Genomic DNA, 288,358 nt, shown 5'->3' with positions numbered 1-288,358 from the left:
ATAATAATGTAATATTAATGTAAATAAACTGATTTACATTCAATCGTTTCCGTTTTTACTCTAATTTCAAAGCAGTTATATTCGGCGAAATACGCCAGAAGTCACAATCCGAAGTGATAACGCCACCCATATGAAGTGTGGATGCCACTAAACCGAGACGTGCTCGAAGTGAAAAAGTTGATATCTGAAGTGTTCATATCTACCACACTTCCATAACAACACTTCAAATTTTCAATGAAATAAAGAAGACAGAAATGATATTGAAGTGAGGACGAATCCATCACAAATATTCAAATTAGGCTTCCATAAATGATTTACCGGAGTTGAAATTATTACATCGTAAGACGGACCCCTGTGGTATTTCGGTAGTATAGTCGCCATTACTACATTGGAATGTAGACGCCATTATATACTTTGGAAATAGGCACAAGTTCGAATCTGTTAAACTATCCCTCAATCCATCGTTATCTTATTCATATCAAGATATGTAGCATTGTACCTTTAAATCTGAAACAATACAACTAATAACGATAAGAATATAAAGTCGTGTATATACGTCATAGTTGAATATTGATATTCTTTATATCACGTGTTTATTGATTGACAGGTTAGATTGCAATGTAGTTCATGGTTTACAGACTAGAATGTAAATATATCTGTTCGGTTAACCGACATTAGTACACAGATTATTTAGATATACAAATCATCTAATAATATATTACTTAGATTATAGAGGGGTGTCGCGTAATGCACACTGGTATACAGATCACATCTATTACTTAGATCATAAAAGGGTGGGGTGCAATGCACACAGATCATATCTATTACTTAAGAGTATAGAGGGGTGCCGCACATTGGTACCAGATCGTATCTATTACTTAGATTATAGAAGGGTGGGATGTAATGCACATTGATACTCAGATCACATCTATTACTTAGATCATAGAAGGGTGAGATGTAATGCACATTGGTACACAGGTGATATATATATTACTTAAACCATAGAGGGGTGCCGTGTAATGCACATTGGTACTCAGATAATATATTACTTAGATTATAAAGGGGTGCTATGTAATGCACGTTGGTACTCACATCATATGTTACCCGGATAGCGAGGTTTCTGCCCAGGGCCCTGTTTCTCGAAATCATAACTAAAGTTAAATTCCAAATTTTAATAGATACTTCAATTTTGATTGGCTAAGCACTAAAATCAATCTTAATATTATCCAATCAAATTACTAAAATTTGGATTTTATCTTAGTTAAAAATTCGTGAAACAGGCCCCTGTCCTCTAATTCCAAAAGCAAAGAGTGTGGCACATTAATTGCAGAAGGGAACATCTTGCATCCCTGCAATTTAAGCATATTTGTGCGGTCGAGGTTGGCTGGGTGGGTGTGGGGTATCTGGGTAGTTGAACTTCTGCCTATTCTCGGAATTCCATTTGCAAAGAGATTTTGTTACCGCGCAATTTCTATTTGTACACGATAGGCTACTTCTGCTTTTCAGCCGAAGTTTTATTTTTGTACTGACAAAGTATTTGGACAATAAATCAACAAAATGTTCTCGGGGTTGCTACTGACAGTGTACTTTAACTTGTACCGCAGTTGAACCAGTGACCCACAGACACAGACGGATCATGAGCTGAATCGCTTAAAAGATTTCTGGCTTCCAGTCAAAATGGTCACTCAAAACCTCTCTTGTCTGCAAGACGAAGCGTACTTGAAAATAGCTCATTGCCTATATTACCATGAGAATAGAATGTGCATACATCCTAAATTAACTGGGAGATTGTGGACCAAGTTCCATCGTCTTGGATTACGTCAAGAATACCTAATAGTGTTGACTAACACTTGAGTTTAATTTTGTGCGGAGGAATTCCGGGGGTTGTGGATAGGCTAGTTTTTTAATACATGTAATCTGATAGCTGGATCCATCACGTGCAAATTAGAAGTTCAATATTCCATCAATAGAAACGAAACGAACAAATAAAACACCAGAGAGCTTTTACTTAGAAGCGATTCTGATCACGTACGACAAAAATTCCTTCGCTCGTTATATTGACCTAGTCATTGTTACATTTCCTAGCAAAAATAAAAACTTGAAATCGCGTAGAAATGATTAGGAGGCGGCTATCATAGAACTATTTTTACATCTCAAAGACAGTTTAATATCGCATAATTGTGAATAGCAATTCTTCAGAAAACACGATCGACATCTAAAAATCGCTACACAAATCTCCTTGTCTTTGATCCGTGAAGACAGAAAAAAACAGCTTAAACAAACGGAGATAATCCGATTGACGAGTGAAAAAAAAGTGAAAGAAGCGTTTCCGGTTGTACGTGTTTCAATCAGTTTAATTGGGTGGTTATAGAATAGCATGACATCCGTTAGTGTTAAATCTAGGCTTTGTTCGGGACACGATACATTTCAACATTTAGAAATATAATGATCGACATTTATTTAATTCTAACGAGAATACATAGCGTGGCTATTTATACATCGAGAAATCCATGGATTCCGGTTCCATTTATTATTTATTTATTTTAGCAGACCAATTTAAACTTGTGATACCCTTTTTGCACTCAGTGAAGATTTTTTCCATTATGTCAATACATTCAAGTTTTGTTTTCTAAAAATAATTAACTAGAACGGCGTTTAACATCCTACCGGTGCGATACAAAGGGGTACAATTTTATGGATACACAATTACTGAGTATAATACTAAGCGACGTTTCGACGAGGATCAAACCAATGCCCCTTATACCTAATATAAAGCAACCCCAAGTCACCAGCTACCATCTTACGAAACGCTGATTCTATGTTTAATGGCGGTGCAACCTCAACTCACAAGGTATACCACCTTACGAAACGCTAATTGTATGGTTAATGGGGGTCCAACCCCAACTCATCAGCTACCACCTTCCGAAACGTTGATTGTATGTTTAATGGCGGTCCAAACCCAACTCACCAGCTACCACCTTACAAAACTTTGATTATATGCTTAATGGCGGTCTAGTGTGCAATGATGCTGATCGATGTCACAGATGCATGGCACATATTTCTTTAACAGGCCCTTACATATGAATGAAATGGGGTGTAACGTCCTACTTTTCTGATCCATCCAGGTTAATGAAGACGACCTACTCTTACTTTAAAGTCCTACTGATCTGCTCGGTCTGGGCTAATGAAGACGGGCACTTTGCCCGGCCTATTCTTATATCGAATTCCAACTATAAGGGATCTTTTACGTACACGCCAACGTGTACACAGGACCTCGATTTTCTGTCCCATCCGAAAGATTAGACGTTTTTGCTTTCCAGGTCCTCGGCAAACGGTTTATTATTTCGGGACCAACATATGGTATATTTTCATTCACATTATTTTCCTGTTTATTTACTAGTTTCGGAATCGTTTATGCTTAAAACTGTCGACTGTTGAAATCAAAATCAGACGCGTAGAAAGATAAAATCTAACATAAGCATATGATTATAACGACAGTGTACTTTCTCTACCAAATCAAATATAAAGAGGTTAGTGTCACAAGGCTGTTTAACTAGACAATAACACGGACATTGTAAGCAATAAACGAACTATAAAATCCCATGAATGTTTCCGGTTGTCTTGTGATTTTAACGGTAGAGGGCCATGGATCTATGGAAGTTAAATAGGACAGCACAACAAGACAAACAAACGGATAACTAGACAAAAAGACGGACATTGTCAGCAATAAAATCCAATGAATGGATCCGGTTGTCTTGTGGTTTTAGCGGTAGTTATATAAGAGAACCATGCGAAGAAGAGAGCCGTGGATCTATGAACGGTTATCGACAATCAATCAACAACAACCTAGTTATTGTCATTGAAGGAAAGCAAGCCAATGAAAAATGGCTACCGAGGAGACCTGCAGTGTCATCGTCGCAAAACCAGACCTAAAGATTATAAAAACAAATATTAAGTCCAGTCGTTTCAGTCACATCTACACACAATAAACAGGGGATGCTATATTTACAAAAGATACCAAATTTTAAGGCATTATTAAATCTCGTCGGATATTCGACCTGTATCAATAATAGAAAACGCACCACTAACTGTTCCATCGGTTAATGCTAAATGATAAGGCCAGCTCAATTTTTCGTCATAGGTCACGAGATGTAAACAGTGCTAACGCTAATCCTAACCCTGGACCTAGTCCCAATGCTTACCCCAAACCTAGCCTACAATCTCACCAACAATCACGTGCCCTAACCTTATTTACATCTCCTCAGCGACCTTGACAAAAATTGAGCTAGCCTTAACAAAAAGATTTAGGCATGTTCCCCCCACCCCCACCCTTCACACAGTAGCACCAATCTATAACGCAACAATTTAAATTTAGTGTTTATAGACAATCTGAAAGTGAAATAAATCTGTGCATTAGTGTCACATAGTTATGTGCGAAGACATTGTCGAGGAGTATCTGTTATTGTTACCCACTGGGAGCAATAAAACAAGTGCGAACCTAAAACATGGAGGACGAACCACGCGTGCCGTCATAACAGCCATTTTGGAATTGGGACATCATATCAAAATTGGTTAATAATAATAATTGTACAATTGTCCCAGGGACAAATATTTATGTGGCTTTCTCGAAAAGCATTTCCCTCAAGAAGACACTTTTATCTTGCCACATAACCCAACGTTTATGAATTTTTAAACAATATGTTTCTTTTTATTCAGGAAATATCACAGAATGGAGGACAGGCTTCATTTACATCAAATTATTCATGTCTTATAAAAGAGATCGTTCAATTGATATTCACAAACCGGGGTTACACGAGAATGCTCTATATGCTGGTCGATAACTTGACCATTTACAGAACCTCGATAACCTGATCAGATAAACGTCGAGAATAAACCCTACTTCTACTCTTCAGTCAATTTCAGTTGGTTGACCTGACAAACATGACGCTGACCACTGATACCGACAATTACTTTATATGTTGTTGATCTGGTCAAGGAAGGTTAAAGACCGGGGGAGTCTTGATTTTAACATCAAATAATTAAAGCGTTTTGTATTCATTTGGATAGACAGGCGGAAGTGGGAGTTATTCTTCGAATCCCAACTTTTGAGGGTCAAGTTAAGTGCAAATGGATGGGCCTTGATTTTGCGGCCCCATCTGAGAGAGGGAAAGAGGGAGGGATGGGGGGGGACCCACTCGACATAAACTAGGTTATTTCGGGACTAATATATGGTTGAATTTTATTTCAATACTTTGCTTATAGGCGTTTGCAATGGAAGGAAACGGGGGACCCGGTGAAACACATCACAAGATTGGGCAGGCGACCCTACATATTGTTACTCATTGTCAAGTTCAAGATTTCCCTTGTCGGTGGTGCTGGATGGGGGGGGTAGCGCCGCTGTCCGGGAAAATTTCCCCCATAGATTTGTAGGACGTTGAACTCCATTTCTGATTATTTCATTTCATTTCATTCTCTTTGATCATCTTCCACAGAATACACTTACTGCACGCATGCTAATCTCATTCTATCTGTGTTTGTTTTTAACATTTGCAACTCTCTGCTTCTACTAACACTTGCTTCGTGCTTTCTTAATTCGAGCCAAACATTACATTTTTTGCTCATCATTTCATTTGCGCTTTTGCTTAATTCCATTTTATTTTTCCTTAACCAGCATGATGTGAAATTACACAGCTTTTTGTTTAAAAAAACAAACTCAAAACTCAGCTTCTGGAATCTAAAATTGGAATGGAACCAAAGACTGGGCATTTTAATAGAAGGCTGTTTAGACAAAATCATTTAATAATCTTAGTGATATGAAATAGCGGTCTGTCTAGGTATGATCTGTAATTTGCTATATATGGTTGATCGATCTCCAATATGTGCGTAACGTGCTTTAACTAAACAGATAGGATAACGTTATGGAGCATTGTTGTTACACATAACCGATCTTACATGCGGCATCGTGGATTAGAAAAATACAAACTGATATTGAATAATGTCTGCATTAGATTTACAGAGATCAGGAACAAACAGGGCGGAGGTGTCTGGTTGACCGAGGAGATTGACTGGTTAACCGAGTAGGGTATGGAATAATATAATTGTTAAAAATGGAATGTTTTGTTGACTGAGTTGAATATAGCTGTAAAACTATTTTAGTGATAACAGATATCAGTTTAGTAAATACAGCATTTATTTACAACGGGAACAAATTATCTCACATCTACATAATTACAACAGCAACACAGGTACTTAAACTATATAAAAACTAGTCTACGACAGGAACACATCCAACATTATTAAATCCACCATTCTGCCCCTCTGTCAAGGCAGCGGCTGAACACGGGTGTGTCCATACATTCGTCCAAGCCTCTGTTCTCCTCCCCGCTCCTCTCCCCCTAAGTGTCAGTCAACGCCTGATTATATCGCCCCAATTGCACTGCGTATTTCCTTTGAAGTCATTATCAGGTCATGGTATGATAACTGACCAGTGCATATTCCTTTGAATTAATACAGAGCGTGTGCACAGATCATATGTAGTTTGTAAATGACATATGGGATTAAGTACATGTTTAATTAGAACGTGACTAAACAGAAGTATAGAGTTGAAAAGTCTATTATCAAAACCAGCTTAGGTCAATAAGTTCACAGAATCTAAATAATAGTTCGTATTTTATAAAATAGAAAATTAAGCACTTTGTCACGTAGCACGTGTGGGAGGGCAGCACCACGCATGTACAAAATGCACACGACAAATACGTGGACAAGACTCAAAATATACACAGACATTGCAAACGATAAATGACAAACTTATGTATCTCAGCGTCCACCGTGCCATACAGTCCCAGGCATGTAGTGATAAGACTTCACTCAAACTAACACTATGGGGCCACAATCCATGTAAATGAGGAAAGTTTCGTGAACCTTTTATCATTAGATGCGCTAGAAATAGTAGGGGTGTTTGGGATCGGTAGCGAAATAGCGATAATCAGTTACGGATGTATGTGATGTTACCAAAGGTAATAAAGGACTAAATCTATTTGTTAAGGCCAGCTCAATTTTTGTCAAGGTTGCTGAGAGGTAAATAAGTTTAGGGCACGTGATTGTAGGTTAGGTTTAAGAATTTGGGGGAGAGGTTAAGTCTCCACATAGGATGATAAAAAATTAGTTCGTGATATTTCCTAGTTTTATTAAAAATACATACAATACATTAGATTTATATACAAAGGCAATTTCACTGTTGGTGGCGCTGATGGTCTTCCTTGGATGGTGCTTCTGGTATTCTGATATTTTTGTTTCTGAAGAAAAAAGAAAATAAATTTGAGGCTCTCGGGGGAGAGCCACATTAGTGTGTTTCCTACTACGAATTGGATTTTCTAAAAAAAATCGTGTTTTTTCCACATCACCGGTTTCAGGGTTGTTTACATGTCGTGACCTATGACGAAAAATTGAGTTGGCCTTATCATTTAGCACTAACAGGTAATAAAGAACGGTAATGTGATCGACAAGATATCTAAAACACTGCACCAAGACTTTAATGCAGTCGACGTTTTACTTGCACCTCGTGAATACACAAAACCAGTAAAGGTTACATATTATTTGAAACAATGTTGTGGAGGTCTGAAATCCTTGTTACGTGTAAAACTCAAGACTTGCAGGAAATGTCAAATCTTCTATCAAGAACATAATTATTTTCTATAGGCAGTGCCCTTATCATGATTTCTTCTTTCAATTTCAAATTTGCAGCGCAGTAGTACGATGCTCTACTCAGGTTCCAATTAGCATCAGACCGGCTAGACGCTTTCTCGATCTAATCTCGTAGACGTTTTGATATCAGCGATTTGTTCTAAGAGTTTCCGTCCATCTGAAAACATTCCCGATCAACCCCGTAGACCATACAATATAGATAAATGGATCTTAAGTTACAAGCAGTCAATATTATGCATAAGGTATATTTGAAATCATTTTAACCAGTAATTTGATTGGATAATATTAGATTGATTTTAATGCTTTTAGTCAATCAAAATTGAAGTATCTACTAAAATTTGGATTTTATCTTTAGTTGCCCTGGATACCGCATCATAATAAATGAAATGAAACGGGGTTTAACTTTATACTTTTCTGCTCCGACTGGGCTAATGAAGACGGGCATACGCTAAACAGGGTGCTAAGAGGGAAATTTTACGGCCTATTCTTGTATCGAATTCCAACTGTCAATGGTTCTTTAACGTGCGCGCAACGTGTACACTGGATCTCGGTGTCTTTTTTATCCCAACGGAACAATTAGAAATGTCCTTGTCAGAGTTTCCTCCCTGCATCGTTAGGAAATTTCGTGGAACTTTCTCGATTAACACCGAGATCGACCCCCGGACCTCCTGATCACCGAATCAACGCGGCTCCCCGCATCATAATAAAAAATAATAAAAAAAATCCAATAGTTTGAACCGAGACGAGGTTATATCGGTAATCGCGTTGACTTATTGAATACCGTTATAAAAGGTGGAGGGAATCGAGACGAGATCAGCCGGAATCTAACTAAACTCTGACCATCGAGTTTTCTAAGTACTCATTACAATTGGCAATAGGTTGACACTAGTTGCTTCAGTGTAAGTAGTTGGGAGGCTTGTACGAGCGTGTCCCAACATTATTGCCGACCTGAGAAGAGCTATTCCATCGAAACGACGTGTCTACATGGACTGACTGTGGTGGTTTGTCGAGTGAGAGAGAGAGAGAGTAGAGACAAATCGATGAGACTCGGTATTGCTGGCAATGTTGTTGATCCGCGATTTTCTCTTATCTTCTATGCTAGACCTTATCAACCGTTGCCGGGAATTAGACGTCTTGTTATGGCTTACCGTAAGAGATAGTCATGGATTTTCGCTTGATCAATTTAAACTTTCTGGTTTCTAATGTGATTTTACAATATCGTGCTGACGATTGTGCAATTCTGTTCTAAATTCACGTTGTTTGGGTTTTTTTTGGATTGTTTGAAATTCTTACACTAAAAGGTAAGTTTTGCCTTTTAATCTTTGCTCAAACCCATTTTGTTCAATCCAGTCTCTTTATTGGGTGTTTGTACCGTTAAATAACGACCCCAATAGCATGGCACTCTTTAAACAGCGCAACATTTTCGTCTAGCCACTAACGATGCCCAGGCCTGAAGTTTACCTTTCTGAAAGCTTACATAATTATTGTTACTTGTGACGCGGAATACCAGCCCCGCCCTTATTATTAAATATACGGATGCAAATTAGAAATTTTCTTTTCGCCAAATGACTTGTTTAATATCTTAATTAAAATACTGTAAATCCCTTAATTAATATTCGCAAAGCTATTTAATGCATGACCTGTAAACCGTATAGGCCTACGGTTGTAACGATTGATGGTAAAGGTCGCCAATAACTGAACATCAAGGCACGGACAAACCAAAGGAATATCCATAAACACTATGGTGGTTCTGCTAACCCGTAGGTACCGGTGTGGGTCGAGAAAGTTCATCCTCTTTGTCAGTGATGCAGGACGAAGGGTGCGGGGGGGGGGGGATTAGGCTGGCAAGGGACGTGTAGTCGTTCGGATGGGACATAAAAACCGAGGTCCCGCATACACATCGACGTTAAACCCCCATTGCATATATAACGATATAAGATTGACAATCGATAATATTTGTAGAACCAAACGTCGGAACTCTCAAATGTTATGTTGAAGATTAATTCAAGAAGTGGTATCAAATGTTCTAGAAATAGTAAACACACCCTGCCCAATATACGACTACTAATTGGAACGATTGTTTTAACCAGGATATACATAAATCTGAAGGCTATTGTCAATAATTATTGTTCAGATCAGTCTGCAGACCATATAAACGGGATATTGACTAAAAACCAACGCCACATGTAACCTTCCCTAAAATGGGCCTCTGTTTAATCCGAGTAAATCCAAGCCGAGAGATTTGTCTACGATATCATCCTTGGTGGAAGTGGACGTAAAAGTCCAGGAACGAACGAACGAACCAGGATATTATATGCCAGTGATATTTTGAATTTGTTTTCTGAATTAACAGTCAAATAATCAGTCTGATATGAGAAGTGGTATCACGTGTTCTAGGTATTATACGTCATACTATTGATTAATAAAACGATTTTACAATACTTTTACTATCCTAACATCCACGTTGTTTTAGAATTATATCCATGGCAGTCGGGCAATTTGTCGAATACTTAGTAACTCCATGTCATATTTTTTTTCAAAAACATACGAGGTTTGTGAACTTCTCTAATATGAAGGGGCACTGGGTGTTTTTGCAACATACCACACCCCGTGCAGGTTATCCGTAGCTATGTATTGTTAATGGAGAGATGTTTTGTGACAGTGTTTTTTTTATTCTTCTGGATTTAACAAGATGACGGATGAATGCAAGTAAAAACGATGATTCTGATTTGAATAAACATAATATCATCATTTGGTTATATACTATTAAAAAAAAGTAGGGGATATTTGATTTTGGGGGCATAATACTAAAATATGCAAATGACTACGAAAAAAGTCACTATAGAACCTAACAGAAGAAACATTTCCAGTTACATGTGACGCCCAAACGCACCAATAGCTACCGCATGGAATGCAGGTGATGCTTGGGATCATCATGGGGGTCCAACCCAAGATTTGCACGACTCTGACTTTGAATGTTACAGTCATTGTGGCATTGAATTCCAGGGTGGAAACATCAGTTTAATTGTTTTAGTGACCAGAAAACAAATTTTGATATGCGTCGGCTTACCCAAAATGAAAGGTTACGTGCCCTTGGCATGCTACAGATCGGCACAACACAGGCGGTTGTGGCGCGGACGATGAATGTTTCTCAGTCTGTCATAAGCAGGCTGTGGTCCAGATACCGTGATACACAATCTGTACAGGACAGACCACGCTCAGGTCGACCAAGGGCGACAACTCAAGCCCAGGATCGATTTATCCGTACCTTGGCCTTGAGAAATCGTGTCATCACAGCAAATCAGATCAGCGCTCGTCTTCAAACAGACACTGGTGTGAGAGTGAGTGGCCAGACGATTCGGAATCGACTGCATAGGGGTCACCTTCGCGCCCGACGTCCTCGCGTGATCCCTTGTTTGAGAGATCATCACATTCAGGCAAGATGTCGTTGGTGTAGGGATCGTCAACACTAGGATAATCAACGCTTGAGCAATGTGATGTTTTCAGATGAGTCAAGGTTCACTGTTGATTTTTTGGACAGACGTAGGAGGGTGTGGCGTCGTCGAAACGAGCGCTTCCAAGACGTTAACGTCATCAGACATGATCGATTTGGGGGTGGTTCTGTTATGGTGTGGGGAGGCATCACTGTTGCTGGAAGAACGGCTTTGCATGTTGTTGCAGGGCGTGTTACAGGCCAGTACTACCGGGACAACATCTTGGCAGTCCATGTTGTGCCGTTCGCACGACGTCATGGCCGCCGTTTCATCTTCCAGGATGACAACGCAAGATGTCACAGGGCCAGGATCGTTACAGGTTACCTCCAACAACAGAACATCACCACATTACCATGGCCAGCACTGAGTCCCGACCTCTCCCCCATCGAGCATGTCTGGGGCATGCTTGGACAGAGGTTACGTCAACGTCAACAACGTCCTGCCAATGTCCAAGAACTTGCTGCTGCGTTGCAACAGGAATGGGACAATCTGGACCAAAATGACCTTAGACGTCTCATTAGGAGTATGCCACGTCGGATCAATGCTTGTTTGGCAAACAGAGGAGGATTTACCCGTTACTGACTTGGTTGTGATGCTGTGGTAACTTTGCTGTTTGACCCCGGGTATCATTTTACCCTTATAATGGTCAGTCTGTGCCTTACTTAGTCTAACGATCATTTGGAATAAATCGATGAATGTGAACTTCATTTCATTTTGTCATTTGTTTCTTCGTCAGTTTCATTAGGTGACTTTAATAACACTTAAAAATCAAATATCCCCTACTTTTTTTGAATAGTATATTATAATCAAGAAGGTCATCGGTTAACATTAGCAACGTTAGGTCAAGAAATATTGGGTTTAAAACGAGAGAGAGATGGGGTTTAACGTCCACTCGACACAAACTGGGTCATTTCGGTACTAACACATGGTTCAATTTTATTTCTATAATTCGCATGCGCGTAAGGGTCTTTAGCTGTGGGAGGACCCGGAGAAAACCTACGAGGTTGGACAGGCGACCCTACTCTTTGTCACATAGAATGACAGACCTTATTATACAGCATGCACGTGCTAACCATTCTGTCATCCAACGAGAGCCATCAGGTAAAAATAATCGCACTTAAACTTCGATATATACATGTCGGTGATCCCGAGTGTAGTTTTGACTGCGATATCAACATCGGGGGAAGCCGTTGTTAAACCCGGATATTAGTAGATTGTGCCCGCCCCGCCCCGCTCATACGATTCATTTTTCTCATTTATGTTGGCGTGACATATGTACCCATTGTTTTTGTTTTGTATTCTGAATTTGATGTTATGTGTAAAATGTATTTCAATATGCAGATAACAGCAAACATTACAATACACATTAAGCAAAGTAGAAGATGCGGTGTACAATATACAGATACAATATACGGATTATAATAAGCAATATACTATACACGGTTTAAAATATACATTACACATGTTACAATATACATTACACAACTTACAATATACATTACACAACTTACAATATACATTACAATAGTGCAATATACGTATTACACGGTATCGAGTACGGTATAGTAATCATATGACTCCAATATGACTAACAAGTTAACTACTATGACTAAATAACCTCGGACAGGAGGCGCCATTTAGGAGGCATTTAGGGTACATTTTTCATAAACAGCAACTAAGGAGGGCCAATATCTATATTTAGTATACACATATTACACGGTATCGAGTACAGTATAGTAATCATATGACTACTAAAATAACTACTATGACTAAATAACCTCGGACAGGAGGCGACTTTAAGAGGCACTTAGGGGACATTGTTTCATAAAAGGCACCCACAGTGGGTCAATATCATTTTTTAGCATACGCATACTGTATAGTATAGTAAAATGACTAACTGTGACACTATAAGCTCGGGTATTTAGGAGGTATTCAGGGTACATTTTTCATAAACAGCACCCAAAGAGGGTCAATATCATTTTTTTAGCATACACATACTGTATAGTATAGTAAAATGACTAACTGTGACACTATAAGCTCGGGTATTTAAGAGGTATTCAGGGTACACTTTTCATAAACAGCACCCAAAGAGGGCCAATATCTGTTTTTAGCATACACATATAACACGATATCGAGGAGGGTATAGTAATAATATGACTACTATATGACCAAGTAGTCCAGGTACATTGTAATTAGTTTAGTTAGTAAAGTTGTCATTCTCCAGAGATGAGGTTAACCAATACTCGTCCACAATCTATTCGTTCTCGTTTATCCCAAATAGAAGACAGTTCTTGTTGCTCGGTGAATTGCGATTTATATCTAAGTGTTATGGATTATAGATCGCTTTAAGCCTGGGGATACCAGATTATATACGAGGTTGCGCGTACGATTTAATATAATTGAATGACATTCATATCTGACGGATCTTCAGCAGGCAAAAACTGCTCTAAATTTTTGTTGGACTGTAACGGATTCACTATATACACATATATCAATGAGTGTGCAAAACATGCTAAAATGGCTTTATTTAACGTTCGTTTTCACAAAAAGTCATATCGCCGGCATATTCTGAATATATATTTGCCCACAATTCACATATTTGTATCATTTGCTTGATAAAGACGAGAGTATCCTCGTCAAAACGTCGCTTAGTATTAAACTCAGTAATTGTGTATCCATAAAATTGTACCTTGCGTTTAATAAAAATATTATGTAGTGTTTTTTTAAACAGATATTTCAAATTAAAGATGCATTATGTAAGATTTAGATACATAGCTACCAGTTTCCTAGGTAATAGTTTATCAATAGAAATATTATGTAGTGTTTTTTTAAACAGATATTTCAAATTAAAGATGCATTATGTAAGATTTAGATACATATCTGCCAGTTCTCCATGTAATAGTTTATCAACAGGTAAATATTATGCTGTGGTTATTTGACAGATATAACAGATTAAACATGCGTTATGTAAGATTTGGATAAATGCTGCCAGTTCTCTGTGTAATGGTTTATTAATTGATACCGAAAATGGAACATATTGAATAGTTCATTAAAATAGTTCTGAGCGAAGTTATCCGTGTTTGAAGTTTTGATAAGAACAATGTAGTCCCTATTTTCATTGCTACCATAGATAGGGTGTCCGACATAGAACAGGTGTACAGCCATACATAGGGTACCCCACACCGTCGAGGTTTATAGCAATATATATAGTATCCTACACAAACCATGTGTATAGCCATAGATAGGGTATCCTTCAAAGGCTAGGTGTATATAGGTAGGTATAAGGTATCCCACACAGACCAGGTGTATAGGATATCCTTCACAGACCAGGTGTATAGCCATAGATAGGGTATCCTTCACAGATCAGGTGTATAGCCATAGATAGGGTATCCTTCACAGAACAGGTGTATAACCATAGATAGGGTATCCTACACAGACCAGGTCTATAGCCATAGATAGGTATCCTACACAGACCAGGCGTAGTTATACATGTGGAGCGCAACACAGGTCAGGTCTAGAGCCACAGAATTGTTTTGCCATGTCCCAGGCCGTGCCTATAGCCAAAGATATGTCGTGTCATTTAACTGGATTAGATAATATAACCTGGATTCGGTCCTGGTGGGGTAGGGATGCCGTGGCATAGTGTTGCGTATAAACCAGGAGAGAGAGAGAGAGAGAGAGAGAGAGATGCGATTTAACGTCCACTAGACACAAACATATGGTTCAATTTTATATCAATAATTCACTTGCGCGTATGGAGTCTTTACCAGTGGGAGGAAACCGGAGAACTCGGAGAAAAACCACGAGATTAGACAGACAACCCTACTCCTTGTCACGTACAATTGGAGAATCTACCAGTGGACCACAGATGTGAGTTATATATTATATATATGTAGGTAGTATTGCTAATTACATTATTGTATAGACGAAACAAGAGAACTGTGAAGCTAGAATAAGAAATACGAACCATTTCATTGTGACAGAATGCTGCTAGACCAGACTAGAGAAGGATGACTGTACTTTGTTAACAAAAAGATTAAAATAGAATTCAATAAAACAATAAAGAAGAATACGAAAAACAGAAACACCATAACCATTCCTGTAAAATGTACAATGACGAGCGATGAAAAGAGAAACTAAAGTTAAACATCGGTTGCTTTTTGCACGTAGCCATCGTGGTTTAATGAAGAAGGCGCTGGTTTGCTAACCAGGCTGTCCCTGATCGATTCTTAGAAAGTTCCTCGACATGCTTTTTGCACGAAGCCATCGTGGTTAAGTGAAGAAGGCTCTGGTTTGCTAACCAGGCGGCCCCGGTTCGATCCCTAGAAAGTTCTTTGAGTCAACTGGCAGGGTTTCGATTCCCTGGTTGTACGTGACCAGGAGTAGGGTCGCCTGTCCAACCTCGTGGGTTTTCTCCGGGTTGTCCGGTTTCCTCCTAGTGCTAAAGACCCCTATGCGCAAGCGAATTATTGAAATAAAATTGAACCATATGTTAGTCCCGAAATTACCTAGTGTGTGTCGAATGGACGTTAAACCCCATCTCCCCCCCCCCCTCTTAACACACTGTATGGTATAGGATCGTTTACATCAGACTCTCTGTTACAACACAGTTGGACATTAAGCACCATACCATTTCATTTGGAGATATTACTCTATAACCATAGTCAATTAAAGAGAGAGAGAAATGGGGTTTAACGTCCACTCGACACAAACTAGGTCATTTCGGGACTAATATTATATGGTTCATTTATATTTGAATAATTCACTTGTGCGCAGGGGCCTTTAGCAGTGGGAGGAAACCGGGGGATAAATATTATAAATAGTATTGCTCGAGAAATGTCTGGTTAGAAAAGAGTTCAATTTGTTTCTAACGCAAATCAATTATGCACATCACTTAAAATCATCTAACACAAAAATAAAATAATTTTGACATTTTTTCTGTTGTTAAAATCGCGTGTTTCAACCGATCAATGAAATATATAAAGCTGCGCAATAGGAGAATGATAAAACTTTGATCAAAAGAATGCGCGGATGAAACAGAATGTCGATATATGTTAATAGTCTAGGTATGCATTATTAATTGGTTTTATATCGATGAAAGAAAACGGTTTACATGAGGTCAATATTGTGTGGGCTGTGTACATGCACATAGTCTATATAGACTTATCAACAAAGCCTAGGTTTATTAAAGATAGTTTGCTCGCATGTTCTGTATTGTGTGGGCTGGGTACATGCACTTTCTATAGAGACTCATAGGCACACAGGAATCAGAATGACTGGTTTAAGTCTAGTTTAAAGACAGTTTACTCGCATGTTCGATATTCCGTGGGCTGGATACATGCACATGGTCTATATAGACCCATCAGCACACAAGTAACGACAAAGTCCAGGTTTTTTAAAGATAGTTTCCTTGTATGTTCTGTACTATGTGGCCTGTGTGCATAGACTCATCAGTACACAGGGACCTGTTGCACGAAATTTTTAACTACGATAAAATCCAAATTTTAGTAATTTGATTGGATAATATTAGATTGAATTTAGTGCTTAGCCAATCAAAATTGAAGTATCTGCTAAAATTTTGATTTTATCTTTAGTTAAGATTTCGTGAAACAGGCCCCAGGTTTTTTTTTTAAAGATAGTTTGCTCGCATGTATTGTGTGGGCTGGGTACATGCACTGAGTCTATATAGACTCATAAGTACACAAGAATCGTAAAGACCTGTTTAAAGTCTAGTTCAAAGACATGTTGCTTGCATGTTCTATGTGCTAGTTTTGGGATAAATAGCTTCGTTCATGCCAGGCGGCCAATATCACGATTCGTACTGCGATTGAAATCGTAGTTTTAATCGTGGTTCAATCGTGGTGATCCTATCAGGTTTTATCATATACATGTATTGAGGTCAGTCGTAGCAATCGAGTTGATGTTGCTTGCATGTTCTATGTGCTAGTTTCGGGATAAATAGCTTCGTTCATGCCAGGCGGCCAATATCACGATTCGTACTGCGATTGAAATCGTGGTTTTAATCGTGGAGCAATCGTGGTGATCCTATCAGGTCTTATCATATATTGAGGTCAGTCGTAGCAATCGCGTTGATGGACCAGATCGTGGACTCAATGGGGACAACCCTGACGTAAAGCATCGCACGGCAGTGGGAACCTAGCATTAAGATAATTTGCTCACGTGATCAGTATTGTGTGGGCTGGGTATGTTGTTGTTCTTAGTTTTTAACGTCTACTTCCACCGAATTTGATATTGCAGACAAATCTTATTTTTTTTCATTTTCATTGAAACTGGGGGAGGAAACCGGAGTACCTCGGAGGCGCCCCTATCTCTAAGCCACATGCGCTCACACCAGGGATCGAAACCACAACCGCAAGCCAGAGGTAACCGGCCAGCTAGCGGTCGAAGCGCGGCACACTAGACCACTAGGCCATCCCAACCCTTATAATTATACTCGTTAGCATATACGTATCACCATCGGGATGAGTAGTTTAAATCAAGTCACGTGATAAACAAGAATGGTAATGGGTTAGCTTTCTTCCAATTGAAATGTTTTGAGAGTGATTTGAAGTAAATTTTTGACCGACAAAATTAGTTAAAATATAATTTTATCATCAAATTGCACAATTTGTAGCGGGAAGGCACCTTTATGATAGTTATTGATTATTTGATTATTTGGATATTGTTGTTAATGCTGTCTATTTCTAAAATGTAAGTAATCAATCACTGAATAGTCATTTGTTTTGTCTGCGATATCGCCCTCGGCGGAAGCGTGTGTTCATCTCTAGCAGTAGTAGTAGTAGTAGCTGTAACATGTAGTAGCAACAGTAGTAGTAGTAGTGGTGGTAGTAGTACACTAGTAGTAGTCGTAGTAGTAATACTAGTATGTTATTAAAAGCTGCTCAGCCTAAAATTGGTAAAACCTATTTGTTTGAATTATTGGGAGAAGAAGGGTTTCGCGTGTATTTTTCCTATCATATGGAAAAATAAATTTTGTAGTTATACAAATCCTAAATGTATTGACTTATAATATTGTACATAATATATTATGGTCAAAGACAAAGCTATGTAAGATAGGTAAATTAAATGACGAAAATTACTCGGTTTGTTTAACAATTCAAGAAGATATTGAACATTTATTCATTAGATGTCAACATTTGACAGATTTTAAACGTCTAATTAAGGATATAGTAGCTAATATATTGAACATGAATATATTTATATATAAGTATTAATGAATTAGACACTGTGATTTTATTTGATCTACAGCAGTCATGTAAAACCATACCAATAGAATTATAATAATATAGTATTATTTTATGTACAGTAGGATTAGCTATATATAAAAGAAGAATGTTAGCTTTAAAAGATGAACATATTATAAACATTAAGCCACTATTTAAAAGATTACTAATAGATAATGTATACTATATAAATATCTAGCCTAAGCGTGTAAAAGATTTTATTTTTAAATTCATAAAATCAAATTTTGTTATTAAAATTGATTAAATGAGTTTTAATATCTAGCCTAATCGTGTAAAAGATTCTATTTTCAAATTCATAAAGTCAACTTTTCTTATTAAGATTGGATTAATAAGCATTGATTTTTAATATACATATTTAAAAAAAAATAGAGCTTTTATTTCAATGTACATACGCACTTTTCACCCCTTTCAACCAGTTTGTGGCCTGACAAGGAAAAGCTGTCTAGTCGTTCGGATGGGACGAAAAACCGAGGTCCCGTGTACACATTTGCGTGCACGTAAAAGATCCCTTGACAGTTGGAATTCGATATAAGAGTAGGCCTTAGTGCCGCTGTCCGGGCAAAATTTCCCTCATAGCACACTGTATATGGCGTATGCCCGTCTTCATTAGCCCAGGTTAGGAGCAGAACAGTAGGACGTTAAACCCCATTTCATTTCATTTCAACCAGTTTGTGATGTTATATATGGATGTATACAGATCTATACTTCGTTTCGTTTTTTATACCTTCGATAGCCTACACAACATGAACAGTAGGACGTTAAACCCCATTTAATTTCATTTATCTATTGTATTAATCAATGTAAACAATCTGTCAATCATTGAACTATTATGTTATTGTGATCTTTATTTCTATTTCTATATCCAAGTGTTATCTTTTATTTCTATACTATCTTTCAATTGAAGCCATCAATCATTTGATGAGACAGTTGTTACTTTTTTTAATAAAAGAGAAAACAAACCTATTTATTGTCGCTTATTCTCAGAGGATTTTCAAATTGATGTGATAATTTATATATTTATTACATTTTTTTCTTCTTATTTTATGAAAAAACCTATTCACTTCCTGTTTTTTTCTCAGAGGATTGTTAAATTAAAGATATTCGCTATATAAAATACTGATAATGAATTAGTTTTTTTTCCACATCCAATTGTTTTAAAGCCTTATTTCCTTTTTATTCTCGATTTATTTTAAGATTAGAATAATAAATAAGTTGTACATACATGCAAAATGTTAACATACATTATGCAAGAGCTAATCCTGCCCATTTCAGGTCTTTCATTAGGCCTGAAGTGTTATCTAAATTATTAATTAGACATTAACTAACCTTTCCAGACCATAATCAACTCTCGGTGTCATCGCTAGCCTGTGATATTTACTGGATTGGGATCCGATTTGCTGCACAACATCCATTCATGATTTAATCATGAAATGGATAATCGAGACAATGTTTTTTATCGTACCGACTTTAGTAATGATGATCGAGGTTAGGCCGAAAATTCAATCGCTAACTTATTGGTTCAGAGTGGATCAATTTCACTGAAATTTTCAGCAAATTCCCTTTACATTATCTAGTTTTTAACTATTATAGTGATAACTGCCAACTCGTTATCGAATCTCCCATAATGTATCTTTAAATGGCATTTATAACTTTGACATTAAAGTTGATGTAAACACTTAAAAGAAGAGAGAGGGGGAGAAAGAGGGAATGTTAACGTCCACTTAACGTTTTAGAGGGTTGTTTGTGTTTATTTATTTTAACATTTAATTCGTGTACGTGATTAAGTGTGATTGCCCTAAAGAATATTGATCAAAAGGCAAGGGCGAAGATAAGCATAGTCCATGTAAACCGGTTATTCTCTCATGCACGCCTGTCCAGCCCCGTGGGTTTTTTCAGAGTCCTCCGGTTTCCTCCCACTGCTAAAGACCCCTACGCGCAAGCGAATTATTGAAATAAAATTGACCCATATGTTAGTCCCGAAATTACCTATTTTGTGTCGAGTACTCTCTCTCTCTCTCTCGCTCTATCTCCGTCCAACACCACTGAGAATCGCGAAGAAGTGCCTAGGCCAACACCGGGATTGTGGCCAGATACGCCATACATGTTGGCAACGCCATACTCACTGGGCTACTGCAGCCTCAGTTTGTATGTGCGAAAGTAAAAAAGGTAGCCATTTTGTTAAAGCAACGGAGTAATTTAATTTTTAAAATTTCTTTCAAGCCAATGATACAAACTAGTTTGTGGAATCGCTTCTTTGTCGTCGGGGATCACTAGCCTGGAGGTCGGGTGTTCGATCCCTGCATTGGCCGAGAAAGTTCATCCAGATTTTCCGGCTTGGTTTCCCCTTGTCAGTGATGCAGGACGGAGGGCCTGCCGAGGACAGCTGTCTAGTCGTTCAGATGGGACGAAAAACCGAGGTCCCGTGTACATATTGGCGTGCACGTAAAAGATCCCTTGGCAGTTGGAATTCGATATAAGAGTAGCGCCGCTGCCCGTGCACAATTTCCCGCATAGCACACTGTATGACGTATGCCCGTCTTCATTAGCCCAGTTTAGGGGCAGAACAGTAGGACGTTAAACCCCATTTCATTTCTTTGTCTTCCCATACTGGCCACCCTTGGTAACAACCAAGCTATAACTATATGCACGACATGATGGAGACTAAACACTTAGTACACGTTATGATCTCTCTCTCTCTCTCCAATTACTAAATGCCTCTAAAAGATTAAGAATCTACACGACGCATAAAAAGTATCGCAAACAAGAGGAAGGGAGATACATTCAAATTTGTGATCTAATATCTTCAGAAGGACGCAAGTGCAAAACGGTGTCTGGTAGACGACCTCTTGTTTCTTCTCCCCATAACTCACAGTTTATTATTTATTTATACTGTTATGTATATTGACAAGAGTCACGATATAAGTAATGTGTGTGTTACAGTATATCGTGCACTTGACCCTAGTCTGTGGAGATATTCATACTTGATCGGGAATCGTTTATATGTCTTTTTGGGTAGATGATCTTTTATCATAGATTGAATCGGGGACGGTATAAATGAAATGAAATGAAATGAAATGGAGTTTAACGTCCTACTTTTCTGCTCCTAACCTGGGCTAATGAAGACGGGCATACGCCATACAGTGTGCTATGAGGGAAATTTTGCCCGGACAGCGGCACTACGGCCTACTCTTATATCGAATTCCAACTGCCAAGGGATCTTTTACGTGCACGCCAATGTGTACACGGGACCTCGGTTTTTCGTCTCATCCGAACGACTAGACAGCTTTCCTTGTCAGCCCCTCCGCCCTGCATCACTGACAAGGGGGAACCACGTCGGAAAATGGGGATGAACTTTCTCGGCCAATGCAGGGATCGAACACCCGACCTCCAGGTATAAATGAAAGCCTGGGCAGTCTGATTAAAATACACATCTTTTTTCCTTTTCATTTTTTTTTATACTTTCGATGGCCTCCACTACATGAAGATCTGACCAGTTGTAGTGGGGCGTCAGGGATCACACGAGCAGCTTTTGACACTATGACGTCAGCCATTTGATTAACCAATCAGCGTTGATGTTTCAATTGGATATTTGGAAATACAACTTTTGCTTTGTCTTCGCTGTTAATGTCTTCCCACAGTGCTGTGCACAGCACGCCAAGAACTCGCCACAAAGGACAATTCCATTGGCTAATCCCTCACATCAACCAGAACGCGGATTATATAACAACTCTTCCAGATCCTAGTATACATGTGTGTGTGTGTTAACTTTATCATGTAACGTGCTATAATTATGTTGTAGTACAAATTAGTCATTTCAACAGGAACAGTGTTTGTTGATACAGTGTCCCACAATGCAGTCGGGTTCGGGAGAATAAAAACAATGTTAACATACAAATATGTACGCAACTGAAAATTGATTGTTAAAATATAAAAGAACCCCCCCCCCCTCCTCTCTCTGTTTCTCTCTCATTATCTGACGTTTTACATCAAATGTCACCAAATTAAATGTTCAGCCTAGGGCTATATTCTATTATGTCTGTGGCTGTCACCGAATTGTTACTACCGACGTGAGCTCCACCGCATTTGTAAAATTCATCAATAACGATTAAAGGAAAATGATCTTGCTATGGGGGGAATAAAATAATCACTTAGAATCAATATGATATTTTCTGTTTTATTTTTAAAACGTAAAAAATAAACCAAATTCTATTTAAGACGATCAAGCAAAAAAGGAAACAAGACCAAAATGGAAGCCACCCACATAATTATCTATCACATAACATAATAATCATGCCAATTATTTTTTGCCTTCTCCAGTCGTATTATTTGCGTTATATAAAGTCGATTGAACTGTTGTTGCGGTTTTAATCTTATTCTTCGAGTTATATAGATCTGGTTAGCCCGGTATCGTGGTTTAAGTCTTATTCTTCGCGTTATATAAAGCTGGTTAAACCGGAATCGCGGTTTAAATCTTGTTCTTCGCGTTATATAGAGCTGGTTAAAACAGTGTGGCGGTTTATGTGGCGTTGTTCGCCTTATAATAAAGATGGTTAAACCGGTATCGCGATTTAAGACTTTGCTTCGCGTTATATAGAGGCGGCTTCATTGGTGCCGTGGTTTAAGTCCAATGCATTCAGTTAACCGGTGTCGTTATATACATTCAGTTAACGGATGTCGCGGTTTAAATCTGACGCTTTACGTTATATAAACTCGGTTAAATGGATGTCGCGGTTTTGTCTGCGATATCACTTTTGTGGAATCAGACGTGAAAGCACCAGGTAGTAGTAGTGTCGTGGTTTCAACTGGTATCGCGGGTTAAGTCTCATTCATCGCGTTATATAATGTTGCTTAAACCTGTGTCACAATTTATGTCTTATGCTTCCACTTATATAAAGTCGGTTAAACGGGTGTCGCAAAGTTAGAACCGCTCAAAGAGACGACCATTAACATAAACATCAATGGGGAAACTATTGGTGTAATGTGCCCATGATATATTCCGTAAACGAGTCATTATATTTTTGACGCTGGTTGATACGGAAAGTCCATTGACCAATTACACTATTTTACCGAGATTTGCTCTAATGGTTTGGATGTAGCTATGGCGGGTGTGACGCCAGGCAGAATAAGCTTACTCTTACGGACACCTGTTACCACTGATTTTCGTGTATTTTCTACACAGTGAACAGATCATTTGCTGATTACACTATTTTGCCTATACCATATTTTTTGGACATGGAACTTTGCCTAATGGTTTGGATTGTTAGTACTTGGTTTTATTTTATTGAACGCCTGCCTTCGATTAGTCATAAAAAACCTTACAAAATCATCCCGATCATATCTCGCTCTACAGTAATTTAAGATTCACAGAAATCTATTTTAAAAGATCTGGGATTAGTTTTTTTTACATAAATGGACAAAGGACAAATAAGGTGTATATTTACGATTAGCTTAGAATGGATAAGGAGACAGACGGATCGAATTAAACTCATCAAAGACTGCTAATAGATGAAGGACATTATGGGGAATTCGATCGATGGCTCAAACAAGAAGAGAGATGGAATTTGGTAAATAATATGTTCTTGTTATTTTTATCTAACTGAACTAGCGGTTAATTAATTACGTGCGTGTTTGGGATTTAGTTGCCTGTCGTGGAAATGAAATGAACTGGGGTCGTGGTGAACGGCTAGTTTTAATTTACATCTATATTAAACAGGCATTATGCAAATGTAAATCTGACTATTGCAGGTCGTCTTTCTTTAGGCCCTAAATGTTATATAAACTATTAATTAGGCATTTATTATCATGACAAGACCATAGTCAACGTTCTATGCCATCTGATGGGTCGGATTTCAACAGATTTGAATGCGGTTCAACATGATCAGCCGTAAAAATGGATGAACGATGACAATGACAATCGAGGCTATAATGTTATTAAAATGAGGATTTCTCGGTTCAAATGACTGACATTTTCAGCATATTCCCTTTACATTATTTATTTTTGTAACTATTATAACGAGAACTGCCAGCTGTCTAGCTAATCTTCCATAATGCCGCTTATAGGACGTTTTCTTTATTGGAAATTATTTGATTAAGACGCGTGCAGGACTAATACCCCCTTTTCCGTTTGTAATGAATAATAGATATGATACACTACGGTACCGCCAGGAACCACGGTGGTTCAGTGGGGAAACACTGGCTCTATAACCAGGTGTTCGATGACGGTTCTCTCCGAGACAATTCATTTTCAGTATGCCCCACCCTCACCCTCCCGTGCAAAAGAAAGTAGGAAATGAAATGACATGGGGTTTAAAGTCCTACTGATCTGCTCGGTCTGGGCTAATGAAGACGGGCACTTTGCCCGGCCTATTCTTATATCGAATTCCATCTGTCAAGGGTTCTTTTACGTGCACGCCGATGTGTATGCGAGACCTCGGTTTTTCGTGCCATCCGAACGACTAGACAGCTGTCCTTGTCAGGCCCTCTGTCCTGCACCACTGACAAGAGGAAACCACCCCGAAAAATCCCGATGAACTTTCTCGGCCAACATCGGGATCGAACCCGCGACTTCCAGGCTAGCGAGCCAGCGCCTTACTCACATTGCCACCGTGGCTCCCACAAAAAAGTAGCACGTTAAGCCCTATTTCATTTAATTTCTGTCGTGGATAGTTAAAAACTATGATATCGCAGACAAGACGTAGGAGAGACGAAGCTTCTTCCTGCTTATTTAAAATATGATTTTACAATGTTTCCAATTACGGCCTTGTGCCATGGAGCGGGTTTAGTGGGAAGGTCTTTCCTTTATTTAATAAAAAACATATTGTTTGGTAGTTGATCTATGGAGACAGTATTTATGCGGACATATAAATGCGCCTCGTTTCTGGATTAGTATATGTCATCTTTGGGGATTTAGTGTTTAGGTGTCAGTCCCGTCTTATCGTAACCTCCCCTCACTCCACTATCCTACTCTGTAGGGTCTGTGTCTTTTTAGCGGATAATGTTCTGATGCCGGGTCCCTCTGACCGTGACTCTCCCTTACTCCACTATCCTGCTAATTTGGTATATGCCTTCTATGTAACTGTAACCCCCTCTTAATCCAACCGTGGTCATTAGATCGTGGATTAGTTCGAAGATTCGTAGTTTTAGGTCTGGTTGAAATGTATGTTGTTGTTCTCCTTCATCTTCACTAGTTCCCTTCTCTCCTCGTATACTTCACAGTCTACCAGCACGTGATTGTTAGCACATTCTTCGTCGCACTCATAGACGATGACTTGGTATTTGTGGTCTCCTCTCTCCTGGGGTGATTGATCGCTGAATTTGTGTAGATCTTGTCATCCAGTCGAAATCTGTATGCATCAAATTCAACCAGGTTCAGTTCCATATTGAACTGAACTGTCTTTTAACCATACTGTAGATTTCTGTGATGCTATAGTTTATGGTGCTGTGTCCTTTGTCAGCGAGTCGATCTAACTCCTTTGATGTCCACATTCGATGGGATTCACACGCGTCCTACTTAGCTTACTTTCTCCAGGAATCTCTGATACAGCTTCCTGATTTCCAAAATAACTTTTGGTCTTGAGTCTGAGTTGTCATTCTGGATTGAAATCAGGCTGTTCAGTGAGTCGCTTGCTATGACAAACTTAATAGTCTTTTGATGGGAGATCCATGAGCATCACGGATGGCCACAATCTCAGCAGTGTACACAGAACAGGAACAGTTATTGGTCAGTTTCCGACTTATTCCCTGTTCCCCGTTTGGTAGGTATATTTCAAACGAAGTGGTGTTTCTTTCTTTAAGGAACCGTGTAAACTGACAAACAACACAAAAAAAGAAGTGTACTACAAGGAAACAACTTTAGAAGTTTGACCTCATTATACCGAGAACCGTGTAATTCATCTTTTAACCTCTACTTAGTTTTTCATAAGTCATTATCGCCGAAATAATCGCATTATTTTTATCACGGAGAATAAAAAGTTTTTGTTTTTGACACTCAAGAGAATTCTCAAATTCATCTAATGATAGTGCTCTTAGGTCGTTCTGTTATCTAATTGTATCAGGAAATAAAAAATTTGCCTTCTTCTGCTTTGATCTGAAATGCTTGGAAAATGGGTTTGAGGTTGTGAATTTTCAAAATTCCGCCCCAACCCCCCCTCGGACGTTCGCGCGCCTTCGGCGCGTACTTGTGTGTGGGCCTTGGCCAATGACGTGACAGGTGGGCCTTCGGCCCACCAGTCCGGCACTGGGGAGAAGGCAGTGAAGCAGTTGGGCTGTTCTTTTTGTCGGTTTTCTTCTGTAGATCGAGATTGATCGGGGGTACTGGAAGTGTCCAAGGGTCGATCGTGGGCGTCTCATTAATCACGCGGTCTCCCAGTTTCAGTTACAGGACTGTTTGCCTAATACCCTGGCCGAAGCTTTTCCTTTTTGGATCTCTCTGTATGATGCCGAAGGTTGGAGATCTATGGACTAGTTGCGAAATTTTAGCCCAGTATCGTTTTGCCAGTACCTTTCTTCTTAAAGATGTGGGCAACTCTTCGGCTTTCTGTAGAAAATTTTCTCTCCTAGTTCCAATTCCAACGTCAGTCGCAATACACAGAGAGCTTTGTATTGGATGGTGTCTCGCCTACATGCTTCGAAGGGTTAACAAAACTAATTCATATTTTAACATAAACCAGGAAGGTTCAACTCTTTCGATACTGATGAATAAACGAATTCAATTGAACTCTTTGGTTCCATCCAAGCTCTATTCCCAGTAAGCATTAAACTATAACCTCGTTCCAAACAAATTAACGCAAACTTTTTGTTGTTTGATTTTTATGTTTAAAAATAGTAGTACGAAGATCAACAAATCCGTCTTCATTAGCCCAGTTGGGACCAGTACAGCAGGACGTTAGCCCACAATAATTTTTAATTCAGGTCAACAAAAAGACTTATTTATTTGTATTCCTCAACTCTACCAATTGTTAGAATTTATGCTATTGATTGTTTAATACCCGGGGCTTGGGTGGTCAATGTATTACTGCTTAATACATATAGACGCTAACTAACCCCAGTCTGGTTTGAATGTACTCAAATAGTGGTAGCCCACGAAATAACCTCAGTTTGGTTTTGATATACACAATTTGTGGTACGAAATAACCTCAGATAGGTTTGGATATACATAAATAGTGGTACGAAATAACCCATATTTTCTGTCAAGTCAGAAGCTTATTTACTTTGATTGATTAGTTTTATATCAGCTCTTGCACTAGTTGGAATATGGCAGGTATTTGTTCGGTAAATATATTAACAATTGCAATCAATCAAGTGACAGTGGCATTAGCTCATTGAGTAAGGTGCTGGCTCACCAAACTGCGAGATGTTGTTCACCACTGGGGGCGTCCATGTCAAAGAAATGTAATGAAATGGGGTTTAACGTCCTACTGTTCTGCTCCAAACTGGGCTAATGAAGACGGGCATACGCCATACAATTTTGCCCGGACAGCCTACTTTTATATGGAATTCCAACTGTCAAGGGATCTTTTACGTGCACGCCAATGTGTACACAGGCCCTCGGGTTTTTCGTCCCATCCAAACTACTAGACAGCTGTCTTTGTCAGCCCCCCCCCCCCGTCCTGCATGACTGACAAGAGGGAACTTTCTGGGCCAATACAGCCGACATCTAGCCTTTACAGTTGGAATATGATGAAGGGCACTCGGAAACGCAGCTGTCCGGGCAAAATGTCCAACATAGCTCATACAGACCAGATTTAATCTCGTTCAATACAAATTGACACGAAACATGTCATATCTGGTTTGTATGTTTGAACAGAATGGTACGAAATATCCAACATAGCACGTGCAGACCAGAAGAACGTTAAACCGCATTTCAATTAAAAGTTAAGCTAAATAATCTTGTTCAATACAAACTAACGCGAAACATCTTAAGTCTGGTTTCGATGTTTGAACAGAATCGTACGAAATATCCAAGATTAAAAGTTTATTCATTTTGGTTCATCAGTTTCACATTAGCTCTATCAATAGTGAAAATCAATGTTGTTATCCAGCCATGTGTGCGGTAAATCATCGAATACTCCGAATGGTTTGCTTCAATAAGAGATATCTTTTGAAATCCTATAAATTTTAGACGCAGTATGAAAGTCTGGGTCATTAATCTGGGGATATGTTATTTAGTCCATAGATTACTCTAATCACAGAATACGATGTGACGTGCCTGTCTGGTAAATCTAGTCAACTCCTTTTCAATAGTCTCGATTTATTTGTAGACTTTCAAGATTATCGGAAGGAAAGAAAGCCCGGCCTATTCATCAAATGTCGCGACTCACTGTCTGAAAGATCGAAATAGATAAAGCTATTGTAATAGTACGTCTGTACATGCTTTTATTGAAGATATGAGATAGAATCTATCAACACTGCCGAGTTCGATCCCCGCTCTTCCGTTTGAGTCGATATTGTTATCAGTGCCAAGGCAAATGAAATGTGTAAGAAACCATATTAACTTAGTTATATGAATTCAGATAAACCCCATCTAACATACTGATTATTAGTAATCGAAATAAAGTTGTGAATGAAAATGAAATAAAATGGGAGTTAGTTTTATATTTTTTGGCATCACCCAGGCTAATGAAGTATAACATGTCGTGTGATATGTAGGGAAATGTTTTCCGGATAGTGGTAAATCCGCCTACTGCCAAAGGTTCTTTTTCGGGACCGCGGCTTTTCATCCCATCTGACTGACTAAACGCTAATCCTTGCACTAACGGAGAGTGAGGGGGAGAGAGAGAGAGAGAGAGGGGGGGGTGTCCAGTCCACACAAACTAGGTCTTTTCGGGACTAACATATGGTGTACATATATATATCGGCACACTACCATAGAGAACAAACAAAAGTTTATTATCCATGAACAGTGCGGCAATGTACATCATCACAATCATGACATCATCATTACATCAATTCTCGCAATATTACAGGCATACAGACATCGTCAACGACATCAATATGAGTAATTTTGTTCGCCATTGAGGCTGATCAGTAAAGTATGTCTGATCATTCAGATGAGACTAAGCCAAAGGGTGGTCCAACAGTGGCGGTTGGCATTCGAGGACAAGTAGCCAGAAATGCCACTCACTGCCTGGGCAAATTTATCCAACCTCGTATATTGCACACGTAACTGAAGTATTGTATTGGCGAGACTTAAAGCCACATTCTTATTCAATCTGAAATGAAATGAAATGGGTTCAACGTCCCACTTTTCTGTGCTGACTGTGCTAATGAAGAAGGCCACACACCATTAGGTGTGCTAATAGGGCAATTTTTCTGGGAGAGTTGCGCTACATCCTACCCTCATATCAACTCCCAACTGTGAAAGGTTCTTTTACGTGCACGCCAACGTATACACAGGGTAGTTTCAATTCATTTTAATTCCTTTTCTATCCGAACGACTAAAATGCAATCTGACACGTACACATCAATTATATATATTTACCGGGTCGATTGTCGCTTTAACCAGATATTTTTAAAAATAGAATACAATAATTTTCATCATGATCAGATAAAAAGAAGAGCGTTATCGATTAATGATCTGCCAGTGGAAATCTATTTTAATTCCTTACTCTTGCTTGTTATCTTAACAAGGGTGTCGACAGCAATGAAACGAATTGACTTTTAGAAAGGATTAAATTGTGTATGAAGCAACAAGTTTATTTCTGGTTTGTTTCCTGTCATGATCCGTTTTTTAAAACCAGAATACAATGAACTAATGGAATTGGGTTTGACGTCCTCGGTTGTGCACAAACCGGGTTAATGAAGACGGGTATACGTCGTACGGTGTGTCATGAAGGGCGGAGGGAATTGGGTTTAACGCCCACTCGACACAAACCAGGTCATTTCGGGACTAACATATGATTTAATTTTATTTCAATAATTCGCTTGCGCGTAGGGGTCTTTAACAGTGAGAGGAAACCAGGGGACCCACAGAAAACCCACGAGGTTGGCCAGGCGACCCTACTCCTTGCACGTACAACCGGGGAATCGAAACCACGCCAGTTGACTCAATGACAGACCTTATGATACAGCGCGCACGTGCTAACCATTCAGCCATCCAACCCCCAAAATTGGGAAGAATCAAATACCATCAAACGTCGTCTTCAGACCCTAACTTATAATTTATTTCCTTGAACAAATGCGATCTAACATTCATGCTACATTCATGCTCGTTGCAATCTGATTGTCAGGGGTCGTACGGGCGGCTTTTGACCCTATGTCGTCAGACAAATATTAATCAATGAGCGTTGACGTTTCTAGTAGTCTACCCACAGTTCCGTGCATCGCACCGTGCATTGCACGCCAAGAACTCGCCGTAACATATCCTAGTGTAGTAAAGACAAGTAAAACAAAATGTGGAACTATAAAAAAACGAAACGAAATAGGATCTTGTGTTTCAATAAGTCGTCCTCCCCATCCCCGATGTTATATGGCTACTACTGAATTTGGAAGTGTACGCGACTAAAAAATGTTCACGGGAAGATGGGTTTACAAGGCAGGCTTGCCGTGGTGTGTTTTTGGCCTATGCATTAGATTAATAAATTTGGTGCCAGTTGCTGTCTGGATAATGATGGATGACGTGAAATAAAGCCGTTAGTTTTGTTTTCCCTGATGCCCGTGAAGGTCAAATAATTGGCACCGAAAACAAGGACTCTGCAAGCATTCCTTTGACATTTTCCGTCGATTGTTGTTTAATGAAATTACGTACTATTAAAGTAAATTACTTTTTGGTGGGAAAGTGCACGAGGCTCTACAATCAACGCCTATAAATAAATACAAAATGTACAAACAACAGTAATGTGTATTTGTCGCTTCAGTTAGCCTCTGTCAACCAGAACAACATCGTGCATGTGAACTACCACACGTTTTGACCTAGTCTACTTGCATCGATTTTCTTCTGATAGTAGATTTAGTAGCCAATACGATTTACATGTATACTCTTTAATCTAATTAATCGAGACTACATGTCGTGTTTAGTCACATGACACGATTCTGTCTTCGACAAGTACTGAACTATTTATAGCTCTGGTCGTTAATGAGTTATCGGATTAATTCTACTCGTTGTGACTCACACATTACACGAACCTATGATTATTATATATATCATTTAACGAGCTTCGAGATAACCACGAGTCCGTCGGATAAACAGTTACTTTCCCTTACCGCTACTGAACTTGTTCTTGGGGCCGCCCGTCTTCATTAGCCCAGGTTAGGAGCAGAACAGTAGGGCGTTAAACCCCATTTTATTTCATTCCATTTCTTGGGGCCCCAAGACTCTTGCAATCGAAATACGATGGACATTAAGGGTGCCATAACTGTTCTTTTGACAATTGCGCATCGATTGATGGCATGACTTTACAATTTCAAGATGGCGGTGGTGACGTCATGAACCGTTCCCGCTCCATAGTACAATCTTACATGTTTATACACGCTGCATAAGCGAATGTAGAAGTGTCGGCAAACGAGGTTTTAACCCTAAAACACACTTACCAGTTAGCCCGTTCATGCACCCGTTACTACAGATTTAACCTCTGTGGACCATCGTCTATCAGCACCACATTAACTCTCACCCTAGACATCCTGGTGACGACAGTAAAACTTTTTAAATGCATATTTAAAACAATTTAATTATGATAGCGTAGATGTTTCGATACAACAGGCGACAGATGAACATAAAGCATATTTATATCACATGATCTCCAGATAAGAATATGACATGACTTGTGGAATATGTCTAGCCTCGTTCTTCGAGTCCCTTTTTACAAATGGCATCGAAACGCATTATGGTATTGACTTAATTATTGGATATCAGATCACAACATCAGTGTTGATTTAAATTGACAAATAACTCGTGTTAGAGACTTAGCTTCTTTAAACTAAACTTTGTAAACATCCGATCAGCACGGCAGTCCCGGTTTCAACCCCGAGCGAGGCTGGCCTAGAAAGGGGATATTTCTGCCTAGTTTCCCCTTGTCTGTGATACAGGAAATGAAATGGGGTTTAACGTCCTACTGTTCTGCTCCAAACGGTGTGCTATGACGGAAATTGTGCCCGCACAGCGGCACTACAGCCTACTCTTATATCACATTCCAACTGTCAACGGATCTTTTACGTGCACGCCAATGTGTACATGGGGCCTCGATTTTCGTCAAATCCGAACGACTAGATCGAACGACTAGACAGCTGTCCTTGTCAGGCCCTCCGTCCTGCATCACTGCCAAGGGGGGACCACGCCGGAAAATCTGGATGTACTTTCTCGGTCAATGCAGGGATCGAACACCCGGCCTTCAGACTAGCGTCTTACCCACTTAACCACCGTGATCCCATGTGTGATACAGGAAATGGGTGGGGGTCTAGTCGTTCGAGTAGAACAAAAGCCCGGGGCCCTGCGTACATATCGACAGGCAAAATGTATAATGTATACAGAATGTATAAGTATTCATTATCCCCAGGGCCGTAACTAGCTCAGAACAAAGAGGGGGCGGGAAGTGTTCTCAGGGGTGCTGTAAAATTGACGGACATTGTATATCTATGGTAGTCAAATTTTTCATATGGGGGGGGGGGGGGGCAAAACTTTTTGCAGGGGTGATGAAGCCACCCTGCCCCCCTCACCCCCCCCCCCAGTTATCGGCCTGATTAGCCCAGACAGTGCAATGCAGTAAAATTGGATTTTAAAAATCCATTCCATTTCATTTCATTTCACAATTAATTAAAATATCAGATAAGAGATAAAATGTCAAGGATTATATTTAGACGTAACTCAAAGAAATCTACTTCTTCAAGATCGGAAATATAACGGATGTCTCGGGAATGTGAGTCATTAAGAACAGGCAGTAACACATATTATCAATACTTGTACCTCCGTCAGTGTGGATTTCAAGAGCTTCCTTATCATGGACAAGAGAGTTATTAGGTCTACAGCAGATAATACAATCCATTTAGACCACAATAAAAAGGTTAGGTGGATTAATACAACTCACGAAATGCCAACCTTCACGTATTCATTGTTCAAGAGAGAGATAGAGAGAGAGGAGGTGGGGTGGGGGTGGGGGCTAATGCACCGAATGGGTTAATACAGATGGGTATACACTATACACTATGCCCGGAACTCTTATATCGAATTCCAATTTTCAAGGATTATTTTACGTACATGTGGTATTCAGTGTCCGAGAGAGAGAGAGAGAGAGAGATGAAATGGGCTAATGCACCGAATCGCCAAATCCAGTGTGTCCGGAACTCTTATTTCAAATTTCAACTGTCAAGGATTCTTTTAAGTACATGTCAATATGTAGCTACAATTAAATGTATCGTTAAACTGTGTTTAAAGCTACAATTGATACAGTCTAAGACTTCTTACGCAAGTTCAAATGGTTCAAACGCACAATTGTCAACACATATCATTACAGTTTGTATTGAAATAAGTAATTATATTACAAATAGTGAAGACTGGATAACTAAAATAGTTACCGAACAGTTTTTCTTTGTGGTAATCCGGTCTACATTTCCAAAGCCATGTTTCTTATAATGTGAACGCCGCCATGACACCGGACATTTGAAATAAGTTCGGTAGGCGAGAAATTTCGCGTAGCAGTTAGGTTTCATATCATTATGCGGTAAGGCTTCACCTTTATTTAAATGAGAATTGGTTTATTATATGTTAAGCCATGTACAGTATAGTTTTGGGTCAGTTTATGTGTAAATTAAGGAAGCTATAGGTCAGTAACCTTTTTGTAGTCATTTGACTAAAAAAAAACTTGCGCAAAGGAACTCCGTAGGACGAGCCACTACTGTGGCTGGAGTACGGTGGAAGACATCAGTAGTGGAACCATTTCTAGTCAATATGTACATTGTACCTTGGATTTCTGTCCCATACGAACGACTAGACACTGTTCCTTGTCAGGCCCTCCGCCCTGCACCACTGACACGGGGAAACCATGCTGGCAATTCCCGGAGAACTTTCTCGGTCAGCACCCAGATCCCTTACCGCCTGGTTAGTGAGCCAGCGTCTTACTCACTGAGCCACCGCGACTCCCCTTGTTTGTGTGAGGGTGGGGTTTGGATGGCCGAATGGTAAGCACGTGCGCGCTGTATCATAAGGTCTGTCATTGAGTCAACTGACGTGGTTTCGAATCCCCGGTTGTACGTGACAAGGAGTAGTGTCGCCTGTCCAATCTCGTGGGTTTTCTCCGGGTACCCCGGTTTCCTCCTACTCCTAAAGACCCCTACGCGCATGTGAATTAATCAAATAAAATTGAACCATATGTTAGTTCCGAAATGGCCTAGTTGTTGTCAAATGGACGTTAAACCCCATTTCTCTCTTTCTCGCTCTCTTTTTTGACCCAGATACAGTTAATATTCCTGGTAAATAATTCTATATATGACGACATTGGGTTGAAACCTAATTTAGATGCTGCTAGCACTCTTCTGTGATGAGTGAAAAAAGGACTACATTTTACCATAATTTTTTACGCTCGACTTGTAGCCTGGAGCAGATCGGGTCGCAAATACATGTTATTATGGCTGACAACTGTACTTAGCGATAACTCGCGCGTACACTTGACTGACTTTGCTTCTCCAGGCCTCTGAGATATTCCTAGTTTCTTTCGGTCACTGAATTAATCTGTCAACCTACTAAGACTTTATTACAAGATCGAACACTACAAATTCCTAAATGTTTAATTTAACACCTGATTTTGCCTTCAGAATCTATCCATCTCTCGCAGCGCCGGGTTAAGACCAATAGGGGTCATAATCACTTTTTAAAACATATTTTGGTGTCTCCATATTGGAAATGAAATGAAATGAAATGGGGTTTAACGTCATTCTGTTCTCTTCCGGTTTGGTTAATGAAGATACGCCATGCAGTGTGCTATGAGGGAATTTCTTCCCGGAAAGCGGAATAATATTGAATTCCATCTGCCAAGGGATGTTTTACGGCACGCCAATGTGTACACGGACCTCGGTTTTTCGTTTCACCTGAACGATTAGGCAACTGTCCTTGCCAGACCCTCTGCCCTTCACCACTGACCAGGTGAAACCACGCCGGAAAATCCCGATGGACTTTCTCGGCGAACCCGCGACCCCCAGGCTATCAAGTCAGCGTCTTACTCACTTAGCCACCGTGACTCCGACTTGTTTATAACATCTGCAGACATTGAAAGTGCTTACGTTTTACTCCAATTTTACATTTCTATACTGACATCAATGTGTTGTATTTTTTGTACCATCCAAGGAGCTAGGCAACACTTTCAAGTATCTAATTTTAAACTAATATAGGATCGCATCTATGAGTTCTATTGTTGTTTTTGTTTCGTGTATATATTATCCCTATTCATTCTTATAGTTATGAGAAGGGTCGTCTATGTATGTTCCTCGATCTCTTTTAATGTTTGAATAAAATAACATTGAAAATAAATTATACTTACGTCAATGTATTGTATATATACATTTAATGAAACATTCATTGTATGGAATGGGGTTTAGCATCTCTTGGTAATCTTCATTTCATTAAATGTTTCATTAATTGTATATACACAGCACATTGAATAAATAGCATTCAAAATACATTATAGGTTTCGAAATACGCCACCGAAAGCTTTAAAATCACTTGAAACTTCACAATCTGCCCAGGTTTCCTTTAAAAAATTTCAAATAGTGCTCTTAAATCATCATGAAGAGAATTATTCCATCATTAGTTAGCATCCAATAAATTGTGTAAAACAATTTACACCCCATTGGTTGAAACATTTTTTATTCCTCTTTATTAGCTTTACTGTAATGAAAAACAATTGGATATTTCGTTGATTGTGGACGCCCTGTTGGTTTCAGCAGAATGTTTTAAGCCCTACAAATCAGTGGATTTTCCTAGAATTATTTAAACATTTATTACAATTTACCTATTGGTTTGAGAATCGACAATGACAATATTGGAATGATTAACACACGGTGTTGACAATACGAAATAAGGGGGATTGGGATGGCCTGGTATGGCCTGGTGGTCTAGATTGCCGCGCTTCGACCTCTAGCTGGCCGGTCACCTCTGGCTTGCGGTTGTGGGTTCGATCCCAGATGAGATATGGGCGCCTTCTCAACCTCGTGGGTTTACTCCAGGTATTCCGGTTTTCCCCCACAGGAAATACCCCTGCGCGTGCGCTAAGATAATAAGAATGAAAAATATCACCTTTGGTGGAAGCGGAAGTTAAACACTAAGAACATCAACAATACGAAATCAACTCAAAATGGCGAATGTGCATTAAGCATTTGGGCGTCTTACGTTTCAACCTCGACCAGGCTAATACACACGAGCATGCGCCATGCAGTTTGATATGAAGGGAATGTTGCCCAGAAAGCGGCGATGCCAACTATACTCTAATTTATTTATTTTTTTACTCTCTGTGGGTCTTTAACGTGCCGCCAATGTTATACACGTGGCCTTCGGTTTATTTTCACATCAACGACTAAACGGAGATCACACCCGTGGCCTTCTGCTTAGTGAACAAGCACCACGCTCACTGGGCCACTGTGGATTCCTAAACGCAAAAATGGTCCTTCTTAACATTCCAGCAAGCTGTCCTATACGGATAAAAAAATAAATTTAAATTCAGATTGAAATATAAATCAAGCCGGCATCTAACGAAAATCCATTACCAGATATTAGATGGGTTTGTTTCTTATCACAAAGTGCATCCTTGGCAAATAAGTCCTTTTAACAAAAAAATGGAACAGCGGTTTTTTTTCTTTCGAGTGAAAACAAGAGCTCTAATAGAAAAAGCTCGGATTTTTGTACACAATCAATCAGTTCATGGTGGCATTGACCGGATTTGTATTAAGAGATCGAATGATACTGTAGAATTCAGATCTTTTATCTTTTAAAAGTATAATCTTTCAAACGTAAGGCGATTGACTTTCAGGGGCATATTAACCTTTAACAAATAGGAGCCACGGTGGCTCAGTGAGCAAACCACTGACTCGCTTTTCAATTATAGCCCGTTCAGACGCTTAAGTTGAACTGGTTTTAAAACCCCGGGGATCGTTAAACAAGTTTAAAAACTCCAGCGCGCAACCTGTCTTTTTATTTTAAAATGGTTCATCTTAGCCGTCTGAACGGGTTAGCTGAAAAACCCCGGCTCCAGCTTTCTTTGAGCATGCTCAGTACGCAGTAAGTTACATTCCTGTGAAAATATCGGGGTCCGACAGTGCCAATGGTATCGAAAGCGTGCGATAACCGAATAAAGAATATGAAGCTACCCATGCGAAGCTAACTCTAACCTCTAGTGACAGAAGAGGACAGAATAGTTAAACTAGTTTGGCTTATAGTACGTGTGAACGCGACATAGACAGCTGTCTAGTCCTTCGGATGAGACGAAAAACCGAGGTCCCGTGGAATGCACGTAAAAGATCCCTTGGCAGTTGGAATTCGATATAAGAGTAGGCGATAGTGCCGCTGCCCGGGCAAAATGTCCCTCATAGCACACTGTATGGCGTATGCCCGTCTTCATTAGAACAGTAGGACGTTAAACCCCATTTCATTTCATTTCATTTCACGTGTGAACGCAACACGATGCTGTCTTAAAAAACCCAGCGATTACGAACGGGCTATTAGTTTCTCGATATTTTCCGGCGTGGTTTCCCGGTGTCCGTGGTGCAGAGCAGATGGACAGCTTCTGGTCATTTAGATGAGAAGAAAAACAAAGATCCATTGTACATATTGGTGTGCATGTGAAAGAACGTTGACATTTGGAAATTCGACATAAGAGTAGACCGTAGCACCGTTGTCCTGGCACAATGTCTATCATAGCAGATTTCAAGGCTTATTCCCTGTTAGGGGTAGGGTGGGGCGGATGGCTAAATAGTTAACGCGTGCACGCTGTATCATAAGGTCTGCTATTGAGTCAACTGGTGTGGTTTCGATTCCCCGGTTGTACGTGACAAGGGGTAGGGGCGCCTGTCTTAAACTGATTATTTGTTCTCACGATCTCAAATTGAATGAATGTTGATTTATATGTAAAATAGCTTCAATTCTGGTTAATAACGACTTAGGCTTAGTAACCAATCATCACAATTAATATTACTAATATTTGTCCATATAAATAATTGACAGAGCTGTCTCAAGGACACTGTCAATGTTAGAAGACTGATGTAGATTCTATAGATTTAGACAGCAAGCATTGAGCGATAGATACAATGTAGATTCTTTTTGAACATCCACGCGTTGGGGTCTAGAGAGAGGGATATCATGTAGGTTTGTTGGGAGATACCGTTGACGTTGAAGAGGCACCATCTGGATTCAGAATGTCCGGTTAGGACGTAGGAGAGCCATATGATATAAGCAGTCCGTCAGTAAAGTTGAGAGAGTAGAGAAAGGCTTATTGTAATCTATGCTTGTAACCTATGTATCCAGTGCTTGATGTAAAATGTTAAAACGAACTGTTGCATTGTTGTTCCTGTTAGGAGAGCCATATGATATAGGCAGTTCGTCAGTAAAGTTGTAATCTATGCTTGTAACCTATGTATCCAGTGCTTGATATAAGATGCTAAAATGAACTGTCGCATTGTTGTTCCGTGTAGACAAACGTCTTTAGGGGCTGGGATGAAAATGAATACACATAATAAAATGAGTCCTAGACAACAGAAGAGAATTACAAATAGAACCAGAGACAATGATAGACGATCACAAGGCTAATAAAATAAGTAGAAGTGAAGAGAGGATGCTTCACACTTTGAATGTGGGGAAGATTAGGGAGTTGTGCTTTCCACATCTAACCATCGACGCATATCGCTACACCAAACCCCCTTTTCACCCCACCTCTTTATTTTTAACGAATTGTATTGTAACTGTCTGTTAACCCGTTCAGACGCTTATTTTTAAACCAGTTCATAATCGCTGGGGTTTGTAAGACAGCATCGTGTCGTGTTGCGTTCACACGTACTATAAGCCAAACCAGTTTAACTATTCTGACCTCTTCGTCGGAGGTTAGAGTTAAAACTACGCAAGGGTAGCTTCATATTCTTTATTCGGTTCTCGCACGTTTTCGATAACACTGTCTGACCCCGATATTTTCACAGGAATGTAACTAACTGCGTACTGCGCATGCTCGAAGCAAGCTGGAGCCGGGTTTTTTAAGCCAACCCGTTCAGACGGCTAAGATGAACCAGTTTAAAATAAAAAGCCTTCTCGAAGACAGGTCGCGAGCAGGGGTTTTTAATCTGGTTTATTTGCCCCACATTTGCGTTTAGACGCTTAAGTTAAGCTGGTTTAACGACCCCCGGGGTTTTTAAACCAGTTCAACTTAAGCGTCTGAACGGGCTATTAATATTTATTAAATCTATTTCTGGTCGTTGACTCAGATCAGAGGCTCGTTAGCTGCCTGCTCTGATTCAATTCATGTTTGAGTCTAAATAATTGGTGGTAACATTCGAGACATGTGTATTGTTGAAAGGGGGGTGGAAGGAGACAGACTGGCATTCATAATTATTGTCTTAAACGTATACAAGTCCTGACTAATGTACGTCTATTTCTTTTTATCCCGATTGCTCCAGTCATTGTTCTACGGCTTCCTGTTGTTTCATCCCAGACAGCGTTAATTTAATGAACGTTGTGTTTGTTAACATGACAGGCAGGTGTCCGTCCGCTGTCTCTTCTGATCACAAGACACGGCTTTGTCACTCGTAACTGATTTTATTCCGGCTCTATAAAATTAAATATCTCTATTAAATATATTATTGTGGAGGCAGCCTATTATATAGCTGTGAGGGGGGGGGGGCGAATGGTTAGCACGTTTGCGCTGTATCATAAGTTCTGTCATTGACAACTGGCGTGGTTTCGATTCCCCAGTTGTACGTGTCAAAGAGTAGGGTCGCCTGTCCAACCTCGTGGGTTTAAGACCCGTACGCGCAAGCGAATTATTGAAATAAAATTGAACCATATGTTAGTGCCGAAATGACCTAGTTTGTGTCGAGTGGACGTTAAACCCCATTTCTCTCTCTATAGCAATGACGTATTACGACGTGTCACATTATATTCATATGTATCCGAACAGGGTTTTGACGTCCAATTTACATAATATTTTTGTCATTTTGGATAAGATATTTCCCAGCAAACGTAACCTTGGAAACGACAATCAGCCATCTTCTCGAAACAAAAGTACATGTTGTCACGCGGTAAATAAGAGACTGGCTCGCTAACCAGCCTGTATCGGGTTCCCTCCGGTGTTCGCCGAGAAATCTCCTCGTGTTTTATTCCGGCGTGATTCCTCTTGTCGGTGGTGCAGGACCGATGACCTGGCAAGGACAGCTGTCTAGTCGTTCGAATGGTGCGAAAACCCAAAGTCCTGTGTACACATTAGTGTGTATGTAAAAGAATCCTTCACAGTTGGAATTCGAAATAAGAATAGGCTATAGTGCCGTTGTCCTGGCAAAAGTTGTCCCATAGCATCCTGTATGACGTATGCAGAAAGGGAAGACGTTAAACCTCAAATTCATTTCATGTTTTATTGCATTAAACAATTATCTGTTAATTTGGCGATACTGAATCTCGTACAGAGAATTCGCACTATATGAGATCTAGTGCAACAAACGATATCATAGACTTTCACCAGTTAATAAATGGCCTTGTCAGCCAATCAACACTTAAAACACTTAAGAAAATTAGCTCACGTGAGTATTGCAACCATCTTGGAATTGTGACGTCATATTACATATCAAAAAGTCCGCCAATCGATGTGCAATTGCCCAAAGCATGTCAAGTGTTCTGGCCATGGTACTGGAGTTGGAGAAACCGATAGATTTTTTAAAAAGAGCCTCGCCCCAATACAAGAAGCAGCTTACCAGGTTCAAAAAAGGTTCAAGTAGTCACTTCCCTTTCTTGAAAGCTTTACAACGCATCTATCGTAACAATGATGTCTGTGTTAAAATTATATTTGGAACGTATTTAACCAGTTCTATCACATATGTAATAGTGACTGACACCAATATTGTGCTTTAAACCCCCTCGATGTACTCTTACATGTGACAAGGAGCAGCATCGCCTTTCTTGAATCGTGTAATAGATTTGGCGAGTAGAATGTTACATACATCTAAGGAATTAAGGTGAAGAAATGACTTCCCTTATATCAATTAAAACCATTAATATAACCAGACACCACGCGTTTCTACCAGGAAATAATCAAATCATCTCTTTTAATTTAACAATAATACATTTGTTTGGCTAAATGTAGGAGGAAAGCCATAGGCCAACTACTTGCTGTGAATGACATTTACCACCGACATGTTTCTCCCAGGTGCGGAATCAAAACCAATGAATCCTAAATCAAATAAATCAAACAAATTGGCTAGTACAAATTTATAATTCGAACAAACATATACCCCCAACATGTCTTCCTTCAAAGGAAATATAAAGACAAACTAACTGGGAGTTTAACGGCCTACTGTTTTGCTCCGAACTGGGCTAATGAAGACGGGTATACGCCAGACAGTGTGTTATGTGGGAAATTTTGCCCGGACAGCGGTACAACGACCTAGTCTTATATCGAATTCCAACTGTCACGCCACGGGACCTCCGTTTTTCGTCTCATCCGAATGACTAGACCGCTGTCCTTGTCAAGCCCTAGGTCCTGCATCTCTGAAAAGGGGGAACCACGCCGGAAAATCTGGGTGTTCATCCAGATTTTCCGGCGTGGTTCCCCCTTGTCAGTGATGCAGGTCCTTCGGATGAGACGAAAAACCGAGGTCCTGTGTATGCATTAGAATGCACGTAAAAGAACCCTTGGCAGTTGGAATTCGATATAAGAGTAGGCGATAGTGCCGCTGCCCGGGCAAAATTTCCCTCATAGCACACTGTATGGCGTATGCCCGTCTTCATTAGCCCAGGTTAGGAGCAGAACAGTATGACGTTAAACCCCATTTCATTTCATTTCATTTCACTACATCTGAAAATTTATGAGGAATTTGATCTCTAAATGAAATAACAAAATCGAAATTGCTTATTGTTATGCCCAAACTCTAAACAGGCGTTACTCTTTGTAGGATTAGTAATCTTTGTAGGTCTATTTATAGCTTGCACCGTCACTCAGTGACGTAGTTGCCTAATTGAAGTCACTTGACTTGGTCCTACAATCCTTGTTTGGTCCTTGCTTTGATTCAAAACTTTGTGTTTGGCCCTCGCTTTAATTCAAAACTTTGTGTTTGGCCCTTCAAATAAAGAGTTTGCCCGCCACTGCGCCATGCAATGTGCTATGGGGGAAATCTCGCATGGGTTATTTTAGGTGCGCACCGAAGGGCCTTGGTCTGGAATATTGAAACTGTTTTTGGAAAAACAAGGTCAGGGTCAGGCGAGATCAATAATTGCGTTAGGTTCCCCGCCATACTTCCTGTAGCCGACAAACAATAAAAGCATCCATGCTGTCTTTCGGCTAATTTTCAACCAGCAGACGATTCTAAATGACCGACAATAAAAGTCCAGAAAAAGGTCGTAAAAAGCACATTGAAAATATTTTGTTACCTTAATGTTTGACAATTAGCATTAGCACGGTTCCTGTTCTAGATATGTGGTCATATAAACAGCCATAGACTAATTATTATGAGCCGTCAAACGAATGTAGCCCTACAGTTGGTCTGTTTTATGTGAATTTTTCCCGCCTTTTACGTTGCAATTTCTGTGACAGGATTTACGTGGGCCAGCACAAAATCTGTATTACAAATAAAGTGATATTAAAATAAAATGCGGTAGATATTTGATTGATTTAAATACACACAACACGGCATTAATGGCGGTCCTATAGGGTAGAGTATCTGCGGTATGGCAGGTAGGACACATGCGCAAGGTAACACTTGAAGGGTGTGGCACTGAGGGGTACTAACAGTGAGACTATTGAGTCAGTGAAAGCAATAATTGCAAGAACGGTACAAATGTGGGAGAGAGGGAGAAATGGGGTTTAACGTCCACTCGACACAAACTAGGTCATTTCGGGACTAACATATGGTTTAATTTTATTTCAATAATTCGCTTGTGCGTAGGGATCTTTAGCAGTGGGAGGAAACCGGAGGACACCCACGAAGTTGGACAGGCGACCCTACTCCTTGACACGTACAACCGGGGATTCGAAACCACGCCAGTCGACTCAATGACAGACTTTATCATACAGCGCGCGCACGCTAACCATTCAGCCATTGACACCCCCTCCCCACCAACAATAGATGTCGGGGGTATAGACAGGACTGTAGTTGTAATTTAAGTGCCTGCCATAAGCTCTGTGTTCCGCCAATAATTGTAATCTAAACAAACAAACAACAACAGACAATAGATAAACAACAACATTCCCGTCGACTCATAAAAGAGACCCGCGTCTAGCTCCGGTCCTTATACCCCTGTCAGACCGGGCTTGCGTCTTGACTGCGCTGCTACGGCAACGGAAAATGATCTAAGAGCGCGCCAAGATCGCCATAAGCGTGGTGGAAACGCCAGATATCGTGCTGTGGTCTCCATGGTCGCCAATGATCGCCAACACACGGCTTTTGTTTTGAGCATCTTCAAAACAAACGCCATGGTTCTGCGATCTGACCTGGAAAGCTGTGAGAACGCGACTTTTTTCCAGTTTGTATTTTATGGGACATCTTTTCGCGTTTTGCATTTTCTGGTCGCCGTACGATCGCAGCAGCACAGTAAGGACCCCCCCCCCCCCCCCCGATCTGACGGAGGCATAACAAAACGGAAAAGCCTCGCTAAGAGATTTTTTAGATTAAAAGCAGAAAATTCCCTTTAAATTATTTTTATTATTGTGCACTCTATAGAAATATTCATATTCTCAAACCTATTTCACTCCAAACAATCGTTCTTCACATTTTCTTGAACAAGTTTAGAAATAATGACAAGTTGCACGTCAATAACCACAGCTGTAATTAGACCAGTTTCAATTTTACGTCAATTCTTTACACAAAATAATGATTTATTATAACTCGGATGTGTGATAAAGCAATATTCCTAACACAAAAAACAACACCGTTAAACTGAATATAAATTTTGACAATTTCATAAAATCATGAATTTTAAACAGAATCGTAAATAAGCTCCTTTATTCCTTCGAGGATTTGAAATCACTAGTCATATTGCTATCTTTTGCTATGAATCTGAATCTCTGGGGGTTTTTTCATACTATCGAGTTTTGGCTGGATTGCTGTAAAGACTCTTCGATCAATTCTTATTTTAATGCATCTCATGAGAGCTGTCGTTACTTAAAGTAACAGTTGATGTTTCGGATATAAGAATTGAAATAAAATGAAATGGTGTTTAACGTCTTACTGTTCTGCTCCAACTGGGGTAATGAAGACGATCATACGACAGACAGTGTGCTATGAGTGAAATTTAGCCCGGACAGCGGCGCTATGGTCGGCCTACACTTCTATCGAATTCTAACTGACAAAGGTTATTTTACTTGCACGCCAATGTGTACACGTGACTACGATTTTTCGTGCCGTCCGAACGACTATACTTTCTCCTTTGCCAGACATATGTTAGTCTAAAAATTACTGAAGCGTGACGTTGAAGAGATCCTAAGCTCCATTCTGGTCCTTTCTTATAGGTCTGTCCATCGGACCCGATACAACATCTTGTTGTTGTTCTTAGTGTTTAACGTCCGCTTCCATCGAAGGTGATATCGCAGACAGGTCTTATTTTTATTTTATTTTTATTATCTTAGCGCAGGGGTCTTTCCTGTGGGAGGAAACCGGAGTGCCCGGAGTAAACTCACGAGATTGAGAAGGTGCCCCTATCTCCAAACGACATACGCTCACAGCTGGGATCGAAACCACAGCCGCAAACCAGAGGTGAGCGTCCAGCTAAAGGTCGAAGCGCGGCATTCTAGACCATCCCAACCCCCCGATACTTTTTTTTATATTACTTTGTATATAACCTCTTGTATACCCTCCCCTCCTCCTCTCTCTCTCTCTCTCTCTCTCTCTCTCTCTCGCTCGCTCTTATTGATTTTGGGGTCTATTAAACCTACATCAATCGCCCTAGTGATGGGGGATGTGCTGAACGTTCAGTTCTTCCTGGTCTGGAACGCCGACAATACTAGGTTAACTACGCTCTTGGGAAGTCTTTGCCTTATCAATTGAGTCTTCCGCATTAATGTCTTTATCTACATTCAGAAATTCATAGATAAAAATAAATCGGGCAGATCCCAACAATCAAGATGTAATATTGCTGAGAAAACGATAACAGCTAACGCCTTGGGGCCACTTTACTTATGGAAGCGGGAGCCACGGTGGCTAGGTGGTCAAGACGCTGGCTCGCTAGCCTGGAGGTCGGGTGTTCGATCCGTGCATTGGCCGAGAAAGTTCATCCTGATTTTCCGACGTGGTTTCCCCTTGTCAGTGGTGCAGAAAGGAGGGCCTGACAAGGACAGCTGTCTAGTCCTTCGGATGCGACGAAAAACCGAGGTCCCGTGTATACATTAGAATGCACGTAAAAGATCCCTTGGCAGTTGGAGTTCGATATAAGAGTAGGCGATAGTGCCGCTGCCGGGCAAAATTTCCCCCATAGCACACTGTATGGCGTATGCCCGTCTTCATTAGCCCAGTATAGGAGCAGAACAGTGGGACGTTAAACCCCATTTCATTTTATTTCATTTCATTTCACTTATGGAAGCCCAGATGGCTTCTGATCAGGTAAGATTTAATTAAGAGCCTGTGTTCAATTGCAGTCTTGGCCATGGAAGTACCTCGGGATATAACACCCACCTCAAAAGCGGGGGGGGGGGGGTGGATGGCTGAATGGTTAGCGTGCGCGCGCTGTATCATAAAGTATGTCATTGAGTCGACTGGCGTGGTTTCGAATCCCCGGTTGTACGTGACAAGGAGTAGGGTCGCCTGTCCAACCTCGTGGGTTTTTGCCGGGTCCTCCGGTTTCCTCCCACTGCTAAAGACCCCTACGCGCAAGCGAATTATTGAAATAAAATTAAAACCATATGTTAGTCCCGAAATGACCTAAATATATATAGGACAGGGGTTCTGGCAAGGACAATAACGTTTAGTCGTTAGGATAGAGGGAAAACCCGCGTTGTCCGACCAAAATTCTCTTCATAGCCCCCCCCCTCATTCCTCTGGCTGATGCACATTTTTGTAGCATATTAAACCTCACATAATTTAGCCTCGGTTATTTTGAGTCTAATGTAAGGCTATCATTTATTCCTACATATTATGGCGGAGGGGCTGACAAGGACAGCTGTCTAGTCGTTCGGATGGGACCAAAAACCGAGGTCCCGTGTACTCATTGGCGTGCACGTAAAAGATCCCTTGACAGTTGAAATTCGATATAAGAGTAGGCCGTAGTGCCGCTGTCCCGGCAAAATTTCCCTCATAGCACACTGTATGGCGTATGCCCGTCTTCATTAGCCCAGTTCGGAGCAAAACAGTAGGACGTTTAACCCCATTTCATTTCATTTCATTTCCTACATCTTATGGACAGCGTTATTCGCAACTCAGGTGTTTACAAATAAAACTCAGTTCAAAACCATAGTTGTACGAATTGAGATTACGTCGTATCCACAGTGTTTACAAATAAATAAGGATTATCGAGTAACCACAGTATTTACAAATAAGGATTACAAATAAAGATTACCACGGTGTTTTTGAATACAGATTACAAATGAAGGTTACCATGCAACCACGGTGTTTTTGAATACAGATTACAAATGAAGATACATCGTAACCACGGTGTTTTTGAATACAGATTACAAATGAAGGTTACCATGCAACCACGGTGTTTTTGAATACAGATTACAAATGAAGATACATCGTAACCACGGTGTTTTTGAATACAGATTACAAATGAAGATACATCGTAACCACAGTCTTTAGGAATGAAAATTGCCTGGTCGTAAATGTTGTATTTATGTATAAAGATTACCTCGTGGATATGGTGTTTATAAAAAAGGAAACTCAAGGCTAGCAAATCCCAAGAAAATTCTCTTTGAACTTAATTATATTCTGATATTCGCACATTGTAATCGGGATGGTATTATCGTCTCAGTGCCATGCGATATTTTACATGCGGTATTACAGACAATTGTCACGAGTTAGTGTACCCACCATGTCAAACACAGATCCTATTTCGTTTCTTTTTTTCATAGTTCAAAATTTCGTTTTACTTGCTTTCATTACACTAGTCTTTGGAAGAGATGTTATATAATCGAGGGATTAGCCAATAAAATTGTCTGTTGTGGCGAGTTTTTGGCGTGCAGTGCAGGGAACTGGGGGTAGACATTTGCGGCAAAGAGAAAGCAAAAGTTGCAATTCCAAATACCCACTTGAAACATCAACGCTGATTGTTTAATCAAATGTCTGACGCCATAGGTCAAAAGCCGCTCGTATGACTCCCGATGCGTCCTCACATCTTTGTGTAGTGGAGGCTACTGAAAGTGTAAGAAAAGCGAAACGAAATATAAATCTGTATTTAATCGGATTGCCACCATATTCAGCTGCCTGTCCTGAAATTCCAACATGTATGCTTTGAATCGCCAAAGGGGCCGATTCTCAAAGGGACATTTTCGAAGGGACATATAATTTTAATCAGAGATAAACATATTAGCCCTCGCCGCTCCCGAATACTATCCTACCTGAACGGGAGGAAACGAGACCATTCTACACGATCGCTATTAACCGCTCATCTAAAGGAATACACGCATCTTCTTGCTGTTCTCCACAGAGTTGATCTTACAATTTACCCAAAATTGTCTCATAGTCGCCTGGTCAATTAGGTGCATGTTTTGGACTTAAAGACACCCAGTCAAGTCTTATAAGAATTACTAATTATATATAGCGAGACAAAAACATTCTGCTGTCAATTACAATCAACTGATTTTAAAAGCAAGTATTGAATGACCGAAGTACTACAACAGTTCGTTAACCAAGTGAACTCTAGAACATTTCATTCAACAGTGTACAAACGTTCGTTAACCAAGTGAACTCTGGAACTTGTACCGAAATCACATTTCATTCAACAGTGGACAACAGTTTGTTAACTATGAACTCTAGAACTTGTATACTCATATCACATTCCATTCAACATTGTACAAACGTTCGTTAACCGAGTGAACTCTAGAACTTGTACCGAAATCACATTCCATTCAACAGTGTTCAAACGTTCGTTAACCAAGTGAACTCTAGAACTTGTATACTCATATCACATTCCATTCAACAGTGTACAAACGTTCGTTAACCAAGTGAACTCTAGAACTTGTATACTCATATCACATTCCATTCAACAGTGTACAAACGTTCGTTAACCAAGTGAACTCTAGAACTTGAAATCACATTTCATTCAACAGTGTACAAAAGTTCGTTAACCACGTGAACTCTAAAACGTGTATACTCATATCAGTGTACAAAAGTTCGTTAACCAAGTGAACTCTAGAACGTGTATACTCATATCAGTGTACAAAAGTTCGTTAACCACGTGAACTCTAGAACGTGTATACTCATATCAGTGTACAAAAGTTCGTTAACCAAGTGAACTCTAGAACGTGTATACTCATATCAGTGTACAAAAGTTCTTTAACCACGTGAACTCTAGAACGTGTATACTCATAACAGTGTACAAAAGTTCGTTAACCACGTGAACTCAGAACGTGTATACTCATAACAGTGTACAAAAGTTCGTTAACCACGCGTGAACTCTAGAACCTGAACTATAATCCAGTTTTATTCAACATTGTACAAGAGTTTATCTGGATGCCTCAATTATTGTTTCCTAAATTATTAATCTTAATACTCATACATTTATGGCAAATATTTTCTTTTTTGCAATAAGACTTTAAATGTTGAACGGATAAACTGGCAACTAATGATAATTAGTTTATTTTTTCAATATGTCGCAATTAATAATAAATTTAAAAAATAAATTTTATTAAGTTAGGAATATATTTTGTTTTGGTTTTTAACACACAATAAAAACAAACCAAAAAGATTTAAACAAATTAAGAAATCTACATTTATGAATGGTGTGTACACAAATCGTTATAGGAGATTTAAACACATTAGAATAACTAAATATGGCATATTATCACCCAATAATACATTCTACAGTAGATATCGCTTGTGTGATAAATTTCATAATCCTTAGGAGATATCGCTTTGCATGATTTTGATTGCTCTGTTGAAATGGAACTACTTTTTTTAATTTTCAAAAAATAGTTCATTTGTTATTAAAAGTATCTTCTTTTTTTTATTAAAAATGAACTATTTTTATTTAATATAAAGGATTTTGCTATGGTTGAATTTCTGTCAAAAAAATGATGTATCACTACGCCGTAACGTAATCAGTTTGAGTAAAAGTGAAATATATAGCAAAGAATTATATTTATTTATTTGTGCATGTAAGGAAAAGGATTGGGTGATAAATAAAATCTCCTACACGTCTTTTTTTGATATCAAAAAATATCAACTCTCGTCGATATATTAAAAAAAAATCTCGGCAGAGCCTCGTTTTTTTTTTTACTTTATCGACTTGTGTTGATATTTTTTAATATCAAAAAAGACTCGTAGGAGGTTCTCTATTTATACATAAATCGTGATAGGAGATTTAGAGGAATTTAGATATTGAGATATGGTATATTATACACAAATCTTGAAATGAGATGTACATAAATCTTGATAGGAGATTTAAAGAATTTATAATATCTTTTTATGAGAAATACATAAATCGTGATAGGAGATTTACAGAAATTACGATATTTAGGTAGGGCGTATACACAAATCGTGATAGGAGTTATAAAGAAATTACGATATCTAAGTACGTCGTATACACAAATCGTGTTAGGAGTTATAAAGAAATTACGATATCTAGGCACGGGGTATATACAAATCGTGTTAGGAGATATAAAGAAATTACGATATCTAGGTACGGCTTATACACAACTCGTAATAGGAGTTATAAAGAAATTACGATATCTAGGTACGGCGTATATACAAATCATGTTAGGAGTTGTAAAGAAATTACGATATCTAGGTACGGCGTATACACAAATCATGTTAGGAGATTTAAAGAATTATAATATCTTTTTATGAAATGAAAGAAATGAAATGGGGTTTAACGTCCTACTGTTCTGCTCCTATACTGGGCTAATGAAGACGGGCATACGCCATACAGTGTGCTATGAGGGAAACTTTGCCCGGGCAGCGGCACTATCGCCTACTCTTATATCGAATTCCAACTGCCAAGGGGTCTTTTACGTGCATTCCAATGTTTACACGGGACCTCGGTTTTTCGTCTCATCCGAAGGACTAGGCAGCTGTCCTTGTCAGGCCCTCCGTCCTGCATCACTGACAAGAGGAAACCACGTCGGAAAATCGGGATGAACTTTCTCGGCCAATGCAGGGATCGAACACCCGACCTCCAGGCTAGCGAGCCAGCGCCCTAGCCACCGTGGAACCCTATCTTTTTATGAGAAATACATAAATCGTGATAGGAGATATAAAGAAGTTACGATATCTAGGTACGACATATACACAAATCGTGGTAGGAGATTTAAACATATATAACATATCTATGGTATATGCACAAATTGTGGTAACAAATACTAAGGCAAGCAATATATCTAGATATGGGATGTTTAAATAAGATTTTAAAAAAAAGTGAGGAGATATCTAGACATAATAGGGATTTATAAATGAGATGATAACCAGATATTGGATTTATAAATGATATATAAAGAAAGCGAGGTATCTAAATATGGGATTTATAAATGATATATAAAGAAAGAGATATCTGTTCTACTCCAAACTGGGCTAATGAACACGGTGATATATAAAGAAAGCGAGATATATATAGATATGGTATGTCGTACAAATGAGATTTAAAGAAAGCGATACGAAGACTGACATATCGTAATGAATATAGAATTGAGACGAGGTCACTAACGTGACACGCTATGTAGATATTAAAAGGTTTTCTCTAAGAGCATTTTCATGTCGATTCCGTAACACACCTCATCGCATATCCTCGTCTGTAAGTGTAGAGAGAGAGAGAGAAATGGGGTTTAACGTCCACTCGACACAAACTAGGTAATTTCGGGACTAACACATGGTTTAATTTTTATTTCAATAATTCGCTTGCGCATAGGGGTCTTTAGCTGTGGGAGGAAACCGGAGGACCCGGAGAAAACCCACGAGGTTGGACAGGCGACCCTACTCCTTGTCACGTACAACCGGGGAATCGAAACCCCGCCAGTTGACTCAATGACAGACCGTATGATACAGCCCACGTGTGCTAACCATTCGGCCATCCAACCCCCCCTGTAAGTGTAGAGTTTGTAACATATATCACTACAAACCCAACAAAACAAAAATATGTTAGGGAAAGTTCGTAACATATTCGAGCACAAATCAGTTTGGAAAATATCAGTTCGTAACATTTTCTAGAAAAAATTAGCTTGGAAGATGTCTTTAAAGGGACACTTCGTAACATATTCGGGCATAAATGGGTCTAGGAAATATCTTTGAGGGATAGTTCGTAACATTATAGAGTACAAATCAGTCTGGAAAATGTTATTTAGAGACAGTTCGTAACATATTTGACAACACATCAGTCATGAAAAACAAATTAGTCTTGGAATTATCTTTGGGGGATAGTTCGTAACAATATCAGTCTGGAAAATGTATTTAGAGGAAAATTTTGTAACATATTTGACCACTCATCAGTCATGGAAATTTTTATAGAGGGTCAATTCGTGATATATTTACAAGACAAATCAGTGTTTAGATAGATGCCTTGAAGGATTATATTTTGAGGGTAACTATATAGTTTTCTTCTAGACCAGATTTTACTCAAATTCGTCCATTGGATTTGTCTATTGTCTCCAGTTTTCTAATTCTCTTTTATTTATTGTAAATTTATCGACATAATCCTGCAGACAGGATTGACACTTTATGAGACTGGCTGTGCATAAAACCGTTATGTCTCATCGAGTCTCGATTTACAAGTCGTAAAAAACTCGTTAACAATTTCCATTGAACCGGTTCGTTTCTTGAAAGACATGCTTCCGGCGGATATCCCACACAGTAAAAACTGTGTAAAGTGCAAGTTAGAGATACAAAAATAATAGTTCAAGAATAAAAGGTCCATTGGGCAGATTCGAAAATTGTCTTAAAATATACAATTTAAAAGTACGTAATGAAGCTTAGCAAAATACTTTAGTTAATTTTAGACTAACACAACGTTAATTGTATTTACAATGGCCACGTGTATTATGCCAAAAGTGGTGTGTGTGTGTGTGGGGGGGGGGGGGTAATTTTATACTGAAAGCGGCGTGTAGGAGTGGGAGGTGATCTGGTTTTGGGCGGCAGGTGGTCTTGTTTTGGGCGGGGGGGGGGGCGGTTTTGAGAGGGTGGGAGATGGTCTGGTTTTGGGAGGGTGAGAGGATGGAGGGGCCTGGTTTTGGGAGGGTGATAGGATGGAGGGGTCTGGGTTTGGGCGGGTGGAAGGTGGTCTGGTTTAGGGTGGGTGGAAGGATGGAGGGGTCTGATTTTGCCCAGACAGCGGGGTTTCCGGCTGCACTTCTTAGAATTCCAAATATCAAGGGTTCATTTTACGTACCCCCCATTGTGTAAACTTGTGGAAGATCCCAGAACGACAGTGTAAGCGTGGCTTAAGGCGTTATCAGATTCGACACCGGTGTAGATCGCGAAAATTCTTTCAAATTTCCCAGTCCGGATTCTACTGTGAGTGATGAAGGATCCGTAGCGCAGTCCGTGGCCCGTTAAGTGCTGGGAAATAGTTCTTTAAACATCATTTAATTTCATTTTCTTCCGTAGAATTGTAGGTAAGTCCACCTTCAGCGGCATACCCGCTACTGTCACTAGACTGTGAGCGTGGGTATGGTTAGCCCGTGCGCGCTGTATCATAAGATCTGTCATTGGGTCAACTGGCGTGATTTCGATTCCCCGGTTGTACGTGACAAGGAGTAGGGTCACCTGTCCAGCCTCGTAGGTTTTGGCCGGGTCCCCCGTTTTCCCCCCACTGCTAAAGACCCCCTACGTGCATGTTAGTCCCGAAATGACCTAGTTTGTGTCGAGTGAACGTTAAACTCTCTCTCTCTCTCTCTCTCTCTCTCTCTCTCTCCCTCCTCTCTCTCTCTCTCTCTCTCTCTGTCACTAAACTAATATAGACTGCAGAAATCTCACTATGCACCCCAAAAACTGTAAATTTATCAAAAAAAAGTCTACACGATATTTTGAACAAATAATTTCAAGTATTATTGGTAAAGCTCTTTGACAAAGTAAACGTTATTCAGTATAAAAAAACTGTTTTGTTTATCGCGATGCTTAGTAACGCAGTATTATATACCATTATTAAAGCTCCATTTACGTCATTCTGAGGCCTACTTTCATTTTTTAAATAAAAATCTTTGTTTAAGATTTAGAATTCGCAAGACAATGTTGTATTGTGTTTAAGTTCGCTTTATGGCGAGTTGTCTTTTTTCTAGTTCGTTTGTTCCTGCAGTTTTACCTCCACGTCCCTCAAGGGTAATATCGTAGACAAGTGTTACCTAAGAAACTTGCCAGCGGAAGCCACACAAAATTAGGCTTGATCCAACTTTTTTGGGTAAGACACAATGTCTTTCGAAGGAAGCGCCCAAGGTGAATTTCATTTAAAGGAAATAAAATGAGATGAAATTGGGTTTAACGTCCCACTGTTCTGCTCCTATACTGGGCTAATGAAGACGGGCATACGCCATACAGTGTGCTATGAGGGAAATTTTGCCCGGGCAGCGGCGCTACGGCCTACTCTTACATCGAATTCCAACTGCAAGGGGATCTTTTACGTGCACACCAATTTGTACACATCGGTTTTTCGTCACATCCGAACGACTAGACAGCCCTCCGTCCTGCACCACTGACAAGGGGAAACCACGCCGGAAAATCTGGATGAACTTTCTCGTCTAATGCAGGGATCGAACACCCGACCTCCAGGCTAGCGAGCCAGCGTCTTACCCACTTAGCCACGTGACCCCCCTCATTTAAAGGAGAAGCCCAGCGTGTTAGAAATGATAGAATGGCGAGCATGCGCAGTGAATATTCCTATTCAGAGCTGACGCGTAGCCCAACCATACTTTTGAATTCATTCATGCTTTAAGGGAATTCGACACTTGGTTCTTCCAGTTTCGACACTTTTAGGGCGAGTCTCTACGCCTCTTTGTCCTCCCACCGCTAAAGACCCCTACGCGCAAGCGAATTATGGAAATAAAATTGAACCATAGTCCCGAAATGACCTAGTTTGTGTCGAGTGGACGTTAAACCCCATTTCTCTCCCTCTCTCCCTCTGAGAATGCTTTGTGAAACCGGTACCTGATTTGTCATGATGGCGCCTGCCAAGCAAAGGTTTGCCTTATGCTGAAATAAAACAAAGTCCTACTTTGCTGCTTCTTTGGGCTAAGATTTTAACTAATGTACGATGCAATGACTGATTCCTTCTATTTCTGGGAAATGAAAAACCATTCGCTGCTTTAATTCAGCAAAGTGTTCATTCTTAAGTTATATCAGCTCGCGTATATTGATGCCATCGATCTAACTCTTCCTTCCCTAGGGTTCAAATTATCCACAACATGCATTAAAACAGTATTCGTTATCCAGGATAACTCGGATCAATAATCTAATCCGTTACATTCTACATGAAATCATATCACAGTTACACTGGAATCATACCACAGTTTTAGTTAAATCTTATAATAGTCGACCATGGATCTTTTCCCGGTCTGCTAGGTTTAATTTGATTGAAGACATTATCCCTCTAACAATAATATATTAAAGCGCTAATGGTTTATACAAGACAATTAACTTGTCACATTAATCATTCTATATGTATATTCAAATTAATTGTTGAATATGTATATTAATATGGGAATTCTAACAATTTATTCTACGTGCAATATCTCGCGATTACTTTACTTCCTCGGGGTTAAATCTATTTGTTAAGGCCAGCTACACGTAAAAAAGGTTAGGGCACGTGATTGTTGGCGAGATGGTAATTTGTAGGTTAGAACTAGGCTAAACATTAGGGCTATGTCCAGGGTTGGGTTAGTATTGTGATTAGCGCGAGTACTGTTTACATCGCGTGACCGTTGACCAAACTTAAAGTTGGCCTTGTCAAATAGATCTAACTGGTTGGTCGGGCGGCAGACTGGTTAACGCCTGTGCGCTGGATCACAAGGTCTGTCAATGAGTCATGTGGCGTGGTTTTGATTCACAGCTTGTACGTGACAATGATTAGGATCACCTGGGTCCTCCGGTTCCCTCTCAATGCTTAAGGTCCCTATGCTAATGAATTGGCGTGGTATCATAACCCACATCAAACAGACCTGAGGTTCTATCCCGGTGTTGGCCGAAAAGTTTCAGCATGGTTTCCCCTTGTCACTGGTGCAAGACTGGGGACCTAGTAAGGGCAGCGCCTGGTCGTTCGGAGAGGACAAACAAACGAGGTCATGTGAACAAGTTGGCTTCCACGTAAAATATCCCTTGACAGCTGGAATTCGATATGCGTAGACTGGGACGTCGCTGTCCGGGCGAAATAGCTCAGTTGGTACCGAAAAGGATGTTAAGCCCCATATCATTTTATTTTCTAATCCATTCATTTTGTACCTTTGACAGTATTTTGTTATATATCTCTTTCCCGCCATTTCTGTTTGTGTCACTCACGTGTCTATTTCTTCCAAGAATAAAACAATGAGAATAATTACTGACCTATTACTGACTAGCTGATCTGTCAATTTATCGCTGAGACAATGACACTAAGACTCATTACTAGACACACATATTGAACAGATCGTTGTATTCAAAGCAGATTAACTTGATTACCTCTATGTAGGTCAGTGCTTGATTGAATTTGTTTATATTTAGATGGTTTTAGGTTAATTTTGAATTGCGTCAACTGACGTAGTTTCGATTCACCTTACGTCTGCCATTTAGTCAATTAGCGTGGTTTCATTTCCCCGGTTGTACGTGACAAGGAGTGGGGTCGCATATCCAACCTCGTAGATTTTCTCCGGTTCTTCCGGTTTCCTCCCACAGCTGAAGACCCCTTCTATGTACGTCAGTGCTTGATTGAATTTGTTTACATTTAGATGATTTTAGGTTAATTTTGAATTGCGTCAACTGACATGGTTTCGATTTCCCGGTTGTACGTGACAAGGCGTGGGGTCGCCTATCCAACCTCGTGGGTTTTCTCCGGGTCCTCCGGTTTCCTCCCACAGCTAAAAGCCCCTACGCGGATGCGAAATATTGAAATAAAATTGAACCAGTCCCGAAATGACCTAGTTTGTGTTTAGTGGAATCTGCGCAATAATTATGTAAAAACAATACAATAATAATAATAAATATAATGTATGATTGCTAACATTAATAAAATTAGTGAAATAAACATTGAACTATATGATAGTCCCGAAATGATACTCTCTCTCTCTCTTTCTCTCTCTCTCTCTCTCTGTTCCTTACCAGATCCTAGCTTCGTCCTGAACCTATTCAGAGGAACTGTCTCGGGCGACACCGGGATCGAACCCGGGACTTCCTAGTCATAGACATTAACGCATGTTGCATCAGGAATATCAGCCATTTTGGATAAGTCCTGCTGCTTCCTCCCTCTCCAATGCAAATTGAATGAAATAAAGATAATCGTGTTAATACCCAAATAGACTAGATATTTCTCGACGTTTACCAAAATCCCTGCATTGGCCGAGAAAGTTCATCCAGATTTTCCGGCGTGGTTCCCCCTTGTCAGTGATACAGGACGGAGGGTCTGATAAGGGCAGCTGTCTAGTCGTTCGGATGGGACGAAAATCCGATGTCCCGTGTACACTTTGGCGTGCACGTAAAAGATCCATTGACAGTTGGAATTCGATATAAGAGTAGGCCGTAGTGCCGCTGTCCGGACAAAATTCCCTCATAGCACACTGTATGGCGTATGCCCGTCTTTATTAGCCCAGTTCGGGACAGAACAGTAGGACGTTAAACCCCATTTCATTTCATTTCGTTTACCAAATCTCCTTGAGGCAAGCGAATATCCTCAATAAGAATTAACATGATATATCCCGAAATAACCTATTGGGGCAAAAAAAAATAGTTGTGTTTGTAAAAGATCCCTTGACAGTTAGAATTTGATGAAGAGCGAGCGAAAATGCAAAAAATTCAGTCATAGCACAATACATGGCAAATGTCCGTCTCCATAAAACATATCCAACATCCTGGGTTTTCTGCAGGTCTTCCGGTGTCCTCACACTGCCAAAGACACCTACGCGCAAGCGAACTATTGAACTAATATTGAACCATATGTCAGTCCCGAAATGGCCAGGGCCCGAGCTCACAAAATATTCTTAGACTTAAGTTAAGAATTTACTTTAAATTTTTCGCATTTTACTTTAGTTGTTTTAATATAATAAAACCAAGTACGAACAATCCAAACCATTAGACAAAATTCGAAGTCCTAAAAAAAACGGTATAGGCAAAATAGTGTAATAAGGAAAAATAGTGTAATCAGCATATGGACTGTTCACCGTGTACAAAATACACGACAAACAGTGGTAACAGGTGTCCGGAAGAGTAAGCTTAACTTAACTTGAGTCTGAAAATGCTTTGTGAATTTGGGGGGGGGGGGGGGGTGTCGAGTGGGCGTTAAATTCTATTTATCTTTCTCTCTTTCACTAGCAAATATGGCGTGGCAAACTAGCATGTTAAACCTCATTTCGTTTCATTTCCTTCCAACATGGCCCATTCTTTAATATATTAAAACAGGAACATAATAATTCCATCGAGAACCTTACAAGAGAAATAGAAGAAACATTCTGGGAATAAATTATTGGATACAGTCGCTCTATAAAGTTCACAAGGACCTTGAGGCACAGACTTATTCGTTTCCGCTTCCTTGAATCAATGATGTCTTGTAATTGTAACATACTTGACATAAAACAATTGTCTGGTGACTGTGGGAGTACAAAATACATAATTATTAATATAGGACATGTTACATTAAAGGACAATATTGGTGCCAGTCATTGTCGCATATGTGATAGAGCTGGTTAAACACGTTCCAATTATAATTTTAACACAGAGATCATTGCTACGATTGGTCTTCGAAGGAATTATTAGTGAGCAGAAATTCGGTCGTGTATCTGTTATCACTCGTCACATCAGTCAGTTATATAGAGAGGTGACTCGTGTTTTCCTTTGGCGTTCGTCACTTCCGATTCAGGAAACCTGTATTACTCAGCTATCGTATGTGATAATGACTGGCACCAATATTGTCCTTTAACTAAACAGACGGTTGCGTAGGAAACATAAGGTGCAATATTTCGTTTTGGAAACATATAGACCTCGGTGAAATGAAAAGAAAATGAAAATGTAATAATGAAATGAAATGAATTAATATAAATGAAAAGAAAAAAAAAGAAAAAGTAAAGAAAAGAACTGAACATAAACTGAACATAGGATTTAAAACGTTCTACTTTTCGGCACCGACTGGGCTAATGATAACGGATAAACGCCATACATTATGCCATAAGGGGATGTTTGCCACTGTTATTTTACGTGCACGCAAATGTAAACACGCAACCTTGAGTTTTCCACACTGTTTCTTGCCATGTATGCACCACCTTAAAATGCACACCACTCCGGAAACTCGTGGTGAACGAGCCAGCATTTTAATAGCTAAGCCAACGCGACTCTCACTATTAAAGACGTTAATCCTCTCTTGTTTTGATGGGGGTGCGGGGTGGGATGGCCTAGTGGCCAAGAAAAGACGACTAGTCGGTCCCCATTTCAACACTCCCCTTCTTAACTTCCTTCGTCGTGGCTAATAAGTTTTGGAACTTCACACAGAGTTCAAAGGTGTGTAAGTCTGTATAATAAGATTAAATAATATAACACAACGTAGCCATCTTGAAAATCTTGAAAAATGAGCATTACAGCCGCCATAATAATATTGAAGCATCACAGTTTATTCTTACATTAAGCACAATCTAGACTGATTCCAGTCATTTGTGTTCTACAAGGATAAAAAAAATGAATGGAAACATTTGCTTCAATTTATGTCTAAGCATTCGCCATTGATCGTTGAATGTTACGACAAAGCCCGATTGTACGTCTGCATGTAAATTCCTCTTTACTTGCAGGTCTTAAGTGGTCGAGATCGTCAAGAGGCGGACATAGAAGTAGTCATTCGTTAAGAAGATGGCCTGCTTTTGTCAGAAAGGATTGAAGAGATCTTGATACCCTCTCCTTTTGAGCTTTTACCCGAGAAAATCTCTCTCACTGGTAGGTCATTTCAATCATTTTCTATTTTTACTCGTTCATTATCAGTACGCTTTCATCGTTTTTCTCCCCGATCACTGAGAGCTGTTTCACTTTAGACATAGTTCAAGTGATCGGGGGAACAATGGCGAGGAAATGTACTAAGACTTGTACTCGTAATTTATTGTCTTTGAAACAAATTGGAAAAAGTTTCCGGTCTGGCCCATTTGTGATGATGTCGAGTGTTTCACCACTTGTGGTGATGACGTCATTGCGGTATCCCTTTTGATCTATTTAAAGCTGTCGTTTCATGAACGATCTACTTTTTTGAAGATGTGTTTTATCAAAGGAAACGCGAGATATGCTTTTATGGCTCTGTTACGTCCTCGGTTTGATACCATTGACTGTGTAGAATGGAGAGAGAGAGAGAGAGAGAGAGCGAAGGGGAGGAGGGGCCGGAGGACACGGTGCGGACCTATGACTTTAGGCAAGCAACACTAAATGAGAGACCTTTACGTGGTTTTGAGTGAAGGCATTAGACCATTTTGTCTCCCTCCCCTAACACAGTTAAAATAAGTGGGTTATTATATGCAAATAACTCCACGGTATAACCTGTTGACCGTGTCTCTAATTGCCAGTTTAATATACAGAACTAAACTTTGAGTGGCATTTAGCGATCGGGAAACACATTAACAGAACACAAAGATTATGCTGAATGTCAATATGGGGATGTGGCAATTACAGATACATTATGGGAGATTCGATAACGAGTTGCCAGTTCTCACTATAATAGTTAAAAACTAGATAATGTAAAGGCAATTTGCTGAAAATTTCATTCAAATTGATCCTCTATGAACCAAGAACTAAGCTATTGAAATTTCCGCCTAGTCTCAATCATAATTACTAAAGTCAGTACAGTATCCATTTAATTGTTAAATCGTGAAGGAAGGTTATGCAGTAAATCAGCGCATAATCCACTATAGATCGCAGACTAGCGATGCCATCTAAAGTTGATTATGGTCTGGATAGGTTAATTAATGTCTAATTAATAATTTAGATAACATGTCAGGCCTAAAGGAAGACCTACAATAGACAGATTTAGCTCTTGCATAACGCATGTCATCGCTAGCCTGTGATGTTTACTGGATTAGGATCCGATTTGCTGTTCGACTTCCATTCATGATTTATTCATGAAATGGATAATCGAGACTATGTTTTTTATCGTACCGACTGTAGTAATATGATGATCGAGGCTAGGTCGAAAATTCAATCGCAAAATTTTTGGTTCAGAGTGGATCAATTTGACTGAAATTTTCAGCAAACCCCCTTCCCCTTATCTAGTTTTTAACAATTAGAGTGAGAACTGCCAGCTCTTTATCTAATCTCCCATAATGTATCTTTAATGTAAAGTATCATAACTTGTATTATGTGGTTATTGTGCAATGTATTATTATTGCGAAATATTCCTTTTTATGGAGTTATTTTATATTAGTACATCCGCAGGCATCAGTGTATTCCTTTACGCCGTCTTTATTTAAAAAAAAAATTCATATCGTGTGGAAAGTAACAAAAAGCAACACTGATTTTAATAGAATTTTTGCATTCTTCTTATTTCGTTTCGTTTCCCAATCAATCAACCTAAAACATAAAACATTACTAGCAATAAATTGAATTTCCATGCTTTTTGTTAATTCACAACTACCAGATTGCGACAATTCTGGAAAATATCGGATTATTTCTGTAAGAAAATCAATTGTTTATTGAATTATATCCTACTTGACTATTCTTTCCACGATGATCGTAATGGCGGATTTGTTTTATTTGTAAAATGAGTTCGGAAGGTTCGTATTCTTTGAACCCTATAAGGAATAAGACTACTACTTGCTTCCGTTGGTTGCTCTCTGAACCCTATAAGGAATAAGACTACTACATTATTTGTTTCCCTTGGTTGCTCTTTTTTAGCATTTTTTTTACCCTTTATACACCTATTGTATGGCGGATTTTGTTTACATTTTAAATTTTGGAGCGGATGCATAAGGTAGTAAACAGACATTTATAAGGGGTTGGGATGACCTAGTGGTCTAGAGTGCCGCGCTTCGACCTCTAACTGGCCGGTCACCTCTGGCTTGCGGCTGTGGGTTCGATCCCTGGTGTGAGCGTATGTGGCTCCCACAGGAAAAACCCCTGCGCGTGCGCTAAGATAATAAAAAAACCCATAAGACCTTTCTGCGATATCACCTTCAGTGGAAGCGGACGTTAAACACTAAGAACAACAACAGAATGACGTCACACAGGCAGGAAGCAGAAGTTTAATCTTCATCAATAGTTGTATAATGATGATTTTGACAGAGAACTGCTATTCTGAGTCATAATATTAAAAATTATTACATGTCGGCGATGTAAATGACATGTTTCAAAGATAGCAGATTATTGTCACAGCTCTAGGGACACTGACAAAAATTGCGCCACGTGCGAGTACTTGGTAAACAAATGAAGTGAAATGAAATGGGGTTTAATATACTACTGTTCTGCATCGACTGGGCTATTAAAACCCAGTGCACATTAAACAGTGTGCAATGAGGGGATTAATTCGAATTCGAATTTCTAAAGTATGTTAGTCCCGTAATAACGTAAATTGTTTTGACTGGACGTCAAAATCGCACAGGTTTTCTCCGGGCCTTTTTACTATTAACGTTACTCCCTCTTCCTCCTTCCACTTTACAACAATGCTTAAGGAAAGCTATGTTTATATCGGGTTTAGATGGAGGGGGAGGGGGAGCGGGGGTGTTATTGAAATAAATTTCTAAAGTATGTTAGCCCCGTAATCACGTAATTTGTTTTGAATGGACATCAAAATCCCACTGGTTTTCTCCGGGACTTTAGTATTAACGTTACTTCCTCTTCCTCCCTCCACTTTGACACCCCCTCTCTCTCTCTCTCCCTCTCTGTCGTTCCATTCTCCATTCACAATAGATTTAAATTTTATGCTGTTCATTAATTAATACCAAGCAGTGGCCATGGAAGTCATGTAAACCAAAACAAAATTCAAGGTCGTTGATATGCTACGGATAATATATCATCCTGGTTTTTGGTCATCACGCGCTTATTAAGGAGTAAATCCATTTTCTGGCGCATTCGGGCCCTAACCTGTCAATCGCTCTTACCGAGTTAATACATTAAGTCATTCTGTCTGTCAGCGAGATGGTCTCCTGGGGATGACGCTTAAACTTGTTTTATATAGTAACTTCTTTAGCCTGCGCTCGTTCGCAGTAACTTAATTTGTTCGTGTGTTTATTGCCGTATAAAATAGTCTGTTGTTCGCTTGAAATGTTGACACAAAACATGGCTTTAAGAGAAGCTATAATCAGAAAATAAAAAGTGTGCTGTCTTTACGAAAGTTCCTTTAATCTTGTGGGATACATTATAGATGGTTGATGTCCTGATATTGCTCAACAATCATCCAAACACATTGTACAGGTATAACTTTAGAGAGAGAGAGAGGGGGTGGGGTGAGAGAATAGGGTCGCCTGTCCAACCTCGTGGGTTTTCTCCGGGTCCTCCGGTTTCCTCCCACTGCTAAAGACCGCTACGCGCAAGCGAATTATTGAAATAAAATATAAAACTGAACCGTGTGTTAGTCCCGAAATGACCTAGTTTGTGTCGAGTGGACGTTATCACCCTCCCTCTCTCTCTCTCTCTCTCTCTCTCTCTCTCATTATAGCACCATGTCATTATATGGCATATACCCGTCTTCATTAGCCGGATAGTGCAGACAAACAGGATGTTAAACACAATTTCATCATTTCTCATCGCTAAATTAGAATTACAAAGTTTGAAATCCTGGTAGTGATGTAGGACGTGGTAGAGCAGATTGTCCGGTATCTTTATCAGGTAGTAGAAATTACGTCACCTCTGTAGGCTTGGACTTCACGTCATATTAACATGTATAACCTGCATAACATACTGGAAGTTAGTAGGAGTGTTTATCCAGACTATTCAAATATGTATCGACTGCAGGATAGGATCTGATGTACTTGACATTTAGCCTTTATTTATCTCATTTATCAATGCCAAATTTATATTTAACCGATGAGTCAAAAGCCGCATCAACCTGAATAATCACTCAACAAATTAACCGAAATAAAACCGCTAAAAAACACCCGTGTACAGGAGTGTTCTTTCTCCGTCACTCTTGGTTACGTAATTACAGGCAACTACATCACACCTTGACATCAAAGAAAAAGATAAGGTACATTATCAGAAACAATTTAGATATATACAGAATTTGAAGATAACGTATTACAACTCTATTAAAGCCACAAGAAACATTCAGGAAATGTCGATACCGCTCTGATTTCGAGGAATTTTAAGTGGATTTTATCTACACGAGTCTTTTTATGAAAAAAAGGGTATCATAAGTGACGAAAGTTTTTGGATGCCCTGAAAAGTTAATTAGTTTTACATTGTTGACAAAGTCTACGACAACCAGCATTTTTTATTTGGTAGTTTATAGCCTCCAACTCTAAATTTGGTAGTGTATAATCTTAAACTCTGTATAAATTTGTTAGTGTGTAGCCTTCAACTCTAAATTTGGTAGTGTATAATCTTAAACTCTGTATTTGTTAGTGTATAGCCTTCAACTCTAAATTTGGTAGTGTATATATTTGATAGTATGTGGTCTTGAATTCCTATTAAGTAGTGTATGGTCTTAACTCTATCTTTGGTAGTGTATAGCCTTGAACTCTGTATTGGGTAGTGTATAGCCTTCAACTCTATATTTGGTAGTGTATAGCCTTGAATTCTGTATTGGGTAGTGTATAATCTTTAACGCTGTACATATTTGTTAGTGTATAATCTTTAACTCTGTATTTGGTAGTGTATACCCTTGAACTCTAAATTTGGTAGTATATAATCTTTAACTCTATATTTGGTAGTGTATAGCCTTGGACTCTTTATTTGGTAGTGTATAATCTTTAACTCTAAATTTAGTAGTGTATAGACTTGAACTCTGTATTTGGTAGTGTATAACCTTCAACTCTAAATTTGGCAGTATATAATCTTTAACTCTATATTTGGTAGTGTATAATCTTTAACTCTATATTTGGTAGTGTATAACTCTATATTTGGTAGTGTATAATCTTTATAACTCTATATTTGGTAGTGTATAATCTTTAACTCTATATTTGGTAGTGTATAGTATAACCGACATGAGTTCTATTTAATAAAAACCTATGTTACATTTCCCATGTTGATCAACATATCTTTGACAACATTAATGTACTTTTAATATATTTTATTTACCTAATTATTTCTCCTGTAAAATACATGTTGAAATAATCTGACACTGGTGTGAGTGACATATTATCTTTATAAAAATAAACAGAGTAAACCTCTTTACAATCTAATGCCAACCGGCATGTGTGCTACAAAACCTTCTTGTCTAAATTTAGGAGAGACTTATTCCAGCCAATGGTTATTACGTCAGATATAATTTAGACTATGTATTGAAGTCTAACAATGGAGGGATTAAGAATTGGTCACTGGCCAAACTCTCTACAAAACGAACTATTGTTTTAGGTCTAAACATAGAAGCAATATTGTATAGCTTAACTATCAATGTGTCATAATTGTTTATTATATATTTTGTAGAACCGTATTTCAGATGGAAAGTGAGCTATGATTCAGAACGTATCGGGTCTCTCTCTTTCTTGTAAATATTTATTGAATTATCTATGTTTAATAAATCATATAGAAGTTACTTGGACACAGTCTTAATTTAATAAGACCAGAAATAACGTCGTTATAATAGCCTTGAACTCTATATTTGGCTGTGTATATATTTGATAGTGTATGGTCTCTATATTTGTTATAGTCCTAAACGTTTTATTTGACATGGTACTACACTCTATATTTGGTAGTGTATGGTCTCTATATTTGGTAGTATATAGTCCTAAACTTTATATTTGATAATGCATGGTAGTACATCCTATACTTGATTGTGTCGGATCTTACACTATATTTCATCGGCATTTTCCGACGTGGTTTCACGTGGCACCTACTCTTATATCTAATTCCATCTGCCAAGGGATCTTTTACGTGCATTCCAATGTATACACGGGACCTCGGTTTTTCGTCTCATCCGAAGGAGTAGATGAGTTTAACTATATATTTGATAACGTATATTTGTTTATATGATTTTAACCTGTATATTTAGTAGTGTATGGCCTCTATATTTGTTTATATGATCTTAACCTGTATATTAGTGGTGGTGTATGGCCTTAAAACTTTATATTTGTTTATGTGGTCTTAAACTCTATATATTTGGTAGTGTAAGGTCTTAAAACTGTATATTTGTTAAAATGGTCTTAAACTTTATATTTGGTATTGTATGGCCTTACAACTCTATATTGGTTTATATCGTCTTAAACTCTATATTTGATAGTTTTAGTTTATGGTGTTAAAACTTCATATTTTGTTTTCACACTGACTGATAGTGCGTTTAATAATAGTTACACGAATAAAATATAATATACAAATAAAAAATCAAAATTATAATCAAAATGTTCACGTTTATTTGTATTTTTTAAATTTTTAAATCTATTCTTATAACATCTATTATCAAATAAAATAGCAGTTTTAATATTAAATCTGTACTTTTAATGAAATGAATTAACACCTTTTACATAAAGCTTAATTGAATTATAGTCCTGAAAAGGTTGAAAAGCGGAAAAAAAGGTAAAATAAACCCCGTAAACACGCATTTAGTTAAAATATCTGTTGATAGTTAATCTATTGTAAGAACATGTATTATGAAATAAATACCAGTATTAAAGGAGCTAAATCGCTAATATTTGGGACCTAGAAATTGACACAAATGGACGCAACGCATATAATAATGTAATGTGAATGTATATAAACTGATTTATATTGAATCGTTTCTGTTTTACTGTAATTTCTAATTGATTACGTTAGGCGAAATACACCAGAAGTCTCAATCGAATGACAATCTCTAGCGTCTGATTATTTCAGTCTACACTGATAGTATTTATTGCGGGCATACTTTCCAGATAAGAATGTGACGTCACCGTTTGACATGACTTGTGGAATATGTCTAGCCTCGTTCTTCGAGTACCTTGTTACAAATCGAGCTGAAACGCATTATGGTACACGATTCGTGTACCGAAGGTAAAAATGTTTATTTTGCCTTAAATATTGGATAACAGAAGCCCATCTTTTCCCGGTAAGATCACAACAGCAATGTTGATTTAAATTGACAAATAATTTTTGATTTCAATGTCGAAGACTTTGGATGATACTGAGTTAGAGACTTAGCTACTTTAAAAATGAATCTTTACTTTTAATAAATTGCATTTACACTAAGACTTTTTATTTAAGATATCTAATTATATATTTTTCGAAAGTTATATATAACTGCATCGTGTGCAGCAACTACCAAGTACAAGCGTACTATTGACCACGAACCGAGCATGAGTGTCACCGCCGCCATCTTGGAAATGTGAGTCTGTCGATCGATGCGCAACTGTCGAAGGAACAAAAATACCAGGATTCATGTGGATCGTGAGAGAGAAATGGGGTTTAACGTCCACTCGACACAAACTAGGTCATTTCGGGACTAACACCTGGTTCAATTTTATTTCAATAATTCGCTTGCGCGTAGGGGTCTTTAGCAGTGGGAGGAAACCGGAGGACCCGGAAAAAAACCCACGAGGTTGTACATGCGAAACTACTCCTTGTCACGTACAACCGGGGAATCGACCCCCCCCCCCAGTTGACTCAATGACAGACCGTATGATACAGCGCAGCGCGCACGTGCTAACAATTCGGCCATCCACCACCCCCCACCTGGTATGCAAATAACGGGTCCCTTTACAGTTCAAATTCGATATACGAGTAGGTCGTATAGTGCCACTGTTCGTGCAGACTTTCCCCCGTAGTACAATGTATGGCGTATGTCAGTTATCACTAGCCCAGTCGGAGCAGCAAATCACATTTCATGGCCGCAACGATACGAAGTTCAGACAAATAAAACGAAAATGTGAACTATAAATAATGAAACGAAATAGGGTCTTTGTTTTTATCAAACTGCTTTCTCAGCATTATCGGATCGTTGATCCGAAAACTTTATGAAAAACCTTTTCTCCAAATGAATACCACCCAGTACATCACCCTAATTCGTGTTTCAAAACCTGACTAAACTGCTTTGTCTATCTGTCCGTCACCGACTCCGATAAAGTTGTAATAAACAGTTAAGTGTCAAGAAATTTGTACAAATGGTTAATACATGAATCCAAACAGATTATTAGCAACTATTTTAAAATTGAAAGTTTTAATAAACTGTTTTGATATTTACGTCATCATGTTTATATATCAACGTCTCGATGTTTCCTAAAGTGTCGATTGAACCGTTAAAAATGTAATCATGTTTAAGGTAGTTGGTTTCACCTTCATTATCTTTTCATATGGACGTACACGTGTGGTTATATATATATATATATATATATATATATATATATATATATATATTTGAAAAGAAAACAGACTACTTATTTTAAGCTAGCGCCTTCAGTTCCGTCGGAACCTCTTTGGGCTTTAATATGATAGCTTAACTATATAAACACAACATGTATATGATTACATACATTCTTACTTACATAATTGTATACAGATTTCATATATACACGAGTATTTAAATATGAGGCTATATATGTCATATTTTTAAATATGAGGCTATATATTGCATATATTCTCGGGATTACATGACTACATAAATGATAACATTATACATTCGTATCATTTGTGGCTATATATTGCATGTATTCTCGGGATTACATGACTACATAAATGATAACATTGTACATTAGTATGATTTGTGGCTACATGTGTGGTACCGTTCACGGCTACTTACATGATTGCATAAATATATACCTATGTGTGGTTACATACATAGCTACATGCATTGCTGCATACATGATCTTATATGTTTTTCATGCCTATTCCTGCCGCGACCGATTTTTAAATGTGATTAAGATTTTGGAGGTGCTCGGCTGTCAACCTAAATTAATACAACTGAAACGAAGTGATATTTCGTAATTTGCCAGTCCCGAAAACAGAATCTGATGAAGTGTGAGCAAATCGTAACGTCGACAATAATGATGAAATTAAGTAAAATGGGGTTTAACGTCATATTGTTCAGCACCGTCTGAGGTAATACATTTTGCTCCGACAGCGGCACAACAGGCTTCTCTTATATCGAATTCCAACTGTCAATGGTTCTTTTACGTGCACACGGGACCTCGTATATTCGTCCCACTCGAACGACTATACTTTGTTCCGTGCCAGCCCGACCCTCCGTCCATTGATAAGGGGGAGGAACCTTGCTAGAAATCCCCAATGAACTTTCTCGGGAAACACAGGGACCTCCTGGTAAGTGATACAACGTCTTACTCACTGAGCCACGGTGGCTCCCGCCAAACGTTTTAGCTATGGTATATTATGTTTAGTTTGCGAATATCTTGTCCATTGCGATTCTCGTATTTATTCAATTCTGTACGGTTACTCGGGCATCTCTCCAGAGTCTAATCGAGGCTCGTTTACCGATCTATATGACAAACGTTGGGGTATTCGATTCGGAAACGGTTACTCGGATACCCCCCCTACTCCCGAGCCAAATTAATCGAGGCTCCATTACCGCCCCTTTATGTTTAGTGTAGTTCTATATGACAAGCTTTTAGCCATTGTATATATGAAGCGTGCGCATACTATGTCCACCGTGATTCTCGTATTCATTTTATTGCCACCTTTGAGGTATTCAATTCGGGAACGGTTACTCGGATATCTCTCCAGAGTCAAATTAACTGAGGCTCTTTTACCACCACTTTCACGTTTTATGTTTAAAGTAGGTTTCTATGACGTACGTATTAGCTATTGTATATGTTTAGCTTCCGCATGTCATATCCACCGTGATTCTCGTATTTATTTTATTGCCACCTTTGGGGTATTCAATTCAGGAACGGTTACTCGGGTATCCCTCCAGAGTCAAATTAACCGAGTAACCGAGGCTCTTTTACCAGGCTCCCTGACGTACGTATTATATATAGTCTAAATTATCCAGGTATTATTTACTTCCAATTAGTGTGTAATGTAAAGCAAGTAATTCTTTTGTCAATATGTTTTGAAGGAAGTAATATTTTGAAAGTAAATAATGAAAGCAAATATTGAAAGGATGTATATTTATTCACATCATGTTGACAAAAAGTGGGAGAGTTATCTACCCAGATTATTCAAATGCTTACCATATAGTCACATCGAGAAACCATTTGCGACCCTGTGCGTGGGTTAATCAAGAATAAAGAAATGTTGGACTTTCTGTTATTTAGTCATTCTATTTCGTTTCGTTTTTATAGTTAAAAATTTTATTTGTCATCACTAAACCAGTATCTGGAAGATCTGTTAAAATTCCGGATTCTGATTGACGTAAATGTTTGCCAATCAAATTATTTGCTGAGACGCAGAACTATGCATGAACATCCACCGCGAAAAGAAATCATAGTGGAAATTGTATTTCCGAATACTCACTTAAAACACCGACGCTGATTGGTTAATGACATGGACGTCGCCATAGGTCAAAAGTCGCTCGCTCAAAATCCTGAAGCTACCACATGTCTTTTGTTTTCTGGTTCGGGGGTTGGGAGGCCGAATGGTTAACGCGTGCGCATTGTACCATTAAGTCTGTCATTTAGTCAGTTAGCGTGGTTTCATTTCCCCGGTTGTACGTGACAAGGAGTAGGGTCGCCTGTCCAACCTCATGGATTTCCTCCTGGTCCCCCGCTTTCTTCCCCTAAAGACCCCTACGCGCATATGTTAAACCCGAAATAATGATGACCTAGTTTGTGTCGAGTGGGCGTTAACCCCTCCCTCTCTCTCTCTCTCTCTCTCTCTCTCTCTCTCTTCCAGTGGTTTATATATTAGATATGGGATTGATTTCCCGTCTGCTCTAACTTGTCAACAGTTATATATTACACCATGATTGTAATTTCCTAGTATTTGCTGGCACGATCTTGTTCACAATTATCGTCCGATTTGTCAGGTCATTGGGCAACAGTTTATATCGTAAAACACATATTTTATAGAGGCCACAACTAAAGTCTATATTTTCATACGGTCAACAACATCCGAAAAGCCATTGGACCACCACTCCACGCGTCTTTATTAACCCGTTTGAAGCATTTAATTTCATTTAAAAGATTCCAAGATTAAAATTCGAAATGATATACGTTCCTCTGTAGCTATAAATAATAATTTATTGTGCTAACGACATGCTTAAATAAAATAAAATGGGGTGTAACGTCCTACTGTTCTGCTCCGACTGGGCTAATGAGGACGGGCATATGGCGGAAATTTTGGCCGGACAGCGGCGTTACGACCTACTCTTATATCAAATTCCAACTGTCAAGTATTATTGTATGTGTACGCCAATGTGTACGCGGGGACCTCGGTTTTTCGTCCCCTCCGAACGACTACACGCTGTATCTTGTCAGGCGCTCCGTCCTACACCACTGACAAGGGGAAACCACGCCGGAAAACGCAAATGAAATTTCGAGACTAATACTGGGATCGAACATGAGACCGCGAGGTTAGTTAGCTAACCTCTTTGTCACTGCGCCATCGTGCCCCCCGAGACGTGGAAACATACGCATTCAAATATTTTGAAATATGTATATATTAGAGATCTAAGTAGCCTAAACAATATTTCATCTTGGTCGTTATTCGTGGTTATTGTCAAATCCAGGACTGTCCATTTTGTCTAACAAGAAGTAGGGTTGCCTGTCCAACCTCGTAGTTTTCTCCGAGTCCACCGGTTTCCCCACACTGCTAAAGACCCTAAGCGCAAGCGAATTATTGAAATAAAACATTAAACCATATGTTAGTCCCGTAAAACCATCTCTCTCTCTCTCTCTCTCTCTCTCTCGGCCATTTGAAATTGTGACATTTTAAAATGATGTGGACTTTACGATGACCTTGCTCGTTATTCCGGTTCATAGCTGACCAGTATTGATTGCTAACTCCTCTTCAATACCGTGTTAAAGAGATTGACTGAATAGCAACCTAAGCGTCCATTAATTGACCTATTTGAGCATTTAGTACGAAATCTGTTTTAGTTTACACGACTGGATTTGGTTTAATATAAAGACTAAAGTATTGTTTTTAACCTTCTGTAATGTGTGTTCTGTAGCCGTTCAATTTCCGGATCTGGTGGATTGAAAGGCAGAGAAAGAGACGCGAAGGGGGGAGGGGGCAGGGAGTGCCCTTGGCCTTTTGCGATCTTTGTCCTTTATCCGTCTTTATCCATCTCGGGAGTAGAATGTGAAGAAAGGAGGGGGAGATCAGGAGTGCCCTTGGTCTTCTGCAATGTGTTTCATTGAGCCTTTACGGAGGCGGGAGGGTGGGGGGATAACGCGTGCCCAAGACCCTGCAAACATGATCAAACTATGGCTACTAAAATACGTCTTTGTTTTAGCCTGGTATTATGTATCAAGATATTGGATTAAAGAAAAATGACCTCCTTACATCGAGATCGATATAATCAACATTGACATTCTTTATACATATAATTTATGTCAATCTCTATATATAATAGCTGTCAATCACATACATTATTCATGTTCATCCCTGGTCTTATAATATTATACATGTTCATCCCTGGTCTTCTATTATACATGTTCATCCTTTGTCTTCTATCATATACATTATACATGCATATCCCTGGTCTTCTATCATATACATTATAGACGTTCATCCTTAGCTGTCTATCATGTACATTACACACGTTCATTCCTAGCTGGCTATCATGTGATATATACGCTTACTTAAATACATTTTATTATATACTTACTTAAATAAATTATATTACACACTTACTTAAATAAATAATATGTGGTATATACACTTATTTAAATAAATTATACATACACTTACTTAAATAATTATATTATACACTTACTAAATTAAATAATATGTGGTATATACGCGTACTAAAATAAATTATATTATACACTTACTTAAATAAATAATATGTGGTATATACACTTACTTAAATAAATTATATTATACACTTACTTAAATAAATTATATTATACACTTACTTAAATAAATTATATTATACACTTACATAAATAAATAATTATGTGGTATATACACTTACTTAAATAAATTATAGTATATACTTACTTAAATAAATAATATGTGGTATATGCAATTATTTAAATAAATTAAATGTGGTATATACTAAGGTTTAAAGAAACCGACTGAGTCACTATATAGCTACATTATTTTAAAAATTAAAGCACACTGTTTTCAGATATATCAATTTGTCGAATATAAAGTTGTATCAGGCTTTCTAGATATTGTGTCACCAAATTAAGCAATCATTTACACTGATGAAACTACAGGTGCGTTTTTGACAGTAATCTCACTGCAAATTGCCGCCATAAATATCTGGAACAGAATGGACAATAATAAGTATTAGTTATACATGTTATCGTTGGACAATAAAAAAACCATTTTGTATAATTATACGTTTTATCTATTCAATCAGTTATAGTTTAGAAATGTGTATTCCTGACATTCTTACAGTGGCGGTTTCAGGCTTATCCAGAGGGGGGGGGGGCGTGGGGAGGGAGCCTCCCACAGAACTTTTATAACATTGTTTATGTTATTTTGAATGTTATACCTTTACTTTTAAATGTCCATAGATCAACGTCAATAGCTCCCCCGCCTCTCTCCTTGGATCAGCCATTATCCAATAACAAAGGAATATTTAACTTGAAGAACAAAAACAATACAATTTATGTCCGCCAGATATGGGTAAAGGACTCGCGTCCCTTGTCAACTACCACTATTCATCAGATCCTCAGCTCAATTTCTCCTCCCCATCTCCCTAGTCCCTAGATCCGCGTCAAGTGCTTCTCCGCCTCTCTACTTGGGTCAGCCATTATCCAATAACAAACGAATATGTAACTTGAAGACCAAAACCAATACAATAATTACTCCCGTATAAATCCACACATCAAATAATCTCGTCAATAAAATGAAATTAGAGAGAGGTTTGAGAAGCAGTCGGTTGGGTATTCAGGTTATTGTAGATTTATTGGAAGTTAATTAAGGCAAAAGTGTCGTAAATGGATACAAGATTGGAAAATAATAGTCATTGATTACCAGTAATCATGATACTCTGTTATCCAGTGAACTATGGTGTAACTCTATCGCTCTTATTGTTCCGTCAGTCCAAGAACGGCATCCAATACACAATGACTGCCTATTATATAATGTCTTGTATTACAGTCGTAGCATGGCTATTCGTTTATTAGTTAAAAAGCCAATGTAATGAATAATTAATTGGGTGTGACTTTTTAGTGACATCATTGTGCTCCCTCTCTCCATCTATCTGATTATAATACAGATACTTTGGATGGCCTACACTACATGAAGATCTGACCAGTTGTACTGGGGGGTCGCGTTGACGTTTCTATGGGTTTAAATACAGGTCCATGCAGTGCACGCCAAGAACTCGCCGTAACAGACCGTTTCATTGGCTAATTCCTCACATCAACTAGAATGCCTGTTATATAACAACTCTTCCAGATCCTAGTGTTTTGAAGAGAAGTAAAACCAAATTTTGAACTATAAAAAACGAAACGAAATAGGATCTGTGTTTTAATCAGATTGTTTCTCTCTGTCAATTGGGACGAAATATGTATATCAAGTAGTATCAGAAAACATGGCTGCTAACATTCCTCAGTTGTACGCGTCACCATAGTACAAATGCACATCCGTATATATGCTTAAAATACTAGTATATCGGAAGTGCTTTGTAATGATATAGAACGAGAGCGCATAAGATGTCTGCTGTCCGATGTTTGCCACTACGTATAGCTGGGGACGTATTCACGATTATATAAATTCAAATATTTTAATAAGTAGCCATAAGTATTAGCGGAGATTTAAAATATTAGCCCAAATTTTAGCTTTTAGCCAATGAAATGGAAGCATTCTTAAAATATTAATGTTTAGGATTTTCGGAATAAGACATTTTGGTATATCAATCACTATTCATATAACCATTTGACCGGATCTGTAATCTATTTAATCTGACAATGAAGTCAACTTTGTTGTAATTTGTTAAGACGTCATCTTAATTTGTCTACTGTGCCAAATCAAATCAAATTAGATATTTATGAGTAAGCCTTGTGTAGTCGATAGAGTACGAAATATACATAAATCTTATTAAATAAATCCTCAAGTCGTCACTGAGAGAGAGAGAGAGAGAGAGAGATGGGGGGGGGGAAGGTTAACATTCACGTTTAACATCGACTCGACACAAACTAGGTCATTTCGGGACTAACATGAACGTATAGAATTTTATTATCCATGAACAGTGCGGCAACGTACATTATCATAATCTTAAGGGAGAGCGAAGTGAAGCGAGAGAGGGGGGTGGAGGACATGGGAAAGCCCTATGACGTTAGGTAGGCAACACTCAATGAGAGACCTTTACGTGGACTCGAGCGGAGGCATTACACCAATTCGCCCCTCTCATTCTCCACTAACATAGTTAAAACAATTGGATTAATATATGCAAATAACGCCACAGTGTAACCTATTGACCTTGTCTATAATTGCCACCTTAATATATAGATCTGTGTCCACAAAATAGCGTATCACGGTTATGTAGCTTGACAAAAGAATTTGTTCATTTGTTTACTGGTAATACGTAACCTGATAAACGCGGTTATAGGAATGGTTATCCAGGCACGAATAATTGACACCTGATAATTAGACACAAAAACGATAGTATGTATTTAATTTGTCTACACTGTCACTTCCATGTGGAAACTGTTGTAAAATATAGTTATTTCTCAAACTCACCTATTTCTTCGAAACGGATCACAGAGTTTCAGATAGGTCCACGGAGGGACGTTTCTAAAGGTCATTCGTCCAGAATGGATCAGCTGTTTCGGTTGAAATATGTGTGCGGCGACCATTTACGTCACGTTAACCTGAATCATGCGTCGCAGACTGGGACTGACTGTGCTGAAGAGAAAGAGAGAGAGAGAGGGGGGGGGGGAGAGGCCAACACACAGTTCCATTTTATTTCAATAATGTCCTTGCACATAGGGGTCTTTAGCCGGGAGAATATGGGCATCCCGAATGGCCAGCTTGATAAAGGTGTCAATAAAAGTTATAAAAGTACGTGATTCCCCCTTGTCGGGGATGCAGGGCCTGACAAGGACAGCTGTCTAGTCGTTCGGATGGGACGAAAAACCGAGGCCCTGTGTAGAAATTGGAGTGCATGTAAAAGATCCCTTGACAGTTGGAATTCGATATAAGAGTAGCCCGTAGTGTCGCTGTCCGGGCAAAATTTCCCTCATAGCACACCGTATGGCGTATGCCCGTCTTCATTAGCCCAGTACAGAGTAGGACGTTAAACTCCATTTCATTTCATTCCATGTCCATAAAAGTGGATAGTGTGCTAAATGAGCATGGTTATATAATATCAAATTGCCAATAATATGTGATCTTGGCGTCAAATACTTTAAAACTATCATTTAGTCCTTAATGTTAACCCCGAATGGCCACCTGTTTGTTACAGGAGGTAGAAGACGAAATTCATTTGATAACAAATTGTAAAAGACATGACGAAAAAAGAAAAGAACTGTTCAGATTAATTCTAGTTCACGAACCAAATTTTTATAAACTGAATGATTTACAACAATTTAAAATACTGATGATGAATAAAAATATAGAAATTTTAAAATGTTTAGGAGCTTTTGTATACAATTCGTTTATGTCTTTATAAAGCTGTGTATCTTTGTATAATTATGTCAATGTATGTATCCTTTGTTTGTTTCATGTATATTTCTATTATGTTTATTTGTATATGCACATAGCCTTGTAAGGTTTTTTATGCAATAAAGTTTCTTCTTCTTCTATAATATATAATTGCCCATAATATATGATCTTGGCGTCAAATATTTTAAAATTATCATTTAATCCTTAATGTGGGCCCCGAATGGCTACCTCTCTGTTAAACGCGTCGTTAAAGGCGTCAAAAGCCTTAGAAATATTCTTTTATTCCTTACTAGGAATCTTAATACACAGACCTTCCATTGTAATATGGATTTAAAGAGTTAAAAATAGATATCTCGGTTGATCAATCGAAGCATTTAGGACGTACAACACGAGAGCTTCAAGTAAGCATCCTAGTCTTTTAATACCACACGAAATCAATCTACGAGCAATTGGAGAAAATATAGTAGATTCATTTAATTCACGAGAGCCGACATCTTGCTGCTGCTCTCTGATTGCCTCTTGTGCAGAGCAAGTCTTGATCATCTGGACTATTGATGTAATACGGTTTATAGATATAGCAGTAGGCTGGATGGTCGAGATTATGACAGAACTAGAGTGATGGGGGCATTTAGTCTTTAGTATCTCCAATCGTAAAATTGATTACGATAAATTTAGCCTTATTCAAATTGAGCGTGAAGGTCTCGTCTACGCAATACGAGACTAAGATGTGGTATTTTTTTGTTTCTATGGTTACATGTTCAATACAACGCAGCAGAGGATTTTGCCTTGGCAGTGGCATTCCCGTTTACTTTCATTCGACTTCGGACTCCATGGGTTCCTTTACGTGCATATCAATTTACACGAGCGGACGTCGCTTTCCCATCCATCCGAACGACTGTGACTGTTTACAGGACATACGTTAACAGCACCAGCGTGCCGAAAAGTAAGACAATGGGTATCGGTGTCAGATTTACAGACTTGGTGGGCTGAAGCCTAGGGACACAAGATCTATAAGAGTAGGCCATAACGCCGCTGTCCGGGCAAAATGTCCCTCATAGCTTGCATATTGCATGTCGTATGCCCGTCTTACGGCTGGCCCCGGATCAATTCCCTTGATTTGATATTTGTTTATTGGTTTATTTATATTATGTCTTGTCGGCAGGTTTATCTTGTAGATTTTGTTTTGCGTTTAGTGCGGTCATCCTGCACTTACTATTTGCCCAGCCGGAGCATAACAGTAGGACGTTAAACCCCATTTCATTTCATTTCTGTGTTTAAAACACGACCTTGACGGGGGTGGGGAGCCTAAATCCAGGGTGTAAATCCGAGATGACCTTTCACGTCCTGGTTCGTAAGCCATTGCTCTACTCACTGAGCCACCGCGGCTCCGAAGCCACTGTCGAGGAATAACTTCGTGGCAATGACCGCCATCAGATTTTAATTACATTTAACGCCTATCATCTCCTCAAACCCGACGTTCTAACTATAAACAGAATATGTTTTATTTCCGCCACAAGTCCCAGTGTACAGAGTTTTTAATTTGTAGCCGAGAAACACGACCATTAATCATAGACAAACCAGACTACAATATCCCTAGATTTTTTTTTTTTTTTTTTGATTTTTTTTTCGCAGAATAAAAAAAGAAAAATAAATGAAAAAAAAAAATCCATCGCGTGCCTATAAATCAAGAGAGAGTATAAACTATATAAAGCGTTCCTGGGAGTTGGACAAATATTATATCATCTTAACTGTTATCGTATTCGAATATGAAATAATAGAAGAAGCGGGGATATATTTAGATTTATTGTGGTGCTGCACGATATGCTTATATAAACGATAACGCCATTTACCCGTTTTGTTTAAGAACAATTAGTTTTAGGAGGTTTATTCATGTCGGTAGTTTTGTTGAGAAATAATAACATCGTCTAAAACAATGCGCAGAACTCTCTCTAGAGACCCGTTACTGCAAATCACAAATCATAAAAAAAACTCTAGGCGAGAACAATCTGTAACTATTCTTATTGGTTAGAAACAAGACATGCTACAGTTTCAGATGGATATTGATTAACATATACAAAATCAATAACTATTATTGCTGTTTACTATGAGAGAGAGAGAGAGAGAGAGAGAGAGAGAGTAGGGGTTTTTTATATGTGGAAGGATACCGGAGAACCCTTTAGAAAACGAATGAGGTTGGACCGGCGACCCGGCGACCCTACACTTTGTCACGTACAGGCGGGGAATCGAAAACCACACTATAAACTATTATTGTTGTTTACTATGAGTGAGAGAGAGAGAGAGAGGGGGGAGTAGGGTTTTTATCTGTGGAAGGATACCGGAGAACCCAGAGAAAACGAATAAGGTTGGACAGGAGATCCTACGCCTTGTCACGTACAGGCGGGGAATCGAAAACCACACTATTAACTATTATTGGTGTTTACTATGTCTGTGTGTGTGAGAGGGAGAGGGGGGTAGGGGGGTCTTTAGCAGTGGGAGAAAACCGGAGAACCCAGGGAAAACGAATGAGGTTGAACAGACGACCCTACGCCTTGTCACGTACAAGCGGGGAATGGAAAAACACCCGTGGATGGGGGTAACGTCCACATAATTCGGAACTACATGTGCATTTTAATAATTCAATTACAAGCGGCAATTTTACTCCCTGTTCACATCATTATTGTGTATCGTTTGCAGGAAGGGATTTGAACCACAACATGCGTAGATAACAGGCTCCATGAACTGTAGAGCTCAAGTTAGATCCTCACCTCTGTACCACGCCTAACTCTGTATAACTTTCGAAGATGCTTAGAGCCAAATCTGTCTATTCGCTTCAAATGTTATATAAACTATTATTTAGACATTTACTCACATGAAAAGCCTATATAATCAACTCTTAATGTCATCGGCGATATTGAATTATTCAACGTCAATCTGGATATTCGAGACATCGTTTATTATCTTAGCAATGTTACTTGACTATCGTGTCAAAACTTCGCTCAGAATAAAGTAATTTGAATGATATTCTCAATATATTGCATTTTCTATTTTTGAACAATTATAGCACGAAAAGCCAGCTCTTTAATTCTTAATACAGTGATTGCCCTTGTCTATGACTAGGGATGAAAGATGGGGGTGGGGGGATTTTGCCTGAACAGTAGCGTTTCTAACTGTTTTTTTTTTACTTCAACACTGCCATACGATCCGTGCTGTTTATCTAGAACTGTTGTACGTGACAAGGAGTAGGGTCGCGTGTCCACCATCGTGGGTCTTCTGCGGGTCTCCCGGTTTCCTCCCACTGCTAAAGACCCCTACGTGCAAGCGAATTATAGAAAAAACATTGAACCATATTTTAGTCCCAAAATGACCTAGTTTGTGTCAAGTGAACGTTACCCCCCCCCCCCCTTTCTCTCTCTCATCTAGAACTATGTAGGTTGTATCTTCATATCTAAATGGCCATTACTATGGTTACACACAATCCGTAACAGGTACTTGGAACGATGACGGATGTATTAACTCTTTCTAGAAAATTGGGTACCATTTCTCATTTAAGATGTTCATTAGCTAAAACAGTTGTGTTCTTTGGGGTTTTTTTGTTTTATTTGTATCGTAGTTGATCGTCAAATCTCTACCATTTCTTTTATACATTAGATTTTCAAGACGCTCGTTTGTTGGGTTGGTTTTTTTTTCAATTTTTTTTTTTTTTTTTTTTTTGGTTCATTTCGTTTCGTTTTGTCTGGGTCTATCTGTAATTTGTACCATTTTATCAAAAACACCAGGAAGGTCTGGTCTGCCTGTCACGTCTTGCCACCGTTCAACTGATTGATCACCGCGTTCCGATGTTCTTCACATACAGGCAAACCTTTTCTCATCCATCATGGCCTCGGAGTCCTTGGGGAACGCGCTGACCTTCGCCGACTTCATTTTCTTACAAAATTTCTTTCTCTTTCCACAGTGATAAGAACGAAATTCGCAAGGAAATCAATACTCGTAAAGTTTTAAAATACGGGCTTGCGATAAATCCTGATTAAAAATCTTCTCGAGTTTATTTATTATAAAGAAGATTCTGTCTTTTTTAAAACGGAAACTGGAGATTTAATCGACTTGAGAACAGATTAGGGTACGAACTGATTTTATGATTGCGAAGCTATTTAAAATCAATACCTGTCTTTCTCGTCTTTTTATTTTATTTCTAACTTTAACTAATGTATAAAACATGATGGCCTATTCTTATTTCGAATTCCAACAGACAAGGATTATTTTACGTGCACCCCAGTGTACACAGACCCGCGGGTTTTCGTCCCGTTCGAACGACAGCATTTACTTGGAAAGCTACCGATGGTTTTGGCATTCCCTTGAAACTTACCAGTTTAATTGGAAGCTGTCAATGGTTTAAGCAATTAATTTGAAAGATATAAATGGGTTTGGCATTTACTTGGAAAGTTACCAATGGTTTTGATATTTACTTGGAAAACTACCAATGGTTTTAGCATTTACTTGGGAAACTACCATTAGTTTTAGCATTCACTTGGGAAACTACCAATCGTTTTAGCATTTACTTGGGGAGTTACCAATGTTTTTAGCATTCACTTGAGAAACTACCAATGGTTTTAGCATTTACTTGGGAAGTTACCAATGGTTTTAGCATTTATTTGCAAATCTATCAATGGTATGGATATTTACTTGGAAATTTACCAATTGTTTTGGTATTTACATGGACAACTACCAATAGTATTGGCATTTATTTGGATCGTTATATAACAATGGTATTGGCATTTACTTGGTTAGTTACCAATGAATTTAGCATTTACTTGGAATGCTACTTATGATTTCAGCATTTACTTCGGAAGTAAACACAGCTATTAATAGTTCTTGCATTGTCACGTTTGCGTATTAAAATCATTAAACCATTTAGTGAGATTGCTGGGTGGGTATTCCTTGGGATTGCCTTTCTCCCACTATCTTTGATCTCTGATGTATTCTCGTATTTAGTTCACGCGCTACATCTCTAATAAATGACAATTATTCTGGCGTCATTAAGATTTTTATTACATCATCAAATGAGAACCCGTTAGAAAAAAAATTATGTTTCTTCTAGAAAATTCTAACTACTGTCAAAGTTATGAATACATAATAGATATTGATCCAGTAAATAGGTTATCGGTCCCTGGACGCGGCATGTAAACGATATAAGATATATTAGTTATTGTTCCTCAACTGCTCGGCAACCCCGAGTAAAGTGGAGGTCTGGGTTTACTTATAGTCTGGTAGAAACGATTTTAACACGCAATTCGTTTGATTAAACCGCATCCATATTTCATACGTTAATCACCCAAGAGTCATGTAATAGTCTGCAGCACAATTACTATCTCCGAATTATTTATGTTTTCCAACAGACAATTGTCTTCTTCGCAGCCAAAGAAAAGTTTGTTCAATTTTTAGAATAATTATTGAGGCGAGTACGCGGAGTTTAAAGCAACTATTCTCCTACGGTAAATGTTAGTGAAACGATTAATTCCACTAAGTCTCAGATAATCGGTGCAGCGCAGAATGACTTCCTTGTTCTTGATTTAAATGCTAAAATATTATTGTCATTTTGACAGTATATGCAGATCAGGGGGATAAAAATAAATTGCATGAGAATATGAGACAAAATCTTACAATCTGCAGACAATCGGTGCAGCGCAGAAAGACTTCCGGGTTCTTGATCTAAATGCTAAAAATATACAAACACCCATTGGTTAAAATATTATTGTCATTTTGACAGTATATGCAGATCGGGGAATAACAATAAGATGGATGTGAATAGGAGACAAAATCTTACAATCAGCAGACAATCGGTGCTGCGCAGAAAGACTTCCGTGTTCTTGATTTAAATGCTAAAAAGATCTAAAAACCTATAATTTGTTCATGAAGAATTAAATGACATCGTCTTGAAAATCCCTTCTTGGTTAAAACTTTATTGTCATTTTGGCAGTGTATTCAGATCGCAGGGTTTTAAATAAAGTGTATGCGTATATGAGACAAAATCTTACAATCAGTTAGCAAATGATATGGAATGAAATGGGATTTAATTTTTCTGGACCAACTGAGCTAATAGAGACGGGTATACGCCATACAGCTTGCATGATTTGAGGGAAAGTTGAGTCTTAGAGCTACGTTTCCGCCTGTAGCCAAGGGTTGTTTGAAATACCAACTACTACGCGGGAACGCGTTTTTCCGTCCCATTCGAACGACTAGACGTTGTGCCTTGTCAGTCCCTCCGTTTCTGCGGAGAACGCCAGATCGGAGACGGTCCTGCGCATTTTATAACGTCAAATGTGGATTAGGATAAGGGTTAGGGTAAGGGCTAGGACCTGCAGATTTCGTCATAGTCTCAAGATGTAGACAGGGCTAGCCCTAACCCTAACCCTGGGCCAAGCCTAATCTTTACCCTAACCCATAATCCACATATGACGTCATAAAATGCGCAGGACCGTCTCCGATCTAGCATTCTCCCGATGACAAGGTAAATCTACGCTGCTAAATCCCGAGATACTGCTTCATTAAACTCCAGGCCGACCCACCACTGGGACCACGTCGATGATATTAACACAAAAAGAAACCATACAGCTATAAAACTGGTCAGTTGTCGGAGACACATCTAAACCTTAACGGAGGCAGACCACCATTAAATTTCACCCTCTCGGTAGTTCGTCAGTTTATAGCACCCCCCCCCCCCTCTCTCTCTCTTTCTCATTCCCATTTTTGTTGATTTTTTGGTCTAGAATGGACGAAGAGGGTTTGAATTAACATTATCTGCCAGGTTTTGGTAAATATTCATGATTCAGAGGCTAAAAGAGCTACGGTTACGGTGATATGTACGGCAAGTACGGCAAATAGTTACATGTTTTTAGTATGCTTCTTCAAGGTTCTGTATCACAAAATTGTGGTGGTCAACCTCATTCAAAGACATGGCCATTTGTGTCTTTGTATTGAAAAGCATTCAGCCCAACGAAAATTTGGAGAAAAGTTGGAGCCGGGAAATGAGACCAGAATTAACATTGAAGTCAATAGGGAAATTAATGGTGGTCTGCCTCCTAACCTCGTCACTTTTCTAAATAATCTTCCCTTGGACAGTTCTCTGTTGATTCATTTAATTTTAATTCGTAGTTACGATACTGGTTAATGGCGGCCAGTAAAGACGATCGTGTGATTCTATTCACGAGAGCCTCGACCTGGGTTCTATATCTTCACAGTTTCCATTTATCATCTACTTGAGTAATCCAATCAATTGTATTAATGTACGTTTGTATCTAATATAGTCTGGTACTACTTTATTAGAATGGCGGGAGGATTTATTCGTTTCGTTTAATGGACGAGAAAAGTCGTTATGGTGATTAAATGTTTTATTTTTAGTGTTAATGGTTATGTTGTTTGTTTGTTTTGTTTTGTCTTTTTTTTTTTAATTAAAAACTTGTTGCTTAGAAATGTTTTTTTTATTTTTTTAAACACGCCAATATGTCCACATAGTGGACCTCGGGATTTTGTCTAAACATAATGTATAGGCATCCCTTTCTTTGTCAATCCCGCAAGCGTCACCATTGAACAAGTTCGTCTAGGCCCACAACGGGATTCGAACTTAGAACATAGGCTACTACCGCGGCCTCCAGTTTCCTCCCACTGCTAAAGACCCCTAAAAATAAAATTGAACCATGTGTTAGTCCCGAAATGACCTAGTTTGTGTCGAGTGGACGTTAAACCCCATATCTCTCTCTCTCTCTCCCTCTCTCTCTGTTTGGCGCAATATAGTCCTGTTGATGGTGACGTGCCATTAAACTTCATCTCATTGCTATACGCATATGTTACTTAAAAGTTATTCTGGGTCAGCGACGGGATTCGAACCCGGAAGAAACTATCGCGACTCCTAATAGTAACGGACCTTTAATTAACATATAACCGATTTGTCTATGGGCCTAGAATATACAATGAAGAATGACAGATCTCCTCCATTAAGAAAATCTATCGACAAGAAACAGTCCAGACTCACTGCCCAAATCAATACAATGTAGGTTTATATATAGGCAGTAGGCTGTGTTTAATTAAAGAAATTATTTGGCGACTTGAGGTTGCTATCGTTCTGTTCGGTCTGCATTGATAACCAGTTAGCCGTCGTCTTTATGTTGGTTTCACAAATTGATGGACCGGTTATTCGCTAGTCTCATCTCGCTTACGCTACTTCCACAAACGAAATAACAAAATCTCACACACAAAAAACGTGAAGAGCATCTTTGATGACTTTTATTGCCTTTTGGCGAATATCGACATTCTCGTTTACTTTTTGATTTGATTCTTCAGACCGTGGCAGTGTAATTACCGTCGAGGAGGCCATTTTGTGTGGCTTCCTTTCCGCTTTTCTCCACTGCTCAGATACATTTCATATAAATATTTCTAAGGTCACCATTTTGGAAATAAATCCTCCGAAATGGAAAAATTTTCATTACATTTTGCCTTCGTGTTTTTATTTGATTTATGTGAAAGTAAGGTTGTAAGGAGAACTTTTTATTATGATTAGTTCCCGCGCCATAAAATATATTTCTATTCAAGGTTCAGATTTAATAAAAGTAAAAAAATAAAAGTATACCCGAAATGATTTCGTTTCGTGAGATGTATCTACGAATATTCTTTTTATATAATCCTGTCTAGAAACTGAAGAAGTGGTTACCTTTTCTGTATCTATTGTATACATTTCTAATACATCAAGCAGACGATAAAAGTACGAAACTTACAATAAATGTACGAAACTAATTAATTGTAATAAAGCACGAGACATTACGACTTTATAAATGGAGGCTTGCACGAGCAATTCTTCCAGCTTAATAAAATAGTCCCATTTAGTACGCACGTAAATTGCGCAATTAGAACAAATTTACATCATTTTAACAGCTCGTGTCATTGCAATAAAATCTAACCAAAATAACTATTTAGAAAAAAATGACCAACATCGAGAAAAAGAAAATCTATTCTTTCTTACAACTTAGAAAGATTGCATGTCATGAATGTTACCTTATTATGAAGTATAGTGTCATTTGAAAAGACAATTTTGTGTGTGTGTGTGTGTGTGTGGGTGGGTGGGTGCGTTAAAAGATGTTTTGTGGAGAACTATTATAGGACATCGATAACCTAGTCAAGCTAAAATAAATTTGTTTCAATGGCATTTAGTAATTGAACTGGAGTATAAAGGTCACAATTCTATGGAATACAATTACTGCTTATGTCTTCGATATTATATTGATGCTGGCCTTTCTGCCTATTTGTTTAGATGTCAAACTTGCTAGGGTTGTCTTACTTGACAGACCGCCAGGTAGGTGAAGACCGAGCTTGAAAATTCAAACTTTCTAGCGTTTTCTTATTGTTAAGTGAAATCGTATAGATACTTCTCACCCCCATGTCTAGAAACAAATTGAGTGACAGTTTGGATGGATTTCGGGTTTTAAAATCTTGATAAAGGGTAAACCTCATATAACTATATGAAGCACCTAGCTCTGTTCTTGTAACTACGCATCGACACGCCGATGGAGTTCAGAGTTTTGCATTAAGATTTAAGGAACTTATATTATTGTTCGTGTTAGTCATCGTACTATATGTAGGTGAAGACCCTGTTTATAATATAGGAAGTGACTTCAAGCCCCTACCCCACCGTTCACTTTATGTAGATTGGACATGCGCATCTCATCATTCTCTGGTAATAAACATCTCATCTGATCAGTTACATGTACTGTCTGCTTGTCAACATTATAACAGAACATACGACGACACCCACCCCCTCCTCCCCCCAAAAAACAAAAATGACGAAACATGACGATAAAGCATATTCAAACCACCCCCACATCATTTTATATCAACCATAATATATTGTGTGTCATCGTATGCGATTTTTGAATCGTTGGGAGGCACAATAACAGAAATACTACACTCCCACACCCTTTCCATTTTTAGTATATCAGAGAAAATTAGGGCAATATGTATATTGTACGTCAGTATTCTGCGCACTAACAGTTTGATATATTAAGATTTTTATATTTCTTGGCAAGAAAATATTTTAATCAACTTTGAAATTCAACCATTAGCCGGGTGAAGTATTTTGATATTATTCAAGTTGTCTTATTCGCCTCACAACCATGAACTGTTTGAAAGAAATGCAATGAAATCAGCCGAAACTAACGAACTAGCAGGATTCATCGCCATTTGCCTTATTACAAGGCTAGAACTACGTCAAGATAAAAATCAGAAGGAAAAGAAAAAAATGGAAGTGGAAAAAAAGACAACTAGATTCCAGTTAAATTAGTCGTAAAAAGGAAGCTTCCGAAATGTGCTGTGAATTCTTTCTAATTTCTTCAATTTCATCACGCGAATATTTTCCACCGACTGATTTCATTTAAGCAGATCTGCTGACATCAATTTGTGGCAGAAACGACAAACGAGTCTCATGTAGCGTCTTTTCCTGATATCCAATATGGAGGCGCAATGGGCCATATTAACGTCTTTAAGCTTAAAGGTGCAGTTCGTTGAGGATGACACGACATCTTAGGAAATGTAAAGACTGAAAACATCTGATTTCACTAATGAGCATGACACAGTCACAAATAAAGACCAAGATACGAAATAAACTTATTGACACATAGAGAATCTCCTTCGAGTCTTTTTTTATATCAAAAAATATCTACACAAGTCGATAAAGTAAAAAAAAAAAAGGAAAGAAAAGGGGCTCAGCGCCGAGGTTTTTTTTCTACTTTATCGACGAGTGTTGAGTTTTTTTCTGCTTTATCTACTTTATCGACGAGTGTTGAGTTTTTTTCTGCTTTATCTACTTTATCGACGAGTGATATCAAAAAATACGAGTAGGAGATTTTATTTATCACCCAATCCTTTCTTACATGCACAAATAATAAATATAATTCTTTGTCTAGATTTCACTTTTACTGGAACCTGATTACATTTTGGCGTAGTAATACATCATTTTTTGACAACAATTCAACCACTGCAAAGTCCATTATATTGACCCAGTGTTTCCATCAAGGTCAATTAAATAAACATAGTTCAATTTTAATAAAAAAAAGAAGTTACTTTTAATAAAAATGAATGTTCTTTGAAAATAAAAAAGCAGTTCCTTTCAACTGACCAATCAAATTCATGTAAAGCGATATCTCCTAAGGAGATTTATCACACAAGCGATATCTACTGTAGTATATACTATTCAAAAAAAGTAGGGGATATTTGATTTTGGGGCATAATACTAAAATATGCAAATGACTACGAAAAAAGTCACTATAGAACCTAACAGAAGAAACGTTTCCAGTTACATGTGACGCCCAAACGCACCAATAGCTACCGCATGGAATGCAAGTGATGCTTGGGATCATCATGGGGGTCCAACCCAAGATTTGCACGACTCTGACTTTGAATGTTACAGTCATTGTGGCATTGAATTCCAGGGTGGAAACATCAGTTTAATTGTTTTAGTGACCAGAAAACAAATTTTGATATGCGTCGGCTTACCCAAAATGAAAGGTTACGTGCCCTTGGCATGCTACAGATCGGCACAACACAGGCGGTTGTGGCGCGGACGATGAATGTTTCTCAGTCTGTCATAAGCAGGCTATGGTCCAGATACCGTGATACACAATCTATACAGGACAGACCACACTCAGGTCGACCATGGGCGACAACTCAAGCCCAGGATCGATTTATCCGTACCTTGGCCTTGAGAAATCGTGTCATCACAGCAAATCAGATCAGCGCTCGTCTTCAAACAGACACTGGTGTGAGAGTGTGTGGCCAGACGATTCGGAATCGACTGCATAGGGGTCACCTTCGCGCCCGACGTCCTCGCGTGATCCCTTGTTTGAGAGATCATCACATTCAGGCAAGACGTCGTTGGTGTAGGGATCGTCAACACTGGGATAATCGACGCTGGAGCAATGTGATGTTTTCAGATGAGTCAAGGTTCACTGTTGATTTTTTGGACAGACGTAGGAGGGTGTGGCGTCGTCGAAACGAGCGCTTCCAAGACGTTAACGTCATCAGACATGATCGATTTGGGGGTGGTTCTGTTATGGTGTGGGGAGGCATCACTGTTGCTGGAAGAACGGCTTTACATGTTGTTGCAGGGCGTGTTACAGGCCAGTACTACCGGGACAACATCTTGGCAGTCCATGTTGTGCCGTTCGCACGACGTCATGGCCGCCGTTTCATCTTCAAGGATGACAACGCAAGATGTCACAGGGCCAGGATCGTTACAGGTTACCTCCAACAACAGAACATCACCACATTACCTTGGCCAGCACTGAGTCCCGACCTCTCCCCCATCGAGCATGTCTGGGACATGCTTGGACAGAGGTTACGTCAACGTCAACAAACGTCCTGCCAATGTCCAAGAACTTGCTGCTGCGTTGCAACAGGAATGGGACAATCTGGACCAAAATGACCTTAGACGTCTCATTAGGAGTATGCCACGTCGGATCAATGCTTGTTTGGCAAACAGAGGAGGATTTACCCGTTACTGACTTGGTTGTGATGCTGTGGTAACTTTGATGTTTGACCCCGGGTATCATTTTACCCTTATAATGGTCAGTCTGTGCCTTACTTAGTCTAACGATCATTTGGAATAAATCGACGAATGTGAACTTCATTTCATTTTGTCATTTGTTTCTTCGTCAGTTTCATTAGGTATATAGTATATATTAGATAGATATTAGATATTATATCCAAACATGGCTACGTTTGACTAAATTGTAATATTAATAAGGATATTGTCAAACAGGGTGTCATTTAATTAAGACAAAATTAAATTTGAACAATAAAAAACAAAATGAAATTGGGTCTGATTTTAGATTAGCTAAGACAGGTCACCTCTGAGAGATGATTTGTATTTGATAGTATAAGATGTAGTGTCTCAATGACAATGTCACTGGTTCGATAACCAGGAGGTTGGGAATTTGATGCCGTTGCTGCCAAGATAGTTCCTCAGTGGTGCAAGACTGGCAATTAAGAAACAGCATGCCCGGTGCACGTAAAAGAATCCTTGTCAGAATTTTAAATAATTGTAGGTCGTCGGACCACTGTCCGGGCAAAGGTTTGCTCTGTTGAATGCTTGAAATGTTTCTCACTTAACATAGACCATTTAGTTTTAGACTACCTGTTTTTTTTATACGTTTCACCGATATGGTTACTTGTATAGGTAATTTTTTACTTCAATATGCGTATATTCATATTTCATGTGACATATAGCAGATCACGACTCTGGTGCTGGTGTCATACAATGTTTTTCTCTGGGTTGTATTCCTGATTGTTTTCAATTTTGAGTGAAGTCTGTATCACTACAGGCACGGGATTGTGCAGTGCAGTGGACGCTTACGGCTAACCCCTGGGTCCATTCACTTAAGTTGATATGTACGTGTGTTTGTGATTTCTGTATTGTATCTTGTCTGTAGATTTGTATTGGGTCGCTAACCCCCCCCCCCATGTCATATATTTTCTGGTAATATTTACATTGGAAAACCAGGTAACGTGATTGAACTGGGTTGTTAATTAAAGGGCATCTTGTTAAAGATACATTATGGGAGATTAGATAAAGAGCTGACAGTTCTCACTATAATAGTTAAAGACTAGATAATGTAAAGGGAATATGCTGGAAATTTCAGTCAAATTGATCCACTCTGAACCAAGAATTTAGCGATTGAATTTTGGGCATAGACTCGATCATCATTACTAAAGTCGGTACGATAAAAAACATAGTCTCGATTATCCATATTTTGATTTAATCATGAATGAGCGTTGAGCAGCTGATCGGATTATAATCCAGTAAATATCGCAGGCTAGCGATGACATCGAGATAATTAATAACTTTTATGACATTTCAGGCCTAAAGAAAGACCCGCAATTGGCAGATTTAGCTCTTGCATAATGTATGTTTAAAGGACAATATTGGTGTCAGCCATTATCACATATGTGATATAACTGGTTAAACACATTCTAATTATAATCTTAACACAAAGATCATTGCTACGATAGATGCGTTATGAAGATTTAAAGAAGGGGAAGTGACGAACGCAAAAGGAAAACACGAGTTATCCTACTATATAACTGACTGAAGTGACGAGTGATATAACAGATACACGTGCGTATTTCTGCTCAGTAAAAATTCCTTCGAAGACCAAAAGTTGTTAGGTGAGGATGTGAGAGGATATCTGATAATTCACATGTGTGATAATGACTGACACCAATACTGTCCTTTAATTAAGTTTTCCCAGTCACTACTAGCTGCAGCAGTATCGCTATGGAAATTTATGACTGGATTACCCAGGCCACTGGAATTCAAAATGTAGATAATGCCGTCACCATATTATGAACGATTCGCGACCTTTTTGAAACTTTCACCATTACATTTGGCTAACCATGAAATCACTACATTTCCGAAAGATGTCATGACCGAGTGTCCCGTGACGACAGACTCCGGTTTCCTGTAGGGTTTAGAATTAAGTCTGTTTCCTGTTGACGTTCTTATCTTGGTAGGTGATGGACTGATGATTATTGGTCTACTAATCAGTACCATAATAAATCAGATATTACAAAAATCATATTGGACACATTATAGTAAGGTCCCGATGTGCCATTTTCACTTGTCACGAAAATATCAAATTTCTCACGGCTTTATCTACTCTAATATGTATTCAGTGAGAGAGAGAGAGAGAGATAGAGAGAGAGACAAAAATGGGGGCTAACGTCCACACGATACTAACTAGGTCATTTCGGGACTAACCTATGGTTCAATTTTATTTCCATAATTCGCTTGCGCGTAGGGGTCTTTAGCAGTGGGAGAAAACCGGAGGGCCCGGAGAAAACCCACGATGTTGGACAGGCGATCCTACTCCTTGTCGCGTACAACTGAGGAATCGAAACCACTCCAGTTGACTCAGTGTCAGACTTTATGATACAGCGCGCACGTGCTAACCATTCAGCCGTCCAACCCCCCCCCCCCCCATATGTATTCCGATTTATTATATACTTTTTAAAACCCATTAAAGGTCAGCGCCCCATTTTTCGGACATGGTTCCAAATCATAAAATATGAATTGAATATAGTATTATAAGGAAAGTTTATCAGTCGTAAGAATGTAGATAGATGTTCTTGATCAATTCAAGGCATATTCAGGTCGCAGGAGTTACTTCCCTTTACTAAAAATGCCAACTTTCTCAAGCCGGACCCATATTGCCAAAAATATTAAGAATATAATGCAAGTAATATTTTGTGCATTGTTTGACTTTTGCATAAATTCGTTGTTTACATTATCAAATACACAACAATTAGCTTATTTATCTGTAATCGTTCATAAGCTATAGCTTCATGACGGTGCGTCCCTAAAATCGGACGCTGCCACGTAAGACCACATTATTTATCGTATTGATTTTTTGTTAATTTAGGAAAATTTTCAATATATGTTATCGTGTTCACTTATATAATTTGTGTACTAACTCATTTTAAGATTATTGAATGTAAATCAAGCTCTTGACTTGCTATTAGACGTTAGTGATTATCTTAAAGAACCGGTTTTAAAGAAATATAGCCTATTATTTTAAACAATTTTGATGTGAAGCATTGGGCTCATCCGAGGACGATCACTGCTGATATTCAGCGTCCCAATGCATTCCGAACCGGGCTTATTTTAAATTTTATGTGAAGCATTAATGTCAAGAGACGACAAAAATTGTTAAAGTGATAGATGCTACAGTTTTCTAACATATTTTATTTTCATATTCGATGTAAAGCATTTCCGATGTTGTTTCCCCTTGACAGCTCTCTAGTTGTTTGGATGGTGCGAAAAACGTAGGTCGAGTGTACACATTGCAGTACACGTAAATGACCCCTTTGTATGGCATATCCCCGTCTTCATTAGCCCCGTCACTATAGGTGGATGGCCGAATGGTTAGCACGTGCGCGCTGTATCATAAAGTCAACTGGCGTGGTTTCGAATCCCCGGTTGTACGTGACAAGGAGTAGGGTCGCCTGTCCAACCTCGTGGGTTTTCTCCGGGTCCTCCGGTTTCCTCTCACTGCTAAAGACCCCTACTCGTAAGCGAGTTATTGAAATAAAAAAAGCCACCCCACCCCAATAGAGTAGGTCGCTAAACCCCCCATGTCATATATTTTCTGGTAATATTTACATTGGAAAACCAGGTAACGTGATTGAACTGGGTTGTTAATTAAATAAAATAAAATCATAGTGCGCTTTGACGTACAAGCCATCGCGGTTAAAATGACTTGAAATGAAATGGGGTTCGACTTTTCTACACCAAGAATATTTTGTTTTTCATCAGTTCTTCGATTACCCGGTTTTACGTGACAAGGAGTAGGGTCACCTGTCTGACCACGTGAGTTTTCTCCGGGTCCTCTGGTTACCTTCCACTGCGCAAGTGAATTATTGAAATAAAATTGAACCATATGTCAATCCCGATATAATCTAGTTTGTGTCGACTGGACCCCCCACCCCCATCTCTCTCTGTCCCTCCCTCTCTCTCTCTCTCTCTCTCTCGCTCATCAGTTCTAATGATAATTGCAGGACCGACAGACATGCAGACAAGACAAATACACTTTTGCTGTATTTGCATGATGACTGCATCACACTTAACATAACAATTAACTAGAAAACTACAGTACAAACACACGGACACGACGAATAAACGGACATTGTAAGTCGTAACATAATTATAAAATGGAGCCGGGTACCGGTCGCAACCATTTAGATGATTTAAGAAATTTAAAACACATATTGCCACTGGGTTTTTCATTACAAGACCGGAAACATAATATGTAAAGTGAAGCCACTCTTTCTGTTTCTTCTAGTCAAAATATAGAAGAGCGGTGTAAATCTCAGTATAGTCGACTGATATCGTCTTCATTAAAATCTTTTGATAATATTAACAGACTTGCCTATCAAAGATTGGAATACATATTAAGCTGGTAGTTAATAGGATTTATATCCTTATAAAAAACAAAGATTTGAGATGAAAACTCGTAAAGTATGAGTAATGGCTATATTTATATCTTGCTATCAGCTAAAAGATTTTTGATTGCTGTCGTTAATCAACTGGTGGTTCCCTGAATACAATAATTACATTCATTAGGCGGCTGTTCGTTTACCCCGGTATCCTTATTCCCACACGCCCACTTTATATCTATCTCGGTATATATTATATTTACGGTGTTTATAATCATTATTTGGTATATTCCTGCCTTCACGTTGGGTTGGGAAATAGATTGTTGAATTACACATATGAAATTGTGCACTTACATGTAAATCAATCCAATTAAAATTAGTTCGGTCCGTTTAGAATATCTGATTTGCACATTGTCATTTGAGAGAGAGAGAGAGAGAGAGAGAGAGAGAGAGAGAGAGAGAGATAGAGAGAGAGAGATATGGGGTTTAATGTCCACTAGGTTCAGTTTTATTTCAATAATTCCCTTGCGCGTAGGGTCTTTAGCAGTGGGAGGAAACCGGAGGACCCCGGGGAAAAACACGAGGTTTGACAGGCGAGCCTATTCCTTGTCAAGTACAAGCGGGAAATCAAAACCACGCCAGTTGACTCAATGACAGACCTTATCATACAGCGCACGCGTGCTAACCATTCGGCCATCCAACTCTTCGGGATTGCAGTAAGTAAGACGTTGTATCACTTACCAGGAGATTGTGGACGGAGGGCCTGGCAAGGAAAACCGAGATCCCGTGTCCCGAGGTCAAGTCTTGTCCGGGCAACTGTATGACACGTCCCTGTAGGCTTACGTTTAATTATAGCTCAACTCGCAAGACGTTAGCAATAGTCGGTAGTCGTTAACAGATACTATGTTGGTTAATTGCGAGTACAGGGGTTAGAAATTAGGCCTATTGACATGCGGCCTGTCCTACGACGCAGTATCATGGGCTCTCGACCAAATGGCGATAAGACTATGGAATAAGCGACTACTGGATATTAGTTATATACTCGTGTACGCCATGAGAATAAAGATATTGTTTTCTGGTTCTCTCAAGGTGGGTGTATTGCAATGATGTATGAGTAAAGATACATTATGTAAGATTTAGATAAAGAGCTGACCATTCCTACTATAATAGTTCCAAGATAGATAATGCAAAATGAATATATTGAAAATTCCATTCAAATTGCTCCATTGCGAGCGAAGATATTAGCTTTTGAAGGTTTGGCAAGATGTGTGTATTAATTGCAACCACCGTACTGGTTTTTCGAAACTTAGCCTCGTTTCACCATTTTTAAATTAAATCACAATATGGCCGAACCGTTCCAGACTACTCAATATCAGACGTATCCGACCGCATCGGGGGTTGATTATGGTCTTGTCATGTTAATAAATGTCTAATTAACAGTTTACATAACTTTTCAGGCATAAAAAAAGACCTGCAATGGGCAAATTTAGCTCTTGCATAATGTATGTTTAGCCAGGGAATCTAGGACTCGATCCCGTTGTAGGCTCACTAAGTACTTCGAGGGATTTCAGTCTGGTTTCCCCTTGACCATTGTGCAGCGCGGAACGTCCAGCAAGGAAATGAAGGTCTAGTCGTTAGGATGGGACGAAAAAGCGGGAATATATATCTCTACATGTTAGTGTGCACGTATCAGAATACCACAAAGCGAAGGGCTAAAATGTCGCTTTCTGGGCACAATTTCCATCATAGCACACACTGTGGCGCATTCCCGTCTGGAGTAGAATTATAATAGGACGTTAAACCCCATTTCATTTGAACGTATTAGTGTTCCTTTTATACAAATCGCTGGGGACTCTTAGTTAAGTAACCATCGAGAAAACATAACACGAACTTCATAAAATCTTCATGTAACGATGACATTAAACAACATGGCTGTTTCAGACCGGAAGTATCCCCGTCACAGATGCATTTTATGGTACATTATGAGATAAGAAACTAACCTACATCCCGCGAACTGCTGTCGTCTTCAAAGGCTGGGTTGATGTCCATTTAAATTGAAACACTAATAGAAGCAAACACAGTCTATAATAACTTTAAATAACTTCTCTGTGACTCATTATAAATGGGACATCTAAACCCTTTATCTATAATGTGTTTGAAACGTCTGTACATGTGTGCTCCATTGACATACCACCTCTAGCAATTTACATCTTCGACAACCCATCATCCAATTGACACACTACCCACTAGCAATTTACATCTTCGATAACCCGTCATCTAACTCACGCTATGCTCTCATTATATATCTTCGAAAATCTAGTTGACACGCCACCGCTAGCATTTGAACATCTTCGATAATCTAGTTGACACGAAATCATTAGCAATGTACATCTTCGGTATTCAATTTGACACGCCACCGCTAGCATTTGAACATCTTCGATAATCTAGTTGACACGCCACCACTAGCATTTGAACATCTTCGATAATCCGCCATCTAATTGACACGAAATCTTTAGTAATGTACATCTTCGGTATTCCGTCATCTAATTGAAACAATACCTGTAGCATTCTACATTACTTTGGGTCTTATAGATAGAATTTCAGAACGTGAATCAAAATGCAAAAACGAATCCGACACCAAATGAGAACCGTGTTTCCATATTCAAAGACTCATACTAGTTGACGGTCCAGTTGCTTAACCATTTGACTACCACGGTAATGGAGTTTAAATCCCTAAATAGTTTCCGATTCCGGTTAATATTTCTACCCCATTTCGTTCATTCTATTTCTTTTATGGAGAGCGTTATTTGTAACAACAGCGCTTACGAATAAATATTACCTCGTAACCGCAGTGTTTACGAATATAAATTACCTCGGAACCACGGTGTTTACGAATAAACATTACTTCGTTAATATTGTATCTATGAATAACGATGAATATTATACCTGACCACTTACTATAACGCTAACCACAAGCTAATCTTTATTAGATTTGCTTGACCCAGCTGTGGTTACGAATAACATAGTTCTTCAAAGAAATAACACCGCGGGGAGATAACAACGGGCTAGCGACGATGATTGTTTTTAGTGATTTGGAGATAAAATCTAAGAGAAAAGGTTTTTAAAAGTTTCTATCTTTAGACGATTAAATCGGTGCGTTTCAATAAAGGTAATTTATTTGGAGTTAGTAACCACTCGCCCTGCCACTTGTTCTACAGATTCCTGTAATTGCTAGCCATAGCGGAGTAAAGTGAAGTAGGGTTTGTGCGTAAATTGAGTTTGATAGCTGACGATAACGCTTGGAGAACCAACGCTCTTTTCTATTATTGTGATTCTAAAAGGGGGTAATAATTCCTACATAAAAAGAAATAAAGCAAACCTAATCTTATGGTCCAATATAAGAAAAAAAACACAGTTATTAATAGTTATTTTGATGACGGACTGATCGGAAGCCAGATATTTTTATTGGTGTAGCTATGAGAATGGACCCCATAGTCCTAAAATTAAAATTTCAGCTAAATCTTCTTATTGCAGGTCTCGTGTTTTGGTTTCAAATTTTATATGAATTAATATTTAGGCAATTTATGCAAATGGTAAGGCCATAATCAACTATATAGATCATGAGATGGCTTAGATATTTAGTGGATTTTATAATGTGCCGAATCTACCTTAAACGTTAATATGTCGACACCAACTTCGCTCAGAATAAAATAATTTGACTGAAATTTAACTTTCAATATATTTAATTTTCAATATATTTAATTTTCACTTAGCTACCGTGGTTACCTGAACCATAAAGGTCTAATGAAGACGGGTATACATCAAGTATTGTTCTATGAGGGAAATGGTGTCCGAACAGAGATGATTCCGCCTACCCATTATCTAAATCCAATTACTTAGAGGAAGATACTGTATTTTTTGTTAATAATATCCTACAGAAATAATTTAATTTCCTCGTAAATATGAACAAAAAGAAATATTTCTCGACCGAACTGTCATGAATACATATTTTTATTTATCTTTTCAGAAATGATTGAATTGTACCCTTGGGGATATTACCATTTCTCTTCTATTTTCGTGTAAAATAACCACAAAAATAAAAATTAATAATAATAAAAAAAACATAGTGAAAGAATATTTGGCACGTCTAATTTTAAGTTTTCCCATAAAAATGTTGGTTTTTTTATCAGAAAAACGAACGGATATTTACATGTAGAATAGCAATAATCAATCTGATTAAAAACACAGATCCTATTTCGTTTCGTTTTTTATAGTTCAAAATTTCGTTTTACTTGTCTTCACTACACTAGGATCTGGAAGAGTTGTTACACAAGCCGCGTTCTGGTTAATGTGAGTGATTAGCCAATGAAGCGGTCTGTTACGGCGTGTTCTTAGTGTACTGTGCAGAAAACTGTGGGTAAACCACTAGAAATGTCAACGCTGATTGATTAATCAATGTTTTAAGTTATAGGGTCAAAAGCCGCTCGTATAACACCTGACGCGACCTTTCACTACAACCGGTCAGATCTTCGTGTAGTGTAGGCCATCTAAGGTATAAAAAAACGAAACGAAATAGATCTGTATTTTAATCCGATTATGCAATAATCTAAAGCACTTATAATCGTGTGTTAAAAATACATTACCCAAGAGCTAAATCTGCCTATGGCAGGTCTTTCTTTAGGCCTGAAATGTTCTCTAAATTATTAATTAGACATTAATTAACTTATCCAGACCATAATCATCTATCGATGTCATCGCTAGCCTGCTATATTTACTGGATTAGGATCCAGTTTGCTGCTCAACGTTCATTCATTATTAAATCATGAAATGGATAATCGAGACTATGTTTTTTTATAGTACCGACTTTAGTAATGATGATCCACGCTAGGTCGAAAATTCAATCGCTAAATTCTCGGTTCAGAGTGGCTCAATTTGAAAGAAATTTTCAGGAAATTGCCTTTACATTATCTTATTTTTAATTATTATAGTCAGAACTGCCAGGTCGTTATCTAATCTCCCATAATGTATCTTTAAGCTTATAACTATACCATCTCAAGTAATATCACTGATATTGATATTCCCAAAGTTACCAGCAATCCAAATGACTGTGTATCAGATGAAACTATGTCGGTTAATTCGTGTTATTGTAACGTTCAATAGTCAATTATTGTTATGTTGATTACAGATTAGTTCGGGCATTATGTGTGAATATTAGTTTTAGTGGTAATAACTTGGTATCGAATGCCGACATAATGTCGACATCGTAACAATTAGGTTAATACGGGAATAAATAATATACTAGCATCGATCATAAACGGTAATCAAAATAAACTAAATTTACACCGTATTCTCTTACGTTGATTAGTGCTAATCATGGCGTATATAACGCGTTTGTTATTGAGAATTGAAATAGGGTTTAACGTCCGAATGGGCTAATGAAGACGGCCATACAGTTTGCTATGAGGGAATGTTTGCCCGGACATCGACGCTATGACCACGTATACATATTATGTCACTGGTTTTGTTGTTTGTGGCTGAAACTGGCGTTTAACGTCCGAATGGGCTAATGAAGACGGCCATACAGTTTGCTTTGATGAGGGAATGTTTGCCCGGACATCGACGCTATGACCACTCATACATATTATGTCACTGGTTTTGTTGTTTATGACTGAAACTAGATATCGAGACCCATCATTAATTTCATATATATTATATTCCACGTCATATAATCATAGAATAACCAGGTGTTAAATAACAAGCTTGTCTCCCTGTAATCTGATAATAACAAAGAAATTCTAGATATAATATAAACATATATTTTAGAGAGGGGGGGGGGGGGAGAGAAATGGGGTTTAACGTCCACTCGACACAAACTAGGTGATTTCGGGACTGACATATGGTTTAATTTTATTTCAATAATTCGCTTGCGCGTAGAAAACCCACGAGGTTGGACAGGCGACCCTACTCTTTGTCACATACAACCGGGGATTCGAAACCAAGCCAGTTGACTCAATGACAGGCCTTATGATACAGCGCGGCGCACGTGCTAACCATTCGGCCATCCAACCCCCCTCACATATTTTATACCAAATAGGAAGATCTGTCACAGGGTTATCACAAGGTTGGGGGTCGAATGGTTAGCGCGTGCGCATTGTATCATTAGGTTTGCCAATGAGTCAGCTGACGTGGTTTCGTTTCGTTTCGTTTCGCCTGTCCAACCTCGTAGGGTTTCTCCGGGTCATCCGTGCCCCCCGCTTTCCTCCGACTGTTAAAGACCCCTACGCGCAGGCGGATTATTGAAATAAAATTAAATCATATGTTCGTCCCGAAATGACCTAGTTTGTGTCGAGTGGACGTTACACCTCTCGAGAAAGTTCTTAGTCCCGAAATAATCTAGTTTGTGTCGAGTGGACGTTAAACCCCATTTCTCTCTCTCTCTCGGGAAAGTTCATCAAGATTTTCTAGCGAGGTTCTCACATGTCAGTCGGAATTCGATATAAGACTAGGCCGTAGTGCCGTTGTCCTAGCAAAATTCCCTCATAGCACGTAAAATAATCTTTGACAGTTCGAATTTGATATAAGAGCAGGCCGTATGGCGTATGCCCGTCTTCATTAGGCCAATCGGTGCAGAACAATACGACATTAAACCCCATTTCATTTAACTTGTCGTGTTTAAGTATATATATATACACACCTCATTACCCTGTATTCTAGTCTTTAATAATCCCTCCTTTAATTCTCATAAAAGTAGTGGGACGAGTTCCAGGAAGCCATTATAGGCAGAAAAAGACAATTAACGATAAAACACCGATCTCGAGTACTAAGTACTAAACTTATAGTATATTCTTGGGACTCGGTGTCGCTTGTTTAAGTCTTATTGATAGTCAAACGGTTAGGGAACTCGATTCTTGACTAGAATGACGAGAGTGTAAGAATAATCACGCTCGATTCCGATTCGAAGACAAAAGTCTCGCCCAGTCGTTCGAATTTGATGAAACCACTGCCCATTCGGTCTATGAAGGGTAGACGCATTGCACCACGTGACCATAGGAGAGAGAGAGAGAGAGAGAGAGAGAGAGAGATGAGGTTTAACTTCCACTCGACACAAACTAGGTCATAGGTTCAATATTATTTCAATAATTCGCTTGCACATAGGGGTCTTTAGCAGCAGGATGAAACCAGAGGACACGGAGAAAAACCACCAGATTGGACAGGCGATCCTACTCCTTGTCACGTACAGCAGGGAAATCAATGACAGACCCTGTGTTACCACTCGCCCCGCCCCACTTGTGCAGAAAAACAAGTCGTTAACAGATAGTTCTTTCTATTTACCGTCTTCATTAGCCCAGGTTAGGAGCAGAACAGTAGGACGTTAAACTCCATTTCATTTCATTTCTTTCTATTTATAGTTTTCGGTGCGCTTGTCCGCATGATGCCACTAGATGATTTAATAAGTAATATGATATGATATGATTTATATAATATTTAAGATATTCCCCCTACATGTTTTAATTATTTTACAAGTGGAGGGTGGTATTTATATATCTGGGCGGCGTCTTAATTCTTACATTGAATAGTTTAACTAAGTAGTGGCAACATGTACATTATCATTTAAACTCATCACTCAATAGATGCTATTTAAATTAGGAACGTTTAATTTGATTTCATTAAGATAGGGAATTCTAAAGACATGTAACCTTGTTTAATAAATTGGTATAATAGTAGTGGAATTATACAAAACTCATTTGTCTTGAAATCTGTTCATGTTTTTGATGTTATTATTTGAAGTGATACCGTGGAACATAAAAGCTATAATGAGTGTGGTTTAATTATGCAGCACTCGTCATTGATGCAAAATATTTACAGATGATTGAGATGCACTCGAGAGAAAAGTAAACTACTTATTTCGTTTTTTATGACGAATTAGTAATAAATGAAATGAAATGAAATGGAGTTTAACGTCCTACTGTTCTGCTCCTAACCTGGGCTAATGAAGACGGGCATACGCCATACAGTGTGCTATGAGGGAAATTTTGCCCGGACAGCGGCACTACGGCCTACTCTTATATCGAATTCCAACTGCCAAGGGATCTTTTACGTGCACGCCAATGTGTACACGGGACCTCGGTTTTTCGTCCCATCCGAACGACTAGACAGCTTTCCTCGTCAGCCCCTCCGTCCTGCATCACTGACAAGGGAGAACCACGCCGGAAAATCTAGATGAACTTTCTCGGCCAATGCAGGGATCGAACACCCGACCTCCAGGCTGAATTAGTAATAAAACTATATGAAAAGCTGCTCCGCTATTATATCAAAATATTTGCATCCATCATTGTTTGGTGTAAATATTTGAAGTGGTAGTAGGTCGTGGATTTATTTTTTTAATACTTCTTAATATATTACATGCTTGTTATTTATTTTATATTTTTATGGTGAATTAATAATTTATATATTTATTATAAAAACGGCCATCTCTTATTAAAAATGAAATATGGTGAATTAGTAGTTTATATATACATGCACAGAAAAACGTCCACCTCTTACAATATTATATGTTTGTTATTCCTCTTTAAAATTATTTATTGTATATTCTATATGATGAAGTTTTAGTAATTTATATATATGTACAGAAAACGTCCACCTCTTATTAAAATGAAAGTAGTACCTCAAACAAACTCGTCTTAACACATAACATTTTTGTTATTCTATTATTAAAATGAAAGTAGTGCCTCAAACAAACCCGTCTTTACACATAACATTTTTGTTATTCTATTATTAAAATGAAAGTAGCGCCTCAAACAAACCCGTCTTAACACATAACATTTTTGTTATTCTATTATTAAAATGAAAGTAGTACCTCAAACAAACTCGTCTTAACACATAACATTTTTGTTATTCTATTATTAAAATGAAAGTAGTACCTCAAACAAACCCGTCTTAACACATAATATTTTTGTTATTCTATTATTAAAATGAAAGTAGTACCTCAAACAAACCCGTCTTAACACATAACATTTTTGTTATTCTATTATTAAAATGAAAGTAAGACTACAAAAAAACCCGTTAAATTTGTTCTTGAATACGTCTTAACATATTGCATTTCATGATTTTGTCATTCATCTTTACAATAATTATTTATTTTATTTTCAATAATTTTATCGTTCAGATATTTTATTAACATCTACTTGTATGTACTATTCATGCCATAAAATGGGGTTTAATATCCGGCTAATGAACATGAGCATTCACTATTCGGTGTTCTATTAGGAAATTTTTGCTTGTTGTTAATTGATGTAACCGATGGGACCTAGGTTAATTTGTTTAAATTGGTTCCGGACTATGTCACGTGACTAAACCCGATAGTAATAAATAAATTCTAATATAAGACAGCCCAACAGAGACCGGAGTTAAACTCACAATTCTGCCATATTGTGAATGTATAATATTATTAGCAGTTCTTGGTAATAATAAAATAAAACCAAGTACGAACAATCCAAACCATTAGGGGAAATTCGAAGCCCTTAAAAAACGGTATAGACAAAATAGTGTAATCAGCAAATGGACTGTTCACCGTGTACAAAATACGCGACAAACAGTGGTAACAGGTGCCCGGAAGAGTAAGCTTACCCTGCCTGGCGCCACATCTGCCATACTCTGACAATGAGTATATTAGATATAATCGTTATGCTTTCTCTAAAGGTTTATATTGTAGTGTCATTTGTGTTTACCAGTGGTAGAACACGTGGTACCACTTCTCATTTACTTCCGACAAGGTAATAATATGTGTTTTCGTATCAAAGATAAGACAATAAATTGTGGTTAGACCAGTATTAAACAATTATTTCTTTTTCTGATTTCAGAAACTGAATATTTTATATAAAAAGGAAAAGACAACTCTATGTACACCGGGTGTCCCGTATTCACCAGTTTATTACGAAAGGTAAGAAGCCATTATAACATCCTCTTAAATGTTCTCTGCCCGTATCATAAAAAAGTATCAGGTCCCGTAATTTTAACTTTTATATAATTTGCTGAAATCGTTCCATTGTCGGTCTTTTATAATGTCCCGTATTCAACAGTTTATTACGACAGGTAAGCAGCCATTAAAACGTCCCCTTAATTAATGTTCTCTGCCCGTATCTGAGGTTCAGTGAGATCCCTTATTTTTCCGGCGTGGTTCCATGTCAGTTGAGCAAAACGCAGGGCCTGCAACGAACATTGTCCAGTCGTTCAGATGGGAAGCAAACCTTGCGCGTAAAAGAACTACTGACAAAAAATTCCTCTTGTCGGGCATAACTCTCCTCCTCGCTTTACTAACGTAATGTATGAAATGAAAAAAACCAACAAAAAATCCCAACTTATTAGTCTCAGAATGACCGAATTATTTCATTACTTCATTCCTTTGTTAATCCATGGTACGAGGAAAACCTTTATCGTATGAAGATATCGTAGCTGATATAAGGAAACAAGCGAATTGTTGTTCCATCTGTGAGTCCTGAAATAAGGTCGCCTCTCCAATCTCCTGGGGTTTCTCCGGGTCCTCCGCTCTCTTCTCACTCCCAAAGACCCCTACGCGCTAGTGATTAATTGAAATAAAATTGAAGCATATGTGGGTTCCGAAATGAAATAGTTTGCGTCGACTGGACTTCAACCCCTCTCTCGCTCACTCTCTCTCTCTCTCTCTCTCTCTCGTAGATAATATCAAGAACCAAGAGGTGCGTTTTTCTGTAGTTTAGATTACCTCACACCTCTATTTATTTTTTAATTTCACGGAACGTGAATATAATGTGCAGCCCATTGGTACAATATAACTAGAGTGCAAACATCATCACCAACCAGGCGTTCAAACATCATCATCATCCAGGAGTTCAAACATTTCCCACCAAATAAAAATGTTAATATTTTTTAGCTAATATAGAGAAAAGTAAAAAAGAATTTACACGACGTTCAAAAATTTCACTCATCATGGGTTACGTGCCCTTAAAGTTATCCATTGTCATTTGAATGATTTGAACGATGTAATCAACAGATTTATAATGTCAAAATGTTTAAATTGCGTTCAGTATTTACAAATATAGGATTAAGTTTCAACTTCTCAGCATTCTACATCCTCTGCAGAAGATATCAACAAACCAGCGTCACCTATAAGTGTTGGGTAAATCTCTTGATATGTTCGAGATCAAATCCAAATGAATCAGTCATGCGATTATCAACTGTTGATATTTCGGTCTGTGTTCTTAGTTAAATGACAAATAATCATATAAATATAAGCGTCTATTAAAGCGGTATTAGATACGATTAGATAAAGAACTGGCGGTGCTCGCTATAAAAGTTAAAGATTTTAAAAAATAGATAATGAAAAGAGAATGTGCTGAAAATTTCAGTCAAATTACTTCACTCTTAACCTAGAAATCGTAGATATAATTATCGTCTTGCCTCGATTATCATTACTAATGTTGTTACGATTATAAACGAACTCTCGGTTATTCATTTCAACGGTAATTGAATCTACTTATATCGCAGTCATCCGATAGCATCGAGAGTTGATTATGATCTTGGTTAATTCATTAATGTCTAATTAATAATTTATATATCATACCAGGCCTAAAGACAGATCTGTTAGTGGCATAATGGGATAATCGGGCTTTGAACTAAACTAGAACTCTGTTATATCTGACTTACGAAGATGAGTCCGCCGTATCTGTATCCTTGGAAAAAATAGATTAAGCTATACACTTTATGCATCAAAGATTATAAATGTTTTTTGATGAGATAAAAAGCTGGTGTGAGTCAGGGATCGGTTGTTGGGCCAATCCTATTCACATTCTCTACACAGGCATATATAAATAAATAAAAAAATACGTCCAGGTAAAAAATTCTCCACTTTACTTCATTCTGACATACATTAAATCATATAAACTAGTTCTCTGCCTTCTATGGGCGTCTTCAGATATTATATATAGAGACTTGTCTAATATTTTTATTGGCAAGTAGTTTGGATTGGACGAAAACCTGAGGTTCTGTGTATTCTAATGGCAATACGTTAAAGATCCCCTGACAGTTGGAAGTCAAATTATTAATACGACGTATCGTCGTTATTCGGTCAAACTTGCCAACATAGAACACTCCATGGCGTATGGGGGGATCACGTGGCTAAGTGGGTAAGACGCTGGCTCGCAAGCCTGGAGGTCAGGTGTTCGATCCCTGCATTGGCCGAGAAAGTTCATCCAGATTTTCCGGCGTGGTTCTCCCTAGTCACTGATGCAGAACGGAGGACCTGACAAGGACAGCTGTCTAGTCGTTCGGATGGGACGAAAAACCGAGGTGCCATGTACACATTGGCGTGCACATAAAAGATCCCTTGGCAGTTGGAATTCGATATAAGAGTAGGCCGTAGCGCCGCTGCCCGGGAAAAATTTCCCTCATAGCACACTGTATGGCGTATGCCCGTCTTCATTAGCCCAGGTTAGGAGCAGAACAGTAGGACGTTAAACCCCATTTCATTTCATTTCATTTCCATGGCGTATGTCATTAATTATTTATCAGCTCAGGTGGCACAGACAAGTAGGATGTGAAACTCCATTTTATTTCATTTGGGTTTCATTTAGTCCGTGTTACATCTATATACGAATTTAACACAGGATATATATGATGATTCATGAAAACACAGTTACAAAAGCAAAGCAAAAAGTAATTTTATCAGTAATTAAAAGAGTGTTTAATATTAGTTTGGTTTCCTTAAACCTGCTCTTCAAAATATTTCTATGATATATTCAAATTAAACAATTTTACAAATAATTTTCGGAAGCGCCTATAAATTAACACACCTGTTGTTTTGGGTTTTTTTTCTCTTTTTTTATATTAAAATGCTAAAATAAGAATCAAGTAGAGTGTTTAATTTCATACGATTCGACTATATAGTGGTTACGAGCAGACAGGTTAAAAACATACACGAAGTTTAAAGGAGAATATTGGTGCCAGTCATTATCACTATGTGATAGACCTGGTTAAACACGTTCCAAATATAATTTTAACACGGCGACCACTGCTACGATAGATGCGTTATGACGATTTCAAGAAACGGAAGGGACGAACGGAAAAGGAAAACACGAGTTATCCTTCTATATAACTGACTGGAGTGACGAGTGATAACAGATACACGGGCGAATTTCTGCTTACTAATAATTACTTCGAAGACCATACAGAAGCAAATACATTGTACAGTGTGTAAGGCTATACACAACCAAATATAGAGTTTTAAGACCTCGCTAATAAAAAAAATAGAGTTTAAAACCAGAAACAATCCAATATAAAGTGTAATTAAGACAATACAGTACCAAATATAGAGTTTTAAGACTTTACGCTACCGAATATAGAGTTTAAAACCATATCCAGTCAAACATAGAGTTTAAGACAATACCCTACAAATTAATAAAATCGAGTTTAAAACTATACACAATCAAATATAGAGTTTAAGTCCATACACAATCAAATACACAATTTAAGACTATGCACTACCAAATGTAAAGGTTGAGGCCATAAAATTTACGACTATACTCTACCAGATATAGCGTTTTAAGACTACAACTACCAAATATAGAGTTTTAAGACTAAATATAGAGTTTTAAGACTACGCACTACCAAATATGGAGTTTAAGACTATAAACTGACAACAATATAGAGTTTAGGACTATACGCTAACAAATATACACCTAAGACAATGCAGATGAAGAAGTACATCCACTACAACATGGTTAAATTATAACAGTTCTCGCGACTTTTAAATTATTTTAAATTATTTTCATGAATAATTTTAAATTATTTTTAATGAATAATTTTTATTTTTTTAATTTTTTTTTCACGATTCTTATATACGACTTTATATATATATGCATTTTTTGTTGTGGATTTTATGTGATTTTATGCATTGTAAAGCGCTTAAGATAAACGCCATATAAGCACTGTAAATAATAATAATAATAATGACCACTTACATTACTTTCCACTGATCTGTATACTTTTAATCTAGCTTATTTGTTTTGCAGTCCCGATTATTATCTGACCAAAACATAGTGACCCAAAATAGCCCTTGACAGTTGCAATTCTGGGACTTGAGTATGTGATGCCATTGATGTCTGGACACCACTGGTTTTCCATACATTACTCACTTGACCATAATAGATAGTATTAACCGTTAGTTAGTCTCAAAACTGTCACGAGATACATTTACTTTTAAATTTGAGCCTAGTCCACTAGGGATACCAAAACACAGATAGACAGAAGGGATTTTATCCGAATATTAGGGTATGACATATATCTTAATCCACATTAGATATCGTGCACTTCTCGTGTGATATCGCTCGCGTAAAGGGTCAATCTCGATTATATTTTGGATAATACAACTGCTTAATTTTGTGTTAAACTCCTCTACCTTTGACCCGAGCAACTAACTCAATATACGTGATACGTTTTCAAACAACTTAACCCCGTCAGTCTTCATCTAGAAATGGAGACCGGTGTTCCAAGCTGTATTATAAAGTGTCTAAATAAAACCAGACTTTTATTTTATAAAAATAACGTATAGTTGAAATTTACCTTTCGTTATCAAGTACAGCACGTGGGTCATGCACTGTATAGACCCCTAAAGGAATGGAAACGGAGACCTGTGTCCCAAGCTGTATTATAAGGTGTCTGGATAAAACCTTACTTTTATTTTATAAAAATAAAGTAGAGCTGAAATTTACCTTTCATTATCAAGTAGAGCACGTGGATCATGCACTGTATAGACCTCTAAAGGAACAGAAATAGATTACCAGGTCACCCAACGGAAACATTGACCCGATATCTTAAAAGTGTAACGTGTCCAGATAAGCAGTTTTGATGTTTACGTCTAAACGATTCAATATTTGGAGCTGAAATTTTGAGACAAGGTAAAATACACTATTCCTCTATATTTTGGCGTTTACGTTTCATACGTACACGGACTTTTATGTCTGTTAAAATCGGGATGATCCCTTTAAAACTGATTAAGGCAACACTGAATATATTCTCGTGCGAGATCACACGAGAAATCCTATCCCATTCTTATCATATAAAGCAATTGGTTTTATTAACATGGGGGAGATATAATTTCATATCATTTTACTAAGACTGAAACCAACTCTATATATTATATTTGTACTTAATATCCCATATAATTGTAGCATTTAACATTTGGTGTAGAGAGAGAGAGAGAAATGGGGTTTAACGTCCACTCGACACAAACTAGGTCATTTCAGGACTAACATATGGTCTTTAGCAGTGGGAGGAAACCGGAGGACCCGGAGAAAACCCATGAGGTTGGACAGGCGACCCTACTCCTTGTCACGTACAACCGGGGATTCGAAACCACGCTAGTCGGCTCAATGACAGACTTTATGATACAGCGCGCACACGCTAACCATTTAGCCATCTACCCCCCTACATTTGGTGTATGGTTTAGGTTTGGTTATGTTATAATCTTTATATACATAACTTAATATAATCTTTATATACATAACTTAATATCCCATATAATTGTCGCATTTAACATTTGGTGTATGTTTTATGTATATATATTTGCCCACAATTCACATATTTGTATCCTTTGCTTGATAAAGATGAGAGTATCCTCGTCGAAACGTCGCTTAGTATTAAACTCAGTAATTCTGTATCCATAAAATTGTACCCTGTGTTAATATGTTCAATTACTAAATGCCAATCAAAGAAGATATGTTTTAGGTATTCGTATGTTATAATCTTCATATACATCTTTAACAGCTCTCATATCTCAATGCTAATTGGCACCTTTGAAAATTTAATTAAATTTCACCATTACAGTTTTTGTGTCTCGTTGACTGAAATGTACTCAGATTGATTATTTAACTTTAATTAAGAAAATAAAATCAAAATATTTTATCAAGCATTGATTCAATCGGATTTTAAAAAGTTCATCAAATAGATTTAAGCGAAGATTACAATATCAGCGAATACCGAATCTTAAAGGGACAATAAGACTCTTGCTGGCTTGACAGCTCCAGAAAAAAAAATAGCCTTATTCTAAGTACTAGATGTGTTAGTGTCCTACCTGTTGTGTAAATTATCCATTAAATCCTATTTTACTTGTCCAGAGGGTTCAAAAATATTTTTAAATCGAAGTCACATTTGAAACGCTTTACGTCAGACTTTTCAAATCATTTAGTTGAATTTTTCCAATTTTTAAAATTAGGTGTGTTAAGATGAAATTTGTATCATCAATTAATTGGAATATTGTAAAATAGTACAATTTGTTGACCAGAATAAAGATTGGGACATATTATTCAGTTACAACAAGAGTGGTATTGAGCCTTTTTAAAGGGCGTAGCGATCTAACTTAGTATCATCCAAAGTCTTCAACATTATAATCACGATTATTGGTCCATCCCAATCAATGGCGATGTTCTTCTTCCGGTGAAATTATCAGCTCTTGATATCCAATATTTAAGACATAGATAACAGTTTTAAAAGTAATACCCACAGTCGTGTACTCATGATCTCGAACGCAATTTCTAATCAGGCGCCTTGGCGAATGGAGATAAATGTCAGTGCGAAAGTGAAAAGTCAAAACGTATTTTCGGTGTAGACTGGATTAACCAGGCGGGAGTGACTGCCATTCAATATGGACTGCTCACTTATTAGAACAAAACTCATCAGAAATTCAAATATACTTTTTGATGCATTTTATGTTCCAAACAGTATAGATGTAGCGCCTTTAGCAAGTTGACAATTCAAATATGTATAAATACTGAATGGAGAGAGAGAAATGGGGTTTAACTTCCACTCGATACAAACTAGGTCATTCATTTCGGGACTAACATATTGTTTAATTTTATTTACATAATTCGTTTGCGCGTAGGGGTCTTTAGCAGTGGGAGGAAACCAGAGGAGCCGGAGAAAACCCACGAGGTTGGACAGGCGACCCTACTCCTTGTCACGTACAATCCGGGATTCGAAACCGCGCCAGTCGACTCAATGACATACTTTATGATACAGCGCGCGTACGCTAACTATTCAGCCACCCCCCCCCCCCAAATACTGAATGGAAGTAAACCATACTTTGGACTAATATTTCCTTTAAAGATTCATTTTTCAAAATTGTGTAGTTTGTAAGAGATTCGAAATAACCCAAATGATAATTTAAGCGCCTTCAAGTATCATCATACAACAATCTGATTAAAACACAGATCCTATTTCGTTTCGTTTTTTATATTTCAAAATTTCGGGAAGAGTTGTTATATTACTGAGGTTCTGGTTGAAGTGAAAGATTAGCTAATGAAACTGTCTGTTACTGCGAGTTTTTGGCTTACGATGCACGGAACTGTGGTTAAACCACTCGAAACGTCAACGCTGATTGAGTATCAATGTATGACTTCATAGGGTCAAAAGCCGGTCGTGCGACCTCTGAAGCGACCTTCCATTACAACCGGTCATATCTTCGTGTAGTGTAGGTCATCGAAAGTGTATAAAAAAACGAAACGGGATATAGATCTGTATTTTAATCAGATTTCATCATACAATGTATCAAAACTGACGAGACTCAAATAGATTAGGAGTCAGCAAGGGCACCGCAAAAAACTATAAAAAAAACCTCTTTTCGGCTCAGCCAACAGAGTATCCAACCTTCTTTGCGTCACCGCTTGTGGTCTGCCATCGGGTTCAAGAATCCTCGCCCATTTAAACTAACATATGTGTATATTAAACCCGTTATTGTTTTGTATGAAAACTAACACTCGCACGAATTACAGCTGTCTAGCAGACTTGCACTGACCAGCAATTAGATATAAAAGGTTCTGTAATCAACATTGAGTTTATTATACAAATGTTATTTCTGAGGGCGGTAACTTTATCTTATTGTCCGTAATTATGCAATTAGGAACTAACGTACATGTTCTTTTTAACATGCTTTAAACATACGTTATGCAAGAGCTAAATCTGCCAATTGCAGGTCTTTCTTTAGGTCTGAAATGGTATCTAAATTATTGATTAGACATTAATTAACTTATACAGACCATAATCAACTCTCGATGGCATCGATATCGCTAGCCTGCGATATTTACTGGATTATGATCCCATTTACTGCTCGACTTCCATTCATAATTTAATCATGAACTAGATGATCAGGGCTATTTTTTTTATCGTAGAGACTTTAGTAATGATGATTGGGGCTAGGGCGAAATTTCAATCGCTTAATTCTCGGTTCATAGTGGATCAATTTGACTGAAATTTTCCGCAAATTGCCTTTACATTATCTAGTTTTTAACTATTATAGTGAGAACTGCCAGTTCTTTATCTTATCTCCCATAATGTATCTTTAAGTTGCGTCAACATCAATTCCTTGGAATTTTTCAGTAGTCTTGTCCAAAGAACTTTTCTGATTATTGCATTATGTTCAATTACTAAATTTCACAGCCACTCAGCCACATTCAGATGATCGCGAGGAATTTGCAAACTCTTTCTCTGACTTTTTTGCCTCGAAGATTGACAAAATTAGAAAGGAGTTTACTGATCATGGAATCCTTAGTGATACAAATACGTGTACACCCGTGAACTTGACTGGTTTCGTGTCAGTCAACGAGTGTTTGAGAGTTTTAGTCAGGATGACATTTTAAAGATCATCAAATCCGCCAACAAAACGACATGTCCACTTGATCCGATACAGTCCAAGCTACTCATTAAACTTCTAGACATTCTGTTTCCTGCTATTACTTTATTAGTCAACTTAAGTTTAAGTACTGGGTGTTTCCCATCGGTATTCAAACAGGCGGTGGTGAGACCACTGATAAAAAAGGAGCCTCTTGATCCCAATATTCCAAAAACTATTGACCTGTGTCCAACCCGTCATTTCTTTCCAAAATTGTGGAAAGAGCTGTCAATCTTCGACTTCAATCCCATATTTCGAAATATGAGTTGTTGGATAAGTTTCAGTCTGCTTACAGACCCCCTCATGGCACTGACACCACTGTGTTGAGGGTCCTCAACGACCTACAGTGTACAGTGGATACAGGGAATGTAGCATCTTTGACTCTTTTGGATTTATCTGCAGCGTTCGACACTGTGGACCATCAGATTCTATACAATAGATTAAAAACCAGTTTTCCATTTCCGGTACACCGCTTTTATGGATCACATCATATCTTAGTAATAGACATCAAACAGTTCTACTTGGTGAAGCTAAATCTCTACCGTTTAAACTTGACTGTGGCTTACCACAGGGCAGTGTATTAGGACCCATGTTTTTTTGTTCTTTATACAACCGCTTTGGGGTCTGTGATCGATGGCTATGATCAGAGGCACTACTATTATGCCGATGATACTCAACTCATTGGTGTGTCTAGTCCTATGCTAATCAGAAATGCCTTACAAAAAACTACTGACTGTTCGCTGGCAGTTAAACAGTGGATGGAAGCGAACAAACTAAATTTGAACGACGATAAAACAGAAGCTCTTTTAGTAGGTTCATCATAACAACTCAAGTTACTACCTGATCTTTAAATCACCATTGGTAATTCAGAAATAAATTTCTCTAAAAATGTTCACTCAATTGATATGGTATGCCGTAACTGCTACTATCATCTACGCTGCATATGCAACATCAGAGACTATCTCAATGCTGAAGCTTGCAAATTATTGTGAAATCTCTGATTTTATCAAGAATTGATTATTGTAATAGTTTACTCTATGGAATCCCACAAGCACGTCTAGCCAAGATCCAGAAAGTTCTTAATACTGCAGCTCGAACAGTAACAAGGACATAAGTTTGATCACATCCAGAATGTGCTAGCTTCTTTACACTGGTTACCTGCTCAGTCAAATACCAAATACTAACATTAGTGTATAAATGTCGCAATAATGCAGCTCCTCAATACTTATCTGAACTCTCATATGACTACAACCCTATTAGATCACTTCGCTCTCAAAATAAACAGTCACTAGTTGTTCCAAGATATAATTTAAAGTCATGTATAGGTCTTGCAGTTCAGCTGGTCCTAGATTATGGAACGAACTTCCACAACAGATCAAGAATCAACAAACTTTTAATCAATTTAAATCCGCACTAAAGACTTTCCTGTTTCGACAGTTTTACCAGTAGAGCCATTACTAAAAGTGTTTTGAGCATGTGTCAACATGGAGAAGACGCTATATAAAACCTCATTATTATTATTATTATTATTTTAAAACCAATACTTAATGTCACATATCTTCATTTGCTGATTTCGGAAAATATGGAGCTTTGCGCGGTTTAATACAAAATTTCAAATAAAACGTGTTCATATTGATGATTTAACATTTAGCTAATAGCAGTAAATCAAAATATCAAGGGCAGATAATATCTCGGTTCGGGGTTTGGATTCCATCCAGATATTGCAAATTTTGTCTGTAGTGGATGTCGAAAGTTGACAAATTTTCAATTGATCATATTTTTGTAAATACTGAACAGAATTAAACCATTCCACGGTGGCTGGGTGGTTAAGACGCTTGCTCACTAGCCTGGAGGTCTTGTATTCGATCCATGCATTGGCCGAGAAAGTTCATCGGGATTTTCCGACGTGGTTTCCCCTTGTCAGTGATGCAGAACGGAGGGCCTGATAAGGACAGCTGTCTAGTAATTCGGATGGGACGAAAAACTGAGGTCCCGTGTACGCATCGGAGTGCACGTAAAAGATCCCTTGGAAGTTGGAATTCGATATAAAAGTAGGCCGTTGCCCGGGCAAAATTTCCCTCATAGCAGACTGTATGGCGTATGCCCGTCTTCATTAGCCCAGTTTAGGAGCAGAACAGTAGGACGTTAAACTCCATTTGAGTTGGAGGATTGAATCAACTGGCTTGTTAACGATTCCCCGGTTGTACGTGACAAGGAGTAGGGTCACCTGTCCAACCACGTGGGTTTTCTCCGAGTCCTCCGGCTTCCCCCCACCGCTAAACATCCTTACGCACAAGCGAATTTTTAAAATAAAATTGAACATGTGTTAGTCCCGAAATAACCTAGTTTGTGTTGAGTGGGCGTTAAACTCCACCCCCTCTCTCTCTCTCTCAAAGGGATTAAAAATGACGACCAGAGATTTTAATGTATCTCATGGGTGCCTGTTTATTTTGAAATTATTATGCATTACAAAATGGAAAGATTCATGATAGATTACTTTGGTGGTATTTGTGTTCAGTACAGACGGATCTCGTGGCAAGATAAAAGATATGGAATAATTTCCGTTTCAGCATCAAATTAGTATTGACACCTCTATTCCCAACATTTATTTTTCCATTTATTTCCTTTTTACGATTAAACAGAATCTAGAAAGCTTTAATATCAACAGAGACATTAAAGGACATGAACCACTATGGCGAGGTGGAACGAAGCAGAATTGAAATAAAATACATTGCATTTCAAATGATTTTGAATTTATCCTGATATTACATGTATATATGTCTTTGTAGCTTAGGAGGGACCTATGGAAGATTAGGTTTTTTGTTGGTTTTTTTTTTTGGTTTTTTTTGCAAACTAAATACATTGCCTCATTAAATAAAGTTTTTATTATTATTATTATTATTATTTATCTTTCGGCGTACTAACCGGGGTAATAGAGACGAGTTTCGGGGAAATGTTGCCCCGGGGGAATCCCCAACGTGCGGTTAGCAATATAGACGGGAACTCGACTTCTTGTGTTGTAAATCATAATTTCTATTTGTGCATGCCGGAAGGACGATGCTTTGAAGGCGAAAAGTGCAATAGTAATATATAGTAGTAGCTAGTAGTCTAACGCCTGCTTCCAAAATAGTGATAGCCCAGATAAGAAGTAGGAGCAAAAGAAATTGCTCCTGAAATTAGAACATGAATTACAATCTTTCCATCTGTGACTTGTGGTCGTGGATTGGTAAATGTTTTAGTTTAGATTTCGTCTCTTTATTTCAATCATCAATCATGAGCAGCTTAGCTACGAGAAGTAAAACCAAATCTACTTTTTGTCCCGGAAAGTGGAATTGTCCCTTTAAATGGATCTTGTGCTATATTTAGTGACTCAATCTAGGAGGCAATCAATCAATTAGAATGCACGCAAAGGCTTGTAATTTGGCTTGGGCAACTTTTATTACAGTAAATCAGCACTGTGTCTAGGCCGCTTCGTTACAAAATAGGAAAATCTGTAGAAGATAGAAGCAGCCTATTTTGGGAGTAGCGTCTTATCTTTGACAAGCTGGGAGTGTGTTTGTTCTCTAGATTGGTTAATAAATTAGTTATTTGTGGCGTGTTTTATACCCGTCACGTTTAGCCGTTGGTCTTGCTGTGCGATACGTTCGGTATCTGTAAACGACCACCTCATCGCTTCTTCTTGATTAATGACCAGTCGTACAGTAATGTAATTACTCGGCTTAAGACGATAATCAGCCATTCTCTTAAGTCGCCTCTCTCGCTGACAGTTCGAGTGAATTTAATGTTAAATTATGAGCCCAGCTTTGATTACACCAAGCTCTAGAAGCACTTGGACATATGGTGGGACTACCGATCTGCTCATTTGTCTTCTAGCTTGCTAGTTATTAAAGATACAATGTAATTAGAGTTTTTTTGTTATCGATCACCAAAGATCATCCCTCACTGTTGTTTTTTTTTCACTCTGTCTAGCTTCATGCATTTTCAGTGTCGTATTTTCATTACTAAGCTTAAATGTAATCTGCTGCGGTTATCGGATAGATTTTGATAATGATGTGATCTAAATAACATGTCCTAGCTTTCATAATAACCAAGGATTGTCGATAATGACTGTATAAATAGGATCCACTTTGATTACAGATGCGATTGTATTTTAGATCGAGTTTTCATGAGAAAAATACAGGGGGTGATTGATTGGAAGACTCATATTTTGATTGCGAACAATGGCCATTTGGTTGTCGTTGAGGATCGTTGACGAGCGATGCTGTAAATAATTGTGGCCAGCAACCGTGTTATTATATCGCTACCCCTTTTAATTTATTTCTGCATCCCCGATTAAAGAAGTCGCTACTGTTTATTTGATTGTCTATATCTCTAATGACGTGTTTATAAAATTTTCCTCTGCTGATGGAGGCAGCTGTCTTCGGGGACAGAGAGAGAGATGGGGTTTAACGTCCACTCGACACAAACTAGGTCATTTAGGGACCAACACATGGTTTAATTTTTTTCAATAATTCGCTTGCGCGTAGGGGTCTTTAGCAGTGGGGGGAAACCGGAGAAAACCCACGAGGTTGGACAGACGACCCTACTTCTTGTCACGTACAACCGGGGAATCGAAACCACGCCAGTTGACTCAATATCATACCTTATGATACAGCGCGCACGTACTAACTATTTGGCCATCCAACCCCCCATAATATCGAGAAAGGGAATGGTTTAATTCTGTTCAGTATTTTCAAAAATATGATCAATTGAAAATTTGTCAACTTTCGGCATCCACTGCAGACAAAATCTGCAATATCTGATTGGACCTCGTGTTAATCCGTGCTAACCATTCGGCCAACCACCCACCTCACCCACAACAACCACGTACACAAAGTGCGCATATAATTATTGGGAGAGGGATTTAATATAGGCTATGCCTGTTCCCCAATCCCTATTCAGATACAAATCTGAATAAAATATTGCTTAAAAAAATAAAATTATTGGATTCCGATTTTTTTTTCTGAGTAATAAATGAATATTAAAAGTTTTAAACACCAATAATTCCAGACGTCCAGAATGCCTCTTTGGTAGTCTCTGACGTCAGTGGTGGTTACTACCAATTGTCTAAATTTGAACAATGTTATACCTCGAATGCCAGTCTTAGCCTAATTAGTTAAAGGTCCCCGTATTAAATATTAATGACAAACGTAAGTCCAAAAAGGGAAGATTAATTGACATCCTAGTTCTCCAGTCGAGGCCGATGGCAACATATGACATACAGATCCATCAAAGTAGTACCTATTTTACTTTTAAAATATTTTAACAATTTCTACAGACAGTTTGCAAATTAATAATACAGACGAAACGTAACTTGGGGCAATGGAACCCTATTATCATATCTCATGTTTGTATTTGATTGTCAGCTATGTAGTATAATATTAATGAGTGGAATAAGTCCTGTAGGGTTAAGAATGATGTTGGCATGTATTTTTCAGATCCTCTGGGATTAGTGGGCAGGTTAATTATATCACATCTCTAATCTGTTGTAAATCCAGTTCTAAGGAATGGAAAACATATGCATTGTTGACGTATCACTTACGTCATTTTGGTTTCTAAGGTTACGGGTTAAATGGATACCGACCACACTACTATTTCACTCGTCATTGTATTTCCTTCCATTTATACTCATTCTCACCCTTTATCATGATATTCAGGCTGGGACAAATCTAAAAGGTTGGTTATGTTGAAATTTAGGGCGGAGAATTACATGTTTATTTATATGCTACTTCCAGTTTGCGTATCTCAAGATTTGCATGGTTGCAAATTTGCATTCTGAGCTAGATCGTTCAACCCAAAGAAAATTAACATTGAATGAGAAACCCTGTAGTGGTCTGTAATCGAATGCTATATACCAATCGAGTTTATTGTTGGGAACAGCCACGTGCAATTTCCAAAATAACGACAGAACGATCGTGGAAGAATATAATCAGCCTTGTTATTTTGAATTGGTTGTTTTTCGGGGAGGGAAGGCGGTTGGGGGGGATTTTGTAATGTGTTTCATCTGTTTTATTAATGGCATCTTTGATTGAGACCTTGAAGCAACAGACTTTCAAATTGTCTGCTCTATTTTGGTTATAATATAATAGATTGGTATTAACCAGGCATGGTGTAACCGACGTCATAAATCAAACTTTGGAACTTGAAGATCTTGAACATATAACAAGACAGTAAGATCTAATATGTGACGTCGAAATGAAATCAAATGGGGTTCAATGCCCTACTGTTCTGCTACGATTGGGCTAATGAAGACGGTCATACGCCATACAGTGTTGTATGAGGGACATTTTGCCTGGACAGCAACGCTAAAGCCTACTCTTATATCGAATTCCAACTACCAGGGGAACTTTTACGTGCACCCCAATGTGTACACGAGACCTCGGTATTCCGTCCCACCCGAACGACTAGACACCACTGACAAGGGGAAACCACGTCGAAAAGACCCGATGACCCGAGACCTCCAGGCTAGCGAGCCAGCGTCATTTTTTTTATAATATATCTTTATTAAACATACATTATGCAAAAGCTAAAACTGCCAAAAATACTATTTTTCTCTGATTTTTTTTTTTTTTTTTGGTACTAAACATACATTATGCAAGAGCTAATTCTGCCTATTGCAGGTCTTTCTTTAGGCCTAAAATGTTATCTAAATTATTAATTAGACATGGATTAACTTATCCAGACCATAATCAACTCTGGATGGTATCGCTAGCCTGCGATATTTACTGGATGAGAACTCGGTCGGCTGCTTCTGATTTAATCATGAAATGGATAATCGAGACTATGTTTTTATCGTACCGACTTTAGTAATGATGATTGAGACTAGGCCCAAAATTCAATCGCTAAATACTCGGTTCAGGGTGGATCAATTTGACTGAAATTTTCAGCAAATTCCCTTTACATTATCTAGTTTTTAACAATTATAGTGGGAACTAATCCCCCATAATGTATCTTTAACGAAAGAATATTTACATTTATAGCCATCCTATAATACAATTATGTATATAATGAATACATACATAATACAAGGGTTAAAAGTTATTAATTTAATATAAGAGGGTTTAAAATAAATCTATGTACATTTTAAACGATGCCTGTAGTCACCAAGTAATTTTATTTGAAATTTATAAATTGTAAATTATTATAAAATCATGTATCATGTATGTATTACAATAATGATGTATTTAGAATCACGAAATTAAGCCATTTAGTCAGCCCCGTAGTGGAGACCGTAGAGGATGGTACGAAAGATCTCTAGACCTACAGGGACAATTCCACCGCGCAGTGGACGCTTACGGCTAGCCCCCGGATCCATTCACTTTATTTGTATTGCACGTTTGTTTGTGATTTCTGCGTAATATGCCTTGTCCGTATATTTGTGTTTGTGTAAATTATGTGTAGTGCAGTCCCCCTGCACTTACTATTAGAATTGACGGGTAATATGTCAGGGCTTTTCTAATGGAAAAGTTGTGCTATGTTATTGTCCATATCATGTGGTAAATATTGAATTCATAATACTAACAGAATATTTACAAATTAAGATTAATTACGAGGGTAGAATTGTGCACGTCTATATATTTTGAGTTATAAAGTAAATTGTTAAATTCGGCATGTTAACAATAGTAATATGAATGTGTAACATGATTGTATATTAAATTCTGAAAAGATTGAATAATATCCACATAACAGTTTGTTTTGCGAATAAATTCCTAGGCTTAACATTAGCGAGCCAGCGTCTTACCCATTTCGTCACGTGTCATGAGAGAGAGAACTGGAGTTTAACGTCCACTCGACACAAACTAGGTCATTTCGGGACTAACATGGTTAAATCTTATTTAAATTATTTGCTTGAGCGTTTGGGACTTTAGCAGTGGGAGGAAACCGGAGGACCCATAGAAAACCCGAGGACCCGGAGAAAACCCATGCGCTTGGAAGAGCAACCCTACTCCTTGTCACCTACAACCGTGGAATCGAAACCACGCCAGGCACGCCAGGCACGCCAGGTGGCTCATTGACAGATGTTATGATACAACGCGCACGCGCTAACCATTCGTCCATCCCCCCACTCCCCACCCCCACCGCTTGACGCTTGGCGTATTGTCCTGGTTAATCCAAATGTTAAGACTATAATAAAATACGGTAAGCCAACCAACAAACATGGGGTCCCAAATATCACAATCTGATTAAAATACAAATTTATATTTCATTTTGTTTTTTATACTTTCGATGGCCTACACTACATGAAAATCTGACCGGTTGTAGCGGAAGTTCGCTTCAGAGATCATACAAGCGGCTTTTGGCGTCAGCTATTTGATTAACCAATCAGTACTGATGTTTCTAGGGAGTTACCTACAGTTCCGTGCACCTCACGCCAAAAAACTCGCCGTAACAGACCGTTTCATTGGATAATCCCTAACATCATCCAGAACGCGGCTTATATAACAACTCTTTCAGATAGTGTAGTAAAGACAATTAAAACGAAATTTTGAACTATAAAAAACGAAACGAAATAGAATCCGTGTTTTAATCAGATTTCAAATGTCAAGAATATCATACAATTATTTAATACCGGTAATATGTATAGATTCAAGTTTCACAATTTTTAACTTGTGAAAAAGTCAGGGCTTTTTGTTTAGAAGACGAAACTGTGTTTTAACACGAAAGAGAGAGAGAGAGGGAGAAATGGGGTTTAACGTCCACTCAACACAAACTAGGCCATTTCGGGACAAACATATGTTTTTAAATTTTATTTCAAAATTCGATTGCGCGTAGGGGTCTTTAGCAGTAGGAGGAAACCGGATGACCCGGAGGAAAGCAACGAGGTTGGGAAGGCGACCCTACTCCTTGTCACGTACAACCGGGGATTCGAAACCACGCCAGTTGACTCAATGACAGGCCTTATGATACAGCCCGCACGTTGTTTTAACACCACAATCAACACACAATTGGCCACATTTAACACGAACCATCAGAGTCACTGGAAAATACATCTCTGGGAGTTGTCTAAAGCCCCTTTGTTTTTCTCTTCAACCTTGAACAATTATGGGAACGAATGTGTCAACGCCCTCCCTATCTGAACAGGTACGTGACTTACGTCAGGGGTTTGGTGAATTATTTAATTTTTGTTATGAGTGAATATAAATTATTCCCTCTTGTCTTGATTCCCTTAAATAAAAAGGAGGTTTTCTAGTTATTTCTACAGATAATTCAGGATATGGAATCTAAACTACAACAACAGTCAAATCATTAAACAATCTTCATACGCTAACAGGTGATGCTGTCCGTCATGTTTGAAAGAATTACCGTTAATTTATTGTAGCAACGAGAACACAGTGGTTTGAAATACGAGACAATTACCAAATAAACCGCCATTTTTATTAGTGATAAAATATCTTAACGTTTTTTTATTCACTTCCCGCTCCTCACCAAGAATAAATGACTTAATTTGACTCGACTTCACAGCGTATTTTGCAAGAACGGTAATTTACGGAAGTCGTCATCCGGTCTACTTCCGGTAACACTCATTAAAACTGGTTCCTGGGTTCATCATAACAAGCTAAAATATAAGAATCACATGAGTTATTGTTTTGTTTGTGAGGATTTCATTTCTAGAAATGCTGGCTCGTTAAGTAAATGGTATTTCAAATGAAAAGAAATGAAATGAGGTTTAACATCCTACTGTTCTGCGCCTATAGCTACAGAGCTAATGAAGACGGGCATACGCCATACAGTGTGCTATGAGGGAAAGTTTTGCCCGGACAGCGGCACTACGGCCTACTCTTATATCGAATTCCAACTGTCAAGGGATCTTTTACGTGCACGCCAATGTGTTTTTCGTCCCATCCGTCTTGCATCACTTACAAGTGGGAACCACGCCGGAAAAACGCATGAACTATCCCGGCCATTACAGGGATCGAACACCCGACCTCCAGGCTAGCGTCCCAGCGTCTTACCCACTTAGCCACCGTGATCCCCCGTAAATGGTATTTAAGATCAGAATTTGGGATAGTTCCACGTACAGTCATAATGCGATAGGAGTTAGTTACGCAAATCGAAGGACAGGAGTAAATTCCACGCGGATGTGAAATGAAATGAAATGGGGTTTAACGTCTTACTGTTCTGCTCCTATACTGGGCTAATGAACCACGCGTTTGTCTTTGCAACACAGTAAAGAAAGTAATAAACTAACAAAAAAACACTACTACTTAGATCTCACACTGGCTTTCTTTTTTTTTCGCCAAAATGGATTATAATTTTTAGATAAAAAAAAACATTCCTTTTTTTGTTCGCCGAATAGAATATTTTATCTGCAAAAAATGTGTGATAAAAAATAACAAAAATACATGTAACAATTTTATTTCTCTGGATATTGGTAAAATACGATAAGTCAGCTCAGAGTAAAGTAATTTTCAACATATTCACTTTTCATTATCTTATTTTTAATTATTATAGCGGGAACTCGTCAGATCTTTACATAATCCTGCATAATGTCCATTTAACATGTATGGGGAAGTACAGTAACTTAGTGATTAAGTAGGTTTGGGGGTTTTGTTTTCATTGTTAGCGAAGTTTGTATCATCACTCTATCATCACAGACCAGAGAGAGAGAGAGAGAGAGAGAGAGAGAGAGAGGGGATTTAATGGCCACAAACTAGGCCATGCCGGGACTAACATATAGTTCAATTTTATTTCAACAATTCGCTTGCGCATAGACCCTGAGAAAATCAACGAAGATAGACAGGCGACCCTATTTCTTGTCACGTACAAGCGGGGAATCGAAACCGCGCCAGTTAACTAAATGACAGACCAGATCCAACGCGCACGCGTTAACCATTCGTCCCCCCCCCCACCGCGTAGAAGTGAACTGAACATGGTCTATTAGTTCGAATGAGGCGTAAAACACTGTACTGTTTACACGTTGGCGTGCACGTTAAAGCCCCCCCCCCCCTGGAAGTTGGAATTCAAAATAACCGTCAGGGTAAGCTGTAGCGCCACTGTCTGGGCAAAACGTCCCTTATATTAAGTTATAACACTCTACATGGCATATGCGCTTTTTTTAGTCCGGTTTTCTAACCTCGTTTCATTTTATTGCCTCTTTAATATGTGTGGTTTTATAATACAAGAATACGAGAACATCGACCATTGTAAATCCATATTAAAAATGGATTAACGATGCCATTGTTCACGTCATAAAGACTATTAACGCCCCCTATATAAACTAACATTGATAATAACCGGTTGTCGTTTACTGACCGACCAATATGATATCACGTGATCTTATATTCGCCGCCATATTCAATATTTATTGATCATATTGTACCCAGATTATACCATCTCCCCTGTTCTTCTCGCCATTTATATATCTATCGCGACAGACGGCTCAATATGGCGGTGATGCGGAAAACACGGATTGATATTACAAATTTATTGAACACAAAAAGAAAACAAATCTTTTATATTGGACAAAAATATTTAGCACAGACAAACCCAGGGGGTAATCAAATATAACGAAATGTCTTCAGAAAAAAAATAATGTGCTATTGTGGGATATTAATACACGCTAGACAGAACCTTCCGTCAAATTAATCGCAAGGATTTCATAATATAAGTAACCAAGAATACACATGAACAAAGTCTATCGTTAAATGGAATGATTCAAGTAGTTAGAACATTGATCAAAATGGCAAAATAAGTGATTTGAAAGTAACTTCCGGTTGTAACGACTGGAGATATTCCCATCATTCATTTGTGTTTAACTGGATAGAGAATAAGAGAGAGAGAGAGAGAGAGAGAGAGAGAGGGGGGAGAGCGAGAGAGGGGGAGGGAGAGAGCGAGAGAGGGGAGAGATAGACAGAGAGGGAGAAATGGGGTTTAACGTCCACTCGACACAAACTAAGTCATTTCGGGACTAACGTATGGTTCAATTTTATTTAGCAGTGGAAGGAAACCGGAGGATCCGGAGGAAACCCACGAGGTTGGATAGGCAACCCAACTCCTTGTCACGTACAACCGGGAGATAACGAATAAGGTTTATTTAAGTTCGATGTGGTTATCTGTCCACATTTAAAATTTATTTTGTGATGTGAAATGATCTGTCCACTTTTAAAATTTACTTAGTGACGTGGTGATCGGTCCATATTTAAAATTTACTTTTAAGTTTTTTTCTTCAATTGATTGGTAAATTATCAATCTGAATACATAGATTACCATGGTTGTCTGTCCACATTTCAAATATACTCAGTGACGTAGTTGTCTGTCCACATTTAAAATTTAAAATTTTCTTTGTGACATGGTTATCTCTCCACATTTAAAATTTACTTTGTGATGTAGAATGATCTGTCCACATTTAAAAACTACATTGATATATGGAATTATCTGTCCACATTTAAAATTTACTTTGTGACGTGGATATTTGTCCACCTTTAAATTTTACTTTGTGGCTTGGTTATCTGTCCATATTTAAAATTTACTTTGTGGCGTGGTAATCTGTCCATATTTAAAATTTACTTTGTGGTGTGCTTATCTGTCCACATATAAAACTTACTTTGATTTTTTTTTCTTAATTGAACGTTAAATAATCCACTTGATTTATATATTACCCTACATTAAACATACATTATGCAAGAGTTACATCTGCCAATGGCAGGTCTTTCGTTAGGCCTGAAATGTTATCTAAATTATTAATTAGAAATTAATTAACTTATCCAGACCATAATCAACTCTCGATGGCATCGTTAGCCTACAAGATTTACTTGATTATGATCCCATTCGCTACTCGACTTCCATTCCTAATTTAATCATGAAATGGATGATCGAGACTATGTTTTTTATTGTACAGACTTTAGTAATGATGATCAAGGCTAGGCCGAAATTTCGATCGCTTAATCCTCGGTTCATAGTGAATGAATTTGACTGAAATTTTCAGCAAATTCCCTTTACATTATCTAGTTTTTATCTATTATAGTGAGAACTGCCAGCTCTTTATCTTATCTCCCATAATGTATCTTTAAGCCGTTAGTTATTTGATATTTTAGCACAGAATGGAAATGAGGAATAGTTACTTTAATAAATACATTGTAAAACTGTTGTACTATGTTTAGTGTGTGGTCTGACATGTAGGTACGTATCACCTTATAATTATACCCATGCAATAGAACTCTCACATTTTCTTTTTATAAAACCAGAAACTTTGCCAAAGGGAGGAGAAGAGTATTCACGTTAAATTAATCACCTTCTTTCAGTCTCGTGCTTAGTTTCCTTTCATCTTTAACAATAAAACTCGATTACTATGATGCCAGGCCATGTTTTAGGCTTTTCACTTTAATCGATTTTTACTATTGCAAACATTTTTTTCTACTAAAGGTAATTTCGTTTTAACAATATAACGCAATAGTTTTTAACAAACAATTTCCGAAAAACAGTGGGATAGATAATAATTTACATTGAAAGTAAGGAATGTTCACTATGGGATTAATATCTACAATTAAAAACCGAAAATCTAAAATTAGTCCGCATTATCTTGAAAAAAAGACATTTTGAAAGGAAAATAATAAGATATTTTTTTCTGATTATTTGTAGTTAGTCATGCCTTCTCCATTTTACATGGAGCCGCGGTGGCTCAGTGAGTAAGGTATTGGATCGATCCCAGTGTTGGCGAGAAAGTTCCTTGGGGTTCTCCGGCGTGATTTCTCCATGTCAGGGAGCGTGTCTAGTCGTTCGGATGGTATGAAAAACGAGGTCCCGTGTACATATTGGCGTGTACGTAAAATAACAATTTCCCTCAAATAATTATATAAATGTATAGCTTAGTCAGTGCAGACTACTACACGTCAGATCTCTGTCATAAATTACCACACCAACTCTGTTATCCACTACTACACCTCCTCAGAACTCTGTCATACTTCCTTTCAGAACTACGTCTTAGATTACCCCAGCTCAGAACTCTGATATAGATTAACCACACCTAACAACTCTGTTATAGACTACTACACCTCAGAACTCTGTCATACTACCTTTCAGAATCATGTCTTAGATTATCCCAGCTCAGAACTCTGAGATAGATTACCCGCACCTGTGAACTCTGGCACACGACTACCACACCCCAGAACTCTGTTATAGACTACTACACCCCAGAACCGTGTTATAAGACTACCACACCCCAGAACCCTGTTATAGAATACTACACCTCAGAACTCGGACATAGATTATCACACCCCTGCTATAATCTACCACACCTAAGAATTTAACACAAGACTACCACACCTCAGAAATCTGTCATACAGCTCGGAAAATCTAGTAACTCACTTTTTTATCAGAATTTGTATGTGCTTCCTGTTGTTGTACTAGATATTCCAATCTTTTGATTTTGTAAGCAGTTACACCCATGACACAACCTAGCAACTTCCTTCATTTGCCTAGTATACCACAGAAAAACCTAGTAACTCAATAGTCAAACAAATGCATAAGCTGGGGTTTAATATTCATTCATTACGTTTTCTTTTGTTTTCTCAAAATAAGAAAAACATGAGTTACTATAGGTGTTGCCTTTTGACGGGAGAAATGTCATAGACAATTACACCTCAGAACTCTGTCATTGATTACCTTAGAAACCTAACACAACATGTAGCATAAAACACGCACTGTCAACCTATTACATCTCTGTCGTGATAATTTATCATATTATTTTAATTTCTGATTGATGTTTGTTTGTGAAGATTAAACAGAGCGTTGGTGGTACAAAACAACATAATATTGAAAATAACCAAAGCAGGAATATTTAATAAACCAAACATTGACATCAATGAATCAAACAAACATAAACAGGAGTCAAGGACAATAACAGGAAAAAATCGGTTAATCATCAGTCAATCATAAAATATTTTATGGGTTAATACGATCAATGAAATGAAATGAAATGGGGTTTAACGTCCTACTGTTCTGCTCCGAAGTGGGCTAATGAGAACGGGCATACGCCAAGGGATCTTTTACGTGCACGCCAATGTGTTCGTCCCATCCGAACGACTAGATAGCTGTCCTTGTCAGGCCCTTCGTTCTGCGTCACTGACAATTCGTTGTTGAAATTAAAAGATTATTGTGATAAACATCAAATAAAACTGTTTTATATTTTAGGCCTCTATTACAAAAAACAATAATTCTGGTGGATTGAAGATCGTAACAAGCAAATATTTTAATACATTGCTGGAATGAAATGTTAAAACAAAATATTTAATGCCATTACCACCGTGGCTTCCAATTGTCAGTGGTTCTGGACGCAGGGGGCGGGCGGGGGGTCGTAAGGAACAACCTCTAGTCGTTCGGTGGAACCCGCGACAGTTCCAAAAGTTTCCACCATAAGATACCGTATGGCGCTGGTCAATTTTCCTTAGCGCAGTTGATACAGAGAAGTGAAATGAGATGGGGTTTAACGTCCTACTGTTCTGCTCCGACTAGGCGGATGAAGACGGGCACAGTGTGCTTTGGGTGAAATATTGCCCAGACAGCGGCGCTACGGCCTTCTCTTACATCGAATTCCAACTGCCATGGGATCTTTTACTTGCACGCCAATGTAGACAGAGGATCCCGGTTTTTCGTCCCATCCTAACGACTATACGCTAGCCCTCGGTCAAGCATCACTGACAAGAAGGAACCACGTCGGGAAATCCCAATGAACTTTCGAACATCTTACTCACTGAACCACCGTGGCTCCCTTGATACAGAGAAGTGCGTTGTAAAACCCCAAATGCAACTGGCAGTTTGTACAATACAAGGTATAATTAATCCAGGCAGGTTTTGCATTAAGTGATATTTCAAACATTGATACGTGTCTGCGTGATTGATGGGAACAGACTAGAGCGATAATAAAGTAAGACATTGGAATGTATAAAGGTGCATTATTGCCAATAACCCACAGCTAATTAGAGAAACTATCTACAAATACTTCACGTCAAAAGAATAAACCTGTTACCAGACAATATCCTAATTCTCTTACCTCTGTTTTCAAATAAAACCGTTTTGTATTTCAGTCCTCTATTACAAAGAACAATAATTGCTATTTCGCCTCTGCGCACTTAAAATGGCGCCCCACCCCCATCCCTCAGGTCAGAAATAAAACTGTTGATTTGATTTGATGACAATAAATGTTACGTCAATTGCTCAGAGTGGGCTACAATTACCCCTCCCCCTACCCCCCCCCCCCCTCGAGAGAACAAAACAAAAATTAAATAAAACACATCAAACATAATGTGTTTTCGTGGAGAAATAAACAAATGCGGCCGTCCACATATGGAGCTATCGTACTTGTTATTCTAGCCTTTTTTAGGGAGCCACGGTAGCTCAGTGGGTAAGACGCTGACTCGCTAGCCTGGGGGTCGCGTGTTCGATCCCAGCATTGGCCGAGAAAGTTCATCGGGAATTTCCGGTGTGGTTTCCCCTTGTCAGTGGTGCAGGACGTATTTCTAGCCGATTTTGTTCTATGACTTTTGCTTTGCTTTGAGGTCATGCACTGTTCCTGATCCATATAAAACTGTCGTACTTGTTGTTCTATGGCTTTTGATAAGAGGTCATGCACTGTTCCTGGTCCATATAGAACTGTCGTACTTGTTGTTCTATGGCTTTTGATAAGAGGTCATGCACTGTTCTTGGTCCATATAGAACTGTCGTACTTGTTGTTCTAGGACTTGATACGAGGTCATGCACTTTTCCTGATCCATATAGAATTGTCGTACTTGTTGTTCTATTATGATGTATAACATTAGTGTTGGAATCCAGTCGCTCTATTAAATATATTGAATTATTAACAGGTTATATATAATGTTTTGTTGAATTGAAACCGGTGAATCGAGATTAGATATTCCATTTTGAAAATTACTTTATATCCTTTGAAATGAAATGGGTTTCATCAGCTTACTGTTATGCACCAGTCAGTCTATTTAAGATGGGTTTTCTCTCATATTGATTTCCATGTGGGAGGACCTTTTACGTTCTGTCACGGAGCATGATTTTTTTGTACTATCCGGAAGATTAGACGCTTTTTCTTACCAGGTCCAGGAACTTTCTCGCCTAACACCCAGGACCACCGGGTCTGGAGCACCACGTTGGTGAGCCAGCAGGTTCGATCCCAGGACCACCAGGTTAGTGAGCCACCGGGTTCGAGCACAGAACCACCTGATTAGTGAGTCACTGAGTCACCGCGGCTCCCCCGTAATTACTAACAATAAAGAATAATATTTGTTTTAAATTGAGGACGCTAGTGCAATTAGGTGGACAAGTGTCGTTGTTTTAAAATAAGATTCGATTTTTTCAAATAAAATCCATTTATAGCAGATTTTCATAACATCATGTTCATTTTTATCATTCCGAGTCCTCTTATCACAGTATATGTCAATTTTAGTGTTCTGGTCTAAAAATATGCAAAATTACTATTTTTGACAGACTTAGCGAAATTTCACTTGTCCACCGTATTGCACTAGCTAGCATCCTCAATTGTTTTAAAAATTGTTCTGCTCCGACTAGGCCAATGAAGACGGGCATACGCCTTACAGTGTGCTATGAGGGAAATTTTGCCCGAGCAGCGGCACTATGTCCTACCCTTTTATCGAATTCCAACTACCAAGGGATCTTTTACGTGCATGCCAGTGTATACACGGGACCGCTGTTTTCCGTCCCATCCGAACGACCTGCACCATGACTGACAAAGGGAAACCACGTCGGAAAATCCCGATGAACACCCGACCTCCAGGCTAGCGAGCCAGCATCTTACCCACTTAGCCGTACCACCCAGCAATTGCTTTAAAGCTGGGTGGTATGAACTATTGGAAGTTATCGAAAAAAAACCAAAGTACTTTTAAAGCATTATTATGAATACTTTGTGGAATGTTTTAGATGTCTAATTTGCTTTGTTTGATTTCATGTTGTCAGTGGAGCGAATACTGTTGTTATAGGTCTAATGACGCGTAACTAATTTGTATATAAATGTCTTTTAGCGAGTCAGTCGACATGAATACTAAAAAATATTAAAATCTGAAACACACGGCACTTAATAAACTTCGTCGAGTCTGTTCATCGGGGATTGTATAACCGCTCGGAATGGTCTGGAATGGTTCTTCAATCTTTTAATTACTGGAACTTATCTCTTACAAATTACAATTCAATACATGCGATGTACACCTACAGCACAGTGGATGACCGACGTGGCTGCTACTAAGTCGTAGTAGTAGTAGTAGTAATCTTTATTTAACGTCGGTACATATATACATAATAACAAAATAACACGAGCTCTAAGGAGCCCTTAAGTCGGGTGACCTCATGACTTTCCTATTGATGTACATTAGTCTTTTTTTATATGCTAATAGTAAGTGCAGGGAGACTGCACCACACATAATTTACACACAAACAAATACATGGACGAGACATCATACTCAGGGTCGAGTGGTTTAACGCGTGCGCGTGAAATCACAAGGTCTGCTATTGAGTCAAGTGGCAGGGTTTCGATTCCACTCCTGTACGTGACAAAAAGCATGGTCGACTGACCAACCTCGTGGGTTTTTCTCCCACAGATACGAGCAAGCGAATTATTGAAATATAATTGAACCATATGTTAGTCTCGACATGCCCTAGTTTGTGTCAAATGGACGTTAAACCATCTCCCTCTCTCTCCCTCCCTCTCTCTCTCTCTCTCTCTCTCTCTATCTCTCTCTCTTATTCTTTATCCAGTTATAATAGTTAAATATTAGATAATTGTGTCGAGTGGACGTTAACCCCCCCCCCTCTCTCTTTCTCTCTCTCTCTCTCTCTCTCTCTCTCTCTCTCTCTCCCATATTGGCCGGGTTATTGCTGACAGCTTTCGAATCACATCATATATTGTCACATGATTCTCCCAATTTCATACAATCATCTTCTAATGATTACGTGTTGCAAATCTCTCTCTCTCTCTCTCTCTCTCTCTCTCTCCATGCTTACTGAACCAGAAACTAATTGTTAAGAACGTAACGTTTTTGTTTTTATCAGCCCATTTGATGCAGAAGAATAAAACATTACACCCCATTTCACTTCATTTCATTTCTGGCATCAATGATTTATTGGTGGTGATGAAACGATTAAATGAGATATGAACACAAACAACACCTTGATGATATTCACGATAAAATCAACAAACAAATAAAACAACTATTATATTCTTGTCTTAATGGTTTGTTAAACACCAGATTAAGAGATATACGTATAAACAATTACAATTATTACTAACTCTTGTATACGGAATACAAGGTACTTACAACTTTAATTCTGGCGACGTTTCGACGACGGATTTCTGGCAAGGTTTCGACGAGGGATTTCTGGCGGCGTTTCGACGAGGGATTTCTGGCGACGTTAGACGACGGTTTGTTCGTCTTTATCAAGCACTTTCGAAACGTCGCCAGAAATAAACTTCTAAATAACCTGTATTGCATGTAATATAATTGTGCCATTCAGTTACTAAATGACGCTTAAACTATTTAAAACAATTATTACTTTTTATTCTTAATACTTACGGGGGAGCCACGGTGGCTCAGTCCCCAGGAGGCCCGAGTTCGATCCCAGTGTTGGTCGAGAAAGTTCCCCGGAATATTCCAGAGTGGTTCCTCCTTGTCCGAGGTGCAGGATGAAGTGCTCGTGGATCGCACCGAGGTCCCGTGTACACTTTGATTTCCCACGTAGGAAACTGCATGACCTATGTCCCTCTTCGTAAGGCCGGTCGGTACTAAACGGTAGGACGTCAGACATCAATACACAAGGCGCCCCAAATACGCCCGGTGCCCAAATTTGCCAGGGGCCCAAGTACGATCGGTGCCCCTGTGCGCAAGCGAATTATTGAAATGAAATTGAACCATATCTCAGTCCCGGCGCAACCTAGTTTGTGTCGAGTGGCCGTTAACACCCCACCCCCCACCCTTCCTCATAGCACACTGTATGGCGTATGACCGTCTTCAATAGCCCAGTCGGATCAGAACAGTAGGACATTAAACTCCATTTCATTTTGTTTCTTTTCAGCGCATGCATTGACGTACTTTCCAGACACGTGCTTCTAAAATGTTTCATACATTATCAAATAGATCATCAAAGTGTGTCAGAAACATTGTGATTACATAAAGAAGTTATTTGTTTTATAACCCGGCATTTTTTTTATATAGCCATGTCGTTAAGGTTTTTTAATTATAAATCAATTATTTTTTTATTAAATTAGAAAGATTTGATGGCATGTATATGACTAGGTAATATAATCGATTTTGTCTACATACATTAAGAGACATTAGCACTTTTAGAATAATGAAGTTCATTTGCACTTTTCAGTAAAATTTCAATAAGGTTACCACCCCCCTCCCTCTCTCGCTCTCTCTTTCTCTCTCAGTGGAATGAGACATTGTAATAACTTCTATCTTATATTACAGATTATGGAGAAGTTTTCTGGATTAAAGCAGAACTAGTTTAAATGAAAGAAAATTGGATTCGAGGGACTTTTAATGAACAATAAAGCTCAAGAAATCATTGATCATCGTATATTAATTTCAAATTCAAAGAACGATAGTCTTTTAAATAAATTCAAAGGCTATATGGAATATCAAGAAACGTCAACGAATTTAAACTGATTTTAAATTAAGTTAAAGTGAACGAAATTTTAAGTACTAAACAGCGCCTTCGAAACGCATTCTTAAATCGAAAAAGCAAAAAAAAAAAATAATACGACTTTTGTGAAAAAAGGGGTTTTAATGATTGATAATCAAGTCGGGGTTTATATTTCAAAAGAAACATTTAAGGGTTTCCGAAAACGAAATTGTTAAGATAATTTCGAATTCAAAAACAAAATCTGAAGTATATTTTATTTTCACAGTTGGTAGGTGGATATATACTATAGATATACCACAGTTGATTTTCCACAGTATTTATACCACAGTTGATATACCACAGTGTGTATACCATAGCAGATATACCATAGTAGATATTAACATCCCCTCTGTCTATAATAATATCTTTAACACTAAACTTATACTGATACCCGATTCTTACACATCGCTACCCGTACAAACTGTGTGTCTTATAATAAGTTCTTAAGTGAACGCACGAACGCTGGAGGCTTGAAAACATTAGCACATTAGCACATGACTTCAAATTCCCTCAATAGTCTGATGCGGTTCTATACTCATTTGCGATGCCGCTAAGTGAAAACTCTTACACGTTGGAGGATTAGAAACATTAGCACGGATTCAGGAATTTTGTGATTTTGTTGGCACTTAAAGGGCATATTTCGTTGGTTGAATATCTTGTTAAGGCCGACTCCCGTTTGGATTTTTAGCGACAATGGTCTCTGTAAGTGGACTCGGTAGTTTTCGGAAACAGTAGCTTCACGGAATAAATTATTCATCCAGGAAATATTGGGATTTCCTTGACAATCGGTTCCAACACTCGTATTTGGAAACCTTGGCTTTACATCCATACAGTGGACATACACGTGGGAATTGAGATACAAGAAGGAAGCAGTCCAGCCAGTCACTATCCTATTGACTATTGCGAAATATAAGATTGATAATCGTCGGACAATATCCCTATAATCTACGCCACTTCCACTGTAATTTGGATGCCACTAAGTGAGCACTCCCGTTCGATATCTTGAAATACAATGATCGCTATTGCCCCGTAATAGTCGGTTGTGGAATATACACGTGACGACAACCGTCTTGTTAAGGATCCGACTCCTAAACGTTCCAGATTATCGGAGATAGTCAATCGGATATTAATTACTTTCATTTGTTGTGGATTGTCCTATAGGTTAATTGTTAAAACTCCGTATTCATTGCTTGTTCTTGATTCCAAAGAACGATTTACAAGGAAATCAGAAACGATCGTGTTTGTATTTGGATATCTCTAAACATCATTTTTTTTTTTTTTTAAAAAACCCCAAACATTTTCGGTATTAATCAGTTTGTTCAACAGTGTTTCTCTGTGTGGTTGGATAACTGTAAAGGAACTCCAAAAATATCTCAAATTGGACTGCGTGTGATTAAACGCATTCATTTTAAATTGCGTATTCAAGATTTAAAAGTCTTGGCGGGCATAAAAAAGATTGAGTTAAAATTTGAATTTCTTCATTCGCGAATGGTAAAGGATAGTGGATCCTACCTGCATTACCGGGGCGGTTGTTAGAACTTCTCGATTGAAAGAGTAAAACGTAAATCTGAACACGCGAAACGGTCTTATGGGTGGATTCTGTGATTCGTGAATTGAGCCGGTGGCTGTTGTTATTTACATGCGCTAACTGTTTTAAGTGTTTCATTTCCTACCTATTCCTCGTGGTGGCTTTCTTTTGTGGTGGACCGGAACTGAGTGATACATATAAACAGTCTTTAATTTGTCTTGGACAAGACGGGAATCCACCTTTATTCGTTAATAACCTCTACTCATTATTAACATTTGTTTTGAAAGAAAAATACTGAACGTGAGGGGGCAATACAACGTATTATCGAGTGATATTAACATTCAAATTATTTTGCTGCCGAAGTAGATCTTACTGCGTGACGGAACCGTAAGTGATATTGCAAGGGAGAACGTAAGGTTACGTGTACTACTGACGAGATTAATAGTGTGTTTCACAAGCTGTCGTTCAAGAAAATCTCATTCTGTCGTTAGTGGTACTAATGTCAATGAAGACAGGTGTGAATACTATATAAAGGGCACCTGTTGAGGATTATATGTATATATAGATATACTGATATATCATTGAGTGTTATTGAATCACTATTACCTGTGTAAGAAGTATTTTGGATATATGAGATACTGGATGGTTTAATTATTAATTGAGGTAAGTTAATTTAAGTCTTTTAGATAACACGATAACATTACTTGATTATTTTTCTTTCACCTTGATTACACAACTACTTAATACGTCATAGATTATCCAACATGATTATAAAACTACTCAATACGTCATAGCTTATCCAATATGAGTACACAACTACTTAATACGTCATAGCTTATCCAACTTGCAATATCACCCCGGTGGAAGCGGGTTCGAAATAAGCGTATATCACTTTTTTTTAGACTGATTACACAATTACGTAATACGTCATAGATTATCCAACATGATTACAAAACTACTCAATAGTCATAGCTTATCCAACACGAGTACACAACTACTTAATACGTCATAGCTTATCCAACCTGCAGAATCACCCCGGTGGAAGCAGGTGCAAAATAAACGTATATCACTTATTTAGACTAATTATACAATTACTTAATACGTCATAGATTATCCAACATGATTACAAAACTACTTAATACGTCATAGCTTATCCAACACGAGTACACAACTACTTAATACGTCATGCCCCCAAAATAGCGGTGATACACAGCCACCGCCCCATATCAACACAGACACGCCCAAAAAACCCACCATAAATAACTTTGTCATTTTTTCATAATTGGTTGGAATTGTTTTCCGTTTTTAATACGCGATCTTTCAATAATCGCACGGAACACAACACGCGTCCCCTTTAAATAAGGATCGTTTAGAATCGTCAGCAGTTTATTTAGAACTGTAATATTTAGAACAAGAGCTGACCATTCGTGCTATACTAGTTTTAAAACTAAATAATGACAAATAAATATATTTTTGAAAATTTTATTCAAATGACTTTATACTGATCGAAGTTATCAGTGTTTGAAGTTTTGATAAGATAAAATAGATTATTTATTATCGTAGCAACGGTACTTGATTAAGTCTCGATTCCCCAATTCCTAAATTAAATTATTTATTTATTATCGTAGCAGCGGTACTTGATTAAGCCTCGGTTCGTTAATTCTTAAATTAAATTATTAAATGTAACATTATTTATTATCGTAGCAACGGTACTTGATTATGTCTCGATTCATCCATTTTTAAATTAAATTATTAAATGACAGTCGTGTTTCAATCCATTTAAATCTCAACCATCCGACAGTCTAAAGAGTTGATTATAGACTTGCCATGTTAATAAACGTAACATGTGAAGAGAAAATAAAGACCTGCAGTAGACAGATTTAGCTCTTGCATAATACGTCTCTAAATATATGAACCATAATAGGGTTTAACGTCCTACAGTTCTGCGCCAACTGGGATAATGAAGACCGGATCCGTCTTTAAATAGCAACTATAAGACAAACGGTTGTTATTATTGAGATTCCATATCGACATGTTATATTTTAGTTATTTAAACGGTTAATTAAAGGGGGATTTGGTAAGATTACATAAAGAGCAGACAGTTCTCGCTATAATAGGCAGATTTTGCTCTTGCTTATAAACATATAAAGGTAAAACTCTTTGATCTTTGGGCTCTATGCTATGCCCGGAATAACTTGCGATCTTAAAGTCGGGGGTGGCCTTGAATATATAAAGGGGAATTTGGGGTTATTCTTCTGAAAGTGTTTCTTTTGTAACGGGTTATTATTCCAGGGTAGTTTTTTTTCCATAAGGAAACTATGATATAAGGTTTTTCTTACTGGGAAGAAATAACTTCAGTCTCGTGCTTTATCCTACGCATAATGCATGTTTGATTATTTATGGCACATTTGTATTGAAAGAAAGCGATGGGGTTTAACTAGGTCATTTTGATACTAACATATGGTCTAATTTTATTTCAATAACTCGCTTGTATGTAGAGCTGTTTCTTTAGCAGTGGGAGGAAACCTAGGGACCTTGTGAAAACTCGCGATGTTGGGCGGGTGACCCTACTCTTTGTCACGTACAAGCGGGCAATTAAAACCACGCCTCTTGACTAAATGCCAGACCTTATGATTCAAAGCTCACGCGTTAGACCACTAGACCACACAACGACCCAAATCCTCGGCATAGTTGTGTACGATCAAACCAAACCACAAAACACGTGATAGATACCTCGACGAGTTTATATCCGTCGTAATATGTTTCATCTGATTTAAATCCTGGCAATATGTAATCAATATCCAAACCCAATATAACCTCTGGTTAAATCATATTTAAATATTACTTATCAGTATATAATCCTAAAACTACCGCTGAACACGTGTGTCTTAATAAACTCGTGAAATGAAATGGAATTTTTCTGCTCCAACCGAGCTAATGAGAGAGAGAGAGAAATTGGGTTTAACGTCCACTCGACACAAACTAGGTCATTTCGGGACTAACATATGGTTTTTAATTTTATTTCAATAATTCGCTTGCGCGTCAGGGTTTTTAGCAGTGGGAGGAAACCGGAGGACCCGGAGAAAAACCCACGAGGTTGGACAGGCGACCCTATTCCTTGTCAAGTATAACCGGGGATTCGAAACCACGCCAGTCGACTCAATGGCAGACTTTATGATACAGCGCGTGCACGCTAACCATTCAGCCATCCACCCCCTGAGCTAATGAAGACAAGCCTACACCATGCATTGTGCTATAAGGTGCATTTTGCCCGGACAGCGGCGCTAAGGTCTACTCTTATCTCATATTCCAACTGTTAAGGTTTCGTTTACGTGCACGTCAATGTGTACACGGGACCTCGCTTTAATGTGTATACGGGACCATCCGTACCAGAACCTCCGTACTACATCACTGACTGGGGGGACCCACGCCGGAAAATCCAGATGAACTTTCTCGGCGAGCACCTGGATTGAACACTGAATCTCCAAGTTAGCATGCCAACGTCTTACAAACTGAGCCACCACGGCTACTCAAACTTTCTAGTAATCTGACTGGTCAAGTAATACATTTAAACTAAAACTTAACAACGAACTGAAATAGGAAAATACCGAAAGGTAATAAATATTGCTGAATAAAGGAATACAAATGATGATTTTGCAATTCGTCATTTGCCCTTGTAAGAGAGGTTTACGCTTTCTAGAACACTTGATACCACTTCCCATGCCAGAAGTTCACGTCACAGCTACAGATCATTTTGGTACATTTATACATTCATACTTCAGATGAAACCATTATTCACCCAATCAAACCCCGTCTTCATTATAGAGCGGGGTTGGGTGGCCGAATGGTTAACGCCTGCGCGTTGCATCATAAGGTCTGTCATTGAGTCAAGTGGCGTGACTTCGGTTCACCGCTTGTACGTGACAGGGAGTAGGGTCGCCTGTCAAAACTCGTGGGTTTTCTTCGGCTTCTCCGGTTTCCTCCCACTGCTAAAGATTCCTACGTGCAAGCGAATTATTGAAAAATATATATGTTAGTCCCGAAATGACCTAGTTCTAGTTTGTGACGCGTGGATGTTAAATCATCTCTCTCTCTCTCTCTCTCCCTCTCTCTCTCTCTCTCTCTCCCTCTTCATTTTCCCGGTTTGAGCAGCAGGATGTTAAATTGTTAAATTAGAAGTCACTGGATCCAAAAAGCCTAAAAAATTTTTTACTGTATGTCAAGAACTTGGATTCACCTTCTATTGTGCTAAAAAAAAATTCTGCAGAAATGACAAAAATATAATCTTGGGTTTTTTACCCCTCATTTTACAAACTTTAATGCGAAAGAAATGAAACCTCGAGGTATTAATTTTAAGTCTGATATTTCACAATTCTTGTGGGATCGGATGATGGTTAAGGTTTTATTTGCAGCAACTTAATGCTGTTTTAGGACTTTTATCGTGAGCCACAAATCATGTAATGGCCTGTATGCATTTTTTGTTCCACGTTTTTTTTTTTCAGAAAATCTTAGCTGGTGGCTGTGTGTCAATATTAATAGTATACTTTATATACAGTAACACAGCACCTCTCATGATAAACAGAAAGTCAAACGACAAACCCTCGGACAACACACACATTATTCAGGGACATTATATGTAAAAAAGGAATATAAAATTGAATGGCTCAAAGATGGAGAGGCGACCGTAAGCATCGACTGCACTCCACAGTCTCGGGCCTGCAATTATTGAGATTGAAACATGTGGGCCTCCTGCCTAACCCCGTTTGTTTTCTCCGGGTCCTCTGGTTTCCCCCTACAACTAAGGACCCCTATGAGCAAGTGAATTATTGGGATAAAATTGTACCGAGATAACCTATGTTGTGTTGAGCAAATTATTGAAATGAAATTGAACCATATGTTAGTCCCGAAATGACCTAGTTTGTGTCGAGTGGACGTTAAACCCCCATCTCTCTCTCTCTCTCTCTCTCTCTGGTTACCTTTTCTACTCCGAAGTGTACAATCCTTTAAATAAAAGCCCATCTATTAAGTTATATCACTGCGATAACGACCCAACACTCTTGTTGAAATAGTATGTCACCATCAAAGTACCAAAAGCTTTTGTATCTTTTAAAGTTGTGATTGTAATCTCCTTCCATTAACCTGTCAATCGTACTTGTCTGATAACATCACTACATCTATTTTAGTTACAGTACTATATATAACATAACTAAGGCCAATAATACACTACATATATATATGAAATCTACTTTAGTTTTAGTACTTTATAAAGTGGAACTAAGGCTAACAACACACTACATATATATGACATCTACTTTAGTTATAATACTATATATAAGGAACTCAGGCCAACGAAACACTATACACTACATCTATTTTAGTTATAGTACTATATATGGCATAACTAAGTCCAGTAACACACTACATATATATGACATCTACTTTAGTTATAATACTATAAGGAACTAAGGCCAACAACACACAATACGCCACATCTGTTTTAGGTATAACAGCCTACTATATTGTTATAGCAGAATTAAAGCCAATTGCACACTATACACTACATATATTTTAGTTATAGTACTATATGTTATAGCAGAACTAAGGCCAACAACATACTATACATTGCATCTGTATTAGTCTAGCAAAACAATAGGACTTTAATCCCCATTTCTTTTCATTTCATTTGTATTAGTCTACCATACAAGCATTAAGGTCAACAACACACTATTTTATAGTTATAATATTATATGTTATGGCAGAACTAAAGCCAACAACGCCGCTGATGATATGGGGTTTAACGTCCTACTGTTCTGCACCCATCGGAAATGAAATGAAATGGGGCTTAACGTCCTACTGTTTTGCTCCGAACTGGGCTAATGAAGACGGACATACGCCATACAGTGTGCTATGAGGGAAATTTTGCCCGGACAGCGGCACTACGGCCTACACTTATATCGAATTCCAACTGTCAAGGGATCTTTTACGTGCACGACAATGTGTACACGGGACCTCGGTTTTTCGTCTCATCCGAATGACTAGACAGCTGTCCTTGTCAGGCCCTCTGTCCTGCATCACTGACAAGGGGGAACCACGCCGGAAAATCTGAATGAACTTTCTCGGCCAATGCAGGGATCGAACACCCGACCTCCAGGCTAGCGAGTCAGCGTCTTACCTACTTAGCCACACCATCCATCGGCCTAATGAAGACGGACATACACAATGTGGGTTCACTAACCGCGTTCGATCCGGTGATGACCAAGAAAGTTTTGTTGAAATTTTTCGGCTTGGTTTCCTCTTTTTGTCAGTGGTGCAGGGTGGAGGGCCTAGCAAGGAACAGTAGTCTAGTCGTATTTGGATGGAACAAGATACCGAGGACCGATATAAACGTAAAATTTCTCTACACGATGTTAGCCCTACATACCCACTGTCACGTACTGCAGTAATGACAGGTCACACCATCCCCACACCTCTGATAATAACCACAAATCGCTCAAGAGATTAGCCCTACATACTCACCGTCACGTACAATGGTGAGATGGAATTCACGACTGTAGTAATGACAGGTCACACCCCTCCCACACTCACAACCTCCTCATCCCAAAAAAATATCTAGAGAATAAACCGCGGACAATGTTAGCCCGAGATAATGTCAGTTATATACACTGACTTGTAACTCGAGACCGGATATCAGATTAATTTCATAACAAAAATATATAAAACTTACACCTCCCGCCCTAACTTCAATCAACGACACTGTGATAACACCACCTTCAAATCATAAACTCAAGTTTTTACATCGTTTTAAAAATACATATAAATTTAAACCAAATTATCAGCTATCAATAATGTTATTTATTCAGAAAATTCCCAAATTTTATCATGGCCGACAAAAAAGTTGTAAACAGCAAGCGGTGTGATAAGTCACTACGTGATTAGATTTTTTTTATATAATGTCGTAATTCTAAGAATATCTTGAAACTGTTGTAAAATAGTTAGACACGGCTTTATTTATCGTTTCTAAATCGTGTACTTAAATAAATATTTTACTAAATTGATAAAAACCATGAGCATTACATGGCTGAGTTTTGACCTGCGCGAACATAGCTTTTGCAACTTTTATCATTAAAAGATTAAAAATAAAAAAAATCTACTATGCACAAACGTCTATACGGAATGTTAATTGTTGATAACTTGGCATTTTGTTGAAATAAATATTGGATTAATCTCAAATTACTCATTTCAATACTTTATGTCGGAATTTACACATTTCCAAAACATCTATTTTTTCTAGACGTTACATGAATGCATTTTCAAACCGATTACTTGATAACGCTGTCTTTATGCACTTATTTGATTGTGTTTTTCAAACGTCTTATTTAATTACGTTACCCGTGGTTTTCCAAAAGTCTTATTTTATTACGTTATTCGTGTGGGTTTTTTTAATGCATTTTTTTACGTTACGCTTGTCTTTCAAAATGTATATTGCAGTGTTTTTAAGTGTTTTTATTTATTTTTTTTATTTGATAACTTTAAATCGTTACATTGTGAGCCATGGTTTAATTAATGGCGATACCAACATAGTAGCCGTGATTGTCAAATATGGATTATAATATATCCCAGGGACTATTTTACTCGGCGGATATTTTGTTAAAGTTAAGAGTTTAAAATTATTGATGAATCAAATTAGGTTTACCTCAGCGCGTAATGAACTAGTATGGTTCTCAATGCACGGCGAAGGTCGTGGACACTCTGGCGGAATCCCGATTGAGTTTACAATGATCATCTGGCATGTCGGACTATTATCCAGTAATGAACGTCACAGGTCCCCGGTAAGTTCAAAGGCGGACATTTCGTTTCCCTTCTACACCTAAAAGATCCTTTGTAATTGCAAAGTTTATCAGAAACTTCGTCTTTTCAGTTCGAAGTCTATCAGAGAAGTTGGAAACTTCGTTTCCCATCTACACCTAAAAGATCCCGCCTACACCTACCACGACTCTGTCCCCCTCGTACAACTCAAAGAACCCCTGTAGTTCCGAAGTCTATCAGGGATGACGTAAACGTCGTCTCCCCGTACAGCTAGAGGTGTGACAAAGTTACAATGTGATCTATAACTTTGTCACAGAGGTAGAAGAACCCTTATAGGTTCGAAATGCAAAAGCGGACTCCTCGTCTCCCTCGCACACATAATCAATTCCCTGTAAGATAGAAGTCTCGCAGAAAATTTCGTCATCCTCATATTATCAACGAACGCATTACCATTTCTATTTTTGAAAAAAGAATTAGCCTCAATTAGTCTACTGGCTGAGGCGAATCCATAGGGAACATAAATATTAAACATAATGTGTTATTTTAAGTAATGTCCGTCCGAATATACATGGAAATAGCCAAATGTCTTGCTTTAATATATATGTTAGGTCTATACATTAATTTTAATCTTTGGATAAGGTCCTTATGGGGCTATTCTAAAACTCTTCAATCAGCTTTACATGTTATTATTGAGTAACATTGTCTGTGAAGTAGACAATGTCTTTTTATAATAACTCTCTCTTACTTGTGATATATATAGTAAGATTATCCTGAAATATTGGACGTATTTGGGCAATCTGTTTCACAGAGTATTACGAAAGTCTTCTAATTTCTCTGTAAAAGATGACTGCCTTCAACACATGACGTCATATCACGCGGCGTCAATCGTTGGCTAAATAGCGAGTGCATTGTTTACATAAGACGTTACTGATTCGAACAGAATGGCGCCGTTTACTCATTTGAATACCCATTTACACTAAAATAGGAAATCATTTTTACCCACAAATACTTCAAACGTCTTTATTTATTTTCTAATACATAAAAAAATGTTTTAGAATTTAATTTGTCGCATCGATGTCATCCTTATCACTGATTGTCGCGGTCTAGCGAATATTCACTGCGGATCAGTGTGGTATTTGGGCTATACGAAGCCATTCGCTTATGACGCCATCTTTTAAATTTTAAAGGTAGATTGCGAACAGCAAAAAAAACCCCAAAAAAACAAAACAATATTAATATTAGATTTAAACATGCATTATGCAAGAGCAAAATCTGCTTATTACAGGTCTTTCTTTAGGCTTGAAATGTTATCTAAATTATCAATTAGACATTAATTAACTTATCCAGACCATATTAAACTCTCGATGTCAAGGCTAGCCTTCGATGTTGGCTGGCTTAGATTTCTATATGCCGCTTAACGGCCATTGATAATTAAATCAAAACAGTGGATAATCGAGACTATGCTGTTTATATTAATGATTTTAGAAATGATGACCGAGACTATGCGAAAATTTCACCCGCTTCGTTCTCGGCTCATAGTGGATCAATTTGGCTGAAATTTTCAGCAAATTACCTTTACACTATCTAGTTTTTTACTATTATAGCGAGAACTGCCATCTCTTTATCTTATCTCCCATAATGTATCTTTAAGTTTAATGTAAATGGAGAGCTATTGTAAACCCATTTATTTGGGTTATACGTATAGTTTGTCATAATAGTATAGACGTTCGCTTATTTTGACATGGGCTTTTAAAGGGCGACGGTCTAAGTCAATCGCTAACAAAAACAAAATATTAGTATAAGATTCAAGTTTGATATAAATTGAAACTTATTGAAAAACCATTTATTTTGGGATATAAGTAATTTATTATAGTAGCATAGACATTCGCTTATTATGGCGTCAAGTTCAAGGTCGATCGCGAACATAGTAAAACATTTGTATCAGATGTAATTTTGATGCAAATGTAAATTTATTGAAAACCCATTTATTTGGGCTATACGTAGGCTAGTTTATAATAGTAGCATAGACATTCGCGTATTATGACGTTATGATCTAGCAAAGGGTCAAGGTCGAGGTTGATTGCAAACAAAAAACAGAATATTAGTATCAGCAGATATTAATGTGGTGTTCTTGGAAAGATATTGTAAACCCATTTCTTTGGGCTGTACGTATTTTATTATTATAGAATAGATAGTCGCTTATATTGACTTCATTGTCTTTAAAGGGCCGGGTTCGGGTTCGATCGCGAACTGAAATACAATATTATAATCGGTTGTAAGTTTAATATATGTCTCTCTACATATATAATAATAATAATAATAATAATAATAGTTTTTTAACAAATTCATGTACAAACATGAGTATGGAAGTTACAACAAAAATAAATTTCACATTGTGATGCTTTACAATGTCTAATTAAATAACTTACACTATATGTAATTGCTCTACACATGTGTTACTTAATTTGCTTGATAGGCGAAAAAATACTTTTCTTAATTAGTAATTTTGCTTTCATAATTATGTACTATAGCTTATTGTAAACTTATTGATAAATCCTTTGTTTCAAAATTCAATATCTAGATAATTAAATTTTGAGTAGGAAATGACGTAAATAGCGTGTAACTTATGTTAGCCTCCAAATCATACAGTGGTTTCGACATGTAAGATTGACAACCGAAAATTAATTGAACCATAGGTTAGTCCCGAAATGACCTAGTGTGTGTTTGTGTCGAGTGGACGTTCAACTCCCCCTCCCCTCTCTCTCTCTCCTCTTTCTGTTATGCACGGGCTTAAACATATTAATTTCAACGAGGCATTTGATTTTATGTACGCATAGCGTTGAGATCAATCCCACAGTCTCTCTCTCTCTCTCTCTCTCTCTCGTAATGTGTGTACCTGAATACAGTAATGGCGTTACCTATGTGTAGACTAACATTTGTTTGTTGTTAGTATATTTTTGCTATTTTTGAGGTGTCGAGGTGTTAATGATTTATCTGACAAGTATAAAGATATGTAAAATATTATATCCTATACCACATCGCCTGGTGTATATTACCCGTGAAATATTGGTCTCGTGTGTAATATAATTACCACCATCTTCTGTTAATCATTTGAACAGTCTTTTCTACTATATAGTACTGTATGTTCGAGCAACCGAACACTAAAAAGTATTGTAGGTCCGACCACTTGAACTGTTCTTCTTATTGTATGGCTGGTGCTGTACCCTCGAACAATTTAACAGTTCTTCCTATTATACGGTACTGTAGGTTCGCCCACTTGAACTGTTCTTCCTACTATATGGTACTGTACATGTATGTTCGACTAACTGAACACTATATAGTGTTGTAGGTCCGACCACTTGAACTGTTCTTCATACTGTATGGTGCTTTACCCTCGAACAATTTAACAGTTCTTCCTATTATACGGTACTGTACGTTCGACCACTTGAACTGTTCTTCCTACTGTATGGTACTTGTATGTTCGGCCATTTGAACACTTTTTCCAACAATATAGTACGTTCGACCAGTTGAACAGTTCTTCCAACTACAGGGTACTGTATGTTCGACCACTTGAACAGTTCTTTATACTACAGGGTACTGTACCTTTGAACACTTTAACAGTTCTTGATACTATACGGTACTTGATGTTCGACCATTTGAACAGGACAAGCACAGCTGTCTAGTCGTTTGGATGGGACGAAAAACCGAGGTCCCGTGTACACATTGGCGTGCAAGTAAAAGATCCCTTGGCAGATGGAATTCGATAGTGCCGCTGCCCGGACAAACTTTCCTTCATAGCACACTGTATGGCGTATGCCCGTCTTCATTAGCCCAATCAGAGCAGAACAGTAGGACGTTAAACCCAAATTCATTTCGTTCTATTTGAACAGTTCTTCCTACTATATGGAGCTGTATGTTCGACCACTTGAAAAGGTCTTGATACAACAGGCTACTGTAGGTTCGACCCCTTGAACAGTTCTTCCTACTATATGGTGATGTAGGTTTGAAAATATCTATTCTATTCCCGGCAATGATCTTTGGAGGGGCTGTGTAAGTGGAAATCACTTCAACAACTAAAGATGTGAAATTATTAGACGGATGGGAGCAACTGATGTCTGTATCATCATTGTCCTTGGAATATTTTGGCGGAGACATATTAGTCTGCTAAAATCTTTTTTTTTCTTTTTTTTTAAAAATTATTATCAATCGTTGAGGAAAGTTTAATATGAAAGATTTACAAGTTTAATTTTTGGAGAATTATTTACTTCGAGTGTCGACAATTTCTGTAAACAGTTAAACCTCGATCAACATCATATCCTTTACAGTCACGTACTACTAAATATTATTATTATTACCGTCTACCGTCACGTGATACTAAATATTATTACCATCTACAGTCACGTGATACTAAATATTATTATTACCATCTACCGTCACGTGATACTAAATATTATTATTACCATCTACAGTCACGTGATACTAAATATTATTACTATCATCCACAGTCACGTGATACTAAGTATTATTATTACCATCTACAGTCACGTGATACTAAATATTATTACCGTCTACAGTCACGTGATACTAAATATTATTATTACCATCTACAGTCACGTGATACTAAATATTAATATTACGGTCTACAGTCACCTGATAACTAAATATTATTATTACCGTCTACAGTCACGTGATATTAAATATTATTATTACCGTCTACAGTCACGTGATAGGCTACTAAATATTATTACCGCCTACAGTCACTCGATACCAAATATTATTACCGTCTACAGTCACGTGATAGGCTACTAAATATTATTACCATCTACAGTCACGTGATACTAAATATTATTATTACCATCTACAGTCAGGCGATACTAAATATTATTATTACCATCTACAGTCACGTGATACTAAATATTATTATTACCATCTACAGTCACGTGATACTAAATATTATTATTGCCATCTACAGTCACGTGATACTAAATATTAATATTACCGTCTACGTGATACTAAATATCATTATTACCGTCTACGGTCCTTTACAACAGGGCGTAAACAGCTAAATCGAGGAAAGAAACCGAAATAAATTGGGATTTAACGCACTACTTGTATGTACCAAATAAAAAAGTCTAATTTAGAGTTTGTCTGGGCAACGTACCATTCACCACTGCTAACCGTATATAATAAATATGTATTAACCTCTAACGGAACAATGGTAGATTATATTGGCCGTTTACTTAACCCTGATAAGCTTCTAATTTCATCCATTCTGATCACAGTGATCAGACATCTGGTAGCTCAATAGCAACTTGCTTTATACTTTATCCACTGTTTGGATTTCTTAACAAGTCGTGTCTAGTGTCTGGATCAGTTATAACCAGGTCGCGTGTATACGATTGGCCTCCACGTATGAATCTCCTGATAGTCCGGGTAACACGGAGAGTTGGAATTCGATGAAAAGTAGGCGTACACGCCGATGCTGGGGCAAACGGCCCCTCACAGTCATATCACACTGACTGACATACGCCAGACTTCATTAACCCGGTTGATTCAAAAAAGTAGGACGTTAAAACGCATTTTAATTCTCGGCATTTGAGCTATTCACAAGCTTGCCCTACGTCGGACGCAACATTCGCGGTAGATTATAGTTAAACGGGGCGAAAAGCTAGCTCGGTGATTCGTGAATATTATTCCGTGTATCCTTGGAGATCTGTCAGCCACAAGATCAAACGAACTCGAATGATTTATATCGGTATCTTCAGCTGAAGCATGATAACTGGTTTTGAAGACAATCCATGTCGGAAACTTTATATCCACTCTAATAATTCTGTCTGAAGCCAGAAGTGACATTATGAAGAGATTGTTGGTTAATGTTATTCAACCCAATCTGACCAATACCGGATGACAATGTCAAGTAACGTCGGCTGATAAAGCGGCGGTGGAGCGATCATCGACCTGCAGGTACAGTAACCTCGATCACTGAAGTAGGGCGTTCGGTGCCGCGTTTTTTTTTTTAGAAACTTTTGGTAAAGTAACATTCGCTTCTGAAATGATAGGATAGTGCAGCGTTCGGTACCGTGATTTGGGAAGACTATTGGTAAAGCGGCGGTAGTTAGATCGTTGAACTGCAGGTAGATTTACCTCGATCACTGAAGTAGGGCGTTCCGTGCCGCGTAATTTGGAAACTTTCCGTAAAGTTATAAATGAAATGAAATAAAATGGGGTTTAACGTCCTACTGTTCTGCTCCTAACCTGGGCTAATGAAGACGGGCATACGCCATACAGTGTGCTATGAGGGAAATTTTGCCCGGGCAGCGGCACTATCGCCTACTCTTATATCGAATTCCAGTTGTCAAGGGATCTTTTACGTGTACACGGGACCTCGGTTTCTCGTCCCATCCGAACGACTAGACAGCTGTCCTTGTAATTCCCTCCATCCTGCATCACTGACAAGGGGAAACCACGCCGGAAAACCGTAAAGTTATAACATTCACTCCTGAAATGATATGATAGTGGAACGTTCGGTACCGTAATTTGCGGAGTCTATTGGTGAAGTAAAGTCAGCTACAGTATTAAAGCGATCGTTGACCTTCAGGTACAGTAACATTGATCACTGAAGCGTCTGTAATAGCATAGTGCGGCTATCGGTGCCGTCATTTTGGTGAGACTATCGTTAAGTAACATTTGTCGAGTAACGTTCGCTACTAGTACTAGTAGAGAGATAAAGTGGACCCAACAAAAACTAGATCATTTCAGGACTAACATAATTATGGTACTTGTTTATTTCAAAAATTTGCTGGATCTTTAGCATTGGGAGGAAACCGGAAGACCCCGAGAAAACCTAGCTTCAATCCACACCAATTGACTAAATGACAGAATTATGATCTGAAAGGCACGCGTTAAACTATGTATATTTAGTAATCAAAGAAAGCATATTATCCTGTAGATTAGAAGATGATTGTATGAAATTGGGAGGAAATTGATGTTTGCCACCAACTATTTTACCTTTTATGTCAAAAAATTACATTTGAAAGTATAAGTTGTTAGAAAGAGATCCATAACAATTTTCAAGATTTGTAATACGTTTTAATAGAGGTAATATAGTTAAAACACCCTTAGGTCTTGTTTACGCGTTTCCGACTTCAAAAAAGAGACTCATGTGACATTATATGATGTGATTCGACCAATAACCCGGCCAAGGTGAGAGAGAGAGAGAGAGAGAGAGAGAGAGAGATGGGTTTTACGTCCACTCGACACAAACTAGGTCATTTCGGGACTTACATATGGTTCAATTCAAGTTGTCTTTAGATGTAGGAGGAAACCGGAGGACCGGGAGAAAATCCACGGGGAGTAGGCCTACAACCACGCCAGTTGATTCAGTGACAAACCGTATGATACAACGCACACGCGTTAACCATTCGGCCATCCAACCCTCATCCCCAGGACAAGGCAGAAAAATAAGATACAGACGTTATCTTACACGAGTGTGTCAGTAATGTGCGTGACCCCTTTGTGCCACCTAGCGTAAGTATTTTAACCAGATTCTCTTTCTCTCTTCCACCTCTCTCTCTCTCTCTCTCTCTCTCTCTCTGTTGTGTGATATGTATCAATATAAAGTATGTATTATGAAATGAACATATTGTAATCACGTGTTGTATAAATATCTATAATCATCTGGTAGTGATCATATCAATCGCAATAGCCCGTGTTAATACTCTCCATCATCCAGACACACCATAAACCATTAACATATGACCACTCAATAAGCACATACAGTAGGATAAAGCGTTGCGACTCGAACTTCAATAGACAACAATCTTAAGGTCACTTAATCTGAACAACGATTCAGTCAACGCGGGTATTCGATCCACCAGGCGCTTCTTATACACCATAAAGTAGAGTTTAAAGAGCTTGATGTGAAATGAAATGAAATGGGCCTTAACGACGCCATACTGTTCTGCTCCAGGAGAGCTAATGAAGGCGCCCATATGCCATACAGTGTGCTATGAGGGAAATGAAATGAAATGGGCCTTAACGCCATACTGTTCTGCTCCGGGAGAGCTAATGAAGGCGCCCATATGCCATACAGTGTGCTATGAGGGAAATTGTTCCCGGACTCTTATATCGAATTCCAACTGCCAAGGATCTTGTACGCACATGCCAATGTCTACTTGGTATTTCCTCCCATCCGAACAACTATACGTTGTCCCTTGTCAGGCCCTCTATCCTAAACCACCGACAAGAGGTGACAACGCCTGAACATCCAGGGATCGAAATGAAATAGGATTTAACGTCCTACGATTCTGCTCCTACTGATGAGCTAATGAAGACGGGGCCGGGATCGAACACGGGTTCTCCAGGCTACTGACGATTTAATCACTTTGCCACCGCGACCCCCGGAGCATGAAGTTACGTTTTGGTATCCCATTTTTTTAATTATTGATCTTCATAAACAAACGGTATATGGACTCTCAACTAGAGTACATAGTATGGCTGGTCTTAATCGGTGCGCTAAGGATCCCGCGCTTTTACCGTTCCAAGGCGTAAGGTTACGAATACTTGTTGACTTTTCTCCGACTAATAAAATAGGTCTTGCGCTGGCCAGAATCTCCATATTATAACATTATATACGCATATGTTTTGAAATCACGCATTTAGTTCCAGATTGTTGTGTAAACTAGATGATCGCGAGTATTTTGAAGTAGTCCCGCTATGCCTAACACCCAGTGCAATAATCCTAGAAATGCTCTGTTTGCATGTGGAATTGTCTGTATTATGACAGAAAACGAGTTGAACACATGTACGTGTTATTTATTCAGCCACGTGGCTATGTCAAACCAGAAATTCACGTCTGTAGTTTTTCTTTGATTTCACAATTCCAAGATGGTTAACATTAGTTGGTTTGGTACACTAACTTGGAAACACTGTAACTAGATTCGAAAACGTGACAGGTTTTTTTCTTTTTAACTCAAGAATCCACTTCTCACAAAGAAAACAAATAAAGATGCAGAAGTCTTTCAAGTTGAGGAAACAACCGATCGACTAACATTTACATCACTTTACCAGATTGTAACCTTTAACAACACGTCAACGCGTTGAATTGAAATACTGGGTATATTTTGTGGGTTTGAAATACTAGATTTAAATTGTGTGATTGACATATGGTGTTGAGATGTGAGGTTCACATACGAGGTTGAATTGTGGGGTTGAGTTGTGCGAGGTTGACACATGATGTTGTGTTGTGGACACCACACGATGTTGTGTTGTGCAAGATTGACACACGATGTCAGGAACAGGAAGCGTGCGTTTATGTGGTAATGTCGATGATAAGAGTTTTAATGCGATATCAAATAATCTGCAAATTCCTTATTTTCATTTCCTGATTTCTAAGAGGATAATGTAGTTTTCAATTAGATATATATATATAATTTGCTCCCAGGGGGGCAACACAGCTAATGATATGACCCATTAAAAGTACTTCCGACATTAATCTTAAATTAATAGTCTTGGGAATGTTGACTGAGTTCGGTCTTCGGGATTGAGTTTTAATGGGTTATATGATCCTTGACCGTCTATGATGTAACATATAGGAACAAAGGCGGATGTTCTCCAATCGGCCTACGCGCACAGTTACGAGCTCAGAAAAGGCAGCAGATGTACAATGCTGCGATTGATGGGTTGGGGATTTCACTTAAAAGGTCTCCGATTTGTTTAATAAAAGGAGAGAGACAGAGACTTCCCTGGAGATTCCGCGAAATATATTTTCACCGAGGCATCCCTGAAGCATCGCCGATGATGTTTCGCCGAAGTGGATCTGGAAAGCTCCGGGGATGCCTCCTCGGCCTGTTTTCCCGATAAAACATTGAAATTTTTCGCATTTCTCCCGATGCCTCCCGATGGTTACACATGGCCCACGACGCTCCCGAGTCTTCCCCGGTTGTACATCCCCGAGGACAAAAGAATGATCAATGGGACCTAGGCACAACCAGGAGATCACGGGTTCGATCCCAGTGTTTGTCCATATAGTTTCTTAGGGTATTCCATTTGATTTCCACTTGTCAGTGGTTTAGGACTAGACAGCGTCTAGTTGTTCGGATGGGACAAAATCCCTTGTCAGTTAAATTCGATAATGAGTAGGCGAATAGACCGGGAAACCTGTCTCTTATCTGAATTATACCTCGTTGTTTCTTGAAAGTAGGATGTTAAACTCTGTTTCATTCTGACACTTGCCCTAGAAAACTTATATGTCTGCAGATCAGAATATTCATTCCTTCAGAGAGAAAAAAAAAGGAAATTTAGCCGTCGGTTTTAATCCATCAAGTATCTGGGCAGTGTTTTACCTGTTGATTGAGGCCATCAATCATTATAACCAACCCATTATCTACATACACATACCTCATCACAGTTCCAAATGGAGATTAATTCAGCCGAATAGTGAGAGAGTCTATGGCGGTGTTCAGTGTTCCGATTGGTTGACAGCAAGATTAATTGGTCATTATCACTCCGGTAAATAGCGTAGAAGGGGATTCTAATTGGCTGAAAATGATCTTTAAATCCTTCTTCGGCCTACTTTAAATGTTATTTATCATGAGAGATGGTCGGTCTTTTGACAGACAGTCAGAAACCGAGGCCATTCTGGAAGAGGTTAAGACTTTATTCTGCGGAATCAGCCAGATTGGTTCTTATAACCGGTTAATCGGCTTGAAAAAGATTATGTTCGTTCTATTAATACATTGAGTGACCCTAATGTCACTTAATTGCTAGAAGGGTTACATTGTTAACACCGAAGGTTTGACCCCCCCCCCCCCCACACACACACACACACACACCATGTCAACCCCCAAAATTCTCAAAAACAAAAATATGCTTACTGCCAGTTTATCATTAATTCCTATTTATTAAAATACAGAATTGCTAGAAGGGTTACATTGTTAACATCGAAGCTTTGACCCCCCTCCCCACCTCCACCCCACCCCACCCTCCCGTCAACACCCAAACACAAAAATATGCTTACTGACAGATTATCATTAATTCATATTTATTAAAATACAGAACTGATTTTGGTTTCGTTTTATTTTCCGAAACGAAATTTGACCAATGTTTAACTACATTGGTATTAATAAAGGTTTATAGTCTTACGTACATTTATTTCATTACGATATATTTATTAAAATACAGATTGAATTTGGTTTCGTTTTAATTTCCGAAACGAAATAGGATCCGTGTTTAACTAAATTGATATTACCGACGGTCTTTTTTGTTGTTAATACTCTGCGAACAATATATTAGCTCTTCCTTGAGCGGCATTTATATGGTTGCATAAGCTCTTATTCCTTTGTCGGCGATTTGACTTAATATATTGAAATGCTTTTCCTATTGATTAATGGTTAATTAGCTGTTACTTGTTTTTGTATATAAACCTTCTGTATATTAGTTTCATTATCATTTGCTTGAAAACGTTGAGAGAACCCTTAAAGATACTTTATGGGAGATAAGATAAAGAGATGGCAGTTCTCGCTATAATAGTTAAAAACTAGATAGTGTAAAGGTAATTTGCTGAAAATTTCAGTCAAATTGATCCACTATGAGCCGGGAACGAAGAGGGTGACATTTTCGCATAGTCTCGGTCATCATTACTAAAATCATTAATATAAACAGCATAGTCTCGATTATCCACTGTTTTGATTTAATTATCAATGGCCGTTAAGGGGCATATAGGAATCTAATCCAACCAACATCGAAGGCTAGCCTTGACATCGAGAGTTTATCACGGTCTGGATACGTTAATTAATGTCTAATTGATAATTTAGATAACATTTCAGGCCTAAAGAAAGACTTGTAATAAGCAGATTTTGCTCTTGCATAATGCATGTTTAACGAAACGTCACTTTAATTAAAATAGTAATTGCGTTCCATATTATGTATTTGTGTTTACATTATATTAGCTGTATCGATGAAACTCAATACACAATCTATTTTTCAATCTATGAAAGCAGTATTTTGAGAAACAATGATTAATTTATACCATACGGTACATTGTTCTCGGGTCAATACAGAATGTCCATATATAGACAGTATTATTTTAAAGAATAATAACTGTCTATATGACCCTCAACGTGTCTTCGGTCCTAATCATCTCAGGACATGTCTATTGCACAATCCTAAATGTTTATCTCTTAAGTGAAAAGTTGTTTTGTAAATTAATCACGAGTCAGTGTATTTATTAATCATAATTTCTTAATTTAAAGATGTATTATGGGAGATTATAGATAAAGAGCTGACATTTCTCACTATAATAGCCACAAACTAGATGATGTAAAGGGAATTTGCTAAAAATTTCAGTCAAATAGATCAATTTTGAACCGAGAATTTAGCGGTTAAATATTAGGCATAGCCTCGATCGTCATTACTAAAGTCGGTACGATGGAACATATTCTCGATTATCCATTTTTTTATTTAATCATCAACGAGCATTGAGCAGCAGATCTGATTCAAATCCAGTGAATATCGCAGGCTAGCGATGGCATCCCGAGTTGATTATGGTATGGATAAGTTAATTAATTTCTAATTAATAATTTAGATAATATTCCAGGCGTAAAGAAAGACCTGCAATAGGAAGATTTAGCTCTTACGTCATGTATGTTTAAAGATGCATTACGTAATATTTCGTAAGATTAGACACATAGATGGTCGGTCTTACTATACTAGTTTAAAAGTAACTATTAAAGGCTCAATACCACTCTTGTTGTAACTGAATAATATGTCCCAATCTTTATTCTGGTCAACAAATTGTACTATTTTACAATATTCCAATTAATTGATGATACAAATTTCATCTTAACACAGCTAATTTAAAAAATTGGAAAAATTCAACTAAATGATTTGAAAAGCCTGACGTAAAGCTTTTCAAATGTGTCTTGGATTTAAAAATATTTTTTAACCCTTTGGACAAGTAAAATAGGATTTAATGGATAATTTACACAACAGGTAGGACACTAGCACATCTAGTACTTAGAATACGGCTATTTTTTATTTTCTGGAGCTGTCAAGCCAGCAAGAGTGTTATTGTCCCTTTAAAAATGAATATAACGAAACTTTTGGCAAAGTGCTCTATAAATTTCACCGAATTGAACGATCATTTAGATGCATAGAGCTTATTGACCCCAGCTGGTTTTTGATAATATAAGATATTGACGATTCAACTCTGTATATACTTCTGTTAGGCTATGTTATAATTAAACATCTCATTAATCCCATATGTCCTTAACAAGCTACATGTGATCTTTGTACAAGCTCCACGTGAATTTAAAGGAAATACGCATCGGTCAGTTAATCATACCATGGCGTGATAATTAGACAACCCCATATATGATCATGACTCATCCATTTTCCCTGTTTTCGGACGCTATATATTACCAGGAGACAGTTAGGGGGTGGGGTGGGGGCCTTTTCTACAATATCACCCTTGGTGAAAATGGACTTAAAACTAAAAGATCGAACGAACGACAGTTGGTGAGACGAAAGGGGAGGATGAGAAGGAAGGAGCAGAGACCGACAAATGGGCTCATCCGAGTTCAGCTGCTGCCTATGGGCGAAATGGTTGAAATATAGTCATATACTATATTAATGTACCTTGTTTATGTGGTTGTTTATGTTCCTGATGTAGTTTAGTTTATATTAATATGTTCCTGTTGTATTTATGTAGCTGTTTTATATTTTATTCCTGATGTAAATAAATGATATATTATTTACTAAACTGATCTCTGTTATCACTAAGATGATGTTATAAACTTTCAATCAAATTACTTTATTCTGAGCAACGTTATGAATGTTTGAAGTTTTAACATATTTTCTCAGACTCGTCATTATAAAAACTAGGGGGAGTTACCACGTACGCGCTGTATCATAAGGTCTGGTATTGAGTCAACTGGCGTGGTTCAGAATCCCTGGTTATAGGTGACAAGGAGTAGGGTCGCCTGTCAAACCCGGTGGGTTTTCCCCGGGTCCTCCGGTTTCCCCACTGCTAAAGACCCCTACGCTCAAGCGAATTATTAAAATACAATTGAACCATGTGTTAATCCTGAAATGACCTAGTTTGTGTCGAGTGGACGTTAAACCCCATTTCTCTCTCTCTCATTACATCGTTGTGAAGGATTTTATTTTTTTTTTTAAAGAAAACGGTTGGTTCTGATAATATTGAGCGGATAATACGGTTTTGTTGCCATAATAGTTTTCTATCGGAAATGGTGTTTTTCTAGCCAAAGATCCGATATTTTGAAAAATATTATCGCCACATTTAAAGTTATGATAATTTTAAAATTTATGTCTCTTTTCTCTGTATTTGAAAGTGATATGTTTCGTTCTTTGGTTGTTTGCCTGAAGATCGAGTGTTCGATCCCTGCATTGGCCGAGAAAGTTCATTCAGATTTTCCGGCGTGGTTTCCCCTTGTCAGTGATGTAGGATGGAGGGATAGACAAGGACATCTGTCTAGTCGTTCGGATGGAACGAAAAACCGAGGTACCGTGTACACATTGGTGTGCACGTAAAAGATCCCTTGGTAGTTGGAATTCGATATAAGAGTAGGCCGTAGCGCCGCTGCCCGGGCAAAATTTCCCTTATAGCACACTGTATGGCGTATGCCTGTCTTCATTAGCCCAGTTTAGGAGCAGAACAGTAGGACGTTAAACCCCATTTCATTTCATTTCTTTGGTTAAATCCTTATACGGCATTTAGTAACTGAACATATGATATAAAACACAAATTTATATGGAAAGCAATCACTGGGTTTATTTCACACTACGTTTCAACAAGTTCCTCTTGTCGTTCTCAAGTAAGTAATGAACTTGTTGAAACGTAGTGTGAAATAAACCCAGTGATTGCTTTCCATATAAATTTGTGTTTTATATTTCTTTGGTTGTTTATGTGTCTTTTTCTAATGTTCACATTTTTTAATTTAATTAATCCCGTTTTTTTTTCTTCTGTCATTTTGTAATCTGTGCCTGTCATATACAATTGCGTAAGTGATTTGAAAAATACAACATGTAAGTTTTATATCAATTAGACATTTTGGTTTAGGATAAAAAAAAATAATCCATATAAATTTGTGTTTTGTATTTCTTTGGTTGTTTATGTGTCTTTTTCTAATGTTCACATTTTTTAATTTAATTAATCCCGTTTTTTTTTCTTCTGTCATTTTGTAATCTGTGCCTGTCATATACAATTGCGGAAGTGATTTGAAAAATACAACATATAAGTTTTATATCAATTAGACATTTTGGTTTAGGATAAAAAAAAATAATCCCGTGAGAGTTAATATAATCAACTACACTTTTAGAATTTTTTTTTTTTAATTATCGTTTAATGTAAACGTTTTGTATCACAAAACTTGAAGTTGGTTGTAATTTTCATAATCTTATAGATAAATCTAGAATAATGAAATTTATCTAAAATGTTTAGATAATTCATACCATTATTTTTACCAGTTCCGAATGGAAACTCGCGGAATACATTGTAAGTGTTTTTTTATGTTTCTCAAGGTAGGCCTATTTCCCAAGTGCTTTTCAGTGGCATAGCTAGAAGATTACTCACAAATTAGGGCTTGAATGTAATGTGACTGCCACATTTTCTCAAGATAAAATTTAAAAAAAAATATAGAATATTTGCAAGTCGATTTTAACTATTCCTAAGTGGCATTAATTTTTATTGTTTTCTAAATTCATTAAAGTATGCCGCCATAACGTTTCCACAGACTTGAAATCTCGCTTGCCTGTGGGGATAGGATGGCCGAATGGTTAACGCGTGCGTGTTGTACCATAAGGTCTGTTAATAAGTTAACTGGAGGGGTTTCGATTCACCGTTTGTACGTGACAAGGAGTAGAGTCGCCTGTCCAACCTCGTGGGTTTTCTCTGAGTTCCCCCCCCCTCTCTCTCTTCTAATGAAGACACGATTGGATTTAATATAAGCTAAAAAATTTGAGAATCTGCAGGCTACTTACTGCTACTCTTGTCATATTTCCCGCCTTCTGTCTGAACCGGATGTTGTGACTGGTATGCTTTCATGATTGTACATGCGCGCAGTCTAGTTAATGTACATACGTCATTGCTACGAACGTTCCTGCTTTTGGCGCTTTTCAATCGTGCACCTGTCTAGGTAAAATAGGTTGTCTATTTTAGGTACAGGAGCAGGACCTCGGTATTTCGTCCCATCCGAACTACTAGATGTCGTTTCTTGCCAGGCCCTTCTGGAAACCACACTGGTAAATCTCGAAGAACTAGGATAATAAAAAAGCACTGGGCAAACCTTGGCAGATTCCGGTACCCTACCTCTAGCCTCGGCTGTATGACGGTAAGTGATATGTACCTACGCCTACAATTGCGATGCGGCGCCGGTTTACTTATTAGGAAAACTTACCGTTTTTAAAAAGAAGTTCTCACAATTGCGTCGTTCGAAGCGTATGTAGAATTTTCAGTGCAAACTTGTCATTGTCTAAAGAAAATTGGAGAGAGAAAAACAGCTTCAGACTTTGAAATCTTTGTATGATAAAACATTGTTCAAAGGCGTCGTCATGGGCAACGTTGTTGGTAATCCGGTAACTTGAAAGTAGTTTCAATGGCGGACTATTGAGGTTTGCCGAGTGAATGGAGAAGGACATATGTCATGCAGTGTGGTCTGTGGAATGTATTTTCCATCTACACTTTGTACTATATATTTTCCTCAAAGTACTTATTTAATTTAGAGTCGCTTGTCATTTTAATCAAGTGACAATAATCTTTCTACATAGCTTTCAATACCAGAATCCATCATTTCAGTTTTTGCTATCCGTGTTTCGTGACAACCTTAATGTGTGGAAGCAGCAAGCAGCCTGCGACCGGATTCAAGATGCTTCCTGTCTCACACGGTTCTCGTTGTTGTTAGGACTAATTGAAATTGTCGTCTGCTAGTGGGATGTCCATGGGAATGACATGTTAATTAACTAACGGAGTACGTCTTGGAAGTTCGTCTTCCTCTGGGGTAACTAAGCGTGCTGCTCTGGTTTCCAATAAACAGAATTAAAGAGATAGTCGCGCCGAAGATTCTTAAATAATTTAAAATATATAATGTTAATAATTGAAATATAACGAGATGCTGTTGACACCCTTTGAATGGCATTTTTAAAATGAAATGGTTGTTTTTAAGACCCCGCTAATAATGACAGGCAGACGCCAGGATGTGTACTACGGGGGAGATTTTGCCCTGACAGCGGCGCGACGGCCTACTCGCCGTGTAGGTAAACATGTCTTCTTTGGATATAGTCTGAAGATACTGCTAACTTGGTCGGAAGATTCACGAATCCTAAGGCAAAACCCACTCTACCCACTTCCTTACACGGGGGTGGGGTCGGGTGTTCGGGGTGGCCGAATGGTTAGCACGTGCGCGCTGTATCTTAAGTTCTGTCATTGAGTCAACTGGCGTGGTTTCGACTCCCAGGTTGTACGTGATAAGGAGTAGGGTCGTCTGTCCAACCTCGTGGGTCCTCCCACTGGTAAGGACCCCTACGCGCAAGCGAATTATTGAAATAAAATTGAACCATATGTTAGTCCCGAAATGACCTATTTTGTGTCGAGTGGACGTTAAACTCTCTCTCTCTCTCTCTCTCTCTCTCTCTCTCTCTCTCTCTCTTTTCCTTACACATTAAACTTAATGTATCTATCTATACTAAAAAATAGATCCGGATACATTATGAAAGCAGCATGTCTGCCGTGAACATGCCATTAGATTTCCATGGTTGTTGCTTTATAATCGATAAGAACAGGTTGAGGGTAAATTGGTTCACATTAAAACTAGTCATCTTTCAAACTTAAAATATTGTTTGTGACACGAAACACACTCGGAAAGACAACAAATATCTTTTCCGTTTCGTTAAACATCACGCAATTGTATTTAGTGTAGATAGGTTGACTGACCTTAGTTGTTCAACACCTTGTTGTCTGTTAACACTACCCCTCATAGTAATCTACATGGTGTAAGTACATCTTCATTGGCCCGGATGGAGAAGAAAAATAGACCGTTAAAGCCCATTCCATTCATTCATTCCTCTTTCGGGGGCGGAGGATTGGATGGCCGAATGGTTAGCGCGTGGGCGTTCTATAATAAGGCCTGTCATTGAGTCAACTGGCGTGGTTTCGATTCCCCGGTTGTACGTAACAAGGAGTTAGGTCACCTGTCAAACCTCGTGGGTTTTCTCCGTGTCCTCCGGTTTCCTCCCGCTGCTAAAGACCCCTACGCGCAAACGAATTAATGAAATAAAATTGAACCATGTGTTAGTCCCGAATGACCTATTCGTGTCGAGTGAACGTTACCCCCTCCCCCCCCCCCATCTCTCTCTCTCCCTCTCTTGTAACTGTTAAAAACCTTGGACGACAAAATGAGGTCCCGGGTACACATTGGCGTATAAGTAAAAGAACCATTATTGACAGTTGGAATTCAAAATAATAATTTTCCGTAGTGCTGCTGTCCGGGCTAAATTTCCCTCATATAACACCGTATGTCGCATGCCCGTCTTCATTAGCCCAGTAGGAACAGAGCGTAGGACGTCAATCCCCATTTCAATCTGTCAAAAATCATAAATTTGTCGGTTTGTGTACGTAGGCGTATTTAACTAGTCCGTGCGGAATTGTCACGTTTTACACATTTCACGCTGGCAGATATTAATTTGTTTCACCATTTATAATAATTACTATATATTCGCTTCCAGTTTTCGAATTTGTGTTCGTTATACTCCGTGTGTGTCTAACGCAACGCAACTATATTAATAGTTTTAAAATACAACCGTTTCATTTCCAGTTGCGGGCTACACTATTTGCTAGTGTCTTAGTAAATTATGTTAATTGTCTGGAATCCATAACAAGTTATATTTAATAAATATAATTTATTTCTATTACTAATAATAGTAAGAGCAGGGCGACTATACCACCCTTAATTTACACAAAACAAAACAAATCTATGGACAAGACACAATACGCAGAAATCACAAACAAACATATTTTGTAAACATTTTGATATAGTTTAGGCTAAGAGTAACAATACGTCATTGTTATGACTAAGGTAATAATTTGACTTGTCTATGGTGTGTGATTGCGTTTGAAGTTGCCATGGTTGCGTTGGACACACACGGAGTATAACGAACAAAAATTCGAAAACTGGAAGTCATAGTAGTTAATTATATGTCGAACTCCACAAAAATATAACTGTTACAGAAATCCATGTCAAAATACTGAGTCAAATCGAACGAATTTTGATTGTGATGTCAGTGACAGTGAGAGAGAGAGAGAGAAATGGAATTTAGCGCCCACTCGACATAAACTAGATCATTTCGGGTCTAACATATGGTTCAGTTTTTTTTCAATAATTCGCTTGCGCGTAGGGGTCTTTAGGAGTGGGAGATAACTTGGGGACCCGGAAAACCCCCACGAGGTAGCAGTCAGTGACAGTATTGTACCGACATCCTAACAGACAATCGCAGAAATATATTTCGATCAAATATTTGAGGTAGTTTTAAAAACGCAAGCGTTTATAAGCCATGGGAGCGCTTAACTATTTTGACTTCTCTGGCCATTTGTCTAGACAAATTTGATTTGGCATTCCATCTGATTCAATTATGATGTCGGAAGAATTTCGTCTGCCAGCTGGATCCGACTATATGATGGTTTTTCTTTTCGAAATTGACTGGTTAATTTATTTTCTTTCCTAGTTTTGACATTATTTTGTTTTACTTTAGAAACATTCGTCGGTGTGTTGTTGTTATGTTGTATGAGTTTCTGGTTCTTGTAAATTGTCGTTTATGACAGAAGGTAGCGCTAGCTAGATTGAAGTTTGAACCGTAATAAATAATATAAACATTTTTATTGGCCATAAAGGAATGGTGTTTAAAGTCGCATATTCAGAGAGAGGGAGAGGGAGCGAGAGAGACCCTACTCCTTGTGTGTGTGTGGGTGTGTGTGTGTGTGAGAGAGAGAGAGAGAGAGAGAGAGAGCCAGAGACTCTACTCCTTGTGTGGGTGTGTGGTAGAGAAATGGTGACCCTACTCCTTGTGTGTGGGTCGTGTGTGTGGGTGCGTGTGAGAGAGAGAGAGAGGGGAGAGATGGGGTGGGAAGGTAAAACATCTTATTGCTTTCAGGTCCAAGTCTAAAAAAACAAAGTGAGAAATGGGGTTTAACGTCCGCTGGGCACAAGGGAATAGAAACCACGCCAGTTGACTCAATGACAGACCTTATGATATAGCACACACGTGCGAACCATTCGGCCATCCAACCCCCCAAAATGACAAATAAAAACTTTTTAAACAATTTAAATGATAAAAAAATGACGAAGTCAAAATATTTTGGATCTCCGGTCGGTAATTTAACGAGAAGCCGTTAATACATCCACATTATGCTTATTTTAACCGGTAATGGCGGAACCATGCTAACCATTCGGCCATCCAACCCCCAGTGAGAAGAAGGAAATATAATCTTAAAAAATTACTATATCTAGGTAACAAATTATAAAATGAAACATAGATATCTGTCAAGCAGCTGTAAATACAACATTCTGTAGTGGATCCGTCTTCACGCATGTACAGAATTGACGAAAGAAACAACGCAAGATAAACAAAATGGCAGCCATTGTGCATTAAAAATAGAATATGTATATTTATTATCAATTAGAAATGATTCTCTTGGAATTCGCACATCGATATGAATTGGTATTTTGGTTATGTCTATTTTGAGGTTTATTTTCTACCAACCTTTAGATCATAAGCTGTTTCATTGAGTCAAGTTGTGTAGCGTATCATTACAATCGAACCATTTGTTAATCACGAAATGGCCTAGTCTCTCTCTCTCCCTCTCTCTCTCTCTCTCTCGCCCTCTCTCTCTCTCTCTCTCTCTCTCACACACACACACACACACGCACACAAGGAATAGGGTCGCCTGTCCAACCTCTTGTTTTTTTCCCGGGTTCTCCGGTTTTCTCCAACTGCTAGAGACCCCTGCGCGCAAGAGAATTATTAAATTAAAATTGAACCATTATGTTAGTCCCGAAATGACACAGTTTGTGTCGAGTGGACGTTAAACTCTCTCTCTATTTCTCTCTCTCCCTCCCCCCCTCTCTCTAACGAATCATATGCACTCCAACTATTTGTTAATCACGAAACCACCTAAAGACCTCTGCGTAAAATTGAACCATTATGTTAGTCCCGAAATGACACAGTTTGTGTCGAGTGGACGTTAAACTCTCTCCCTCTCCCTCCCTCCCCCCCCCCTCTCTCTCTCTCTCTTTCTCTCTCTCCTCGTCTTAACTCACGCTAATATGTGTACTCAGATTGATTATTTAACATTTCAATTAGTAAACATATCTAATATAGTAACGTTAATTAATCGCCTGATCAAACAATTAGCCATCAAATGATATACACCAATTATCGTAGGTGGTACTGGCGTGTGTTGAAAATATACCAAACAGTCCTTTTCAAACTGAACAGTAATGAAATGAAATGGGGTTTAATGCCCTATTGTTTTGCTCCTATACTGGGCTAATGAAGACGGGTATACGCCATACAGTGTGCTATGAGAGAAATTTTGCCCGGGCAGCGGCACTATGGCCTACTCGTATATCGAGTTCTAGGGACCAAGGCATCTTTTGCGTGCACGCCAATCTATACATCGGACTTCGGTTTTTTGTCCCAGCTGTCCTGGTGAAGCACTCCGTCCTGCAATACTGCCAAGGGGAAGCCACGTCGGAAAATCCCGCATAACTTTCTCGGCAAATGCAGGGTTCGAACACGCCACCTCCAAGCTAGCGAGCCAGCGTCTTACCCACTTAGACACCGAGGCGCCAAACAAAATTGAACCATGTTTTGGACTGATTCCCCTGTTTGAGATTCAACTTTTATGATATTCTTGTGTGCGCTATAACCCTTAATATGACGATCAGGGACGCGTATTCTTGTGCTTTGGCAAAAAACAATGACGCATACATATAGCTAATGTTGAAGACTTGCTGGTACGAAGCCTGCTCCAGTTGTCCTCGTCAGAATTACTGCCTCAACACCTGCTCTAGGTTGCCCGTGCTGGTCTATCAGTAGATTAGAGAGAGAGAGAGAGAGAGAGGGGGGGGGGGGTAACGTCCACTCGACACAAACTAGGTCATTTCGGGACTAACACATGGTTCAATTTTATGTCAGTACTTCTCTTGCGCGTAGGGGTCTTTAGCAGTAGAAGGAAACCGGAGGACCCGGAGAAAACCCACGAGGTTGGACAGGCGCCCCCGGGAATCGAAACCACACCAGTTGACTCAATGACAGACCTTGTGATAGAGCGCGCACGCGCACCCCCCCCCCCCCCAAATATAGTATATAAATTAATCCTTAAACGCAAAAAGTGAAATAACTAACGACATTGGCAAAAGTTGCGTTATCACCATTGAAACCGTTTTAATTAGGTAGATGAAATGAAATGGAACGTGTGTATACCTATACTGTCATGGTAACGGATCTATATTCATGTACACGCGGACTAGTTATAACGTGGCGTTGCCGCGCGATTAAAATAGTCCCCGTAACACTACATTTATTTTAAACTCAATCACCTTCGTCATCTGTAATAGTTTCTTCTTATATTAACTTCTAGACTCGCATACCTAGTCTCAATAGTTTCTATACCAACTGCTACACGCGCATTCCTAATCTCAAAATAGTCCAATATGCACTGCTATGCTCGCATAGCTAGTCTCCAAATAGGCCAATATTCACTTATGGAGCCATTTACGTCTAATCTAAGTATATAGGCCTATATATATCCTTCCATAAATCTCATCAAATCAGCTAACTCTTGGTGTCAGTCATTATACTTTTAATACCATAGTTGCGTCATAAGGTTTTCAAGAAAAGGAAGTGACGAACGCAAAACGAAACACGAGTTATCCTTCTGTATAACTGACTGAAATGACGAGTGATAACAGATACACGGGCGAATTTCTGCTCACTAATAATTCCCTCGAAGATCAAAAGTTGTTATATGAGACTGTGGGAGGATATCTGACAATTCAAAAAAATAATTGATTGTCACTGGATAAGAGAAAACGAGAAATACAGAAAAAGTGCGTGCATTACCATGTTTTTTTTAATTAAGTATAGAGGGAATAAAATCAAGGGAATGTACGGATTATTTCTATTTTTCTCGTTTGCCCTTTTCTATAAGGTATTCAATTACTTTTTTGAATTATCAGATATTCTAGAATATCACAAAACAACTTTTGGTCTTCGAAGGAATTATTAGTGCACAGAAATTAGCCCGTGTATCTGTTATCACTCGTCACTTCAGTCAGTTATATAGAAGGATAAATCGTATTTTTCTTTTGCGTTCGTCACTTCCCCTTTCTTGAAATCTTCATAACGCATCTATCGTAGCACCGATCTCTGTGTTAAAATCATATTTGGAACATGTTTAACCAGTTCTATCACGTATGTGTGGGGGGTGTGTGTGGGGGGGGGGGGCGTGGATGGCTGAATGGTTAGCGTGTTCGCGCTGTATCATGAAGTCTGTCATTGATTCAACTGGCGTGGTTTCGATCCCCCGGTTGTACGTGACAAGGAGTAGGATTGCCTGTCCCACCTCGTGGGTTTTCTCCGGGTCCTCCGGTGTCCTCCCACTGTTAAAGACCCCTACACGCAAGCGAATTATTGAAATAAAATTAAAACCATACGTTAGTCCCGAAATGACATAGTTTGTGTCGAGTGGACGTTAAACCCCATTTCTCTCTCTCTATCACGTATGAGATAAAGACTGACGCGAATATTGTCCTTTAATGTGCGGTTTACAATATGGAATTTGACAGCGAGATTGTCTCTTGAGATTGTGACACGGTCGGATCCCTTGGGATGTCTGTTGAATCTGTGCGAATGTCGTCTCATCCGCTCAATGGAGCATGTTTATATTTCTCTGGCGGAAAGGTAGGGTATTAAACCCCATTCCATTCCATTTCGCTTTTATTCTCAATAAACTGGTTTGAAAGTACAGCCAAACAAATTACATAATAACGTTCTCGACTAGATCAGTCATGGTGGTCACCGAACGGTGGCGCCTTGTTGCTCATGACATTTGTTTTCCTTCAAGTTCGTGAGATGTAAATAGGGTTAGGACACGGGATTGTTGACGAGATTGTGGGATAGGGTAAGGGTTAGGTCTATGGTTAGGGTTAGCGCCAGCCCTGTTTACATCACCTCACCTTTAACCAAATCTGCAGTTGGCCTTAATTTTTAGACCTAACTGTGTAAAAAGGTACGAGATCTATTCGCGAGACAAATCTAAAATAATACATTATCCAACACATACAGAAATCCAAGTTTTAAACTTAGCTCCACTTAATGACTGGTATCGTGTCTAAGCAGCATATATTTACTAATTTTAGATCACCTGTTACCCACCGGCTAACGAAAACGGACATACGCCATTTAGTGTGATATGAGGGGAATCTGCTTGCTGATCGTCGAATTTCAACCGCCAAATTTGTATTTACATTCATGCCAATGTGTACCGGAGTGGGCCTTGGTCTTTTTGTCCAAAGCATTCTCTCACTTTGGGATGGGGGGTTTGGATAGCCGAATGGTTAGCACATGCGCGTTGTATTATAAAGTCTGCCATCGAGTCAACTGGCGCTGTTTCGATTCCCCGGTTGTACGTGACAAGGAATAGGGTCGCCTGTAAAACCTCGTGGGTTTTCTCCAAGTTCTTTGGTTTATTCCCACTGCTAAAGACCCCTAGTTTGTGTCGAGTGGACGTTAAACCCCACTTCTCTCTCTCTCTCCCTCCCTTTGCTTTTTTAGACTTTGACCCGAAAGCAATAATATGTTTCTACAGGCCAACTCGTTCGCCAATTGTGATTCCAAATTAATTTCTTTAGGTTATTTTCATCTGCAATATAATTCGTCATTTGTTGACATTTGATTAAATTACCCAAAGTTTTGAGTGAAATAGAGCCAAGCGAACGTTAATAAAACGCCTAAATGGTTGCGTGATACGCTTTTCTAATGTGTATATTGTCTGGTTGATTTTCATGATTGTATTTAACTCGTCAGAAAACGTACTCGGCATTTGTTATGTCAATCACATTTAGACATTATTTGGAAGATAGTTATACCATATGTATCGAGTTATACTTTATAGTTACAGGGGGGTGGTAATTTAAAGAGAGAGAGAGAGAGAGAGAGAGAGAGGTATGTAATATGTATCGAGTTATACTTTATAGTTACAGGGGGGTGGGTAATTTAAAGAGAGAGAGGGGGGGAGAGAGAGAGAGAGAGAGAGAGAGAGAGAGAGAGGTATGTAATATGTATCGAGTTATACTTTATAGTTACAAGGGGGTGGTAATTTAAAGAGAGAGAAAGAGAGAGAGGGGGAGAGAGAGAGAGAGAGAGAGAGAGAGAGAGAGAGAGAGAGAGAGAGGTATGTAATATGTATCGAGTTATACTTTATAGTTACAAGGGGGTGGTAATTTAAAGAGAGAGAAAGAGAGAGAGGGGGAGAGAGAGAGAGAGAGAGAGGTATGTAATATGTATCGAGTTATACTTTATAGTTACGGGGGAGGGGGGTAATAGAGAGAGAGAGAGAGGGAGAGAGAGAGGGGAGGAGGGAGAGAGAGAGAGATTTAACTTCCAAATTATGTCATTTTAGGACTTAACATATTTCGCTTGCGCGTAGGGGTCCTTAGCAGTGGCTGGAAACTGGAGGACCCGGAGAAAACCCACGTGGTTGGACAGGCAACTTAAGATAGAGAAGAGAGAGAGAGTGAGACGGATGATGCGGGAAGGGAGTGGGGATGGGGGTAACGTTCACTCGACACAAACTAGGTCATTTCGGGACTAAAATATCGTTAAATTTTATTTCATTAATTAGCAGATAGATATGATGCGGGAAGGTGGGACGTAAAATTCAATATAAGAGTAGGCCATAGTGCCGCTGCCCGGGCAAAATATCCCTCATAGCACAGTGTATGGCGTATGCCCTTCTTCATTAGCCCAGTCGGAGAATAACAGTAGGACGTTAAACCACTTTTCATTTTATTCTTAACACGTCAACCTGACAAACAGATCAGTGCGACATGACCTTTAAGGAAGGAATTCCTTGAAAATAAAACATTCATTTAATTTATTCTTATCTCAGATAAATCAGAAAGGTAAAAAAAAGAAAACCACGTTTATGTCGATTGGCCGTCATAAATTATGTAAGAGAAATCAGTCCTCGGAGAGCAGCTGGTTCATATAATTTGTAAAACGCAAATGAGTGGAATCCGATTTTTAGCTACGTGAGAGAGAGAGAGAGAGGAGAGGGCGAGAGAGAGAGAGAGAGAGGGGGGGGGGGGTAACGTCCACTCGAAACAAACTAGGTCATTTCGCGACTAACACATGGTTCAATTTTATTTCAATAATTCGCTCGTGCGAGGAAACCGGAGGACCTGGAGAAAAGCGTTGAGGTTGGTCAGGCGACCCTACTCCTTGTCACGTACCACGCCAGTTAACTTAATGACAGACCTTATGATACAGCGCGCATGTGCTAACCATTCGGCCATCCACCCCCACCCTCCTTCTAGAACAACCGCGTGATTTTCTGCGAGCTTCGTCATGAACGGTTGATTGCGGTGAATGGAATGACAATGAAGACAGGCATACGCCATGTAGTGTGCTATGGGACCCTACTCGTATTTCGAACGCGACTGTGTACAGGGAACCTCGGTTTGTCGTCTCATCCGATCGACTAGACAATGTCTAAACATCCTTTGCCATTGACAAAGGAAACCACGCTGGAAAAACCCCAGTGATCCCTTATCTCACTACACTTATTATTTTCGCGTTTTTCGAGATTCTATCCGGATTATCGCCCTTATTGTTTAAATTGTGTGACGTTCTAACTCATGACGTCAACTTGTAGACTATCGCAATTGATGAGACGACCACTGTCAAGATTGGTCGCATTATTTCTGTTACGTCTTTTTTTTGTAAATCATTTTATTTTTTTTATTTTTAGTGAAGTCTGTACTATAACAGGCCCGGGACTGTACTGCGCAGTAAACGCTTACGGCTGGTCCCTGGATCCATTCACTTGATTTGATATTTGTTTATTTTGTGCAATGTCTATTTTCTGTTTTAACCGCAGGTTTATCTTGTAGATTTTTGTTATGCGTGTAGTGCGGTCCTCCTGCACTTACTATTTTATAACCATTGCCCTACTCACTAAGTTACTTTGGCCTCTCTAATAATAAACGACTATACGTTTATAGATTTATCTTGCAATAACGTCATTATAGGGGGAAAAAAAATTAATATATTTTTAAATACATCTAAGTGCGAATTTATATTAAATCTTCTTATTGGTGGTTGGAATCATGAGATGGAATCTAATTCATTGCATGATGTGGATTTTCATAAATAACATTTTCAATTTACATGTTTTAAAAAAATTAAAGAAATATATATATAAATTAAAAGGGTGCTTACCGTAAAAGGATATAATACATTCTAAAAGATCAGATAATGGCGTTACATAATGACGTAACGCCATTATCTATTATTGCCTTGAAAACCTAACGACGAAACATGTAGGCATTTAAATAAAATTTCTTTAATGGTATTTTCTACTTAATCTTTTAGAATATATATATATATATATATATATATAGAGAGAGAGAGAGAGAGAGAGAGAAATGGGGTTTAACGTCCACTCGACACAAACGAGGTCATTTCGGGACTAACACACGGTTCAATTTTATTTCAATAATTCGTTTGCGAGTAGGGATCTTTAGCAGTTGAGGAATCGGAGAAAACCCACGAGGTTGGACAGACGACCCTACTCCTTGTCACGTTCAATCGGGGAATCGAAACCACGCCAGTTGACTCAATGACTTTATGATACAGCGCGAAGACGCTAACCATTCAGCCATTTAGCCATCCAACCCCCCTTAAAGAAATATAAATGATTAAATTGAAAGAAAGATACGGTATATCTAAAGATATATATCTTTAATAGTTCCGTCTTCATTAGCCATGGACGGGTGTTGGGTTAACGAATGGTTAACCCGGGGTATCGATTCCCCGTTTATTCGTGACAAGGAGTCGGTTCGCCTGTCCAACCTGTTGGCTTTTTTTTCCGCGTCCTCCACTTATCTTGACACTGCTAAAGACCCCTACGCGCAAGCGGATTTTTGAAATAAAATTGAACCATATCTCTCTCTCTATCTCTCCCTCTCTCTCTCTCTCTCATAGAAAAGTAGGACGTTAAACTTCGTTACATTTAAATGTAAATGAAATGGGCTTTAACGTCCTACTGTTCTGCTCCGAACTGGGTTAATGAAGACGGGCATACGCCATACAAAGTGCGATGAGGATAATATTGCCCGGACACCGGCACTACGGCCTAATCTTACATCGAATTCCAACTGTCAAGGGATCTTTTACGTGCCCGCCAATGTGCACACGGGACGGGACCTCAGTTTTCCGTCCCATCCGAACGACTAGACAGCTGTCCTTGTCATACCCTCCGTCCTGCATCACTGACAACGGGGGAACCACACTAGAAAATCTTAATGAACTTTCTTGGCCAATGCAGGGATCGAACACCCGACCTCCAGGCTAGCGAGCCAGCTTCTTACCCACTTAGCCACGTGATCCCCCCCCCCCCCCATTACATTTAAAAGCCATAGCTACAAGAATCAGATTAAGAGTTGACCGTTCTTGCTATAATACTAATAGTTCCTAAACATGAATATTATAGTAGGGTAATTTGGACTCAATAGTAAATGTTTGATACGTCGTGCTAATCCGCACAGTATTCCTTAATTCAGTAAATTATATTTTAATGGATCTTAATCCACCTTAATTACCTACCATTTATATCTACTTCATATTGTCTTATATATTTCATTAATCACCTGTCTCCAGTATTCTTTGTTTTAAACTTTAAATTGAGCTTATAAATTATAATTAACGTCAACGGGCTATAGCGTTTAGTTACCAGGGTATATTGTTTGTAGATTTATAGGATTAATGCCCTAGGCGATGCATGGGGATATAAAGATCCAAATGACAGAATTTGGGAGAAGCTTGCTACACACGTGTCTTGGGAGATCAACTTAGATCGCATACCTAAGGACAGACCTTATTTACCTGTATTTGGATATTTGGAGACATAAGTTTATGTCAATTCCCATATCCACATTGGAGCTTATTTACTAATAAGCATTGAACCAATAATTGTTATATTAATTGTCTGTTGTGATATTTGTTGATTACTGTTTACCAAAAGAATATAGAGAAATATTAACAACCATCAACAGTCTTGTCTTCATTTAATCAACAACGAAGATTCCAGAAAATACACAAGAATCGCACTTGTACAATATATTGTAAATTTATTCTGATCGAATTCTGGGTGTTTGAAGTTTGACTGGATAATCTCGATGGCAAGTACCATTGCGACAACAATACAATGAACAAAGTCTCGATTTTCCAGTGTATCGTTACATTATGAAAATGGCGTAGGTGTTCACTATCACAATGGGCTTCTCGTGTGAATAAATATCCAAATAATAATGTATATAACATTTGAAGCAAGGAAAGGGATTTACAATGGGTAGATTTAGATCTTACATAAATGTATCTTTGAATTAAATATTTATGTCCCACCTGTTTCTGTGTCCCCTGGAGCGAGGTATCATTATCTATTACGAAAAATATTCTTTGATAAATTAGATATCCACAAACAACAAAGAAATCGATTTAATTTCTCTATCTAAACATTTGAAAAATAAAATGTTTAGATCATATTGTGGGGGTGAGATGGGATGCATTTTATTGGATATTATAAATTATAGCCATTTGAGAGAGAGAGAAAGAGAGAGAGAGAGAGAGAAATGGGGCTTAACGTCCACTCGACACAAACGAGGACATTGCGGGACTAACATATGGTTTAATTTTATTTCACAGATGGGGTGGAGTTTAACGTCACTCGACACAAACTATGTCATTTCGGGACTAACATATCGTTCAATTTTATTTTTTAATAAACTTTTATTTCTATCCGCCGTATAATGTATTTCCGTCTTCATTATCCCGGTCGGTGCATAATCGTAGGACGCTAAATCCCACTTCATTTCATTTCATTTGTAATCTTTAATACTAGATTACACCAGGATTGTTCCTATTAAGTCCACGATCTGGTACGTGCAGATACGTTCGGATACGTTTCGATACGGGGGGGGGGGGGGTGGATGACCGATTGGTTAGCATATGCCCGCTGTATCATAAGGTCTGTCATTGAGTCAACTGGCGGGGTTTCGATTCCCCGGTTGTACGTAACAAGAAGTAGGATCGCCTGTCGAACCTCATTTTTTTCCGGGTCCTCCAGTTTCCTTCCACTGCTAAAGACCCCTACTCGCAAACGAATTATTGAAATAAAATTGAACCATGTTTGTCCCGAAATGACCTAGTTTGTGTCGAGTGGATGTTAAACCCCATCTCTCTCTCTCTCTCTCTCTCTCTCTCTCGCTGTCTCGTTTCGATACGGTCAAAACGACTGCTACGACTGGCTCAATTTATGGTAAGACCTGGTAGGATCATCACGATTACTCCACGATTAGAACCACGATTTCAATCGTAGCACGAATCGTGATAGTGGGAACCTACCATTAGAACCACGATTTCAATCGTAGCACGAATCGTGATAGTGGGAACCTACCATTAGAACCACGATTTCAATCGTAGCACGAATCGTGATAGTGGGAACCTACCATTAGAACCACGATTTCAATCGTAGCACGAATCGTGATAGTGGGAACCTACCATTAGTAATGCTGAAATATAATACAAAGTGGCTATTGTTACGACGAGTCTGAGCCACGTTTAGAACGAATTCTAAAATGGCTGCCAATCTCCCCAACACCAGCTTTGAAAAAGGACCCGTATTTTCAACATTTTCAGAAATGAAGGCAGCAATTAAGAGATGAGAAGGGTTAGGGTTAGGACTATGTTTACGACTATTCAGTTTTTAACTTCGCCGATGGAGGGCTGTGAAAGTATCGTCGTAACAATAGCCTGAGGACTATTTTTACGACTCGTCGTAACAATAGCCACTGCAATATATAATATTCGAAGAGTAAAACCAGCCTTCGGTGTGAGTGACATTGTAAGGAGATTGGCCGTGTTAAAGATGTTTAAATCCCTCAATTGTAAAGCTAAGTCAGATATGTCTAGAATCATGGTTTCCAATAACAACAGATTAAGAAGTCTGCTACCACCTTAACCTTATATCGATGGCCCTAAATCAACGCGAGTCTTCTTCCTTCAGGACCAAATACAACAAAATGTAGCAATCCTCATCTCTAATGCAATCACAGTTCGGCATCAATTTGACGCTAGAGAAAGAAAACACCTTTATTCCTAATTTCCTAATGGCCCAATCAAACGTGATGGCCAATATAAACTTCGGCCATGTTTACTATTATCAGATTTAAGCAAATTATTCGCCGATAAGAAATTGAAAACGCTCGAGGCTTGAACATCGTATTTATAGTAACTCTTCATACGATATGTTCCACGTGTTGAGAAGCTAAATCCCGTAGATCTCTTTGATTTTGTGGGAGGCTTGGATGGCCGAATGGTTAGCGCATGCACGTTGTATCATAATGTCTGTCATTGAGTCAACTGGCGTGGTTTCGATTCCCCATACAGTGTGCTATGAGGGAAATTTTGCCCGGGCAGCGGAACTAAGGCCTACTCTTATATCGTATTCCAACTGCAAAGGGATATTTTAAGTGTCCGCCAATGTAGACACGGGACCTCGGGTTTTTCGTCCCATCGGAACGACTAGACAGTTGTACTTGTCAGGTCTAGAATGGTAATTATATATATATATAATATATAGACGGAGTTAAACTTTCTAATATACCATGAGATAATTACCCCACAGATTTGAGTCTAGACAGTGAAGTTACCGTCAAAAATATAATTATTTGTTCAATCGACATTGCCCGAAAATTGCGAGATGAGTTAATTGTTTGTAGAAATGGCTTGCTATTATGAAGTACTACATTTTATATCTTAAGTTACCAGTGGAATTCATTGTGTAATTATTTTTATGGCTAATGGATGATTTACTGTTGGGTTGTCTTGCGTCTACGTCTGTTGAATATTTATTATGATATTATTTATAGTCGTTGTCGACTTATTTGGAAGTAAACCAATGAAATGAAATGAAATAGGGTTTAACGTCCTACTGTTCGGTTCCTAAACTGGGCTAATGAAGACGGGAATACGCTATACAGTGTGCTATGAGGAAAATTTCCCCGGGCAGCGGCACTGTAATATCGAATTCCAACTGCCAAGGGTTTTTCGTCCCATCCGAACGACTAGACAGTTGTTGGAAGTAAACAAATATTTATATAGGCTACCTTTGACTGGTGTTTGTTAAGGATTGGCGTCTAAACTAGGGCTGCCTCGAGTTGACATGTGGGGAGTAATGATAGTTAGATCTGGGGAGTGGCATAGGCTTAGTGGCGTTGCATTACCACTTCCGGTTCCGGAGTTATACTACTTCCGATTTAGAGATCTATAAATCAATGCCTGGTAAACAAGCAGTGCCTAATAAAGGCTGATATATTCGAAAGGGATCTGTTTTTGTATAAGTATGAAAAATGGTCCAAGAGCGAGTTCGTCTGCCATCGCGGGGGAAGCCCTCGAGAACTGATGACGTAGCATGCACAAATGGAATCACCTCGTTCTCGTTCTCGTTCATATATCCTATCACTGTCTCATATAACACATTTTCATCTTCAACGGAATTATCAGTGAAATGAAATTCGACCATGTGTCTGTTATCGCTCGTTACTTCAGTCAGTTATATAGAAGGATAACTCGTGTTTGTCATGTTTGGCGTCACTTCCTTTTTTTTCAAATGTTCGTTACGGTACACATCTACCGTAGCAATGATCTCTTTGTTAAAAGTATATGTGGAATGTGTTTATCCAGTGCTATCACATATGTAATAATGACTGACACCAATATTGTCCTTTAATATAACGTATGTAATAATGACTGACACCAATATTCTCCTTTAATCCGATTCTATGGGTATAGCATGGTTTGTATTTGAAAAAAAAACAACCACGCAACCGCATGTTTTATAATCCATGTGGCGAAAACATTAACATAGCTTATATTATAAAAAGGTTGTAATTCGCGATGCAATCAGAAGATTATGATAAGAAGTTCATGTCCATTTAAAAACTTTAACAACTCAGATGGGACTAGAGAGAGAAAGAAATGAGGTTTAACGTCCACTCGACACAAACTAGGTCATTTCGGGACTAACGCATGGTTTAATTTTATTTCAATAATTCACGTGCTGTGGGGGAGGGGGCACGAGGTTGAACAGGCGACCCTACCCCGTGTCACGTACAACCTGGGTATCGAAACCACGCCAGTTGACTCAATAACAGACCTTATGATACAGCACGCACGTGCTTACCATTCGGCCATTCCCCCCACCCCTCCCAGATGGAACTAACATAACCAAATCTTACTTAAACATCAAGCAATCGCCTATAATTTGTTTAGCTTCCTCGGAAGAATATTGATTTTTCATTTACTAAAATTACGGAGCGGTTATTGATTAAATAACGCAACCCAACTTTTTATACGCTTATGTGTATATGATACAAAGAATTCTTCCCTGCTATTTCATCATCACGTGATACCCAAAAAAAAGATCACATGACTCTCAAATAGTCCACGTCACGCTGTTCAAGTTATGACGTAAACAATGACGTCAATTATGGAAAAAATGAATGCTGTCAAGTTGAATAAGATGGTCGCCACTTATTATTTATGACAAAAGAAATCCGCAGTAGTTTGAGATAAAAATTGATGTAACCATTTAAAAGTTGCTAAGAAAATGTCAAAAGTGAGGAGGAGTTATATTTCAGAATGTAATGATTGTGGTTCTTGATGCATTAGTTCGCTGTAGCATGCTCCCTGTGATGTCCTTATTTGTTAGATGAAAAGGTTGTCTCAATTACTAGTTTATCAGCTACGAATAATATCAAAGGCCGTTTTTCTTCTTTTTTTGTTGTGAGTAACTAAATGGCAGTGAAACGAAATGAAATTCAGCCTTAATGTGTTCTGTCATCTTACCCTCAAATCGCCGTCAGGCATCAAGCTTTTTTCCAACAAGAACGGAAGGAAGTCCCGGAAGACACACGTTGCAACAAGTTACAGATGCACCGGGATGTTAAATTTGGGAGACAGAAAAGGCACAATGGCTGCTTAGTGGCAGGCCAGTCGGAAAGGGATAATGATTTTTCAGTCACAAAGGGGCAGTGATTGTTCAGTCACAAAGGATCAGCGATTGTTCAGTCAGTGAAAATTCATTTAGAAGGGACAGTGATTGTTCAATCCGTAACTGTTCTGGCGTAAAGGTATAGTGATTGTTCAGTTAGAAATTGTTCAGTCAGAAAGGATCAGTGATTGTTCAATCAGTAAATTTTCAGTCAGAAAGGATCAGTGATTGTTCAATCAGTAACTTTTCAGTCAAAGAGGCGCAATGATGTTTTTGTCGGTTACTGCTTAGTCAGAAATGAGCAGTATTTGTTCAGTCAGTAACTGTTCAGTCAGAAAGGGGCAATGGTTGTTCCTTGGGGGATACAGTGGTTGTTCGGTTAGTGAGACACAGTAGTTTCTCACTAACTGTTCAGTCAGAAAGGAGCGGCGATTGTTCAGCCAGGGACACCGTGGTTTTTCTGTTAGTGAGACACAATAATTGTTCACTAACTGTTCAGTCAGAAAGACCACCTTTATGCTATGAGTAAGACCAGTATCCTGAGTTCCTAGCATTGTATTTTATATCATAATAATAATATTTAGTGTTATGGAGATTGACAAAGTCGTAATATGACATCGCACGTTTATCCAGATACCGGGAAAACTTATCACATGCCTAGACATATCATAGACTCGACTAATCAGTACAACATGTCATATAGTATCCAGGCATATCATTATTATACACGATTAACCAGCATATTTTACAATTGGTTAGATTCATTATCATTGGACAATATAACATAGAATTTTATACCCCCCCCCCCCAATACACACAAGCTATGTCACTTCGGGACAAACACATTGTTGAAATTTTTATTTCAATAATTCACTTGCGCGTAGGGGTTTTTAGCAGTGGGATGCAACCGAGGGAGTCGGAGAAACCCAGGCGACCCTACTCCTTGTCACGTACTATACCGGGGAATCGAAACCACGCCAGTTGACCCAATGACCGACCTTATGATATAACGCGGACGTGCTAACCATTCGGCCATCCAGTGCCACACAAGTACCCGCCGAAGGCGTGTCACGAGCGCGGTCCGAGGGGGGGGGGCCCTCCCCCTAGGAAAATTTTGAAAATTGACAACCGCAAACCCATTTTCCAAGCAATTAAGACCAAAGCAGAAGAAGGCAAATTTTTGATTTCCTGATACAATTAGATAACAGAATGACCTAAGAGCACTATCATTAGATGAATTTGAAAATTCTAGTACACTTCTTTTTTTGGTTGTTTGTCATTTTTTTTCCTATCTTTTCTTTCTCCTGTCCTGTCTCCTGTCCTCCCCTTCCTTCTTTCTTTTCTTTCTTCCCCCTCTCCTTTCTTTTTCTTTCCTCCCACTGCTAAAAAAAACCTACGCGCAAGCGAATTAGTGAAATAAAATTAAACCATATGTTAGTCCCGAAATGACCTAGTTTGTGTCGAGGGGGCGTTAAACCCCATTTCTCTCTCTATCTGTCTCTCTCTCTCTCTCTCTCTCTCTGGCTAAGTACATTATGACATTGACTTCCAGGCCATGTATGCAAACTTCAAGTGCTGTCTGGTACTGAAGTTAAAAATAATCGAAAACAGAAATTTTTTATGATCATCGTTATATAATGTAGAAATAACGTAGGAATGGTGAATAAAAATCCTACTTCAACATTTTTCAAACGCGCCATTAACTGAATCAGTTTTCAATAAAAAAAGAATTTGAGACGCGTCTACTTTTCGATGAAGTGATTATTAAAAAGTGTCATTATGGAGAGATTGATTCCGTGGTGATAAAAAGCCGGGGTAATCACCGTAGACGGTAGTTTTTGTGGATGAAGTCGAGACGAAATTATTGGATTCATCACTGTCTTCGGATATTCAACGATCACCGATTTATGTCATCATAAAATTCAAAAGATCACGGAACCAGGTTCCGCCATTACCGGTTAAAATAAGCATAATGTGGATGTATTAACGGCTTCTCGTTAAATTACCAAACGGAGACCCCAAATCTTTCAACTGCGTAATGTTTTTTTATCATTTAAATTTGTATTTTAAGAAAGTTTTTAATTTGTCATTTTGAGGGGTTGGATGGCCGAATGGTTAGCACGTGTGCGCTATATCATAAGGTCTGTCATTAAGTCAACTGGCGTGGTTTCGATTCACCGGTTTTCCCCCACTGCTAAACACTACTACGCGCAAGCGAATTATTGAACTAAAATTGAACCATATGTTAGTCCCGAAATGACCTAGTTTGTGTCGAGTGGACGTTAATCCCATCTCTCTCTCCCTCTCTCTCTCTCTCTCTCTCTCTCTCCCTCTCTCTTATTTGTCATGTTGTATTAGTTTGATTTTTTTATAGTAATAATAATAATCATATAATCATTTTCTAGAGCCTTGAACAACGAGTCAGTGTGACTGCTCTATGGTGCTTTTATAACAACATTATCTTCATTTATAAAACGCGTTTATAGAGTTTCTAAGGCACTGTTTGTAGTTATATATATTATTATTCACTTAATATATGTATGACTGTGTGTACATTTGATTGCTTTGATTGGATATCACAAAACGCACCAAAGGTTCACGTAGTTTCCATGTATTCGATTAAATAAGGCGATATTATAAAGGTCAATAAGATTATTTGCGGATGATGTTCAATATTAGCAAATAATTTGCTATATAATGCTGAACCTATAAATCCCAAAAGTCGGATTCCGATCCTCACAGTGTGATAAATTTCATTTAAAGGAGCTAAATCGCTAATATTCGGGACCTAGAAATTAACACAAAACGGTCACAACGCATATAATACTGTAACATGAATTTATATAAACTGATTAACATTCAATCGTTTCTTTTTTTTTACTGTAATTTCTAATCAGTTATATTCGGCGAAATACACCAGAAGTCTCAATCGAATGGCAGTCTCTAGCGTCTGGTTATTCCAGTCTACACTAATAGTATTTATTGCGCATGCTCTCCAGATAAGAATATGTGTCACCGTTTGCCATGACTTGTGGAATATGTCTAGCCTCGTTCTTCGAGTCCCTTGTTACAAATATCGCTGAAACGCAATATGGTACACGATTCGTGTACCAATGGTAAAATGTTTATTTTGTCTTATATATTGGATATCAGAAGCCCATCTTTTCCCGGTAGGATCACAACATCAATGTTGATTTAAATTGACAAATAATTCGAGTTTTCAATGTCGTAGACTTTCGATGATATTGAGTTAGAGACTTAGCTACTTTAAAATACGTATGATGTTTCCTATACATTTAAAACCAAATGAAACTAAAATAGTGTAAAATTTTATTATTAAAATTTGAGTCGAGTATGTTCACGATGCATAGTACTCAATTTTATTCATGTTATAAGTGTTTTCTGACCATCAGAATTCTGCAAAATCTTCCTCCAAAGTCCAGAAATTGGCATTTCAGGGACTCTAGATTCAAATATTTCGCCGGAGGTCGGGGGGGGGGGGAGGGGCATGCCCCGGCATCACTACTATTTGGGGCCTGTGCATCAGTCGGTCTCATTTTTGCTAAACACCCCCCACCCCCTCAAGCAAAATCTATATGTACGCCCCTGTAATAAAAAGTGATGTAATGCAGAGCTAATTAAGCAAGAAAAGATTGACATTTAGTTTTTGCCGTGGTTTCGTATCAGCCACAGACACATTATCTAATTCCACTTGTATGTATAAAGCAGAGAGAGGTGGCCATGTTTTTTGAGGGTTTTTGTTATCCGTTGCTGCGTTTACTTCAAGTAGCGATCGAGTGATTGATTATCTTCCTAAATGTCAGAGAAATGTTAGAAAATGGCGGATATGTCAGTGTGTTTGTTTCATCATCTAATTTGAGCTTTACCCTATCCACTATCTATATTTGTCCAGCCTTACATTAATCAAATTACGATACTCCCTGTACTGCCCTCTATCGCTAAATACCGCTCGTTACGAACAAGGGCGACTACTCCCATGCCACTCAAACTGACTAATAAGCTTCTTACATAAAGGGTTTTTTTTGTAAATAATTTCCGTCTAGTAAACAGAATTCCATCCCGAAGTCAATATGCGGAGACGATTCAGTTTTACGGATTTATAGGGGAAGGGGGTGGATTGGATGGCCGAATGTTGTACGTCCACTCGACACAAACTAGGTCATTTGGTGACTAAAATATGGTTCAATTTTATTTCAATAATTTGCTGGCGCGTAAGGATCTTTAGCAGTGGGGGGAAACCAACGAGGTTGGACAGGCGACTCTACTCCTTGTCACGTACAACCGGGGTTGCTATATAAGTTGTAAGTCTTAAGTCATAGTGTGTACAGGCCCTAACAAGGATGAACAGAAACAAACGATTTCCAACAATATTTTATAAATTTGTAATACATGTAAATCACAGGTCTGCTGCGATTATATCATAAAATGTCAAAGACGTCAACTTAATGACACAAATTAACGCCCCCCGAATCTGGTGGAAAATGTTACGCAAATATCGGAATAAAGCTAATAATACATGCGCAGAGGGGCGTACTTCAATTAGATAAAAGTTATCCCATAATTAGACGCCATTTAATAATCAGTTCATATTTACTCATAGAGCAACCGGCGCCCGATTGTCGTCTTAAAACAAAACAATTCTATTATAAACAATACTAACTTCACGATTCGAATCTTTATATAGAAGCAAATTACATCATAAACAATACTGACTTCACGATTTTAACCATTTTATCGCGAATTAAATAGAATATTGAAAATAAACAAAAAAATATATTACGAGTGTAAATAGCGTTGTTAACCTTTACACACTTTCTAGAAATGTTAGCCGGCAGGTGGCGACTCAATCAGTGGTTAATCACGTGTCAGGACGAATGGTATCCCTCTCTGTGCTTGTTGTTATCGCTATTGCTATAGTTTGTATGCAATGGAATGCATTAAGCAAACAACCTGCTGGCACACGGAACATCTAAACGGTGGATATTAGTGTTAAATTGTCTTCACCTGTTTAGCTTTTGGTCTTGTTTTTAGCCCAACCATTTACCCCGTGCTGTTTACCTGTTTATGTAAACTCCTCGTGATTAACGTAAACACGTTGCCCCGCTCGACCTATCCACTTTCAAGCGCCGATCAGCGTTTTACACTACTATTACCACTGGGTTCAAATCCCGGAGTTTAGTTTTCTAAAATGTGTAAGTCGTCATTGAAAAGGGCTGAACCTATACTGGATAACCTGGTTTACAATCGGATTAAAACACAGATCCTATTTCGTTTCGTTTTGTATAGTTCAAAATTTCGTTTTACTTGTTTTCACTACAATACGACCTGGAAGAGTTGTTATATTACCGGCGTTTCAGTTGAAGTGAGGGATAAGCCAAGGAAACGGTCTGTTATGGCGAGTTCTTGGCGTGTGTTGTACGGTCGGTAAACCACTAGAAACGTCAACGCTGATTGATTAATCAATGTCTGACGTCATAGGGTCAAAATCCGTTCGTACGCCCCCTGACGCGACCAGTACAAATGGTCAGATATTCATGTAGTGTAGGCCATCGAAAGTATAAAAAACGAAACGAAATAGATCTGTATTTTAATCAGATTGCCTAATTTAATACGTCAGACTCGCTCCTACGTCATTCGTTTTCTTATGCCAGAACATCTCTGTGACGCAGGAACATGTCTGACGTCGTTTAGAACCGGTTATAGGTATTCTATGCAGATTCCGGCAACAGTATGGGACATGATTTACTGTTTAGTCTAGAGAATATTTGCCTCGTTTGTAGTTCTTATTTCTATGGTTACGTATGCAATGTACGGAGTGAAGGGAAAAGGGAGTGGGTGGTGGAGCCGTACCGACCGATCCGATACGTATAGCATCTTCAAGTCTCTAAACTTATCGGGTCTATCTCTGAAACAGAAGGTGGAATGATGACGTCATGAACACGTGGTGCTGTGTTATTGGATCTGTTCTGTAACTGTTTTGTTTCAATGATGGCCGTATTTATTTATTCTATCAATTGGTTCATCTGGATGTTATGACTGTGGCGGGTAAATATACGGGGAACCCCCCTCAGATTCAGTAAACACTGGAACGTGTTTACTTATTTTTGATTCGTTTAAAGGATTAAAAAGTCGAGGGGGGTCTGTAAAATAATCGGTAACTGTGTTGTATATCAAACAGCGATGAAATATTGTATAAATTATAACACTTACAAAATCATCAAATGTCGGCGAGTCAAACACAAACAGAAAGAATTACTGTCTTAAGGGGAGCCGCGGTGGTTCAGCTTGTAAGGGGTTGTTTCGCTAACCTGGGAGTTCTATCTTCGAGAAAGTTCATCGGAATTTTCCAGCGTGGTTTTCCACTTGTCAGTGGTGCAGGACATAGGGTTTGGCAAAGGGCAACGTATAGTCGTTCGTGTGGGAGGTAAAACCGAGGTTGTGTGTACACATTGGTGTTCACGTAAAAGATGGAATTCCATACAAGAGTGGGCCGTTGCGCCGCTGTCCGGGCAAAAATTCCCTCATATGGCGTATGCCCGTCCTCATTAGCCCTGTCGGAGCAGAACAATAGGATGTTAAACCCCATTTCATTTAATTTCTTAAGAGAAAAGAAGATTGCCATAACGAATTGAATTTATAATGAACTATAAGAATATACTTTTCTTACTGTTGTGTGGGGACGGAATGGCGGCCATGAGGTGTAAGCTTTAATAAGACAAACACACCGACAACGGAACTCACCTCTTTAAATATATGCTGGAATGTAACAATTAAAAGAGCTGGTTATTAAAGATTTCAGCCGTTTCTAAGATTACAACAGAGTAGACTTGATAAATCTACACGGAAATAAATCTCTACCTTCTCATCTTACAAGTCAAATAGATATTCTATCATAATTACTTAGTTTCGCCATTTGAGAAAACACTTCTGTAAATGACCCCCTTCTGTTTTCCCGAGATAATGGGTGTATTGCTTGAACCAGGATACCCAATAACCCAGATTCTAAAATAGCCAACGAATTTGGTATATATGAACTGTTACAAATAAGAAGTTTAATGAAATGAAGCGAGGTTTACCGTCCTATTTTCCGCACCAGTTGAGCAAACGAGGAGTGCTATAGCACTTAAAAATTGTGAAAGAATTACAAAACTACCTACTTCAAATTTAACAAGACTTGCTTGAATTGAAAATCAAAAGATGCATGCAGACGGAAGATTTAGCTGGTTTTCATTTATAAAGAATTGTGAATATATAAAATCAAACATAGATTTGAAATCGTATTATAATAATTTATTGTCCGAAAAATTAAATAAGCATAAAGGCCTTGATGGAACGTCCTTAAATAAGTTAAGGACATATGCAAATATAAAAAATGATATAAATTATGAAAATTATTTAGATGTGATAAGAAATCGAAAACACAGAAAAGCACCAACAAATCTGAGAATAAGTGCACATAAATTGAAAATTGAAACAGGGAGATATTTAAAATTAGACGTAAACGATCGTTTGTGTAATGAATGTCAGGAGGTAGAAGACGAAATTCATTTGATAACAAATTGTAAAAGACATGACGAAAAAAGAAAAGAACTGTTCAGATTAATTCTAGTTCACGAACAAAATTTTTATAAAAATACAACAATTTAAAATACTGATGATGAATAAAAATATAGAAATTTTAAAATGTTTAGGAGCTTTTGTATACAATTCGTTCATGTCTTTGTAAAGTTATGTATCTTTGTATAATTATGTCCATGTATCCATCCTTTGTTTGTTTCATGTATATTTCTATTATTTTATTTGTATATGCACATAACCTTGTAAGGTTTTTTATGCAATAAAGTTTCTTCTATAGGGGCACTAATTTATCTGGAAATCCAACAGCCAAGGGTTGTTTTACATGCACGTCAACGTGTACACGGAGCGTCTGGTATTCGTCACATATCCTGCACCACTGTCAATGGAAAATTAAGCTGGAAATTCATCGTTTTATTCACGGAGAGAGAGAGAGAGAGAGAGAGTTTAACTTCTACCCGACAGAAACTAGGTCATTTCGGGACTAATATATGGTTTTAATTTTTTATTTCAATAATTCGCTTGCGCGTAGGGGTCTTTAGCAGTCGGAGGAGAACCCGGAGAAAACCCATGAAGTTGGACAGGCGACCCTACTCGTTGTCACATACAACCGGGGATTCGAAACTACGCCAGTTGACTCAAGTACAGGAAACAACGCACAAACATGATTATAGGAACACAATCATTTCGGGACTAACACATGGTTCAATTTTATTTCAATAATTCGCTTGCGCGTAGGGGTCTTTAGCTATGGGAGGAGACCGGAGGACCCGGAGAAAACATATGACAGACCTTATGATGCAATGCGCACGCGTTAACCATTTAATTACTATAACATAAACGATAGATATATAACAGCATTCAAATTATATAATTAGTTCTACATTTTAATAAACTATAGCATATACTTATGGAAAACAGCTACTGGTTTATTTTATAGGCGACGTTTCGAAGAGTATTCTCTCAACGTTACAAGTAGCAGCTGTTTTCCATAAGTATGTGTTATAGTTTATTGCTCTATCCAGTTAGCGGGGTTGGATGGCCGAATGGTTAGTACGTATGTGCTGTATCATAAGGTCTGTTATTGAGTCAACTGGCGTGGTTTCGATTCCCGAGTTGTACGTGACAAGGAGTAGGGTCGCCTGTCCAACCTCGTGGGTTTTCTCCGGGTTCTACAGTCTCCTCCCACAGTTAAAGACCCCTACGCGCACACGAATTATTGAAATAAAATTGAACCATGTGTTAGTCCCGAAATCATCTAGTTTGTGTCGAGTGCGCGTTAACCCCCCCCCCCCCCTCTCTCTCTCTCTCTCTCTCTACAGTTATCGATATCGCGATATCTTTCGTGCAATTGACCCCTATACGCTTCCATAGATATCTCTGTTAATAAATCCACTTTCAAAGTGTTTTAGATTACAAGGGATTAAAAATCTCTCAAATGACGACTACAGGCTATCAATTGCTTGAAGCTCTTTAAGTTCGACAAGTACTAGCTGTTCAAGAGATAGGGTGGGTCCGTTTTTCTTACAAAGGGATAATTTGTGGAATTTAACGATTTCGACAGAAGATAAGAGAAGTTTTTGTCTTCGACTGGACAATTTCCAACTGGCGCCTTCTCTAATGTTACTTGTTAAGACTGTTAATATACTTAGCGACTCGCTTTGATTAATATCAGGCAATTCCATGATCAACAAACACGCCCTGTGGTCTGGTCAGACAACTCTAAGGTGTTTCAAGTTTCAAGTTTGTTTGGGATTTTCAGCTGATATGAAACTTTTGTGATTATCTTTTGTGCAGTTAAAGGTAGTCAGTCACAAAACATGATGTGTTGTTTGTTAGATCCTGACAACCAGTCTGAATTTTTCTAATACTTTAAATCGATTTTTTTTAGATACTGACAACCAGTCTGAATTTTTCTAATACTTTAAATCGACTTATCGGGATCTTGACAACCTGTCTGAATTTTTCTAATACTTTAAATCGACTTATCTAGATCTTGACAACCAGTCTGAAGTTTTCAAATACTTTAAATCTACGTATCTAGATCTTGATAACCAGTCTGAAGATTTATAATGCTTTAAATCGACTTATCTAGATTCTGATAACCAGTCTGAAAATTTATAATACTTTAAATCGACTTCTCTAGATACTGACAACCAGCCTGAAGATTTATAATGCTTTAAATCGACTTATCTAGATTCTGATAACCAGTCTGAAAATTTATAATGTTTTAAATCTACTTATCTAGATCTTGATAACCAGTCTGAAGATTTATGATACTTTAAATCGACTTATCTAAATCTTGATAACCAGTCTGGAGATTTATAATACTTTAAATCGACTTATCTAGATTCTGATAACCAGTCTGAAGATTTATAATGCTTTAAATCGACTTATCTAGATTCTGATAACCAGTCTGAAGATTTTATAATACTTTAAATCGACTTATCTAAATACTGACAACCAGTCTGAATTTTTCTAATACTTTAAATCGACTTATCTAGATGCGGACAACCAGTCTGAATTTTTCTAATACTTTAAATCGACTTATCGAGATCTTGTCAACCAGTCTGAAGATTTATAATACTTTAAATCGACTTATCTAGATACTGACAACCAGTCTGAATTTTTCTAATACTTTAAATCGACTTATCTAGATCTTGATAACCAGTCTGAAGATTTATAATACTTTAAATCGACTTATCTAGATTTTGATAACCAGTCTGAAGATTAATAATACTCTAAATCGCCTTCTCTAGATAGAGTTTCTGTATAATCTTTCAATTAAGTAAAAAAGGAGTATTGGATTTATTGATCTGATATTGATCTGATATTCGACAAAGAATAAACTTTAAAGTTCTAACCCTAACTTATGAGTGCATACACGGCACAGCACCAGGTTACCTATATAATATAATTCATAAACATTCTCCGTCTAGATCACTCCGTTCTGGTTCCCAGAAGTATAACCTAAAAACCTTTGGCTGCAGATCATTTGCCTATAATGCGGCACATACATGGAAATCTCTGCCACTATATCTACGGACTGCCCCATCTCTAAACATATCCAAACAGAAACTCAAAACTTATAACTGTTTCCTGTAAACTTTGTTTGCGCTTTGAGCAAACAATACTGTTTATGGTCTAGCCCTTTATAAGAACCCTTATTAGTATTGTTATGTGTTATTCGATATCAGTGATGGGGCAAGATCTATACAATTGAATTGTTTATATATTAAGCGGAAGTTGGTTTGCTTAGTACTATGTTAAAATGTCGACTGTTAAACACAAAATCTATTTTATCTCAACCAAATGTCGAACATTAAGATGTACCCTGCCATAATATGATAAGCTTCTTCCTTCAACAATTCCTTATTTAAGCACTTTACGCAATGCTCATATTATTCTGTGGTTTCGATTTCCCGGTTGCACGTAATAAGGAGTTGTCTAACCTCGTGGGTTTTCTCCGGGTCCTCCGGTTTCTTCCCATTGCTAAAGACCCCTATGCGCAAGCGAGTTATTGCCATAAAATTGAACCATATGTTTGTCCCGAAATGACCTAGTTTTGTCGAGTGGACCCCCCCCCCTCTCTCTCTCTCTCTCTTATTTGGTAAGAGAAATAACGAGATTTTAATGTTGTCTTAAAACCAACGAAGTCTTGGAAGATTATTCCAGATGTTTGTAACATCAACTGGTAGTCAATGTTTCCCATAGAGATCGTTATAATTTGGAACACATAGTCTGATTATTAACGGTAATTGCTTGCTCGGCGAGGCAATATACCGAACTATATGATCCAGGAACCGAACATGAAGTTATCGGTACCATCTAGAATTGTGACGTCATATCCAAAATCGATGTGCAATTGTTCACGGAACAAGCATTCCAGGTTTCACGCCTAGATCTATTTGTTAAGGCCAGCTCAATTTTTGTCAAGGTCGTTGAGATGTAAATAAGGTTAGTGATTGTTGTTGAGATTGTAGGTTAGGGTTAGGGTAAGCATTGGGGCTAGGTCCAGAGTTGGGATTGGCGCTAGCTCAGTTTACATCTCGTAACCTATGATGGAAAATTGAGCTGGCCTTATCTTTTAGCACTAACCAGGTTTCACGTCGATCGTTCTTGATTTGTTGGAGCCTTAGGCTATATTCGCAAAGCGTCGCCTCCAAGAACAATAAAATGAGTATGGCTTAGGGAACAGAGAGAGAGAGAGAGAGAGAGAGAGGGGGGGGAGAAATGGGATTTAATGTCCACTCGACACAAACTAAGTAATTTCGGGACTAACATATGGTTCAATTTTACTTCAATAATTCGCCTGCACGTAGGGTTCTTTAGCAGTGGGAGAAAACCGAAGGACCCGGAGAAAACACTCGAGGTTGGACAGACGACGCTTAGGGAACAGTTCCAGGTCCATATATGAACTGAACTCAGAATTGGGTTTAACGTCTTACTTTTCTGCACCCACCGGGCTAATGAAGACGGGATTAGACATTCCCTGGAATTCGTAAAACGTTTGAAATTATAAACCCTTGGCTTTAATTATCAGTCATCAGTGTTACCTTTCTGCACCAACCGGCCTAATGAAGACGGGATTAAACATTCTCTGGAATTTGTAAAACGTTTGAAATTATAAACCCTGAGCTTTAATTATCAGTCATCATTTTGATTATAGTATAATATAGATCAATAGGAAATGAGCTCATTGAGGTATAAATTACTGTAGTTAATCAGATAATAGGTAGATTATTCCAGGTTAAATATCTACTGTTTCACGTATCCGTATACTCTGATAACATAAAATGAAATTCTATAAAGTTCATCCGGCATGTAATTATATGAATTAAAGGGGAACCACCCTCCGTAAATATGTCATTATTGACTGATAAAAATGAAATTAGATAAGGGTTAACGTGTTCTGCACTAGAAGATGTTAATACGCCATACAATGAGTGCACTATAAGCGAAACTTGCGGACTACTTTTCTTCTTGGATTTGTTGACGCACACGCCATAGTGTATACAGGATATCTGGGTTTTCGTCTCATCCGAAAAACTAGACTATTTTCATCAACACCGGGGTCTCCTGCTTAGAGGTGGGTCAGCATCATACTCATTCAGCACATGTAAAAAAGATTTATTTACAAAAATATATTTTTAGCAAGAAGGGGTTTTTCCTTCAGTACTTAATATAATTATTATTAGCATGGGGGTGTAATTAATATGGCGCTGAATCGGTAACCGGGGAGTCCAGGGAATGATCGTGGCGTTTGTCGAGAAACTGCCTCGGCATGGGCCGGTAAGTTGACTCTTGCCAGTTTTGCTGGATGGAGGGCTTAACAAGGAACATCGTCTGATCATTCAGCGGTCGGGTGTACGTTGGCGTGCCAGCAAAAGACCCCTTGCCAGTTGAAAAGCTAATGCCCCCGTCAGACCGGGGTGCGCCCTTACTGTGCTGCTGCGACCGTACGGCGACCAGAAAATGCACAAGGTCGCCGGCAAACGTGAACACAACACGCAAAAATGTTCTAAAAAATTAAAAACCTGAAAAAAAATCGTGTTCTCATGCTCAAAATAAACGCCGTGACTCGGCGATCATTGGCGACCATGGTGACCATAGCTGGCGTTTCTACCACGCTTATGGCGATCTTAACGCGCTCTAAAACTATTTTCCGCCGCCGTAGCAGCGAAGTAAGGGCGCCACTCTGGTCTGACGGGGCTATAAATAAGAGTAAGACGTAATGACGCCGTCCGGGCACAATGTCCCTCAGAGCAACGAAATGACTATACCCGTCTTCTATGGGCTCGTTTTTCTACAATAGTAAAACATTAAGCCCCGTTTTATTTCGTTTCTAGTTCGAGCCAAAACAACCCTATGTTAAAGAACCCTGGTTCCCTGTAGCATTTTTAAAAATAAATCTTCGTCATTTTCCGGGTATTTCCCCGTAGCTTTAATATTTCATCTCTAAACAACCGCAAGGATAATTGTCGTGATACTGAATGCATGTAGGCCTACTCGTAGATAATAACAGGTTCTCGCTTTTCAAATGGTTTTCCTCTCTTCTTTAAGCAAGATTCTTTTACTTTAACTTTGAAAACAAACTGAGCGAAGACGGTTCGGTTTTACCCAACGCTACAAAGGGTTTTGGTGTGTGAAGTTCTGTTCGTCTGCTCTTTATAACACCAGAGAAGATAAGCACGCTTTAAAGTAAAACTTAGTGCGTCAGTGTTCTTAATGAGCTTGGTTATTTTCGTATTTAAGAAGATTTTTACTTACGAAGAATCTGCACATTGTAAACGTTCACAATGTACACGACTTTAATTGTCGTATTTTTAGCTAGCTCTGTTTGAGATGATTTTACAGGAATTTACTCAATTCATTTTCAACTTTTTTTGTGGCTATCTGTTATATTGTACATGCATATTTGCACGGCGACCATTTTAAAGGAAATGAAATGGGGTTTAGCGTCCTACTGTTCTGCTCCGACTGGGATAATGAAGACGGGCATACGCCATACAGTGTGCTATGAGGGAATTTTGCTAGGGCAGCGGCCCTACGGCCTACTCTTATATCGAATTCCAAATGCCAGGGGATCTTTTACGTGCAAGCCAATGTACACACGGGACCTCGGTTTTTCGTCCCATCCGAACGACTAGACAGCTGTCCTTGTCAGACTCCCCTTCCTGCACCACTGACAATTGGAAATCACGTCGGGAAATCCTGATTAACTTTCTCGGCCAATGCTGAATCGAATACCCGACCTCCAGGCTAGCGAACCAGCGTCTTACCCACTTCGCCACCATGGCGCCCTTTTTAAAGGAACTATTCAGTGTAGGGTGTGTTCGTATAATCCACTATAATCAACACCTGTTTCCCTGTGGTGATCAGACCATGAACTATACGCTTTAAATATTCCACAGATCGTGAACTATAAACAAGCCCCATATACTTCTAGAACAAACTCATGATTTCCCGCCAGTTTCGTTCAGCTGTGGTCCCAAACAATCTGTCGAGTGGCGATTAGATCACGTTTGGTTCTAGATACTTTGTTTTCCATTGACTGTTGTGCAGGACGGATGACTTGACAAGAGTTAGTGTATATTTAGGGTGACCCACCAGAAATAAATATCTCCATATATCTCGACAATTACGCCACAATATTTATATATATGCCAAGCCTCAAATCAGTTTCACACAATTATAGTCACTAAATAAATCTTCATGTTGTACTTAATAAGCTATGACCATTAATCATGTGTAAATAATAGACTGAAAACTGGTTCCAAGAGTCGTCCATAACATCCAGACACTTTTGAGTAAAAGATAGGTTACGTGCCCTTGTTTTGAAATTAGTCTCGCTTAACCAAGCTATCGACCATTCTACGTCTAATTGACAGGTCGGGATAATCAAGACTACTTTTTTACGACACATAACAGAAAGCTAGAACAAGAAATTGAATTTAGAAATAAGCACGTTAGGTAGTTCAACAATCGTTTTAAGAAGCTTGTAAAAGTAAAATGAAACTACTGCTAGTATCATGTTCCTGTCTAACCCGAGTGATTCAGAGATAGTATTTGTACTAAACCAAAAGATGCCGCTCTTAACGGTACAGTTAATGATAAAGCGATTTAAAAAATGAAACGAACGTAATTTCTAAATCTGCTGTAATAACCAAGAAGCTTAATTTTACTGCTATTCAAAATCGTCAACAATATTTTTTTTACGGCTGTAATAGTTGATAGATTTGTAGAGAATTGCACGTGCCATGACTATTTATAGTATCATACTGTCAGAAAGTTGGTCACGGCACGGCGAATGTGCACGCTTCAGTGGTAGTCTCGAACTATCAGCGGTGGACTGTATTTCTGTGAGTACATGGGTCACCCTATATATTCGTCGTATGTTGGCGTGCATGTAGAAGAATGCCTGCCAGTTAGAATTCGAAATAAGAGTATGTTGTAACGCTGCTGTCTGGGCAAAATGTTTCCGTCTTCATTAGGCAAGTCGTTACAGAAACGTAGAAATGAAACGAAATGGGGTTTAACGTCCTTCTGTTCTGCTCTTAACTTGGGCTAATGAAGACGGGCATACGGGCATACGCCATACAGTGTGCTATGAGGGAAGTTTTGCCCGGGCAGCGGCGCTACGGCCTACTCTTATATCGAATTCCAACTGCCAAGGGATCTTTTACATGCACGCCAATGTGTACTCGGGACCTCGGTTTTTCGTCCCATCCAAACGACTAGACAGCTGCCCTTGTCAGGCCCTCCATCCTGCATCACTGACAAGGGGAAACCACGCCGGAAAATCTGGTTCTGGGTGAACTTTCTCGGCCAATGCAGGGATCGAACACCCGACCTCCAGGCTAGCGAGCCAGCGTCTTACCCACTTAGCCACGTGAACCCCTCAGAAACGCAGAACGTTAAGCCTCATATCATATCAGTACGTAGTAAACCATAGTAAAATGTATACTGCCTGCTTTCCTCGACACTGATGACTACCCCGCACCATCTTTTTTGTAATATTTGTTTATTTGTTTTGTTCAATTATGTACGTAGATATCTTTCATATCCGCTTCATCATTAATACATTTTTTTTCATGAGGCGATATTTATAAGCATCTTCATGCTTGTTTCGTATCCTATATACTGTAATTTAGCTATAAAAAATGTAAACTTTGCAAATAAATATTGTTTAAACCATATCTGTACATTTTTATACAAGTGAGTAATAAATGAATGTGTTCAAATGAACATATAAAGAATCTCCTACGAGTCTTTTTTTATATCAAAAAATATCAACACTAGGTGATAAAGTAAAAAAAAAAAATCCAAGGCTTTGTCGTGTTTCATTTTTACTTTATCGACGAGTGTTGATATTTTTTTATATCGAAAAAAACGAGTAGGAGATTTTATTTATCACCCAATCCTTTCTTACATGCACAAATAAATAAATATAATTGTTCTTTTTTTATTTTTACTTTATCGACGAGTGTTGATATTTTTTTTTATATATCAAAAAAAGACGAGTAGGAGATATCACCCAATTCTTTCTTACATGCTCAAATAAATAAATATAATTCTTTGCTATAGATTTCACTTTTACTGAACTTGATTACATTACTGCGTAGTGATACATCTTTTTTTGATAGCGATTTAAAAATTGCAAAATCCTTTATATTGACCCAGTGTTTCCATCAAGACCAAACAAATAAAAAGAATTAGTTCCTTTTTAATAAAAATGAAGTTACTTTTAATAAAAAAGGAATTGTTCTTTGAAAATAAAAAAACAAATAGTTCCTTTTAAACCGACCAATCCAATTCATGTAAAGCGATATCTGCTAAGGAGATATCGTTGTAGATTATGAAATTTATCACACAAGCGATATCTACTGTAGAATGTGTTATCGGGTGATAAATTAGTATATCTGTAGATAATGAGATAGAACTGGACAGACGAGTCTTTTATTCCACCCTTTACTTCTGTTTATATTAATATATATCCCGAGCTCTTTAAAACAGATGTTTACGAATATATTACTAAATTACAGATTCGTTTAGGCGGTGACATATTGAAAATATTTATGGGAGAAAAGGGTTAATCCAGATGCAGAAAGTACACAAAAAATATTTGTTAGGTATGTTAAGTTAGAAGTGTATTGTGGAGAAAGAATAATTAAATACACAACCTCCAAATAGTTTTGTTCGAGACTATGTTATTGTACTAGGTGTTCTGGAGTAATCAGTCACTGCGTCATCACTTTCCAAACTTCAAATTGACTATAGACCTCTATGATAATTAGCATAGGGCGTTGAGTCCGACCCAGATTTCATATAGACCGTAGGCTACTTCGTTTCATTTTACAACGACATTAAATTGACAAATATTTCCAGTCTGATTCAAATTTTTAACTGCTGTATGAATTTATAATGAATATAAATCAATACACATAACCTTACAACTTAGCAGAATAATGTGGTTTATTCATGTATGCACATTATCTGAATTAAGAATTATTTATTAAGGTAACTATTTTGAAACATTTACACGTCCTTATAGGTAAACACGTTAAAAATAATCTATACTTTACTCGTTATGAAAAATGAATTAAGATTATAATACATGATATACATGATACCATTCTGGATGACTTATATTCGTTATGAGTAAATACTCTAAAATAAGTTACAAAAAATTTAAAAAATTACAAAAAAAAAATTACAAGTTATACCGTACGAAAATTAAATGGTAGCTGGCTTTTTTTTTCGCACGTATACAGTGAATGGCCATTTTGCTCAGTAATCCCAGCCATAATTTGGCTATTTTTTTAAAATTGTGTTAAAGTTTTAAATTTTTGTTTAGAACTGAAATAAATTAACTTTTAGTTAATCCCCACGCTAAAAACATTAACAGAATTGATTGTGTATATCTCAAATAGACACGACCGAAGCACAAAATAGTGCCAATATGCCGACGTCAAATCTAGAGTTGTAGATGATGTTATTTTTGTGAAAAATCATTGGAAGAAGCGATAAGATGTTCTGTACGGATTATACAGTCCTAAAGGCTGCAAGAAGGCTATTGTTTACAATGTAACATTGTGCCTTGTAATGTTGATAATGATCATAATGATGGTGTTTACATTTGTTTGTTGATGTGACCTTATGACCTGTGACGTTTAGATTACGTCATATGGATATCATGGCTATTCACTGTGTCAGAGTCACTTCTCTGCAGGTAGGGTGAGTCTGTCGTTCAGATTGAAGTTATACCTGTGTTACTAATGCATTTTCTTTTGTTTCTTTGGGTTTAAAAAAAACCCGCTCAAATTGGAATACACGAACACTTGCAAAGTTGGAATTCGATATAAGAGTAGGCCATAGCGCCCGGGCAAAGTTTCCCTTATAGCACATTATATGGCGTGTATTAGCCCAGTACAGGAGCAGAACAGTAGGACATTCAACCCCATTTCATTTCATTTCACCATGGTGTAAAGGCAGTGGTGTAGTGGTGTAGCTCATCCCAAACACCCATGAAGTATTGTTACACACATGACCATAGAAAGCATGACAGTATATATGTTGGTTTCAAAATTAACGCGGGGGTTGGATGGCCGAATGGCTAGCACGTGCGCGCAGCGCTGTATCATACGATCTGTCATTGAGTCAACTGGTTGTACGTGACAACGAGTAGGGTCGCCTGTCCAACCTCGTGGATTTTCTCCGGGTCCTCCGGTTTCCTCCCACTGCTAAAGACCCCTACGCGCAAGAGAATTATTGAAATACAATTAAACCATATGTCAGTCCCGTAATGACCTAGTTTGTGTCGAGTGGACGTTAAACCTCATTTTTCTCTCCCCCCCCCCCCCCTCTCTCTTCAAAATTAACAAAGTATTGTATTCACTACCCCTTCCGTCCCGGTAAATAATTATATTCTCTTCTAATATACATAACAATAAAACAAAACAGAAAACTTCAATAATATCCTTTTTTAATGACACCAAGTCATCTTTACAATTGGAACTTTGGGGGTTTTTTTTATATCGTTTATTCTTTTATTCTTTTATGTAATTCCTGTCTCGTTAGTTAATCCCAACCGTCGTCTTGATTTCCATTGTCATATGTATAATACGCTGCATCAGGGAGATGGGATGTTTTTTTTATCATGATCAATGGAACTTGTCAGAAGATATGTATGCAAGTGTAATGTTTTATACTTATTGATAGTGTGCTTTAATACTCGGGGGAAATTAACCCCATAATATGTGTTACTAATATATTGCTTCTTACATTGAAACACGAGTAGATTGGAATACAATTTCAAATTCCAGAGACATAATACACTTGACATTTTATATATAATATGAGAAATTATAATTAAAACGTATTGTGACATTTAGACATTGCAGTAGGTAAACTAATATGTGAATATTACAAATAATACTGTATGAAATGCAATCTGATTAAAACACAGGTCCTATTTCGTTTCGTTTTTTATAGTTCAAAATTTCGTTTTATTTGTCTATTCTACACTAGAAGCTAGACGAGTTGTTATATAACCTGCGTTCTGGATGGCGTGAGGGATTAGCCAATGAAACCGTCTGTTACGACGACTTCTTGGCGTGCGATGCAGAGAACTGCTGGTAAACTAAATGTCACGGCTGAATGATTTATCAATGTCTGACGTAATAGAGCCAAAATCCTTTCGTACGACTTCTGACGCGATCTTTTACTCCAACCGGTCAGATCTTTATGTAGTGTAGACCATCGAAAGTATGAAAAAAACGAAACGAAATATAGATCGTATTTTAATCAGATTGTATGAAACGCGAAGTTGGGGATATCAAGTTTGGCATTGCAAGTAACTTAGAAGTACAACGAAACATATAGGCCAACTAGACCTGAACAAGACCTGATCATCCTAAAAGCCGTTGATCGGAATTTCTACTATTTGGACAATATTTAGTCCACGCTCAAATATACTCAAATTTATTATATAACGGTGTGTGTGTGTGAGAGAGAGACAGAGAGAGAGAGAGAGAGAGAGAGGGGTTCAAGTCCACTCGACACAAACTAGGTCATTTCGGGACTAAGATATGGTTCAGTGTTATTTCAATAACTCGCTTGCGCGAGTGGGAGGATACCGGAGGACCCAGAGAAAACCTACGACGTTGAACAGGCGACCCCACTCCTTGTCACGTACAACCGGGGAATCAAAACCACGCCAGTTGACTCTATGACAGACCTTATGATACAGCGCACATACGCTAACCATTCGGCCACCATCTGTGTAAATATTGAACACAATTGAATCATTTTGGGCTGTATTCCTTTCAGAGATTCAATTTTCAACTTCTTATCTCGTTTATTTGACACCATACACGGGGAATGCTCACTAGTCCACGGGTTCACTAGTCCACCGATATCTATTATTAGAGTTGGGATTAGGGTTCGGTTAGGCATCAATAGTCCACCGATATCTATTATTAGGGTTCGGTTAGGGTTCATTAGTCCACCGATATCTATTATTAGGGGTTGGGATTAGGGCTCGGTTAGGGTTTATTAGTCCACCGATATCTATTATTAGGGTTTATAGCCATATTTATAGCATTTCTTATAGCGGCGGACTAGTGCAACCGCGGACTAGTGAACCCCTCTCCAATATTATAGTTTGCAACGGATTCCTAAATCCCTTAAATGGCGACTATAGACTTTACATTTAATCGGGCATTATATTATTCTTGAACAACCAGCGTGTAGCATGCAGCGTATTACTTCTATTTTAAAATCGCCATTTTGTTTATAACGTTTTTTCTTTGTTGCGATTCTTTTTTTTCCTGTGGCAAACATACAAATATATATATAGGTCACTCTTCCAACCAAGGCATCAACACGACACCACCCTAGCTTAATTTGACATTAATTAACATTAATTAACAATTTATTACTTAATGAAGATTAATTAAATATGATATTCACGTAGTATATATACAAGATGTGGTTTGATTAAAGAGATATTCCTTGATAAGGCATGGATTTTGTGCTTATCTCAAGGACAATTTGAGCTCATGTGTTACTAGCACTCAAAATAAAGCAAAAGCAAAAATAATATATTCGACATTTTATACATCACCAAAACGCCAGTTTTGAGGTCAATAAAATACCAAAACGAGTTTGTGTCCCACAGTACAAATAGAAACATATAACTACGACCACATGTTCTAGAAAATGTGTGAAAATACCCCACCCTGTGTTCCAGAAGGTGCGCGAAAATACTCTACCCTTTGTTCTAAAAGATGTAGGAACATATCTTACCCCCTTTTCCTGAAAATGCGCAAATCATACCTCCTGCCCTTTTATATTTCAGAAGATATTCAACCCTGTGTTCCAGAAATTGCGTGAACATCCCCATTACGGGTGCTTCAGACGGTGCGCGAACATGCCATTGCCTGTGTTCCAGAAAATGCGTGAACGCGCCCTTACCAGTTTTCGGACATAGCCTACGCCGTGTTGCGGAAAATCCGTTAACACGCGTACATTACTCCGTGTTCTAGAGAGTGCGCGAACACACCCTACCCCGTGCACATTTTAAAGATATGAAGGAATTCCTACCCCTTTAAATCCGACAGTATTAATCACTGAGATGATATTTGATGGTAAATATAAAACCTATTTATTTCAGGCGTGTGGAATGACTGACATCATGGCGGCTTTGTTTGGCGTTTACTGGTTATTAGATGAAAACTGTGGACAGGTGAAGATTAATTTTAACAGGTAAGTCACTGATTATTTATCTCACCTGTTCAATATGTATCTATATACCTGTACAGGGATTTCACATGTGAAATATATCCATGGAATGCGTTTAATTATTTCACATCTTCGCAAACCAGAAGTACATGATCAGGGTCTGATTATGAAACTGTGCGTGCGACCCTTGACCAAGCAATCATCGTCGTTACCCAGCGTGAACAAGAATACATAATCAGGGGTTGATTGGGGAACTGTAAGGCCCCACGAAATGCCACTTCACTGATCCACCGTCGTTAACCAACGCCAACCAAGAATACACAATTCGGGTCTGATTAAGGAATACACAATCCGGGTCTGATTAAGGAACACGTGGGGCCACTAGAAAAGACATTTCACTAGCCCATCGTCGTTAACTGAGGAATTGCAAAAACGATAGGATAGCAAGGACATTTTTTTTTATTTCACCTATCATGTTTCTTTACAGAATGATTAAAATTTAAATATATATCATATTTAGAAACAGATTGAAACACCTGATATATCATTACAGAATTACCTGGACATATTATCAGGTATCAGGTTCGAGAGTCAAATTGAAAGGAAAAGCATTTTAATCAATCTCAAATATCTTAAATATGTAATATTTACGAGGAAACATGAAATGAATAACACAAATAATAATGGATCCGAGTCGGGGGCAGGTTTCACACCCACCCCACCAATAAATGACAGTTTTGATGCTAAAAGTAAAACTAATTAAACCAAGTATTGACCAGAATCGGTTATTTAGACGGGCAATCGGTCCTTCACCAGTGATTGTTTGACGGTTTGGTTGGCCCTTCACCAGTGATTGTTGATTGTTTGACGGTTTGGTTGGCCCTTCACCAGTGATTGTTCACTAGTGATTGTTTGACAGTTTGGTTGGTCCTTCACCAGTGATTGTTCACCAGTGATTGTTTGATGGTTCGGTTGGTCCTTCACCAGTGATTGTTTGACACCAGTGATTGTTTGACAGTTTGGTTGGTCCTTCACCAGTGATTGTTTGACGGGTTGGTTGGGCTTGATTCACTAGTGGATGTTTAACAGTCTGGCTGGTCATACTATCTATCGAATACACCCCGGTCGAGATCACGCTTTTGACCTTGAAATTTCCTCGGGGGAGCGAGAGAGAGAGGGGGGGGGGGCATTTCATGATTAAAACATGGTTCAATTTTATTTCAATGATTCGCGTGCGAACAGGCTACCCTAGTCCTCGTCATGTGCCACCGAACAATCGAAACAACGCGCTCGCGCTAGCCATTCTGCCATCTCCCCACCCCTATGGCTTGCAAGTAAAAGGTATATTTTGAAGAATGGGCGGAAGCAGCGCTTCTCGGGCAAGACCCCCCCCCCCCTCGTTTGTCTTCATTAGCCCACCTGGTGGAGGAAACGATGAGGTTAATCACCATTTCATTTTCAACATGGTTATAATTTTATTTATATATAATGTGCCAGTCAGGTATTCTGGGGTTTTTTTGCCATTGTGTGAGGTAATTAGGTCAGGTAACTATATATGATATACCAGGTAGGTAAAGTTTATATATACACCCATTAGTCACTTAAATACACGGTCGATCTATTTATAGCAATATGTACTCTTGCAGTTGATGTAACCTTACCAAATTGCAATACAATAGGCGATAAAGCGTTACGAAAAAGATTAAGTCAAATACCTTATGACGTCGTTTTTTTCTAGGAAATTAAAGGGAGGCAAACAAAATGTCGTACATACATATATCGTTATAGTGGTTAAGTCGGTAAGGTGCTAGCTTCGAGGTCGGGTGTTCGATCCCTGCATTGGTTGAGAAAGTTCACCTAAATTTTCCCACATGTTTTCTCTTGCCAGTGGGCAATGGTGCAGGACGGAGGGCCTTACAAGGCACAAGTGTCTATTCGTTCGGGTGGTACGAAAAACCGAGGTCCCGTGTATACATTGACATGCACGTAAAAGATCCCTTTGCAGTTGGAATTCGATATAAGAGTAGGTCATATAGTGCCGCTGCCCGGGCAAAATTTCCCTCATAGCACGCTGTATGGTATATAGCCATTAAACACCATTTCATTTATATCGTTATTCTTTAGTAACTCGTTTTTCGTCTATTTATTGCTTGGAATCCTAATGTTTACGTCAACCATCAATTGTGTCATGTGTGGAAGGGTCATACCTGAACGATTTTTATTTATAACTATTAACATTTAATAATTATAATTATTATGGTTCATTGAAGACAGTTTGCGTCAATTGTTTTTTGTTTTTTTTGTTTTTTTAAAATTGATTATTTAAAGTTGCAATTTCATATTTTTAAGTTATATTTTTAAAATTTATTAAAATAAAGCCTTAAAATAGATGGTATCTATAAACAGTCCTACCTTGTTAAAGAATAATCCTATTAATCCTATAATTCACTATTGCCAGTTGAGAAATTGGCAAAAATATCATTTTCATCGACAAATTCAAACGTTTGAAGTTAGCTACTCCGTGGTGGAGAATAGAAATTGAGTTTAACGTCCTACTGTTCTGCTCCTAACCTGGGCTAATGAAGACGGGCATACGCCATACAGTGTGCTATGAGGGAAATTTTGCCCGGGCAGCGGCACTACGGCCTACTCTTATATCGAATTCTAACTGCCAAGGGATCTTTTATGTGCACGCCAATGTGTACACGGGACCTCGGTTTTTCGTCCCATCCGAACGACTAGACAGCTTTCCTTGTCAGCCTCTCCGTCCTGCATCACTGACAAGGGAGAACCACGCCGGAAAATCTGGATGAACTTTCTCGGCCAATGCAGGGATCGAACACCCGACCTCCAGGCTAGCGAGCTAGCGTCTTACCCACTTAGCCACGTGATCCCCACTTTAACAAGAAAATAAAACCAAATACCAACGCTAGATTACCTCCCGGCTGGGATTTGATTCGATTAAAAAGGAGGTCCATGAAATGATTTTCGAAAAAATTACAGGTGGCGCTGGCTTTTTACAATATCCCATTTGTATCGTCTGTAGAGAAGAAACACGATGATAAATGGAATTTGTGCTAGGAAGGAGTATAAGTAAATATTGTTTCAGCTTGTCGCCAGAATTATATACGCCACCCACTAAAAAAAACCTCGTAGCCATTCTACACAACATGATGCTAATCAAATCACACACAAAAATACTAAACACCGACATTAATGGCGACATTTTAATAAAAGATCTATTTATTTAACAAAAATAATGGTTAAAATCACCCGATTCGACGTTCATCCCCCGTCGATGTGGTCTTATCAAATTGTTTTAATTTGCCCCGGGGCTGTTAAAAATGGCGTTGGACGTGGTTTAGTCAGCCCATGGTTGATTAAACCGGAATTCCAAATACCACGAACTCTGGTTCTTGCTAATAATCAAAATGGTATCAGTTCTGGTAACTGAAAGCTAATGTGTCAGGATGCCTGAAGCCAAGATCGTTTTTATTTCTGACTTCAAATTACCTGGCTTTTTCAATAGACAGGCGTCTGGGTATGTAATATGGAGAAAATCAAGCCTCGTAGCAAAATGGCGACTGAATGATAACAGATTGTGTGTTATTCAAATAAAAGCTTTAGTGAGAAGCAATCTAGTCTTTATTTATTAATAACATTCTCATTTTCTTTCAATGTGTTATATAAACATTTATCTAACACGCTTCCACTCTTCCCAACATTGATTTTATTCCGCCATGTATACAAGGGAGGTTACTCTTGGCTTGGGACCACTAATTCACTGTGGATTTTATATAAATCTTTGTTTACGTATACAAACATAATTTATTATAAAAATACAGTATGCAAAAGCCACTGATTTGTATTTTTTGACACGGGACACAATTTTATGGAATGCATTTATTGTTTATTGCTGAGCAAGGTTTCGTTCAGACTTTATCAAGCAACGATAAAATATAATTAGACATAAATTAACTTATCCAGACCATAATCAACTCTCGATGCCATTGCTAGCCTGTGATATTTAGCGGATTGGAATACATGTTTAGAAAAATAATTAAACGTAAAAAAGGATACCGATTTAGTAATGATGATCGAGGCTAACCTAAAATTCTAAAGCTGTATCATAAAGCCTGTCATTGATTCGACTGGCGTGGTTTCGAATCCCCGGTTGTACGTGACAAGGAGTAGGGCCGCCTGTCCAACCTCGTGGGTTTTCTCCGGGTCCTCCGGTTTCCCCCCACTGCTAAAGACCCCTACGCGCAACCGAATTATTGAAATAAAATTAAACCATATGTTAGTCCCGAAATGACTAACGCCACCTGGCCTATGTTACTCCCTGGTCCGAGCTACCCCTATACCCCAAATTTCAGACTCGGGGCAGACCTAGTGTAGCCGCCAACCCCGAACAGACCGGCTTTGCTCGGGGGTCATAACTCCGAAACCGGAAGTGGTAGACTAACGCCACCTTGCCTATGTCACTTCCCGGTCCGAGCTACCCCTATACCCCAAATTTCAGACTCGGGGCAGACCTAGTGGAGCCGCCAACCCCGAACAGACAGACAGACAGACAGACAAACGACAGTCACAAATATATATATATAGATAGATGAGTATTGCCTGGACTAGGATTAATGTTTCTCGCTGATATAACCACTTTTTTTACACTACAAAATATGTCTATAACTTGATGTCTAGGTGTGTGTGACGAGACCCAATAAGATGAAGTTAACCAGAATGAACTTATAGTCAGGCGGGTTTACTATTATATATGGCAACTTTTAACGAAGTGATTCAATTCGTTTGAAAAGAGCATTTATCTTGTGTGTAGCTAACGCATTTATCTTTGTACGTTCTTTTGTACATTGGAATGTCGTTCATTAAACCGACAACATATCGTGTGCTATAGGATAGTCTATCTTCATAAATAATATGTCGTTTATTTAATAATAATATTGTTGTTGCGTTTATTTCGAGCAACCATGATAAACTAAAGCCCGTCCTGTGTTTATGGCAGTGTGCGTATTCCTTGAAAAGATGTGTCTTAAGTAAACCCGAATCTGCACGCGTTTAATGGTTAGCACATGCGCGCTATATCATGAGGTCTGTCATTGAGTCAACTGGCGTGATTCGATTCACAGGTTGTACTGACAAGGAGTAGAGACGCCTGTCCAACATTGTGGATTTTCTCCGGGCCCTCCCCTCCCCCCCACCCAACTGCTAAAGACCCCTACGCGGAAAGGAATTATTGATATACAATTGAACCATATGTTAGTCCCGAAATGACCTAGTTTTTGGACGTTAATCTCCGTGTTCCTCCCTTCCCTTAACCTTTATATTATTCAGCTGTACATATAAAAAAAACATATTATATAGGCCTACAGTTCATCAAGCTAAAGCAAAAATAAGAAATGGAGGTTTTCCAAATTTTGATGACTTTACGCGAGAAAGTTTGTTTCAAATTCCAAATTGTCAAGGGTACTTTTACGTGCACTCCCAATGTGTACACGGGGCGTCTGTTTTTCGTCCCCTCCGAATGACTAGACACTGACCCTTCGTCCTGCAAAACTGCTAAAGGGAAACCGCGTACTAAAATCCTCAGGAACTACCTCTCTACCAACACCAGGAGAGAACTGAGCTACCGTGGGTCCAAAATACAACATACATAATTACTGTCCGAATTAAAACTTTATGGCACAGACTCGCTTTCCTGAAGGCCCTGAGTTCTACAGAGGGATTTGAAAGGAGACGCGTTTAGTCATTCGGATGAAACGAAATACCGAGGTCTCGCTGGAATTCGAAAAAAGTGTAGGCTGTAGCGCCGCTGTCTGGGCAAAATGTCCATCATAGGCACACTCTTTGGCGTATCTCCATTAGCCCAGTCGGTGCAGAACAGCAGGACGTTAAATCCCATTTCATTTCATTTCTGTTGTTCGTCTATACGTAATCAACTTTTATATTTATTTAAATAGAATTTTATATAAAAAAAACCCAAACAATTGATGCTTTTAGATGTTGAAGTAATGGTTTCGACGAGACGCTAAACTCTCTTCATCCTATTGATAAACACAAATTAATTTTATCTCAATGGTATTCGATGTTATTCGTTCGATTTCTTTGGTTCAATAAGAAAATACGAGTGGGTGCTTCATTAATAGGAACAACCATCGTTAATGCTACTTAAGTCAGAGAATTGTTAGTGAGCTTTACAGTCATTTATTCCAGAAGAAAAACAAATAACGTTGAGCTTTATTGCGTCTGTTTGCCGTTTTACAAACATTCCTTCGTAATACATGTTTTAAAATGGACGTCTGGTTCAATATGGAGCCCCCTTCAATCGACCAAAGTGAGGAAATTTGGCTTTGTTTACCTCTCAGCGCAATTTATACATTACTACAAGAAGGGATATTATCGTGATAAAATCATGTTTATACGTTCTGAGGACAGGACAGTGATGAATTCTGGTAGCCCGCGGCTTCCTAGACTAATGGTTTACTTGTAATAATTGAGTGCAATCTAGGTTCACACATTACAACGTCGAGAATCTGGGCAAAACACGGTCAATTATTACACAGACATAATACGTCATCAGATCATGTTTACACGTCATAATGTTTACATATTAGTACGAATGGGGGATTTGATTGGATAAAAATCGAGGATAGTCGCCGATCCTGTGTTGTAATGTATTTATTTGTTTGTTTATGTAGTATGATATTTATATGGGGTAATGCTTTTTGTCTGATGACATTTGAAGGAGAACGACATGCAATGGTTTGTTTACTGCGAGATGATTAATTAGGTCACCGACTCCAACCTCAAAATTTATTTTTAATTGAAAATATATTTTTTATGACATAGAAAATTAAAGTGGACTGTTATTTATAAGTTGTTTCGAAATAAACAAAATAATTTACAGAAACCCTCCCCTATCAGTCATTAACTTGGGGGCATCTAGGTCGAACGACGTAGCCAGTAGTTCAGGTTGGGTGATTTCCAGTCTGGTTTCCACCGAGGTCCTGTGTACACATTGGCGTGCACGTATTAAGGTCCCGTCCAGGCAAAATTCCCCTCATAGCACGCAGTATGGCGAATGCCTGTCTTCATTAGCCCAGTCGGAGCAGAATAGTAGGACGTTTAAACCCATTTCATTTCATTTCAGTTATAATTAGATCTTTGAATCTCGAGGGAATACATCTTGAACACTGTGTGTGGTTTTGAGATCAATAAGTGACAATATTATCGCTTAATCCATTAAGTTTAGAGGCAAATCTGAAGTCATGTGGATGATGAAGTACGGTTGACCCTCCTGGGTGTACAATTACAAATGAAACATCACCAACAAACAATCCCTGGTATCCACTAGTCTTTAGATTACAATACACCGTTAGTATCACTTGAGATAATCATCCATTTATCACAAAGGGCATTTATTACAGGGGGGTTGGATGGCCGAATGGTTAGCAGGTCCGCGTTGTATCATAAGATCTGTCATTGAGTCAACTGGCAAAACTCGTGGGTTTTCTCCGTTTCCTCGGGTTTCCTCCCACTGCTAAAGATCCCTATGCGCAAGCAAATTATTGAAATAAAATTGAACCATACGTTCTCTCTCTCTGAAATGAAAGGCGTTTAACGTCCTATCCTACTGCTCTGCTCCAACTGGGCTAATGAAGACGAGCATACGCCATACAGTGTGCTATGAGGGAAATTGTGCCCGGAAGCGGCACTATGGCCTACTTTTATATCGCATTCCAACTGCCAAGGGATCTTTTACGTGCACGCCAATGTATACAATATACCCCCATTTCATTTCATTTCAAACACAGACATTATATCATGCATATATCATTTTAAAAAATTACTTTTGGGACTTGTTTACGTCTTCATTCATGTCGAATGAGATCCATATCGGAAAATTTAATTTTTAGAAAAGGATTCGTCTGGTGACATTTAAAGAATTCACTAGGCCAAATCCGATTTTTATTTGGTTATTTAAACAAGTCTGCTATGTTGACTTGCGTTCATGTTTTTCCATTGGAGTTGATAAATATGAATTATAACTAAAATAAAAAATGAAATGGCGTTTAACGGCCGGCATTTCATTACCAACTGGGTTAATTCGACGAATTACAACAAGTTTCTGTCCCCTCCGAATGACGAGACGCTGTTTCGTTTATAAAACATACTTTTAATGTCAAAAGCAGATAGAGAGAAAGGGAAAGGGGGTTTATTGTCCCTTCGCTACAAACTACCTCATTTCGGGACTAACAGATGGTTCAATTATATTTCAATAATTTGCTTACGCGTAGATGTCTTTAGATGTGAGAGGAAACCGGAGGAAACCCACGTGGTTAGACAGGTGATACTACAGCGTGCCACCACACCACTTTACTCAATGACAGACCTTATAATATAGCGCACACGTGCTAACCATTCGGCCATCCAACTCCCCCAAAACCCACGAGGTTAGACAAGTGATACTACATTGTGTCACGTACTATCGGGAAGTCGAAACCCCACCACCTGACTCAATAACAAACTTTGTGATCTAACGCCACAATGTATTTTCTAATTAGTTATGTTCGGAAAATACACGAAGAGTCCCAATTGAATTGCAGACTTTGGCGTCTGGTTATTCCACTCTACAACGGTAGTATTCTCCGGTTGGGTATGTTTAGCTTCATTCATCGAGTCGCTTCATTACAAATAGCGCTCGAAAACATTTTGGCTCGCGATTGGTGTGTCAATTTTAAAATTTTCATTTTGTCTTATATATTGGATATCAGAAGCTCGACATTTTACGGTAAGATAACAACATCATTGTTGAATTAAATTGACCAATAAGTCGTGGTTGCAATGTCGAAGACTGTGGATCATATTGAGTTAGAGACGTGCCCCCCTATAAGAGTTCGTAAAGAATTTCTTTTCCTAATACATTTTATTAAATGGAATACCAATTTGAACACATTAAACAAATCAGATTACGTCATCACTATGCGTCAAAACTGGTTTCTTTATCGCTGCTTCAAGATTTATGTAGAAATTATGGCACTTAATTACGTGAGCTGTTTCGTCACATTATTATGTGTAGACGTCATAAGAAGTTAATAATTAATAGAGTAATCCAGTCGCGTTCTTTGTTCTGTTTCGTAACATTATTATGTGTAGACGTCATTAGACGTTAATAATTAATAGAGTAATCCAGTGGCGTTCTTCGTTCTGTTTACCGCCATTGTTTGTAGAAACCTTTTGTATTATTTATATATATTGTCGATACAAGGAATAATACTGACGATTAATGTACAACAATAGCTACAGTACAAATATTATATAAGAACAATTCATAATACAATACCGCACATTTGTACTTTTTGCTGATTTAAAGCATCAATAAGTATATTCAATGCATAATAATTTGTTGTAAAGCTTTAATCCTACTAATTTTGAATACGTATATTAATTTATAATCTTTAACAGTTTAAAGGGACCCTCCCGATTTTAACAGCCTGAGAAGTAACAGTCCGTGTACGCATGAAATTTGGGGGTCACGTTGGCTAAGTGGGTAAGACGCTGACTCGCTAGTCTGGAGGTCACGTGTTCGATTCCTGCTTTGGCCGAGAAAGTTCATCCAGATTTTCCGGCTTGGTTCTACCTTTGTCAGTGATGCAGGACGGAGGGCCTAGTCGTTCGGATTAGACGAAAAACCGAGGTCACGTGTTCACATTGGCGTGCACGTAAAAGATCCCTTGACAGCTGGAATTCGATTGTAAGAGTAGGCTGTAGTGCCGCTTTTCGGGCAACATTTCCCTCATAGCACATTGTATGGTGTATGTCCGTCTTCATTAGCCCAGTTCGGAGCAGAACAGCAGAACTTTAAACCCCATGTCATTTCATTTCCTTTCAGGTATGAAATTTAAGCGCCAAAACATAGAGGAATTGTGTATTTACCTTGTCTGAAAATTTCAGCTCTAAATATTGAGTCGTTTGGACGTGAACGTCAAAACCGCTTATCCGGACACGTAACCCTTTCAAGATTTCGGGTGATTTTTTTCGTTGGGCGACCTGGTAATCTATTACCGTTTATTTAGAGGTCAACACAATGTACGATGAATGTTCTGTTCTTGATGACGAAGGGTAAATTTCACCTACACATTATTTTTATGAAATAAAAGCCTGGCTTTATCCAGACACCATATAATACAGCCTGGGACACCCGTCTCCATTTTCAGATAAGGATTGCTTGAAAACGTATCACGTATATTATATTAGTTGCCTGGCTCAGTGATTAAAGCGCTGGCTCACTACCCATGATCTCCCTATTTAGATCCCAGTTTTGGCCGAGAATTTTACGCTCTCCGGAAGTGACGCAGGACCGAGCGCCTGACCCGGAACAGCATATAGTCGTTCGATAGGGACGACAAATTGAAATCCCGTGTACACGTTGGTGTGCACGTACAATAGCCTTGGACAACTCAGGAAAACAATTTCCCCTCATAGGACACTGCATGGCGTATTCCCGTCTACAGTGATGCAGGACGGAGGGTCAAACAAGAACAGCTGTCTAGTCGTTCGGATGGGACGAAAAACCGAGGTCCTGTGTACACATCGGCGTGCACTTAAAAGATCCCTTGGCATTTGGAATTCGATATAAGAGTGAGAGAGAGAGAATGGGGTTTAACGTCCACTCGACACAAACTAGGTCATTTCGGGACTACGATATAGGTCGTAGTGCCGCTGCCCGGGCAAAATTTCCCTTATAGCACACTGTATGGCGTATTCCCGTTTTCTTTTCCCCGGTTTGTGCAGAACAGTAGGACGTTAAACCCCATTTCATTTCATTTCCATGATGGTTTTCCTTTTTTGCGCCGCCGTTCTGCATAAGAGTGGGTGTATAATATGATGAAAATATTGAATTATTCAGACTTTATTGGCAGCACATAAGATGAAAAATAGTCCTGTCATTCATATCAATATTGAACCCACAGGGACTCGTCAGTCGAACGAACATATAGACCATAGGGACTTGTAATGATGGCGTGTGTTTGACGCCTGCCTAATGTCTGTGGAATAATAACATCAATTTTACATTTGACTACAAGGAAGGTGTGGAATCTCTATAAACGAGCCTTGGCCGCTTTCTATTAATTATACACATATTGCTCGGGGATAAACTACTGGAGTTGGCTGATGACCTATACAATAGACATGTCTATATCACGTGTGCTAGCTAAAGGATACTACGCTTGCATCCGTACAAAGTGTGCCGATCGCTGCAATCTTTTCATGAACTGATAAATAATCGGGAGCCACAGTAACTCGCTCGCTTACAAGGAGTTCTCGGGTTATTTCCCGGTGTTGGTCCAGACAGTTCGTGAACTGATAAATAATCGGGAGCCGCGGTGATTCAATGAGTACTACACCGGCTCACTTACAAGGAGTTCTCGGGTTCGTTAATCGCGGCATTGGTCCAAAACGTTTCTCGTGTTTTCCGGCCCGCTTTTCCCCACTATTAGTGGTACAGGACTGAGGATATAGTCAATCGGTTGAGACGAAAATCCTAGGCCCCGTGTTCATATCGTACGTAAAAGAACCATTTACAATTGGAACTCAAAATATGAGTAGGCCGTATAGTCTTCGGATAGTACAAAAACCGAGATCCCGTGTCCACATTGGCGTGCACGTAAAAGAACCATTGGCAATTGGAATTGGAAATAAGAGTAGGTCGTAGTGCCGCTGTCCGGTCAAAATTCCCCTCAAACCACACGCTATGGCTTGTGTCCGTTTTCATTAGCCGGTGCAGAAAATCTGGTACGCGCAGTCTGGGTTACGTCTCAATTAAATCCCATTGTTTCTTAGAGAAGTCCAATCCACATTATGTATAATATTATGACTGTAGAGTCTTGGCTGTTAAGGAGTGGTAACACGGTGCGATTCGACAGTTAATTACTGCTGTCTTAGTGCGTCAAAATATTATTTCTGACCGGTCACGGTAATTCGAATGCATCTGTGGCCTGGTTCTTTTTTCGGGCGAAGGGGAAAGCAATAATACGAGAGGGGTGGCAATCTCGTTGATAGATATGACAGGGGTTGAAATCTGGTTGAGAGGGAGAGAGAGAGATAGAGAGATTAATGGAGGTTAACATCAAACCGACACAAACTAGGTCATTTCGGGACTTACATATGGTTCAATTTTATTTCAATAAATCGCTTGCGCGTAGGGGTATTTAGCAGTGGGCGGAAACCGGAGAACCAGGAGAAAACCCACGAGGTTGGACAGGCGACCCTATTTCTTGTCACGTTTAACCGAGGAATCGAAACCACGCCATTTGACGTAATGGCCCAACCATTCAGCCATCCAAACCCCCTCTCAGAGTGAAAGACCGTGGCTCCACAGTTTATAACAATCTAGAACATTCCACTAAAATGGTCTATTGAGTCTGGGTGCACATGACTAATAGGCGCGATATGTCGGATGCAGCCTCATTTAATCCCGTTATATGGCCATAGATCACTAATGATTTCCCTATTGACTTTAATGTTAATTCTCGTCTCTTAGACCGGCTCTAACTTTTTCCCAAATTTTCGTTGAGTAGAACGCTTTCTACCACGGATGGAACAACATGTGGCAACCTCTTGCTCAAAAGCACATATGGGGTTCTTCATGGAAATCTTGAGATACACAAACTGGAAGTAAACATGCAATTTTCCGCCCTACATTTCAACCTAACCAACCTCTCAACTCTCGTATCCACTATGAATATTCACTAAAACCTGGCAGAACATGTATTTGCAGACCTTTTTCTTCGATTCTACACCAAAAAGTCAACAAAAATCGCCATGCAAAAAGGTGGAAAAAGGTAAAGGGAGAGAAAGACTAAAAATAACTTTTGCCCTTCATTCGTCGACGTGACGGCGTAGGAAACTTTGGTGGGCTGTGTCCATATAAACTGGAGGTGTTATAATTATATATATAGACGTTGGATATGATTGTAATGACAGGGAGTTGGAGTGACGTTCTCCAGTCTATTAAAGAGTAATCTAACTAAAGAAGCATTTGCCAGACCCCTATTAACCAACTTCATCATGATATATTGAATAATGACCAAGCCTATTAAGTCCCATCATTTCATGTCTTGGTTTCCAAGACGCAACTTTGATGTCCTGCCACTGAATAGGCTTTTCCGTGATTTGGTGACCGTCCCTAAAGGGTGAATCTTCATTCCGAAATAATAGACTCGCGATTACTAATAATCTTTTACGTCCACCTTGATTACCCTTGGGACCGGAACGGTAATACACGTATCTTCAAACCTTGATCGCTGTCGTATAAGTATGCTATTAGTACTTGGAGTGTTGAGCGCCATTTTAACCGCGGTTGTTATTCCCTAGATGGGTCATTACCCATCACTTAAAGGCTTTAGGATCAGTTTAGCCGTCTTTAAACTAAATGTATCGCTGGTCCGTGGACTCTCTTTTGGTTTAAATTATAGCCCGTTATAGCGATCCAGCTAATAAGACATTCATCATCCTATTCTCGCGAGGTTCGATAAGCTATAAGAATGTAAAAACAAGCCTGTTCCTAGTCAATTATACATTTATTACACGGGTAGTTCAAATAAACAGTAACGGGAAGTTCGTGTAAAACAGTCGAATACGGATTTTTTATGGGTTGGTTGGATGCATTTAATCAATATTAAGGTAAACTTGTATTATTTTATCGAGGAGCTGCGGTGGCTCAGTGAGCAAGACGCTGGCACGCTAGCCAGGAGGTCTCGGGTTAGTTCCCGATATTGGTCGAGAAAATTCTTCGGGATTTTTCCGGCGCGGTGTCCTCTTGTCAGTGATGCAGAACAGAGGGCCTGGTAAGAACAGTGTCTAGTCTCTCGGGTGGGACGAAAAACCTTTGTCCGGGCAATATTTCCCTCATAGCTGACTGTATGGCGCATGCCCGGCTGTATTAGCCCAGTAGATGTAGAAAATTAGGACATTAAACCCCATTTCATTTCATTTTTTAATCGACTTTCGTTCTGCACGGAGAGTTGCCTAGACTGCATATGCATCTTTTACGTGTAATATTGTCATTTCATATTTTTTTCCTGTTCAAATGCCCACTTGATCATAACAAAGACTGTACACGGCTGTACACTTTGTATGCCGTTGGTTGGTTTTGTATTACTATCAGAATGTAAGCCTGCGTTGCTAAGGACAACATCCCCCTTTTCACTGGCATATAAAGGCGGGTCACATCTTTAATTGACGTGTTTGAGATGTCAATCACTGCAGATAATTTCGCCGACTATCTGACAATCCGTCGATCCAAAGCCGTATTTTGGACCTTACCTCGGCCCGGTCTATGAAAGGGGAAGATAAAATCCGAAACTGAGGCCAACGTCTGAAAATTTTTACAGATTATCAAACTAATATGAATGTCCGGTTTTGCATCCCGATATGCGCAGAACGCCTATAGTGACGTTGTTTCATCCGTTCTTTCCCTTTCAAAACCAACAGGTTTGTAAACCTTTTTTTTATTGTAAACAGTTTGTGCAAAATCTTTTTTCAATATAATTTAAATGTAGTCAAAAACCAATCAATGCAGAATGCGATAAAATCGATTGAAAAGATCAGAATGATGTTATGGATTAACCCTTGTCGGTGCACGTTGTGAGAATCACATAGCAGGTATCAAGGGGTCCATATGGACCCCAGTTATAATTCAAAGTTTTTACGTACATATATATATCTGAATTAAAAGGCAGCGGTTCAGTTTTTATTTGCCTTCATATTTGACAACTGAAAAACAACTAAATTATTATACAAAAACATTTTAGTGACATTTGGAAAAGATTTAATAATTCTCACAAAATTGCTACTTTGTGTACTATGTGATAAAGAGGTTAAATGGCAATTCACGCTTGATACAAAAACCATTCAATATCTGGAATTCATCATTTAATTTTTGGTATTTGTAACATGCAGATGTTAAAAGAGAGAATACTCTTACCGACGCAATATGGTATTAGGCAGGAAATATATTAGCAAAATCCCTACTGTGAGTTGTAAGTTAGGGGTCTGATTGGACCCCTTGTTCCCTTCAAGCGTTGGGCCTGATTTGCATGTAACAGAACTCGGCATGTGGGAAGCAGATGAATACCGAACTCTTCACTACGTGTAAAAATGTATAGGAGGCAAAGTCACTAAATTTCAGAAAGCAGTGCAAAGTAGTTATTACAAAGCACTATAAAACATGTGCATGGGGTCCACGGAGACCCCACGGGTTAAGCGCCACTTTAACGCTTTAATCGTTCTAGATCATCTGTTACCATCAGCCGAAAACACTTGGCGCCACGTTAACGCTCCATTTTACCAATTGATGCCGAGTGTTGTGCATATGGTAGGGTAGCATCAGCGGAAAACACTAAGCACTAATTCCACAATATACTCATCAGGTATTTTGGGATGATCCGTTTAAGGTTTTCACTAAAGCCGTTTCCAAGAACTGAAATACCAAAAAGATGGATGTCAAAGTTAGTGCAGAAGAGTTATGAGCTACTCACGTGCTGGGTTGCATCATGCTCATCTATTATCATCTAATCTGAAACGATATCGACTGGCGTGGTTTCGAATCCCCGGTTGTACGTGACAAGGAGTAGGGTCGCCTGTCCAACCTCGTGGGTTTTCTCCGGGTCCTCCGGTTTCCTCCCACTGCTAAAGACCCCTATGCGCAAGCGAATTATTGAAATAAAATTAAACCATATGTTAGTCCCGAAATGACCTAGTTTGTGTCAAGTGGACGTTAAACCCCATTTCTCCCTCTCTCTCTCTCTCTCTCTCTCTCTCTGAGTTTTAAAAGACAAACGTTTGGCACGAACTGGGAATTAGTAAATAGCTTTCTGTTGATCCTAAGTCAAGAGGACTATTATCAAAACTATTATCTCTTTCGAGCAGGGATTTGATTTGTAGTTTTGGGAGTTTGCGTTGATTTTGAAACCGTCTTTAGCTAAGATATCATTATTTATGTGATCTTTAAACTCTATAACCACATACCCATGTCTTATCTACATTAAGATGTAAAAACACGGATCTCAAGGAAAACCGAAAATCGAAATGAGGTTTGTGATTTAGTAATATCTGAGATTAGGAAGTGAAATTAAAGTCAAATAACTTTCCAGTTAATGTCATTCCCAGAGGTTTTGCTATCATTTGTCGGTTGAAATGGGATTCAGTCTATCTGATATCATCCCAATCTCACTTCGTTTCGTTTTAGCCATTACTTAGATAGAACTCGGCGCCTCGAGACCCGGTTATTTTTTAGACGTATAGTCTCGAAGGTTCGTTTCCTATCGTCTTGATAGAAGACAATTGATGACTATGTATTACGTGTAATCTGATGTCGGCTAGAGTTATCTTCATCGTCTCAATAACTTTATATTTTAATTGGAAAGTAGAGAACGTGAGGGTAGCTCGCGGTATTATTCGGCTCATATCGCCACCAATCACGAAATTTAACTGACTAGCCGCGGATTTTATTTCTGTACTGTACCAGAACCCCCAAAGCAAAAGATTAATGAGTGATGTTGGCGGCTCTTCTTCTTCTATTAGTTTTTAACGTCCGCTTCCGCTGATGGTATCGCCATGTGGCACGCGACAATGTTCTTAGCTAGGTGACACTCGATAATGTATTAGAATAGTTATATGTGCAACCCACCCGTCACTATAAATAGCAATATGACACCTGTCACTATATATAGCTATGTGACACCCGACACTAGTTTTAGCTATGTGACACCCGTAACTATATATAGCTATGTGACACCGTCACTATTTACAGCAATGTGACACCCATCACAATATATAGCTATGTCACACCCGTCAATATATATAGCTATTAGTTATAGCTATGTGACTCCCGTCCCTATTTGTAGCTAACTGAAGAACTTAACACACTCGCCCCCGCACCCCACATCAACTTTTTCTATGGGTCACTTGAAACTGTTTCCTCTATCTCTATATTAAGGGTTAATGAAAACTCCTATGGCGATGTTTATAATGGTGATTGAGTCATCTCTAAATTCAATTTGCTAACTTTAATCCCTGAAAATTAGTTCTCATCGTTCAATCGCCACGTTTGATGGTTGAAATAAATAAATTAGGCAACCATTTGAGTTAAAATCAATGAGCTAGAGGGGATATTGTGTTGTAGGCCAATTATTTGGAGCAGTGTGATTCTATTCCTACTACACCAAAAGTTAACTTGTGTTGATGATGGTGGCTTGTTTAGGATAGAGAAAAAAAACCCATGTGGATTGTTTAGGATCGATATAATAAAATCCACGTGAATTTTGAAAGAGAGAGAGACAGAGACAGACAGTGAGAGAGAGACAGAGAGAGGTGGGGTTTAACGTCCACTCGACATAAACTAGGTCATTTCGGGACTAACATATGGTTTAATTTTATTTCAATAATTCGCTTGCGCGTTTGGGTCTTTAGCAGTGGGAGGAGTCCGAGAAAACCAACGAGGTTCGACGTGAATTTTGAAAAACACTCGTTATTCAAATACAAGGAAGTGGCGTAGTTACTTTGACAATGCAAATCCATAACGTGTTTTTCAGGTCTAACTAAGTTAATGAGGATATTAATCTCCTCCCCCGAGGGACCTGACACACCTCAATATTCATGATGTTTGTGTAAATGGTAATAATACGCAATAGATCATTACACAGTGCACATGTAATAAACAAGTTGTGGCAATCAAATGTCTGTCTTGGTTTCCAACATACAAAAATGAAATGAAATGAAATGGGGTTTAACGTCCTACTGTTCTGCTCCTAACCTGGGCTAATGAAGACGGGCATACGCCATACAGTATGCAATGAGGGAAACTTTGCTCGGGCAGCGGCGCTATGGCCTACTCTTATATCGAATTTAGACTGCCAAGGGATCTTTTACGTGCACGCCAATTTCCAACATACACACAATGCTTTGCTTTTAGTGATCTAGGGTTAAACAAATCCAGGAGCTGGGTGGGCGGGTAGAACTTGTTCTTGAGATCATAAGGCCTTTCATTGAGTCACAGATTTTCCGGCGTGGTTCTCCCTTGTCAGTGATGCAGGACGGAGGGGCTGACCAGGACAGCTGTCTAGTCGTTCGGATGGGACGAAAAACCGAGGTCCCGTGTACACATTGGCGTGCACGTAAAAGATCCCTTGGCAGTTGGAATTCGATATAAGAGTAGGCCGTAGTGCCGCTGTCCGGGCAAAATTTCCCTCATAGCACACTGTATGGCGTATGCCCGTCTTCATTAGCCCAGGTTAGGAGCAGAAAAGTAGGACGTTAAACTCCATTTCATTTCATTTCATTTCATTGAGTCAAGTAGTGTGGTTTCGATCCCAAGTTTCTACGTGACAATAAGTAGGTCCTCTTCTCATGCTCGTGGGTTTTCTCCGGGTGGTCGGGTTTCTCCCAACTGCTAAAGATCCCTACATAGCTCATACTACTGACGGGCCATGGGCTTTAAATAGCGATTACTCTCTCTCTTCTCTCTCTCTCTCTCCCTCTATCTCTTTCTCTCTCCAGACCAACCAGGACAATGATGACCCGATGACCGAAGTATATGAGATGTTAAACCTTGTTCCATTTTTATTAAATTATGAAAATTGTCGATCTAATATCATAAAATAGTTTTACGTTTTTGTCGATTGTACAAAATTGTTGTGGTATAAGCTGATTATGGGGATAGATAATCTCTCAAAATGGCGTTACCATACACGGCTTAGATATATCCAAAACAAAATGTTGTTTAGAGAAATAACAATTATTATATTGGTTTTTATTTTTGTATCGTTTTACTCATACACGTAAATTCAATTTAAAATCCCCTCACGTTCATTCTTAATGATCAATGTACCTGAAGTATTTGTAGATTTACTGTTAACTTCCGGTCGTATTTATTGTTAACGTCAACCTATCAATCACTCTAACAGCCCCCGTTTATAATCTACAGTCTAACAAAACCGAAACGAAATAGCGGAATTGATAATGTAAACACACCAAATACAATTCCTTTAGTGTGATCAAATACAAGCAATTGGGTTTAATAAACCGACTGCTGCTTTTCGCGTCGCTGATAGTTATCGTATTAATACAGATTTAATTATTATTAATTGAGTTTTAGAGATTTCTATTTTCGGTGTTCTATTTTGTATTAGTATTTGTATGTGTGTGTAAAATTAATTCTCCCGATTTAAACAAGTATTGTATCATACATGTATAGAAATGGAGATTTATTTATTTTTGTTTGTTTGTAAAAGAATATTTGATATTTTGTTGTATCGATCGAGCGATTAGAACTATTGATTCGTATTTTGGTTATCAAACGATTGACTGAGTGTGCAAACAAGATCAAACGAAAGGAGATTTGTTCAGCAAATATCCACGATAAACACGCTATACAGATTTAACTAGAGTACTACGTAGCTGCACAATATCTGCCAATTTTAGCTAGAAACTGAAGTCGATCGGAGATGATTTGTATTGACTTTATGAGTGTTCCTAGGTGGCGCTATCTATTCATTTATCTGTGTTCTTCCTGTTTCTATATCTGATTCTACAATATGATTTGTCATCTGGCTATCTATTTATGTGTGACTGTCATTTGTCAATTGTTTGCTTCCGTGGTCTAGTTGTCTAACTCGTGTGTTCCAGACCACAAGAACTGTCACTGAGTCAAGTTGCCCCCTAGAAATGGCTTAAACCGCCACTCAAGCCAGACTAGGTCATTTCGGGGCTAGCATATTGTTCAATTTTATTTCATATATTCGTTTGCGCGTATCGGTCCACACTGATCAGCAGTGAATATTCGCTAGGCCGCGACAATCACTGATAAGGATGACATCGATACGACTTAATGAGCCACAAATATTAACTTTTTTCCTCCGACAAATTAAATTCTAAATTTTTTTTTTTTTTTGATGTATTAGAAAAATAAATAAAGACATTTGACGTATTTGTAGGTAAAGGTTATTTCTTATTGAGTGTAAATGGGTATTGAAATGAGTAAAAGGCACCATTCTGTCCAATTCAGTAACCTCTTATGTAAACAATGCACGCGCCATTCAGCCAATGATTGGAGTCGCGTGATGAGACGTCCCGTGTTGAATGTAGTCATCTTTTACAGAGATATTAGAAGACTTTCGTAATCCTCTGTGAAACAGATTGGTATGGGTCTTTAGGTATGGGAGGGCAAACCGGGGAACCCGTAGAAAAGCTTTAAATTGGGCAGGCGATCCTACTCAATGTTACGTACAAGTTGGAAATTGAAATCATGCCACTTACCTCTGCCATCCCATATCCATCTATCCATTTAAAACGTTAACATCTATTATTAAGAAATTTTTGATTCACCCACGGTCTTTTATTTTTGCCATCAGTTTCTGTTCGTATTGATTGTCAGCAAGTTCCGATATATTCTATCAGAGTTATGCCCCTTGATCACTCAGAACAGGTTCGACTACGTCTAGAACAACCCTTTGATTTCACGCGAACTTTGGTAAGTTGTGGTCACGAACGTAGGAGGAACGACCGCGATCATGAAGAACTGTCCACATAAAGGGCAGAGAGAAGAAACCGCAAGCGGAGTTTATAACCCGGGTATGGTGGTAGAATCGCGGATGCTCTAGTTCCTAAATTGATCATCAGATTGTATTATGTTCATGATCATGGGATGAATCAGCCACCATTTATTTTCTCGATGAAGTGATGCCGCTTCTTTAATCATTGCATTCTATTCAGCAGACTTTTTTTTATCGCTTAGGGCAAGAAAAAAAATACGTGTGTTTAAGGATACTAGGTCCCCAAAAATAGGGTTGTTCGGAAAACTATTTATTTATTTTTTTATTATAATTTTTATGCTGTTTGTATTAATTATTTACTAGCACTTCTACCTTAATTACTGAGTAAGGTTGTTGAAAATAATACCGAAATTAATGGTAATTGTCTAGCAAGGACCAAGATAAAGTGCATGGGAAATGAGAGGAAAAAGGGTTTAGGGGAAGCGATTTTGGCTTTAAAACATAGTGTCGGTCGGGTAACCGCAGACATAGCTATTTTTATGTTGGCCTTTTATGTATATTATGCTATTACATATCCCGTAGAAACAACAACCAGTTGTGAATTGTTACATATCCTGTAGAAACGACAACCAGTTGTGAATTTTTACATATCCCGTAGAAACGACAACCAGTTGTAAATTGTTATATATCCTGTAGAAACGACAACCAGTTGTGAATTGTTACATATCCCGTAGAAACAACAACCAGTTGTGAATTATTACATATCCCGTAGAAACAACAACCAGTTGTGAATTATTACATATCCTGTAGAAACAACAACCAGTTGTGCATTGTTACATATCCCGTAGAAACAACAACCAGTTGTGAATTGTTACATATCCCGTAGAAACAACAACCAGTTGTAAATTGTTACATATCCCGTAGAAACAACAACCAGTTGCGAATTGTTACTTATCCTGTAGAAACAACAACCAGCTGTGCATTGTTACATACCCCGTAGAAACAACAATCAGTTGTGAATTATAGTCAGTTTTTATATGGATATAAAACTGTGATAATATGAATTGCTGTTGGCTTTCGGCATATTTACTTAAAACATAAAGCAAAGCCTCTCATTTGAATTCATGAATTGGTTTTTGCTTGAAGCAAAGATCTTTTAAATCAGATTTTGTATTTTATGAAGTTAGGAAAAAAAAGCTTTGAATATTTTAGTAGTTCATTTTGATACTGATAAAAATAATTTTATTTGAATAATTTTTATGAGTGTAGTAGAAGGTAACTGATGGTATATTTGAGAGAGAGAGAGAGAGAGAGAGAGAGAGAGAGAGAAATGGGGTTTAACGTCCACTCGACACAAACTAGGTCATTTCGGGACTAACATAAGGTTTAATTTTATTTCAATAATTCGCTTGGTCTTTAGCAGTGGGAGGAAACCGGAGGACCCGGAGAAAACCCACGAGGTTGGACAGGCGACCCTAATCCTTGTCACGTACAACCGGGTATTCGAAACCACGCCAGGCTAGATGAGAACTAGAAACAAGGAGTTTGGCAGGCTACCTACTCCAAGATTGGGATCGAAACGATGGCATTTCTATTATTAAATTGGAATTCTTACTTTTAGAAATGAAATGAAATGGGGTTTAACGTCCTACTGTTCTGCTCCTAAACTGGGCTAATGAAGACGGATTACTTTTAGAATACGTCATATACGGCCACAGATCACCAATGATTTCTCCATTGACTTCGATGTTAATTCTCGTCTCTTATAATTAGACCGGCTCTAACTTGGGTAGAACGCTTTCTACCACAGATGGAGCAACATGTGGCAACCTCTTGCTCAAAAGCACGTATGAGGTTCATTATGGAAAACTTGAGACATTATGGAAGCAGAGACCAGTAAACATGCAATTTTCCGTATGACATTTCAACCTAACCAGCCTTTTAACTCATTTATCCTCCCGCCTCCAAATATTCACCAAAACCTGACAGAAAATGTATATTCAAACCGTTTTCTTCAATTCTACACCAAAAAGTCAACAAAGATCGCCATGCAAAAGGGGAAAAAAGGAACGGGAGAAAAAGACTAAAATTCGCTTTAGAATACACCGTTGCCGTTAATTGGTTAAGTCATTGTGTGAGGTCATTGCACGGACCGTTAATTGGCTGATTAAGCGTAGTGATATTCTCCCATAATGGTACAGGACGGAGGACCTGTCAGGAACAGTGTCTAGCCACTGGGATGGTACGAAAAGCCGAGGTGCTGTGTGCGCATTGGCGTGCACATAAAAGAACCCTTGACAGATTAGGCCCTAGCGGCGCTGTCCGGGCAAAATTGCCCTAATAGCATAATGTGAGGTGAGTGCCTGTCTTCATCAGCACAGTCGGTACAGATGAGTAGGAACGTTAAAACCCATTTCATTTCATTACATTTCAGCGCGTAGTGATATTGGCATTTGTTATACAAGTCATTTCTGCAGATTTAAATCATATTAATGCGTTCTACCAGACCACTGAAAGTTTGTAGAATGGTTTAGCGAGACTAAGTTTGTGTGATAATAATAACGTCTCCATAAATTGTTAATGCAGAAACAAAAGTCGGTTAGCATTTGTGAGTGGTATGTTATGATTTGTCACATGATAAGCCAGAGAGTTGTGTTTTACATTGACAATAAAATTGATTTTCCCTTAGAAACATAAGTATACTTATCAGAAATATATATACATATATTCACCCCAGTCTATCATATCTCTCACATCGTTATTATTATGGACTGTATTCATTGGAATGAAATTTGCTTTAAAGTTCAAATTTCTCCTATAATCAAGTTCATTAAGACGGACATACACCATGCATTGTGCAATGGAACCAATTTTGTCTGGACTGCGTAACGACCAACGGTTCTTTTACGTGCTTGCCAGAGTGTACGCGGGGCCTCTGGTGTTCGTACCATCCAAACGACTAGACTCCGGTCTATCAGTTATCTTCAAGATCTTACTGCCAGTGAATCTTTTGTGAACCACTACGCGTTTGCAAATTGAGTGAATTGATGTGCCATGGTTTCGCTTCCCCGCCTGTACGTGACAAGGAGTAGCGTCGCTTGTCTAACCCCGTGGGTTTTCTCCCGATCCTCCGGTTTCCCCGCACTGCTAAAGACCCCTACGCGCAAGCGAATTATTGAAATAAAATTGAATCATATGTTTATCCCGAAATAGCCTAGTTTGTGTCGAGTGGACGTTAAACCCCATTTCTCTCGCTATCTATGTGTTATATTAGGAAAAGAAATTTATTTTTGAACTTTTTATCGACCAGGTTGTGGGTGTATAATGTCAAATAATGTGTTTCTCTTTTTTTATTGATAAACAAAGAATATTTATTGATTTGATAAAAAAAAAACACTATCTTTTAGGCAATGGGTGTTTTTGTTTGGAATAAAATAAAAAAAATCTTTAATTTTTTTAGACGAAAATCGACAGAGATTATAAGAATAAAGAATTTGTTGTAGACTTAGCCAGTAGAAGCCGACATTGATTATTCAAATATTGACCCATTTATTTGTCGTTTTTAAATATGAATAAAGAATTTGTTGTAGACTTTGCCAGTAGAAATCGTCATCGATTATTCAAATTTTGATCCATTTATTCGTCGTTTTAAGTATGAAACTATATGCACCGACAAGGCCTGGTAGATCTATCAAAATCCATGTAGACTTCAACAAACATAACAAACATTATATGAATACAGAGCAGGAACTGGGTACAGGCTGAGAAGTGGCATGGGGTACGAGCTGAGAAGTGGTATTGGGTATAAGCTGAGAAGTGGCATTGGGTATAAGCTGACGTTTCCAACCACAAGAAGTGGCACTGGGTAGAAAATGGCATTGTCAGTTACGAGAAGTGGCATTGGGTAAAAGATGACGTTGCCAGCCGCAAAAAGTAGCACTGAGTGGAAAGTGGCTTTGGCAAATGGCATTGGGTAAAAGATGGCGTTTTCAGCTACGAGAAGTGGAATTGGGCACAAGCAGTCACAAAAAGTCATATTGGGTACAAGATGGCGTTGCCAGTTACGAGACGTGGCATTGTGTACAAGATGGCGTTGTCAGCTAGGAGACGTGGCATTAGGTACAAGATGTTGTCAGCTACGAGACGTGGCATTGAGTACAAGTTGGCGTAATTAAGTAATTTATTATATGAACAAAACGACTTGATAATTAAAATTTAAATCATAAAACCATTATAAAGAGTTAAGTACACTTTAAGATTGTATGTAGGCGAGACATAGATAGAATACTAGAAACCACATATTGATGGCTCCCAGACTTTAGCACGAGGTCTAGTCAGCTCCAATAATACAATCAATCAGTTTAACAAAAGCCATTAAATGATTTCCAGTCATTTTTCAAGGTTGGGTAAGTTTGAAATGTTTTAAAACCTAACTCATGCACCTTAACTTGTTGTGCAGTTAGCCGTGGACATTACACAATCCCGGTAAATTAACATATTGATTTACTTAATGTATTTTCCTGAAGTTGTTTTTTTTAAAGGATGGGTTTATTGATAAGATTCGTTCGTGAACCTAAACGCCATTCTCAGAGTCGTAGAAGTTTTGCAGCGCGTTTTGTCTGCCTCTAATCTCCTTCATTATAGGTGCATTATGTTTTGTATATAAAATTTATCTTCAATTGAAACAAATTTCAAAGGTTCTTGAAATGTTTAATTAAGTTTGACGTTTTTAGACTATAATTCATTTCATTAGTTCCACAACAAAACAGATAAAATTAAATAAAAAATAATTCTACATAAAATTTAGCATTAATTTCTGGGGTTCAGGAAATATTTAACATTAGCTAACATAAATACACACTAAATAAAAGTAAAAATATATGTATTAATACTTTTGCACTCTAGTTCACCAAATTAAAGCATTTTTTCTCTTAACACAAGGAAACTGCGGTAGGTCAATGAGTAAGACGCTAGTTCGCTAATCTAGAAGGGGTCACGGTGGCTGAGTTGGGTAAGACGCTGGCTCGCTCCCCTGGACGTCGGGTGTTCGATCCCTGCACTGGCCGAGAAAGTTCATCCAGATTTCCCGGCGTGGTCCCCACTTGTCACATTGTACACATTGGCGTGCACGTAAAAGATCCCTTGACAGCTGGAATTCGACATAAGAGTAGGCCGTAGTGCCGCTGTCCGGGCAAAATTTCCCTCACGACACACTGTATGGCGTACGCCCGTCTTCATTAGCCCATTTCGGAGCAGAACAGTAGGACGTTAAACTCCATTTCATTTCATTGCTGACCTAGAGGTCCCGTGTTTGATACCGGTGCAGGTCGCGAGTTTACGGCGTGCTTACCCTTAACAGTGGTGCAGGGCGGAGGGACTGGTAATAGACAACGTATAGTCCTTCTGATAGTACGAAAAACGGAGGCCCGGTGTCCACATTGGCGTGCAAATAAAAGAATCATTGACAAATGGAATTGAAAGTAAGAGTAGGCCGTAGTGCCGCTGTCTGAACAAAATGTCTCTCATATATAGCACACTGTGTGACGTATGTCCGTCTTCATTAGCCCAGTCGATGCAGAGCAGTAGCAAGTTAAACCACATTTAATTTCATTTCTCACAGTTTCAAAGTGTCGATTGTATTATTTCACCATCTTTTATCCGTGATTACCAAATATGTACTTAAAAAAGATCCAATGAACTATTTCACTGAGCGGAAGACGTTTAAAGTGAACAGTCGTAAACGTCTTCACAATGCTTGACAGTCATAAAATGTGTGTATGTCTACGCACAGTGACCTTATGTGACGTCCAATAGTTTGAACAGGGGGAGGGGGCGCACAACCTGTAGCGAAATCCCGCGTGGGTACGTTATGGACAAACCGATTAACAAGTTATGGCTTCACCCTCTGGTCAGATTTACAGTAGAAACTAAATTTTCAAGAACTTTGTCGATTCATGGTCCCACCCTCATTAGAATTCGTACTCAGCATAAAGCAACTTCCGTTTGTAACGCCGATTCAAGATGGCCATCACATAGTTCTAACATCCGGTTCTGGCTGAACAAAAGTGAATAACAATGCTGTCATCAGCCAAACCTTAATGTGATGAAAATCCATTAATTCTATTGATAAAAATGTATGAAATTTGGAATCATATTTCAAAAGATATTTTCACGATTCGTTATCGGTGTATTGATTTTAATGTATGTACCTTTATAAAGACTTCGATGAGAACAAACGTACTTCCGGGACACGCCATTTTTTCATTTCCCTATAATGAAAATATTATCATGAATCTAAACAGAAATAGCTCACACCCGATATAAGCACGCCATAAGTAACCTAGGTAAAATAAATTATTAATGCATGGATCTACAAAAAATATATATATATATTTGGCCGAATGGTTAACGCATACGCGTTGTATAATAAGGTCTGTCATTGAGTCAAGTGACTTAGTTTCGATTTCCCGCTTGTACGTGACAGGCCGTAGGGTCGCCTGTCCAACCTCGTGGGTTCTCTCCGGGTCCTCCGGTTTCCTCCCACTGCCAAAGCGAATTAATAAATTAAAATTGAAACCATATATTAGTCCTGAAATTACCTAGTTTGTGTCGAGTGGACGTTAAACCCCATTCCTCTCCCTCTCTCTATATCCAACACTTCGTATTTTAATATAATTTTTACGGGAGGGTAAATTTTTTTATTAACTTTTTGTTAATAAATAATTGCAAGAGACCCGCACTACACAAAAACAGCCATTTTATCAACTTTTTATATTAGTAATTGCAGGAGAACTACACCATACATAAGCAAAAAAAAATCCTTATTAAAGATACATTATAACCGATTAGATAAAGAGCTGACAGTTTTCACTATAATAGTTAAATAATAGATAATGTTCCGCGAATATTCTGACAATTTCGGTAAAATTACCACAGTCCAAGTCGAGAAATACTCATTTTAAAAACATTGTAGCCTCGATTGCCATTGTTGCAGTTGTGACGAAAATAACAAAAGTATCGATTACCACTTTTTTTTTCTTTTTTTTTTCCTTTTTTTTGTTTAATCATCAATGATTGTTGAACGGTAGATCGGATTCAAATCTAATGAAAATCGCAAGCATCAGATAGCATCGGGAGTTTATTACGGTCTTGTCAGGTTAATAAATGCTTTATTAATAGTGTCTATAACAATTCGGGCCTAAAGAAAGACCTGAATTAGGCAGATTTAGCTCTTGCATAATGTATGTTTACGTGATTATATTAGGCTAGGCTAATGATAACAATACGCTAAATACCATTTCTATTTATTTTTTGATTGTTTACCATACATATCATTATCGAGCGCGTTCAGGGCCCGATTCCTAGAAAATTCTTAAGCACGTTCTTGTGCTTAGATTTAAGTAGTCTTTGCATTTAAGTAAACTTACCTTATTTTGTGTTCCCAGAAAATTCTTAAGAACGTTCTTGTGCTTAGATTTTAAGTAGACTTCATTGTAAGCACAAGAACGTTATTATGCGTTCCAAGAAAAAACTTAAGCACAACTTCGTTCTTAAACATAGTCAATCTAAGCACAAGTCCCAAGCAAGGTATAGGGCTTACTTACCAACCTTAAGTCTGTTTCTGTTTCAAAAAGATGGCTGATCGTTGAGTTATTCGACGGCATTTTCGACACCTTTTGATACCAAAGAGACAGAGAAAATCCTTCCCCAGAAGAAATTAAGAATGCTATGGAAAATTTCGCTTCTACCCTGAAACCACTTTATTTATTTGCCAATTAGTAAACAATAGACTACAAACACACAGGCTACTTTAAGATCAGGCGCTATCACAATTATTCAGTTAGTTTGTATGTGTCTGCGGGTTGTTTTATCTTGTGGCACATTTTATATGTGTATAGGGGACATGTCAAATGCATCTAAATAAACCATGTATATGACTTCAATGAAGCAGACGACAAATTTATACCAAAGTTGTTTTTATGACGTTAAAGAGCGTCGTAGTTTCAGTTTATGGTAAACTTTACCGGTCACAATGTGCTTAGACTTATACTTGACTTGTGCTTACGTAAGAATGGTCTTGAGAATTGTCAAGGGACGGTATTTTTATAAGTTTCTTACGTAAGAAAAAGTGAAGCACGACTTTGTGCTTACTTTAAGAATTTTCTAGGAACCGGGCCCAGGTTGTGATTGGTCGACTTCAGATCAGCCCACCAATCAAACTCCGTGATACAGAATATCCCGATCAACTTTCTAATCAAAGGTAAAAGATCTATTATGTTGTCATTACAGGCCCAGGGGGGGATTTTAGATGTTAATGGACTGAAAAGGCGGAACGAAAGAAACTTCTATCAGGTTGCTACAAGGGGTGCCCAATTACCAACCTAATTAACACGTAATACTAAACACAGTTCAATTAGAAGCCAAATTAACACGTCACAATAAACCCACCAGTGAGGAGGGGATGCGGGGGGGGGGGAGGCTTAACGTCCACTCGACAAAAAGCTATAGCAATGGAATGAAATCAAAATTACTAAATTACTAACCGAAATAACACATTTGACCAACTAAAACATCCGATCAACTGAAACACCAAGGCCCCGTGTACACGTTGGCGTTCACCGTTGACCATTCTCCCGCATTGATTCATTCGACACATTGATACAGATACATGTATACGTATCCTTGAAATTTGAAGTAAGTGTTGACCCTGGTGCCCCTGTCCAGGCAAAATTTTCCCCAGTTCATGTCATTTCACAATGCAATTCAAAGGGTTACCGATTGTAATACAGGGTTATTCAATATAGTGTGTGTGGGGGGGGGGGGGCTCATTAAGTCAGGGGTCGATCCCGATGTTGACTGAGAAAGTTTTCCGGGATATTCCAGTGTGGTACCCGATGTCAGTGGTGCAGGACGAACCAACGGACTAACAAGGACAGGGTCTAGCCGCTCGGATGTAACGAACAACCGAGGTCCCGTGTACTTTAGAGAACCCTTGACAGTTGCAATTCGATATTAAGATTTTCGACATAGCGCACTATATGCCGCTTGCCCGTCTTCATTACCCCAGTCGGCGCAGAACAGCAAGACGTTAAAGTCCATTTATTTCATTTCATAATTATCTATCAATCCATATTTTAATTTAATTCTATAAAATATAATCGGTATGTTGTATGTCCTGGCTAGCGACAGTTCGGACTAGAGTCGCAAACGAATCATCTTGTGAAATTTTACGGCTACGTACAGTGAGAAAAGAAAATGGAAAATCCATATTGACGACTGGAGTAGCATTTCCTTATCACTACCGTATTTATCTATTTACCCAGAATCACTGACTTCAATTTATAGAAAATGTTCCTATCTTTAATAGAGATCTTGCTAAATTACTCATCCATAATTTGATTGGTTGGTCATTATGTGTCGAGTGTGATGATTGGCTTACTGAAATGGATTTTGACGTGCTAATCTGGAACGCGATCGATGAATTGGCACCGTCGGTAGCTTCAAGTTGGTCTCGCTGTATTATTTACGAACCGGTTATAATAGGGCAAGACTAGCATGTTCAAACGATGAATTATTTAGAAGTTTACCCAATACCTATATATTGGTCTCCGCGCGCGTATCGCGAACCAACATTAATGTTCTATTAGCGTGTCAGGGATAAAACACTCCAACCATTTAGGCCAGTGACATGTGCGAGGCCGGCTAAAAGCAACAAGTTAAATTGTACGTAATCGCTTTATTGGCTTCAACGAGCATTTACTTTGGACGCGGTAGAGCAAAATATACGGATATTAATCAACAGAAAAAGTTTCATCCTAGCTTGTGATAACACGGATTATTGTTCTCCAGGGATTTTTAGATTGGCATCTAATCGCGTAGGGATTTTCCAATGTCGGATTTTACACAGAGGAAAAAAAACGTAATGCTAATGGATTAGGCAATGGTCGCGTCAATCTAGATATGAAATTTTAAAATGTAATTCATTTATCTCCAACTGCTCAGCAGAAAGCTGAATAAACTTAAAGGACAATATCAATTCTAGTTATAAAATATTTATTTCCAATATACTTTACCCAGACTGATATTGGATACACATCTAACCAAATTGTGATCTCGTGAGTTATATAGTTAGTATTACAGATATACGAATGAAAGTTTGTCACCATGGCTATTCTCTAAACACGTTATCGTTGCCATGTATTACCAAACAAAAAGAGGAATATCTAGCCGGGAGGATGGCATGTCTTGCCTTTTAAAATGATTATGGAGTTATCATTTTAATTTAGTTGATTAGACGATGATAAGGAAGAGTTGAATTAGATCGGAATGAATATAAAAACTGTTTTGAAAGGCGGAGAAGCACTAGCTTAACCACCAAACTCCGTGTGTTGTCAGAGGAACATGTTGATAAAGTCATCATTTTAATTTAGATGATTAATCAATGATCGAGCAGGAAGAGTTGAATCAGATCGGAATAAATACAAAAACTGTTTTGAAAGGCGGAGTAACACTAGCTTAACCATCAAACTTTGTGATTTGTCAGAGAAACAGTCATGATTTAACCGTCGTTTAAACTGAACATTAGAATATTATCAACTGCAACTATACTCAACTAAAATTTGTAATCAATTATCAACTAAAATCAGACATCAACTATAACACTCGCCGAAACGTTGCCAGAAATAAATCCTCCACGTAACTTGTATTCAATATTATTGTGTCATGCGTTATTCCCATCCAATTACTAAATGCCGTTTAAACAATTTATTTGTAACTATACTCAACTAAATACTGAAATATCGATTTATATTCAGTTATTCAAAGTACATTTTTATATATCGACTTTTTGAATAGTTTTGATAGCTTTCTATTCCATTACATACAGCAAACTACCTTACTACCTCGCATTCCATAACTGATTATTTGTATGGAAATTTGATTCCGATTCTGTTTTGTGTCATATCGGGGATTCTATAACGTAGATCGAATCGAGAAAAAGTGGAGGTCTTTAAAAGATCACTCCGGTAAGTTTTGGTATTTTGTGTTTACCATAGTTAGGAGAAATATTACATAGACAATTTTATAGTAATTCTAACATAGATTGGTTTATGTTCAGTTTCAAATAGCTGGTTAGTTCGTGTTAAGCAACTTTGAAGTAATTATGACAGTGATTTTCATATATTCTGTTTTACAAACGCTTGTGTCGAGTGGATGTTAAACCCTTTCGTTTCTCACTCTGACTTTGGAGATAATTTACATCATATCCAGTTCCCCAAGAAATAATTTTAAGCGGTAGAAATTACAACCTTGAGTTAACCCGAACGAAGAGGAAGAGATCAAAAGACAGGCTAAATCGTGAACTTAATCGTGAATATTTCACAGAAATTGACGTGAATATTTCACACAAATAATCGAGAACATTTCATGGAAATTTCACAAACTAATGGAGAACATTACCATGAACATTTCATGAAAATATCTATGAATATCTCACGAAAATTATCTAAACTTTATACTGATAATTAATGATTACATACATTTATTTTACACCGAGTGAGAGCGATGGCGGTACAATAAGTTTTATTAAAAGCATCCTTGAATTAAACGTGTAATTATAAAATAAGGAACTTGGCATTTCTATAAAAACAGAAAATTGGCGACCAAGAAACGATCTTTACATTTCCTGGTTATTGTTTGTTTGAAATGGTACAGACTTGTATGTGACTGGTTGACAGTGAAAGGAACGTGACTTCTAGTTTCAATAACCTCGTCTCGGCATCTGGTTTGTACTTGGTGTCATCCACAGTTTGAACGCGAGAGGCTCTCTATGTGATGTTCCAATAACTGGTATTTATCTGATTGAAAACTCTTAATTACATTCCAATACTCCTGGTATACGATTATTGTGGTTCCAAGTCATTACTCCACCCCACCCCACCCCCAGACCATCAGCTGTTTACTAAGATTAACTGGTAGGAAATGTGATACTTCTTTCACGTTTTTATTTCAAAGGTGTATTTGAAATTTACAAAGGAAAGGGACTTCGAGGAAAAGGGATATCTGTTTGTGTAATTCATGGTCAGTGACAGAATTAAATCGATATATTAATTAATATGTCGAATTTTTGAAGTACTAAAAATATTACATTACCTAGAAAAACTTTAAGGAAAGGGTATATTTGTCTGTGTTTGGCTAGAAATTGTAATTCGTCGCTCCGTGACAGAATTACTTCTATTTTTAGTTTAATATGTCGTATTATTTGAAGTACTAAAAAATATTCCATTACCTAGAAAAACTTTAAAGAAAGTGTTTTGTTGGAAATTGTAATTCATGTTCCGTGACAGAATTACTTTGATATATCAGAAAGTTAATTTGTACCATTAAATAAATTACTATAAAAGATTTCCTTACCTGAAAACATTGGATATAATTAATATTCGCTGTGAAAACCTAGATAAACTGAAAGATGAACCTACCATTGTTGTACGAGGAATGTTTATTAAATGAAACAAGAGATTAACAAATACCTTAATTGGAAAAAATGTTCAGTTATCATTACAGGTAAGCATAGTTTCATGGAAATCTTAAAAGACTTGTTGCTAGGATACCACTTCTTTTATCAAGAAAGTATTAATTAAACCGCTCTCTTATCTAAAGAAGCTACTGAATGAATACAAATAATGCTATTCATAGATACAAACCTGTGATACGCGGGACACAATGCTTTGGGATATCATAATATTGTTTATAAACAGGACAAAAATACAATATAATTACAAACAATTACTGATTATAAACAGGGCACAATTTTATACAATATAAGAACAAACAGGGCACAATTCTATGGAATACAGTTACTGTTTATACACAGGGCACAATTCTAGTTACTGTTTATACACAGGACACAGTTCTATGGAATATAGTGACTGTTAATACACAGGACACAATTCTATAAAATTTAATTACTGTTTATACACAGGACACAATTCTATAGAATTTAATTTCTGTTTATACACAGGACACAATTCCAGTTAATTACTATTTATACACAAGGAGCAATTCTATAAAATACAGTTACCGTTTATACACATTTCTAATTACCTTTTATACACAGGACACATTTCTATGCAATATGCAATACAACTGCTATTAATTACTTAGTGGCGTTATGAATAAGAGAATTATGTTCAGACAATGGATGGCCGAAAGGTTAACGCTTGCGCGTTTGATCATAAAGTCACTCTTTCAAGTGCGTGGATTCGATTCTCGCTTGTACGTGACAAGGAATAGTGGGTTTTCTCCGGGTCCTCCGATTTCCTCCCACTTCTAAAGACCCCTACGCGCAAGCAAATTATCGAAATAAAATTGAACATTATATTAGTTCCGAATTGATCTACTCTCTCTCTCTCTCACCCCCTCTCTCTCTCTCTCTCTCTCTCTCTCTCTCCCTCTCGTTCAAACAACGGTGTTTTAAACAACGATGTTTCCGCAAACTCTTTATCCATTTGTCTGGGGTTCATTTTACGTGCAGGGTTAGACATTTGGATCTGTGTTTTCGTCACATACGAACGTCAGTCTCGCAGCAATAGATTTTAACCAAAACTCACAATTAGTATGACACGACAACGAATCAAACGCAGTTTAAGGTCACTCACTTGAATTTATTTTCGTGATAAGAATACCGACGTATATTCATGAAATCGAGTTAATATAAGTAAGATTTAAGGGAATGCGAAGTTTGACAGAAATAGCTACACGAATTGAGATTACATAGTGGAATCTAGTTTTTATTGGGGGGTGATTAATACTGTAGATGTTATATATATAGACGGCCATATTACTTTTACAGACGCTCTGAGAATACTTTCAACATCTTTATTATTCATTGAACACTTTTATATGTATTTAACAGGAGTACTGCTGCTTTGTGTCGTTCACGAGACAATGTCTCCTGATGCTAATACCGATCCGTAGACAGTCTTACTATGATAACACATTTTAGGATATTATATAGGTAATAGATGCAAGGTTCGTGGTTTCGACCCCATGTTTGTATAGGACATGGAATAGTTATTTTTAGCTGCATATTTGATTATAGTCTGGTGAGGTAACTAGTAATTGAGGATTCTAATGCAAAATGCAGGACAAGTGCCGTTGTTTTTAAAAAAGATCATTTCATTTGTTAAAAATAACCGATTTTCTTAACAATTTGTTCTTTTTTATCATTCTGAGTCCTCTTATCACAGTATATGTCAGTTTTAGTGTTCTGGTCGATTTTGTGAAATGGCACTTGTCCACCGTATTGCACTAGCTAGCATCAATTTATACTGGGTTTTACTATATAGCTGATTATATTTTGGTGAGGTAACTACGACATTAAACTGGTTATATTAGGGTGGGGTCACTTTAATTTTTAACTAGTTATAATTAGTTGGGTTACTTGGGCATTAAACTAGTTATATTTAACTGACTCGTTATAATCAGATGGGTAACTTAGGCTTTAAACTAGTTATTTTTAACTACCTAGTTATATTTAGTTGGGCAACATGGGCTTTAAACTAGTTATATTTTACTACCTGGTTATATTTAGGTGGGTCACTTGGGCTTTAAACTAGTTATTTTAACTACCTAGTTATATCTAGTTGGGTAACTTGGGATTTAAACTAGTTATATTTAACTACCTAGTTATATTTAGTTGGGTAACTTGGGCTTTAAACTAGTTATATTTAACTAGTTATATTTTACTTGGGCATTAAACTAGTTATATTAACCGACTCGTTATAATCAGATGGGTAACTTAGGCTTTAAACTAGTTATTTTTAACTAACTAGTTATATTTAGTTGGGTAACATGGGCTTTAAACTAGTTATATTTAACTACCTAGTTATATTTAGGTGGGCCACTTGGGCTTTAAACTAGTTATTTTTAACTACCTAGTTATATTTAGTTGGGTAACTTGGGATTTAAACTAGTTATATTTAGTTGGATAACTTGGGCTTTAAACTAGTTATATTTAACTACCTAGTTATATTTAGTTGGGTAACTTGGGCTTTACACTAGTTATATTTAACTAACTAGTTATAAATAGGTGGGTAACTTGGGATTTAAACTAGTTAAATTTAACTACCTAGTTATATTTAGTTGGGTCACTTGGGCTTTAAACTAGTTATATTTAACTACCTTGTTATATCTAGTTGGGTAACTTAGGATTTAAACTAGTTATATTTAGGTGGGTAACTTGGGCTTTAAACTAGTTATATTTAACTACCTAGTTATATCTATGTGGGTAACTTGGGCTTTAAACTAGTTATATTAAACTAACTAGTTATAAATAGGTGGGTAACTTGGGCTTTAAACTAGTTAAATTTACATAGCTAGTTGATAATAAACTAGTTATATTTGGTTGTCGTAACTATAGGGTTTAAAACTAGTTATATTTGAGTGGTGTAACTCTGCCTTTAAACTAGTTATATTTAACTAGCAGGTTGATTATATTTACAAGAGTAGAGGCATATTTAGTATGTTCTATTGGAGGTAGAGAATTGTTTAACAATCTGTATGAAGGTATTGTTCTGTATATATTAATGTAAGGTAAATATATTGTCAGCTATATATACCCCAGATTAAATATACACAGATATATCCTCGTCGAGTTGGCGCATATCTTGTCTTTTCCAAAGATTTGTTCATTTGCCATTTTCCGTAATCTTGTTTCCAGTTTATATGATGTTATGTTATATAAATAAAATGAAACCTCCTAGTGTTCTGTAAAAAACACGGGATAATCTACTCGCGTGCATGATGTCATAACTACAAATCTTGTTAAATCGTCATGGACGTATCAAAAAAAAAGAAATGAGGTTTAACGTTCCTTTTTTCTCGACCAACCGGGTTAAAGACCTATCTGTACCAAGTCGATGTTTTCCATTGATTTTTCTACATATTCCGTTTAGCGGTTTACACATTTTTTTCCAACGATGTCGTTAGCGGCTGACAATGCGTCACCATTACTAGGAAAATGACGACCGGCTAGTTCCTTTTTCATTTTTGGAAATAGGTGGAAGTATGACGGAGCCAAGTCTGTCCAAAGAATTATCAGGATCTGCTTTAAAACGACGTAGATTGTCACGGGATGTCAGCACTCTGACATGTTTCTGATCCGCAGTCAAGAGAGTTGGCATCCGTCTTGCAGAATCTTTAGTCATTACCAGCTCTGTGTTGTTGTTAGTCCTTTCAGTAACATGTACTTAATGACTTACCTATAGCCAGTTGTGTCCATTTCTGGTGATTTCAATGCGTAGGTTCTCAAGATGGTCTGGTACAAAGACAATAATAACACGACAGTTGCAGTTCTTATGTCTATGTTTGATTCAATATGTTTACTTGTTGGTGACAAAAGTTTGTTTCAACCCAACTGATCTATTCTTTTTTTAAGCTTAGAAAGTTTCAGCCAGCCCTCGCACATACGCCACGCAGTGCCTTATTTGGGTCATTTTACCCGAACCTCTGCGTTTCCGCCTATCATTCATCGATTTCCAACTGCCAGGCGTTCTTCTTCGTGCATGTCAACGTGTATTATGAGGGAAATTTTGATCCGACAGCAGCGTGCCCATCTACTTTTCGTCGAAGTCCTACTGCAAATGGTTCTTTTACGATAACGTGTGCACGGGTGGACTTTGGTATATTGTACCATCCGAACAACAATCTGATTTTCCTTCCCAGACCCTATGATCTGTACGAATGATAATAACAAGTCATGCTGGGAAATCCAGAGGATAATTCTTGGACAACCCTGAATCGAACCCGTGACATCCCTCCAAAATTTTAGCATTGACAAATAATATATATAAAATAATAAAATATAAACAAATACATAATTTTCTGTTCATCTGATTATTACTGTTTAATACATTTGTCGTGTACAAGATTTCTTAGCTTAAAACTTACCTCACAATGTGCTACGGGGCAAATATAAGTAAACCCGTGTGTGACCTTACGCGCCACTTGCGTGTATATTTGGCACTTTTGGTCATACACATACCAAATTTTCACCCGGTTTCTTGTGGTTAGTCTACGAGCTACCCAACCCTACGACGCGTGCGTTGCACATACAAAACTTTTACCATCTTTCTAGCGGTTAGTCTGCGACCTACCCAATCCAAAGACGCGTGCGTGGGTTGTAAGCTGGGCTTTACCAAACGCACCAAGAAACACAAAGACTCATATTTGTAACTTACTGATAATAAGCTATCTACGTTCTCGTGCAAAAATAAGTCCAGATTGATTCTTTAATTAAGAAAAACGATAAATTTATATCAACAATTGACAATCTCCCGTTTTAGATTAAATTGTTGACCGTTTTGGTTTTCGTCTGTTTCCACCAAACACCGTTTATCTTTGCCAATATTGACCTTCTGTTTTGGACCGATATTCTTTTCAGAGATTCAACTTTCATAATATTGTAGTTTGCAAATTATTTAAATTTTCCCAAATGACGACCAGAGATTTCAACCAATCACTATTGGTTTCACAGACTGTGCACGGTTATCTCCTTGGTCACTTTAATCGTGAAAGACCGATGAAAACCCAAAACTGCCTTGTTCTTCCCGTAAAACAATTCTGGAATCTACGTGTCAAACCCCCATTTGTTTACTGTTTTATATTAGTTTACATCAGGAAACAGGGTCAAATAGGGGTGCATTCTTTTGGATTAGCCCGGTTGCTGCAGAATTGTTAAACCTTATTTTATTTCAGTTTATATCAGGTCTGTTTCGCCCCCTTCATTAGCCCTGAAAGTGAGTGAGTAAAACGCTAGCTCGTTAGCCTGGAGATCGCTGTGTTGGCTGAGAAAGTTCATCGGAATTTCCTGGCGTGGTTTCTCGTTGTCAGTGGTCTAGGGTGGGGGGTTTGACAAGGAGAGCTGTCTAGTCGTTCGGATCGGACGAAACACCAAGGTTGCGTGTATACATTGGCTTGACTTTAAAAAATCCTTTGGCAGTTAGAGTTCGATATAAGAGAAAGCCATAGTGCCGCTGCCAGGGCATAATTTTCCGCATAGCACACTGTATGGCGCATGCCCAGTCGGAGCAGAAAAGTGGGACGTAAAACCCTATATCATTTTATTTACACCAGCAAACATAGGTTAGTCCGGGTTGTTTTAAATGTTTGCTACTTTTCACCCGAGGTTATTACACAAGTTCTGTACCAGACACTTTCTGTCTTATGTCAGTTCCTAATTATATCCCTCCTATAAAAAAAAACAGCAACATCACGTAACGTGCATGGCTTCTGTCAAATATTCCTAGCCGCCTAAAGTTTTTTTTATAAAACAATATTGTGATGTGACGTACAGCACATGTTGCATATGATTTGATTCCAGCACACTGAGTCAGGTTCATTAATTATATAAACTTGGTTGAGTGAAGTTTAGATTACTCAGGGGTTATTTTCACCGACAAAATCCTAGTTAATTAAATTTGTATATTGGGAAAAGACGGTTTGAATAAAACAAAAAATGTGCTAGATTTTCATCAAGTTTTGACGAGTAGCTTTCATTTAATTCGTTAACAGTGATCATTGGATTACATTTCTGGAACGGGATCAAATCAAGTCGGTTAACAGTAGTGGAGGGAAAAGGGGTAGCTTCAGAGGAGATAAAGAGGGGCGGGGTCATTAACTTCAGATGAGGAAAGAAAAGAGATGAGTTAACATCACGGGATGGCAACGGGTTAACATCATATGATGGAAGGGAAAGGGGGGGGGGATGAAAAGATAGGAGTTAACATCAGGAGAGGGAATGGGGTTACCATCAGAGGGGGTGGGACACGTACAGGAATAAACATCATATGAGGTAAATATAATTCAGAGTGCGGTGGGGTGGGGGTAACATCAGATGATGGAAATAGAGTTTACATCAGAGCAGAGGGGCGAAATCGGTTTACACGAGAAAAGGGAAAGGTGGAGGGGAAAAAGGAATTAACTTCGAAGGAGGAAATTAAAGTGAGGGGTTAGCTAGAGAGGGGGTAAGTGGGAGAGATGAATATCAGAGGACGGATAGTAGTTCAAACCAGAGGAGAGATAACACAGGACGTTGAACCCATTTCTATAATCCGATTTGAACCAAACCGGGATATTATCTAGCGTTGGTATTTTGATTTGATTTTCTTAATTAAAATAATCACTATGAGTACATACGAGAGTTAGCTGAAAAGTTGTAAGCCTGAACAGGATAGATCAATTGGGTTGAAACAAATGAAATGAAATGAAATGGGGTTTAACGTCCTACTGTTCTGCTCCTATGCTGGGCTAATGAAGACGGGCATACGCCATACAGTGTGCTATGAGGGAAATTTTGCCCGGGCAGCGACACTATCGCCTACTCTTATATCGAATTCCAACTTCCAAGGGATCTTTTACGTGCATTCCAATGTATACACGGGACCTCGGTTTTTCGTCTCATCCGAAGGACTAGACAGCTGTCCTTGTCAGGCCCTCCGTCCTGCAGGGTTGAAACAAGCTTTTGTCACCAACAAGTACAGCCATTGAATATAGACATAAGAACTGCAACTGTATTGGTATTATTGTCTTCCTACCAGACCAGCTTGTGAACCTACCCATTAAAATTACCAGAAATGGACAAAACTTGCTATAGGACAGTCATCAAATACCTTCCAACATAGATGCATGAAGATACTGTTTCCACTTTAGGGAGGGGATGACACCCCTTCCTTTTCCACAGTAAAGAAATAGGCTTGCGGAAATTAAGCGTGGCACACGGAGCCTTTGGAATGACCATCAACAGCAACCATTCAACAAACCAGTACTACCCGAGTTCATGACAAGGTGTGGCTGATCTATTGAACGCTCGACATATTGCCAGTGTTGTGGGCATCTCTCATGAGAGTGTTGATCACATTATCGCCCACGAGTTATGAATAACAAAGGTTTCTGCAAGATGGGTGCCAAGGCTCTTGATAGCGGATCAGAAACGTGCCAGATTCCTGACGTCCCGTCACAATCTGCGCCATTTTAAAGCATATCTTGACAATTTTTTGGCCAGATTTGTAACCATTGATGAGACCTGTTTCCACAAATGAAAAAGGAACTAGTAATTTTCCTAGTAATGCTGACGTCATGTCAGCTGTGAACGATCTTTTTAGGGTGCTGAAAAACATCCAGGCCTTGCAACATGGTTGGCAAAAGTGTGTACACCTCGAACGGGACATAGAAACATAAATGGAAACCATCGACTTTGTACAGATCTGTCACAGATAGGCTTAGAACTTTTCATCCAGTTCTCGTATTTAGAACGAATTTTGAGATTTTAGCGAAAATGCAAATGACGTATATAGGGCCTTTAAACAACAAAACACGGTTCTAAAGCTCCGGTAGCTCGTTGATATAAATCAATAATTGTACTAGAACATTAGATCTAAATTAAAACACCTGGTGCCATCTGTTCCTGTCATTTATATTCACATCTCTTATCAACCTTACCTGTGGTATTTTAAAATCAACCATATCTATAATAATGAACAAATTATATTATATTAAATAAAAAAATGATATCATGCCAATTAATGACTAGGCGTATGTATAACGTGTTCAATGATTCAAAGCATAAAATTTTATATTACGCCAACCAAATCAGAGGAGGAAACAAAGCTTGAATTCTTTCTCTTACCGGGGACCCGCGGTAGCTAAGTGGGTAAGACGCTGGCTTGCTAGCCTGGGGGTGGCGTGTTCGATCCCTGTATTGGCCGAGAAAGTTCATCGAGATTTTCCGACGAGGATTCCCCCTTTGTCAGTGATGCAGAACGGAGGGCATGACATGGACAGCTGTCTAGTCGTTCGGATGGTATGAAAAAACGAGGGTTTATACATTGGCGTGCATATAAAATATCTCTTGGCAGTTGGAATTCGATATAAGGGCGAAATTTCCCTCATAGCACACTGTAGGACGTTAAACCCCATTTCATTTTTTTCATACCGGAAATGACGTAATATTCCGTCGATATTTTAAAAAAGAAAATATCCTTCATTGCACAATGTATGGAGTATGCGCGTCTTCATTAGCCCCGTCGGAGGAGGATAACAGTAGAACGTTAAACCCCATTTCATTTCATTTCTTTTTCAAATCGGAAATGACGTAATATTCCGTGGATATTTTAAAAATGAAAAGTTTTTGGGGGGTTAGAAAGGTTTACTTATATAGTCAGAACAGGCATCCGTTATTTAACGGTATAATGCAACTGTGTGCAACAACGTGTACCACATTGGCGTGCACATAAAACAAAAGAACCCTTGGCAGTTGGAATTCGATTAGCAATAGACTGAAAGATAGCACTGTTAGTGCAGAAACGTGTGACATTCAACTTCATTCCATTAATTTAAAGTTACAATTTCATATTTTCTAAGAAAGTCAAAACATAATTATTTCTATGTCTTTTGCTCAATAGGTTGTCAACTCACTATTATACGATCATAGGTTATCTTTCTCACACTTAAACATCTTCACATCGGAAATAATAACACAATTACCTCCCAATTACCCCCCTTGTTTTCCTGTTAACCACCATGGAATAGCTATCTTCAAACGTTTGAATTTGAAGTTGAAAATTATATTTTTACCAATTTCTCAAATGGCAGTAGTGAATTACCGGTATAGGATTAATATGATTATTCTTTAACAAGGTAGGACTGTTTATAGATACCATCTATTTTAGGGCTTTATTTTAATACATTTTAAAAATATAACTTAAAAATATGAAATTGTAACTTTAATTGAGACGAATTCAATTTATACCACAGAAAGCCGATGAACAAAACTGTACTCCTCTTTTTTTTACCATGGTACCCGAACTGTACTGGGGGGTTGGATGGCCGAATGGTTTACGCGTGCACGCAGTATCATATGGTCTGTCATTGAGTTAATTGGCGTGGTTTCGATTCCCCGGTTGTACGTGACAAGGAGTAGGGTTGCCTGTCAAACCTCGTGGGTTTTCTCTGGGTCCCCCGGTTTCCTCCCATTGCTAAATACCCAAACGCGCAAGCGAATTATTGAAATAAAATTGAACCATATGCTAGTCCCGAAATGACCTAGTTTTGTCGACTGGACGTTAAACTCTTTCTTTCTCTCTCTCTCTCTCTCTCTCTCTCTCTCTTGTACCTGAGCTGTACTGAGGACCCACAGCAAAAAGCCCATATGTTAGTCCCAATAGGACTAGTTTGTGTCGAGTGGTCGTTACCCCCCCCCCCTCCCTCTCTCTCTCTCTCTCTCTCTCTCTCTCTCTCTGCCATGGTACCTGAACTGTACTAAAGATTTTATTTATAGGACTGTCAATTTTAATAAATATAGCTATTCACCTCTTCGTTTAACATGTGATAATCCATTTTTAATAGTTTGATTGCTTTATACAGGCTTGCCAATCAATGGTGCTATATTATATATAATAGAACACGTGCCCTAAATAAAAGAAACCCCGCTAAGCCTTAATAACAACTAACAGTCTTCAATAATAACCCACTTATATAGTCAATAAAATATAAAAAGTGAAAAAAAGTGTAAAAATTAAATATTCTAAAGATAAAATGAAAGCAGATACATACTAATAAATACTATTAAGATAACATTTACATGGAAATCTGATAAAAAAAATAAATGTGTTTTTTAATGTGATTTTAAAAAAGATACAGTATCGCGATGTCTAATAAAACACGGGGGGTTATTCAATAACAAGGTGTTTTGTTAGGGTCCATGCTTTAGGATGAGGGACAGTAATCGATCAGACAAAGACTCTAGTTGTCTAGATAGGTGGTAAAGTTGTCTAGATGGTGGTAGAGTTGTCTACTTGAGTGATAAAATTGTCTAGCTGGGTGGTAAATTTGTCTAGATTGGTTGCAAAGTTGTCTAGATTGGTTACAAAGTTGTCTAGATTGGTGATAAAACTGTTTAGATTGGTGATAAAACTGTTTAGATGGATGGTAAAACTGTCTAGTGGAGTGGGTGGTGGTAAAGTTGTATAGTTGAGTGATAAAGTTGTCTAGATGGGTGGTAAAGTTGTAAAAGATCACATAAATCTTGTGTCCTATATCTATGGGGTTGGTATGATGATTAATATAGCCTACCGTGTGGACAGTGTCCACCGCGATATACACAAGATGGCGTCAATCACAATTATCCCAAATTCGTGAGGATTGTAGACAGAGTTATCATGTAGTCCGGACGATCAATTGTAAACGGCAACTCTGCAACAAATAAAATAATAAATCTCCAATTGAAATCAGCAAACGGGACGAATGATGATAGAGAAAAAAAAACTGCATTTAGTCATTAAGTTATATCAACGTTTAAATATTTGGATACGACTTTTGATTGTGAAGCGCTAATGACTGTATTTGTTCATCTGGGATTTAACGGCCGCCATCACACGGTGGTCGCCATCACCTTCAATACCAACCCAATCAAATGTGATAACGGACACGAAACGAACCATTGAACTCAGTTAACAAAACCGAAACGAAATATTGGAGGAAACTAAGCGATTCATTAAGCGGAGAAAATTCTATTCAACAACTTGGCTATTCATTTCCCGTGTAATCACTGCATTTACGGTATTCATCATGGGTTCTATAGTCGCACAACTTGTTGAAACCAACTTGCCGATATTCAAGCTTCCTTTTTTTACTTATCGTTAGATTTCGGTTACTTTACAGCTTAAGTTTAGGACCCTATTATACCGACAAAAATCTACTTAAAGAGATGTTTTGAGTTTCGCTTAAGTGCCATTCAACGATAAGTGAAGGGATTTTTATTTTCGAAGGTCAAAAAATAAAAGAGAGGATACATGTACACAATTTTGTTTTTGTACTTTAGCAACAAGAATTTTTAATGTTCTAGGATATAGAAAAACAAAATGTTCGTTCAGGATATCTACAGGCCAAAAGCAGCATTTATAGTTAAAACTACATAACCAAAAATGAAACATGACATGAATATGACATACAGATGTCAAATTTCTGACTAATTGTGATCCCTGAGAGAGAGAGAGAGAGAGAGAGAGAAGAGAGAGAGAGAGAGAGCTTTGCACAAAAAGGCAATGGATATGTCACAGGATCACAGGACATTTCTATCACATGGCATGATCCCTTTATCCCAGGATGTCTTCTGCATCACCTGTATAGGAGCAGAACAATAGGACGTTAAACCCCATTTCATTTCTTCTGCATCACTGAGAGTCCAAATGACGTGGTGTTATCAGATGTTCCGAACAGATTAACCAATGATTGTCTCGTTCCCAGTGACAACGTGTACTCTTAAGATCGATATGATTCGGAGTTTATAAAGGCACAATGCCAAGTCAGAATACAAAAGATGCTGGGCGATAATGCTGTTAAGAAGATTACGTGCATCGTAGAAGCTTATTATATAAAGTCCGCACAATGTGTAGGGTTATAAAAGCTTAATATAATACAATTATATAATTATAACTTTTGCCTGATAATTAATAAACAGATGGACAGGATTAATGTCGCCATTTGAGGAAACTTATTTCTTTACTTATTACTTTACTTCAAATCTTTGTGCGTCATTTGCATTTTTCCGAATATATCAAGTTTTTCAACTGCTTAAAGGAGCGAAATCACTAATATTTGGGACCTAGAAATTGACACAAATGGATCGCAACGCATATGATAATGTAATATGAATGTAAATAAACTGATTTAAATTCAATCGTTTCGGTTTTTACTCTAATTTTAAATGATCAGTTATGTTCGGCGAAGTAGGAATAGGATTGCCTAGTGCCGCGCTTCGACCTCTAGCTGGCCGGTCACCTCTGACTTGCGGTTGTGGTTTCTATCCCTGGTTTGAGCGTATGTGGCTTGATGATAGGGCGCCTTCTCAACCTCGTGGGTTTACTCCGGGTACTCCGGTTTCCTCCCACAGGAAAGACTCCTGCGCGTGCGCTAAGATAATAAAAAATGAAAAATTTTTGAACCATGTTCGAGTTGACCCTTCTTTTAGCGATTCAACTTTAGAATAGTGAAAGTGGGTACTCGATTGAACGTTCCGGAATTGAATTCTCTCAATCCCAAAAAAGTGACAATCGAGTAAAAAGGGGTATTTCGGGATACAACGCATGCGTCGACTGCATAAGTAAATATCTCAACCAATCATGCAGCCGAAATATGTTCGTTGTGTTTAATTACGTCACGATTCTACTCACACCTCCGTGGGTCGGGACTGACAGAACTGTCACATGACTGAATTCCGCGTTACTCGATTGCAGTTCTGTCAATTCGGGACGTTCTGGAATGTGAATCGAGCATACCCTAAATTGCACAGGATTAACAACGACGTTAAGAGACTTCAAACAAAATTATTAAAACTCTAAAAAAAACGAAACACCTCTCTTGTTGACATTTTTCCATTAAATTAATAATCATTTCTATGAGTTTTTTTTAGAGTAATAACAGAACATGTAATGTGCAGTTTTTTTACCAGTTGACCATTAGGAAAATTAAATTATTTTGTTTATCTATGAATACGAGGCCTTGGGGCCCATGTACACTAACGCCTCGACCTGATTGGGAATGATTACATGTACTCCGTAACTATGATGACGTCAAGTTTTTTCTTGCTCTAAAAGTGTGTTATCGGCAGAGCACAGTTTATCTGCGACATCAAAGGGGTTGGATGACCGAACGGTTCGCGCATTCGCGTTGTATCATGAGGTCTTTCATTGAGTCAACTGGTGTGGTTTCGATTCCCCGGTTGTAAGTGACAAGGAGTAAGGTCGCCTGCCCAACCTCGTGGGTTTCCTCCGGGTCCTACGGTTTCCTCCCATTGCTAAAGACACCTACGCGCAAGCGAATTATTGAAATAAAATTGAACCATTATGTTAGTCTCGAAATGACATAGTTTGTGTCGAGTGGCCGTTCAATCCCATCTCTCTCTCTCTCCCTCTCCCTCTCTCTCTCTTTGTGACATCACTACACTTTTTTGAGAGAAATTTTGCCCGAACAGCGGCACCACGTCATACTCCTTTTTCAAATTCCAAGGGTTCTTTTACGTGCACGACAGCGTGTACACAGCACCTAGGTATTTTCGTCCTATACGAACTTTCTCGACAAACACCAGGAGCGAACCCTAACCGCCCTGGTTAGCGGACTAACGTCTTACGCACAGATCCACCGCAGTTCCTTACTACATAGAGCAGAGTATTCTATCAAGTGTGTTGTTTATGTTGCAATAGTTGTATTAAATTCCATGTATTGCTGTTTATTAACTATTCACCAATTAAATGCCAACCGTCTTTAACAGCGCTATCAACGACCAGTCTTTCTGTCTTCATCACTGTCAGAGAAAAATGGCAATTGTTTTTAGCTGACATAAGCAGGTTTACAATCAATGGTATATTGGTAATTTTGAAATCAATAACTGTATGTTTATATGACGATGACAGGAGGACAAAAACTGTGGAATATCAGAACAGTATCGGGTTATATTGATTCTCGTGCTGTACTGTAGTCAAACGAAACGCACGTTGAGTTAGCAATGTACGTGGTGAGCTCCCTTGGGTTTTTTCTCCTACGTTCCGTTGGTCGAGTTTCTGTCATTGTAGCATTTCTTTGATGGAGTCGACGCTAATATGTCACGTGCTGTGGTTACGCTATCGTCATATTGAACATGGACGTGTAGTCCTAGTGCGAATAAACCACGTGCGGTGGTCCGTTTATTGAATCGGGAATATTTAATGGTACCGTGTAATCGGAGGTAATGTGGGATAGAATACGTGTATTTGTGTGAATTAGTTGAAATTCGTATAACTGTGAACATCAGATAAAGTACTAATATTTGTCTATTGGTGATTGGATTCATTTTGATCCCAAGTGTTGTCTGATCGGTACTCATGTACAGTTTGTTCTGTGTTTGACTTTAATGGCTGCATTGTCTATCTGATACTGTTCTTTGATATGATAATTATTCGCGATATTTAAGCTTTGTAAATTGTTATAGATGAGTGTAAAGCGACAAGGGAATCTCGACCTAGTCAGGGATCTGCATGCGTTAAGCATCTGAATATAAATAAAGCGACACGTTATCAATAGATCTACCTGTGTGTTACCTGCTCATGTTAATTAATATAGTTATAACCAGAACTTCAGCAATCATGGAGAATAACTATGTTATGTTTTATTTTATTCTAATCAAATGTGGATACATATAAAGGTTGATTTAGAATGGGTGAGTACAGTAGTTTTATGTTCACGGTGAATTTTTTTTCCTATTAATTACCTAATTGTGCTGGGGGGGGGGGTGGATAGCGGAATGATTAGCACGTGTGCGCTGTATCATAAGGTCAGTCGTTGAGTCAGTCAAGGAGTAGGGTCTCCTGTCCAACCTCGTGGGTTTTTTCCGGGTCCTCCGGTTTCCTCACACTGCTAAAGACCTCAACGCACAAGCGAATTGTTGAAATAAAATTGAACCATGTGTTGGTCCCGAAATGACCTGGTTTGTGTCGAGTGGACGTTAAACCCCATTTCTCTCTTTCTCTCCCTAGATGTGCTAACACCATACTGGGTATAATCACCACTTGCGTTCTCTTCTCTTCTAGGACAGTTTGTTTGCTACCTCGTTTTCAGTGCTGCCGAACGGTGATGCCTTACTATGACAGTGTCTAGTGGTTCGAAAGGTACGAAAAAAAGATATCCCGTGTACACGTTGTTGTGCACGCAAAAGAACCATTGACACATGGAATTCGATATAAGAGTAGGCCGTAGCACCACTGTCCGAGCAAAATGTCCTTAATAACACACTGTATAGTGTAGGTCTGTCTTCATTAGCCCAGTCGGTGCAGAAAAGTAGGACGTTAAACCCCATTTCATGTCATACAGGGATCTACTTGAAACTCTATTATCATGAACGATATCCCGGAAATTAAATGATGCTTTAAGCTTTCGTTACATTTTAGAAAAAAAAAAGCAAATAAGTCAAAGTGTTTAAACTCGAGGCATGGTAAGAGTCTTCCATAAACGTCATTGCATCTCGCCAACTTTCTCTGGATATAAAAAAAAATATAATGCTATGTCTGATGAATCCGACACCGAAGGCGAAGATAAACTTTATTTTTAGATACGTCTGATGTATAAAAACATTCTTGTGCTGGCATAAAAGTATATAGACTAATCTCCCATAACCCGAGGGTGGGTCGACTGAAAACCGTCTAGAGATTCCCTTTACTAATTCTCACTAATTAGTTCATATTCTCCAATTCACTAAGGCAATCCGCCATTAGATGACTTTACTAATGCTTAACCATTTCTTTACTTCGCGAGAGAAGATCAAATTTAAGGGTGATAACTCTCAAATATTAGCCTTTATTCACGGAACTAAATTATCTTTTTATTGAAGTTAGACTTATTGCGTAAATGGGCTTCAGCAATGGACGCTTTACATATATGGATATTTGAAGTTTCGGGACTTATACATGTGGTTTCTATATTTGTCTGAGAGTTCCAAACACATTGTGTCAAGAGGCTTGGTTTCGATCCTCCAAGCTTGTACGTGACTACAAGTAGGGTCGTCTGCCCCCCCCCCCCCCAAATGTTAAAGAGTCCTGGGGGTGAGCGAATTATTGAACTCAAAACATTGTGTTATTCCCGAAATAAATGAATAGTTTGTGCCCATTTGTCCCAAATCTTTTAAAGGAACCCAAAACAGCCTTTGCGGTACAGGAGCGTTTTCTCGACGGAGATTGCGCAGTGAGTAGTTTGCCTCCGGTTTCCTCCCACTTCTATAGACCCCTATCTCTAGATTCCACTGTGTTCCGAGCCAATTATTGAACTATTCTAGTCCCGAAATTACCTAGTTTTTTTAGTAGACGCAAACCCTATTTATTTCCTTGTGCCTTCCTCTTTTGAATCCACTTTGATCCCAGCCAACACTTGAAATGTGTTGAGTGGACGTTAAACCTCAATCCCTCTCTTTATTTAAAGCTACAGCCATGTGTACTCTGAATTCTAGTTTTGTCCACAGATATGTATGTTCCGATCTTTATTTACAGCTACAGATGTATGTACTCTAGCCTTGACTTGGTCCGCAAATATGTTAGTCTCAAAATGACCTAGTTCGTGGTGCACGGACGTTAAACCTAAACCGCAACTTCTCTTTATTTAAAGCTACAGATGAATACTCTTAGCTCAAGTTTTGTACGCAAATATGTAAGTTCCGAAATAACCCTAAGCCTTCTTTATATAAAGTTACAGATATGTGTACTTTTACCTCTAGTTTTGTCCTATTTTTCTGACAGACGCCTCAGAGCTCTTTAAATACGTTCCGATAGATTGTTTGGGGGCTTGGGGGCCATTTTATCTGAAAAACACAAAGTCTGTGTCCATTGTTATCGGGATTTGTATCTTAAATAATAAAGAAAAATGGCGGGAAGAAGTCATTATTTGACGCTAGACCTAGTCACCTGGGATTATTCGGTTATTTTTTGTGTGAAAGTTACGTTAATTGGATGTGATTATTAAATCTCTTTGTGGGTTTGGTTGATGAGAACGAGAAGAATGAATACTATTGATCTTTGTTGGGTCCTGGTCGCCATTTATTGACTGTAAAAATACAGCTCATATTTCTCATTGTATTCAAATTCAGACTTAATAACCAGAATTTCTCTTTTGTATAATGGATGTTAGAATACACAATTATGATTAAAACACGTGTTGGCTGTGTGAGCATCTCTGAGGAGTGTTATCTGATGTTCTAGAAAAAGTTTAAGAGAGAGCGAGAGAGAGAGAGGGATAATTCGAAAAAGGGGTATGCCGTGGTGCCGTTGTCTGGGCAATATTTCCCTGTGTGAGCATCTCTGAGGAGTGTTATCCGATGTTCTAGAAAAAGTTTAAGAGAGAGCGAGAGAGGGGGAGATAATTCGAAAAAGGGGTATGCTGTGGTGCCGTTGTCTGGGCAATATTTCCCTCAAAAAAGTGGGACGTGAAACCCTATTTCATTTCATTATGTAGTAATGGCTCGGTCATTTAACGTCTGTTCCACAATAGTGATGTCACAAAGGGGGAGAGAAAGAATGGGGTTTAACGTTCATTCGACACAAACTAGGTCATTTCGGGACTAACATATGGTTCAATTTAATTTCAATAATTCGCTTGCGCGTAGGGATGGGAGGGAACAGGAGAGCCCGGAGAAATCCATGTGGTTGGACAAGTGACCCTACTCCTTGTCGCGTAAATGACAGACCTTATGATACAGCGCACACGCGCTAACCATTCCCCCACCCCACCTAACACAGATAAAGTTTATACAATCGTTGCCTGTGTGAATTTCTCAAATGAGACGTGGTATCGGGGATTCTAGAAAGCCCTAAATCAGTCGCTGTCTGTGTGAATTTCTCAAATTGTTCGAGACAAGTGTGTCTGGTCCTTCGGATGGGACAAAAAATTGCGTTCCAACCATTTTCAGATTAGCATGCACGTACATGTAAAAGAACCAATTCGAAGAGGAGTAGACACACACGCTGCTGTCCAGGCAAAATTCTTCCCTCATATGGCACACATAACCAGTAAACATAAAACCAACCATATGTTAGTCTCAAAATGATCGATGTATAACGTTGACGAATCTTTAAACAAACCTCCGTTCTCCTCTTTTTCAAAACCCGCATCCTTGTTTGTTTACTTGATGTGCATTGCGTGGGGTGTGTCCACTCAATTTACAACAGTGACAAGGAGTAGGGTCGCCAGTCCAACCTCGTGGGTTTTTTCCGGGTCCTCCGGTTTCCTCCCACTGCTAAAGACCCCTACGCGCAAGCGAATTATTGAAATGAAATTAAACCATATGTTAGCCCCGAAATGACCTAGTTTGTATCGAGTGGACGTTACCCCCCCCCCCCTCTCTCTATCTCTCTATTTACAACACGAGTTAGAAATAGATCACTTTGAGAATTTCTTATCAATGTAGAAGTTCAAAGACACCTTGATTAGAAATTACATTAACAGATTTTAATGAAATTGCTATCAAAATGAGAAAGCAGTGTTTGTTGTTAGATCGCAGCCCTTTGAGACTTGTATTTACTTGTTTTTCGTTTAGAGAAATTAACTTGATTCACGTTATTAATTCCAAGTAAAATGATCAAAGACGATTTATAGTAATCAGACTATTAAGTTAGTAATTACAGCTAATGCTAAATCATCCATTCATTCATTTATTAATTACATTATTTGATTGTGTTCGGTCTTACTGTCGCATTACTCACATGTCTTTGGTTTCAAATGTTCATGCGGGCAGGTCCCTCATGCTGTTAAGGAACCAGGCAAGTGGTCATTAAAAAGGGTTTTGGTTTCTTTGCGCATGTTTGGTTGTAGTCGTTCTTACTGTCGCATTACTCACATGTCTTTGGTTTCAAATGTTCATGCGGGCAGGTCCCTCATGCTGTTAAGGAACCAGGCAAGTGGTCATTAAAAGGGGTTTTGGTTTCTTTGCGCATGTTTGGTTGTAGTCGTTCTTAGTGTCGCATTACTCACAGCGCTATCGCAGAGCTTTATTGAAATCCAGTTTCCATTTATTTTGTCTTCGGTTTCAAATGTTCCGGTGGGCTCCTCGTGCTATGAAGGAACTATAGGCACGTGGCCATGGTTTTGGCGCAAGTTTGACTCATTTTTCAATCTTTTGTTTGCAAAAAATCGCTTGATGTACATGGGCGCCATCCAATATTCATTTATTTTGTTTTTGGTTTCAAATGCTCAACCAGATCCGTCGAGCTGTCAAATTTTTGTATGCGGAAAATGGCTTTCGGTGCGTTAGATACCGTACAAGTTCCCTCTACATGTATTTTGTCTTCGAGTTCAAATGTCAATGCGAGTCACTCGTGCTATTAAGAAACTAGGCATGTGGCCATACAAAAAGTTTTTTTTTGTTTGTTGGCGCAATGTTTGTTTTGCGCAAAATCGCTGTATGTGCGATAAGCGCAACCAAAGTTCCACCTACTTTGTCTTCGGTATTAAAGGATCATGCGAGCCCGTCAAGCTGCTAAGGAACTAGGCAGGTGGCCATAAAATGAGATTTTCACTTGCTTGCGTAAGTTTGAATCGGTTTTCAATCTTTTGTTTGCGCAAAATCGCTTCATGTGTGTTAGGCGCCATAGAAATATTGTGAGACCGTTCTATATCTAGCCCAGGCTTACAAATAACCCATTTGCACATAAAGCTTGAAGGATGTGTATATCCAATGGGTGAATCGATCACTGATTGCGAACTGTACCATAAACAATACTATTTTCGATACTTTTTGAAGGAATGGATGTTTTAAAACACTGGTTTACGGTGACAATTAACGTTAGTTATACAGGAGATTATATTATAGAAACTTCTAATCAATATTGTAATGTTTGACAATCTTTAAAGATGCGTTATGCAAGAGCTAGATCTATCTATTACGGCATCTTTGGGGGCCATGGTGGCTGAGTTTGTAGGGGTGGTTGGATGGCCGAATGGTTAGCACGTGCGTGCTGTATCATAAGGTCTGTCATTAAGTCAACTGGCGTGGTTTCGAATCCCCGGTTGTACGTGACAAGGAGTAGGGTCGCCTGTCCAATCTCGTGGGTTTTCTCCGGGTCCTCCGGTTTTCTCCCACTGCTAAAGACCCCTACGCGCAAGCGATTTATAGAAATAAAATTGAACCATATTTTAGTCCTGAAATGACCTAGTTTATGTCGAGTGGACGTTAAACCCCATGTCTGTCTGTATCTCTCTCTCTTGCTCCCCATCTACATCTTACATAATGTCATCTGATGGGTTCTTCAGCCAATCTGAAAGTTGAATCTAAAAAGGAAAATCAGTCCAAAAATGTTTCAGAAAGATTTTTTTGTCAGTAAAGATTTGAGTTGAGGAAGACCATTGAGCACAACAATGAAAAAAACTGTACACTGTAATATTTATACGTAGTAATTCGGGTTTATTGTCGATTCGACCACACTTTTCGTCCAGTCAGAATCTCGCAATGTCATTTGATGGATTGCTAATCCCTTCCTTGTTCAGTTGAATCTGAAAAAAAAATCAGTCAAAAAATGTTTCACAGAAATATGACAAATTAACAATGTCGGCATTCACAACGGCGCTACGACCTACTCTTATTTCGAAATCGTTTTTCACGGAGATATGACAAATTAACAATTTCGACATCCATGATATTAGGATATTGTTGCGCGGACAACGGCGCTACTGCCTACTCTTATTTCGAAATCGGGGGGTTGGATGGTCGAATGGTTAGTACGTGCGCGCTGTATCATAAGGTCTATCTGTGTTGAAAATATTTCCCCACCACCCACAACAACCCTTCGCCCTTCCTCCCTAGCAATCCTGGGGGGGGGGCGAATGGTTAGCACGTACGCGCTGTATCATAAGGTCTGTCATTGAGTGAAATGGCGTGGTTGGTTTCGATTCCCCGGTTTAACGTGACAAGGAGTAGAGTCACCTGTCCAACCTCGTTGTGTTTCCCCGGGTCCTCCGGTTTCCTCCCACTGCTGAAGACCCCTACGCGCAAGTCCCGAAATGATCTATTTTGTGTCGAGTCGGCGTTAAACTCTCCCTCTCTCTCTCTCTCTCTCTTTCTCTCTCTCTCTCTCTCTCGAAATCTTTTTTCATAGTTTTATGACAAATTAACAATTTTGACATTAATGTTGTATGCTATGAGAATAATTTTGCCCGGACAACGGCGCTACGACCTACACTTATTACGAAACCCAACTGTTAAGGGTCAGTGTACAGTACAATACAACAAGACGCTATTGCTTTCCAATGATGGAAATAAATATCGGTCGATCCCTTTGTAGGTTGATGGCCTAGATACGATGATCACATGTTTACTAATTATAGTAATAACAGTTACTGATTAATATTTTATAATTATACAATAATATACGACAATAAGAAATATAGAAGAATTAATGTACGGTCACATCTGGCACGCCATTTTGTAATAATTACACAGGATGTTTCCAATCGCCAATAAGCTCTACGTACATCGTTATGTATTTATTTATGAGCATGTATTAACGATAACGCGTAGAGATGCGAATAATTGACCAACACTTGGAATTTATCGAGCGCCATTTTGACATTAGATAAATCGTTAACTTAAATACAGTTTTTATTTTTCTCGTCTTGTCTGGATTCTTTTTAGGTTTTAGACAGACGTTTAAAATATTTGTCGACTTGATTTGTGTGAATGTCTAGAGAGAGAGAGAGATAGAGAGGGAGAGAGAGATGGGTTTAACGTCCACTCGACACAAACTAGGTCATTTCGGGACTAACATAGATTCAATTTTATTTCAATAATTCGCTTGGGAGTAGGGGTCGATAGCAGTGGGAGGAAATTGGAGGACCCAGAGAAAACCCACGAGGTTGGACAGACGATCCTACGCCTTGTCACGTACAACCGGGAATCGAAACAACGAAAGTTGACTCAATGACAGACTTTATGATACAGCGCACGCGCTAATCATTCGGCTATCTAACCCCTCGAATGGCTAGGGATGAAGGGTGAAGGGTTGTTGTGAGGGGTGGAGGAATGTTTTGGTTTATTTTGAACACCGTAAGTCTTTATATACCTATCCACATTGTAATTGACCTCGGTGACCTTAAAATGATAATAAGGGGTTGATAATTCACATTGGCCCCAGTAACTGAAAGATTTTATTTTGTGCGGTTGCCACTAGACGAATCTTCCGGTTGCATTTTACCCGTTGGCCGTGTTGTCCGTTTATCACTTTTAACACTGTCTTTTGCCATTTTGTCCGTTTACCGTTTTATCTGGTTCTCTTTTTACCCATGTTGCCGTTTTGTCCGGGTCTCATTTTGGTCGGTTGCTTTTTTGTCAGATTGCCATTGCCGTTTTGTCAGGTTGCCATTTTATTAGGTTGCCGTTTTGACAGGTAGCCATTTTATTAGGTTGCCATTTTATTAGGTTGCCGTTTTGACAGGTAGCCATTTTATTAGGTTGCCATTTTATTAGGTTGCCATTTTGTCCGGTTGCCATTTTATTAGGTTGCCATTTTATTAGGTTGCCATTTTGACAGGTAGCCATTTTATTAGGTTGCCATTTTATTAGGTTGCCATTTTGACAGGTAGCCATTTTATTAGGTTGCCATTTTATTAGGTTGCCATTTTGTCCGGTTGCCATTTTATTAGGTTGCCATTTTGTCAGATTGCCATTTTAAGGTTGCAATGTTATTTGTTTCAGTTGTGTCTATTGTCACTTTGTTCATTGCCATGTTGTCCGATTGCCATTTTGTCGGTTGCCCAAGGATAAATAATATGTTAGCCGTACTATAATGGATCTTGGAGCGATTACAGAAAATGTCTACCAATTTTATCTAGCATCTAATTTCTAGCCTAATATTCACTGCACGTGCCTCATGTGGTCCAGTATCGCACACGACACCAACAATCCAATTATTGTTCAAAATGATTTCAGGAATTTGTTGAGGGTTTTAACTCCCACTTCATAAATCTTCAATTATTGTGCAAAAAAACTTTAAAATATCGCTATCCTAATCAAGGGTGTTTTTTTTAAAAAAAGAAAATGTACGTGTAAGGATATCAAGGGTCCGTATAACCCTCTTATAGTCTCGATTAGTTTAAAAGTTGACATTTACAAAGTTGCTCATTAACACTTGATGTGGCTGAAGTGCGTGGTTTTATTATTTCCAATACTAGAAATGATAGATCTGTATAACCTGACATCCGGGACTACATTAAGGCGGTAATTACTCTCTTTTCGCGCTTCTATTAATTGTATTTATAGGTAGAGGTTTCTTCGATCTATTGGCGACGATAATGAACTTATTGATCGAGTAAAAAGGTCACCGGCAAATACTGATCAAAGTTTTTAAATGTCTCTTCGTTTCCAATCGACTCGAAGGAGATCTTATCCCAACATGGCTTCTAAGATTTATCGCTTTGCTTTTCTTATTGGCAGAAGTCGGCCGCTTGGCACGTTGTCGATAAGGCCGCTACAGACATTGATGGGTATTAACGATTTTAAAGAAGACGATTGGGTTTGATATATGACTTAAAGTTGGTCAAATCGAATATTGAATTTAATTTCACTTAGTTAATATAAATGAACAAATTAGTTTTAAATGTTATTTTGATATTTTAGCTGTCGACGAGACATTAATTTCTGATTATTCTTTATAGAAAGAGAGTCAGAGGAATTAGATTTAAAACTTAACACCGATTGTCGCGCCCACTCCCCCAATTTCTTTCCAATAACCCGAGGGGTTGGGTGGTCGAGTGGTCTGACGCGTGCGTTTGAGAGAGAGAAATAGGGTTTAACGTCCACTCGACACAAACTAGGTCATTTCGGGACTAACATATGGTTCAATTTTATTTCAATAATCCGCTTGTGCGTGGGGGGTTTTAGCTGTGGGAGGAAACCGAAGGACCCGGAGAAAACCCATGAGGTTGGACAGGTGACACTACTCCTTGTCACGTACAACTGGGGAATCTAAACCACGCGAGTTGGCTCAATAATAGACCTTATGATACAATGCACACGCGCTAACCATTCGCCCCCACCCCCGCATCAAATGTAAAGATATGTCATATCAGTCAACATATGATTAGGTTAATATATAATTATCTGTGATTCCGATGGATCGGACATTTGTTGCCTGGGATCGTGTGGTTTTCTCTCGCCATAAGACGCGACGTGAACCTGTCAAACGGATCAATAATTTAAATCAGCGATAAATTAAACGCTTTACAAGAATGATGAATGATGAAGATGGTATGTAAGAGTACTAACCATTAATTCCGATATATAAAAATTTGTCCGGTCTATAGTCTATTCAATCTTCATGGTTTAATGAGTATGGCGCCGGGATCTCCTCGTTTGCCAGCTAGGGACGAAGTCACTGAACCACCGTGGCTCGACAGTTTTATTTTAAGTACATCGTCAAGAGATAACTATTATTACCAATGTACTCGAGCAAAAAGACAATACGACGCCATTTTAAAATTTATATACATCGTGTGAAGGTCAACATTTAGTAATTGAAATGGTTCGGGTTCTAGTGAAGCGTAAACAAATAGTTCCATGTTGCATGCAGTCTGCACGCGCCAACAATTGTTCCGCCATTTTGATTACAAGAAAACAATGAATAATTTATGGAAATGTCCGTTGTTAATTGTTTACGACAAACCAATAGAATGTTCCCAACAGCATTTTGAAATTGTTTCCATTGTTCTAGTTGAGAGAATATACAAAATTTGATATTGTCTCGGGGGAATCGTTTGGCTGCAACGCTTGACATGCGCATTGATTTTTTTTCCTGACTTTAGTATTGCAATCAAAAGAGAAAATAAGGACATATTATGTTGTCATTGTTTGTAAATTAACAACTGAATAGAACGAATTAGATTGTCGGAGACAATTGTAGTTTAACACACATTGTTCGTGGTAAATTGTTTTCTTCGTGTTGAAATAACGAGACAGTTATTGAAAAAACTGTTGTTGGATATTGAAAAAAAATAGACAGTTTTGGATATTGAAAGAAATAGACAGTTATTAATGTAAATACTTAAACTGTCTCCATGTTGAAATAAGTAGACAGTTTGCGTTCAAAATATTTAAATTGTCTTCATATTAAAAAAAAGTGACCAGTGTTGGTGGTAAATACTCAATTTGTTTAAATATCAGTTTGAAGTTGGGTATCAGAAATAAAAAGTATATATTTAATTATGCCCGATGTGTTGATGTGTGTAAAATAAAAATAGAACTGACGGTTTAATTCAGTTTGTCGGTTTAATTAAGTCTTCTGTGATGATGTCTTCTGTGTTGATGTCTGTTTCGCTTAGTCTTCTGTGTTGATGTAAATCTTCTGTGTTGATGACTATTTAGCTAGGTCTTCTGTGTTGATGTTTGTTTAGCTAAGTCTTCTGTGTTGATGTTTGATTAGCTAAGTCTTCTGTGTTGATCCCTGTTTATAGTTAAGTCTCTTGAGTTCCCCGAGAGTACCAATGTTATGAAACAGCTAGTTTTGTGTTCCACGGACAACATTTTAACCCAAATAATACAAACCAAACTGACGTGAATTTAATCGGATATATTTTTTTTTCATCACTAATCGAACCAACCCAGTTCAACACCTTATATTGAACTAAATCACTTTAAAAATAACCAAAGAAGATATGGTACATAACGATTGACAGAGAGAGAGAGAGAGAAATGGGGTTTAACGTCCACTCGACAAAAACTAGGTCATTTCGGGACTAACATATGGTTTTAATTTTATTTACATAATTCGCTTGCGCGTAGGGGTCTTTAGCAGTGGGAGTAAACCCCATTTCATTTCATTTCATATCATGTCTCGTTAACACAACACCTAGTTTATTTTGAGACAAAACCACGGTAATATGAGTGGTTATGTTGACAATGCCTAGACGACCTTCTCTTCGTCTATTTCAATTTGTCAATCGTTGAATCCCCGGTTGTACGTGACAAGGAGTAGGGTCGCCTGTCCAACCTCGTGGGTTTTCTCTGGGCCCTCCGGTTTCCTCCCACTGCTAAAGACCCCTACGCGCAAATTATTGAAATAAAATTAGACCATATGTGTCGAGTTGACGTTAAACCCTCTCTCTCTCTCTCTCTCTCTCTCGCTCTCTCTCTCTCTCTCTCGGTTGGTGCAGAACAGTAAGACGTTAAACACCCATTTCATTTCATTTCATATCAATCTCAGGATTGAAAGAGAAACTTGTAGTCTTACTTTAAAATTTTGGCTTCCGGTGCCGACAAAATCCGTTATATCTCAACGTTGGCTTTATCAGTAAATCAAAATATAATATCCAATTATATGACTACTTTCATTTTAACGCAAATCGAATAGTTCGTCTTATTGTAAGTTAAACACCATTTACAACGCTTCAGAGTACTGTAATATTAATTATTTTTAATCTCCTTTTCTTTCAGGTGCTGAGCAACAGTATGATAGTCTGACAGAGTTATCCACCCTTGCCTAACCATGTCTGTATCAAATCCAGTAGGGGGATACCCTACTACCGGTCTACCCGGTCACTATGGTAATACCACAGCGGATATATTCACTGGAAACGGAAGTATGGCTGGGAACACTACGGCATTGTCTGTTATGACGACGGGATCGCCATCATGCACGTGGGATCAAGTGCTTGGTACAACTGTTTGTGACGTGATCCAAGACAACGTGACGAACGCTACCGTGGAGAACGCAATGTCGTTTGATCCGGCGGAATCGCTGTTTGTTACAATATTTTTAGGAATATTAGCCGGATGTATTAGTGTGTTAACAATTCTGGGGAATATCCTGGTATTACTGGGATTCGGCTTAGAACGAAGTATACGACAGCCTACGAACTACTTTCTTGCCTCTTTAGCTGTGTCCGATCTGCTCATAGGAACCTTCTCCATGCCCTTGTTTACCCAGTATATATTGCTAGATTTCTGGCCGCTAGGAACGTGGCTATGTGATCTGTGGCTTTCATTGGATTGGACCGTCTGTCTTACGTCACAGTATACAGTATTTCTAATCACGATGGATCGGTTTCTCTCGGTGAAAATTCCGGCAAAATATCGAAATTGGCGAACGGAACGAAAGGTGCTAGTGATGATCGCCATCACATGGATTTTACCCATGTTTGTATTCTTTACTTCTATTATCGGTTGGCAGTATTTCGTCGGTGAACGCAAAGTGGAAGAGTACACGTGTGAAGTTCAGTTTATGGGCGACCCGTTGTTCGTGTTTTTATTAACTCTCGGCTATTACTGGATAACCTTAGTGGTAATGTGCACGTTGTATGCTGGCATCTATATGGTGGCACTGAAATTGCAAAGAAAGTCTGACGCGAAACAAAAAATACTGAAATCTGCCATGGAACTAGCCGCTGATCACGCTGGTGTTCGGAACACTATCTCTAACAGCAGTGATAGTCCTGTACCAAAAGCTAAATCCAAAAACAAAAAATTCACCGTGGAAAATAACAAGCCCGCTAAAGGTATGACAAAAACTACGAGCTTTAGCAAGCAGAAACCGAAAGATAACGACGACGATCGATCAAGCAGTCCCGCGTTTGCTTCGGATGAAGAGAATAGTAGTAGCCAGGGAGCTGGGGGCGGATCTAGTAAAACACCTCTGACCTCCAATAACAAACCGAAACGAATCAAAGAACAGGAGGGGTTCATAAACAATGCATTACAGCCCGATTCTTGTAAGCTTCACAGGTCCCCTGTAGAGTTCCTTTTACCGACTCAAATGCCGGGGATTAATCTGCTCTCTAATCCAGAGGTACGAGTGGATTTTCCGAGTGAAATTGGAACCGACCCATCCACTCACGTTATTGACATTGACATGTACTCCTCATCTGGAGAACGAATGGAGAGGTCCTCCATCCCATTATTGCAAAATGAAATTTTCAAAGGAAGCAAATATATCGATGAAAAGAGCTTCCAATCATTAAACTCTGAGAACATTAAATTTTTAGTCGACTCTGCTCCCAACGATACAGCCGACGACGCCGAGGATCAAGGTTCTCCCGTATGGAGGCGACGTTCTTCAGTTGAAGGTGGTATCTTGGTAACTGTTGATGCACCATCTGGCCCAGCACCTTTACAGGATAAACGGGAGTTTATGTTAGATGATGAGGTGGCGGCCGACTTACAGAAAGGCGATAACGGCACAAGTAACAACCAGGCCCAATCTCTAACACCCGAAGATGCTCTGGAAGAAAGAGGTATGCAACGTTTAGCTCTGGCTGCACGGAAACGCCGTAAGAACGGCCGCCTTCAAAACTTAGTCAAATCCGTACGTTCTAGAAACAGTAGGCGACGCAATCGCCGAGAAAGAAAATCAAAATCAGAAAATCGAGCTCGCAAAGCATTACGGACCATCACGTTCATTTTAGGGGCCTTTATTTTATGTTGGACCCCATATCATATTATGGTGTTAGTAATTGCAATCTGTCAAGGTTTTAGCTGCATCAATCTCAAGTTTTATAATTTTACCTATTGGCTGTGTTATCTGAATAGCCCCATCAACCCATTCTGTTATGCGTTCGCTAATGCACAATTCAAGAGGACGTTTATTAGAATTTTAAAGTTGGATTGGCACAGGACGTAGCGTAGCGTGATTGTTGGTGCTTACATAAAAACATACTAGGAATTAGTGAAACTTATTTACATAAATATATATGTATGCTAATGTGTATTCAATATGTTCGTGTTAGTGGTTAATCCTTCCAGATTCATATTTATACTGTATTATCTCGCCGCGGCACACGCCGTGTTGTATCGCCGCGGTATCTATCACGTATTACGCATATAAAGTGAAAGTGGCATGACCATATATGATGTTAATAGATAATTAACTTGTAATTAGATTTGTTTATATTCTATGCCGATATTATCCTGTGTTCTACGTAATAATGCTCATGACGTAGCCTCGTTATATCATAGCTGATATAATATAATGAATATACAATGTATAGTGTTTATGTACATAGGCCACTTTATTAATGACGTCATCAAAACGTGCTTATATTGGTGTATTTGCAATTCATGTGATAATGGAATTAATGTACGTATCTTAGATTACAGTGCTTACAATCACCAACTCTGTTATTATTCATTACGGTCTTGATAAAGGGACGTAACTCTAATCGTATAATTACAACACTCCAAAAGCAACGCATAATCCTTATTTGTAATGTAAAGGTTTGGTGGCATAAGGATTTCTCCTAAGTGCACATGGACTCGTACAGTCACAAAAAAATACGGCATAAGGTGTGATGGCGCTGTGTTCTCCTCAAATAAATAATGGCACCAGTAAAAAAGTACGCATATCCAGCCTCTGACACGACAGTTGTCCTGACTTGTACGTCTAATTCGGATTGTGAAATTTCATCAAGAAAATAGTGTTATTAATTTTTAAAAACAAACATCCAACGAATTAATTCACGTTTCATACCTATCAGACATCGTAAGGAGCATAATATTTTTAGGTATTTTTGTGAATATTTTTTTTTTAAATCTAATTATGTGCTTTTAGAAACGCATGTTGATAGTCGTTGTTAACCGCCTAGTAGAGCCAGAATTAATATTGACGATTCTCAACATTAAATATTAGATTCTTTTCATAACGTCGATGCGACTGCAAAGGCAATAATTCCAAGTTTTTTTAAAATGTTCAGGAATGTGCTAAAGACCTCCCCTGAATAGTGCTTGAACATTGAGTCTATTATACAAGCAATCATCACCAGTAGCGTGGAGGGAATAAGGCTCCGCGGGCGGCAGTGCAAGGCATCCAATTGAGGAAGACGGGCTTGGCGGAAAATCAAAAAGTGAAATTAAAATTTTGAAATTTGAAATTATCGCCGTTAATAATTTTCTATGGGCTTCTCTATACTAACCACTTGTTATCTCCATTTCTCACATGCATCGATAACCAAACAATGGCAGGGGGGCGGGGGATAGAAAACTTCTGGAAGCCATTGTTCGTCTACAATGCAACATTCTTGCAGTAGTAAAAGACACGCTTTCAAGATAGAACAAAAAATGTTCCAGATGGTTGAGAATGTGTCATTTTATGGTATCTTCTCATGATGCACGACATGTTGGCTTCCATGGAGGATATACAGGGCTACTATAACTGGACAAATATGTGGACAGAAGTAAGCAGAATTGCTACATTTTTTTTTTTTTTGCAGCCGCATTGACATTGAAACTTGCCCAGGAATTAGGATTAAGACATTATAATTAAACAAAACGAACACATATTTAAAGATATATTATGTAAGATTTAGATAGAGAGCCAGTCTGATTAAAACACAGATCCTATTTAGTTTCGTTTTTTATAGTTCAAAATTTCGTTTTACTTGTCTTTACTACACTAGGGTCTGAAAGAGTTGTTATATTACAGGCGTTCTGGTTGACGCGAGGGATTAGCCAATGAAGCGGTCTGTTAGGGCGAGTTCTTGTCATGCGATGCACTAAACCACTAGAAACGTCAACGCTGATTGATTAATCAATGTATGACGTCATAGGGTCAAAAGCCGCCCGTAAGACCCCTTACGCGACCTTCTAGTACAACCGGTCATATCTTCATGTAGTGTAGGCCATCGAAAGTATAAAAAAACGAAACGAAACATAGATCTGTATCTTAATCAGACTGATATGTTCGCCTCATTTTAACTAAAATATAGTCCTTTATAAAACTTTTGTTGTTTTAATGTATCAAATACATCAATAAGAAACTATGTGCAAAGTTTGGGGTTTCTGGATCAAAGATATTTCTCATAAACAGTGAATGAAGGTTGAGTAAATTCTTAACTTAAGTCTGAGAATGCTTCGTGAACTCGGGGCTAGATATTTTATAATTGTTTATTTGTCGCTGGAAAAAAGGTCTCATATTTAATTTTATTTTCTTCAGGAATACCTGTAAATATTTTAGAAAAAAAAACAAATTTTAAAACAAAAAGTAAGCTACCTATTCGTACTGCCGTTCGAAAGCTATTCGTTCCATTTGTTTAATTTTTGCAATTTTAAACAAAACCGCATTTACGTGATTGACGTATCTGTTTATTTATCAAGACACGGAATAACTAAATATTAAAGGGATAATAACACTCTTGCTGGCTTGACAGCTCAAGAAAAAAAATAGCCTTATTCAAAGTACTAGATATGTAAGTATCCTACCTGTTGTGTAAATTATCCATTAAATCCTATTTTACTTGTCCAAAGGGTTCAAAAATATTTTTAAATCCAAGTCACATTTGAAAAGCTTTACGTCAGGCTTTTCACATCATTTAGTTGAATTTTTCCAATTTTTTAAATTAGGTGTGTTAAGATGAATTTGTATCATCAATTAATTAGAATATTGTAAAATAGTACAATTTGTTGATCAGAATAAAGATTGGGACATATTATTCAGTTACAACAAGAGTGGTATTGGGTCTTTAAATTAACGTGGCCCGAATAGAACAATTAATACACGCAATTATGAATATACGATGATATAAACTATGTTGATATAAAACAAGAATATTTACTAATTGTAAACAGAACAAATTGAAATATATTCATATTAGGCTATAAATTATATTAATATAAAACAGGAATATTTACTAATTATAAAAAGAACAAGTTAAATATATTCATATTAGGCTATAAATTATATTTAAATAAAACAGGAATATTTACTAATTGTTAACAGAACAAGTTAAATATATTCATATTAGGCTATAAATTATATTTAAATAAAACAAGAATATTTACTAATGGTAAAAGGAACAAGTTAAAATATTTTTATATTAGGCTAGATATCGCTATACGTTAAATGTATTAAATATCCAGTCAACATGTTGAGACTAACAAGTTTCTTTTATTAAAAGGGTGACAGATCCCACAGCGGAAAATTTCGAGGATTGCCTCACGGGTTTCATTGTAAATAGGACTAAATTTCAAATCATGAAGGACCACCTTTTCGTAAGAAATAGTGTAAAGCAATAGTGCCTTCTGGCAGGAGAAGTGCTACTGGGTGTTCTAGAAAGTATAAGCTAGGCCGTCTCCGATCTAGCACCCCCCCCCCCAACCTCACATTGCACACGTTACCATGGAAATAAAAGTGACAATATGGTTGTCTCAACATGTCGGATGTTGTGATGAGATGACGTTAGACTCCATTATTCCACTTTTTGAACTCTAACAAAACGAATTGAAATAGGACAATTGCTCGACATTTTAGTTTAAATTACAATTTAAATGAGACTAAGGAACCATGGAGATATGACATGATAAGATAGGCCGAATATTAAAATCAAATTCTGGAATTCTTCTCAACTTTCTTTTACATAACGCAGTTCTAATTTATAGCAAGGACGGTCATGTTGGCGTACAAACGACTTCATTGACATTTTGTAGCGTCTCAACATTCTGATCACGCCCTCGACAATCTTTAAATATACGCTTCGAGTGATGACAGAAATTTATCTCAACTTATTTTTGAATTATGATCTCCCAAGCGGTCACGATGAACTTCGCAAGGCAGACAGATTACAATATTAGACTTGATTTGACTGTTTACGCTTAGAGTAGCTGTCCGTCAATTGCATTTTTTGGACAATATCTAATTATCACAGCTTAAAGAGACATTATGTAAAATTTAGACAAAGAGCTGGTCGTTCTTGCTAAATAGTTGAAAAGATAGATAATGCAAAATGAATATATTGCAAAATTTCATTCGAATTACTTTATTCTGAGCCAATTTATCACTGTTTGTAATTTCTAAAGATGTGTGCATTTATTGTTTATTATCGTACCCACAGTACTGGTATATTTGAGTCTTAGCGTCGCTTCTCCATTTTGGAATTAAACCATTAAATAGCCTAACCCTTCTAATCTATTTAAATTCTCGAGCATCCAATGGCATCAAGAGTTGCCTATGGTCTTGTCAGGTTAATGTCTAATTAATAATTTATATAACATTTAAGCCCTAAACAAGGGCATGCAATGGGCAAATTTAGCTCTTTGATAACGTATGTCTAATCCACGGTAAATTATACCCAGATTGATTTGTTATTTAATATTGAATTAAGAAAGAGAGAGAGAGAGAAATGGGGTTTAACGTTCACTCGACACAAACTAGGTCATTTCGGGACTAACATATGGTTTAATTTTATTTCATTAATTCGCATGCGCGTAGGGGTCTTTAGCAGTGGGAGGAAACCGGAGGACCCGGAGAAAACCCATGAGGTTGGACAGGCGAACCTACTCCTTGTCACGTACAACCGGGGAATCGAAACCACGCCATCCACCACCACCCCACCCCCCTTAATTAAGAACACAAACTCATTTTTGTCAACAACACATAATCTTAACGGATTGAATTCAATTAAATTAAAATAGGGTCCATTGAACGAATTTAACCAGTACTTGTAGGCAAGAGAGAGAGAATTGGTGTTTAACGCCCACTTGACACAAACTAGGTAATTTCGAGACTAACACATGGTACAATAACTCGTTTGCGCGTAGGGGTATTTAGGAGTTGGGGGAAACAGGAGAACTCGGAGAAACCCCACGAGGTTGGACAGGCAACCCTACTCCTTGTCATGTACAGCCGGCGATTCGAAACCACGCCACTTGACTTAAAGATAGACCGTCTGATACAAGGTGCGCGCGTCAACCATTCGGCCACCTACCCCCCCCCCCCCGCCTCCGCACTTGCAGGTGGTGCTGACTCGTTTATAATGTCAACAGTGTGTTGAAAATTTTCTATGTCTATCCTTTCTTGAACACCTGGTACCACTTCCCATTAATAGATTTCGATATCACCTGACGAGTCCACTTATTTTCGTTATTCGATTTTAGCGAATTCTTCAGCTGGACTTTGAATTTGACCACTGCTCAGGATCGAATCTGGTCAAGAATGTTCCTCGGTATTTGTCAATTTTTCCCCTTGTTTGTGGTATAGAATAGGAGATCTGACGCCTAATCGAATGGTGCGGAAAACCAATATCCCGTGTACACATCGACGTGCACGTAAAAGAACCTTAACAGTTGAAATTCGATAAACAGTAGACAAAAATCGGGATCCCAGGGCAAAATTTCCCTCATAGCATACTGCATGGCGTATACCCGTTTTCATTGGCTTAATCGGTGGGGAAAAGTAAACCGTTAAACTCAATTTTAATTCATTTAATTTCCGTTTGATCTTTCTGATGTTGGTGTAGGATGGTTATCTTTATTCAAGACACTTGGTTTGGTACCTTTGGTTTTCCTGGTTCCTGGGTTTGGTCTTGTAATATAACAACTAGTCACGAACGATTGGCCTTAGAAATTAACAAAATTTAAAATTTGATACTAATGAAAACATCAATAATGCTTCTGGCTAAAATTTGTGAATTTCATTTTATCTTAAACCAAAAAAAAACCAAGATAGAAAGAAAAACAAGAAGAGGTATTCTAGAATCTTGTTTAGGAATTATATTCCGGCTTTGATTTGTTAGGATTTTAAATAGGAAATTGATGACTGCTGTTGGCTATCGAATTCTCATTAGGATAAATTTCACTTGTCACAAAGAAAAATGATTCCGCGTCAACAGCTTCGATATTCTCTACGTCGGAGACACTTTTTTGTCTGATAATTGAATTTGAAACAAACCGACTTTGAAATTTGTGGTTATTAATGTAGAAATCATAACAAACTATTTAAAAAAAACCAATTCATTAAACAACAATTTGAAAGGGGTGTTTTTGGCATATTTTAAATTGATGATGGTTGTTATTAATTGGATTGTTCATCTCGTGGGTTTAATTATTGATACAGACACGACGTGTTGTCTGTCCAGTGTTGACGTAATGTTGATTAAGGTCCTTCTTTGATCATTTGACAATTAGGATGATTAATAATAAAGCGACAAGCCAAAAGAGTGGAGAGGGTTGGGTTGCCAACTAGTCAAACGCGTGCGCTTTAGATAATAAGGTCTGCCATTGAGTCAAGCGGTGTAGTTTAAATTCCCATCGTGAACGTGACAAGGAGTAGGGGCACCTGTCCAACCACGGGCCCTATTCTCCCATAGCTAAAGGCCCCTACGCACAGACGAATTATTGAAATAACATTGAACCACATGTTTGTGTCTACTGGGCGTTAAACCCCATTTCGCTCTCAAAATTTCTCGCGTTCATCAATTGTAATTTAGAAATTGTAGGTTCTTCGAATTCTCAGTGCAAGTTACGAGAGATCTTATAAACGTTAAAACTCACTTATTTTATTTTCACGGTATTGTTACCTTTTTTGGTCCAGGAGATGACCCAGGTGCCAGTCATCATGTTGTTCTGATTCTTGTTCTTCGACACTTTACGAAAAACTAAAAAAGATTAAGTCTCCGTTACTTTAAGGACGATTCACATGAAACGTCATTTTTCCATTTATTTATCGATTCGTGGACTTTCTTATTTGATATTTCCGAACAATTCCAAGATTCGCTCGTACTAGTTGGACCAGTTACTGGGTCCAAACAGCTGGTCATCTTCTTGTTCTTTTGGGCAAGGAAAAAAACCTAAGCCTTCGCCAATTCAAGAACGGTCGACATGAAACTACGCATGCGTGTTCCACGATGGCGCCATGCTGAATTCTTGGTCCATGGTACTCTCGTACTTGTTTTAAAATGAGATGGTAAATAACCTATGCTGCATGCTTGCTTGTTAAATTGTTCTAGCCTGTTAAATGATTCTAGCTGTTTTTGTTTAGGTATATTAAAGTGCTATTTTGTAATCTTATCTATATTTTTATCTCTGCATCTCGTGCAGCTCGTGCTTATATTTATCATAGAGGTATAATACTAGATATTGTTAATGGCCGGATAATTGGCCGTTTTAAAGAAACCGTCTCAGATTCAGAATCTAGAGTACAAAGGTACAGATCGTTTTGATGTCGATAACAAACAGCTTAACACTGATCAAACAAATCCTTCTTGAAAAGCACACTGATAATCTGCATGAACATAGAGCCACTGATCCTCAATTCTATATTTAGGGCAATATCTAATCCAATGCTTAAAGAGGGATTATGTAATATTTGGATAAATAGTTGGCATTTCTCTCTTTAACTATTTAAAAAAAAATACATAATGAATAGAGAATATGATGAAAATTTCAGTCAAATTACTTCATTCTGAGCCGAGTGATCGCTGTTACAAAAATAATGTAGCCTCGATTGTCATTGCTACCGTTGTTAAGATAATAAACAAAGTGTCAATCGTATATAAATCTGTTGAAAATCTCGAGTATCCGATGGCATCGATAGTTGATTATGGACTTTGTGAGTTAATAAATGTCTTATTAATAGTTTATATAACAGTTAAAGCATAAAGAAAGAAATGCAATAGGCAGATTTACCTCTTGAATAATCTCCATTTAATGCACGGCAAAATGTACACAAATTGATTATTTAACTTTTAATTAAGAAAAAAAAAATATTAACGATAGATAATCTTCCAGACCTTGATTCAATTAGATTAAAAGGAGGTCTATCAAAATAGTTTATCCAACAGGTGGCACTGGCTTGTTAATATCATCTGCACAAGATGCTGATTATCGTGAATTTTTCATTTCATCACACCTTTGTAAATAATGAACTGCTTTTGGACTGATATTTCTTTTAGAGATTGAACTGTCATAATTGCAAGGGATTCAAATCCTTCCACTGGCGCTCAGCAGTTTTTAAAATAAAATAGTAACATAGCGTAAAGTATTTCCTCGGATTCTGGGGGTCACTCGATGCCTTACACTTTATTCCGTCGTTGTTAGGGCAAATCATATCCTACTAATACCAGTTACAGCTGGGTAGGCTGGAATAGGTCATCCTACTAGTACCCATTTAAAGCTGGGTAGTCTGGAATAGGCCATCCCACTAGTACCAATTTACAGCTGGGTAGTCTGGAATAGGCCATCCTACTAGTAGACATTTATAGCTGGGTAGACTGGAATAGGCCATCCTACTAGTACCCATTTATAGCTGGGTAGATTACACTACACCATCCTACTTGTACCCATTTACAGCTGGGTAGACTGGAATAGGCCATCCTACTTGTACCCATTTATAGCTGGGTAGATTACACTACACCATCCTACTTGTACCCATTTACAGCTGGGTAGACTGGAATAGGCCATCCTACTAGTACCCATTTACAGCTGGGTAGATTGGAATAGGCCATCATAATAGTACCCATTTATAGCTGGGTAGACTGGAATAGGTTATACTACTAGTTACACTACACCATCGTACTAGTACCCGTTTACAGCTGGGTAGACTTGAATAGGCCAACATACTAGTACCCATTTACAGGTGGGTAGACTGGAATAGGTCATACTACTAGTACCCATTTACAGCTTGGTAGACTGGAATACACCATCCTACTAGTACCCATTTACAGCTGGGTAGACTTGAATAGGCCATCCTACTAGTACCCATTTATAGCTGGGTAAACTGTAATGCACCATCCTACTCGTACCCATTTATAGCTGGGTAGACTGGAATACACCATCCTACTCGTACCCATTTATAGCTGGGTAGACTACACTACACCACCGTACTAGTACCCATTTACAGCTGGGTAGACTTGAATAGGCCATCATACTAGTACCCATTTACAGGTGGGTAGACTGGAATAGGTCATACTACTAGTACCCATTTACAGCTGGGTAGACTGGAATACACCATCCTACTAGTACCCATTTACAGCTGGGTAGACTTGAATAGGCCATCATGCTAGTACCCATTTACAGCTGGGTTGACTGGAAAACAGGGATAAAGGAAATCACTGCCCATACCCAAACGACGAGTTCTATATACTTTACGATCATCGAATCCCAAAACTGAAATACACAGCGACAGAATATGTAAGTGGCATCAGATGTTCCCTGTGAGACGGTTTCTTTAATTCATCTGTTTTAAATACAACAGGAGATATCTTGCAGGATTAAAATTTCTGCTTTTTTTTCTTCAAACTGAAGTTCGGAATAGTCGGGTTTAAATGTGTGTGGTGATCACAGAACACTATGTAATAATAATAATAATAATAATAATATATTAGTCTAAATCATTGTTTATGTAGAATAATGGACTTTCTGCTTGCATGTATTCTGTGGCTAGATCTAGCTTTATCCAATCTTATTAAAACACAGATCCTATATTTCGTTTCGTTTTTATAGTTCAAAATTTCATTTTACTTGTCTTTACTACAATAGTATCTGGAAGAGTTGTTATATTACCAGCGTTTTGGTTGAAGTGAGGGATTAGCCAAAAAAACGGTCTTTTAGTCTTTTACGGCGAGTTCTTGACCTTTTGATGCACGGAACTATGGGTAAACCACTAGAAACGTCAATGCTGATTGAGTAATCAATGTCTGAAGCAATAAGGTCAAAAGCCGCTCGTTTGACCCCTGACGTGAACTCCCACTATAACTTGTCATTGTAGGCCATCGAAAGTATCCAAAAATGAAACGAAATATAGATCTGTATTTTAATCCGATCGGCTTTTATTAAGCAAATTATCAGTAACGGTAGAAATGTATTATCTTATTTTTTTTTGCACTGTATCAAAATGTTATTCGGTACAACCAATGAATCTATTCCTAGAGCAAAGATAACCACGCCCCCTGACAGCAACGTGAGTGTCCATCTTTCTCGAACAGCCTTTATGCGGTTTGCGAAAACGTCTCCGAGATCATTGAAAATTGTAATTTTACAGAAATATCACAACTGACTGAATGTTTTAACCATCTTGTTTTCATTGTTAAGAAAAGTTATTTTCATTGTTAAGAAAAGTTGTTTTCATTGTTAAGAAAAGTTATTTTCATTGTTAAAAGTTATTTTCATTGTTAAGAAAAGTTGTTTTTTTTTGTTTAGAAAACGTGAAGTTTAAATTTGACAATTTATTGGAATTACATATAGTCGGAGAAAATGGCGGCATTTTTACAACGTGATAATAAGACAAAATCTTATTGACGTCAAAGAAATGTTAGTTTAAAACAAACTGTAACCCAAAATGAAAATTTTTTGGATTCTGATTAGTCGATTCTGAACAGTCCACTAAATGTCCTGGGAGACTCACCTCGAATGTATACTTCCTGTTGCCTGGGTACTATACGCTCTTTGCAGCAGTGGCCAAAAATTCTGCACTTCAAAACTCTATTCTGAGAAATCTTCGTGAAATTTTACGTGTATGTCATCAACAATGAAATTCAACAATTAGTGAGTCGATTTAACAGATACAAATCTTATGATTTAAGCGGTATTAAATGAACAATAACAATCCTCTAAATTCTAAACAGTAGGTGTTTATCTCCTAATTATCAACATGCAAATAACGATGTTAAAATTATCAATGTATTTTTTTTTCAAGTTTCGATGACAGCGTCTGCTAGCAGCGTTGCGAAGAGCTTTTTGTGCTTTCATAACATTATGTAAATAACCATCTTTGTTGTGAAAAATTTAGCATTTTTATAACCTGTAATGAAAAATTCAACAAACCTCATAGTTGATAGTCGAACTTCATATTTTCTTTGGTTATTAAAATTAGTATTTTATTTATTTTGCTCTGATAATCTGTGTTTTAGAGTTGTCCTACTGTTCTGTTATTGGTCGATTTATGTTATGTTGCGCGTGTTATTACACTATACCGGGTGAAGTAAACTGTATAACCTGCTCTAATACGCCAGATGTCACTCTTTTCTGAGTCATAGAAGTCAGAATACCATCGTGACGTAGACGTCAATAGATCTGGTTATCCAGTCTATACGTGAAATATCGAGTTCTAGACTGGATAACCTGCTCTAATACGCCATACTCGCTCCGACGTCACTCTTTTTCTAACTTGCATATTGAAGTCAGAATAGCGCAGTGACGTAGGAACCAGTCTGGCGTCATTTAGAGCAGGTCTTCCAGTCTATATCGAGTTCGTACCCAGCACTGAATGTTTGCATTGAATATGACGTTATATGTTATGTGACATCAAAGGATTGTAGTGTTGACGTAGGTAGCCAAAGAAAGTCGAAGTACAGAAATTGGCGATGATTTGGGGGCACTTTAGGTCGTAACTAATATGTTGTGGACTTTCGTATTCAAAGGAGGGTGCCAATTTTATTTTTTAAGAAGCGTGTTAGTCTCAACAAAAGGTATTAAACATCTTTAATTATATGTTCATTTTGAGTAACTGTTTAGGGTTGAAACTAAGATTTTGAATCAATGTGGTATGGTGAATGTCCGACTTACTTTCAATATTCCAGAACCATATATATAGATAATCAGATTAACTGTTATCCAGTCTGTCAGTTTAACAGATCAACCTTAATTAGGACAAAACAAACCACACAATAATTAATGTCGGTGAAAACGAATGGAAAATAGTTCTGCATAAGATATAGTGTAGGTAGGTCAGAGGCGGGAACCATGTACGAGTAAGTAATTGCATAGGACTAAAATTAAGTCTATACTCTATGTGACTACACACTATTTCTACCAGTTTAAAATAGACATAATCTGCTTAAATCAAGTGAAATGGGGTTTAACGTTCTACTGTTCCTCTCCGAACTGGGCTATTGAAGACGGGCATACGCCATACAGAGTGCTATGAGGGAAATTTTGTCCGGACAGCGGCACTACGGCCTACTGTTATATCGAATTCCAATTGTCAAGGGATCTTTTACGTGCACGTTAATGTGTACACGGGACCTCGGTTTTTCGTCTCATCCGAACCACTAGACAGCTGCCCTTGTCAGGCCCCTGCTTAAATGTGCGCAATATGTTTGTAAAGAAGAGGTATCACTTTTATTATCCAGTTGAGAAACGCGATACATGAATTATAAAAGGGGATAGACATCAACAAGGATCCACAATTTAAAGGGGCAGTGACTTACAATGGGATTATGCATGGGGTATCTTATCTGTAAGCAGAGAATAATTACATAGCCTAAAGTCATATTATTACATTAATCGAGATTGTATTATACACCGGCTGAATCTGTATTATTATATTACATGAGAATGTATTATTTTATTACTTGAACATGTATTATGTAATACTGTATTACTTGATACTGTATCATTACATTACATGATACTGTATCATCACATTACATGAGGATGTATCATTACTTGATTCTGTATTATTACATTACATAAGACTGTATTATTACATTACTTGATAATGTATTATTACATTACATGAGACTGTTTGTTGCGTCACTTGTGACTGTAGCATTACATAACTTGAAACGCTATTTTGTGATACTGTATTATTACATTACATGAGACGGTATTATGCGATACTTTATTATTGCATTACTCGAGATAATTCCATTTCTTGGCATTTTGTTATTACAGTAGTTGAGGCTGCATTATGACATTCTCGAGTTTGCATCATTACATTACTTGAAACTGTATTATCACATTACTAACAACTCTCGTATTACATTACTTGAAAATGCAGTAATACATTACTTGAAACACGGTATGATTACAGTATTCGAAACTGTATTTTTACAGTATTCGAATCTGTATTATTACATAGATAAAAACTGTATTATTGCATAGCTTAAAACTGTATTAATATATTTATTAAAACTGTATTAATACAATACTCGAAAATCTAGTATTACATTACCCAAAACCCTGGTAATACAATTCTTAACTGGGGTATTACATCGCATGGATCTGTATTATAATTGCTCGAAGTTATATCATTATATTACTTGAAAATGTAGTATTACATTACTTGAGTCTGTTATATCATTACATTACTTGAAATTGTGGTATTATATTACTTGTAGTATCACATTACATGGATCTGTATTATTATATTGCTCGATCATTATTATGATATGTAATGTTCATGCTTTTTATAAGATTTGTTGATATATTCTACCGAAGTAAGAAGAATTATTGCAAACTTGTTAATAATTGTTGTACATTAAGAAATAAAATATATCTTAGCAATTACTGTCTTTTGTATTAAAACCAGTCGTGGATAGGAAAAGCAATGGTTTTCAACGTCCTACATTTCTGCACCATTCTTACAAAATGGTGTCTTGCCATAACTACATTTGCATCCCTGGGCGCCGACATTTTGACTAGTTGCACGATCTGCGGTAGCAATTCCTCAACCGTCGCCTGCAATTCGCTGGTTTTTAAAGAGGTTTTCATATCTTCTACAAACGACGAAATGGCCATGTCTGTGCCACGATAGATTCCTGATCAATGCGATCCTTGTATTTAATTGTTGAGATTATTGATTTTCCTTTAAACAATGAAAACCCTAATTTAGTTGTTGTTCGTATTGAACAATATGTTAGCTGAAACATTAATTATCTATACCCGGTTTGAACGTGGGTGTATTTACTGTCTTACAACTCTTAATTAATATCTATTTCTGGTTTTTAATTTTACGACATCTGAGTAAATAGAGGCATGCCCAGCTAGCAGAGTAACAGTCCTAGAAGCAGTAGAAACCCTTCAATGTATGACTAACAAGCAGAGTAACTACCGTATAGAAACAGTAAAAACCTACAATGTATGTCCAACCAGCAGAGTAACTACCCTAGAAACAGTAAAAACCTACAATGTGTGTCCAATAAGCAGAGTAACTGCCCTAAAAACGGTGGAAAATCTACAATGTATGCCCAACAAGCAGAGTAACTGCCCTAGAAACGGTGGAAAATCTACAATGTATGCACAACAGAGTAACTTCCCTAGAAACGGTATAAAACCTAAAACTTCCGTTGGTTAAAGGAATGAACGTATTCGGTCGTTGCAGGTCGTGTAGCCCGAAATCCCCTTTTCATTTGATTGCAAGAACGCAAATCCGGATCGTCCAACCGAATATATCCTACACGAATAAAATTATCACAATCCCTCGAAAGGTTTCATTCAAGTAAACACGAGAATCTCGTGCGACAAGGCACGGCCAAACAACAGCTGAAACGTTTGATTACTTCAAGATTCTGATCGTGTCACATCTATTTTCGGCAGTGGCAGAACTGTGTCAGGACGCAGTTCCATCAACACGAGGGAACGTTCTCTTCTGACAGGATGCAGTACCGTCAATTGGGAAGGTTCTTTACTGACAACCGAGTATCCCCAAAATGCGGCGAGTAGCGCCGCCATCTTGAACGCGTCACATCCGTTTTCGCGATTGGCAGAACTGTGATAGGACACAGTCCCGGCGATCAATACTAGGGAACTTTCTCTACTGACAACCGAGTAGCACCATTATGTAGTGAGTATTGTCGCCATCTGTTTTCGCGATTGGCAGAACTGTGACAGGACGCAGTTCCGTCAATTTGGAACGTTCTATACTGACAACCGACTACTCCCATAGTAATGTCTGTAGCGCCGCTATCTTGGACCCAATGCCTTCGCTCAATGTACTGACAAAACCGTAAAAAAAAAAACAGTTAAGCACGCAATAATTAACCTGTTTTCCCCGAACTGTTCTTTTTTTTTTTCAGTTTTTTGGTTTGTTTTAAAATTTTTTTAGTATCACCAAAAAGAAAAGATGAATGGTTGTGTTTTCCTCTGAAGGCGTTGATGTATCTAAAGTAATCATCTTGAAGCAACAGTTCAAAGCGACATCACAGAGAAGACATAAATAGTTTAATTAGATTTTAGTTATTTATCAATTAATTGCGTTCTTACCAGGCGTTCTATTCGCTACATAGTTGAACATCGGTCGTATGAATATTTAACAACGGATGTTTCCTTTATCTAAGAGGTTGACCTGCATGACCTGGCATTCTTTCGAATGTTTTAGTGTAGACAGGTGAAAATGTTGTCAGAAACATTACGATGGATTCCGTATATATTCGATGAATGTGAAAATGTCGTCAAGGGGTCGCCCTTGGTTTGATGTCGTTGGTAGGTTTAGGGGATGAATGTGAAAATCTCGACAATGGGTCGCCTTTGGTTTGGAGTCGTGGGTAGGTTTAGAGGATGTCTGTTAAGTCAATTGGCTCGGATAGCAAACCTAGGATAACCCATGTAGTGCACATTGCCGGGCACGTAAAAGAAGTTGAAACTCAAAACGGCGCTGTCAGTGCTAGCCGAGACAGTTCCTCGGATATTTCCGACTTGATTTTCCTTTGCCAGGGGTACAGGAAATGAATAACGTCTTGTCGTTCCAAGTGGACGAAATACCATGAATTTGTGGGGGGGGGGGGGGTCGTGTACGGAAAACAAACCTAGATAGTTGAATCCTAACAAATTGTTCCGCATAGTAGACTGCCTGGCGTATGCCAATCTTCATTTGCATGGCCAGTGCAGAAAGGTAGGACGTAAAATAGAATGCGATTATAGACAAAATTGCTAAAGTGCGACTTAACTTGTCTGGACAGTGTAAATCATCCCAAGTTTAATTATGGCACGTGGTATATAAAAGTGATTTATGACCGGTTAATAGTTCCTTATAAGGCCTTTAGTTTCATAAATAATTCAGCTAATTAGTTGTGGTAACGTATAGTTGACTATGACGGGTACACAGCTAGACTAATGGCGGAAAATCACGAGCAACACATCATAGAATGGTGATTTACGGGTGATTTCTGATTTTCTGGTTCCAAGAAAAGTTTTCATTGAGCAGAGAGACTTGAAATGAAATGAAATGAAATGAAATGAATGTGGTTTAACGTCCTATCGTGCTGCTCCGACTGGGATAATGAAGACGGGCATACGCGATACATAGTGTTATGAGGGAAATTTTGCCCGACAGTGGCAGTTATATAGAATTCCAACTGCCAGGGGATATTTTACGTGCACGCTAATGTGTACACGGGATCTCGGTTTTTCGTCCCATCCGAACGACTAGAGAGCCAGGACCCCGTCCTGCACTACCGAGAAGGGGGGGGGGGAAACCACGCCGGAACATCTCGATGAACTTTCTGGGGAACTGCATGGTCTAATGCGTGAGTCAAGTCTCTCTCTCTCTCTCTCTCTCTCTCTCTCTCGGATGTAATGGCGATGTACTATTTACTATAATTATTGTTTATTAATAAGCAACGTTTTTTTTAACTAGGGGTCTCTTTATCAGGCAATGGTAGAAATTCGCAGTGGATATTGTAACTGAATCCCATAGAATTGTGTCCGGGGTATTTCCAGGATGTAACCAGATTTGTTGCTTATGGCAAACCTTTATTTAATACGAGTGACGTCTCCAGTTGTTCGGACAAACCTTATGCGGGTCACGTGGTGTCATTTATCACAAGGCCATTAGACTAACGGCAGGGAGACATTTATTGACCCTCGTGCAGAGAGATTCCTGACTAAAAGAAAGTTAACGTCACTAATTGCACCAGCGTTCCTTAGCAAATAAATCGCCATGACAATCACGGGTTTGTAAGAGAAATATAAATACTTCTTTAATCACAGACTTGGAGTGATTTTAAGACGTTGTTTACTCTCTGACCCCTGTGACCTCACGAGACGCTTCTATCGTCGTTCAGCGGGTACACGCGGCAATATTAACGACTCTCAGACGCATTATTGACAATTATCTGATTACCATTCAGTCAAACAAAATGGTGGTTAATATAGAATTAGCCACTGTCTCTAGAAATTCATTAATGTTTGGCAAATCATCTCAATTGATTTTATCTAAACATAGATAAAATGTCTCGATTATCACACAAACATTTATAAAATGTCTAGGTTATCAGACAAAGAAAGTACGGTGTCTGAATTAGAGAGAGAGAGAGAGAGAAATGGGGTTTAACGTCCACTCGACACAAACTAGGTCATTTCAGGACTAACATATGGTTCAATTTTATTTCCATAATTCGCTTGGGCGTAGGGGTCTTTAGCAGTGGGAGGAAACCGGAGGACCCGGAGAAAACCCACGAGGTTGGACAGGCGACCCTACTCCTTGTCACGTACAACCGGGGATTCGAAACCACGCCAGTTGACTCAATGACAGACTTAATGATACAGCGCGCACGTGCTAACCACTAAGCCATCCAACCCCCCCGTCTGAATTAGACTGGGATTCAATTCCAAAAAGCACACGAGAAAGATCCTTACATGTACGCTTAAAGGTAGACTCCTGTCCCTTGCGAGGGGCTGGGGCAATAGTTTAACGCATGCGCAATCAGATCACAATGTTTGTCATTGAGTCAAGTGGTGTAGTTTCGATTCCCAGTTTGTACGTGACAAGGAGTAGGGTCGCCTGTCCAACCTAGTGGGTTTTTTCCGGGTGGAGAAAAATTATCTATACGGGTGCTTTGTTTTATTGTTATGTCACAACGCGATTGGGGCCTAAGGAAGCCAGTTGTTCCGAGGGCCAAGAGATACCCAGCCCGCCCCTAGGCTAAGCCAGTTCACCAATCCCACTTAGATATCCTCGGTTTTATGTCATCATAAAATGTAGGGAATTATGAAACAAAACATGCAGTTCCTCCAGGGATCAATTCAAAATATTAATATCGTAGTTAGTTTAAAGCTGAACTCTGATTACAAGACTACAGAAGAATTGAATGGTGTTAAAGGGACAATAACACTCTTGCTGGCTTGAAAGCTCCAGAAAATAAATAATATCTCTATCTAAATACTAGATGTTTAAGTGTCCTACCTGTTGTGTAAATTATCCATTACATCCTAAGGTGTGTTAAGATGAAATTTGTATCATCAATTAATTGAAATATTCTAAAATAGTACAATTTGTTGACTAGAATAAAGATTGGGACATATTATTCAGTTACAACAAGAGTGGTATTGAGCCTTTAACATTGTTTGGGGTAAGACAGTATTTCTCTTATTTTTGTAGAGCAAAGGTGTGGTAGTTGAAATATAGCTAACCGGATGTTGACACTGTGCTTGACAAGGCATATACTGGATGTGGGCGTAGCCTGTCCATCTTCTTATACCCGTCATCAGTCGCCATGTTTGTTCTACAAATGAAAACAAATATGGCGACTGTTTAGGGCCTTATCTTTTTTTATCTGCCTATTGCAGACAGGTCTTTCTTTAGGCCTGAAATGTTATTAATTGGACATTTATTAACAAAACAAGACCATAATCAACTCTCGGTGGCATCGGATACTCGAGATTTTATCTAGATTAGAACGGTTCACTATTTAAAACTTTAATTTAAAAAGTGCTCTGGTTATCACTATGCGCACATCTTGTCAAAACTACCAACAGTGATAACTTGGCTTAGAATGAAGTAATTTGAATGAAATTTTCAATATTTTAATTTTACATTATTTATTTTTGATCTACTATATAAGAAAGAATGGTCAGCTCTTTATCTAAATCTTACATAATGTATCTTTAATTGATGGTTAACAGCGTGGATAAGCCGTGCGAAATTTGATATTTTCCGAAAAATGTAAATCCTGCATCGTTACTATAATGCAAAACAGTGAAAATCAGGTTGAGAATAACGAGCGTTGTAAATGACAAGTTTGCTGTAAGCTGTATATAAGTCTTGTCACACAGAACGAGTATTATAAGAAACGTTATAATATGCTCAACGCCATGTCAAATTTAAATGTTAAGTGTCATAATAAAACCCCGGTAAACTTTGCCGACTTCAACAACGTCAAACAAATGTATAGGTCAGTTGTTGTTTGTTATATTTAATCTTCCCAGAGAGAGAGAGAGAGGGGGGGGGGGTGACAGGGTAGAGGCGTGGGGAGAGAGAGAGACGGTCTAATGGCCCTCATACTATTCGCATTGTTTCGTTTGATTAGAGCTAATCCCACTTATCACTGCTGTAAGGGAAGCAAATTTCCGTTCCAACTTATGACTGGTCAATAGTCTGATTAACAACCAATAGCTAACTGCGTAACAATAGCATTACGCTTTAAACAGAGCTCCAAATTGGACCAATAGATATGTTTACATAACGTTACGTCATGACTCACGATTCTATTACGCCCAATTAACCAGTGCATAGTAGAATACAGCAGAAAAGATAATTGTGTGACAAACGAGGCTATCAAAATAGAGAGAGAAAAATGGGGTTTAACGTCAACTCGAAACTAACATGTGGTTTAATTTCATTTCAATAATTCGCTTGCGCGTAGGGGTCTTTAGCAGTGGGAGGCAATCGGACGAGGTTGGACGGACGACCCTACTCCTTGTCACGTACAACCGGGGATTCGAAACCACCTATCAAAATGGATACAATGTAAACAATACTATATGGAGACGAACAATACTTTCACAGTTTTTAATACCTTAAATCACTGTCCAAAGTTTTTGGGAAGACCCCAGATTAAACGATGGGCCGTCATGTTGCTGTACTTGGGATAGATTTGATTGAACGGGAAGAATATACACACAGGGATTTCTCAGGCCATTGCTTCAGGAAAATGAATGACCTTGTGATAAATGACACCACGTGGTCCGCATAAGGTTAGTCCGAACAACTGGTGACGTCACTAGTATTAAATAAAGGTTTGTCATCATCAACACATCCAGGAAATATCCAGGACATAATTCTATGGAGTCCAGTTACAATATCCTCTACGATATTCTACCATTGCTTGATAAAGAGACTCCTGGTTAAAAAAAAACGTTGCTTAGAAATAAACAGTAATTATAGTAAATACTACATCGCTATTACATCCTTGTAATACAGAGAGCGAGAGAGAGAGAGAGGGAGAAATGGGATTTAACGTCCACTCAACACAGGCTCGGTCATTTCGGGACAAATATATGGTTTAATTTTATTTCAATAATTCGCTTGCGCGTAGGGGTCTTTAGCAGTGGGAGGAAACCGGAGGACCCGGAGAAAACCCACGAGGTGGGACAGGCAACCCTACTCCTTTTCATGTACAACCGGGGATTCGAAACCACGCCAGTTGACTCGATGACAGGCCTTATGATACAGCACGCGCACGTTCTAACCATTCGGCCATCCTCGAGATTCGTATAAAGACCGCGCTGCACTATAAAAACACACTGCATGACGTATACCCGTCTTCATTAGCCAGATCATTGCTGAAAGGTAGAACGTTCAAGTCCATTTCATTTCATAATTTCAGAAAGTGAGAGAGGAAGAAATATAACAGTTTTTAGAAAAGAATGATATAATTTGTCCTGACTGTCTCGGCACCGGTTTCTCGTGGAGAACCATGGGTTACTGTGAGGTAATTACTATATTAATCATGATGCTGGTATGAGATATGACGGTAGAGAGGAAGAGAGGAAAAGGCTTCCATATAACGATACAGATTCATCATCCTGACGGATCTCACTTATCATTATCCGTTATTATCAGTTAAAATGGTCACCGAGTCAGTCGATAATTGTTTATCAATATCCCGACTACCCGTGTTAAGCCATGCTTTACCTACTATATTAGATTAACGACGATAAACCACCACTTTGATGTCATTTTCTAATCTCAATGATCGCTTTTACTCTCGTAAATTTCACTTGTATTTATAACTTTGTTTACTACAGATTCTTTAATTTCATTGAAAATTGATTTTCAAAAATAAATATTATATCTTTCAAGTCGTTGCTTGGTAATATATTTGTGATATAAATATGATGGGGTTTAACGTCCAGGTTTTCTGCGCCCACCGGGAAAATAAGATGGACATTCGCTGTGTATTGTGCTATAGTATGAGGGGATATGTTACTCGAACATCGGACTTTCGCTAAGGGTTTTTTTTTATGAGCACGCCAACGTGTACACAGGGTATTAGTTCATCTTGCCTCCACACTGACGGCTAGACCCCACCCTGATGGGGGTGGGTGGGGAGTTACATATTTAGAGATTGGTTGTCCCGGAGATTCGTGGGGCCGATAGAGAGAGAGGGGGGGGGGGAATTTAACGTCCACTTGACACACTCTAGGTCATTTCGGGACTGACATATTTTTTTAAATTTTATTTCAATAATTCGCTTGCCTTTAGCCATGGGAGGAAACCGGAGAAAACCCTCGAGATTGAACAGGCGACCCAACTATTTGTCACGTGCAACCGGGGAATCCAACCACGCCAGTTGACTCAATGACAGACCTTATGATACAACGCGCACGCGCATACCATTCGGCAAACCCTTGTGTAGGACAAGAAACAGCGTCTAATCGTTAGGATGGGCACGGAACACATTAGCGTGCACGTAAAAGAACATTTTACAATACCAAGTAAAGTCGTAGCACCACTGTCCGTGCAATATGTCCCTCCTAGCACTCGCCTGTTCAACCTCTTGGGTTTTCTCCGGGTCCTTCGGTTTCCTCCCACTGCTAAAGACCCTTATGCGCAAGCGAATTATTGAAAAAAATTAAACCATATGTTAGTCCCGAAATGACCTAGTTGTGTCGAGTGGACGTTAAACCCCATTTCTCCCCCCCCCCCCCTTAGCACAATGCATAGCATATGCCCGATCTGTATTGGCCCGGATGAAGCAGAAAAGTATAGGACGTAAAACCGCATTTCATTTCCTTTATACAGAAGAGATATCCGGTGTTCCAGCAAAAATATACGTATAACACGTCACTTATTATATTTACCATGGCTAGGTTTTTTATATTCTTGTGGGAATATTGAATTTATGCAATAGGTTGCTGACAGAAATTTAACGGCCACTGAACTTTCAAAACAAATGCAGCAGCGTGACCCCAAAAACATAACTTAAAGTCAAAGATTATTAACAACTCGTGAACACAAACAGTCGACATCGATCCGAACGCCTGGCAATAAAATATATCAATTTTTTTCTTCTTTTTTTGACTGATTTTGGTTCAGTAATCAAACGTATTCATTATTATAGTGTAAACATCCCGAGATAAATAATTTTATTTGTCGATTTATCTATTTCAAACCTCCGTCATAAATCAAGGAAACCGTTTCAAAAATAACCAAGATTTATTATGACAGTGTTAGAAAGGACAGCAAAGTAAACATAAATCAATGACGTGTTCAATTTTGAGGTGACGTCACAAATGTTTGTTTGACCTCAATCGATGAATGAAAAGAAATGGAGGGGGTCAACAGTGAGGCTTCGCTATTACTGTCATGGCGTCAATAGTGTTGTTGATGGAAGGAAAGCTTGCTAATGTAACTGCAATATTATCAATCAGGGCTGTAAATGAGATTACCCCGCGCCATTTGCAAACTACTAGTTTTAGTCAACGGCAATGTATTAAGTTCGAGTACGATTCTCATCAAAAATCGATGAGGGCCAATCAGGTATGATCTCTGGAAGCTAATATAATATACACCGTAGATTGGCATCGCGATCCTCCAACATACAAACTAGATTGCTAAGTTTATGCCAACTGGCCTCGGGGGATTGCGTGGGGTAAAATCAGGCCATTTAATATAAAGTTTATATAAACAGCCATGCCTTCAGCTACATGTCAGAATAACTCGTCTAGGCTGACTACAGAATAATAATATTCTAGTAGAATATTAGTATTATAAAAGGAAACACACGAGGCGTTATACTGATCCTTCTTAATGACAGTGGTGCAGGAGGGGAGGGGGGGGCTTGACAAGAAACAGGGTCTAGTCGATCGGGTGGGACGGCCATCGAAGCTACGGTGGCTAAGTGGGTAAGACGCTGGGTGGCTAGCCTGGAGTTCGCGTTTTCGATCCCTGCATTGGCCTAGAAAGTTCATCGGGACTTTCCGACGTGGTTTCCCCGTGTCAGTTGTACAGGACGGAGGGCCTGACAAGGTCAGCTGTCTAGTCGTTCAGATGGGACGAAAAACTGAGGTCCCGTGTATACATTGGCGTTCATGTTAAAGATCCCTTGGCAGTTGGAATTCGATATAAGAGTAGGCGATAGTGCCGCTGCCCGGGCAAAATTTCCCTCATAGCACACTGTATGATGTATGCCTGTCTTCATTATCCTAGTCGGTGCAAAACAGTAGGACGTTAAAGTAGAAATTCCCTCTCTTTATACTATCTAGTTTTTAACTATTATAGTGAGAACTGCCAGCTCTTTATCTAATCTCCCATAATGTATCTTTAAAGGAGCTAATAATTTGGGACTAGCCCAGTTCGGGGTAGGACGTTAAACCCCATTTCATGTCATTTCATTTCCTAGAAATTGACACAAATGGCTAGCAACGCATATAATAATGTAATATGAATGTATATAAACTGATTTAGATTCATTCGTTTCCGTTTTATCTCTCATTTCAAATCAGTTATGTTCGGAGAAATACGCCAGAAGTCTCAATCGAATGACAATCTCTAGCGTATGGTTATTCCAGTCTACACCGATAGTATTCATGCTCTCCAGGTAAGAATATAGGGTCACCGTTTGACATGACTTGTGGAATATGTCTAGCCTCGTTCTTTGAGTCCCTTATTACAAATGGTGCTGAAACGCATTATTGTACGCGATTCGTGTACCAATGGTAAAATGTTTATTTTGTCTTAAATATTGGATATGAAAAGCCCATCTTTTCCTGGTAAGATAACATCAATGTTGATTTAAATTGACAAAGACTTTGGATGATATTCAGTTAGATATGATCCTGATAATCGTGGAGAAACAAGCCTGGATCAGAAAAGGATATTCAGCTATTGGCAATGCTTTTGATAAAAAAAAAAAGACTGTAAAGCCCGGCCCATACCGCTACGACTACACACAACCCGACAGGACTCAGCGTCTTGGGTAGTTGTAAAAAAAGCGGGTCGCGTCTTTACTTCACTTGCCTACGACGGTACCAGTCCACACAGACCCGACTCTCACAGATTATGCGTCGTGAGTTACGCCACTTCCCTCTCTTCTGTCCAAAAATCTGTCATCTTGAATTTTCCCGGGGAAAACAAGGAGCACATGGCCTGCACAGTCACATGACTAAATGCTACTATCTGATTGGCTAAACAACAGTAAGACAATTGATCGTGTCATGTGAGTGTCCACACAAACACGATGGGTTACGACTGCATCCAACTGCATCCGACTACGACTGAACATGCTCAGTCGGGCCGACGGGCCACGACGCGACGGAAATCGATTTAATCGTGGTCGTAGGACTGTCCACACTGCACTGATTATCTGAGACAGGACGTTGCGTTGGGTAGAGTCTGGGCAAGTCGTGGCGGTGTGGGCCGGACTTAAAGGAGGTCTCTATATGTAGGTTATATGTGGACCTATGAATACAATGCTGCAAAGTATTTACAGTAATGTCAAAAGTAATTTCTGAGGCAATGGTCATGTAACGGGAGAGTTCCCATACTAATCTTGGGTCAAACAAGGGTACATCCTGAGTCCTTTTTTGTTTGGATTGTTTATAAATGAAATGAAATGGCATTTAACGTCCTACTGTTCTGCTCCAAACTGGGTTAATGAAGACGGGCATACCTCATACAGTGTGCTATGAGGGACATTTTGCCCAGGCAGCGGCACTATGACCAACTCTTATATCGAATCCAACTGCCAAAGGATCATTTACGTGCACGCCAATGTGTACACGGGACCTCGGTTTTCGGGCCCATCTGAACGACTAGACAACTGTCCTTGTCAGGCCCTGCGTCCTGCACCACTGACAAGAGGAAACCACGTTCGAAAATCCCGGTGAACTTTCTAGGCCAAGGCATGGATCGAATGCGCGAACTCGATAGCCACCGTGGCTCCCTGTTCATAAATGAGCTTGGAGTGTATTACCAAAGAAAGAAAGGTGTTTTTTATGGGGTCAGAAATTGAAACTCTGTCTCACTATAAATATTTATGAGATCAATATCTCCATTATTAAAGTGGAATTTATGTTGCACAAACTGATAATGTAATGAAAAAAAATGAAAATGATGTTAAGAATCATGTATATACATATATCAAATAAGGTATGAAAATACGGGAAGAATTACTTTTAATATAATCTACATAAATATAAAATACGGGAAGAATTACTTTTAATATAATCTACATAAATATAAAATACGGGAAGAATTACTTTTAATATAATCTACATACATATAAAATACGGGAAGAATTACTTTTAATATAATCTACATACATATAAAATACGGGAAGAATATAATCTACATAAATATAAAATACGGGAAGAATTACTTTCAATATAATCTACATAAATATAAAATACGGGAAGAATATAAAATAGGGGAAGAATTACTTTCAATATAATCTACATACATATAAAATACGGGAAGAATTACTTTTAATATAATCTACATACATATAAATTACGGGAAGAATATAATCTACATAAATATAAAATACGGGAAGAATTACTTTCAATATAATCTACATAAATATAAAATACGGGAAGAATTACTTTCAATATAATATATTACTTTCAATATAATCTACATAAATATAAAATACGGGAAGAATTACTTTCAATATAATCTATTACTTTCAATATAATCTACATAAATATAAAATCCGGGAAGAATTACATAAATAATCTACATAAATATAAAATTGCACTTTTTATATTATACTATTTTCTTTCTGTAATGTGTGTTGTTTTATTTATCCGGGATTCCCCGGTTGTACGTGACAAGGAGTGGGGTCGCCTGCTCTCTCTCTCGTATCCGTGCTCATATATAACCAATGTAAATCAAAAACTTTGGCCACTCTAATACAAATAAAATAGTTTAGCCTATATAACGGATACAGATTAAATGGTTTAGCCTCCCTCTCAAATGAAATGGAGTTTAACGTCCTGCGTTTCTGCGCCTACTGGGCTAATGAAGACGGGCATATGCCATACAGTGTGCTATGAGTGAAATTTTTCCCGAACAACGGCGCTACGGCCTTCTTTTATTAAGAATTACAAATGTCAATGGGTTTTTTACGTGCACGCCCATGTGTACAAGAGGCATCGGGTTTTCTTTCCCCCCGAACGACTAGACACTGTCCTTGTCACTGAGTCATTGTCATTGAGTCAAGTGTTGTGGTGTCGATCCAACACTTTTATGTGACAAGGAGTAGGGTCGACTAACCATCATGGACGGTTTCCTCCCACTGCTAAGACTTACGCGCACGTGAATTATTGAAATAAAATTATACCATGTTAGTCCCGAAATTACTCAGTGGAAGATTCCTGGAAGTGGGGTAGTGGGTGGGGGCATCTATTTCAAGGGGGACATACAATCACGGCGTGAAATGAAGTTGTTTGCAATTTGAAATTATCGCCGTTAACTTTGGTGTGCAATCTTCCCCATTTAATTTCTAGCATTTCTGAGTACTAAGCACTATGCTTGAGTCTTAAGAGGCATGCTATCAAAGAGTTGGTCCCAAAAATCACTCCGATTCGGCACTCCACTGAACTTATTACAGGAATATGTCATGACGATCAATAGACAATAGAATACTACTATAACTAATTACAGATAAAGGGAGATAACTGCAATTTTTAAGGCCGTTCGTTCCCATGTTGTCTTGAATACTAAACTGGCAACTAGTGTATTGGAACCTGATTAAAGAAAATACCAGATTACCTAGCTAGCATAACCACCTTTAACGACTGGTTGAAAAGGGTGGGTGGGGTGGGGCGAGGGTTCTTGGAATTTTGTCGGTGTTTGCACTCCACAAGTTTCCCCAAGGAAATGAAATGAAATGAAATGGGGTTAAACGTTCTACTGTCCTGCCCCCACTATGTACTAATGAAGACGCGCTTACGCCATATAGTGTGCTATGAGGGGAATTTTGCCCGGGCAGCGGCACTACGGCCTACGATCTACCCTTATCGAATTCCAACTGCCGAGGGATCTTTTACGTACACGCCATTGTATACACGGGTCCTCGGTTTTTCGTCCCATCCGAACGACCAGACAGCTGTTCTTGCCAGACCACTGCCAAGGGGAAACCACGCAGGAAAACCCGATGAACTTTCTCGGCCGAGCCATCGTCTAACCCACTACGCCACCGTGGCTCCCGTTTCCCCAAGCGAATTATTGAAATAAAATTAAACCATATTTTAGTCCCGAAATGACCTAGTCTCTCTCTCGCTCTCTCTCTCTCCCTCTCTCTCATTTTAAACGTACGCCTTAGAGCACTCAACCCATCAGCCCCCTGGTAGTTTTCGCCCCAGATATATGAATATTAACTCACCTTAAGATAAGATAGACCATGACAAGGGTCGAGATAAGAATATAGAAACTGTCAGTACACGTTGAGGTAAGTCAACTTTTGTTTTATTTCCACGAATGGAATCAGACTAATTGGTGATCCATCATAAATAGGTACACGTGGCTGAACTTCTGACAGTTTATCTAGAAGGAAATGTGGTTAATCTTGTGTTTAGTTCTTCTAACAGTGGAATTTATTGTTGGTAAGATTTTTGTCTGAAATCTCTACAGACTTTTAGATTAGGCTTTTTGTGAGCTGACGTCCAAAAACAGGACCATATCTTTCTAACTCTGAATTAGCCGTCATCTATAAATAACCATATTATTGAAATGCTAAGAGAAGACTTATTGACTCGGTTCGTTTTGCACGATGCAGTAGCCGACTGTTATTTGATACTGCAATTGTCCGGGAATGGTTAAAGTTACAATTTCATATTTTCTAAGAAAGTCAAAACATAATTATTTCTATGTCTTTTGCTCAATAGGTTGTCAACTCACTATTATACGATCATAGGTTTCATTCTCACACTTATCTCCCGTGTTTTCTATTCCCCCACCATGGAGTAGCTATCTTCAAACGTTTGAATTTGAAGTTGAAAATGATATTTTTGCCAATTTCTCAACTGGCAATAGTGAATTATAGGATTAATAGGATTATTCTTTAACAAGGTAGGACTGTTTATAGATACCAT

At 38.4% G+C, this 288,358-nt stretch overlaps 1 protein-coding gene across 1 annotated transcript; it reads left to right on the top strand.

The window, feature by feature from the left end:
• The first annotated feature begins 134,281 nt into the window (after positions 1 to 134,281).
• On the top strand, positions 134,282 to 262,945 carry LOC126820604 (muscarinic acetylcholine receptor M2-like). Its single transcript, XM_050548675.2, has 3 exons — positions 134,282 to 135,171; positions 198,432 to 198,523; positions 258,056 to 262,945. The coding sequence occupies exon 3, from the start codon at positions 258,108 to 258,110 to the stop codon at positions 260,235 to 260,237; it is 2,130 nt and encodes a 709-aa protein (XP_050404632.1). The 5' UTR covers positions 134,282 to 135,171; positions 198,432 to 198,523; positions 258,056 to 258,107; the 3' UTR covers positions 260,238 to 262,945.
• The last annotated feature ends 25,413 nt before the right edge of the window (positions 262,946 to 288,358 follow it).

Source organism: Patella vulgata, chromosome 5, assembly GCF_932274485.2.
Source record: "Patella vulgata chromosome 5, xgPatVulg1.2, whole genome shotgun sequence".
NCBI lineage: Eukaryota > Metazoa > Mollusca > Gastropoda > Patellidae > Patella > Patella vulgata.
The sequence above is the reverse complement of the archived record's forward strand: the minus strand, read 5'-3'. Positions and strand labels throughout refer to the sequence as shown.

Excerpts from the sequence above, each read along its gene's own strand:
- LOC126820604 (XM_050548675.2), top strand. The coding sequence starts at position 258,108 with ATGTCTGTATCAAATCCAGTAGGGGGATACCCTACTACCGGTCTACCC.